Source organism: Podarcis gaigeae (assembly GCF_964106915.1).
Source record: "Podarcis gaigeae genome assembly, chromosome: 9".
In the NCBI taxonomy this organism is placed as follows: domain Eukaryota; kingdom Metazoa; phylum Chordata; class Lepidosauria; order Squamata; family Lacertidae; genus Podarcis; species Podarcis gaigeae.
In genome coordinates, this window is record NC_139685.1 from 75,314,589 (window position 1) to 75,534,972 (window position 220,384).

Consider the following 220,384-nt stretch of genomic DNA (forward strand, 5'->3'; position numbering starts at 1 on the left):
TTTTAAAAAAACACCACAACATATAAGGTTGCCAACTGACCGCAAAAATCTCAGCCTGGACTGCTCTTGTGCTTTTACACAGCCGTTTGATGTGTATGAGTGTAGGAGCAGATGCTGAGATTTTTTTCTTCTTCAAGAAATTGGAGCTGTCCTCTCATCCACCGATCCCTTAGTCAACACTGGAAGAATAAGGCTCAGGAGAAGGGGTCTGTGTTAAGTTGTGGGTGAACATATCAGACGACACAGCGATTCTTCAGACAGCTCTTGTTTATTCACAGGCCAGAACAGAACTGAGCTGAAGGGTTCAGCCAACCTGCTTATATAGAGCTCAACTACAAAGCAACAGTAACAACTTTCTGTAACTATCCAATCACTGAACGTCACTTTCAATTCCTTATTTGCATATGAGACCTGAGTGAAAACTATCTACAGTATCCCCCTGCTGGCCCAGGGTGAGAACTTCAGTACATAAAAGTCTGATTCCCCCTTCCTGATTAAAATTCCCCCCAAACTTGCCCACAAAGACCTTTGAGAAGTAAATGTTTTAGCTCTTCGAATGGAATGAAATTGGGATTAGCAGCTGCTTTTACTCTCCAGCTTTGCTTAGTTTTATTCTGTTGTTGATGCCCTGTTCTGTTTTTATTTGTCATTATATTGTTTTACTTTTATTGTTGAATTCAACTGTTAGGTAGGCAGGTGGGTGGGAAGATAGACAGGACAGAGGAGACTTTGAGGAGATATGCCAGCCAACTTCAGAAAATTGTGAAATCATGGGCTTGGAGGGGACCCAGCAAGGGCATCCAAACCTACAAATCTCTTCTCCCAATCCTATAATAACAAGCTTACCCTCCGCCAAAGACCTTAACCTGTAGTTTGCATGTAGGTAGCCCAATAAAATGTTAGCCATGAGCAGAGGTCAGAAAACTAGGGCTGTCCTTTGTATATACAGAGCACTGCAAAATAAAAAATTTAAGGTCTTATATATATAATAAATGTTCATAAATGTACCAAGCAAACACGTACATAAATATATAAACCACATGTCTGAAACCCCACTGAAAAGGTCCTGAAACCATTTTGTCCCTCCCAAATTGACCTCAAATATTTCTCTGCAAGGTTGAAGGAAATGGTAAAGTCTCCTCATTGCCTTTTCATTCACAAATCCTGTCTTAAGGGTATGTCTATGTATGAATAGGGTGAGCCTGTGACCTGGCTCAGGAACTAAGTATTTGTCATTACAAAAGACTGGCCAGGCTCCTCAGGGTATCCAATCAAGTAAGCCTTAACAGGTAACCTGCCAGACAGGAGGTAAACAATGCACTCAGATTTCTATTGTAGACCGCCCTTTCTGTGATGTAGGTATGATGTGTCTGGGGGTGGTCTTGGACTTCAGGGCGGGCAATTTAAAATGTCTATATAGGGGTGGGCACACCTTTGTTTGGGGTCCTCTTCCTTTCCTGCATGTGAGGGGAACACCCTGTTGCAACAGATCAATAAAGATCAGGCTTGCTAACTGCTTTGCTTCTCAATATTCTCTGGCTGGCCTCTGTTATTTTCTCCGGCCGATGGAGAACCTGCAAAGGACTCTCTAAGGGTTGTGTCCCCCATAACGGAATAAGGGCAGATTTTCGTTTATTACAACTGGAATCTACATGGTCGGACTAACAAGCGCACAGAGCTCTTGTCTGTATGTGTTTGGACATATATCAAAGAGGAAGCAATTGCAGCCAATTTTCATCATTAGTCCCAAAAAAATAAAAATAAAAAAATCCTGGGGAGAAAAATGACTCAACCTCAGTGGGGAAGAAAGAAAGCAAAGAAAGAAATGTTCTTGTCTGGCCAAGTCTCACCCGAGAACTGATCGCTTTGTTTATTCCTGAGATTGGGGCGAGAGCTGGACACTGTCAGAGCTCCAGGCAGCAGCTGCTGTAGCCATCTGAATGTTTTCTGCAAACAGTTTTGCAGTGATTCCTGGAAGTCCTGAGCTGGGTGGGAGGGGAGTGTGTTGGTGGCCGTTGCCATCTGGAAGGGAGAGGGGGAAAGTCAGTGTGGCATAGTGGGTAGAGCGCTGCGCCAGGAGCTGGGAGAGCAGGGTTCAAATCCCGCCACAGTTCACCAAGTCACCAGGGGCCGATCGATCTTGCACAGAAACTTTCTACATTATTTGACAGAAACTTTCTACATTATTTGACATCGTTCTGACATACACCGCGGATTAAGCCCCATTGTTTTGGGGAAATCTAAGGCTTGCTTCAAGCACGGCAACATTTATTCATACAGGAAGATTTTGGAAAATGCCGTGTTGCAGGAACGCCCCCCCCCCCAATCATTCAGTTTGTACAAACACCACACACACAGACATGACATACACAACGTTTCTGTTATAAATTCATAGCAAATTAACCATACATCGGATTTACACCGATCCACTTTTATTTTACTCCATGAAGGAAGGAGTATCAAAGGGGGATGGTTTGATACAGGAGGGTCATAATCCCTTAAGTGTACCAACACATACTCAGGAGCCCTACCCAGTTGGCATGACAACCTTGATGGTCCCAGACAAAAGACCATCAAGGTCACAAAGGACTTGCATATGGGAGAGGATTCAACATGGACTGGAACAAAGGACAATGATCAGATCTTCCCTCTGGGGGCAGGAAACTGAAAACTCCCCTTTGTCTCCTGGAAGTGACTCATGGGGAGGGGGAAAGGAGGGACCAGCCAGGTGACAAGATAGTCAGGTTACCTCCACAACTCCTCCCTCAACCCCTCCTTTTTGTGATGTAGTTGTGATGTAGTCTTAGGGGTGTAGTTTGGGGGATTAGTAACTAATAAAAGTTGGGGTCTTCTTTTGTTCTGGATTTCCATTTTGCTTCATCTTGTTGCGGGTGGGAGTCCTGTCACGATAGTATTCAATAAAGGCCAAGCCTACAGGCTGCTGTTTTGCTCCAAGTTATCCTGGTTGGTGTCTTTGTTTTTCTCCAAGGGAGCCCTCGGATTTTTCCGTTAACAGCCGTCCAGGACCACACCTAGAAATCCACCTAACTGCAAATCCCTCTGATCCGTCGATTGCATTGGCAACCATGGCCAATGAAATGCACCTGTGGCAAATGCACGTCTTGAAAATATGAAAAAATAAGATCTCCACGGTGAGCCCTTTTGCAATGAACTTTGCATGGGGTTGTAGCTCATCTGAGAGAGAATAAAATCTCCCAATTTAAGGAACTGTTTGTTTCAGCGCTCACTCTCACACAAGCACACAAGTTATATTTAAATACCAGCCCTTTATCTCGTCTCCATTTTTAAGCAGCTAATTTTGTCTTTGTTATCAATGACAAGATAATTCCTTCAGCTGGGCTATTCAGCGAATCCCAGATAACAGTCGCTTCCTTTTTTTAATCAGGCTACCATCAGACATTTGGAGACAATCTTTCCTCGGAGAGTCCCAGATGGGATGGATGCTATTTGTTCCAAGGTGGAGGATGGTCCTTGTTATTTAAATAACGTATTCAGCATGCATTGTTTGGCAAGAGACAACACTTAAAAAATATTTTTTTAAAGAAATGGGCCCAGAAATCTCTGTTTTCCTGTGCAAAGCAGAGCAGTTAGAAATAGAACAGCAGACAAAAGGATATATTTCCTTCCAGCAGAGGTTTAGCCGGGAAATGAGCAAAGATAACGTATTAAATATAGCTGTGTTGTTCAGCAGAAATAAGAAATATTGCGCCTAGGGGGAGAAATAATATATCATTTGTCACTCGGAGGGGATCCGCTGGGGAAATTCATGGGAAAGGTCTAGGACAGAGGAGAATTATAAACAGGCCTTTTCAGACCAGCTGGACAAGGCAGGAAATCTGGAAAATGATACACAGATTTTGGAAACATGGAAGGATCAGATGTGAAAGAAAGGGGGTTGCAAATGCTTAGTTATTTGTGAATTCTGATAACCGGTGTGATTTGGGCAGAGCTATGGGCAAAAACATTTATATCTCTCTGAATTTTGCAGCCCCAAGGCTCTACGGCGATAGGTGATAATATGCAGTTGTTAGAGTGGGAGTCCAGAGTTCAAATCCCCACTGGTGACCATGAAGCTCAATGGGCGTCCTTGGGCCTGGCACGGGTGGCGCTGTGGTCTAAACCACTGAGCTTCTTGGGCTGGCCAATCAGAAGGTTGGTGGTTCAAATCCCTGTGACGGGTGAGCTCCCGTTTCTCTGTCCCAGCTCCTACCAACCTAGCAATCCAAAGCACTCCAGTGCAAGTAGATAAATAGGTACCGCTGCGGTGGGAAGGTAAATGGCGTTTCTGTGTGCTCTGGTTTACATCACGGTGCTCCAATGTGCCAGAAGCAGTTTAGTCCTGCTGGCCACATGACCCAGAAAGCTGTCTGTGGACAAACGCCGGCTCCCTCGGCCTGAAAGCGAGATGAGTGCCACAACCTCATAGTCGCCTTTGACTGGACTTAACCGTCCAGGGGTCCTTTTCCTTTACCTAGGTAAAGGTAAAGGGACCCCTGCCCATTAGGTCCAGTCATGACCGACTCTGGGGTTGCGGCACTCATCTCGCTTTACTGGCCGAGGAAGCCGGCGTACAGCTTCCAGGTCATGTGGCCAGTATGACTAAGCCGCTTCTGGCGAACCAGAGCAGCGCACGGAAACACTGTTTACCTTCCCGCTGGAGCGGTACCTATTTATCTACTTGCACTTTGACGTGCTTTCGAACTGCTAGGTTGGCAGGAGCAGGGACCAAGGAACGGGAGCTCACCCCATCACAGGGATTCGAACTGCTAACCTTCAGATCGGCAAGTCCTAGGCTCTGTGGTTTAACCCACAGCGCCACCCGCGTCCCTTGTTCCTTTACCTACCTTGGGCCAATCCCTGCCTCCCAGCCTAACCTACCTCACAGGGTTGTTGTGGGGATTGAATGAGGTAGGGGATGAACGATGCATGTCACCTTGAGCTCCTTGGAAGGAAACTAGCTTTGCGCTGGCGCCCTCGTGTTTCTGCCTCATGCAAAATCCTTTTCTTTGCCCTCTAAGCCTTCCTGGAGTATGTTGGCTGTGCATTTGACTACAGTGGTACCTCGGTTTAAGCATAGCCCTATTTACAAACTACAGTCATTCCTCGGGTTACAGATGCTTTGGGTTGTGCTTTTTTGGGCTGCGCACTGCGCTGAACCCGGAAGGACCGGAACAAGTTACTTTCGGGTTTCGGCACTCCTGCATACGCAGAAGCGCTAAATTGCGCTTTGCACATGTGCAGAAGCGCTGAATCACAACCCACGTGTGCGCAGATGCGGAGCTGAGGGTTGCGAACGTGCCTCCTGCCCGGATCACGTTCGCAACCCAAGCGTGCACTGTATTTGGTTTACAAACTCCGCAAAACCAGAAGTAGTGTCCCGGTTTGCAAACTTTACCTCGGTCTAAGAACAGAAGCTGAATGGTGGAAGGGCATCGACAGCGGGAGGCCTCAGTAGGGAAAGCGCGCCTCGGTTTAAGAACGGTTTCAGTTTAAGAACGGACTTCCAGAACGGATTAAGTTCATAAACCGAGGTACCACTGTATATCTTGCTGGCTGCTACGAAGTGTGATTGTTGGCACCTATGCGCTTCCTATCCTTTTGTACACTGCACTGAGATTTTGGGTGCCCAGGGGCCTATAAACATTGCATTATTATTATTAAAAGAGTTTGGATTTGATATCCCGCTTTATCACTACCCGAAGGAGTCTCAAAGCGGCTAACCTTCTCCTTTCCCTTCCTCCCCCACAACAAACACTCTGTGAGGTGAGTGGGGCTGAGAGACTTCAGAGAAGTGTGACTGGCCCAAGGTCACCCAGCAGCTGCATGTGGAGGAGCAGAGACGCGAACCCGGTTCCCCAGATTACAAGACTACTGCTCTTAACCACTACACCACACTGGCTCTATATCCGCTTTTATTTTTTTTATTTTTTATTTTATTTATTTATAATAATTTTTATTTATAATTTATTAATTTATTTTTAATTTAAAATGAATTTATTTATAATTTATAGTTTTTATTTTTATTTATTTATTTAATAATTTTATATTTATATTTATATTTATGTTTATTTATTTAATAATTTTTATTTTTATTTATTTTATAATAATTTTATTTATTTACAATAATATTTATTTTATTTATTATTATTATTATTATTAAAATTTTAAAACAAAGCCTAATCATAATGAATAGTCAATTGTGCAGGAGGCGCCTCAACCGAGTGCAGAAGCTGAGCTTAATCAGATGCCAATTACTCTGCCGGCACAAGGAGGCAGCAAATGCCCAAGAACAAGGCAGAACTGCGGGAGATGACAACTGCACACCACTTTTCCCCACTGCCGAGAATGTCCCCGGCCAAAAAAGCAGAAACTGTCTGCTCTGTCTGAGAAGCCTCTTTCTGGTCCAGCGGGAGGTGAAGGGAAGGCCGGCCAGCTGCTTTTTCTGGCTCCGTGCTCTTTGGCCAAGGAGAAAAATGTGCCAAAATGTGAGCAATTCTTGGAGAACTCTTAGAAGTCTGGAGCTGGACAGCTCTTAGTGGTCAAGCAGGAGTGGAGGTGGGGAGAGAGAGATGCTTTGTGTGGCTCCTTCTCCCTTTCCACAAGTAGCAGGAGAGAGTAAAAGTAATAATAATAAATTATTATTATTCTGAATTAAGTTTAAGATGTATTTTAATTAATTAACTGATGACTGTTTTTATGCATGTAAGGATATCAGGGGGTTACTCGAGAGCAATCAAGCAAATTCATCCCTGGTTGGCTATAAAGCTTTGTTATTGGTGCCAAAAACCCTTCACCATGCAGAGTGCCACTCTCCCGTGGCTGCCTCAATCACTGGCAGAATCTGTGAGTGGGCAGTCCTTAAACCTTCCCCAGCAGAGGAGTTTCTTGACGCCCAATCTGCGCCTCCCCTCTCAGTGCAGAAGCCTACTGCACAGGGAGGGCGTGGGTAACGGAGGACCTCTCTCCTCCCTGCTTTGCCCAGGCAAAGTGTCCTGGTACCGCCTCCCCTCCTCTGAGCCCTGCAGCTCCTCTCCACTGGAGGCGTGGCTACTCTCTTCCGCTGAGGAGGTGCTGCTTCCCACGATCTTTGGGGGTTCTCTGTACAGTGGTGCCTCGCAAGACGAAAAGAATCCGTTCCGCGAGTCTCTTCGTCTTGCGGTTTTTTCGTCTTGCGAAGCAAGCCCATTAGCGGCTTAGTGGATTAGCGCTATTAGCGGCTTAGCGGATCAGCTGTTAAACGGCTTAGCGGATCAGCTGATAAGCGGCTTAGCGGCTTGGGAAAAAGGGGGGGGAGGAAAAAACCCCCGCAGGAACTCGCAAGACATTTTCGTCTTGCGAAGCAAGCCCATAGGAAATTCGTTTTGCGAAGCACCTCCAAAACGGAAAACCCTTTCGTCTAGCGGGTTTTCCGTCTTGTGAGGCATTCGTCTTGGGGGCACCACTGTAATCCATCTGGCTTTTCCCCTCTCGCCCCTGAGCCGATGGCAGTTCCCTGACAATGCATATTGTGGGTTTTTTTATGATGTTAGCTGCTCTGAGCCCGGCGGGATACAAAAAATAAATTATTATTATTATTATTATTATTATTATTATTATTATTATAAATAGGATTTAATGAGAAACTACTTAATTTGCCCTGCTTGAGCTAATGCACCAACCAAAACACAGCAATCGTTCAAAATTTGCCATTTCCGAATTTTGCAATGCAGTTCTCAAGCCCATTATGTACAAATAATTATAATTTTTTTCATAAATAATTTCATTATTTACACCCCACCCATCCGGCTTGGCCTCCCCATTCACTCTGGCCGTTTTACTACATATATAAAAACACAGCAAAACATCAAACATTAAAAACTTCCCGATACAGGGCTGCCTTCAGATGCCTTCTAAAAGTTATGCAGTTGTTTATCTCCTTCACATCTGAAGGGAGGGTGTTCTACAGGGAGGGCGCCACTACCAAGAAGACCCTGAAAAGTTAATGTTTTAGGAGAAAGTGAAAAATAACATACAAAATGTGCTAAGTTGGGAGAGGTTGCTTACGAAAATGTGTGCATGGGTCAAAACTGCACACAAATATGTGTATATTATGAGAAATTTGCAATGAGATGCTGATGAAGTGTAGAGGATGAAATGTAGGGTGGAAATGTGGAGATTCAAGTCCCACAGGGCCCTAGTCTCTTGGGACAGAGCATTCCACCACATTGGGGCCAGTACTGAAAAGGCCCTGGCTCTGGTTGTGGCCAGCCTAACCTCCCTGTGGCCCGAGACCTTCAAGATGTTTTTGTTTGAAGACCATAAGGTCCTCCCTGGGACATACCAGGAGAGGCGGACCTGTAGGTATGAGGGTCCTAGGCTGTATAAGGCTTTAAAGGTCAAAACCAGCGGAGATGAAAAGATGCCGCCTTTGTTATAGCTGCAATCTGCGCCTCCATGGAAAGAGAGGTGTCAAAGATTACACCCAAACTCTTAACGGATGGTGCTGGCACTAATTGCGTCCCCTCAAGAGAAGGGAGCCCCCCCCCCATATCGTCCCGACCCAGCCAAAGGACCTCTGTCTTCGAAGGATTTAACAAATCTGCTTTTAGAAAGAATTAAACTTTTTGTGATTTGGAAAGCGAGAGAGAAATGCCTTGGAAGGTGTGGAAGGATTGCCGGAGAGATATATAAGCACCGCGAAAGGTGATGATGGTTTCAGGACAAAGGCTTACTGCTGTTTAACCGCTGCATAAACAAATCAGAAGAAATGCTCTGTAAATACAGGTTATAATCTATCCTGCCCTTGAGCTTGTTTGGCGGTTCTAGCAGAACAAAGCAGGGCCTCACGAAATATATCCATATGTTGTCTGGGAACTTAGACCGACATTGAATGAGTTGGGAATCTCAACTCTAGAGGAACTTGGCCTGGACAAAGTGTAAATATAATTGATGAGTTTCCTGTGGGGTTGTTGTTAATGCTATTTGATTGTACAACAATTGCCTGGAATCAGACATTAAAATATTACTTATTTGAAATTACCACTTCCTTTTATTGAGTCCTGGAGTATGTGTTGTGAAGGTGGACCTAATAAAGGGGAACTGGTTAAAAAATATCTGTTCTGCCCATGAGCTCTGTGCAAAGAAAGGAGGTTGAATGCTCAATAAACAGGTTGCCTGGAGGAGGCCTAGGAGAATTTACCAGTACCTGGAATTAGAGGTGAAAATTAGATCTGCTTAGGTCTATTCAGTTTCTATATTGCTTCCCGCTACAAAAAGGTACCTGAAAGCTATTTTAGAACCAGAGCAAAAATTGTTGTTCTGTCTCGAGAGACAACGGAGGAGGGTGCCTTTGAGGGTGAAGTCAAACTGCTGAAAGGTTGCAGGCAGAGCCTATTGTGGCTGTAGAGGCCAATATAGGAGAGACATGTTTTGTTGCAGCTGCGGCAGATGAAGGCGTCCAGTTGTGCTGCTGCAGGTTCACCGTGGCATTTCTTTGCCCTGCGCTCCTCGCAGGAGTCAGTCGTTTTCTGGTCATTGCTGTGGAAACAAGACCTGTCTGTCTGGAGGCTCTGCGATAATCAATAACACAATAATAAATCATAGGACTATCGAATTGTAGATTTGGAAGGGACCAGGAGGATCATCTAGTCCAACCCTGTGCAAAGCAGGAATACTTTGCCCAATTGGGGCTCCAAACCCTCAACCCTGGGATTCAGATTCTCATGCACTACTAACTGAGCTAGGCTAAATAAGAGCAAAAATATAATAATAAAAATTGTACGGCTGCCATTAAGTCCTTCCCTGGTGGTGCTGAAAAAGCATTTGACCAGGTTTCCTGGAAGTTTATGAAAAAAATTAATCCAAGAAATTGGAATTGCTAAAAATCTCTGTAAAGGAATAAATGCCATATATTCGGAACAATCAGCTAAATTAATCATCAATGGTAAAATCACAGATGAATGCAAAAATAAGTAAGGGGACCCAGCAGGGCTGCCCACTGTCTCCCCTGATGTTTATTATGATAATGGAAGTCCTAAATATCCAGATACGAGAGGACCAGTTGGTCAAAGGGATAACACTGGGAAATAAATCTTATAAACTTAAGGCCTTTGTTGATGACCTATTAATAAGGACCGAGAACCCCAAAGAAAGCTTAATGGGAATATTGGACTTGATTAAGAATTTTGGAGAAGTTGCTGGTTTTAAACTGAATACTACCAAAACAAAATTACTGGCTAGGGCGATACAAATTAAGGCTGCGATCCTATGCTCATTTACTTGTAAGGAAGCCCACTTGAACCCAGGGGATTGCACTTCCAAGTAAGCAGGGGCAGCACCAAGCTTTTTTCCAGCAATTTCTTCCGACTCTCTGCATCAGCACAACCAGTACATATCAAGGCTAAAGTGGTGCTGAGCTGAATCATGGCTTGTTAGATTTTTAGACTCTTTTACAAAAGGATTTAGAGGAATCAATGGGCTCCTGCGCGGCGTTGGAGAGATGGAGGTCAATAAACAGCAGCAGAGACAAAGTGCCGTCCTTCTTCTCCCCAGGAACAGACAGGTGCTGAAACCGTCACAGGTATCGAGTTGTAATGGGGGGAAAGCGAGGTTTTAAAAGGGTTGTCAGTCATCGCCAGCCAGTGTTATTGACCCAGGGAGCCAATGCTCAGGAAGGAGGTGCTGGTCTAGCAGAATGCAAGAGTGCCCAGTCATCGTCTGTCTTGAAACGTGCAACCTCCCAGCTTTCCATTTCCCACAAAAAGAAAACGGCTCGTTTTAATACGTTTGGTCTCCGACAGCATCTTTGCCAAGCCACCTTGTTGAAAGAAGAGTGAAAGAAATGAAGGGCAGTGCTTGCCAGACTCCTTCTCACCCTCTGTTTCCTTGCTGTGCACTATGGATACTCTGTCCTCCCCAAACTCAAAATAATGAGAGTCAAATTTCCATTTCTATGAATGGCATTTTTTAATTAATTAAAAAAAATTATCTGCTGCAGCTGAGAATATTATCTTCTCTCTCTATGTTTGACTGAGGGGATGGTGGATGTGCATTTATACAAACATCCAGAACATAGCTGTCAACGTTTCCCTTTTCTTGCAAGGAATCCTATTCGGAATAAGGGAATTTCCCTTAAAAAAGGGGAAACGTTGACAGCTATGATCCAGAACTGTTCTTTCAAAGCTTCGTAAGAAGCAGATGATGATTCCTTGGCCTGCAGGTGTGGTGGTAGGAAAGGCTTCACTAACATGAGCTAATGAAAAGTTGCGCTGTTCTTTAACTTTTGTTGTGATTTCTGCATTCCAGGGGGTTGGACTAGATGACCCCTGGTGTCCCATCTGCAGTTCCATGATCCTATGAACATCTTCACCAACCTGTCAGGAAAGCAAATTATATATATGGGGGGGAGTGGACCTGCTCTCCTGGTTCCCCTCTGAAAAAAAGATGGCATATCGATATTTTAAATAAAATTAAATTTCCAGAATAGCTGGGGAGTTAGTAACTACCTTCAGGAAATGCTCTTGTAAATTGGTTAGCACGTAACTGGCTGGCTTGCTTGTACCTCCTGAATACAACAGGCTCTGAAGAGTATCTTGCAGAGTTAAAACCCAGGTGTGTATTGTCACTTCATTAAGGACCTGTGGCTTCTAGACGTTGCCAGCATGTGATCGGAGCCACACCCTGGAACTGGCTTTGACTGCCTGGCTAAAGCAGGTGAGGGTAGCCAATGGGTCTCAAACCCTGGGTGACTTAGGGACTTTCCCTGAATGCAAAGACAGGCTCTGGCGAATTGAGTGGACGAGAGAAATAGTAGGTCTGTCTGGGTGGCGCTGTGGGTTAAACCGCAGAGCCTAGGACTTGTCGATCAGAAGGTCAGCGGTTTGAATCCCCGTGACGGGGTGAGCTCCTGTTGCTCAGTCCCTGCTCCTGCCAACCTAGCAGTTCGAAAGCACATCAAAGTGCAAGTAGATAAATAGGTACCGCTCCAGCGGGAAGGTAAACGCCGTTTCTGTTCGCTGCTCTGGTTCGCCAGAAGCGGCTTAGTCATGCTGGCCACATGACCTGGAAGCTGTATGCCGGCTCCCTTGGCCAATAAAGCGAGATGAGCGCCGCAACCCCAGAGTCGGCCCCACTCACCTCACAGAGTGTTTGTTGTGGGGGAGGAAGGGAAAGGAGAATGTTGCCGCTTTGAGACTCCTTCTGGCAGTGATAAAGCGGGATATCAAATCCAAACTCTTCTTCTTCTTTTCCTTGCCCTTATACTTTCCTGGGCAACCAGCCGGGAGCCGCTGACAGCATCCTGATACAGCCTAGGGAGGTCGCTTCGGTGCTGCTAATTCAGAGCTTTGACTTCATCCCCAGAGGCCCACCCTACTGACTCTCAAACCAGACTGATGCCAAGATTTCAGCTTGGGCTGGGGATGGCAATGACCAAACTTGGCTTATTAGAGCATTTTCTTCTGTAGAGAAAATGTCCTTTCGCTCGCTCATAGGGTATAGGGAACAACCTGGCCACTCTAAGGAAATTCTGCCCTTGGTATGTTCATTTTCCACCTCTCCATTTTGATTCTCTGGCCCCATATCTGCACAAACATGATCCCAAAATACAGACGTGCTTTTACACTTGCAAGACTGGGTGTTTTGCCATCTGCGGTACTTGAGGGTCGTTTCCAAAAGATCTCGCCTGAGAAATGTCTTTGCCCCTGTGGAGACGGTAGCACCGAAACAGCGGCCCACGTCCTCCTGTCCTGTACTCTCTACAAAGACCTGAGGAACGAGATCATCACCCCACTCGTACTCACCATCCCAGGGCACTCAACCACTGCCACAATGTTCTTTCTTCTATCAGATCAAAATAAGCAGGTTCATAGCAGGGGCAATCAGAATAAGGGCCACTATATCAAACTTAAGAGCACAATTTAAAGTCCTGAATCAGCCATCAGTTAGTGGCCCTTATATCAAACCTTATGGAAGAACTCATTGGTTCAAAATTGGGAAAGGAGTATGACAAGGCTGTATTTTGTCTCCCTGCTTATTTAACTTATATGCAGAATTCATCATGCGAAAGGCTGGGCTGGATGAATCCCAAGCCGGAATTAAGATTGCCGAAAGAAATATCAACAACCTCAGATATGCAGATGACACAACATTGATGGCAGAAAGTGAGGAGGAATTAAAGAACCTTTTAATGAGGGTGAAAGAGGAGAGCACAAAATATGGTCTGAAGCTCAACATAAAAAAAAAGAAGATAATGGCCACTGGTCCCATCACCTCCTGGCAAATAGAAGGGGAAGAAATGGAGGCAGTAAGAGATTTTACTTTCTTGGGCTCCATGATCACTGCAGATGGTGAGAGCAGCCACGAAACTAAAAGACGCCTGCTTCTTGGGAGAAAAGCAATGACAAACCTAGGCAGCATCTTAAAAAGCAGAGATATCACCTTGCCAACAAAGTCTGTATAGTTAAAGCTATGGTTTTCCCAGTAGTGATGTATGCAAGTGAGAGCTGGACCATAAAGAAGGCTGATCGCTGAAGAATTGATGCTTTTGAATTATGGTGCTGGAGGAGACTCTTGAGAATCCCATGGACTGCAAGAAGATCAAACCTATCCATTCTGAAGGAAATCAGCCCTGAGTGCTCACTGGAAGGACAGATCCTGAAGCTGAGGGTCCAAGACTGTGGCTTCCTCATGAGAAGAGAAGACTCCCTGGAAAAGACCCTGATGTTGGGAAAGATGGAGGGCACAAGGAGAAGGGGATGACAGAGGACGAGATGGTGGGACAGTGTTCTCGACGCTACCAGCATGAGTTTGACCAAAGTGTGGGAGGCAGTGGAAGACAGGAGTGCCTAGCGTGCTCTGGTCCAGGGGGTCACGAAGAGTCGGACATGACTAAACGACTAAACAACAACCACAAATATCAAACTTCCTTTTCTTCGTATACTGTAATGTTTTACTGTTGCTATGGCCACTGGCTAATGCGAATAAAGTTCTCTCTATCTATCTACTTCACACAGTGCATAATTAAATTCAGTTAAATTCAGACTGATGCCAACTCTCATCAGTTGGTCTGCAGCTGGCCATTGCCCCTGCTGACCAGGCTGCTGGGAGTCCATCAATCTCTGGAGGAGTCACAGATCCCCCCCCCCCCCGTTCTGATGGGTGAGCCATGTTTAATTTCATTGTATGCCCCTTTGTTACACGTCCTGCTTTTCTTGGGCTCCCATCAGAGGCATCCGAGCCCCTCCAACTGGTCCTTTGCTGAGGTTCCGGAAAAAGCTTCTCTCCTGGAAAATCCCCCCAAGGCTTTTGAGTGATGGAGTGCTTCCCTGGTCCTGTTGACCTCGCTGGTATTTTTAATTAGGCAATCTGTCTTTGACTTATTGGAGCGCTTTCTAATTAAAGCTGGAAGGCAAGTCACCTGTCTGACTGAAACAGTTGGCAGCGGGGGAAATTCCAATGCAGCTGTAGTTTTTGTGGTCCGGAGGGATTCTGAACTGCAATATATTTCACTACCTCGGCGTCAGGGGACAGGAGCCATATAGACTCACACAATCATAGAACTCAACTGCAAAGTTGGAAGGGAATACCCGAGGGTTATCTCATCCAACCCCCTTCCATTCAGGAATCTCAGCTGAAGAATCCCTGACAGATGGCCTTCCAACCTCTGCTTAAGCCTTCCCATTGCCTTTTCGCTTGCAAATCCTGTCTTAAGGACATATTTATGTATGAACAGGGTGAGCCTGTGACCTGGATTCAGGAACTAAAGTATTAACCATCACAAAAGAATGGCCAGGCTGCCCAGGTAGAGCAATCAGTGACCACTATCAGGTATCCCGGCAGGCAGGATTTCTGCTGTAGACCGCCTCCTTCTGTGATGTATGTATGATGTTTTGAGGGTGGTCTTGGGCTTCAGGGCAATTTCAAAAGACTATATAAGGGCTTGCGCACCATTGTTCTCCTCCCTCCTGCGTGTGGTGAGTGGTGACCCTGTTGCAACAATTCCTTACTAGCTGCTTTGCTTCTCAATATACCCTGGTTGGCCTCTGTTTTCTCCTACCGATAGGGAACCCACTTAAGGACACTATACGGGCTCCAGAATACCCCATAAGGGAAAGGGAGCAGTTTTTCTTATAACATAGTAGGAACCAAATCATGAGTTTTAGGGTAGGAATGTAGAATTATAGAATCCTAGATTTGGAAGGGATCCCAAGGTCATCTGGTCTACCCTTCTGCAATTCAGGAACACAGCTCAAGCACCCATGACAGGTGGCCATCCAACCTCTGCTTAAAAACCTCCAAGGAAGGAGAGTCCGTCACCTTCCGATCCCCCTTCTTCAAGGGATGTAACTGAGGACCACACAGAGCCAGCCCTGCAAGCTCTTCCACCAGATGTGTCTGTGGGTTCCCTTCTAACCCAAGTATGTGGCTGTTCTTGGAGGACTCCATTTCTGGAACCCCAGTGATGCCAGAGGCTGCATCGCCAAAGGAGATTACTGGAGAGGGCTGGACCACTTTCATGAATGCAGCCTGTTCCAGTGTGGGTGGGGCTAAGAATTGGGATACAGCAGCACAGGATGCAGTCTGTTTGTTTGCTGAAGCAATAATAATAATAATAATAATAATAATAATAATTTATTTGTACCCTGCCTATCTGGCTGGGTTTCCCCAGCCACTCTGGGCAGCTTCCAACAAAGATTAAAAATACATCAAAATGTCACACATTAAAAATTTCCCTGAACAAGGCTGCCTTCAGATGTCCTCTAAATGTCAGGTAGTTGTTTATCTCTTTGACATCTGGTGGGAGGGCATTCCAGAGGGCGGGTGCCACCACTGAGAAGGCCCTCTGTCTGGTTCCCTGTAGCTTTGCTTCTCGCAGTGAGGGAACCGCCAGAAGGCCCTCAGCGTCCGGGCAGAACAATGGTGGTGGAGACACTCCTTCAGGTATTCTCCTTCAGGTATATCAGACTTCTGTATCCCCTGTTGGTTGGTTTGGCAAAAGGAAAAGAATAAAAGCTATAGCATAATAAAATGAGAATTCCCTGGAAGTCTAGATCCAGATTTGGGGTAAGTACTCTTTGTTGATAGAGCCCCAGCAGAGATTTAAAATCACAAAACATGCAGCAAACCAGAGCATGGAAATATGGGCTGTTAGTCCTTTTAAAACGTCCTTTTCTAAATTGATTCCAGAATTCCCCACTTCCCTTAGCACAGAAAGAGGCCACGTGTTTTGTAAGTTAAAATTGGTTTACTTGCAATCTCTTTGGTCAGATTCATGTCCTTTTCTACACAGCAGCAAGAAGAGAAAGGCAGTATAACTTGGGTTCCAAAATGGTAAATGTTTCTAAATTATTTGTATAGAAACACAGAGATGGCTTGCTGAAGCCATGTGGTCTAAGCTTGAAGCATTCAACTGCCTACAACACAATGCCCGATTCCAGTGGGTGGAGAGTGGGGAAGGGACCCTGAGTTCACTGATCTCCAGGCACTGGCAAGATCTTCTCAATAGTCTATGCCTACGTACAGCTTGTCTGTTTATTACAAAAAAATATATAAAAAAATAAATTCCTTCCAGTAGCACCTTAGAGACCAACTAAGTTTGTTATTGGTATGAGCTTTCGTATGCATGCACACTTCTTCAGATACCAGTAACTCATACCAATAACAAACTTAGTTGGTCTCTAAGGTGCTACTTAGGGATGCGGGTGGCGCTGTGGGTTAAACCACAGAGCCTAGGACTTGCCAATCAGAAGGTCGGCGGTTCGAATCCCCACGACGGGGTGAGCTCCCGTTGCTCGGTCCCTGCTCCTTGAAAAGCACGTCAAAGTGCAAGTAGATAAATAGGTACCGCTCCGGCGGGAAGGTAAACGGTGTTTCTATGCGCTGCTCTGGTTCACCAGAAGCCAGAAGCTTAGTCAGCCACGACTGGACCTAATGGTCAGGGGTCCCTATACTTTACCTTTAAGGTGCTACTGGAAGGAATTTTTTATTTTGTTTCGACTATGGCAGACTAAGACAGCTGCCTACCTGTAACTAGAACATCTGTTTATTACCTCTGTGTCTACACGTGGGCGCTGGATTGTAAGTGTGTGTGTGGTTGTTCCACAACTAGTGTTTCCAGAAACAAAGTGACATGGGATAACAGAAAACACATCTCCTGTGCCTTCTTAATAACATGTACTGTTTCCAGGAATGCTCACCTGGGCGGTGCCAGCTCTGTTATCTTTTAGGAACCAGGCAAAGTCCACCATGTTATCTCGGGCTCTTAATTACCTTAGAGGTCTTTTAATGGCCCTTTATCTGCTCACTGTTGTAAGTTATCATTCTGTGTCTGCTGATTTACTGTAATTTTATTGTTTGGAATTGAATTTATCACTGTGTATTTATTACAGAGGGCGATTTGCAGAGAGAGGCAGGGAAGAGAAATTATAAAGAAATGTTTTGCATTGGGTATCGGGACCAAAGAGCAGTAGGAATGTACCAGGGCTTGGAATACACCAGCCTCAAACAGGAAGCCCTTGATGGCTCTCCCTGCCCAATGGTTCTGGTGGCCACTCCAGGAACAGTAGATATTTGGTTGCCTAGACCAGCCTTCCCCAGCCTTATAGTTCTTTGGACACCTTGGACAAAAACAGAGCATGTCTTTTGGCAACCAAAACAATCAAGAGGATGCAGTGATGTCGCCATGATGAAAGATTCTGGCATTTGGGGATTTTAGTTGCCCGGGTGCCCCGCAAGCCTTGCACTCCTGGGTAAAGACGGCCCTGGCTGGATTCAAAGCTGTGACTTATGTTGTTGTTTAGTCGTTTAGTCATGTCCGACTCTTCCTGACCCTATAGACTAGAGCATGCCAGGCACTCCTGTCTTCCACTGCCTCCCACAGTTTGGTCAAACTCATGCTGGTAGCTTCAAGAACACTGTCCCACCATCTCGTCCTCTGTCGTCCCCTTCTCCTTGTGCCCTCCATCTTTCCCAACATCAGGTCTTTCCCAGGGAGTCTTCTCTTCTCATGAGGTAGCCAAAGTCTTGGAGCCTCAGCTTCAGGATCTGTCCTTCCAGTGAGCACTCAGGGCTGATTTCCTTCAGAATGGATAGGTTTGATCTTCTTGCAGTCCATGGGACTGTATGGAAGTGTTACAGGAAAAATCCGAGGGCTCCCTTGGACAAAACAAAGACACCAACCAGGATAACTTGGAGCTAAACAGCAGCCTGTAGGCTTGGCCTTTATTGAACTGTTGCAACAGGGTATTCCCCTCACTTGCAGGAGAGAGGAAAGACCCAGAAGAATAGTGTGCAAGGTCTTATAAAAACTTTTGAAATTCCCCTCCTCTAGATCAAGCCCACCCCCAGAAACATCATGCATACATTACAGAAAGGAGGGGTTGAGGGAGGAGTTGGTGGTAACCTGAGTGTCTTGTCACCTGGCTGGTTCCTGCCTTCCCCCCTCCCCATGAGTCACTTCAGGAGACAAAGGGGAGTTTGCAGTTTCCTGCCCCCAGAGGGAAGATCTGATCATTGTCCTTTGTTTCAGTCCATGCTGAATCCACTCCCATATGCAAGTTCTTTGTGATCTTGATTGTCTTCTGTCTGGGATCATCAGGGTTGGCATGGGCAGGGCTCCTGTGGATGTGCTGAGACAGTGAAGGGATTATGGCTGACCAGGACTAAGCCACCCCCCTTTATTAGTTCTTGTCATATGGAGTAAAAATAAAAATGGAACAGTGCAAATCCGATGTATGGTTGATTTTCTATGAATTTATAACAGAAATGTGGCGTATGTAGTGTGTGAGTGTGTGTGTGTGTATGTGTGTGTGTGAAGTTTATACAAACAGAATGATTGGGGTGGGGGGGTTCCTGCTACAGTTGTGAGAGCTGGACCATAAAGAAGGCTGATCGCCAAATAATTGATGCTTTTGAATTATGGTCCTGGAGGAGACTCTTGAGCGATCAGCCTTCTTTATGGTCCAGCTCTCACTTCCATACATCACTACAGTGGTACCTCGGGTTAAGTACTTAATTCGTTCCGAAACTGTTCTTAACCTGAAGCACCACTTTAGCTAATGGGCCCTCCTGCTGCCGCCGCGCCGCCACAGCACGATTTCTGTTCTCATCCTGAAGCAAAGTTCTTAACCCGAGGCACTATTTGTGGGTTAGCGGAGTCTGTAACCTGAAGCGTATGTAACCCGAGGTACCACTGTACTGGGAAAACCATAGCTTTGACTATACGGACCTGTCACTAATAGAGAAGCAAGATCTCTTGGGGTGTTAATGCTGTGAATCCCTCCAGCATATGCTTGGGTCGTAGATATGTGTAACTAAAAGCCTATATCCTAAACACATCACAGTCTCCGCTGACCTTCATCCAAGGAAAACGAACCCTGAATAAGTGCCCTGGAATATTTCATTGCTTGGAGACTGGGATGGTGCGTGTCAATGACCTTCCTGCTGCTAGTTGGGCTCCTGCGGAGCTCCAGAAAGGAAGCTTTTCCTTGGACTTTGCAACGTGGACTGGTCAGGGCTCCTTGAGATGAACTTTTGAGGATGTTCTTGCAGGAGCTGGGATAGAATGGCTGGCCTCATCACACACGGCTGGGGCTTTTGCTGTCCTTCTCAACCCATCCTGCCTTTCGACTTGTGCAAAGCCATCTCTTGGAAGAGAAATCACGCTGATTAATTGCTTGCAAAACGCAAGAGGAACAGAAAACGCCCCGGGGCAAGTGGACAGATAAATGTGCGGCTGGTATTCATAAAGATTTTAATAATTCAGTACCGGCAGATGTATATAAAAAAAGCTTCTGCTCTGCTTCCCCAACCAGTTTTCAAGGACGACTGAAAAATGTGACAGTTCCAAGCTAATATGAAGAATCGCCTGCTTTTATTTTGGGGGTGGGTGGCCTGGGACTCATATCATGCTGATACAAGGTTTATGGGGAGGGGGCTATGTGGGAAGAGGAATTAATCAATAACAAAGGGGCAAGAGAAGAAAACACTTAAAAAGAACATTACAGCCAAAGAAACATGCAAGAACGAGAGCCATGGAAATCCAAGTACATTGAACCTTCGTAAATTGCCACATGGAATCACAGAGGGAGGATGTACTCAAGCGAGTTGCTTTTTGCAAGTCAACCTCTGGCTTCATTTGTTAGGGCAGAAATGTCTCAAGTGGCTAGATCCAGACCCCCAAGAGAATGGGTCAGCAAACTTTTTGAGCAGGGTGCCTCAGACCTTGTGGGCGGCCGGACTAGATTTTGAAAAATAATAATGTACGAATTCCTTTGCCCCACAAATAACCCGGAGATGCAATTTAAATAAAAGCACACATTCTACTCATGTAAAAACACACTGATTCCCAGACCGTCCGCAGGTTGGATTTAGAAGGCGATTGGGCCAGATCCGGCCCCTGGGCCTTAGGCTGCTTACCCCTGCTTTAAATCAACTCTCTTCTCACAGTTTCCACACCTTTTAACAATTACTCTGTAATGTTTTCTATAAACGCTTAGTGTCATCTACAAGCAGAAAAGCTCTGGTTCAGTTTTTCTGCTCATAGATGACACTAAGCATTTATAGAAAGCATTCAAAGCACCTCCTTGACGTTGCCTTGCAATCTTTGTAATTACCCTGCCAGATGAGGTGAGAGGGAGGTTGAGAGCTAAGGTCACCAGACAAGTTCATAGGAGGGGCGAGATCTGAACCAGGACATTTCCTGGTCTTCTGCACAAACAGCCAAGGCATCAGCACTTACTTTCATCATGTATTTTGAATGCAATTTTCACATGTGCTCATTCCCAGGTCATTTAAAAATCATAGTAGAAACCCAAAAGATGCATTCTCCTACTTTTTCTTTTTCTTTTATCTCTGGCAATCTACAGCAGGGGTGGCTTTTATGGGCCTGAGGGCCACATTCACCCTTGGCCAACCTTCCAGGGGGCCAAATGCCAGTGTTGGGTGTAACCACCCACTCTCCTGCAGGTATACTTGCAAAACATACACACCTACAAGCACAAAGCAGCACCACACCCCTCCCTCAACTGTTCTGAAGGAAGGGGGTTATCAGATTTATTTCTCACTCACAGCACCACAAAATGTCTCCAGCATTGGTTTTCAGATACCATGAGAACAGATATCTCTGGCCGGCTGACTGGTTTTCTGGCAGTTTTCTGGCTGAGCTGTTTCTGTGCACCCATCAGGTTATGGCCATTTATTTATTTAGTGAGATATGCCTAGGATTTTTGCAAAGTCGTGAAAGGGCGAGTTCATTGCTCCAAAAGGCTTTTTGAGCTTAATTGATCAGATGGCAGCAGCGGCGGACCTGGGGGTCTCAAACTGCAGTGACGCCCGGTGGTCCCCCTGCCACTTATATTCTATTCCTCATCAGCTCAGCTGGTACAGCATGAAACCCAGAATCTCAGGGTCATGGTTTTGAGCCCCATGTTGGGGTGGGGTGCCTCAGGGTTCCGTCCTCTCCCCCATGCTTTTTAATATCTATATGAAGCCGCTGGGAGAGATCATCAGGGGGTTTGGACTGGGTGTCCATCAATATGCAGATGATACCCAGCTCTACCTCTCTTTCACCTGAAGGACCAGGTGCGCAGCCTGGGAGTCATTCTGGACTCCCAGCTGTCCATGGAGGCACCGGTCAAATCTGTGTCCAGGGCAGCTGTTTACCAGCTCCATCTGGTACGTAGGCTGAGACCCTATCTGCCTGCGGACTGTCTCGCCAGAGTGGTGCATGCTCTGGTTATCTCCCGCTTGGACTACTGCAATGCACTCTACGTGGGGCTACCTTTGAAGGTTACCCGGAAACTACAACTAATCCAGAATGCGGCAGCTAGACTGGTGACTGGGGGCAGCCGCCGAGACCATATAACACCGGTCTTGAAAGACCTACATTGGCTCCCAGTACGTTTCCGAGCACAATTCAAAGTGTTGGTGCTGACCTTTAAAGCCCTAAACGGCCTCGGTCCAGTATACCTGAAGGAGTGTCTCCACCCCCATCATTCTGCCCGGACGCTGAGGTCCAGCGCTGAGGGCCTTCTGGCGGTTCCCTCATTGCGAGAAGCAAAGCTACAGGAACCAGGCAGAGGGCCTTCTCGGTAGTGGCACCCGCCCTGTGGAACGCCCTCCCATCAGATGTCAAAGCGATAAACAACTACCTGACATTCAGAAGACATCTTAAGGCAGCCCTATTCAGGGAAGTTTTTAACGTGTGATATTTTACTGTATTTTTGGTTTCTATGGAAGCCGCCCAGAGTGGCTGGGGAGGCCCAGCCAGATGAGCGGGGTATAAATAATAAATTATTATTATTATTATTATTATTATTATTATTATTATTATTATTATTATTTCAAATCAGAACCAGTGAAGGCGGTGAAGGTCCTGTGTGAGTGTCTGGAGGCGGTTGGAGGATGGATGGCAGCTAACAGATTGAGGTTGAATCCTGACAAGACAGAAGTACTGTTTTTGGGGGACAGGAGGCGGGCAGGTGTGGAGGATTCCCTGGTCCTGAATGGGGTAACTGTGCCCCTGAAGGACCAGGTGTGCAGCCTGGGAGTCATTTTGGACTCATAGATGTCCATGGAGGTGCAGATCAATTCTGTGTCCAGGGCAGCTGTCTACCAGCTCCATCTGGTACGCAGGATGAGACCCTCCCTGCCCCCAGAGTGTCTCGCCAGAGTGGTGCATGCTCTGGTTATCTCCCGCTTGGATTATTGCAATGTGCTCTACGTGGGGCTACCTTTGAAGGTGACTCGGAAACTGCAATTAATCCAGAATGTGGCAGCTAGACTGGTGACTGGGAGCAGCCGCCGAGACCACATAACACCGGTCTTGAAAGACCTACACTGGCTCCCAGTATGTTTCCGAACACAATTCAAAGTGTTGGTGCTGACCTTTAAAGCCCTAAACGGCCTCGGTCCAGTATATCTGAAGGAGCGTCTTCACCCCCATCCTCCAGCCAGGACACTGAGGTTCCTTCTCGGTGGTGGCGCCTCCCCTGGCTTCTGGCGGTTCCCTCACTGTGAGAAGTGAGGTTACAGGGAACCAGGCAGAGGGCCTTCTCGGTGTTGGCGCCTGCCCTGTGGAACTCCCTCCCAGCAGATGTCAAGGAAATAAACAACTATCTGACTTTTAGAAGACATCTGAAGGCAGGTAGCCCTGTTTAGGGAAGCTTTTAATGTTTAATGCTGTATTGTGTTTTTAATATTCAGTTGGAAGCCGCCCAGAGTGGCTGGGGAAACCCAGCCAGAAGGGCGGCGTATAAATAATAAATTATTATTATTGTTATCCCGCATCACAGGGGCTCAGACTAGAGGACCCTCAGCAGTCCCTTTTGATTTTACAAGGCTGCGATTCTGTGATCATCGTTGTGGCACCTCTGAGGCTTCGCGCCCAGTGTGGCCGACCTGACCGTGCTCCCTTAAATCTGTCTCGGATGATGAGACTCTTTGGAGAGGAGATGCAACCAATGGAAAGGATGGGAAAGAGAGGGAGAATTAGGATACAGAACGTCTCAAAGTGCCAGGGACTGGACTGAAGGGTAATAATAATAATAATAATAATAAATTTATTCCCCACCCATCTGGCTGGGCTTCCCCAGCCACTCTGGGAGGCTTCCAACAGAATATTAAAATATCGTAATGCATCAAACATTAAAAGCTTCCCTAAACAGGGCTGCCTTCAGATGTCTTCTAAAAGTCTGGTAGTTGTTGTTCTCTTTGACATCTGATGGGAGGGCATTCCACAAGGCGGGTGCCACTACCAAGGAGGCCCTTTGCCTGGTTCCCTGTAACTTCGCTTCTTGCAGAGAGGGAACCGCCAGAAGGCCCTTGGAGCTGGATCTCAGTGTCCGGGCAGAACGATGGGGGTGGAGACGCTCCTTCACGTATACTGGACCGAGGCCATTTAGGGCTTTAAAGGTCAGCACCAAGACTATTGAATTGTTCTCGGAGACCGCCCTCCCTCCTCCTGAACCTTCCTGAGAAGAGGAGGACAGTATAGATTTACAATGGTGGTTTGCAGAAGGTCATGACTCTGAGACAGAAGAAAGACGGGGCTGGGAAGTAACGGAAGGGGAAGCAGCAGAGCCAGAACAGCTGGCTGACCCGTTATCATTAGAAAGCATTCCCGAACCCCCTTCTCCTAGAATAAGGTTACCAGATTTTTTTTTCAATGAATCCGGGACACTTTAAACAAACAAACAAACAAACAAACAAACAAACAAACAAATAACGTTCGGGACATTGATGCTGCAGCGATGGTGGTGGCAGAGGGGCGGTCGCTGCCTTAACCTCAACCGCCATGTTTCCCCTTCCTCTAAAGCTTCTATCTCTGTGAGCCTGGCAGCCCCTGAGTTGTTGGTTCTTCAGTGGTGGTGGTGGGGAAGCAGTGCTTGGTGGGTCAGGCATGGAAGGCGGAGAAGGAGGGCCGAGAGCAATGGCAGTGAGGCTCGGGCAGCGCAATGCCTCCCTTCCCATCGGAGCAGCCCCAATCCCATTCCTACTCCTGCTTGCATGCAAGCTCTGATAGGCAGCATGAAGCCTCCCTTTGCAGCTTAGTTGCTGGGGTCAGGGAAGGTGGAGGCCGCCCGGAAGTTACATCTTAGAGGCCCTGCACCACCATCAGATGGGGACTTTCAAGAAGCTCCTGAAGCCAGCCAGAGTCAACTGCTCCGGGCTGCCGAGACGGCCGTTGCTGCGTTGTCCGGGGACATCAGATGAAATCCGGGGACATTCTGGGGATGGAATGGAATGGAACAGTAAGAGGGACTTACTGTATTTGCAAATCTGGGGACTGTCCCCAGGAAACGGGGACATCTCTTCCCCCCCAATTTTTTTATTGATTTTCCAAAATTTATAAACGAACGGACAAACATCTTAACTGTATTAATCCAATCTTAGTAACATTGTTAAATGATTTCCTCCATTCCCCTGGCTGAGTTTCAGTGTATATCATTGTAACAGTTTTCCAAAACAAATTTCTCATAAAATTAACTTTATCACTTAACATCTTTCCTTCTTTTCATTTTAACTTTAAACATATTATTCTATAAGTTCACATATTCAAATCCTAAGCCTATCTGGTATTTCCAAGTTTTTCTATTTAAATTATCTTAGCATAGTTAACTAAATAATCTTTGAATTTAATCCATTCCTCCTGGTACTCCTCCTCCTCCTGGTCTCAGACTCTTCCGGTCGGGTCGGCTAGCTCCGGAAAGTCCATCATCTTCATCTGCCGTTCCTCCACTGTTGGCACTTCTTGTGTTTTCCAATTCTTAGCTAACAAAATTCTAGCTGCAGTTTGGCATACAAAAACAATCTAACATCTTTCTTGGGCAGGGAAACGGGGGCATCTGGTAACCCTATCCTAGAACCAGGAGGGCTGTGAAAATGGGAGAGCAGAAAGGGAACAGACCTTATGCAGCCACCTTATAAACTGCTGACGACTGAGAGTAAAAGGCGGGGAGGAGATTATTTGGAGCAACGCCATCACTGCAATGTAGAGGCACTTTTCAAAGCCTCCCTCTGTGAATATTGAATAAAGGACTTGGTAAGAACGCTTCTTGTTCCTTGGCTGCCCAGCGTGGGAGGGATCGGATTTCCTGAAACCTGACACAAAGTGAGTGGCACTTTGCCTGTGTGCGTGCACACACACACACACACACTGCACTAAAGGCATTTACAATCTGAATGCTGGTAACAGAGGAGACAGCAGAGGGATGGGGTGTGAGTTAAGCGCTGAGAGCACCCAGGTGATTTGCTAAAATGAAGCAAGCAATAGTTCATGACTGTTGAAGCATGCCTGGATCTTGAGTTCAAAACCACAAAAGCTTTTTGAGGCCGTGTCCCTCATAGCCACTCATTCCAGCAGGGTTTCATTGACGTCCATAGGTCAGCCACAAATAGTTCCTCACAGATTGGCGAGCAAATTTGTCGTCGTCGTCCCACCTCAGTATACCCAACTGTAATCGCTGTGTTGCGCCCTTCCCTCACTGTGTCCTACCCAGTGCTTTTTTTGAATCCAGTTAAGCCTGCTTGCCAAAACTGAGGTCAGCTTGTTTGCTGTGGTTTGGATCTCAGCTTGGCAAGAATGAAGAAGAGCCCTGAGTCACCCAATACCAGTGGGAAAAAACCACAGCTAAGCTCCCACTACCACCAACATCATAATTTCAGGAGGTAGTGACTCAGCAATTGCTGCCCAGGACATTCCTAAATTCCCCTCTCATCTTTATTTAGTTCTTAACATTTACATACCACTTGCCTGTAAAAAAATCCCAATGCCCTCAAAGTGGTTTACAAAAAAAGGTAAGACAATATAGTCCACCCGTCCTCAGTTTTGTACTGCAATCCAATTCCCTGCTCCCAACCGGATGCCCACTAACATTTGGACAGTCCTAATCATGTATCAGGGGACGCAGGTAGTGCTGTGGGTTAAACCACAGAGCCTTAGGACTTGCCGATCAGAAGGTCAGCGGTTCGAATCCCCGCAAGGGGATGAGCTCCCCTTGTTTGGTCCCTGCTCCTGCCAACCTAGCAGTTCGAAAGCACGTCAAAGTGCAAGTAGATAAATAGGTACCGCTCCGACGGGCCGGTTTCCGTGCGCTGCTCTGGTTCGCCAGAAGCGGCTTAGTCCTGCTGGCCACATGACCCAGAAGCTGGACGTCGGCTCCCTCGGCCAGTAAAGCGAGATGAGTGTTGCAACCCCAGAGTCGGCCACAATTGGACCTAATGGTCAGGGGTCCCTTTATCTTTACCTTTACTCACGTATCACACCCTTGTTTGGCTCAAGGGTGTCTCGGATCCATGCCATCTCTTCAGCCCCTCGCGTGCAGCTTCGATGAAGTGTGTGTTGGAGATAAGCAGTGTCCAGTGCACAGCGGAATGATGAAAAGTACGTGCCAACATGCTCTATATTACTTTATTTACACTTCAAAGCTGGTAATTTACAGAAAAACATTTTCCCTCTGCCGGAGCAGAGAAAGGCATCCTCTCTCCTCTAAAGCACGGAGAGAATCGCACCACTGAACTGCAAAGAACAGTGAAAAACAGGAAACCAGTGTACGTCACATCCAGTCTCCCTTCCCGTGAGAAAACCCAACAGCATTTTACTGTGGAATGTAAACATTGTCTTGTGACAAGCACTTCGCTGCTCAGTGAAGGAAGCAGAAACCAACATCCTCCCCCTTTCTGTGAACATCACTGGGCAGCGTGTTCGTACAATATCAGTACAAACCCAACTTCTGCACATAGGTACAGTGTTGATCCCTTGATACAATCTTGGACAATACATCAGCAGGAATTTCATTACCTGGCATATAGGACACCGTTACGAGTCCCTTTTGAATACGTTCCCTAGCATGTTGCAACTTCAATTGCAAGTGCTTCGTGCTTTGCTTACAACCTTCAGAATTCAGCAAAGCCAAACATGCTTTGTTGTCCTGGTAAACCTGGATTGGACATTTGACAGGAATTTTCATGTCTTTGCACAATTGTAACAACCATTCACAATCCTTAAGTGAATAAGACAGTGCATTCAGTTCAGCTTCACAAGTACTTAAGCTAACTGTTGTTTGCTTCTTGCATGACCAATCAAATAGACCCTGATTGTACTTATAGCAAACTCCAGACGTACTTTTCCTGTCTGTAGTGTCACTTCCAAAACTTGCATCTGCAAATATCTCAAGACCACCAGACTTCTGATTGTTAAATCTCAGTCTGTAATGCATAGTGCCTTTCAAATACCGCGCTACGCGTTTCAGAGCTTTCCAATCCTTAACAGTAGGATTGTTGACTTGTCTGCTTAGCAAATTACAGCTAACAGCAATGTCAGGTCTTGAACATCTGGCAATGAATTTTAGCTTGCCTAGCACACTTCTGTACAGTGTAGTATCAGAAAATGCTTCTCCAGTGTCATCTACCTGATAACCTGTTGTCATCGGTGTGTCTACAGGGTTAGCATCCATCAGGTTTAGTTTGCTTAACACATCAGCAATTTTACGTGACTGGTGTACTAGAATGTTACCATCTTGATCTCTCTCTATTTCCAGAGATAGGTAGTTGTTTACCTCACCAAGATCTTTCATGTCAAAGTGCTCTTTCAATTGAGCTAGGGCATTATTGTACATTGTGATATCCTTCCAAAAGAATAAAAGATCATCAACATAAAACAAACAATACAGTTTCTTTTGCCCCTCCTCTTTGACAAATACACATGGATCAGCTTTCCCTTGCTTAAAACCTAGAGAAAACAATACTTCAGTGAGTTTTGTGTGCCAACACCGTGCACTTTGTTTGAGACCATAAAGGGACTTCTTCAGAGCACAAACAAATCCCTGTTTTACCTGTACGCCATCAGGTGGAAGCATATAAAGTGATTCATCTAGAGATCCGTACAGAAAAGCTGTATTCACATCATGGTGACTAATGTGTAGATTCTCTTCTGCAGCTAGCTTGAGCATAAGCCTAATGCTCTCATACCTCACGGTGGGTGAGTAGGTCTCGTGATAGTCTTCACCTGGTACCTGTGCAAAACCTCTGGCTACCAATCTGGCTTTGTGTCTGACTATCTTGCCATTTTGATCTGTCTTCGCTTTGAAGACCCATTTGCTTCCAAGCAGTTTCATTCCTGGAACTACTGGAACAAGATCCCATGTTTTGTTCCTTTCCAAGGAATCAAGCTCAGCCTTCATGGCATTTAACCATGGCTCAGCTTCCTTTGAATCCAAATCCTGGATTTCTTGGAAACTTGAAGGTTCAAACACCTTCTTGGAGCTTTTAACAGCTGTTACTGCTATCTTAGCAAACTCATCAGCAAATCTCTTTGGAGGTCTGCCTTTTGTTGCTCTCTGTGACCTGCGAATTAGTCTTAAGTCTTCAACACTCTCCTCTTCCTTCTTAGGAGAAAAGTGACCTATTGTGAACAATGGTTCCTCCAATTCTTGATCAGAGCTTTCAGAGGGTCGCATAGAGGCTTTCGCACTCTTGAAATCCTCTGAATCACCCGATTCAGTTTCAGACTCAGAATCAGAACCTTCATCAGTGGGTGTGGGTTGTTGCGGTTGCTTTTGACTATCCTCAGTTTCATCACTGTCATCAGGATAACATTGGAAAATTCCCACATTCTCCCCCCACTTGGCATTGTACTCAACACTTCTTGTGAGCTTAATTGTCTTAGAGTCAGTCATCATTATTCTGTAAGACCCTTTCTGATAACCTAGAAAGATACCATGCAATCCACGCTTGTCTAACTTGGAGCTTTGTGGTGAGTGAACCCACATGTCAGAACCAAAAATTTTCATGTGTTTGATGTATGGCTTCTTGCCAAACATCTTCTCATAGGGGGTACAACCAATCGCTGAAGATAACCTGCGATTATAACTGTAAGTGAAACATGAGAGAGCTTCGGCCCAATAACTCTCTGGAAGATTGGCATCATGCAGCAAGGTTTTTAACCCTTGAAGCAATGTCTGATTTGCTCGTTCCGCAAGTCCATTCTGCCATGGCGAGCGAGGACTAGACAAATCGTGTTGAATTCCTTTCTCAGTCAGAAAAGCTTCAAACTGCTGAGAAGTGAATTCTCCCCCGCGATCACTGAAAAGAATTTTTATCTTCTTACCATGCACATTTCCCAACCAAGCACAGAATTCCTTGAACCTTGGAAAAGCCTCTGATTTCTGCTTGAGATTGTACACATAAATATACCTGGAAAATGCATCAATGAGAACCATGAAGTACCTGTTTCCACCCAAAGAGGGTGTTAGTGGTCCAACCAAATCAGCATGAACAACCTGGTATGGTTCTGTAGCTTGCCTACTAGACACCTTACCTTTCGCAGCCATTTTTACCTTGTTTGCTGCGCATGCCTTGCACTTCATGTGGTACCTGCAGGGTTTAATAGTCATACCTTCAACCAAGGCAGGCATTTTAGATACTGCCTCAAAATGCAAATGACCAAATTTTCGATGAAAATCGTGAATACATTCTGCATGCAAACTTTTGTTAGAACCTGCAATGCAACAAGTGTCATCCTGCACAACATCATCAAAATACAAAACATACAAACGATCAACATATTCAGCATGCAATACATAATCATTTTTCTTTGTGATGATGCACCTTTTGTTCTTAAAGGAAACGTCAATTTTCCGCTCATTCAGCTGTCCAACGCTGAGCAGATTATGCTTGGCATCTGGCACATAAAGCACATCCTGTATCGATAAGTCCAAACTGTGAAGAACAACAGTTCCGTAGCCTTTACTGGGAATTGTGTGGTCATCCGCCTGGTGAATCGCACCTTCCTGCGGTGTAAAAGACACGAACAGTCGCTTATCGTTGCACATGTGGTGCGTTGCAGCCGAATCAACAACGAAGAAAGATCTAGACGTCTTCTGGACCTCTGCAACCTTTGGAGTGAAGCGTGAGACCATTGCCTTGTGCTGCGTTGTCCTGGACACCGGACCTTTGCCTTTGCCTCGGCCTTTTCCACGCGATGAGCTTTCGCTGCGCTGCTCTGTCTTGGCCCTGGGATATCTGCATTCCCTCTTCATATGGCCTAGACGTCCACACGAGTAGCATTTCACTGCCTTCAAAGCTTTGGCGCCATCTGGTGGTTCCACTGCACTATGGGATGACGACTGTGAAGTCTCCCCCTTGCCCATGCAGCTATCACCCTGGCGGTCTGCTTCATTCTGAATCATGGCAGTATCACTGGCTACTGTGAGTTGAGCATCTGGCTGATTGGCATCAAATTCCCCACTTGCCTCATCCAGCCTTCTGCAGCTAGCCATCATGACTTTGGCATTAGCCTTCTGCGTCATCTTTGCTGCTTTAAATCAGGCTGCTTCATACAAGCTGTGTCTGTTTACAGCTGCTTCAACCCAAAAGCAAATTCAAAAACAGCCTCTGCTTTGTGAACCTGTGCCTTTCTGCTTAACTGCTTTGCTTATCTGCAGCTGCTTCAAACCGCATTCCAAAGGCAAGTTCAAAAGTGAAAGTTCTCTCTGCTGTCTTAAATTCATGCTGCGACACTGCTGCAGCTGCTTTACTTTCGATTTCCCCCAGCATAGGAAAAATTTATCCTTCTAGCCTTTTGCCTGTGCCACGGCAAAACCGGCTATAACAGTTCAAAGTCCAGCCATAAAGCCATTAATTAGAAGCTGGCAGGCTGCCCGGAGCTGTAGCACATACCTCATCAAATCATCTTGACGCGCAGAGATATCGTCCGATCCGGCCCTCTGCATTCCGATCCTTTGCCGGCACTCCAATTCTTTGCTCCTTTGTTCCTTTGTCAGGAGCCCGACTTCTGGAGTCCATTCTCAAAACACTGCGTTTTTCTGGGCCCGGAACCAAATGTTGGAGATAAGCAGTGTCCAGTGCACAGCGGAATGATGAAAAGTACGTGCCAACATGCTCTATATTACTTTATTTACACTTCAAAGCTGGTAGTTTACAGAAAAACATTTTCCCTCTGCCGGAGCAGAGAAAGGCATCCTCTCTCCTCTAAAGCACGGAGAGAATCGCACCACTGAACTGCAAAGAACAGTGAAAAACAGGAAACCAGTGTACGTCACATCCAGTCTCCCTTCCCGTGAGAAAACCCAACAGCATTTTACTGTGGAATGTAAACATTGTCTTGTGACAAGCACTTCGCTGCTCAGTGAAGGAAGCAGAAACCAACAGTGTGGTCCTTGCCTAAATCTCCCACATGAGAAATGGTTCTTCTTCTTCTCTGCCCTTTGCACATCCTGCTTTTCTTCAAAGCAAATTCCTCCTCCCCGCTTCCCTGCTTTTTCTGATCAATGCTGCATGAAGCCTCTATAAAGTGGAAACTGTTCTGACCTGGGCAAAAACCACTTCTAAAATCAAAGAAGCATATTCATTTAGCAAAGAAGAATCCAAACACGTGATTTATTCTGAGCTCATGCTCTATCTCCTCTGCCTGGCTTGGAGTTCTTCTAGGGCAAAGGGAGAGGTCTTTCCCAGCCTTTCAACCCAAAATCCTTTTGATCTGGAAATACTGGAGCTCTGGGCATGCAAAGCAGGTGATCGGCCAGTTTGCTGCGGCCTCTGTTCCTCCTGTAAGCCTGCGAACGGAATTGTCCCCTGGGAATTCTTCTTTCTGTTGGCGCCATCAAAGGCAATGTGAAGTCAATAATAATAATAATAATAATAATAATAATAATAATAATAATAATTTTTTTAATACCCTGCTCTCCCCAGCCAGAGCCAGGCTCAGGGCAGCTAACACCAGTAAAATTACAATAGAAACATAATAGGGGGGGGGGGAATCCAATTTAAAATACAGGTTAAAATGAAATTTAAAAAGCAGCGTCATTTTAAAAGTAGCTCATAAATCAAAACCGTAAGGGGAGGGAAGACATAAGGGTCAGACGGAGTCCAAACCAAAGGCCAGGCGGAACAGCTCTATCTTGCAGGCCCTGCGGAAAGATGTCAAGTCCCGCAGGGCCCTAGTCTCTTGTGACAGAGCGTTCCACCAAGTCGGGGCCAGTACTGAAAAGGCCCTGGCCCTAGTTGAAACCAATCTAACCTCCTTGAGGCTCGGGACCTCCAAAGTGTTGTTATTTGTGGACCTTCAGGTCCTCCGCGGGGCATACCAGGAGAAGCGGTCCCGTAGGTATGAGTGTCCCAGGCCTCATAGGGCTTTAAAGGTCAAAACCAGCACCTTAAACCTGACTGTGTTACACTTTGCTTGAACTGATAAGGCCTTGTCTGTTTTTAAGGCACGACCTACAAGCACAGAGAGGCACTGTGTCATGTAAAATGTATAAGAGCTTGCGATGGAAAAACAGATTTTTTTCTTGCAGACCGGGAGGCAATATCTGATCATTGACTTGAGCTGTGCCAGATTCTCGATCAGGGCTTGTTTGTTTGTTGAATTAAAAAGGTGTTACCTGTGAGCCAGAAAAGAAAAGACTATGTCTCATTTGGGAGCAAAAAGAGTTCGGTTGCTGTGGTATTTCAGCAAAGCAGCCTCCTCCACTCACTCAGTTCTGCTCCTTGATTTCCCACAGGCAACTGTTCTCCCAGTGGGAGAACAATATGCTGGACTAGATGGGTCCTGATCCGGCAGGCTCTTCTTATGTTCTAGCCACAGAGTTGGTCCTTTAAGTTGTCCACAGTGCATAGAGCCTAGGAGAGGGTGTCTGTGTCCAGGGAACAGAGGCTTAAAAAGGCTGTATTTCCCTTTGTTCACTGGATTAAGTGATTTAGGTCATGCAAATTTGTCTGTGAGGGGCTGCCCTTCAGGACAAGAGTCTCTGGGGCTCAATGCTGGGGATTTCATGGGAGTTTGTGAATGATACGAGGGATAGCTGCATATCCCTGCATTGCAGGGGCTTGGACTAGATGATCCTCAGGATCCTTTCCATCTCTACAATTCTATGATTCTAAGTTCAGGTAGGTAGCCGTATTCGTCTGACGCAGTCAAAATACATTAAAAAATTGTCCAGCAGCACCTTAAAACAAAGGTAAAGGACCCCTGACAGTTAAGTCCAGTCGCAAATGACTCAGGGGTTGTGGCGCTCATTGCCAGTGTGGTGTAGTGGTTAAGAGCGATAGACTCGTAATCTGGTGAACCGGGTTCGCGTCTCCGCTCCTCCACATGCAGCTGCTGGGTGACCTTGGGCCAGTCACTCTTCTCTGAAGTCTCTCAGCCCCACTCACCTCACAGAGGGTTTGTTGTAAGGGAAGAAGGGGAAGGAGAATGTTAGCTACTTTGAGACTCCTTAGGGTAGTGATAAAGCGGGATATCAAATCCAAACTCTTCTTCTTCTTCTTTACAGGCCAAGGGAGCCGGCGTTTGTCCGCAGACAGTTTTTCGCGGTCATGTGGCCGGCATGACTAAGCCGCTTCTGGCGAAACCAGAGCAGCGTATGGAAACGCCATTTACCTACCCGCCAGAGCAGTACCTATTTATCTACTTGTGCTTTTTGGCATGCTTTCGAACTTCTAGGTTGGAAGGAGCTGGGACCGAGCAACGGGAGCTCACCCCGTTGCGGGGATTAGAACGATTGGCAAGCCCTAGGCTCAGTAGTTTAGAGCACAGCACCACCCATGTAAGTGTGATCACACTCTTGCCAGCAGGTGGCAGTAATAGGGCCTTTCCTTGGCCTTTCTTAACCATTAAATACTGACCTTTCCTGGAGAAAGCTGCTCACCTGGAGCTATCCGTGGTTCTGAAACTTCTGACCTGCTTTGCCCTTTGGGCTCTGGCACCCAACCAAGACTGAACATTCCTGTCCTCTCCTGTCCCAGAATGCAGGAATAAATTCAGGCCAACTCTGTGTTACAAAAATGTCTGCCACCGTGACATGAAGGATGGCAATGTCAACCCTGCTGTGTGGGAATCCCTTGAAGACAACAACAGTGCCTGGGAAATTTATATATTTATAAAAAAAAATGTCCAGTAGCACCTTAGAGACCAACTAAGTTTGTTCTGGGAATAAGCTTCCGTGTGCATGCACACTTCTTCAGATACACTGAAACAGAAGTCACCAGACCTTTATATATAGTGGGAGGGTGGGGAGGGGTATTACTCAGAAGAGTGGTGGGAATGGGTAATTGGCTGATAGGTGTGGTAAACCTGTTGATAACTGTTAATGACTGCAATTTGTCTTACAGGAAAAAGCAAGGAATGAGATGGCCAAAAATAGCTTTATCATGTATAATGAGATAAGAATCCAATGTCTCTATTCAGACCAGGTCTCTCCATGGTTTTAAGTTTGGTAATAAGTTGTAATTCAGCAACTTCTCTTTCCAGTCTATTTCTGAAATTCTTTTGTAACATAACAGCTATAGAGATCTTGTATAGAATGCCCTGGGAAATTGAAGTGTTCTCCTACTGGTTTCTCTGTCTTGTGATTCCTGATGTCAGATTTATGTCCATTTATCCTTTGGCATAGGGTTTGGCATGTTTGTCCAATATAGAGAGCTGAAGGGCACTGTTGGCATTTGATAGCAAACACAATGTTAGAAGATGAGCAATTAAATAGTCCTGAGATGGTATGTTTGATGTTGTTGGGTCCAGTGATGGTGTTGTCGGGTGTATGTGGCAGCAAAGTTGGCATCTGGGTTTATTGCAGGCTCTGGTACCAGTGTCCATGTTAAGTCTGCTTGCTGTATTATTGTGGGTGAGGAGTTGTTTGAGACTGGGTGGCTGTTTGTAGGTAATGAAAGGTCTTCCTTGGGAAATCTAGAACCTGAATCTAAAACGGTGCCTGGGGACACACAGTCGGGTTGTGCATCCACAACAGTGACCAGAGGAGGAATGACCACTGGGAGAAGCGCAGAGAGAAGAAAAGCCCTGGTGAATCTGCATCAGCACAACCGGTTGCCCCAGTTGCAACAAAACACATCTCTCCCATATTGGTTTCTATGGCCACAGCAGACACCAAAATCTTCCAAGAGTTTGACTTCACCCTCAAAGGCACACTCTTCCATTGTCTCCTGAGACAGATGGATTTTTATTCCCTTCCTTTCAGAGAATTACAATTCCCAGGATAACTGGTTTTAGTGGGTGGTGCAGAGACACTCTTGGTCACTGCCCATCTGGTTCCCATAAATGAGAGACTCCACCCTCTCCTGGCATAGCAGAGCCCCAAGATATCACCAACATTTAACTGCATATTCCCCTCCCTCTTCTTTTTGGTCTCAAGCTAGAAGAGATGCTGCGGAAGACAGACAAATATGCAAAACCCAAAGCCAGCTTCCTCTAAGCTTGGGCAGACTCCTGTTATTTACAGCATTATCTCAACCAAGGTCAATCTCCAGAATTAATCACGGGAGGAAAACAAAAACTTTTAATCAGCCTCCAAGCAAAGATATCTATCTAAATACAAGAAACTCCTTCTCCTTCCTTAATCCTGTTTAATCCTTCTGTCTATTTGCAGGAGGTGTCAGATACAGAAAAATTGTATGGTGAGCCTGCCTGTTGGATTTTGTGCTTGATTACACTGCAAGGTGACTGAGAAGGTCTTGTGTTGGCAGGCAGGAGTAATGGAATCAGAAGCTTGCCATCTCCCTTCAGGAAATACTCTTCAGGGGGAGCCATGTTCAGCTCCTGCCTTAGCGTTAAAAATGTCCCTGAGAACTTGCAGGAACGGAAATGAACATTCAGTTGTCAAAAAAATTCTCTCTGTCGCTGCTTATTCTCCATTCACAACATTCGCGAGTGCCCATTTCGGGCCAGAAGCGATCAGGTGCAGGGCGTACCTTGGCCAAAATGACCTTGTGAGCTAAATAGGGATGCTAAAGAGGTCTGTGGGCCAGAGGTTTCCCACTGTGGCTAAAAGTCATTCCCAGCATTACATCTGTGGAAGAAGAATGCATGTGTCTCTATCTTCCTATATACATAGAAATGTAAGCTGTCGTCACCCTCTGCAACCACAGAGGCTCCTAATGGAGGGAGGGGAAGACGCTGCAAGGATTTAGCAAACTGCTGCAGGGAACACCTACGCCCTCTGTGAAATGCACCTGCAGTGAGGTTTAACAGGGGTGGAGGGGAGGTGCCTCCCCCTTTAAAAAGGGGTAGGTCTTGGGCTGGGAGGGGAGGGGTGAACTGTGGGGGAACAGGGTGGGGTAGGATTTGGGGGACAGATGAGGGCGTGGGTGGGTTGCAAAGGGGAAGGAGGTTGGGGCACACACTGTCTTGACTGGTCTGTCCTGGTAATTCAGGTCAACAGGACCAGTGGCACCAGTGCAACCATTTCCAAGGGTTCTGGGACTATGTAAAAGAGGCATGGTTTTCCCAATAGTGATGTATGGAAGTGAGAGCTGGACCATAAAGAAGGCTGATTGCTGAAGAATTGATGCTTTTGAATTGTAGTGCTGGAGGAGACATCAGACTCTTGAGAGTTCCACGGACTGCAAGAAGATCAAACCTATCCATTCTGATGGAAATCAGCCCTGAGTGCTCACTGGAAGGACAGATCCTGAAGCTGAGGCTCCAAGACTTTGGCCACCTCATGAGAAGAGAAGACTCCCTGGAAAAGACTCTGATGTTGGGAAAGATGGAGGGCACAAGGAGAAGGGGATGACAGAGGACGAGATGGTTGGACAGTGTTCTCGAAGCTACCAGCATGAGTTTGACCAAACAGTGGGAGGCAGTGGAAGACAGGAGTGCCTGGCATGATCTGGTCCATGGGGTCACGAAGAGTCGGACGCGACTAAACGACTAAACAACAACAAAGGAGGCAACTGCAATTGCCCAACTGTTCTAATATAAACTAGCTGCCCCCAATGGTGGCTGCATCTTGCCCCAACTCTCCTGCTGAACCTGTGCAGCCTTGTTAAAAGCTGTATAAAGCAGTGGGAGGCACAAACTCCAGTCCCTGCGACAACCATTTGCTTATCATCTGTCTCTATAAATCAAATCAGAAACGGTTTAGCGAGGGCGAGAAATGCATCGCTTGAGGTTGCTAGCTTAGGGGCACAGCTATCTGAGAGCCTGCTGGCTGCAAGCCACTGGCAGAGAAGCGAGCCTGGGCAAGTCTTTAAGGATGAACAGCTTTTTAATTCCCTCGGGGGATTTGGGTGTTTGTGTTTTGCAATGTGTGCAGACACACTGCAGCCTTCCCCCAGGAGGCTGAGAACTGGCCGCAATACAAACAAAGTAGGCCAGCTTTGCCCTTCAGACAGCTTTTGATCTGGCGAAGCTAAAATAGGTAGTCCAAAATGCTGCCTTCTTCCCTCACCCCAATTCATCCCCAGTGAGAATCTGGAGCGGGTGGCGATGGAGGATACTCTCAGAATACGATATGATACAATACGATAATCGTTATTGTCATTGTCCCATACAGAACAACGAAATTGAAAAAATCTACATCAGACATTCAGAAACCAACAAGCGTGCTATCCCAGCTATCCCAGCCTGGTTAAAAACTCTGATACCCCATAATTAAATACAATATACTCCCATAGAGACTACCTTAAAGGTAAAGGGACCCCTGACCATTAGGTCCATTCGTGGCCGACTCTGGGGCTGCGGTGCTCATCTCGCTTTACTGGCTGAGGGAGCCGGCGTACAGCTTCCGGGTCATGTGGCCAGTATGACTAAGCCACTTCTGGCGAACCAGAGCAGCGCATGGAAACGCCGTTTACCTCCCCGCTGGAGCGGTACCTATTTATCTACTTGCACTTTGACGTGCTTTCGAACTGCTAGGGTTGGCAGGAGCAGGGACCGAGCAAAGGGAGCTCACCCTGTTGCGGGGATTTGAACTGCCGACCTTCTGATCGGCAAATCCTAGGCTCTGTGGTTTAACCCACAGTGCCACCCATGTCCCTTCAGAGACTACCTTACACTGCATTTAAAACCAAAATTGCATTTAAATAGAAACTGTTTCTCAGGCGGCAGATTTTCAGAACTTTGGGAGGTGGTTGCCTTGCCTTCGAGGTGGCCAAATAAATGAGAAGGACCCTGATTAAGCGGAGTGTAAAATTAGAATGAAATTAGTAGGGAAAAGTGGGGCTGTTGAGGGAAAAGCACAGATAGATATAAAGCAAAAACAGAGAAAAAGAGGGAAGATTAACCACAAATACTGCCCTTGCTAAAGCACTGTTTTCCTAGAGATCCACTTGATTACTCTTATAACTCAATCAGTAGAGTACGAGACTCTTAATTTAAAGTTTTTATAATATAAATGTTTTAAGTCTTTTTTTTATCAATTCAGCATATTTTCTTTTAATTGTCAAATAATTCTGTGTACATTGCGGCAGCCTTTGGCTATGTGCAATAAAACTGACTGACTGACTGACTGAGACTCTTAATTTCAGGGTTGTGGGTTCGAGACCCTGCACTGAAGGGGTTTGGACTAGATGACCCTTGGGCTCCTCCCAACTCCATAATTCTGTCAGTCTTAGATTGTCTTCCTTGTAAATTACATTTGAAGGCAATAAAAAAATTCATGGAGGAGAGGGCTATGCATGGCTATGTTGTGCACAATGCATCTGAATACTGCAGGAGTGAAGAGGGCTCTTTTATTCAGGCTCTGCTTTAAGGCTTGTTACAGGTATATGGTTGGCCACTGTGAGAACAGGATGCTGGACTCTTCTTATATTCATAATAATAATAATAATAATAATAATAATAATAATAATAATAATTTTTTATTTATATCCCGCCCTCCCCAGCCGAAGTCTGGCTCAGAGCGGCTAACAACAATAAAAGTAACACAGTTTACATAAAAGCACAATCAATTGATTGAAATGCATTCTAAAATCAATTCAAAATCAAATGAATGGCAACCATTGGGCTAGGGGATTACCAAAGGAGGGGGTCAGACTGCGCCTTGGCCAAATTCCTGGTGGAACAGCTCTGTCTTGCAGGCCCTGCAGAAAGATGTCAAGTCCCGCAGGACCCTAGTCTCTTGGAGCAGAGCGTTCCACCAGATCGGGGCCACGGCTGAAAAAGCCCTGGCTCTGGTTGAGGCTAGCCTAACCTCCCTGTGGCCCGGGATCTCCAAGATGTTTTTGTTTGAAGACAGTAAGGTCCTCCATGGGACATACCAGGAGAGGCGGTCCCGTAGGTACGTGCCCTGGAGTTCTTTGGAGGAAAGGCAGGATAGAAATGGAACCTATATATATATACTTATAAATGAGAACTCATGAATGCTAATGTGCTGTGTTGTGTGCATTTTGTGTTTCACACACTGCAGCTGGGTAAGTTTAACTTTGAACTTTCAACAGCATACAATGGGATAATTATGTTTCTTCTTCTTCTTCTGGTATATCTTTAACCGAACAAACAGCCTCTTTACTTTCAGATCCGTGCTGTTACACAGCAACGCACCGGACAGAGACGTTTTCAGCAACGCCAGGAGGCGAGCAGAGTTATGCATGCTCCTCTGTGTGGAAAACAGAGGTGTGACTGGGGCGGGAGGGGAGAAACCCCTGTTTTCATGTGTAAACTCTTGGAGAGGGTGTGGTTTGGATATTCCCCAGAGCCAAGTCAAAGTCCCTTCTGCATAACAATGTTTTTGCGGAGTCAAAGAGCACATTGCCACAGGCTGGTTTACATATGGCCATTTCCTGTTCTTTCTTCCCTGGAAGTCTGCAAAATAAATTAACACCCCCCCCCCCGTGTGGAGAAACTCTTGGCTCTGGGGGGTTGCAATTATTCACTTGATATTTTGCCGAACATCCTTGGGGGACACCTGGGAGAAAAAAGTGTGAAGCCAACTTCTCCTCCACCTCTTCTGGTCCTGGGAGACAAGAGGGGAGGGGAGCCTGTTGCAACAGGAGGGGGAGACACCAGTTCCTCTTCACCAGCCTTACCCCTCTTGGCATCCTCCTTCTCCTGCTTCTGCCTCTGATTCTGGGCTGCTCTCTGCCACAGACTCTCCCCGCTCACTAAGCCCTGTTACCTCGTCAGCTTCCGATACCCCCTCTTCCCAGTCTTCTGCGTGGTGTAGTGGTTAAGAGAGGTGCACTCGTAATCTGGTGAACCGGGTTCGCTTCCCCGCTCCTCCACATGCAGCTGCTGAGTGACCTTGGGCCAGTCACACTTCTTTGAAGTCTCTCAGCCCCACTCACTTCACAGAGGGTTTGTTGTGGGGGAGGAAGGGAAAGGAGAATGTTAGCCGCTTTGAGACTCCTTTGGGTAGTGATAAAGCGGGATATCAAATCCAAACTCTTCTTCTTCTTCCTCTGACCACTCATCGTCGTTCAGCCAGCACTGCCCGGGCTCTGAGCCTTCTTCCCCTTGGGGGTTCCCCACCTTGTTCCCCCCACCATTTATCTGCATCCAAACAGTCCATGACACCAAGTACATGCCTTCTTGGAACCCATCTCAAGGTGGTTTCCTGTTTTGCTTCCTCAGTTGGACTATTTTCGTTGGTTCCTTCAGCTGGAACGAGCCGCCCAGGAACTTCTGTTTCTCTTGATTTACTTAAGTGCCAGGGCCCTTAATCCACCCTGCAGGATCCCTCTGAAATGTGTGGCATGTGAAACTTCAGAAGAGTAGTAAAGCAGCTTCAACGTGCCATACACTCTCCTCCAAAAGACCTGTGTGCAGATTCTTAAAGCATCTCATCTGCCTTTTTCTTCTTCTTCTTCTTCTTCCATGCAAGGCTCCTTGCAGCTGTTTGGCAATACTACAGAATTGGCTTCCCTGGAGAGCAGGTTATTTCTATACAAACGAAGCCCTTGGGTCTCTGTTGTGCAGAGATGCTGCCTCATTATAATGTAAAAGGGGCCAGGGGACAGTCAAGTTTCCCCCCCTTTTGTATAATAATTCTCTTGGGTTTAATTCAAAATTCAGTGAAGAGTTTCTCCCTCCCACTCCAGTTGCCTTTGTTCTCTCCATGTCTTGGTTGCAGCACAAGAGTGACGATGGAGCTGTTTTAAAAAGTGTGGCGTAGTTAAGAGGGGAAGAAGCAGAGTGACTCCTTCCAGATTTCCTTGGAGAAAAAGAGCTGCTTCTCTTTGGGTGGATTAATTGGGTCAATTTTAATCTGTAAATGTTTGCTTGATTGGTCTGCTAGCTAAACCTTAATCTGTAATAGATTCTGGATAGAGAGAATTGGAAGGACACCTTCAGCTTCGAGAACTGAGGTAACCACCTCTTGCCCTCCAACATTTATCTGATGAAAACAGGGATGTCCTATTCAAATTATTATTATTATTATTATTATTATTATTATTATTATTATTATTATTACTATTACTATTATTATTATTATCTGCCCATCTGACTGGGTTACCCCAGCCACTTTGGGTGGCTTCCAACACATATAAAAACATAATGAAACATTAAAGATTAAAAAACTTATCTATACAGGTCTGCTTTCAGATGTCTTCTAAAGGTTGGATAGTTATCTCCTTGATTTGGGGGTTGCATAGCCCTCCAACATTTCTCCAATGAAAATAGGGACATCCTAAGGAAAAGTAATGGGATGCAGGTGGTGCTGTGGGTTAAACCACAGAGCCTAGGACTTGCCGATCAGAAGGTTGGCGGTTTGAATCCCCACAACGGGGTGAGCTCCCGTTGCTCGGTCCCAGCTCCTGCCCACCTAGCAGTTTGAAAGCACAAAAAGTGCAAGTAGATAAATAGGTACCGCTCCGGCGGGAAGGTAAACGGCGTTTCCGTGCGCTGCTCTGGTTCGCCAGAAGCGGCTTAGTCATGCTGGCCACATGACCTGGAAGCTGTACGCTGGCTCCCTTGGCCAATAAAGCAAGATGAGCGCCGCAACCCCAGAGTCGGTCACGATGGGACCTAATGGTCAGGGGACCCTTTACCTAAGGAAAAGTAGGACATTCTAGGATGAAACCAGAAACTGGGAAGGCTTCTGTAAATCTGGGACTGTCCCTGGAAAATAGGGACTGCTGCCTCCCAGTTTAATATCAGAATGCAGCTACTGTGCTTTCATATTTCAAAGGCAGCCCTCCTCCCCCCAAAAAATGGATTAACACAAAAAAATACATCAGAACTCTCCTTTGCTGGGGGTGGGATGTATTGATTGAATGCATCTGAAATCTGGAAAGAACACCCCACTGCCCCATCTGATCGCAGCCTAATTCTTTGCAATATCCAGGCCTAATCAAACTTTAATCTGCCTCCTCCTCATCCGTTATGTATGGCTGTGATTTATGTGGGTTCTGTAAGAACAGTTTAGGACAGACACAGGTGTGTCCATCGCCTATGCAATCCGAAACAGAATTCCGTCCAGCATGCCAGGTTTTATTCGGCTTAATCTGGGCTGCTGGGAATTTGAACAGATGCCTTGGCAACGGGTTAAGCAAGCGAAAGTTGCCCTGGTTGAATCTTGTCCTTTTATACTGGAATAATTCCGAAAGCAGCGCTATAGGTGAAATGCTTTGGTTGGAATTATCCCGACAGCGTGTCAGGTTTTACTTGATCCTTTCGCTCAGCCATCACCTACGCCGGGGGTAGGAAGGGAGCAGGTGGTGTTGAGAGAAAACAATTATCTGTGAGTAAAAAGGGTAAAGGTACCCCTGCCCATACGGGCCAGTCGTGTCCGACTCTAGGGTTGTGCGCCCATCTCACTTAAGAGGCCGGGGGCCAGCGCTGTCCGAAGACACTTCCAGGTCACGTGGCCAGCGTGACAAGCTGCAACTGGCGAGCCAGCGCAGCACACGGAAACACCATTTACCTTCCCGCTAGTAAGCGGTCCCTATTTATCTACTTGCACCCGGGGGTGCTTTCGAACTGCTAGGTTGGCAGGCGCTGGGACTGAACGACTGGAGCGCACCCTGCCACGGGGATTCGAACCGCCGACCATGCGATCGGCAAGTCCTAGGCGCTGAGGTTTTACCCACAGCGCCACCCGTGTCCCTATTATCTGTGAGAATTGCTGGCAAATCCAGGCCCAGGGAGCTGAAATAGCACACGGGCCAGGAAGGAAGATGCCAGCACACAGATGGAGGTGGCCAGATCATGACAGCACTTCCAGAATGGGAGGCGGCAGGTAGGCGAAGTGACTTTTAAAAAAAGGAAAAAATAAAAGAGCAGCGATGGCCAACGTGGACCAGAACTACCCTGCACACCAGGAAGATTAAAATCCTGCACAATGCAAATGCCAACTACGCACCCCAAATGTGGGCATTAGTATCATCGATGTTTGTTTGCTACAGAACCTGCGCGGGAAACCTTTTTCAGTCTGCTTTTGCTTCAGGGCAACCATGGAGCGGGCACAGGCCAGAGGTGAGTGGTACCAGAGGCAAAATGGATGGAGCGACAAATGTAAATATTACCTTTGTACACCAACACCCCCTTGCACACTCCACTCCAAGAGGCATTATCAGAGTTCAAGGACATATTCCAGCCAGGCCAAACACTTGTTGCTGTTGTTGGAGTTTAATTTAGCCCCGCCCCCTACTTGTTTGCTAAGTGAGGGAAATATAATGGTGCAATGCAGTCACATTTAACTTACTTTGTTGAGCAGATAGCTTTCCCCGCTATGTATTTACTCGTTCTAAAAAACCCAATTTAAAATATTATTATTATTATTTAAAGAGAGCCCATCAAGCCCAAGGGAGCCTCTCTCATCCTGCACTCTGTTCTTGCAGAGGCCAATCCGATGCTGATGCAAAGCCCAGAAGAAGGGCCGGAATAAGAACATTTGTTGAGCCTTTTTAGCTGCTGCAAGATTCTTTGTCCCCCCCCCCTCCCCCTGCAACAGACTAACACACCTGGGCCTCTGGAAATTAAAGTAATAGCACAGGTTCCTTGCACCTGCAGACCTGCTGCAGGTGGACGAGGGTGGCTTCACCTGTTGAACTTCTGCCTCCCGCGACGGCCACTTGAACGACAGCGGAGCAGGCAAGAGGGCGGGGCCTCGGACTTGACAGCTGGGCGGTGCCAAACCTGACGGAGAGCAGCCTCCTCCCCGTTTTGAAGGGCCTGATGGGAGATGTAGTCCGAAAAGTAGCTGCCGGCGACCTGATTGGGCGAGCCTGCTCTCTATCAAATTCGGCACCGCCCACCTGCGTCCAGCCCGAAGCCCCACCCCTCTCCCCGCTTAGGCGGTTGCCTGGATACCATCCGCCCGCCTCTCTACGACAGAGAAGAACTCTATGGTCTCTCTCTCTCCCCCCTCGTCAGGGGCTCCGCTCGGCGCCGACGTCATCGGGAGCGGACACCGGCGGGAGGGGGCGACGCTCCGTCGCTTCCTCCTCCTCCCCCCTCCCCCTCCGAACGGTTGTGTGAGGAGGAGAGCGAGCGCCAGGCCGGCCGCCGCCGCGCTAAGGTTGAGCCTCGCGGGCTTCCGTCGCTCCAGGGAGGAGGAGGAGGAGGAGGAGGCCGCTCCGCAGTAGCAGCCGCCGCCGCCGCAGCAGCAGCCCTCGCCGGCCACCGTCCGCCCGCGCGAAGCTTCCCGGCGGAGCCTCTCTCCGCCGCCGCCCGCCCCCTCCCCGGGCTCCGTTCTCCTCACTGCCGTCCCTTTTCCCCTCAGGCGATGGAGCGGCGGGGCCGCAGGCGGCGCGGCGGCCTCCTCGCCCTCGCCCCAGCCTGGCTGGCCGCCGTCCTGCTCCTCCTGCTGGCTCCGGCGGCGGGAGCCGGGGTGGGAGCCGGAGCCGGAGCGGCCGCCGAGGCGAAGGAGTGCGACAAGCCGTGCGCCAACGGAGGGCGCTGCCAGCCCAGCACCGGCCAGTGCGAGTGCCCGCCGGGATGGGTCGGCGACCAGTGCCAGCACTGCGGGGGCCGCTTCCGGTGGGTGAGGGGGAACCCCGGGGAGAAGCGCGGGGGGGGGGGTCGGGGTCTCTTCGGCCGGGGCGCTGGGCGCAACCCCGGGGGCAGCCTCGGCCCGACCTGCCTCACAGGGTTGGTGGGAGGGAGGGAGGGGCAGGGAGGTGTGTGCGAATGCTGCGCCTCTCATGGCTCGCCTTGACATTACTTTCCACAAATCCTGTTCAATTCTGCATAAGATTTCACCCGCAGTCCTGCACACACCTGGGAGCAACTGCAGGTTGGAGTTGTTTCTGGGTGAACGTGCCTCTTCTCTAAGTGCTTGGTCAAGTCATCCAGTGACTCGGTCTAGTATAGAAGCAAATAATACTTTTATTCGACTGGCTGAAATAATGAGCCTCAGGCATATAGGTAATATGCACATTTGTTGTTGGCTAAACAGCGAAATCTGTTGTAAGTGCTAGTGAGCTCATATCTGGGGAAATGCAGAATGACAAAAAAAGCATTAGACATGTGTTGGGGGTTGTTGTTGTTGTATAATTATTTATATCCTGACTTTAGCCCTGACAGGGACTTGAGGCAGCTTATATATAAAGTAAGAACTGCTAAAAACAGAGAAGAACAGTTTTTGTGGGTGACAGAGACCAGGGTGGGTGTGAGGGTTCCCCCCATGTTGCAAATTGCTAGGGGGCAAGGGGCTGTGCAATATGGGGGGGGGGGCGGTAAGGGAAGAGTGTTTGTCCAAAGTTCTGCTATCTGATGTCTAAATGTGAGAAATTTAGGCCAGGACTGACTAACCCCTGTCCTGGGCAGGGGCTGATGTGGTCCCCTAACCACATTTTTTTTTTTACTCCCCCCCTAGACACCACTGATTTCAGCAGTGGGTGCAAAAATAAATTTAAGCAATAATGATGGCACTGGGTGGTTTGAACTCTCTGTGCTCAGCCCTGTGCCCTGATAGGGACACAGATGTCCTCCCCCTTAGTCATTGGACTGATCATTTTATGAGTGAGGAATAAGTCTGATAACCCCCTTCCTTCAGAACAGTTGAGGGCGGGGTGTGGTGCTGCTTTGTGCTTGTAGGTGTGTATGTTTTGCAGGTATACCTGCAGGAGAGTGGGTGGTTACACCCAACACTGGCATTTGGCCCCCAGAAGGTTGGCCAAGGGTGAATGTGGCCCTCAGGCCCAGAGAAGCCACCCCTGCTGTAGGTTGCCAGAGATAAAAAATAAAAGAAAAAGTAGGAGATTTTAAAATGACTTAGGAATGAGTGCATGTGAAAATTGCATTCAAAATACATGATGCTGATGCCTTGGCTGTTTGTGCAGAACACCAGGAAATGTCCTGGTTCAGATCTCGCCCCTCCTATGAACTTGTCTGGTGACCTTAGCTCTTATCCTCCCTCTCTTAAATAACATGGGGCTAATACTCACCTCATCTGGCAGGGTAATTACAAAGATTGCAAGGCAACGTCAAGGAGGTGCTTCGAATGCTTTCTATAAATGCTTAGTGTCATCTATGACCAGGAAAACTGAACCAGAGTTTTTCTGCTCGTAGATGACACTAAGCATTTATAGAAAGCATTCCAGAGTAATGGTTAAAAGGTGTAGAAACTGTGAGAAGAGAGTTGATTTAAAGTATATATTAAGGAATTACTTGAATAACATAACCCATCTGGACTGCTCAAAGTGCCTCATGTATGTTATCTCAGTAATTCTTATAACAACCCTGAGTAGGCCAGTATTATTACTGTCACATTGCAGACGAGAGTGGCAGAGAGAGAAAAGGTGCTTTCATGCACGCAGACATTCCTTTGCTGTGGTGAGACTTGGTTTGTGGACTTTCCAGTGGCTGAGATGTTTAGCCAACATACTGCTCTAGTCCTTAAGTTGGTGACAGTTATGGCTTGGTGATTTTCATGGTGGTGTGGGAAGCAATGTCACAGGGAGATATCAGGAGAAAACTCGGGCTGAGCTTTTTCCACATAGACCAGTGAGGATTGTGATAATAGCAACAACAAATATTTGAATGTGAAGCTTTGCTGTAAGACTAAGATTGCAGTCCTGTAACCACTTACTGGGCACTAAGTCCCACTGAATGTGCATAGGATTGCACTGTCACAAAGGAAATCCTGCCTGGGTTCCCTGAGCAGCTTGATGAACAGAGGCAGGGATGTGTGGTCTCGCAGGAGCTCTCCTCTCCCAGTTGGCTTTGTAAGATCACGTGGAGGAGTGTACAAAGGAGACAAGGATGGAAGCCAGATTGGTGGGCCTGAGTTACTAAGCTGGGGGAAGTCTTTCTGAGGGTGCAGCATTGCCACTGAAAGGTCTGCCAGTTCCTACACATTTTTAAAAGGGAAGTGTGGAAAAGAGGCAAGCAGTGGTTGGTCTCTGTGTATTTGTGTTGTCGCTGTGTGAAACCATGGCATTTGGTCTTGCTGGTGAGGGCAGAAGGTAACAATTTTGCAAAGACAAGTTCCACAGAATTAACTTTGTGTGCTGCTGCACACTAAGAGTAATGTGCCATCTTAAAGATGGACATATTTATTATGGGATATAAGCTTTCATAGACTACAGAAGCTATGCCACAATAATTTCGTTAGCGTTGCTGCATAGCTTTGGTTTTTGTTTCTTGCTAATAGAAGTACTGTATGTGCATTTGTGTGCATTCACATTCAGATACATAGTGGGGAGCTGCAGGATAGATTTGATTTAAATCAAATTTAAATCAAATCTATTTTTAAATAGATTTTAAATAGATTTTAAATAGATTTTAAATAGATTTAGATTAAATAGATTTAAATCTATTTAAATCAAATCTATTTAAATCACAATTTAAATCAAAATTTAAATCACTAGTCAGTAAGACTTGATTTAAAACATTTTTTTACAGAAAGAATCATTCTTGCTGGTATAATCTTAATATTTACAGCCAGATGAAGGTTTCATTTTTGGAATAATAAAGTTTCAGAGTAGTTTTTACAGTTATATCAAAAATTACTGATTTGGTTATACTATTAGATATGCATAGACAGATAATTATGGAATTACTGTGAGGTTTAATAAGTTAACTGGTTATATTTGGACAACTTTTCTGCTGTACTTTTTTGGAAGGAGAAAAATAATCATTTCCTTAATAACAATTTAACGATTTATTTAACTAAAACAATAACATTATAGTATATACAGTGCTTTTATTCTAAAAAAAAGTTTTAGGAGTACTCTCATTTTGACTCAAGAAAATTACCATTTTATAGTTCAAATCAGGAAAAATACAGTAAATGGACAAAAGTACAAAGATTCAGAAAATGTCTAGGGGTATGCGTACCCCTGCGTCCCCCCAGGAAAAAGCACTGAGAATATATATCCACGTTTCTTAACTGATGTGGTTAAACAATTCTTTTTTTAAAAATTAGACTGAGTTTTAGCACACATGAAAAACATGTTGGTATGGGTCATCTGGGGATATAGGTAAAGGTAAATGGGCTCCAGACTGTTAGGTTCAGTTGCGGATGACTCTGGGGTTGCGGCGCTCATATTGCTTTACTAGCTGAGGGAGTTGGCATTTGTCCGCAGACAGTTTTCCCGGGTCATGTGGCCAGAATGACTAAGGTGCTTCTGGTGAACCAGAGCAGTGCACGGAAATGCTGTTTACCTTCCTGCCAGAGCGGTACCTATTTATCTACTTGCACTTGACGTGCTTTTGGACTGTTAGGTTGGCAGGAGCAGGGACTGAGCAATGGGAGCTCACCCTGTTGCAGGAATTTGAACCGCCAACCTTCTGATTGGCAAGTCCTAGGCTCTGTGATTTTAGACCACAGCACCACCCACGTCCCAGGATATAGTCAGGCATTAAAAAAATTATCTGGTACAAATAGGACAAAGTAAATAATTAGAACTCAATGGAAACTTGCAAAGCAGACTTCTGTGCATACAGTGAAACGTACTCCCTCCTCTCCTGTTCCCTTCAGCCCTCCTTTCACCCTCAAAATCATCCCAGGAGGGTTGAGGGACCCTCCAGAGCATATTTTGTGGGTATGTGCAGAGGGGAGAGGAGAGGAAGTTGAAGTCAAGATGCACCATTGAAAGTAGGCATGTGAAGCTGTGGCTGCAGTCCAATGGCTGTGTTGCCAGGATGTGAATTACATGCCTGGGCTATGCTGATAGTGAAGATTATATTTCCAAATGCATTTGAAAGGAATTACTTACTTTGTCAGACAAACCCAATGATTAATAGGGTTGCCTTTTTAAAAAACAAGGTATGTCTGTGGTTTACCAGTCTAAGAAAAAGAGAAGAGTTCAGCATGAAATCTTAATTCAATATGTCTCATACTGTGAGAGTGTGATGCTAAGGTGAGGTCCATTTACTGGTAGTCCCTGGAGAAAGGGGCTTGTGTGACCGAACCTTTCCATAGGTGGGTGAAATGAAGCAAGGCAGTATATTAGAGTACTAGGGTGCTACTCACTTTGGCTTATAGTGACAGTATGTTAGATCACCTCGGTTTATAACGGCCTAGCAGTAAGTGACAATTGTTGCTTGGGAATTCTAAGAGGGAAAAGAAATCACTGCAGCTTTGTTAGGATTAGTGAACCTTCCTGATTCAAAATGATGTACAAATGTATCCAAACACAGAAAAAAAACCCCTGCACTCCTTGATCTGAGGAACCATCGTGCAACATTTGGTTATAATATCTTACAAAGTTTCCAAATGCATAGAGAAGAGAGAAGCAACTTTCTAAAATATGTAGTGGATGGACCAGCTGAGGAGAGAGCGGACTTCCAGATGTTATTTAAAGGCTGGATGCTTTTGCATGTATTGTGGTTCAGAATGTATTTATGCTGTTCCAAGTGGGTCTGTATTGCAGAACTAGGACACTAGTGAAAGGATCTTTTTGTGTTATCTGGGACACCCTCTCTTAGGGGAATCTTGATTTGGGGTGATGGCACAGTAAACATATGTGTTTATGTGGTTGTACTCAGGATGAGTCTTCCCTCTCTTATATCACATGATCTGTTAAAATAGATGCTAGCCTCCTTGCATCACAATACATGCATTTATTCAAGGGTGATTGCACTGTAGGGGAAGATGCAATTGCCAAGCCCTAAGGACCAGTGTAAGGTCAGGGCACAGAGTCCTCCTTAATCGGGAAGCTACATTTCCCCATGAGTTGCCTGTGGGAAGAATTATGGAGTGGGTTCTTTGATCAGCATTGTACCTGTGATCATGGGATAGTAGGCTTGCCTTAAGTGGATGGAGTTATTGTTGCAAAGGTGATGAATTGTGTGTGCAGGTCATTAGAAAAGTTGCTCAGAAGTTTATCCCAGTCAGTAAAGGTTTCATGGCACATTGGTGCTGGAAAAGGGGTGGCATCTGTGTATTTCGGTCAGTGTTAATTTATGAGACAAAAGAATAGCTTTTAAAATGCTTTGTCCCCCGCTCCCCCCGAATTCTTTCTCTACATAACTAGGTGACAGAAATGTTGGTGCACAAAAGCGTACTTTAGTAATATATGCTGTGATGCCTTTAAGGTCATAGTGTGACTTGATTACTTAATCCTCAAGTGAGAACGAGACAGGTATGTTCAGCTGTCCTTCCCTCTATTAGCATTGTTCACTGGTTCATGAGTGATGATTCTTATGTGTCCAAAATGGTGGTACCCATGCACAAGAAGAAGGTGTCTGCATGCTGGGAAACCAAAGAGGGCAGAAATCTCCCAGCATGGGCCCGTGAGTGAACCACATGCATTCCTCACTTGCTTCCGTGCCCATTTCAGTTTGCTGTGATCTGACCTTCTGTGAAGTGTGTGCCAATATACTCCTTTTCGGCGAAGTGTAGGATGGGGAGGGGAATTAGAGATGCAGACTTTATTACTGTGGATGAAGGTAGATTCCCAGCCCTCTAGTGCTCAGATAAGAAGGGAAGAGGCCATGGTAGGTCTCTGTCTTACTTGGACCTATACAACAAATACCATTATTTATTAGCCAGTGGTGTTGTCTGTTATTGAATTAAACTTTGGTCCTGGCAGCAATTCCTTTATTTGCAGGTAACCATACAAAATCAGGCTTTAATGGCAGGTGTCTCTAGTTTGTGACAAATACTGTTGAGTAACAAAAGCATCCACGTAGCTTGTTCTTATTTTAGAGGCCTGCATTTTGCTTTAGGATACAACTCTGTTGCCAGAACTAGCTTGAATATTGATAGCCTTGCAATGATGCGTTTGGGTTGCTATTTGTCTGGCTTTGCATTACAGCAACAGCCTTGAAGGTTATATGCAGGACTGTGTGGGTTCTCCTGGGCAGATGAGTTAAATTATTTTCCCATCTTCTTATGAATAGTAAAGTGCTTCTGAGCTATTTAGAACTCGGCAATTTACACTTTATGGAGGCAGGTGTGTATTCATTGTGCTTATGTCGTCTCCTGTGAGTGTGAAGGAGAGGTAGACCTCTCCATGCAGTAAAGTACATCGTGTCTGGGGGAGCTGTGACCAAAAAGGGGGCAGAAAAAAGCTGCCTGAGCAGACCTGATAATGTTATCTCTAGTTTTATGTACTAACTTTTAAAAATGTGGCTGTATTGTGCAAATATTTTGTAAGTTCTTGCTCTGAGTCCTGCACGACCTTCTTTTGCCTGACCTATTTCCTGTCATGGTCTGGTTCACGGGCGATTAAAGTCCTGGCTGGGGACGTCGGGACCGGGGGCAAGATGGCGGGGTGGGAGCAGGAACGGGAGTTCAGAAGCCAGGAGTCAGGAAGTCAAGGGTACGAGCATCAAGGATTCAAGGAACCAAATGCAGCAAGGCAGGGAACGTGTTGCTGTGGCAAAGAGCCGAAGGGAAATGCTGACCTAATATCCCTTCCCAGCTCTTGCCACCGGGTGCAATGAGTTACCAAGCAGCCTCACCTGTGCAGCCGCGTCTTGCCTCTTCAGAACAAACTTAGGAAGGCCCCAGTGCTGCAAAGTCCTACTGGTCACAGGGCCTGGCTCCTGCACACACCCCTGACATTTCCTTCGGACCTTGGAGGACAGGGTCCTATACAAATCTCAGCTGCAAAGGTGGCTGCTGAAGGTACAGGAGGCCATCTTGCTGTGAGTCCTGCCAGACCTGCTCCCTGCTTTTTCTGCCCTATTACCAGCCTGCCTGGAGGGTGGACCTCACTGATTTCAGCTACAATGGGAGCTTCTGTTGCTTAGGATGCCTAAATACCATTAGGGAGGGGTTTTCCTTAAGTGTTATTGCCAGGGTCAAGGTTTAGTTCTGGAGCTGCATTTTTTTTTTTTTTGCTGCCTGCATTATGCTCTTGTATTTTTATTCTTAGACCTTAGTATGATCCATTAGTGGATTGTTTAATTTTGTTGCATCATTGGAGATGTTTTCATAAGCTTGTTTAAACGTGAAGTCTTGTCAGTGAATTTCATAAACTTTTCAGTGTTGTCAGCTGTTGAGCAGGGTTTACTTTGCAAAGGTGGTGTACAAATAAACAATGATGGAAAGTTGCTTTGAAAGCCTCTCAGGGCTATAAATATTCAAAATAAATAAACCACAGCAGTCCAGTGAATCCGTGGAGGTGTACCTCTCTCTTTCATGCTGAAGGTGCTCTCTGTAAGAAACCTGAGTGTACACAGAGCAGACACACCTGCGGACATAAAGTATGCATTGGATCTATGAAGGTCAGGTTGATTTAAACCATCTCAAAGGGAAGAAAAATGGGAATAGTTTTAAATCAAGCTTCCCAATTTGAAATTCATACATTTCGTGAACAGGCATGAATACTAGATGGGTTTTGTAACAATTAAAACATCTTGGAGTACAGCCAGATACAACCTAGGAACATAATCAATTTTTTTGGGCCAGGTGCCTTTTTCATGACAGAATGATGGCTGCTTAGAGACGAGACAGAGACTTGTTTGGCTCTCTCTGCCTGCGTTAAAAGTGGAAGCCAGTTCTCCTGTATATGTGCAAGAATGCCGAGCAAGTGGAATGTGGAAGCGCCAGTCATTGGAACACTTATTGACAGTAAGGACTGTTGAACAAAGTGGGACTAATTTCTGAGCACTTGTGCAGAAGAAATAGGGTTGTAGGATTCACAGTTAGTACTTAAAGCTTTCCGACGACAAGGGATGGTAGCTAATGAGTAAAGGGGTGTTTCTCTGTGAAATGGAATACTGCATGGATGTTTACTTTCCACATTTATTTATAAGTTCAGAACTGAAAGCATTGCAGAGCTCAGGATGTTGGAGAGAATGAAACAGGAGCATAAGATCCATTTGTATGGGCTCAGGTAGTTGAGTGGTGCTTCTGAGAAAGGAGTGCGCTGTCAATTGCAGCAAGATTACCTTTACCTGTGTAGTCTTTTAGGTGACTACACAGTCTCCCTAGTGTCTACTCTGTTTTTATTCTGCAGTACTGAAGTGTTGTGCAGAGTTTGGCTGTCTTGCAGCAGCTTGGGACTTGGAGGAAGTTGAATGCAAGTCACATGTTTGTGTTGGATGATTGCCTCTGTATTGATGCTTGCAAAATACATGCCTCTTGTATGCCATTGCATGCCTAAGGCTGCAGTCTGATGTACCCTTACATGAATAAGTCCCACGAAACTCAACAGTTCTTTTTTTTTTTTTTTGAGTGAATACGACTCAAAACACAAACAGTCCCCCAAAATTTTGTGAAGGCGTCCGAACATGCAAAGAAACCTGCAAATCAGATGTGGGGAGAAGAGTGAAAATGATTTAGTGGGGTGCAATTACAAGGTATTTTATAAGAAAGGAAAATGTATTTCATTAAGTTAATGGAAGGAGTTATAGATGAATATTACACAGCTTCTGTAGCCGAAATCTGCTGAGTGGTACATTAAAAATAATTAATCTTGGCCTCAGAGTATGGTGTTGGATCGTTTTCATTCGGAATAAAATCTAGCATCTACTGCAATAAATTGGAACACCTTGCCCAAATAAGCAAAACATACTCTGCCATTAAATTTACTTTAAAGCACCAAAAGTGTAAAAACATTGGAAGTATCTTTAGAACTTGTTTTGCAGCAAGGAAAAAAAAGTGCTAAAAGGTACTTGGCAACTCTGTGTAGGTTCTTGAATGGCCAAGCTAGTTGTGATGAGGAGATGGTTAGTCTCATTCCAAAAAGAAGAAAAATAAAAAAGACTTCCAAAACAGCTCCTCCAAAAAAGTAAGTTGGAATCCCTGAATCTGCTTGCCCCCCTGCAAGCTGCACTTTTAGCTCTTGGGAGGGGAGAACGTAAGTACTGATGCTGTGCCTTTTATGGGAATTTAGATTAGGACAAGGGTAAAGGAAGGTAGGGACGTGGGTGGCGCTGTGCTCTAAACCACTGAGCCTTTTGGGCTTGCCGATCAGAAGGTCGGCAGTTCGAATCCCTGCAACAGGGTGAGCTCCCATTGCCCGGTCCCCGCTCCTGCCAACTTCGTAGTTCGAAAGCATGTCAAAGTGCAAATAGATAAATAGGTACCACTCTGGCGGGAAGGTAAACGGCATTTCTGTGCACTGCTCTGGTTTTGCCTGAAGCGGCTTAGTCCTGCTGGCTACATGGCCTGGAAAAACTCTGCGGTCAAACACCAGCTCCCTCGGCCTGTAAAGCGAGATGAGCGCTGTAACCCCAGAGTCGTTCGTGACTGGACTTAACTGTCAGGGGTCCTTTACCTTTACCTTTTAAAGGAGAAGAGGGTCAAACACCTTTTTACAGCAGGCTGCTTATCTAATCTTCAAAGCGGCAGTATGTGGCTTCTAATTCAACAAAGAAACACTTTCCCCCTGCATTTGGTTTGGCCCATAATCTCAGATTTTATAGTAATACCTTTTACATAGGATCATATTTATGCATGCTATGTTTTCACTTTGTCACATGCATCTGATCGTCTGATTTTTATTTTGTGTACTTCTGATATGCAAAATAGATTGAAAAGGATAGTTATTTTTTTCTATTCTTAATAAAGAAATTAATTGCAGACAGTAACTTCCTTTGTGTCTGATCAGATGTGCAAAAAATAACAAAATCAACTTTGCTGCTTCTAATTCTTGTAGGTAGCAAATGGCCCAGCAGAATTGTGACCTTTTACAAACTAGCTCTGTTCTTTGAGGCAGAAAACCTTGTTCCATATGATAAATGCAGTTTATACTGCTTCAGGATTGCCTCTACTCCAGCTCTTAAGTCAAGCTTGACAAGGCCGAGGTGACAGAAGCAGGAGACTTTTGAGTGTGTGAGCCTTGGCTGCATGGACTTCCTCACCATCCAGCACGAGCCTTAGCCAGACCATTCAGTTTTCATCCAATGCACATTTCTCCCTCTCTGTTAGGTAACTTCATACTAACTTTCAGTGGTTAAAATAGTTAGCCAAAGGGTACAAGACGTTCTAAGGAGTGCACTTCGGACACAACAGTGCACATTTAGCATCATAGTTTGTGCTGCTTTGGTAGATTTTTGCTTCAAGTTACTGCATGTGCTCAGCTCTTGTCTATAATGTCAGGGAGGGGCGCTTTCCACAGACTCCACCAGTTGAATCTTTGAGACCGAAGGCCTTTGTCCTGACCAGGACACAGCTGGTGGATCCCTTGTATGTGTTTGCCAAGTCTAGGAATGCACCACTGCTTGAAAGAAATGTATTGTGACTGCTAGCTCAAAGCTTCTTGCTTTTTTCTTCGTCTACCCTGTCCCCTTAAATACCCTTTCTCCCTGCACAGGCTCTCTGCCGCTACAGAGATGTTTACCCTAGTTTGTTGCAGTGAAGACATTCTTGGGTCCTCAGCAGAGTTATATCCTAGTGGATTGTTTGCTCTTGGACTTCCTGGCTGCTGCTTAATTTCTGGGAAACTTAACTTTAGGTGAACCATAATAAAACCAGTGATACTTCTTTGGGGTCGTGTGTGGTGCTTACTACTCTTGTCTCCTTAGTTTCTCTGAGCTCCTGAAAAGTCCTAATACGGTAGGTGAAGTAGTGTCCTAACTGCCTTTGTGTATTAAAAAGTCACTGCCACCCTGTGCCAGACTACGGCGCAGACTGCTTTTTTTTTAGTAGTTCCTGCACTCATAACAAGCTTCTCTTGTCACTAGCTGCTCCCAGCTGCATGTGATTTCATGTATTGCATGCCTGAAACCAATCTTGATCCCATCTGTCTTTCCTGTGCCTATTTTCTGTTCATCCACTAGAAAACCCCCAGAACAACATCCTTCCCCATCCCTCCTCAATGAACTTCAAAGACATCTGTTTATTCACATTTCAAAAACAGTATGGACCTATTCATTTATACAAGTAGTTAAAATCCTGAGGGATCTAATCAAACCCCCTGCAATGCAGGAATCACACCTGAAGTATCTCTGGGAGATGGCCATCCAAGCTCTGCTTAAAAACTGTCAGAAGGTTCTTCCTGGTGTTTAGTTGGAATTTCCTTTCTTGTCATTTGGTTCTATTGTTTTGGGCCCTACCCTCCAGAGCAGGAGAAAACAAGCTTGCTCCATCTTCCATCTTACATCCCTTCAGATAGTTGAAGATGGCTTTTATATCTCTTCTCAGTCTCCTCTCTCCCACATCAAGCATGCCTAACTCCCTCAACTCTTCATCTTAAGGCTTGGTTTCCAGACCCTTGATCGTCCTGGTCATCCTTCTCTGTACACCTTCCAGCTCGCGGCATCCCACTTCTCATTTCCCCCCAGGATGATGAGAAAACTTATTGAGCCCTGTTTGGGTTTGGTCAGTCAACCAACTACAAGTCCACCTAACGGTTACCTCATATAGCCCACATTTTACCAGCTTCTTTCCAAGAATATCATGGGATATTTTTTGCCAAAACCAAGATATACTACGTCCACTGCATTCCCCTGGTCCACCAAGCTTGTAATACTTCTTTTTGAGAAACCTATGTTGTATTTTAGCAGACTTTTCTAAGTCCTCACAACCGACTGTTGAATTATCTGTTCTGGGACCTTTTCTGATATCTATGTCAAGCTGACTGGTCTTTAGTTACTTGGGTCCTCTTTCCCAACCTTTTTGAGGATGGGGACAACCATTGCCATTGTCTGTAGAGACATCACCTGTTTTCCAAGAATTCTTGAAGGTTATAGACAGGCTCTGCGATTATACCTTCAAGATCCTTTAGTATCCTTAGCTGCAGTATATCAGGCCCTGGAGCATTGTTCCCTTACCACCTCTTTTCCTATCTTGGGTTCCCTCCTTGGGCACTGCTTTTCTTTTGGGTGAAGACATGCATACGTGGCTGGTACTCTTTGATCGGTTTCAGCCAATATGGGCTGTTCCATTATACGATGCTTTGTTGACAAGTGATGAGCTCAAGTGCACCCAGCTCCTAGCTTACCCAGCAACAGAGGATACTTCCAGCTTCTAAAACCAGTTTCCCCCACTGTAATAATAATAGTAATAGTAATAGTAATAAAAAACACTGGAGAGCCAGTGGTGCAGTGGTTAAGAGCAGTGGACTTGTAGTCTGGTGAACCAGGTTCACTTCCCCGCTCCTCCACATGCAGCTGCTGGGCCAGTCACACTTCTCTGAAGTCTCTCAGCCTCACAGTGTGTTTGTTGTGGGGGAGGAAGGGAAAGGAGAATGTTAGCTGCTTTGAGACTCCTTAAGGTAGTGATAAAGCGGGATATCAAATCCAAGCTCTAATAATAATAATAATAATAATAATAATAATAATAATAATAATATGTCAAAATCAGGAGATAGAGTTAAGTGCTGAGTGCAAATCAGGATTCATAAGGAGTCTTTAAACCAAAATTTTCTAGTTCAGATGTTGCGGTAACTGTCCTTTTAAAATCTAAGATATCTCCTCTGCAGCTAGATAAAGGGCCTGCTTGCACTTGAGAGTTCTTTGCATACCAGCAAACCATGGTTTGTTGAAGCAGCATGTTGCTTTTGAACCAGACTTCTGTATTCCATAATTTTGCTTTTACTGCTTGTAATGTATGTGAGCCCTACTGGGAACCCTCTTGGTTGTGAGAAACAATTATGCTTCTTTCCCTTACAACAGTCCCCTTGGAGGTAATAATTCATTTTTGTAAACTTGCCTGCTGTCTGTGTTGGATAAGAATAGCCGCCTAGGCTGGGAAGTGCTTGTAAATGGTAAAATATAACTGATTTGTGTCTGTTTTTCAGCCATCAATGTGCAATAAATGACTAACCTAGATTGTCTGCCCACACATAGCTAGTAATTTTTTGTAGGCTTTTAACCTTTTGTTAAGCCCATGATGCATCTTTGAACATATTGCACAGATAACTTTGGGCATGGAGCTGCTTCACATCTGCTATGTATATCTCTAGCACAATGTGTATTGTTGGCTGTATGTAGCGTAGTAATAGTCCTGTAGTCTTTTTCTTCTTCCTTTGATCAAAGGCTGCAGTCTAAACAACTTATACAGTAATGTGTTAGGGCAGAAGTGATCCACCCATAAATGCTTTCCCAACATCGTTTTCAGTAATGACTTCCATAGGGAGAAATCCCGATGTGCTGTGCAAATACCCGCTTGAAAGATTCAGGGCTTTTAGGCGTTGGTGCTTTCTGTACTTGGAGAAGGCATACTCTTCCCTGCACTTCCAAGCAAAATCCACAAATGTCTTTTGATTTTTTATTTGGCTTTTGAATGAGCTGTGCCAAATGAGGAGGAAAAGAGGAACTTTTGTGGAAAACATAAAGGAAAGGGTTTTCTCCTGTCCTGCAAGTCTGAGTAGAACAGCTGTGCAAGGAGGCTCTCTGGTAGACTGCTACAACACTTCTTGCATGTTTCCTATGCATAGACATGAAGTCCAGTGTTGCGTGCCCAGAGAGAACCTGCCTTTCACCCATCTCCTGCTGGAGCTCAAGGTAGCTTGCTTTCCTCTTCATGCCACTGATGAACACAGGTTCCGTGAAACCACTTGAAGGGTTGTATTGAGCTTCTTTGCATCATTAGATTTTTTTAACCTAGATACTGGTGTTTTGTATACTGGTCCTTAAACTGTTAGTGGACCACAGTTGGCCTGTGTGGTATGTATTAGCCAGACAATATGTAGAGAGTTTGGATCAGGCCCTTTAATCGATGTAGTTGCCGATTAACCTACAATGTATTTTTCTCTTAGTGAAATATGTCGGCTATGATTATCCAGATGCGTGTGCGTTTATATAAATCTTGTGGGATAATAACCTATTATTCCTGTCAGTCCATTTCTGAGCTCAGTTCAGAGTGTTGATGTCAGCCTTTAAGGCTCTAACATCAGCCTCCACCCACTGCTCGTGCCCTTGAGGTTTTGAGGCTACACAGGTTTTGAGGTTTTGATGCTATCAGCCCCACACATCTTGACCAGTCATCAGGAAGGATAAAAAGTTGTAGTCCAAAACAAATTAATGGCACCATTCCTGACACTGTTCTTGGGTGCCTCTGGCATCTGAAGTGATGTGGATGAGGACTGGGGAAAAGGGCTTTTAAAAATTGTGGTGCTTTAAATGTTTTAGGCTTGTCTGTTGTCTGTTTTGTTACCTTTTGTGTTTCAGCAGATGGGCTGTTGCACAAGGAGCATCTTAGCCATAGGGTGAGTTGCAGTAATTGAGCGTGCTGTCCTGAGAAATGCAGGTGTTGCTGCACATCAGCTGGCCAGTCTGTCCTGTTTTGGGGAAGAAATGACTTCCTTATGCTCTTGTGCTTGGAAAAGATGTTGAAGAATCCATGAGGATGTATGCTGATCTCAAAAGTAATGAGGCGGGTGTTCATAGAGAAGTGGGATAGCTGATATGCCCATTTTCTGTCTTCTCTAGGTATGCTTCATTTATGTAGAAGAGTTCTGTTTTGTTTCATCTGCTTGGGAAGTGAGTGGTTTCCATGAGAAAGTGAAACAGGGCAAGAGTCCCTTGCATAACAAGATGAGTAAGGTACAACGATGACTGGCTGGTGCTGTCGCCCCACCTGGTAGCAAGCTGTAGCAGTGGTTAATGTTGGGCTATAAGTTAGCTGGAGGAGGGGAAGGAGCTGGAGATTGAAGGCAGGAGCACTAATAGGGAACTGCAGGCAGTAGCACAAGCTCAGAACCATTAAGCCCAATTGCCTGCTTTGTTGGTTGGTCAGCCAGAATTTATGGACCCCTGCTAGAAGGGTAGTCAGAATGGACCCTGTTGCCGTTACCTATGCCACTAGAGGCTTGTGCAACCACTAATATGGAACACCCTGACCCAGCTCATTAGCTGGAGTCATCTAACCTTTGGTTTGAGCCCTGGCTTCTGTCTAACTTTAATCTCAAAGGGCATACATATTGCAAAATAGGCCCAACTCAGGAGTTCTCTCTTGCAGTCAGATCACAAGTGAAAGCATCCATCTGTCGCAGTTAAGGTCAGACAGGTAAAAAGTATCATACCTCTTCTCATACTGTTACTCCATGTTTATTGTGGAACAGTTTCCAGGAGGGCAAAATCCACCTTGAAAGCTTAGTTGATCAATCTTACAGCACAAGATTGTGTTCTCCAATTTGTCACCTTTTTGTGAGATTCAGTTTTGTTTCAATAGTTACAAATACAGTTTGGAGCTGCTTCCATTTGGCTGAGGGGATTTTCATAACATCTCTTAGTGCAGATCAGGGGGAATTCCTAACACACTTGAATCCTCCTTCTGATATGAAAGGATGCAGGTGGTGCTGTGGTTTAAACCACTGAGCCTCTTGGGCTTGCTGATCAGAAGGTCGACGGTTCTAATCTGTGCAACGGGGAGAGCGCCCGTTGTTTTGTCCCAGCTCCTGCCAACCTAGCACTTTGAAAGCACACCAATGAAAGTAGATAAATAGGTACTGCTGCGGTGGGAAGGTAAACGGCATTTCTGTATGCTCTGGTTTCTGTCATGGTGTTTCCGTTGCACCAGAAGGAGTTTAGTCATGCTGGCCACATGACCCAGAAAGCTGTCTGTGGACAAGCGCCAGCTCCCTTAGTCTGAAGCGGGATGAACGCCGTACCCCATAGTCGCCTTTGACTGGAATTAACCATCCTTTACCTTTGTATTTTACCTTCTGATATGAATGGTGAGAGAAGATGCCCTTGGTAAAAAGAGAGGGTTTTGTGGGCTTTGAAAAAGCCGAGAAAATCCTTTACTAATCCTGTTTTTGTTTTGTTTTTAAAAAAATCCAGATTAGAAGCATCAGTGTTTCCATCATTGCTAATTATTCCTGCCTTTATAATGTTTTCCTACCTAACCAGATATTTATTTCCACAATGTAGTGTTAATCATTAATTAATCTGCATTGAGATCTTTTAAAAGCCTTGAAGATCTATGACAGTAGATAGAATCTAAACCAAATCTTAATTCTGAATCGGAATAATTTACAGTTAACATTGTGACCATAATCCTATATGCGCTAAGCTATAAAGGGCTCAGTTGAATTCAGCGGGATGTATTTTTGAGTGAGTCAGTGGAGTCCTGAATTATCATATCTTTCAACTTCCAAGTTTGTTTACTCAGTTATACTGATAATTTCACATTCTGTATAAACATCAGAATCTGTTTGTAATAGTCAGAGGTAGTTGAACTGAAATTCTATTTATACTTTCCTCCTATTAGGACAAAAAGAACCTCCCAGGATTAGCTGCAGAATAAAACACAGTGTAATGCAATCACAAACGTCAAATAAATAATAAAAGTAATCAGTAATAATAAAACACCTACCAGATAGGACTTTGTTGCTGTTGTTTAGTCGTGTCCGACTCTTCGTGACCCCATGAACAGAGCACGCCAGGCACTTCTGTCTTCTACTGCCTCCCGCAGTTTGGTCAAACTCATGCTGGTAGCTTCGAGAACACTATCCAATCATCTCATCCTCTGTCGTCCCCTTCTCCTTGTGCCCTCCATCTTTCCCAACATCAGGGTCTTTTCCAGGGAGTCTTCTCTTCTCAGGAGGTGGCCAAAGTCTTGGAGCCTCAGCTTTAGGATCTGTCCTTCCAGTGAGCACTCAGGGCTGATTTCCTTCAGAATGGATAGGTTTGATCTTCTTGCAGTCCATGGGACTCTCAAGAGTCTCCTCCAGCACCATAATTCAAAAGCATCAATTCTTCGGCGATCAGCCTTCTTTATGGTCCAGCTCTCACTTCCATACATCACTACTGGGAAAACCATAGCTTTTACCATACGGACCTTTGTTGGCAAGGTGATGTCTCTACTTTTTAAGGTGCTGTCTAGGTTTGTCATTGCTTTTCTCCCAAGAAGCAGACGTCTTTTAATTTTGTGACTGCTGTCACCATCTGCAGTGATCATGGGGCCCAAGAAAGTAAAATCTCTCACTGCCTCCATTTCTTCCCATTCTATTTGCCAGGAGGTGATGAGACCAGTGGCTATGATCTTCATTTTTTTGATGTTGAGCTTCAGACCATATTTTGTGCTCTCCTCTTTCACCCTCAATAAAAGGTTATTTAATTCCTCCTTACTTTCTGCCATCAAGGTTGTGTCGTCTGCATATCTGAGGTTGTTGATATTTCTTCCGGCAATCTTAATTCCAGTTTGGGATTCATCCAGCCCAGCCTTTCGCATGATGAATTCTGCATATAAGTTAAATAAGCAGGGAGACAATATACAGCCTTGTCATACTCCTTTCCCAATTTTGAACCAATCAGTTGTTCCATATCCAGTTCTAACTGTAGCTTCTTGTCCCATATAGAGATTTCTCAGGAGACAGATGAGGTGATCAGGCACTCCCATTTCTTTAAGAACTTGCCATAGTTTGCTATGGTCGACACAGTCAAAGGCTTTTGCATAGTCAATGAAGCAAAAGTAGATGTCTTTCTGGGACTCTCTAGCTTTCTCCATAATCCTGCGCATGTTTGTAATTTGGTCTCTGGTTCCTCTGCCTCTTCTAAATCCAGCTTGCACTTCTGGGAGTTCTTGAGCCTTCCTTGTAGAATTTTAAGCGTAACCTTGCTAGTGTGTGAAATGAGTGCAATTGTGCGGTAGTTGTGTAGCCTTATTTGAGTTCACTGATTGGGTCTGTGTTGCTCCGGGACAGGAGGAAGGAAGTCAAATGACACCGAGGTTGATTCAAAGAAAGAGTTTATTCTGCTCTCCGGATAACAGAATGCATTTGCGTGATCAAGTCCACAGCAAGTCCAAAGAAATGAGAAGTTTCATGCAGTATATATATCCTCCAGGCACCCTCTTCCCCTTCCCCAGCCACGTCAGCTTGTACATGCAGGTTGGCATCACAGATGTTCCTGCTCTGGCACTCTTAACCATCAAAGGGATTTCCTTCCTGCACTCCTGACCATAAAAGGATCTTCCTCTTCCTACTCTTATCTTGGAGGAAGAGGTTGTCATCTCCGAGAACACGCTCTGGTGCTGTTCCCAGATTGGGTCTGTGCGTCTTTTGTGGTCAGCACATAAGATAAGGTACAGACGCATCATCCCTGCTCTACTGGAACTTGGCAAGGTCACTCATTGCCGCCACGGACTGATAAGGGAGAGAGCTTTGTTCTTGTTATGCATTTGCTCAACGGCTCAAGTTTATTCATTTTAGCTAAGGAAAAATAGGGATTTTGGTGCAGTTTAAAACTGCCTGCACAGTCAGTTTTGGGTTTTGGGAAACCCATTCCTTCAGCTGGAGCATTCTTTGGCACTGCCCTTCTTTGGGATTGGGATGTAGACTGATCTTCTCCAATCCTCTGGCCACTGCTGAGTTTTCCAAACTTGCTGGACTTTAGGGCTTCCTTAAATGCCTGCAACTATGGGGACTGACAGTCTGCAGCTGGTAGTGTATTCTAGAGGTGTGTGGCCTCTGCAGAACAGCCCCACTTCCTTGTGCTTGCTAACTATTTTTGGACTTGGCTGTGGGAAAAGGAACTCCATTGCTGATCGTAACATATGGGCAGGCTGTTAGCGGGTTAAGGTGATATTTTGGGTAAATCAGACCAAAATCATTTAAGATTTTAAGGGAGAGAGGGAGAGGGGATTGCCAAAACTCTCACCAACCAGCATAATTCAGTGGTGATGGCTGATGGGAGCTGTGGTCCAGCAACTTCAACAGGGTACCATGTTGCCTACTGCTTCTTTAATATCCGGTACTGTACTGTTTCAATTGGGCTTGGAAATGCACTGGCAACCAGTGCAGGTAGGTGTTACGTGAACTTCCTGCCTGACTCCCACCGGGACTCTGGTGGCAGGATTCTGTACCAGCTGATGTTTCTAAGGGCCTTTAAAAGGAGGCCTCCAGTTAGGGTTGACTCCATGAACATTCAGCACCACTGAAAACCAGCTGCAAACCTCAAACTTCTGGATAGTTTCATGTAGAAGTTAAAACTCATGTGGAGGGGGAGGGGGGTTGAACTTTGAGGCTTCCCATAGGCTATGAGATGAAACCGGAGTTCCCCAGAACCACCTTCTGAGATTGCTCCTCCAGAAAGGACCACAGGAACACAGTGCTTCCCAAGCTCCACTCAGATAGACATGGCATAGAAAGTCTCTGAGAGAGGTCTAGGGGGATGAGCAGGATTGCACCTCTAGACCTGTCGTCCAGCATAAGTCATTTCCAAGTGTGACCAAGGCTGTTTTTGTCCCAAAGTCAGGCCTGAAGCTAGATTGGAATGGATCTAAATCAGTATTATTCAGTGTACATTTTAATAGGAAAAACACCCTATAAGGTGTACTAAGTGTAATATAAATGTCATATTTGGACAGATTTACTTGGATTTTTAGTAGGAATATTTGTAATTGCTTTAAGATTCGACAACTTGCAATTGATTTTTGAAGGGGAAAACTTAAGGCACCATAAACTGTTAACATACTAATTTTAGTATTTAAAATTTTTATTTTTCTATATCTGAAGAGTTGTGCATGTGTTCTTCTGAGTAGGGACAGTAATCTGCAAACAGTTGCAACTCTTGAGTTTAGAATTGACTAGCATAGCCCGCCTCGACTTGTATTGTCTTCGTTATGTTTTTATGAAACGGCGCATTTCTGAAAGTGGAACATTTTCTGCAGAAAAATACAGCAGTGGAAAACATTCCACTTTGCATCATTGGCATAGCTTTTTGTTTATCATGTGCATTATCAGTCATGGATGCTCATTATCACCATAGAGACACACAATTTCCTCTAGGAGGCTGTGGTGCTTCCAAAAGTATAAAATGTTAATGCTTGAGCATGCCTAACATCAGCTGCCGTGGCTTCACTGGTAGATGTGGGAAATGCTGAACAGTGGAGGCTTCTTGTGGAAACATACTTTAAAATTCCCTACGAGAGCTATCTATTTTCAGTGTACAACCTGCAGTGTCTTGGAAGCTATGAAGGTGAGTTTAACTAATGGTCTTGAAATGCAAGACCAATCGTTACAATATGCTGTTTCCTGTGGGCTCTTGCCATTAAAGGGCAGTCATAAGTCTTTGGGCCCATATGAGTGTTGATGGTGTTTCATTTCACTTTCTGCTTTTGCATCTATTTTTTTGTGCTTCCTGTTGCACATGAAATTGCTTTACAATCCCATTTAAGAAGGCCACTAGCCTTCCTTTAATGAAATGTCCTCCTTTAGAATTGCTTGCTTATCTGTCCTCTTTTGCACCCATCACCACAGTAAGCTTAGTATTTGCAATATTCACAAACTGGGTTTGTAATCTTCATCAGATATGAGTCTGCTTTGCAGATTTGTACCATATATTTCCCTGCTTCTTCTCCCCTGTCAGTATTTTTTTTGAGCCCTCCGTGCTCTGATCTTTATCTTGCTCCCTCAGCTGCTGAATTGTTAGTAAATAAATTGTCTGGAGAAACAAGTGCACTCACAGTTCTTGTCAGATGGCTTGAATTGGCCTCTCCCGCCCACTTTTTCCACATTAATTTGCAAATATTTAGATGAGCGCACTGAAACACTAGTGAAATGGCATTCATAAGTGGCCATTGTTCACTTTTTGATACAGCAGCATGACAAAAATGAAAATGAGGCAAGGCACTTACGGTTAGTATTCAAACTGTGTATTAACTTCTCATAATGTTCCTTATACTCGCAGGTGGTAATATCTGACCTCCCAAGCAAATTTCACTGTGTTATAAACCGTCTGCTGGATGGCAATGCAGAAAATACTTGAGAGCTCCTGTGTCTTGTAATTGGCTTATGTAATGGTTCTAGGGGTTGCTGGTGCTTATCTCCCCGGCTGGGTGGAAACACCTGGCTGGGTTGCCTAAGTGAACCTTTTCTGTCCGGACAGCCACTCACCCGTGGCTGACTCAATCGCTGGCAGAATCCGTCAGTGGGCGTTTCTTAAACTTCTTCCAGCAAAGAAGCTCTTTGATGCCTAGTCTCCTACTCTCTCTGCGCGAAAGCCTTCTGCGCAAGTAGGGCGTGGGCAGCAGAGGACCCCTACTCTCCCCGCTGGTCCCAGGCAAGGAGTCATGGGACCGCCTCGCCGCTTCCCCCATCTGCCCCCCTTCTCCACTGGTGGTACGCTGATTCTCTTCCCCAGAAGATGGGCTGCTTCTCCCGATCCCTGGACGCTCTCTGGAATCCCTCTGGCTTTTGCTCTCTCCCTCCGGCACTGATGGCAGTTCCCTGACAGCTTATCATTGTTTTCACAGAAGAACATAAAAATTGCTTTCCTGGATTAGACCAGCCTCCAGCAGCGACCAGCTTAAATGCGCTGGGGAAGCTCCTAAGCAGGGCAGGGAGGTTATAGTCGTTCCCGGTTTGCTGCCAGCATCTGTGAATGCATTCTCACGAAGGTTTCATGCTGCTTTCATGGCTGAGTCACCCTCCTGCCCTGCGCTGGTGGACTTAACCTTCAGATAACATTGATGCCTTGTACCTTACGGAGTCGTCTTTCTGCTTATGCCTCGCTCCTCTTTCGATTGGCGCAATTAATTGGCTAAGGCTTTAATGTGCTTCTGATTAATTGGTGGCACTGAGGGCACACACATAACTGGGTCTCCTGAAGGCTTGCTTCTTATCCAGACTGCAAATATGTGCTAACTTCTTCTCCTGTGTGCCAAACTGGCTTTTTGTCCCATTTGTGTACAGGGCCAGAAGATAGCTTGCCTTTCGCTATGGAAGGCTATGGTATCTCCTCTTAACAAATGCTGCCATGGTGATGGATGGAATAAGGCATCACACACCGTGCCTCCTGGTTTGGGGGTATTGCATGCAGCAACATGGGGCAGAAAATCTGCTGGAAAATGGAACTGTTTCTAAGCATTCATTGCTTTATAAAACATACTGGTAGCAATGAATGCATGCCAGTATACAATATTAGCCAAGCTGGAAAGTTACGCAATGTTTTTCAGGTGATTTCCATGCCCCCTGGCCACTTAGGAAGTATGTGAGAGAGTACATACATGTCTTATTGATTTGTAAGGAGATCTGGATCAAAATAAAGCCACAAATACATAGATAAAGGTAAAGGGAAATGATCCCTGGACAATTAAGTCCAGTCAAAGGAGACTGTGGGGTGCGGCGCTCATCTTGTTTCAGGGCGAGGGAGCAAATATATGCATATATACATATATAAAAATATATATAGATATAGATACAGTGGTACTTCGGTTTCTGAACATAATCTGTTCTGGAAGACCGTTCGACTTCTGAAACATTTGAAAGCCGAAGCCTGCATTTCTGGAAGCATTTCCATCTGGAAAACTCAATACGGAAGCCATGTGGCACGTTCAGCTTCCAAAAAGTGTTCAAAAACCGAAGCAGGAAGTTCTGGGTTTTCAGCCTTTGGAAGCTGAAACGTTCGACTTCTGAGACGTTCGTAAACCGAGGTACCACTGTACTTGGGCATGGTAGCTGGGAGTGTGGGAATTGTAATCCGAAATATCTGGCAGGCACCAGGTTGGGGAAAGCTGAAATAGAGAGGATGAATGAGTCACTCTGTTTGCTTCTTCAGGCATCAAACTTGGCACACTTCCTTTATTTTTATGAAGCCATGATGACAAGCTTGCTTAAGAAAAAAAATATCCCTTAAGCTAGCATCCATATGTAAAACATGATTTTGGCTCTGTCACTCTCAGTAGGAAATATTATATACTCCCAAAAGGGATAAACAAAGAAGTCAGTTTAATATGACCTTTCATTTTAATAGCAAGTTAATAACTTTTATTTTTGTTGTGTTTATTTGTGTCTGTCCTTCCCTCCCTCCCTCCCTCAAAAAGTGATGCTTGATGAAGTTTTGCAGCCTGTAATTTAGTTGGTTTATTTCAATAATGCTCTTGTTGCCTTCAGTTTGGGAACACATTTTGGCTATGTGAAGCATATGATTAATCATGCCTTTATGGGTTGCTCATTAGGATTCTTTCCACCGCCTCCTCTTCTTGGCTGTTAATTCCATGTTTCGAGGTTGAAACACTTTGCAACAGCTCTAGTTCTGCTTCTATTAAGACGGGGTTTGCATGATCAGCTTTCAGTGCTGTAGAACTGCGTTTGTTTTCCTGGGGTGCAAGTAGTTGCTCCTGTATCCAGAGACATCGTGTTGCGAATGCTGACAGCAAGTTCTTCAGAGTTGGAGGAAGAGGCTAGATTGTGGGATCTGATGACCCTGCGGAGCTCTCATTGCTGATTTGACTGCATTGTCAATGGCCCGCAGAGCTAAGTTGGACTTAATGTGTTATGTGTCTCTCTGGTTCATTGGTGCTCTTTTGAGAGCCAGTCTAGCATAGTGGCTAAGACTGAGCTCTGAACAGAAAGTGCCCACTAACTATGCCAAGTCACTATTCCCTTGGTTTCAGCCTTTGGTTTCAACATGGGGATCATAATAACATATTTGACAGGTTGTTGTACTAATGATCAACTCTGCAAGCCTCCAAATCTATTATCTTTTTAATGAAGTTGAAAGAGAATGAACCCAATCAGTTTTTTTGGTGAAGTGAAGGTTATTCCACCTGTGCTTTACAAATATTTATGAAGGTTAGCTTGATTTTTTTTTTTAATGCTGAACTAAATAACTTCTGAATTTTCAGAACTTTAGAGATACTTGGATAGATTTATGATAGGGAATCCAGTTTATTTTGTTTAAGGATGCTTTGAACAAATTTTCTAAATTGGCCTATTAGTGCAAATGTTAGGGCACTTTGAGTGGTGATTGATTTTTGGGTAGCTGCTTTTGCAATGGACAAAACCAGGACAACAAAACTAGGAATGTGTGACAGAAACCACCTCCATTTACATTTGTTAGGTCACATATTTAACTCCCAAGAAAATATAAGCACCACCAATTTGCTAAGGTGATATCCAACTAAATCATTGCTTATGAGTAAGGGAACTTCCCCTCCCCTTTGTGCCTCCCTTCAACCCTTCGAAATCTACTCTGGAGGATTGGGGGAGCCCCATTAGCAGATTTGTGAGGTGTACTGAGAAAGGAGAGGAAAGGGAGGTTTTGTTGAAGTTGCACATTGCAAGCTTACAGTGATTAATTTGGATACAGCTCTTAGTGGTAGTTTTGGTTCTAATAAGTCCCCTCGCAAGACGAAATTAATCCATTCCGCGAGTCTCTTCGTCTTGCGGTTTTTTCGTCTTGCGAAGCACGGCTATTAGCGGCTTAGCGGCTATTAACGGCTTAGCGGCTTTATGAAAAAGGAAACAAACTCGCAAGAACTCGCAAGACGTTTCGTCTTGCGAAACAAGCCCATAGGGAAATTCGTCTTGCGGAACGACTCAAAAAACGGAAAACTCTTTTGTCTTGCGCGTTTTTCGTCTTGCGAGGCATTCGTCTTGTGAGGTACCACTGTATTTGCCTTGTATTTATGGGTCACTGAGAAACATTGCAGTGCACCTTTTCCTTCTTAGTGCGTCAAAGTTTGGTTTGCATATGTTGTTCTGTGGTGACTGGATGTTTGTTCTTCCAAGTAGGGAAGGCTGGGTTTGATGGCTCTTTTGTCTTCCCTTTGCTCTTACAATGCTCAAGAGTTAACACTGCACCGATCCAATCCCAAATGGCAGAGGGATGTTTAACAAAAATGTCAACCAGGCAAATGAGTTCCTGCTCAGGTTTTTAAGAAATTCATAATTAGAGGTGTGAATCCAGTACAGAAAGATAAAGATAGAGATAGAATGCTAACCATGTCAACAAGCAGTTGTTCTTGAGGTCATTTGCTGCTGAAAGCCATGCTGTAGATTATTTTTGAATTAAATGGAAGGTTTTAGTCAGTGGTTTGTAACGTGAGAAGGATCTAAGGATCTTAGTAAACCACAAGCTTAACATGAGTCAACAGTGTGATACAGCAACACCACCTATTCTAGACTGCATCATCGGACGTCTATTGTCCAGATCTAGGGAGGTAATAATCCTACTCTATTCTGCTTTGGTCAGAGCACACCTGGAATGCTGTGTCCAGTTCTGGGCACCACAGTTTAAGAAGGATATCAACAAGCTGCAACATATGCAGAGGAGGGCGTCCGGAAACCAAGTCTTGTGAAGAACGGTTGAGGGAGTTAGGTACCGTATTTTTCGCTCTATAAGACGCACCAGGCCACAAGATGCACCTAGTTTTGGGAGGAGGAAAAAAATATTCTGAATCTCAGAAGCCAGAACAGCAAGAGGGATCGCTGCGCAGTGAAAGCAGCAATCCCTCTTGTTGTTCTAGTTTCTGGAATAGCTGTGCAGCCTGCATTCGCTCCATAAGACACACACACATTTCCCCTTACTTTTTAGGAGGGAAAAAGTGAGTCTTATAGAGCAAAAAATACGGTATGTTTTGCCTAGAAAAGAGGAGACTGAGAGGAGATATGATAGCCATCTTCTAATATCTGAAGGGTTGTCACATGGAAGATGGAGCAAGCTTGTTTTCTCCTGCTCCGGAGGATAGGGCCCAAATCAATGGCTTCAAGTTACAAGAAAGGAGATTCCGACTAAACACCAGGAAGAACTTTCTGATAGTAAGAACTGTTCCACAGTGGGATGGTCTTCCTGTGGGGATTGTGGACTCTTCTTACTTGGAGGGTTTTCAGCAGAGGTTGGATGGCCCTCTATCATGGATGTTTTAGTTGAGATTCCTGCATTGCAGGGGGTTGGACTAGATGACCCTCGGGGTCCCTTGAAACTCTATTATTCTATAATTTATGAATAACTAAATTTGGAATTGGGCATGTTGTACATGACCTTCTTCTCTCTTAGATCTGACTTTTGCTCCATTCAAATGTTTTTGTGCTAGTTCAGTATGCACAGACCTCCCCTCATTTCAGGGGCGGGAAATTGGTTTTTGAAAATGACCTTTAAACAAGTTTTGTGGGTTTATAAATATTTATTTGTTTAAATTATTTATATTCCATGCCTCCACCCCATAAGGCATCCAACAGCATTAAACAGCAGTAGCAATCAAGTATAAAACAAGGCTTAAACAAAACAGAAGAATTAACCAAGGTAAAACAACAGCTTTATATAGCAGTCTGGTGATAATACAAGACACAGCAGCCTAACACTCTCCCTCTCAAAGGCTGACCTAAATAGAGTGGTTTTAACCTGGAAGGGATGGAGGCGGACAAGACCTTGCTGTGGACAAAGGTCTGTGACCTGAGGACAAAGAAAATATCACTTTCCCTTCTGTCCTTCTGCCTGATCTCCAGACAGGGGCAGCACATAGAGCTCCAGTCATATGAGGATTTTTATTCTGGAAAAGTTCGTACTTTAGATACCCTGTCTTAAGTCACTTGATGGGCAGATCCTGGTGGTTTAAGACACCAAATCTGAAAAAGAAAGAAATTGTATACAGTGTACAGTCATACCTCATGTTACGTTTGCTTCATGTTACATTTTCTCAGGTTGCGTCCCACGGCGACCCGGAAGTACCGGAAAGGGTTACTTCCAGGTTTCGCCACTCACGCATGCGCAGAAGCGCTAAATTGCGCCGCGCACCTGCGCAGATACGGCACTTCAGGTTGCGGGCTTTTCATGTTGTGAACGGGCCTCCAGAATGGATCCCATTCGCAACCAGAGGTACCACTGTATTTTGGAAACCCTTCAATGTTTTTACTGGGGATACTTTTATTCACTTTACAGTGGTACCTCATTTTAGAAACCTAATCTGTTCTGGAAGTCAGTTCTTAAACTGAGGTGTGCTTTCCCTAATGAGGCCTCCAGCCACTGGTGCCCTTCCACCGTTCGGATTCCTTTCTTAGACCGAGGTAAAGTTCGCAAACCGGGACACTGCTTCTGGCTTTGCTGTGTTCATAAACCGAATCATTCGTAAACAGGACTGTTGTTAAACTGTATGCTGATTGGAAATATTTGTGTAACTCACAGTGTTGATTGTAGCTCTGCCCTGAAAATGGATCTCACTCATTAGGGAGGTTATGCTGGTCCCATCTTTGCCTAGATTTAGGTCGGCTGGAAAAAACAAACCTGTTTTCTTCTGCTGGGTTTTTGATGGCTTTTAAATTCCACTCTGGTGGTGGTGGTTATTTGTCACCTTCCACATTTATATCTCAGTGTGATGCACAAAAGCTATAAAATGCAGTATAAAAGCATGTTAAAACAGCAGGAAGATAACAGGATTTGTTTTGTTTTAATCCTTCCCCCTAGTATTTTTTATATTACATATCACTTTGGGGGCAGAATGCTGAGAATAAAATATTCAGCAACCTGGGGGTGAAACCTTTGAAACATTGCAAAGCTAATTCAGTTTAAGTAAGGAAACTGCTTTGAGACTGAAGTGACTGGGGAAATCTTTGTAGTGGAAAGTCACTGATGTGGTGGAATATTGGGCATGTCTTGAAGTTCCCATGTTTGCAAGAAGATGCCATCTTGGGACAACTATATCAATTTTATAACTTCTCTAGTAGGACAAGAAAATTAGTTGAAAACTCCCAGGTGCCAGCACTACAGTTTTAGGTAGTCAGGTGCTGGGATTTTTTCTGCCATTTATGGCATTTCTCTCTCCAAAGCACTCATCACAACTGAACATGCCGCTTGCCTCCCACCAGTTATGTAGGTTGTCTGCTATTCCTTCTCTACTAAAGAATAGGTGTCAAGGCTGGACATAAAGGAGCTGTATCTAAGGCTTTTGTTTTGGATGGTGTTTTTTTCAGGGCACCTGCTGAAGCTCCCATAAGGAAGGAAACTCCCAAGATGAAGAGGGCCCTTAAACCCAAGTACTGGGTAACCCTACTCACTGTCAGGGACAGGCAGGAGCCTGAGGGTCGGGGGGGGGGGGAATGTGTGAGTAGAGGAGGCAGTTGGGGAAGATGATGATCCAAGAGAAAGGGCCAGTGCTTTGTGGGGTTCTGTGCCCCCCATGAAGCAGCTGCTGGTGGGTGGAGGCAGAGAGGAGTCAAGAGGAAGAGATTGGGCAGCCAGAGACCAGGGGAAAGTGCTGGAGGGAGTCTTGGAAGCTGAAAAGCCAGTGGTGGGTCCAGGGAGAGTCATGCCTTTGGAATTCCCTTCTCTCCCTCCCCTCCACTGTCTCTCCCCCCCCCCCCCCGCATGCTCAAGGAGGGGCTTTGAAGCAAAGAGAGCAACTGGAGCTGCCATTGAGGAAGCAGTAATGGGTTCTTTCATGCACCACACCAGGCCAAGGAGGTTTAAGAGAGCAGGAAGTGTGTAGCAGCGCTGTTGTCCCAACTGTCTGAGAAAGCACAGGTCTGCAGATTGCCTAAACAACTAGTTAGTGAGGAGTGGTGCACTATAGGAGCTGATGTAATGGAGTGCTTTGCTAATAAAGACTGAAAATGCCAGTCACTTGGCTTCCTTGGTGTGGCTGCAACCCACAGTGTTGCATGCACATTCAGTGGTGGCTTCTAGATTTCTGATTTCCCCTGCCTTGGGGAATGAGGGGTGTATGCGTGACACCTTGCTGGAATACAGCTTTCAGAAACGAAGGAGCTTGATATTTGGGAGGAGAGGATGGTCTGTTAAACAGCATCACCGTCCCAGTGAAGTGAACGAAGAATTTTGCTCATGGAGGAGCAGGCTTGTTTCTCACAGGCATCTGGTCAGCCACTGTGAGAACAGGATGGTGGACAAATGGGACATTGGCCTGATCCAGCAAGCTCTTCTTATGCTCTCAAATGTATAGTGGAGCTTGCACAGAGTTTGGGGTTAAGAACCATGGGGTGACACCTGCACTGGTGGAGGAAGAGGAGTGCGGGGCGAGCGAACTGCCCCCAGCAGCGCGATCCCGGTGGTGCGCCATGCCCCCAGGACGCGCACCAGCCCCGCCCCTGCCTGCTCTCCGCCCCCCCCCCCAGTGCCGGAGCATGAAGCTCCATCACTGGACACCTGCAAAATGGGAACCTCCCATCTTGTGTTGTTTTCAGGATGGAAGTGAGACACTAGAGATAATCAGTATGAAAATACCTGCCCGCAGATGTGTCTAATACTTAAAAGAGAGAGAGAGTGTGCGCGCGCAAAAGGTTTGGGCCAATGCATTTGGCTAATAATCTTTCAAAGTATCTTTGCTGATTAAGAACACCAAGTAGTGATCTCTTCCACAGCACTTAGAAAAAGGCAAAAAAGCAAAATCATCTGCTGAAATAGTCCAAATTCTGGGTCAATAAAACGTATTGCCCTTTTTAAAAATTATGGACGTTTAACTTAAGTAACTTTCTACTGATAATGGGAAGGAGGTAGCAGGACATCGCCTAGCTTGTTGCCTAGCTGCTAGAAATAATGTAACTGTCCTGTGCTCTGTGGTTGCCTTATTTCCAGTAACAATAAAAATCCACCACCTTAGCAGCTTTGGAGTTGTAAGTGAGCTGGATTTGTGACAGAGAAGAATGGCTTAGCAGTTGGATCTTCTGGGGTTTTCACAGTGACCTAAATAATCCAGGCCTCTGGCTAACCAGACTTATGACCAGGTAACTAGTATGTCCCTTATGGGAAAAGGTGGCTATGTTTTCCAGGAAATTCAAACTTAATTAACTGGCTAGTGGATAGTGTGGGCTGAAATGAGATTGCTGAATCTGATCTCCTGGGGAAGGTACTTGCTGGAGGGCACCCATTATTTGTGATACTGAATTAATTAATGTTAAATAAGAGTGTTTATTTACAGTAGATATGGTAGGAGTTCTGGAGACTAATTAGGCACGCACTAAATGTTGTAATCTATGTGGCGGTCCAGTTATTTCTCACCGCAGGGAAATTACTGTGTTTAGTAACTCTTGTGGGAAGTTTATTCTGGTACAAACCACTGGGGCTTCTCCCAAATGAAATTATGCTCCTCATGGAGCAGAGGTTCCTCCTTCAGATCAGAAGCCAGAAAAGGTAGACATACGGTATTCTCTGGGCATCTCCAGGTTTCTAGCTGAACCAAGGTTCTCTGCAATAGGACAGGAATGCAAAGCTAACAAGAGATGAATGTCAGCAAAATCAACATATATGCCTGGTTTGCTAGGAATGAATACTGAAGGTGTGTCAGAAGTTTCAGTGACGTGGTGGGTTTTGCAGAGAGTGGGGCGGGAAGAGAGAAGGGCGACACCACTCTTCTTTTGGAGCGGTGGGGGGAAATATATGTGTCTAATCAAAAGTTCAGAGCCATATTAAGTTGGATAACGCAATGGAGAATTGATGGGTTTGAGTATGACCATCTTGTGGATGACGTTGGGGAAGCCTTCACAGGAACGATGGCTAGATCATACTGATGCTGCTCTGCTCACCTCATTCTCCCCAAGCATAGCCTGGAATTCATGTTGTTGTTGTGCAAAGGATTGAGGATCCAGCCTGCTGGACCAATTGAGAAACACCCTTGAGTGGCAGAGGGGGTATTATTTTAAAAAGTCACCAACCCACCAATGAGAGCTGCTGGAGTTAGAAGAACTATTTCAGGCTCCTGCTTTGCAAACTGCAGCAAACTGGGCAGATTTTTAAAAAATTAGTAATTCATACATTATTGTTCCATGTTTTGAGATAGAGGGCAGGCTGTTAGTTTTTGCATATCTTCTGTTTCAGCTCATGACCTGCAATTTATAATGTTTTGGTGGCTGTCTTCCCTTAGAGGAACAAATCTGTGAACTTCCTGGTGGCATCTGTTGTCTATTACGAAGAGCAGGAAGCCGGACTTGATCCTTCAATCTGGTTCAGCAAGGTTTCTATTTCCCTCTTACAAAACGGTTGTTTGATAACCTCCACTGATTTCTGTTGTGAATTGTGCAGAAATAGTTCTAAGGAATTGTGTGTCCTTGCTGGAAGCAGAGGCGGGAGATAAGTGAGGATTGGGTATGCTTTGCTTGGCCTTGTGACGATATTGGTCGCAGGTGGGCTTGACTCCTGCCAGGACTGTACCCAGGGGCTACATGTCTAAGTAATAGTCAGCTGCGGAAATAATGGTTCTGGTGTGCTGGTAAATACTAGTGATGGGAAGCATTTGTAGAGTCAGCACATCATTTGACTTACTGGTGCTTAAGAGATGTTAACTCCTATAAACTGCAGACTTCTAAGCTATGGTGTGGTAAGACAGTAAAATAAATGTTCTGGCTTTATGACTAGGAAGGTGAAAGAGAGTTACGCCAGGTCTGAGCAGTATTTGCTGCCGTGTGGAGATATTTGGTCTTTTACTCTGAGCTTGTGTAAAAAAGTTTTGTAAAAATGATCATGTAAGCAATTTCTTTCCAAAGCAATAATGACTATCTCTCTCTCTTTTATCTGATTTCTGCTCTGGTTTGTTGCTCTGATCGGTAAAGCTGATGCCTGCACCCAGTCTGTTGATGTGATGATGGCCAGGCCTTTCCTTTTTAAATACTCTTTCCACTAAAAAAATGGATGTTCGTGAAGTCTCTTCCCTACATTCTGGGGACAACTGAGAAATGCAACATTTTCGGATACCTGCCCTGTCCTACCACCAAATTTGTAGTATGCACTGAGTCTTAGTCCCTCGCTTCCCTTTTCTCAGCTCTTTTAATGGAAATGAGAGCTTTTGGTGGAAATGAGTGCTTTTCGTCTGCTTGACACTGGAGAAATATGGTATGGAGGATAGCATTCAGGCAGTGGATGGAGAAGGCCATCCCCTTGCCCCAGGAAGACAGTAGGACTCAGGGACTCCCAGTGACAAGACAGACAAAAGGAAGTTCTTCTGTAAGAGGCAGTGACGACATCCACTTGGATGGCTTTTAATGAGGATTAGATAAATTCATGGATGATAACGCTGCCAGTGACAACTAACGCATAGGTATCTGGTTAGCTACTGTGAGAACAGGACATTGGAGCTACGTGGGCCACTGGCCTGATCCAACAGGCTGTTCTTATATTCTTAGGAGATACGGTGGTACCTCCGGTTACGAACTTAATTTGTTCCGGAGGTCCATTCTTAAGCCAAAACCATTCTTGACATGAGGTGAGCTTTCGCTAATGGGGCCTCCTGCTGCTGCTGCGCCGCCGGCACACAACTTCCGCTTACATCCTGGGGCAAAGTTCCTAACTAGGGACATCTATTTCCGGGTTAGCGGAGCTCGTTACCCGAAGCATTCGTAAGGAGGCCAGTACGTAACCCGAGGTTCCACTGTAATGATAGTTTTCAGAACACATAATAATTGTCTTCGTTTCACTATAATCTTGATGGTTTCTTCTTGTGTAACCAAAGGAATGCTTGGGCCCTTACCATTTAGCAGCTTCTAGCTCCATTTTGTAGCAAAATTTTAAGACGTGAATTCAGTTTCTAATTAATGCCTGAATAAACTGTACTTTTAGTACATATACCAGACGCGATGATTTTATGGCAAACCAAGTTATACATAATACCTGTTATTTTACTAAAGTATCAAAGCGACTCTTGAACTGTAAATGGTACTTAAAGAAAGGTATTGCACAATTTTCATTTTAACCTACAAATTTCCATCCCCCCCTGGAAAAAAAAGAAAGGGAGCAAAATGACTTCGAATTTTTTTGGCATTTTTACATCTCTGATTCAGCCAGGACTTTTTCATGCCTTAACGTAATATACTTCTTCTACTGTGCAGTAGTGTTGTTTGGCTATAATTGTGCACGGGGCACGGGCAATCAGCCCTGCTTGTCGCCATTGCAGCGCTTATGTATAGCTCCCAGCTGTGTTGGTGCAAATCATAGAATAGCCGCCTCTGCGTTGAAGGGAACTGTGTTGGAAAGGCGTTTGAGATGCTAAAGTACCACTATCTGCTTTTTTGCAGAAATTACTTTGAGCTTATCTGTTTACATGCTTTCCCACTGGGCAAAGCACCATTACACATGTTGTAGATTAGTAAAGACGACTTTTCCAGGGAGGACTGAGGGACGTCCAGTTAATAGGATCCTTCTGTTGGACTGGAAAAGTCTTTCGCCTCTACTTCCAGGGGAGCAGCCATCCTGTCCTCTAGAACACGGGTAGGCAGGGGCCGGATCCGACCCAATTGCCTTCTAAATCCGGCCCGTGAACGGTCCGGGAGTCAGTGTGTTTTTACATGAGTAGAATGTGTGCTTTTGTCTAAAATGCATCTCTGGGTTATTTGTGGGGCATAGAAATTCGTTTGTTTTCTCTCTCCAAAATATAGTCCGGCTCACCACATGGTCTGAGGGACAGTGGACCGCCCCCAGCTGAAAAAGTTTGCTGACCCCTGCTCTAGATCTTGCTTGCCTTTGGTTGGGCCGGTTGGGTCCTCTGCTCTAGACAGAACCATCTTGCCTTTTGTTTACTTTGCAAAATGGTTTTTTGTTTTTACGCTATTCTGCCTTGCTTTAAATCGTCTTCCGTGTGTGTGTGTCTAGTTTGTCTATCTTGCTGATCTAGAATTATAGAATTGTAGAGTTGGAAGGTACCTTGCCATGCAGGAAACTTTTGTCCAATGTGGGGCTTGAACCCCACAACCTTGAGGTATAGAATCTCTTGCTCTGCTATGTATCCGTGGATGTGTGAAGGTGCCTCACCAATTTTTGACCATACCCACTGCTGGGTCCTGGGGTGGTTGGCCAAGTATGAAAAAAGGTTAGGCACCCCTGATATATGTGGTAATGGCTGGGTTGGGAGGCAGCAGGGAAGGGTGCGTTAGAATTATTGTTTTAAAGAATTAAAGAAATGCATGGACATTGGTCTATCAACAGCTGTTGGCCCTCATAGTCAAGTGGAGCCTCCATATACAGAGGCAGGTATCTCTATTAATTGTGGAGGCAATCAGGACAAAGCTATGTTTGACTTGAAAGTTTAGAAGCATCTGTCTGTCTGCTGTTGGTCACAGAATGCTGGAGTAAACCTAATTCTGAAGGGGTCCTGCTTTGAAGCTCTGGGTGTCCTTAATTGTATTTGTTTGTTTGTCAGCTGCCTTGGTAGTTATTGAAATGATAGGTTGTCTATAAATTTTTGTACTCTAATTAAAAAAATAAGCAGCGAGTTAGTCTGCTGTGTTGTGGCTGGCTGGCAGTGCGAATTGCTTGTGTGCCCAAGTGACTTGGGTTCAGTGCAGGTTAATGCAAGGCTGTTTGTGGCACACCATGCACTCTTCTTTCCTTCGCTAGATTCCACACCTTTGGGGGTTTCTGCTGTCTGGGACCATGTAGCCATAACTACTAGTGGAACAAATGTTTCTGAACTGAATGACTTTTAAAGTATTGTAACTCAAGGCAGCTTCAGAATGCACACTAAGGAATTTTACATCCTGTTTGCTGAGGTCATTTTGAAGGCATGGTGCTGTGAATATTTGTAACCCTCCCAATTATTTGGTGATCTTGTGATTTAAGCACTTTGTAGCTCTTCTTTAACATCTGTGTTGTTTTGGACATATCAGTCAACAATTCTAACCACAAATAAGTCACTTGATAAGTCTTGTGCCTCATACCAAATTGTGAAGCCTTTTTGTTGGGATCACCTCCCCGGTGAGTGCTTCAGGCAGACAGTATTCCAGTGATTAAAATACTTGAATTGTGTGTCTGTCATTCGCAAGTCACAAGCGGCCCAAAATTCAACACCCGTCGTCGTAGCGCTGAGAGTGCTGGTCTACTGCTGGAGGGAAGAACTCAAAACACACTTCTGTAAGTGGCAGTGGTGCTTGATGGGGCTTCTGCTTGTGTGCTCTTCAGCTAGAGAAAAATGCTTTTCTTTTAGAACTGAGCTCTTGGGCAAGTTTTCAAATTGTATCGAACTCTTCAATAGCAAGAACGGAAAGACAGCCACTTCGCAGATTTATGGAAGCACTTTGGCTCGGTGGTGAAGCGAATGCTGCCATCCCAGCTACAATCCCTGACATCTCTAGGTAGGGCTGGGAACGTTCCCTGGAGAGCCACTGCCAGGGGCGCCGACTTATAAAAAATATTGGGGGGGGGCCCATACCGGGGTCCTGCCCCGGGAAGTTTTCTAAATTTTAGATGAAAATTAGTGAGTTTTAAAGTTTTTTAAAAGTATTTTAGAGTCATATGATCAACATTAGAACCCCGAAAACTCGACTCTCTATAACTCCACACTCCGGGAAACTCGACAAGCCTGAAACACTTTTTGGCTTTGAAAAAAGAAACAAAACATAAACACGCACGGTATTTTCGTAAAAAGCTAATTTAATTTACAGTAACAATTATGCTTATAGACTATTACAGAGCAGTGAATATATAGCTCTGAAAAGACTGAAATGATATTTAAATAAATCCTAAACTATCATTAAAAGAATAAAACATAAAATATTGCTGTCGCACAGTAATAGCACTTTGATTAATAAGTGAAATAGCTAATTTAAGCTTACTTTGAATAAGGCTGAGGGTTCATTAAATAAAAATAATATCTCAAAGTTAATGCTTTAATACAGTTAATAAAGTTAATACAGTATGCCTAATACTGTATGTAAATACTGTAATACTGTATGTAAATAACGGGCTTTAATTGGGTCTTACACCCTAAAAATATTTAAGTATTTGAAAATAACTAATACAGTACTATAGTAATATAGAAATACAGTACTAAACTAGTACTAATATTTCAAAACTGAAAATTTAACATTCTGTATGTATTTAATTCTCTATTTTATAAAGATTTTAATATCTGACAGTGAGTTTGGAGTAGCCCAATGCAAAAATCCTGAGGATCCATGTGGATCCGTGCTTTGTAACCACGTTTTTGCACCACTGTGACCCTAGGCAACAGTGGGTGCGTGATTTTTTTGGTGCAAGATGTAGCCATGAACATGCTATGTGATCTGATGGTGAATTTGGGGTGACCCAGTGCAAAAATCCTGAGGATCCATGTGGATCCGTGCTTTGTAACCACGTTTTTGCACCATTGCAGCCCCAGGCAACAGTAGGTGCGTGATTTTTTTGGTGCAAGATGTAGCCATGGACATGCAATGTGATCTGATGGTGAATTTGGGGTGACCCAATGCAAAAATCCTGAGGATCCATGTGGATCCGTGCTTTGTCACCACGTTTTAAATGGGGAGGGAAGGAAAAACACAGAAGGGACAAGAAGCACAAGAGGGGTGTGCGGAGAAGCAGCTGGCTAAGAATGCAGGGGAGGAGTTTAACGGGGTGGGGGGGAGGAAAGGAAGGCAAAAGTCCCCCCCCAAGCTAGCCCCCTCTCTCTCTCTCTCCCACCTGCATCCCTAGAGCACGGAGAGGAGGAGGTGGTGGGCTGGAGCCTGCACGCAGTGTGACTAGGAAAGAATTAGAAGGAAGGACTTGATCCTTTCCTTAACCCTCTGCTTGCCAAGAGGGCAGGGGATTCCCTGCTCTTTGTTGAGTTTGAGCAAACGCAGCAACAGAAGCGGGTGGGCAGTAAGACCCTGAGGCAGAATGCAGGAAAGCAGCAGCTTCCGCCTTTCCTCCGCCCGCTCGCCGGATCTTATTTTTGCCTGATTTTTGCTCCTGCGCTCCGGCGAGTCAGCTCCAGGGACTACACATTCGCTCAATAACACGCACAGACATTTCCCCTTACTTTTTAGGAGAAAAAATCTGCGTGTTATAGAGCGAAATTTACAGTAATAATTTTCTTAAATTATTGGGGGGGCGGAGCCCCCCCAAACGAATTTTTGAGGGGGCTCGGGCCCCCTCAGGTCCCATGGAGTCGGCGCTTATGGCCACTGCCAGTCAGTGTAGACAGCATTGAACTAGATAGGCCAACAATCTCACCTGGTGAAAGGCAGCTTTATATGTTCAGCTGAGCAGAATGCAAAGTTGATGACAAGTTCAGTTTTTGGTGCCATGCTGCATATGGAGTGTTGTCATCTTAAATCTTGTAATTTTTGCCCAATATTACTCTGGGTGGAGCTTCTTACATTGCGACACTCGCACTCGCAACTCTGCACTTTTTTCATGATCTCTGGCTGAAGGAGCAAGTGTACAGTTTCTAAATTTGCTAGGCTTTGATTTTCAGTGAACTTTAACCTCTGATTCAGTAAATACCGTATTTTTCGCCCTATAGGACACACTTTTCCCCCTCCAAAAATGAAGGGGAAATGTGTGTGCGTCCTATGGGGCGAATGCAGGCTTTTGCTGAAGCCTGGAGAGCGAGGGGGGTCGGTGCGCACCGACCCCTCTCGCTCTCCAGGCTTCAGGAAGCTATCCGCTAGCCGTGGGAGACGCAGCTCTCCCACGGCTAGTGGAGAGCTTGCCGGCACCCAGAAGCTTGGGGCATGCTGAGCTCAGCATGCCCCAAGCTTCGGGCTTCGCGCAGCTCTCCCACGGCTTGCGGATAGCAGCCTGTTCTGGGGGCTGCTCGGGCTTCCCCCGCCCCAGCCCCGCACCTGGGGAAAAAATAATTCCCCCCCCCAAAAAAACTAGGTGCGTCCTATGGGCCGGTGTGTCCTATGGGGCGAAAAATACGGTAATCAGAATGTGCAAACCTATGCAGGGTTGTTTTTCTGAGAGAATGGATTATAAATGCAGGTCAGAAACATTATATTTGGATGTTGGAGATGCTGTCTTACCCCGAAACTCAAGTTCAAATTGATTTGTGGGATAGTTGTGAGAATGAGAATTAATGTGCTGAAAAGGTACTAAGGGAGTGATAAAACTAAGGTTCCTATTCACACCCAGTCTGTTGGATATTTGCCCTAGTCTTTCTTTGGAGTGTCTGTCTTTATTGGGGAGACGATGCTGTTACGTTTTCATGGACTCTTGCCTCCCGGGGTTCCTTCCCATGGCATCTAGAAGCGGGCTTCCAATTTTTCCATTTCTCCCTGTTGATTTTTCAGCACTGATGAACTGCCAGATACTTGTTTGGTTAGTTGTAGATACACTTGGCAAAGACCGGATGCAAACAGAACCCCATTAGAACAAGGACAAGGGCTTTTTATGTCAAGTTGCACGGAATGCTTTTATTGACATCCTCTTCAACATGCATAAACTTTGGAATGACTTGAAACGCATTTAACGTTAAAGATGTTCATAATCACCATATGCATCTATGCTTACCCTAAAATAATACCTAGTTTTTTTTTTACTTCTCTCCTTTGTTCTGGAGGCCAGCAGTGCTTTTAGGAGATTCTGGGTTGACAATCATTTTCTAGAGAAAGCATTGAGTTTTGTGTATATTGGAGACTTATTTGCAGCCTCCCTGCAATTATTACCTTTTTGTGCTACGGATTGAGTGGGGCTGTTGTCCAAGGAGGTTCTGGAAACCCCCTGGAGCTTGGCATACTGTCCAGTTGATATGGATCCACAATCTTATCATCCACTTTTGCTATTAGAGACATAGCTGAGTGAATTCATAATTGGTAACTCTTCATGAATCTAGGCTAAAGTATTACCACTTTTGTGAAGCTCAAATTTGTTATGTGCACACTATGATCCAGATCCCACTGCACTTTAGAACTTAGGTGATAGATATTCTTCCTTTGTTTCCCAATATTTTTAAAAGCATAATGATAGTGAAAATCTTAGCCCTGGTGTGTGTCTGGTTTAAAAAAAATAAAAAATTGTGGCAGCTCAAGGGTTTCCCTCTACACACACGCCTTGCAGGGTTACAGAATTTTTGCTTATGATGGAAACAAAAAATCCAAAACCGTATTGACATATGGCTACTGACATACCGACACGGAATAGATTCTGTTTGGTGACAGACAGTTTTCAAAATGTGTCTTGGTTGTCCCTTTCTACTGATTTTTGTCCCAGGGTGCAGTGGTTGCGAAAAGGGAAGATTCCAGGCTAGGGACCACTAGGAAAGGAATTGACAAAAATGCGACCACCGTACAAATCTATGGCGGGACTATATTTGAAATACTGGGTACAGTTCTGGTTGCTTCTTCTCAAGAAAGATACTATAGAGTTGGGAAGGCTTCAGAAAAGGGTGACAAAAATGATCAAAGGGATGGTGTGTGACTCCCATATGAGGACACGTTGCAGCGTTTGGAGTTTTTTGTTTGTTTGGCTAGTTCGGAGGCAAAGAAGTCCCTCTACTTGAATGGCTTCAAAAGAAGATTGAAAAGATTAATGAAGAAAAGACTTTCAGTGACTACTAACCACAATGGCTACGTTACACATCCCCTGTCAGAGGCAGTATGCCTGAGTTCCAGGGAATCACAGGTGGGCAAGTGCTGTTGCCCTCAGGTCTTGCTGGTGGGCTTCCATTGGGGCATCTGGTTGACCACTGTGAGACAGGATAGTGGGCTAGATGGGCTTTGTTCTGATCCAAGAGGCTCTTCTTACATTTTGTTGTTGCATGAAGGAGTTGACCCTTCGTGACTGAGGACACATCATTTACTGAGAGATTGATAGGTGAGCAGAGTAAAAACGCAGCCTCCCTGTCACTTGTCTTTTCATGTGTATTGATGGGAAGACTTGTACATGGTGACTTTCTTTAGTTGGTGGAATGCTTCTGTTTGCAGTAACGTTTGTGGTCCAAAGACTTGTGGTCATGAAGCATTGCCCAGGACCCAGAGAAGCCTGGGTGTGGAACCATGCTGGATCAGACCTAAGACTATTTAGAGTAGCATTCCGTTCTTGCAGTGCTCTCCAGGCGCCCAAGGGAAGCCCCAAAGCATGACACGAGTGTAGGAGCACTCTTCCCAGGTGGACTCCTCAGCATTGGGTGTTCAGAGGCATGATGCCCACTGGAGGGTATTACACATCCATCGTGGGGAGTAGCCATTGACAGCTGTATTCGCTATGAATTTGTCTAATCACCTTTTAGAGACACCCAGGTTGGTAATCTTTTGTTAGCAAATCTCATTGTTCAATTGCACTGTGCAAATAAATACTTCCTTTTGTCTGTTCCAAATCTCCCAACATACGCTGCATGCATTCAATGCTTTTTTTGGGGGGGGGTTACCAGTTCCTCCCCCCTTGCCGTGGTAGCTCCTTTCCCTCATGGGGTGTTCCTCTGGCAGGTGTCCTGACCTTTAGAGGTGGGCATGGGTGGACTATTGGGTTTCTATGAAAAGCTGGAGAGCTTAAAGTCTCCTGCATGTGGCAAACAGCATGCAGAGCAGTTTGGATCCCAGCCAATGTTTGAGAAGCGCACAGGTGCAGAAAATGTAGGTTAGATACCAGCTTGTGTATTTCAAGATCCTTCATTTTTGGCATATTGTATGTTTCTAATTTTGGGATATGACTGTTGTGTCAGTAGGCAATCTATACTTTCTTCTTATAACTGCATGGTGATTGCAACGAACTCTTTAAATGGAACAGAGATTACATAAATGGAAAGGCATGATTGCTAACAGAATCTGCTAGGCTCCAGATGTATTGCTCATTACCCTTCCCTCTGTTCTTTGTCTTCCACACTTGAAATTCTGATTGGCCTGGCTGCTCCTTTGGGCAAGGCCTCATCCTTTTGCATATGCTGTAAAGTGTCATTGTGCCTTCGTGGTGGGATGTGAATGTGAGTAGAGGGAGGAACCAAGTGTCGTGGTGCTTCATAAACTGGGAACGAACGCTGCCCCGAATTCTCCAGTGCACACTTTCATCCAGTTCCCCTTCCCCAAATAGTCTTGTCTCTTCTCACTGAATGAGGAAGTGGGGAGTACGTAGCAATTCCACTGTTAGTACTTTATAGGATACAGTGGTGGCACTTGAGATCTGTTGGCCATGGAAACCCCATCGCCTTGCTGTAAGTCTTGTTACAATTACTGGTAAACTCTAGATTGGAGCTGATACCGTAGCTTGGAAAAATCTGTTCGAATCTTTATCCGCCGGCATGAAATTTCTGGGCAGCTAGACAACTTGAGACCTGCTGGTCACAGAAACCCATCGCTGTGCTGCAAGTTATGCTGCAGTTATTGCTGATATATGCTATAAAACCCAGATTGGGGTTGATACCGTGCCTTGGAAAAATCTGTTCAAATCTTTATCTGCCTGCATAAATTTTCTGGGCATCTACGCAACCTGATGACTGGAATTTAAAGTGTTACTTACTTATTTATATATATAAAAAAACACCCCCTTCATTGCAAAATGATCACAGGGTGGTATACAAAATATATAAAGCCAGTCAATAAAATTACTGTTCAATTCACACAGTCTGTCCCATTTTATAACTAGGCTAATCTAGTCAAAAGCCCTGGATAAGTGGAGTTTTTCATCTGGTGCTGAAAATTAGGTAATGTTGATTCCACCATAATCCAGAGCCAGGGTGCTGTTACTAAAAATGCCCTATTATGAATCCCTGTAGTGTTTGTGCCTGTGAAACAATGAGTTTAGGCTTCAGTTTTTGGTTAGGGTATGAATTGGGTGATTGTTGGTGATTCGATTTTATAAATCTGCCTTTCTGAGGTGATTGCAGGAAGAATGTTGATGGATTGTTGACTGTTTTATAAGGTCACAATGATTAATGATGATAAACTTAATCAGGAACCTGGAGGGTACCACATTGACATATAAATTATCCTGAGTACAGAAAGCAATGGATGTGAAAAGGTTCAAACCCAATTAAGTCTGTTAGGTTCTTCTGATTATAGGTGTAACTGACACAGTTTAGTCTTGACTCCTATCTTTACCCGACATCTAGTAGACAATAACTTACTTTGTTCTCATTTTAACATGCCTAGTCCTTTATCCCAAAGGCTGGCATGGAAGAAGTTGCAGTAATTTTCTCCGCCAAATTAACTCCGTCAGTCAACTGATAATTTTTTTTGCCAAACAAAATAAGCAGTTAAATGTCAGCTGGTCTGCTGCAGAGAAAACATAATTAAAATGGGTTTTTAACCAAACATTGTTTTAACTTGGGCTTATCTTTGTCTGTTGAAGGTTATTACAAAGCAATGAATGGATCATCTCCCTCGATTTTCATTGCATACCTGAAATCTGTTTTCACTAAAGTTCTGTATAGCCAAGTGTGCTTATATAAATGCTGAAGATGAGACAGCGATGAATGATCCCTGTCTGCTGCAAATGTGACTTTAGCATAGCTTATCCTTAGTGAAGGATTGCAGTGGGAAACTCAAGCATTAACTTTGTCCTCTTTCAGGTATAATGGTAACCTCATGGCTTCTTGTATGCATAAGTGGTGCTGAGCCTCAGGCTCTTACTGCCCTCCTTCCTCCCCAACACATGCGGACAGAGGCTTTTAGGTGCAAGTAAGAAAGAGCTCTTTATGCAGGCGAGCAACAGTATAGGCATGGTAGCAGACGCAGAATTCAGGGGTCACAAATAAGGAGTTCAGGAACCATTCAAGAGACATTCAGAGCTGAGTGAAGATGTCCCAACAGGTTGCGCCCTGCCCACTAAGCTTTTAAGGACTAGGCATGAGACTGTAGGGGATGCGGATGGCGCTGTGGGTTAAACCGCAGAGCCTAGGGCTTGCCGATCAGAAGGTCGGCGATTCGAATCCCCGCGACGGGGTGAGCTCCCGTTGCTCGGTCCCTGCTCCTGCCAACCTAGCAGTTCGAAAGCACATCAAAGTGCAAGTAGATAAATAGGTACCGCTCCAGCAGGAAGGTAAACGGCATTTCCGTGCGCTGCTCTGGTTTGCCAGAAGCGGCTTAGTCATGCTGGCCACATGACCTGGAAGCTGTACGCCGGCTCCCTCGGCCAATAAAGCGAGATGAGTGCCGTAACCCCAGAGTCGTCTGTGACTGGATCTAATGGTCAGGGGTCTCTTTAGCTTTACCTTTTTATGAGACTGTAGTGTATTTAAGAAATATGGTTTATTTACATATATTCACACCTGAAGCCTTCAGTGGAGGTGTCTCTTGCTGCTTCTCCCATCGCTTCAGCAAGCTTGGGTCCAGAGCAGAAACCAGTCATGCTCCCTGGTCTCTCGGTTCAACCTCTCCCAGTCAAGCCTGCATGCAGTACTGCCTCCTCCCCTCTTCTCCCAAACCCTTGCAAAACGCAACCCAAGCCACATGCAGCATGGCCACACTGTTTTACCTTCAGGCTAAACTGGAATGCTAAACATTTCTCTGCCCGCTGTAACCCTGGCAACCCCTGTTTCACGGATTCTAGGATCTTCCCTTGATGCGCTGATGACTGTCCATCAACATCCTTGCATTTCTTAACAACTTACGCCCAGGCGATGCCCCAGCCTGGAAGGACTAGCTCAGTCTACATTTTTTCCCTTACTAAATCCAACATCTGTCAGCTCACCTTAATTCTCAAGGTACTGCAGCGGTTCAGGGCACCCACAAAGACATAACAGCAAGTAAATCATTTATAGGCTGTTATTGGAAATTCTCCTCTTAGAGGTATCCTGGTGTCCCTTTTTAGGTGGAGCAGTTGAGATCTGGGCAGATTCATTTTCTAACCGAACTTTTCACTTTCCCCCTTGGGTCTCGCCAGCAATGCTGGAGACATTTGTGGTGCTATTTGTACTGTGAAAGCTGCAGTAATTGCTTTCAGAGTAGGTCAGTTGTAACGATTTCTGCGTAGTGAAGTTGTTTGGGAGAAGGGCAGATTGCACAAGATCTTTTGCCGTTTCGACAAGGTTTGTTTGAGCTACCAAAGTCTGTTTGTTTGCTATCAATTACCGGCAGGGTGCCGACTCAATTGATACACGGTGCTCTTTGCACATTTAGATTCAGAGGGTTGCGCTGCTCTCTAAAGGTCATGCTTTGGAGAAAACAAGATCAAATTAGGCACCTGCGCTGTACGCCGAATTTCTCAGGGCTGTTAAACATTCAACCTCTTCTGTTCCGGCTAAAAGAAACAGCCATGCTACAAGGTTCAGGTGCAGGGAAATTTCAGTAGCAACCTGTAATGAATATAAAGTCACTAAAACGAACGGTCCTTCTTATCATTCTCTAGCTGCTTGTGGGGGACTAGTCAGAATCTGAAATTGCCCTTTTCTGGACCTTGCATCTCAATCCCTGGCATTATCAAACAGATGTGTGAAATTCCTTCAATTCTGTAAGCTCGCAAAGATTTGGAAAAACTGGGGTTGTTCCTTTGCCTTGCACAGCTGCCAGCAGCAGATGAGGCACAGCCCCTTTGAGAAGTACGGTGGTACTTTGGTTCTCAAACTTAATCCGTTCCAGAAGTCTGTTCCAAAACCAAAGCGTTCCAAAGCCAAGGCGTGCTTTCCCATAGAAAGTAATGCAAAATGGATTAATTCGTTCCAGACTTTAAAAAGCAATCCCTAAAACAGCAATTTAACATGAATTTTACTGTCTAATGAGACCATTGATCCATAAAATGAAAGCAATAATCAATGTACTGTACTATAAAATAAATAAGACAGTATTGTAGATGAAAAGAAATTAAAATTAATTTTTCCCTTTCCTGCACTGATGATAGTCATTGTTTGGACGGGGGGCTTTTATCCATTTCCGCAGTCACACAATCAATCAATCAATCAATCAATCAATCAATAGCTGAACTGGGTTCCACACAGTCACAAAAACAAATTAACCAAAAAAGCCCCAAAAACAAAAACACAAAATAAATAGCAAAAACAAAAGAGCCAAACTTAATCTGTTCTGGAAGTCCATGACTTCTGAAATGTTCGAAAACCAAGGTGCAGCTTCTGATTGGTGAAGGCGCCCCGGAAATAATAGCCAACAGCCGCATTAGACGTTCGGCTTTCGAAAACTGGAACACTTCTGGGTTTTCGGCGTTTGGGAACCAAGGCATTTGAGAACCAAGGCGTTTGAGAACCAAGATACCAATGTATGGTGGTTCTCATGCACCTTCACCACACATATATAGGAGTCTTGTTGGGGGTGTCTGCCCGGCTCCCAACATCCCAGAATCATGCTTCAAACTCTACTGTTTTCACCTTTTGCCGCTCTGTCCAGTTCAAAAAATGCAAAGGCAATGAGGTCTAGTGGGCAAACACAAGTATTTGACAAGAGATGTCCAACTGCGTCCAATTACTCCTGTGTGGACTCTGGGTTAGCTTCCTTTTAAGAAATGGTTGCTATAATTTAGCTGTGGAATTTGTCACTTTCATTCCAATGTCAGCTGCCAATCATTTTTCTCTCTGTGCATTCATAGCAGAAGAGGTGCACCTTCATCTAGCTCTGAGCAATGAATGGTTTTATGCATCTGTTTGCTGTCACAAGTCATACACCACATAAAACAGTAGTTTTAAGTGAGGTTACAAAAGAGATACAGAGGATAAAATCAATTAAAAATAACCACAACATCAGAAAAGCTTACTTAAGATGCCTACTGAAGAAATAATAATAATAATAATAATAATAATAATAATAATAATAATAATAATATCACCGAGCTGCTGCAGTTTGCCTGATCTCAGCTGGAAGGAATTTCCACATAATTGGGCTCGCCCTGTGGGGCCACCAGTAGCAACTCTCTCAGATACTTTGGCGATTGGGCAGTCCTTAAAGAATTGGGCAGCCCTTAATGTTTCTTAGGGACGCGGGTGGCACTGTGGGTAAAACCTCAGTGCCTAGGACTTGCCGATCGTATGGTCGGCGGTTCGAATCCCCACGACAGGGTGAGCTCCCGTCGTTCGGTCCCAGCTCCTGCCCACCTAGCAGTTCGAAAGCACCCCTAAGTGCAAGTAGATAAATAGGGACCGCTTTACAGCGGGAAGGTAAACGGCGTTTCCGTGTGCTGCGCTGGTGCTGGCTCGCCAGAGCAGCTTCGTCATGCTGGCCACGTGACCCGGAAGTGTCTCCGGACAGCGCTGGTTCCCGGCCTCTTAAGCGAGATGAGCACGCAACCCCAGAGTCGGTCACGACTGGCCAGTACGGGCAGGGGTACCTTTACCTTTTAATGTTTCTTGTTATGGGCTTTTAAAATTAGCACAAGATCCTCCACTTTGAAAAGCAGCAGGGACTGTAAAAAGAACAGTAATTATTCAGTTCCTGCGGCATGAGGGACTGATGGCAGGGAAACTTTGCTTGGTTTTTTGCAATTGGAAAGGCTTATGGGTATGCTGACCTTCGAAAGAAAAAAGAGAGACTGCAGGTAGACTCTCACAGCGTCTGCCTGCAAGTCTAATTCATTGTACTTCCGATTCTGTATACCAGCGATTAATGTCCCTGGAAAAGACAGGTCTCGGTTTTCCCCATGGCAAACTGTTGGAAGCTGTCTTTGGAGTGTGAAAATGTATGCTGATGCCATATTTGCTATGGACATGCTCAGTTGGAAGTACCCTGTATAGGAAGTATGGGGCCAGGCATAGTTATCTGGCGTTATCTGAATGCAGTATACTAAGGCAAAAATGAGAGCAGTGGCCCAATGCTATGTGTCAAATTCTGCAACAAAGGGTGTGTTTCGTTTAACCTCTTTGCAGCTAGCTAATTTGGACTGGTACAGGGACACGGGTGGCGCAGTGATCTAAACCACTGAACCTAGGGCTTGCCGATTGGAAGGTTGGCGGTTCGAATCCTTGCAGCAGGGTGAGCTCCTGTTGCTTGGTCGCAGCTTCTGCCAACCTAGCAGTTCAAAAGCATGCCAAAAAGTGCAAGTAGATTAATAGATACTGCTCCGGCGGGAAGGTAAATGGCGTTTCCGTGCACTGCTCTGGTTTCGGTTTTCCATTGTGCCAGAAGCGGCTTAGTCATGCTGGCCACATGACCTGGAAAAACTGTCTGCGGACAAACGCCGGCTCCCTTGGCCTGTAAAGCGAGATGAGCGCCGCAACCCCAGAGTCGTCTGCGACTGGACTTAACTGTCAGGGGTCCTTTACCTTTTTTACCTTTAATTTGGACTGAGGCTGTGATGTGGTAGTTTCCTGGAAAGCTGGTCAATCACAATAGTGCCAGTCACGCCAGACTTCTAATAGTTGTTTGCCCCTGTTAAACAGATATAATTCTTAGTAGCAGGTGACGTCCAGCTAAGTAATACTCACAGCAGTCTTGTTGGAATCAATGGATCTATTCTAGTATGACTTAACTGGATATCATTCTGTGTTGGGTGATGCAGGTTTGCACCCTTGGTTTGCTTCATGGTGATAATGATGAGAAAAAAACCTGAATTTGTACCTCCTAGTAGAAATTCTGAATTTGTACTCCCCCAGAAAATCTCAGAATACTAACTTTGGGGAGACTTTATTGCTAGTGAATCTGGGGACAGATAGAATGGATTTTCTAAAAACTGTAACTGTATGCCGGATGCTTGAGGTCCCATTTAAATAGTTTGTCAGCAAAATCCACATTAGGATCTCTAGTATCACAGAATGAAAAACAAATATCTCTAGCAATATTTTAGCATTTCCACAAAGGTTGTGAGGAGATACTTTTAAAACACTTTGGCAAGAAGAGATGACAACACTTTGCTGAAAGGAGGGGAAGGAGAATTACGAGAGTATAAGGATAATTTATTGGCTGTATTCATATTGAAGTTTTTTTTAAAAGTAAAAAAGAAGGACTAAATCATGACGGGATGCTACATTTTTAGTTTCTCTTCACAGGCTTACTGGAAGTTCGGGGTATGTAACAGATGGACCTGGAAACTATAAATACAAAACGAAATGCACATGGCTTATTGTGGGAAGGTAAGAAGCAAACACCTTTATATTCACGGGATGGAATTGGGCAGTATTCTTGCCTGTATGTAGCTACATCATGATGTTTTTAACTGCTTTCCCGTTTGGCTTATTTTTTTGCTGTCCTGTTGCTAAACAGGAAAGAATTGTTCTTGAACAATGATTGAAACTGGCCCTAATTTTGCATTCCACCAGTTTTATGCTGTTGTTTTTTGGACCAAATTTAAAAACAGTTTGTAGGCCATGGCTGGTCCAGTCCGTACAAAAACGGCATCCATCTCGCTTTACTTTGGGGGATAAGACTTCTTCCTGGCCTATAGCAAAGACTACAGCCTGTCATTTGGAATAGAGCTATGAGGATTAAGCCCCAGAGAATCTCTCACCACCCATTTCTTCAGGCTGTGGTTCAGCATCAGCAGAGATAGGGAAAGATCCGAGTTATATCGGGTGACATAATTTAAAAATACCAATAATTTGGTGGTTCGGCTTTCTGATCATAGCTACTATTCTCCTTGGGTTGGCAAAAGAGAGGAAAAACAATTATTGTTCTCCCTCAAGCTTAAACTTGTGGGTCGCAGCCTAGCTGCCCAGATATTGTGCCAAAGGCAAGAGGCAACATATTTCATGACTTTTCCTCTTGTGCAAGGAAACAAAACCCGGCATTTCCCCAATGAAAGCTGGGACTTCTCTGATCCTGTCCCAAATTCACATTTATTCAGACAGACCTTCAGAGGTTCTGTCAACCTTTCAGTCAAGGTCCTTGCTTTAACTACAATGATATTTGATTTCCCCCCAGCAGATTTTAGTGGTTTCTTAGCAGGATTTTTTTTTTTTAATTAAGAATGGCACTTTTATCGTTCCATTCCTATTGAAGGGTGCTTCTGTTTTTGTTCAGTCATAATGTTTTGTGGTATTTTTAGGCTGGATGCTGGCAAACCCAACCTATTTTGAGATTCTGGAGCGCTTCATGCATTTACGTTTGCGTGCATATGTTGGGTCAGATGTGACAGAATATATATATCTACACAACTGAAATTTCTACATAGAAGCAGTTGCCTGTATTAAAGAAGCACCCCCTGCTTTGTTAACCTTATTCCTGTGCCTGCAATATGTGAATTAGTTAGGAGATGTCATTGCAGTCCTTGATGTGAAAGAAGAGAGCAAAACTGAATATAAGTGAGGAGACTATGCTAATTTTTTGAGATACATCCATTGTTGGACTGGACATTTTCAGGCAAAATATATTGGGGTGGAGGTGGGGGGTTAAAATGTGTGGCACCCCCAGCTGCAGTCTATAAAGATTCAGCCCCACAACAGTGGCACTGTGTGACTGCTTTGATAATATTTCCTTCCTTTGCAAGTCCGAACTGCCAAATTATTGTCAGTACAGTTGTACCTCAGCTTACATACGCTTCAGGTTACATACGCTTCAGGTTACAGACTCCACTAACCCAGAAATAGTGCTTCAGGTTAAGAACTTTGCTTCAGGATGAGAACAGAAATCGTGCTCTGGTGGCGTAGCAGCAGCAGGAGGCCCCATTAGCTAAAGTGGTGCTTCAGGTTAAGAACAGTTTCAGGTTAAGAACAGACCTCCGGAACGAATTAAGTACTTAACCTGAGGTACCACTGTAGCATGAAGCTGGTCAGCAGAACCTAGCTTTTACATAGGAATATTTCCTCATTGTGTTGAGATTATAATAGCCTGCAGAATTTCAGCTTTGGCTAATTCTTCAGAATTTAGTAAAACCTATTGTATGGGGACTAACTTGGAAGAAATGCTCACTACAGAAAAAGTGGTGATGGAAGTTATGAGGCAACAGTCATTGCATCACAATAAAATAACCTGAAAGAATAGACGATGATACAATATTAGAGGCCAGCTGTGGCTTTGCTTACAAAAAAGAGCAATATGTTGAGGGACTGCGGAAATAACGCCGCTTGTTTTCTTCCCACAGGCCGAACTCGATCCTTAGGCTCCGTTTTAATCATTTTGCAACGGAATGCAGCTGGGACCACTTATACGTATATGATGGGGATTCGATTTATGCTCCATTACTGGCTGCTTTTAGGTAAGCCCCAGAGAACAGTGTGAAACTAATTGGTTTGTCGTATTTGTTTGATGCGATTCTTCATGTTTTGTCTTGAAAGTCTGCGGTTCTTTTTTTTCTGTCCTTGGATCAGGAAACGTAGGGAAAGTATTATGTGGTATATTTTTTGTTTGTAGTTCCCACATTACTTGAGTTTCTAGCCCTTTGCAGATCTGTGCATGTGGTGAACACAGGAAAAGCCTTTGCACAGCAGTCTTCACTGTGCTGCCGCTCCACTAGTTTTCCTTTTGACTCACATTGGAGCTTTGGCTGATTCCAGCCAAATGTGATGGGTATGCATGATTTGGCCACCTTGAAAACCTTTTTCCTTGCCCATCAGGTGCCTTGACACTTCTGTATTTCAACAGGAGATGCACTTGGGTTCCATGTTGCTTTTATTCGGGTGCTTTAGGAAGTTGTCAAGACTGAGAACTTGACAGTAGTTCTGTTTCTTCTTCTTTGCCCAGATGTCATATAGTGAGGCCGTGGTTCATCTGGGAAAATAATATAGATCTCTCCCACCCCAGTCATTAGCAAAGATCTTGCAGATACTTGCTTTGAATTGCATTTTCATCTGTAAAGCTGAAGTGAGCTTATTAATGGGGTTTCAGGAAGCTTACAGTGTTTCGAAATGGCATAAACGAGAAATCACTGCCTCGGGATAAACACCGTTTTATACATAGAAATAGTCTTTTACCTTCTGTTTTATCTTGAGATGAACTTGTTTATTTTGACACTTGCCAGTTTGGCAATCCAGAATTGGCTTAAGTGAACTTAATTTAGAGCAAGGTTAAGCAGATGTTTCTGTGTTTGGCGTCTTCAGCTCATGCTGTTGACAAACTTATAAGCGTTTCTTCTTGCAAGTAGGCAAGCTTTGATATTCCCCCAGGTGCCTAAGAATAATGAACTTCCCCATCGCTTGTCTATCTGATTTGCTGCTGGCTTCTACAAAGTGGATTCTGATCCCTAGGTAGTATAATGCTGACTACAGCTTGACTCTTTCGATGATGTCTTCATATGGCCTAAAGCTTCCAGGTGCTGCTGTAGATACTGATGACAAACAAAGTTGGGCAAGTGACTGCCTTGACACCTTGTAAGCCCCAACTTCATTAAAAGTCCCGCCCTGCCTAATGGATCTACTGTCATTCAGTTGCATCATACGAAACCATCATTGTAGCAAGAATCAAGACTGACATGCTTAGCTCGGTCTAAGTCTCCTTTTCTCTCCCTTGACTGCCAGTGTTGCTTACACCTTCAAATGGCAGCTGGAACCTGACAGCTGCCTAAAGCAACCTCATTGGACTTTTGCTCCGTAGATACCTGCATCTTCTGGTGCCTTAAATAGCAAATCCTGGGTAGTCAAGTAATTTTCCCATTCTGGAATCTTGGCTGGCAGGCAAACAGGTTCCTTCCAGAAGAATAAAGTCCTGGCATTCTACTGGTTAACTCTGCTATTACAATGGGTTTGTCTATGAACAACTACTTCAACGGCCTGGAGATGTTTTAATAGTTCTCCACTGTGATGGGAAAACAAAGCACTTGTTGTTCCTAGCTGCCCCTTGGTTGAACAATTGGGTTTACTTGACATTAAGCTGTGATGAAACATTGACTTTAGAGTGACAGGCATAAGAGGGCTGCAAATATATAATTAATCTTTAGGCACCTGAGCCCTATGAGGGTGCGTCAAGTGTGAAATTATTTCTCTTAATGCTTTAATGTGCAAAAGTCGAGTGGCAGTAATTTTTCTCTAGAGAAGGTCTTGTTTGTTGGAACCTTGCATATACCAAGGGGTCTAGCCAAAGGATTTCTAACCAGGAAAAAAAAAGCATTCAAATTGCATGAAAGTGGTAGACGAGATTGGACAGGCTGTCTCAGGTGTGTGATATGGGGTGCTGACTCTTGCACCCCATGCACGGCCCACCTTAGCTATTGTTGTTGTTCAGTCGTTTAGTTGTGTCTGCCTCTTCGTGACTCCATGTACCAGAGCATGCCACGCCCTCCTGTCTTCCACTGCCTCCCGCAGTTTGGTCAGACTCATGCTGGTACCTTCGAGAACACTATCCAACCATCTCGTCCTCCGTCGTCCCCTTCTCCTTGTGCCCTCCATCTTTCCCAACATCAGGGTCTTTTCCAAGGAGTCTTCTCTTCTCATGAGGTGGCCAAAGTCTTGGAGCCTCAGCTTCAGGATCTGTCCTTCCAGTGAGCACTCAGGGCTGATTTCCTTCAGAATGGATGCGTTTGATCTTCTTGCAGGCCATGGGACTCTCAAGAGTCTCCTCCAGCACCATAGCTATACCATTTGCATATTATGAGACATGCACCATTTGCATATTATGCACCTTTTCTGTGCCTGAAAGGACCTCTGTTCAATGAGAAGGTCAGTTCTTCTGGAAGTCTGCACATGCCCCAGAACTATGTGTGTGATCAGGCTTTGCTTTGATCAGTGAGAACATCATTGTGATCACCACAGTTGTGTGAATCAGTGCAGATGTAAGCTGGAGGTGCGTGGCAGTCATGAGCAAACAAGAGGTGCCAGAATCCGGTGCTGTATCGAATGTGAGCAAGACGTATAATTGGCTGGTTTTTATATTACTTTACTGTTTTCATTGGAATTGTTGCGTTCTTAGTTTCTATGTTTGAGGTACCCCACCCTGGCATCACCTGCTTGATGAAGGGTGGGCTAAAAATGAAATAAATAAAAAGGGCTCTGATCTCTCATTTTGTGTGTTTGTAGTTCTCAGCTAGCATCCCCTACCTTAATTAGATGAGTACCCTTTTGCATTGTTTGAGAAGCCCAAGAGCTCTTTATCTGAAGGACTGTTTGGTCCAAGGCTGGTTGAAAAGTGAAGAACCATTGGAAGGCACAGAGAGGTGCCCACCCACAGCCAGCACCTGGAGAGATGGATTTCCATTCAAATTACAGAAATTATTTCTACACATACAAATTATCACATACAAATATGTGTCCTCTTTCATTCCCTTTTGGGGTTGATTCATTCTGACTTCGTGGCAATTCTTAGGTGGCATGCTATCTCCGAGAGAAATATTTTTATTTTATTTTATTTATTAAATTTATATACTGCCCTTCATCTGACGAGCACATGCAACATGAAAACTCCCTTCCATATATGTGTGTGTTGAATTCTTGAGTGTTTTGCCTCCTGTAATTTGGAGCATTTTATATGTAGCTGAAACCTTTCCATTCTCGAAAAGTACAAATGGAAGATAAATGGTGTTTGAAAATATGTTTGATTTTGATCGCTTTGACCTCTTCCTGATTTTTGAGAGAGAGAGAGAGTTTAAAGGGACAAGATAGATAACTGATCCCTGTTAGTTGCTCTTGCAAGTGTCTTGTTCTTATCCATTTGATTTGATTTTAAATGTGCATGGTTGCATATTTGCCCATCGAAAGATGATGATGGGAGGGTGTTTTTTTTTTTTAATGCGTGCCTTCATAATTAAAACCAGATGCATTATCCAGATTAAATGATTCGGATATTGACTCGGGTGAATGAGAGTTTCATTTTAGTGACTAAGGCTGCAGTCCTAACCCCACTTACTGGGAAGTGAGCCCCATTGAATCCAGTAGAACTTAACTCGGAGTCGTCACAGTTTGGCTTGTGCTGCAGGTTGTATAAATTGCTCTACTCAGTGATACTGATGGTATTTGTGAACTGTTCGACGGTCAGATGTTATGTTTTTGTCTCCATATATTACTTTGTTGGCCAGCTTTTCTACTGATAGGACTGTGTGGAGTCTTCCATCTAAAGCTATGTCTTTGATGTTGCATCTTTGCCTGTTCTAGCTCCTGAAACCCTCTCCTAATGCAGCTGCGTCTTGTCTTGTCTCCCCCTGTGCAGTGGCCTGATCGTTCCCGAGAGGGAGAGCAACGAGACGGTCCCAGAAGTTGTAGCCACCTCTGGTTATGCTCTCCTCCATTTCTTCAGCGATGCCGCATATAACTTGACAGGATTTAACATCACCTACAAGTAAGTTGCGGCTACGGGTATGCGAGGAGTGCCAGAATGAAAGGCTTTGAAGTACTGCTTTAAATTCACTTGTCAGTTTCTCCCTGCTTGCATTTACAGTTGGTTTTGAAGCAATAGCTCCTTGTGGATTTAGCTTGCATCTTGAATCAGCACTTCATTTATTTGAAGAAAACACACCGATAATGTGGTTTCTGCCCTGTTAGGTTTGGGCAGGTGATTATTTTGGACTTGCTGGGAGCATAAATAGCTAACCATACCTATGTTTTTATCCTGTGTGTCTGGTATATTGATAGCAGTTTCCTCCCCTATTCTACTGGCAAATGCAGAATGTATCATGCCCTGCTCTAAAAAAAAAGGTTAATGTTATTACTTATACTTGGATCTTTCAAATTCCCAATTTGTGATTTCTAATTCTTTACATTGAGCTGGGATCTTTAGACACACACTGAACTGGGATCTAAAACACACCAATGGAACGAATGGCAATCTGGGATGTAGCAACAAACATTTCCAGAACTTGAAATTCTAGAAACTGTAGCACCATCTTGTGGCATCAGTTGGTATTTCACTGTACAAAACCTTGAAGAACAGAAGAAGCTGATTTATATCAGGTCAGATGATTTGCCAGTCCAGGCCAGTAGCATCTTCTCTAACTGGAGCAGCTTTCTAGGCTCTTGGCAGATTTCCCCCAACCCCCTAACTTGGAACCTGATGGTTCTTAACTGGATTTGCTGGGGATTGAACCTTGGATATTCTACGAATAAGGCATGTGCCCTGCAGTGAACTGAATGACCCTTTTGTAGTTCCTTGTTTAAAAAATACCCCATGCATATCCCAGCTGCCCTGACTCAGCAGAGTTGAAGAAAGTGATTTGATGTACAAGTTTTACTGATCCAGATCTCCTAGACTGGAGAACGTAAGCCAGCCTCCTAACTGGAGAACGTAAGCCAGCCTCCTAACAGATGAGGCTCACATGATCTCACCATCATTTATTTGTATGTCGCCTTTCCATAATTAAAACCATGTTCAAGGTGGCTCACAACATGAACAGAAGTAGTCATAAACAATAAATAAAACACATCAAAAAGTGGCAAAAAAGAGACTAATAAATTTAATGAGTAATAATCACTGGGGAACATTTTTTCCCCCATTTTTTGTTCCATGAGATTTTTCAAGTGTTCTTATATGTTCTTTCAATGCTGATTTCAAATCTGAAATCGATTTTCATGTACAGTGGTACCTCAGGTTACATATGCTTCAGGTTACAGATGCTTCAGGTTACAGACTCTGCTAACCCAGAGATACTACCTCGGGTTAGGAACTTTGCTTCAGGATGAGAACAGAAATCGTACTCCGGCGGCGCAGTGGCAGCAGGAGGCCCCATTAGCTAAAGTGGTGCTTCAGGTTAAGAACAGTTTCAGGTTAAGAATGGACCTCCAGAACGAATTAAGTACTTAACCCAAGGTACCACTATACATGCTATAGTTATATTTCAATTTCCAACTTTTGCCGATATGTCATATTTACACTGGGGATAAATAAACACTGACACATTGATCTACCCTAACCACATGGTAATTATTGTTTTGCAAACTTAATTTTTCTTTATTTTTACAGTTTTGTAACCTAAATAGTTGTATTTTTCAGATCAGACCATGGCTTCTTCAAGTAGACAAAAATGTATAAACAAGCCTGATGCCTTTTGTTATGTATGTGGCTGCAGGTGTCAATGCAACAAACTTTTTGTTCCCAGTGTAATCCACAATCATACCATTATCTCTTTTGAATATTTCACCTTCCCTCACCTGGGCACAGCCATGTTATCTCCATGAGCCCACTATTTTGTAGCTCTGCAGATCCTCCTTGTCTGGCTACAGAACTTTCTAGGTTCTGCCTATCAAACCCTTACGCTCAGATCATTAACTCCAAAGGCTGAAAACTTTCTGATTCTGTGCACTAAGTCTTCAGAAACATGTTTCAAAAGTCTGGAAGAGTTCTGTCCTTTCTTCCCCCTTTCGCCGAGCATAATTTGGTTGATTAAAGGGCAAAATTGTATTGCATTCTTTTCTTTTTCTTTTCCCCAAATTACTATGACATACTGGGTTTCGATCCGGACGTTCCTCCCGAGGGAGGAGTAAAACTGCTAGCTACCTGATCATATTTGGCATGAGTCTTGGTCATTTGCTGTTGCCAGTCTCCCATTTACTGGTGCTATGACAACCAATCTTTGATATGACCTTTTCCTGATTCTCTGTCTGCAGCTTTGATGTGTGCCCTCATAACTGCTCTGGCAGAGGGGAGTGCAGGGCCACCAACAGCAGCAAAGTGGTTGAATGTGAGTGTTCAGAACATTGGAAAGGCGAAGCCTGTGACATTCCATTCTGCCCAGACGACTGTGGCTCCCCAGAGAGAGGGTTGTGCAACGTGAATGGTACCCAAGGATGTGTTTGCAACTCGGGCTGGCAAGGTAGGTGGCAAATGCCCTTTTGTGATACAAGTATTAGAGTTTGAAATGCTTAGCAAGGATTTGAATGGTGCTGGCATTTTTTGTTTCCAGTTTAATGTGAGCTCCCGTTGCTCTGTCCCAGCTCCTGCCAACCTAGCAGTTCGAAAGCATACCAGTGCACATAGATAAATAGGTACCACTGTGGCAGGAAGGTAAACAGCATTTCGGTGCACTCTGGTTTCTGTCACGGTGTTCTGTTGCACCAGAAGCATTTTATTCGTGCTGGCCACATGACCTGGGAAGCTGTCTGTGGACAAACGCCGGCTTCCTTGGCCTGAAAGCGAGATGAGCACCACAACCCCATAGTCGCTTTTGACTGGACTTAACTGTCCAGGCATCCTTTACCTTTTTACCTTTACCTACATACTCGGATAGCCGCCAACACCTATCCCGTCAGCTATCTATTTGGATTCACTCATCCTGCTTCCCCAAGCTTCTTGGCAGCTTTTGTTCTGCTCCTAGGGTGGAAATTTCTATTATTTCTTCCATTCTTCTGCTGCTCCTATTCTTCCTCCCCCTAGTCCCTTCTTATCCTTTTCTTTATTCAGGTCCTCTCTTCCTCCCCCTCCTTATTAGAGCTTATTACCTATAAATGTCTGTCAATATAAATGAAGCTCTTGAGTGCTGGAAAGTATGTAATACTGTTCTAGACACATTTGGTTTTGCTTCTCCTAGGTACAGACTGCTCAGTACCTGTCCCAGCAAACCAGTCGTTCTGGACTCAGGAGGAATTCCACATCCCCAAACTTCCTAGAGCATCTCATAAAGCCGTAGTCCAAGATGATGTCATGTGGGTAGTTGGTGGCTACATGTTCAACCACACGGATGCTCAAATGGTTTTGGCGTGAGTACAAACAAAACTTCAAAACGTTTTAATGGGAAATGGTAATGAGGGGTTTCACTGTGCTCTTGTGTTGACCTGTGCTAAATTTAGAGGGAACCAAGATGTTGGGATGAGTAACAGCCAACCGTTTGACTGCAGTACAGTGCTGGCCCTGCTCTCCCTCTGCTCTTCTGAAGTATAGTAATAATAATAATAATAATAATAATAATAATAATAATAATAATAATAATAATAATTTATTATTTATACCCTACCTATCTAGCTGAGTTTCCCCAGCCACTCTGAGCAGCTCCCAATCGAGTGTTAAAAGCAACACAGCATTAAATATTAAAAACTTCCCTAAACAGGCCTGCCTTCAGATGTCTTTTAAAAATAGGACAGCTGCTTATTTCCTTGACATCTGATGGGAGGACGCTCCACAGGGTGGGCGCCACTACCGAGAAGGCCCTTTGTCTGGTTCCCTGTAACCTCACTTTTCGCAATGAGGGAACCGCCAGAAGGCCCTCGGTGCTGGACCTCAGTGTCCGGGCAGAACGATGGGGGTGGAGATGCTCCTTCAGGTATACAGGACTGAGGCCATTTAGGGCTTTAAAGGTCAGCACCAACACTTTGAATTGTGCTCGGTAACGTACTGGGACGTATCGCTAAGCTGTTTCTTGCCTTGTGCTCTCCCTTTCCTTAAAAGATGGTGGTACCTGGTGATCTTTCTACAGTCTTGCACATGGGCTCTGTGGCTGTGTAGAGCAAGGCTCGAAACCTTCTAGAGCTAGGTGGAAAGGTTTTTGTGGCTCAGAGGGCCTGGCTCCTTCTTGCCGTCTCCCTCAGCAAAGCTCCTTCTTGGTGGCAGAAGATGATGTGTCATTAGGAACTTTCTTTATGGGCTCTCTCTGCAAAATGCAAAGCTAGGCTTTCTGCCCCCTGTCTACCTTATTCTCTGTCATTTCCTGTGTATTTGTTTCATCTCTGTTTCCCCTGTGATTTATGTGATGCCTGGTGCTGCTTCAGTCGCAGCTGAACACCATGAGTGGCAGTGAGTTTCTGTGGTGGCCATGATTGCTGCCTCTTTTTTTGCTTCAGTGAAGGTGGACAGGTCCTCTTGTTTTCAGGTGGATGTTGTAGACAGGTCCTCTGGTTTTCAGGTTACCTTGTGTAAGGAGGTCACCTTGGCAGCAGATGCCACAGCCAGAGCTCCCAGAGCTTCATTGGCCAAGCAGCTCGGCTTTGTCCTCTCGCCCTTGTTATTGATGGCTGAGTCTTTCCCCATGGACCCTTCCTAAGCAGTTAACAGGGGAATGCCTGGCACCTGTAACTGCTTAGGAAGGGACCATGGGGGAAGACTCATCCATCAATAACAAGGACTAAGACAAAGCTGAGGAACTGTGCTCGAATGATGCAGCCATGTGAGTGTTGCTAGTTGCATAGATGTCTTCTGTGGTCCCAATTCTTCTCCCTGATAGGATACCAGTTCCATGGGGGAGACTTGCAGGGCCAGTCTTGCATGTAATTGTTAGACATTTTGATGCAGCCTTTGAAGCCTGGCACCTGCTTGCAGAAGAAGTGTCCCCCAAGCTACGGGCAAAGGGTGCCATGGGAGCCTCTTAATTGTGTATATTCCTTTCACTGTCTCTCTGTATTGACTATACAGTGGTACCTCGGGTTACATATGCTTCAGGTTACATCCGCTTCAGATTACAGACTCTGCTAACCCAGAAATAGTGCCTCAGGTTAAGAACTTTGTTTCAGGATGAGAACAGAAATCGTGCTCCGGCGGCACGGCAGCAGCAGGAGGCCCCATTAGCTAAAGTGGTGCTTCAGGTTAAGAACAGTTTCAGGTTAAGAATGGACCTCCAGAACGAATTAAGTACTTAACCCGAGGTACCACTGTACTTCATTAAGCTAATACAGCTGAGGTCAATAAAGGCAACCCAAATAGGTGGCAATTCACAGAATTGTGTCTGGAGCTGGCTCACAGCCACCAAACTCCAGGGTAAAAAAGTTTCATGAAGAAGGTCCTTACTCAACTTCAGGGAGAATATTTGGAGATGGTGCTGAACAAAAATAAATAAAAGCATTCCTCTTGTTTCTGCTGCTTCTTTCCTGTCTTGCTTGAATTCATTTTGAGGGTCTGTTTTCTCTATCAAAGAACCACAACAAACGCAGCCCCTTATATTGCCAGCAGAAGCACTGGAGTCAAATCGGTTTTTGTTTTATCCGTGTGCTAGTTTGATCATTAAACACCCCTTTTAGCATTTTAATGTGTTTGCCCTATTCTTGTCCCATATGCATTATGAGAAATATAATAACAGCTTTGTGCTCGGAGTGCAAAAGGGATACATCCGTGTATTTTACCTTTTTCATTATGCAGGTATAATCTTCTTTCCGGAGAATGGCTGCCCCTGAACAGCAGCGTGAATGCAGTTGTGATCAGATACGGGCATTCCCTGGACATACATGAAGTAGGTGACTTTGCTGGAGTTATTGAGGCTGTGATTTGTGTTCACATTGTATTGTAATGGCCATTGGCTGCAAACATTAAAATCGATTGGACTATTATTAGAACTATTGAGGCTGTGTTTCCAATCTGGTTTGAAATTCTGGGCCTGCTTTGGGCGAACTCTTCTCCCAGTAGAAAAGCGGAGGAGAAGCATTCAGTATTCCATGTCTGTTTTGGCAACCGCCCAAGTTGTACATTCTCTTGATAGTGTTGGTGGGACATGACGCAGATCAGCGAAGGGCTCATCTTTGGGCGTACTCTGTTCTCTGGGGATCAAGTATGCTGAAGCAGCTCTTTGGTGACTCTTAAAAAACAGTGAACGGACGCGGGTGGCGCTGTGGGTTAAACCACAGAGCCTAGGGCTTGCTGATCACAAGGTTGGCGGTTCGAATCCCTGCGACGGGGTGAGCTCCTGTTCCTCGGTCCCTGCTCCTGCCAACCTAGCAGTTCAAAAGCACGCCAGTGCAAGTAGATAAATAGGTACCGCTCCGACGGGAAGGTAAACGGCGTTTCCGTGCGCTGCTCTGGTTTGCCAGAAGCGGCTTTGTCATGCTGGCCACATTACCTGGAAGCTGTACGCCGGCTCCCTCGGCCAATAAAGCAAGATGAGCGCCGCAAGCCCAGAGTCGGCCACGATTGGACCTAATGGTCAGGGGTCCCTTTACCTTTACCTTTAAGAAACAGCGAGATGAGAGCAGACTAAAGAGCTTTGATATAGTGTCTTTATTTATTGCATTTGCATCCCATCTTTCCTCCAACCAGATGATGCAGCTGCTCCTTCCTCTATTCAGGTTAGGCTGAGGAGGAGAGGCTTGAGCAATGCCATGAAAGTGACTTCCTGGCACAAGATAAGATGTGATAACTGCAACTGGAGTGGATGGTTCTAATAGGGTATTTTAAAAATCCACATGGAGGAGAGGCCTATGAATGGGCATTAGTTCTGTTGTCTACATTCAGCCCCCATGTTCAGAGGCGTTGCACCAGTGCGTAAGCTTTTATGGGGAGCAACCGTGAGAGGAGGCTATATCCTCTGACGCAGGGCACAAGGGCACCTGGATGGCGACCAAGGTGAGAAGCGAGATGCTGGACTAGATGCGCCTTTGGTCTGATGCAGAACCCCTTGCTCTTAAGTTCTTGTGGGTTTCGTAGTGAAGCAGTGATTTGAGTCCAGGCATCTCCACCCCCCAAATCCAGTGCTCTATCCATGACGATTCATGGATTAATTCCAGTATGAAATGGGATAAATGCAGTATATTCAGCAAAAGAAGGAAAACGAGCCTCGAATTTAATTCTGCTTCAAGGAGTGCAATGGGAGCCATTCACAGAATGGAAGAATTTCCTTAGGAGCCCGTTTAAGACAGCTTGGCATGGAAGGCAGACTCTGTAAAAATGGGGGTGATCCATCGGTGGAAGGATGATGCTGCAGTTACTGAGCTTGGACTGGAAATTGAGAGAAGGACTTAAACAAACAGTGATTATTAATCTCCACACTGTCCTTCCTCCTTAAGGAAATCAGGGTGATGCTCATTAAGCATAAACAAAACTAAGCGTGCCAAAAAATTGAGTATTCATCATACGATACTTAAAAGGCAACTAGAAACAAAACACGGCCAACTAGACTAAGCACCTTTGAAACACCTGTGCAAATAAGTTTTTACCTCATGCTGAAATGATTAGAATGCTTGTGCCAGCCGTGTGCTTGTAGGGAGGGCATTCTAAAGGGCTCTCTCTTCCTTGTTGATATACAACAAATCTCACCTGGCAGAGGTGCACAGAAGCTCATCTGAAGATCTTAGGATGTGGGCAGCCCTTCAGGTATTGGAGGGTTTTAAAGACAAATTGCCTTGGAAGCGATCCGGCCGCCGTGTAAGTCCTTTAGAGTCAGTGTAATGTGAGTCCATCTGGCCGTGCCAATTAAAATTCTGACAGCCACATCCTGTATGAATTGGAAGCGCCTGCGTTGTCTTGGAGGGCAACCCCATGTAGAACGCATTGCAGTGATCCAGTTGGGAGGTTACCAGACAACGGGTCACTGTGGCAAGACGATTGCTGTCCAGGAACAGCCACAGCTGGCAAAACAGCTGAAAGTAATGGGCAGCACTCTTATGCTACTAAGGCCTGTGACAATGCTGGAGCCAGGAGTTGCCCCCAGACGACATACCAGGGGGAGTGCAATCTCATATAGAACAGATTGTGCAGCTAATTCTTGGACACCGGAGCTACTTATCTGCCGTGCCTGCATTGTCATAACTGAGCCTCAGTTTCTTGGCCTGCATCCAGCCCATTTATGAATCCAGGCACCAGTTCAGCACTTGCACAGTCTCACCTAACTCAGAGGACAGGAGAACTAAGCTGAGTGTTGCCCACATTCGAATGACACCTCCCTCCAGGCCTCCTGATCTTGCATAGTGGCCTTGTATGCTAAAGCTGTGGGGTTGAGGAACAGATTCCTTAGATGTGTCATAGAGCAGGGTGAGCTTGCCATGTGATTTGCGGTGCCTCAGTTGTTTGCCCATTAGGGCCACGGAGGGATGTTATTTCCCCCACATGATTTTGTTTTCTCTTGAGTGCTTTCCACACATCTCCTTCATCCCCCACCACCCTGGCATTTGAGACTCCACACTTAGGGACAGAATATAGGAGGAACAGGATCGTTTTCCATTCCATTAGGTGAAATTGTAATATGCAGAAGAATGTCTGAGATTATTTCGTTTCTTCACAATTTGGAACATTTTCTGTTAAATGCTGATATTAACTGGTGAAAGGTGGTTGTGAGGCTAAAGCTGGGTGGATGCTGGGTCATTTATTAGATTGTTGGTAGCTTTTTTTTAAAAATCATTTTTATTAAGTTTTCCATTTTAACAATCCAATCAAATTACTGTATTTTTTGCTCTATAAGGCTCACCTTTTTCCTCCTAAAAAGTAAGGGGAAATGTGTGTGCGTCTTATGGAGCGAATGCAGGCTGCGCAGCTATCACAAAAGCTAGAACAGCAAGAGGGATCGCTGCTTTCACTGCGCAGCGATCCCTCTTGCTGTTCTGGCTTCTGAGATTCAGAATATTTTTTTTCTTGTTTTCCTCCTCCAAAACCTAGGTGCGTCTTGTGGTCTGGTGTGTCTTATAGAGCGAAAAATACGGTACATTAAATATTCAAAATTATACATATACATATCAAATAATCCAAATATTCTGCCGAATTATAATTTTTTTATTGGGACTTCCCATGTTTCAAGTTCAGGGGGCCTCTGATCAGATTGTTGGTAGCTTTTCACATGTGCTGGTGAACGGTGGAAATGATTGTATTAGAACATTCATTCTGTGATATGCAGGTGTGTGCAAATTCCAAGTTCTTTCTTTCCAAGGAGAGCTGTTTGAAGTGCTTATGAGTTTGTTTTCTTATTGGGTCATTTTTTGTTTAGCAATGAATTCTAATGTGAAATAAACATTTATCCCCCCAGAATAAAATCTACATGTATGGAGGCAAGATAGATGAATCTGGAAACGTGACCAGTGAGCTCTGGGTGTTTCATATTGCAAACCAGTCATGGGTTCACGTGACCCCGAAGACCAAGGAGCAGTACGCTGTCGTTGGCCACTCAGCCCACATTGTCACGCGGGATGACGGCACTGTTGTGATGCTGGTCATCTTTGGGCACTGCCCTCTTTATGGATACATCAGCAACGTGCAGGAATACAACCTGGGTAGGTATTGCTTTGACAGCGACTCTTAACTTATCGTTCATGAAGAACTAAAGAGGAACACTTTACATAAGACTAATTGACAAATTTCCTTCTTCCACCTGTCCCCTTTTAATAATTCCAATTATACCGTCAGTTTCAACACTGGGTTGTATCAAATGACATCTGTGCGTGAGCAGAAAAGCATTTTACTTGTGCCATGGGATGTTCCCTTCCTTTCCATTTCCCCTGTGGCTTCTGCTTCCTGTCCAACATCTCTATGGGGAGCTCTCTAGAGCAGATTTTTTGGGGGTGGGGTGGGGGTAGAACGGGGGGGGGGGGTTTGCAGTGGGAAGAAAGGGGAAGCTCCATTCAATGCTCCATGCTTGCCCTGTTTATTTTTTTAACACATTGCATTTGCTTGGTCATCATTCTGTATGTGTTTGTTGTCATCCCCTCCTGCAGAGGACTAGTTAACACTATTTTGTCTTTTTCAAATACCCACAGATTTTCCCGGTTTCTACCCCTGTTGCGGCCTTACCTTGTGTTCATTTCCTCCATCACTTGCCTCTTCCTTCCCAGATCCTCGATGCTCATGTGCCTTTTCAAGTTCTGTTCCCTTCTCCCCACCCGCCAGCCACCCCCTGGGCAATCTCAGCCTTGCTGATCTGATGTAGATTGTAAATCCTTCTGAGTTGGGTATTTGTCGCTTGTGATGGGGTAGTGGTCCTGCTCTCATTTTTAAATCAAATTCCTGACAATTCATATCCCCTGGCGTTGGGTTAGGTAGCAATTTTAAATTATGTACGCAGCATATATCTTTGTAATGTATAAATTCAAGTTCAGTTTCAGCTTGCCAGTATGTAAGCCAGCTTGAATTGCTTTTCTTATTTGTTTCTGGGAAACATCCATGCCCAGACCCTGAAGGATTCCACAGCCAGTGAATGTCTGCTGAAAGGAGCTGTGAACCGGAGGGGCTTTCTTATTTGATAATAGGGAGGATTTCTGCAAAGAGGATGATCCCTGCTGTTAGTAGCGATTGAGCTGGAACATATGACACCTGCCGATTAAGCAGGGCACATTCATATCTCCCTTTCATTCTCTCTCAGCCACAAATACATGGAATATTTTGCAAACAACGGGAGCCTTAGTTCAAGGAGGCTATGGCCACAGCAGCGTGTATGATCCAAACACCAAGTCCATCTACGCTCACGGAGGTTACAAGGCGTTCAGTGCCAACAAATACAGACTAACGGACGATTTATACCAGTATGAAGTCAATAAGGGCAGGTGGTAGGTATATTTTAAATCTATTTTCACTTTGAAATTTCCAGCCTTCTGCGGCCACCTAATGAGTCTTGACACTCTAGTTAATGCTGGAATCTACTGTAAGTCGGTCTTAAAAACTTTAAATGTTGGGGAAATGTTTCTGTAATACAGGGCTAGCCAACACAGGTTGTCCTCCAAAGCTACAATTCCCATCATTTCTGTCCACTGGCCATTGCAACTGGTGCTGATGGGAATGGTAGTTGCAAAGAACCTGGAGGACACCGTGTTGCCTACCCCTGCTGAAATAATAATAATAATAAGAAGAAGAAGAAGAGTTTGGATTTGATATCCCGCTTTATCACTACCTGAAGGAGTCTCAAAGCGGCTAACCATCTCTTTTCCCTTCCTCCCCCACAACAAACACTCTGTGAGGTGAGTGAGGCTGAGAGACTTCAGAGAAGTGTGACTGGCCCAAGGTCACCCAGCAGCTGCATGTGGAGGAGCGGGGAAGCGAACCCGGTTCACCAGATTACGAGTCTACCGCTCTTAACCACTATACCACACTGGCTCTCAGCAAAAAAACTGAATCCATTTTGACCATTTAGAAGTCTCTTTGGATGTTTGAAAGAGCCCTTGCTCTGCCCCCTGTGTGACCATGGGGAGAGGGCCATAGCTCAGTGGTAGAGCATCTTGCCTTGCATGCAGAAGCTCCCAGGTTCAGTCCCTAGTAGAGCTGATAGAGATTCCCTGTCTGTAAGCCTGTAAACCAGGGGTCAGCAATTTTTTTTAGCTGCGGACCGGTCCACTGTCCCTCACACCTTGTGGTGGGCTGGAGAAACGGCACCGGGGGAAGGAGCTGGAAGAAAAGGCAAGGGGGGGGCCAAATAGTCCTCCTCCCCACCCTCAGCCCCAGCCACTGCACTTACCTTCCCAGGTGCTGCCACCACCACCACTGCTGCCGCCACTGCTTCTCGTGGGTAGACAGAGCGAGCTTGTCCACTCTTTTCCAGGAGTACCAGGGCAGGGGCAGCAATGGTGGAGGGAAGATGTGGCACGAAACGGCTGGCTCCAGAGAGGGGCTGCTTAAAATGGCGCTCATCCAGCTCAGCCCAGCCGCCTTCCTCCTCTAGGCAGGGCAGGGAGAAGGCAGGAGGGAGGGAGGAGGCGCAGCTGCGGTGTGTGTGTGTGGGAAATGGAATGGCGCAGGGGGGGAAATGAGGCAGCCCGAATGAACAGAATCCCCACGCCGATCCACAGAAAGTCCGCGGGCCGGATCCTGAAGGCAGTTGGGCCTGATCCAGCCCACGGGCCTTAGTTTGCCGACCCCCTGCTGTAAACAGTCAGTGTAAGCAGTCCTGAGCTAGACGAGCCCACACTTTGACTCTGTACATGGCAGCTTCCTACGTGGAAATGGTGATGAATATGTCAACCATATCTTGAATAAATGTCACATACTTGGAGGACCACCGCACACAGTGGCTAGGAAGGGCTTTGGAGATTGATTGAGTTAATTAAGATATTTGGCTGAAGGCAAAGGGAGGACTATGGGAAATGCATATTTTATAGTCTTTGTTTTAACTAGCAGACCACGTTTAAGTGAGTCGATAGGTTCTCTTTAAATTATGCAAGGGTTGTGCAGTTAAATTGGCAACACCAAGGGACATAGGCATATTTTTATTTAGACAGATGCCCGCTCCCTGCTCATTTGTAGGAAAAAGGTAAAATAGCATCTCAGGGTCCAACTAGGCGCAGACCCTTGAAAAGCAGATTCCTTAAGGGGATGGGAGTGAGAGAAGGCTGAATTCTGCCCCTGCTTGTCTGCCCACTTTCCCCAAAACATTCTCCCCAGCTGACCTACTCCTGATGGGAGCTGCTCTTATTTTCAGAGCCCTAGCTGGAGGGGAAAACCGTAGGGATGCCGTTTCAGTGGGGAAATCATGAGGGGGAAAAAAAATTGTTTAGCAGCCCCCACCTTGCCCACACAGGGACTTGGTGAGGATCTGATTATGACAAGTGGATCTGCCATCATGATGTCTAATTTGCTCTGACACCAGTCTCTGTGCAAATTCTACACTTGGAAGTAGATTTGGCCAGAAAGCCAACAGTACAGGGCAAGTTTCTCACTCTGTCATTCCATGCCTCCCCTCCCACCCAAGGTTCTCTATAACTTATTAATGCCGGGAGTCTTGGACCAACACATTCTCTTTCCTATTCAAGAGAAGAGCTCTGAAGGAAGCTGATAGTTGATGAGCTCGCAGATGCTTTCTCCTTTCTCTCCCCATGGCAAAAAAGAGCAGCTTTTATTAGCAAGGGTTTGGGCAAGCAGTGGGTCAGTGGGGGGCTGTATGCTGGCTCCATGTGATGGCGATTTTACTTATTTTATTGCTTGTATTTTTATTCCTGATTTTGGTTTCTCTACATTGTGTTGCATTTATGCATTTGTTATCAGCATTTGGAAATGTGGTTTGTTCCCCATGTACCTTTCGGGGTTGCTGTTTGAATTTTCTTCGCAAGCTGGGGCTGCCAACCTTTATGGATCAGTGGGGACATTTTGAATTGTGAGAGAGTGCTGGGCAGCACCAGCAATAAAATAGCCACTGTTTTGAAGGGGGGGGGGGCATGGCGTAACACAGAAAGACTGCCATGTGGTGTGTGGTACAACCAAAATTAGAAATGAAAGCTCAGAGTCTTGGGCCTTTATAGGTGCTATGGCACTCAGAGGGTTTGCAACCTCTGCGTTTGGCCTTGATGCCTTGGACCCTGGATCTTTTCTACCTCTGAAATAATTGTACTCCATTCCCGTGGATTGTTTTCAGCCATAGTTGCCTCCTCTCTTCCTTTAGAAGACACTTGGAACGTTTAAGGCGAGGGCAGCCTTTGAAATCCCATTTCTTGTTATATGTCCACAGGACAATTCTCAGAGACAGCAAGTTCTCCCGATACCTGCATTCTGCTGTGATCATTAGTGGGACCATGCTGGTGTTTGGAGGAAACACCCACAATGACACTTCCATGAGCCATGGCGCCAAGTGCTTTTCTTCAGATTTCATGGCCTATGATCTAGGTAAGTCTCATTTAGAAGTTCAAGTAAGCACACAAAAACTCCTGTTATTTGTGAAAGCTGATCTGTCAACATTCAAGATAGCATGCTTTTTTAAAAAAAAACCCCAATTGAAACCATTAGATTCTTTTGGATTACACAATTGCAGTTAATGCTGAAGGGTTAGGGTGCTCAGCCTCTGAGCTTTAACTCACAAAGCTTGAGTTAGGTATTTATACTAACTTAGGTATTTATACTGCAAACAGGTTCCCCAGGGAAGCCTCCAGCAGAGTTCCCTGTGGCACAGCTGTGCCAAGGTTCTGCACGTGGCTCTGTCCCCGGAATATCTCGGGGCAAAATGGAGGCGGGGCTGCCTGAAAATGGTAGCAGACAGTTCTGGTTTTCATTATCTCAAGTTCCCCATGCAGATGGCAGCCAGTGCTGCTGTGATCAGCCGTGTGTGCAACGTCGAGTCGCCACCAGGTTCTCGCTATGGGGCAATTTCTGTTTGCTCCAAACTTTGCTTTTGCAGCAGCTCGTAGCTGGGGGTGGGGTGGGGGGAGAAATAGAATATGCTGTAAACAACACAGTTAAGATGAACTGTGCCCAGGGTTTTGGAACGTCTGTTGCAAGGGGAGTGCGCATTATTTATCTGTTCTGCTGATAACGTGTGCATTGCAAATGTTGTTCCATAATCCCAGGAAAAGGATGCATGGCTAGCGACGACACAGTTGTGTGTGATGCTAGATTGTCCAGCACACAAGGGGGTCGAAGTCGTCATGTGGAGAAGCAGGCCAAGCTCTTGTTTCAAAGGCCATGCGCCTCTGTGGCTGCTTGAATGTGCCTTGCTGGGAGATGCTCCCATGTGGCAGGGACCCAATTTGATTAAGCAGCTGAGCTTGGAAAAGCCAGGAGAGGGCAGCATTTAACAAAACTATAACATGCATGCTGTTTTTCTTTAGGCAAGATGGGGATCAGTTTACACACCGAAGAATAAAATCTAGATCATCTCTTAATACCCTATTTAAGTTTTTATGGAAGCCTCACCATAATTCCTGGATTTCTGGAATGATTCGTTTTTGCCCACATGTTGTAGCACAGCAATATATTTTTCTTTTCTGTGCAAGAGCTTAACGTCCATCTTCTTGCTTTACGCCCCCCCCCCCCCAGCATCTTACATAGCTCTCTGAAGCTATCAAAAGCCCTTCACGATAATGCAGTTGCTGTGTCTCCCTCTTCTCTTGGCATGCACTGAAATCCTGGCAACCATTTCCCTGTGTACAGGCTTGGATTTTACGAGAACACAAACCTCTTTCACAGTACATGTGTGCGTGCGCACACAAACTGATACATTCTTGTGGATCTGAGGTGGAATTCAAAAGTTGGCTTAGTTCAAAGTCAGCAGGGCAATAATTCTTGGTAATCTCAAAACCATTAGCTTTTTCTCTACTTGGTTCCCAGCGAAAGAGGGAGAAGGCAGCAGAGTCGAAGCACTTCAAGTGCTCCTCCTAATCTACAAAAATATGTTCCTTGGCCTCGCAGCTCTCAGCCTCCTGGATCAAAAATACCATTGAACTTTCTGGCTCGCTTTCCCTTAGATCTGCCTTGAAAAACTGGAACGGCACATGTGCCCATTAAACAGTTCAGCGAAAAAATCAAATGCTCTCACACCGAACTTTTTTTTGGAAAGAGAGAGAGAGAATAAATCAGTGAAACCTCTGCTGGCAATTAAAGTATCCCGCAGGGCGAGGGGCCATTAGTCCAAACTGTATTAGGGTTCCATTCTTGAATGCCAAAGCCTCATCCTGAACTATTCAAAGTTGCCAGAGCTCTAATGATTTCAGCTAATGTAGCATGCGTTGTCCCATTTGCTGGTGCCTTCTTTTCTTTTCTTTTCTTTTTTTTTTTTTAGCTTTTATTTTCAATGCAAAATCGTAACAAAAATTACAAACATTGAATACACAAAAACGAAAAAACACACATCTACAAAGCAAAACCATATCATAACATACATAAACATAAATTGACTTCCTTCCTTTGTTCTAAGACCTCCAAAGATATTTACTCTTACTGTATTGTTGTGTCTAATTAGATTACTTCCATCTTTATGCTTTTTTACATCATTTTTCTTGTTCTTTAACCCTGTAAAGCATCACTCATTACATACCAATATACTGACTCCAGAACAATGTTTTTTCATATACTCTTTAGCACAACCCCATTCTTTTAATAGTTTCTGGTCCGATTGTCCCCTTATGTAAGCTGTAAGTCTTGCCAGATTTATGTATTCACAAAATTTAATTTGCCAATCTTTCACTGATGGAATTTTTCTGCTTTTCCAGTTTTTAGCTATAAGCATCCTGGCAGCTGTTGTTGCATAAAGGAATATTTTCCTTTGATTTTCGGGGATATCATTTGTAATTAAACCTAAAAGGAATGCCTCCGGTTTTTTACTAAAAGATATTTTAAACATCCTTTTGAGTTCTTCATAGATTTCATTCCAGAATTGTTTAATGGGTCGGCATTCCCACCACATGTGGAACATTGTTCCTATTTCTTTTTTACATCTCCAACAGGTATTCGATTTTAATTTGTAAATTTTTGCCAATTTTACTGGAGTTAAGTACCATTGGTACACCATTTTCATAAAATTTTCTCTTATTGTATAACATGCCGTGAATTTGATGTCATATTTCCATAATTTCTCCCATTGATCCAGCCGAATTACATATCCTATATCACATGCCCATTTGATCATAACTTCTTTTATTTCTTCATCCTTTAATTCCCATTCTAATAATAAATTATACATTCTGGATATATATTTTTTTGAGTTTTGTAATAATACTTTTTGTAATTTTGATTCTTCTTTTTCAAATCCTATTACTTTATCCTGGTTAAATATTTGTGCAATTTGGTGATATTGAAGCCATGTGGTACAGTATTGGGTCACCTCGTCATATGGTCTTAGTTTTAATTGGCCCTGTTCTTCCTTTAGGAGCTGCTGGTAAGTTGCCATTCTTCCTGTAGTATTTTTCTTTTTAACTGATATTACTTCTAGCGGTGAGACCCACCATGGAGTTTTTGGTTCTAACAACCTTCTATGTCTCACCCAGACCTTGTATAATGCATTTCTAATTACATGGCTTAGAAATTCTTTATGGACTGCCACTTTGTTATAAATTAGATAGGCATGCCAACCATATCTGTTGTTCCATCCCTCCAAATCCAAAATGTCGCTGTTATCCAATTTGATCCAATCCTTGATCCAAGTAAAGCATGCTGCATCGTAATATAGTCTCAGGTCTGGGAGTCCAAAACCTCCCCGCTCTTTTATGTCAGTTGCTGGTGCCTTCTTTTCACGCATTGCAATACATTCTGGTGCAGTACTGACTACAGGGAAGTTTTAAGTCGGAATAACCAGTAATGTGGGGGTGTAAAGGGGAAGAAATAGGACCGGTTGCTGCCCCGATGGGAGGAGTAGGCGTAGGCCGAGGAGGATGGAGCCTTGGAAGTAGCAGGGCAGGACAGCCAGGAAGTGGGCAACAGATCAGCTGTTGGGGCGAGGCACCTGGTTGTGGTTCATTTGTATTACGAGAAGCAACTGGCTGGGTTGGAAAATGTGGGTTGCATCCAATGCTCCTACTCATGTGTAGCTCCAGTGGTGCAACAGGAATTCCATTTCCTCTCTCCCTGCTGTGTGCCTCCTGAACCTGCTAGATGGGACAGGAGAGGAAGAGGAAGAGGAAGAAGGAGCTCTGTTGCACCCACAGAAGCCAGTTGCGCTGTTGGAGTTGAAGCATTAACGAAGGCCGTATGTTGTTTTAGCCAAGGCATCAATGCCTGCCTCTTGAGATCCAGCTTTCCTCCCTCTTTCCTCCCATTGCCCAGCCATTTGCCTTTAGTGTGCATGGTACTATAGACTGTGAACCATCTGGTGGTTAGAACTTTTAAAAATTCTCCTTATTCCAAACTTGTGTGCTTCCACCTCTCCTGGAAGTAGTGTGTGTGAAAGAGTTTGTGTGTGTGTAAGTAAAGAGGAGCAATCACCAGACCCACTTAAAAGCCTTCTTGAGTTGTTGTGGGTGTGTGAGTATCTCTCCTGGTCACACCCTGACTCATTACCTGAGAGCTGACCTGGGTAGATACATTTTAAGATTAGAACACATATCCTGGTCCTCTCATGGCAGCTGCCTCAGACCTTGCTGGGTTTTGTGTGTGTTTTTTAAAGATTCAGTACAGTGGTACCTCAGATTAAGAACTTAATTTGTTCTGGAGCTCTGTTCTTAACCTGGAATTGTTCTTAACCTGAAGTACCACTTTAGCTAATGGGGCCTCCCACTGCCACCACACCACCAGAGCACGATTTCTGTTCTCGTCCTGAAGCAAAGTTCTTAACCCGAGGTACTATTTCTGAGTTAGCGGAGTCTGTAACCGGAAGCGTCTGTAACCTGAATCGTATGTAACCCGAGGTACCACTCTATTTTGAACAGTTTTAACCTCCCCCTCCTTCCACATTTTCCTGCATTATTCCTCATTATTACAGACAATTTCTTGATTTCTGCAAGGGATTTAAATGGCTAGACATTTGTGGCTGGTGCAATGTTGCTTTTGACCCCAAAGATTTTGAACCACTGGAAGTGAAAGACATGATACTCTAGACAGGAAGCCCTTTGAGGCAATAGCCTAAAGATAGCGTGTTTGCTAAACCTTATGGGCTGATGCCCTTTTCTTTCTTTCTTTTTGGTTCAAGTACTTTACTTTTTGTAGTTTCGTCCAAGGTAAGTGTGTATTTGTGTGGGAATAATCTAAGCAGATGTGAAAGGGGGTATTAGGACAGCTTGGAGAGAGGAATGAAGAGATGGTTTGAATTGCGCTGCTTTCCTCCTTGCCTTAAAGCCATGGCAAGCAGAAAGTATTCTAAATGGATTTGAGCCCACTCACCCAATAACCAGTGAAAGAACAGGGACCCCTCTTAGCTACTTGTGACATTCATTTGTGTGTGTGGTGGGGGAGTAATTTATCTAGTTGCAAAAGATAATCAGACCCCCCCCCTGGGGATTTAATAATACCGTTTAGCCCTAAAACACCTTTTGCACAGGTTAGACTTTCTTCTTCCGGCCGTACAGAGCAGGTACTTGGTTGCAGACAACACAAAGCTGGTTCTGCCATACCGGTTAATGAGGCGAGTAGTGAAAATAATGGCAGCTACGTATACTCTCATCTTTTGTGGGGTCTCCTTAAGAAATTGCACCGGGGATTGGGCTGGATGTGTCTCCCAAAACACTTTAGCACTTATCTGCTCTTTGGAATAGCTAATGAATTAGTGTTGTCATTTGAATTGCTTTTGGAATAATGCAAAACAAAAAAAACAAAAAAAAACCCCCGTTCCGCCTAAAATGCCAGCTAATGTACCAGAAGGAACTGCTCTGAAATGAGGCTTGCTTAATTCCAGCTTGCGATTGTTGGTCCGTGCTGCCTCAACCTGACCTCCCTCACGACGTCAACAGATTTGGACACTCTGCTGTGCTGAGCAACAAGTAAGAGGGCAGAATGGCTTGTGGGTGTGGGGAGAAGGGGAGCCAGGGTCTCATCCTGCACTTCTGTTCCCGACCACATGAGGTCATGGCTGAAGGTGCTCCTGCTTGCACGACCAGGACCTCAGAACTCGCACCAGCTGCTTGTGATGGCTGCACAGAGCTGCCACTCGTGCCCATACCATTAGCTCTGTTCTGTTGAAGGGGCAGCGCAAGCACAGAGGGGCTGTGGGGCTCTGACTTTTGCCCTTCCCCTGTTGTTCAGGATAAACGTCTGCTGTGGGGAGCCTAGAGGAGCGCAGCATGCTCATTGCTTCAAGTGTTTGTCCTCAACAGGTAGGAGGGCAGAGGGAGCCATGTGACAGCAAGGATGGCGCTTTTGTACTTGCGTGCTCCCTCCTTGACCTTTTTATTTTTTTATAAATTTTATTAGTATTTTCCACACAACACAAAAAATCAAAAAATAACAACACACAAAAACCAACATTCCAAAAAAACAAAAAGAAAACAAATCCATATTTCACAAGTTAATAATATAAACACTAAAAAGAAAAACAAACATCGACTTCCACCAATCCCACAGCACCTCCTTTATCTCTCCTTGTGTCTTCCTGTTTTCCTTATCACCTCTATCCTAGCATCTAGATATAAATCCCTCTTTCTTATCCTTTCACTTCACAAGGTTATTCCAGACTCAGCCAGATTTCTGTCCTTGAACCTTGGCTTTTAAGGTACTCATTTAGACACTCCCATTCCTTTTTCATTTCACTTTTTGGTTTTTCTCTTATTATATCTGTCAGTTTGGCTAATTCTAAATATTCTGAAAGCTTACATCACCACTCTCCCTTAGTGGGTAACTGATTCCCTTTTCAGTACTTAGCCACCAGGATTCTTGCTGCAGACGTCGCGTATAAGAAAAAATTAGTTTTGTCTTTTGGACAAATGACAAAACAAATTTGGATACCTTGGATACACGGGGTGATGCTGTCTTGCTCTGTTGTCCATGTCAATTCAGGTGCCCATACCTGTTACCTGCCATTTGTCTGAAGTCTAATTAAAGCAAGTCACTTTTCCTATTGCAACAGCATCCATGGCGCTTGTGGATTGTCAAATTTAAGTGATAGGGCCAATATTTTAGCTGCTGGCTTTTGCTCCCAGATTCCCAGCAGATTAACACACTGTATGCAAATGACAACATGGATGCTTCCCCAACCTTACACTCAGTTGTGTCAATGTGTATAGAGTACACCTTACCTTTTGTGGTGGGCTTGAAACTTTCCCCACCCCCTTTGTTCTTTATTGCCAGTTTTATGCTAGCTGCCGTGCTATTACCTTCCTGGGTAATGAGCTCCATGGGTTAATTGTGGAGAAGTACTTTTACTAGTTTTGAAACATGACTGTTTAGCTCATTGAGTTTTGCCTCCATCCTTGCTTTGAACAACAGTTTCCAACTCAGCTTTTCCACCCCATTCGCTGGCTAATGTACCTCCTATCATAACAACATGGTTTTATCGCCTTTCTGAGAGCCTCCGCCTTAAATCTTCTCCTGGGCGAAAACCCGTTTCCCTGCTCCTCTGTGTTACTGCTGGCCCTTTTGTGAACTCTGTTTTGTATCTACTGCACCGCACTTGACTTCAGCCATCCGTCACTTAATCTGTACCGCCACAGTTTTCTCTTTTGTCTTAAAACACACAGAGAAACAATTTTCACACTTCTTAGGTTCACTTAAAAAGTCTGTTTTTGTGAAACTCTGGCCTCCTTTGTGTGCAGGTGATGCTCAGCAGTGTTATTAAGAGCTCTGTGCACTTTGCACGTCACAGTATTTCTGCTGTCAGAGTATATTATGCAAGTTTTGCATCCACATAGGCTAGAGATTTAGGGCAGGGAGCTGTGGCCCTCCAGGTGGCGTTGGTCTCCCAACTTCCATCAGCCCCAGCTAGCAGGGCCATTGGCAATGGGAATTGTAGTCCATCAGCATCTGAAAGGCCACACATTGCTCAGTCCGGCTTTAGAGTTTTTGACCCAGGCTGGAGGACTGGAAGAACATTGAAACTGGCTTGTGGGTGGCCTGCATAGATCAGGGTCAGAAAACAATTGTGGAGATAGGGAAGTGATGAACCAAGAGATACTTAAAGATTATTTAGAGCAGGAGTCAGGAAAGTTTTTCAGCAGACCTGTCCCTCAGACCTTGTGGGGGGGCTGGACTATATTTTGAACGAAAGAAAGAAAGAATTCCTATGCCCCACAAATAACCTAGAGATGCATTTTAAATAAAAGCACACATTCTGCTCATGTAAAAACACCAGGCAGGCCCCACAAATAACCCAGAGATGCATTTTAAATAAAAGCACACATTCTACTCATGTAAAAACACCAGGCAGGCCCCACAAATAACCCAGAGATGCATTTTAAATAAAAGCACACATTCTGCTCATGTAAAAACACCAGGCAGGCCCCACAAATAACCCAGAGATGCATTTTAAATAAAAGCACACATTCTACTCATGTAAAAACACCAGGCAGGCCCCACAAATAACCCAGAGATGCATTTTAAATAAAAGGACACATTCTATTCATGTAAAAACATGCTGATTCCTGGACCGTCTGCAGGCTGGATTTAGAAGGGGATTGGGCAGCCCCTGGCCCCTGGCCCCTGGGCCTTAGTTTGCCTACCCATGATTCAGAGTACTGAAGCCATGAGCATCATGACTTCGCCCTTCTGCTTCCAAGATGTCCACCAGCCCCAGCTGCAACTTTCCCAAACTTCTCAGTAGCCAAGAAGACTGGATGTAGGTTTTTAAAACACCTAAGATTCTTTGCATGCCCATTGCAGAACTGCATACCAGACCATATACTTATACCAGGGAACCTTTCGACTTCCAGATGTTGCCCTCATCAGCTCTCATGAACCCCAGCGAGCATTGCCAGTGCAACGTCTGGAGGGCTTGAGGTTCCCAACACCTGACTTGCGCAATCAGTTGCACGAACACACAGCATGTAGAACTAAGTAGTTCCTATTAGTCCTTCTGCCTCTCTCTTTACTCTTTTAGTGTTGCAATGCAAGCTATTAACAGCAGCAACAACAACAACAACAACTTTATTATTTATGCCCCATCCATCTAGCTGGGTTTCCCCAGCTACTCTGGGTGGCTTCTAGCACATATATTAGATTCTTGTGCCATAAAGAGCTGCCTGGCTACCCTCTGATAGTGGTGAACTCTGTAGAAATGTTACTTTTATGGAAGCCGACTTGCAACCCACCAAGCTAAGTGCAGCCCAACTGCACCTGTGGGCTTGCTACCTGCTTGACAAGGCCAGTGGGCTGCAAGTGGTCCGGCGCCTGCCGTCAACAGTGAACAGCCCTACAAAGGGTTCCTGAACAACCCGGCAACTTCTCATGGAATGGGAGTGCTGTAATTGGAAACGAGCCTAGTATTTGAGAGGAATCTTCAAACACGGCTTCTGTGCATGGATCAGCCGGTTAGAAGTGTCTCACACGGTCTCCCTTTTGAAGTAAAGAACAAGCCATTGATCTCTCCCTTCCCCTTTCCTTCCTTTGTTAGCAATATGTACATATTTGGAGGTTTTAACAGCCTGCTGTTGAGCGACATTGTGAAATACACCCCGGAAAGCTGTGAAGCCTACAGCAATGCAACCTCTTGCTCGGCGGCAGGCCCCGGGCTCCGATGCGTGTGGAACAGCTCCACCCTCCAGTGCCTCCCGTGGGAACTGGCCACAGAACAGCAAGAGCAAAAAGCTGCTGAGGAATGCCCTTGCTGGACAGGTAGGTGTTGCAGACAGATCCACCGGGTTTTATTACTCTGGCATACTGGACACTGCCTTCGGTTAGGGATGTTTCCACTGGCTGTTTGGTAGCATTGGGGAATGGTTTTGGGGTTGAAAAATGTAGGGGGTGCCCTTCAGATATCACTGAACAGCTACCCCTGTCAGGCCCAGCCAGCAGTGACAGTGTTCAGAGATGCAGTTACAGTGGTACCTCTGGTTAAGAACTTAATTCGTTCCGGAGGTCCGTTCTTAACCTGAAACTGTTCTTAACCTAAAGCACCACTTTAGCTAATGGGGCCTGCCGCCGCGCCGCTGCTGCGCGATTTCTGTTCTCATCCTGAAGCAAAGTTCTTAACCCAAGGTACTATTTCTGGGTTAGTGGAGTCTGTAACCTGAAGCGTCTGTAACCCGAGGTGCCACTGTACTGCCTGCCTGCTGCAACTAAGCTGCATAGGTGCAATTGAAGTAAATGCATATTTTCCCATGGCTCACCCCTCTTGCTCCCCTTCATTGAATTTTAGAGCTGCTCCTCTATATTTTGAAATAATAAAAAAAGATTAATGTGCATGGTGACTTACAATGTGGAGTATCCTTTTATGTATATAAAGGAGCATTCATTCATATGAAAGTCCCCCGCTACAGTCTGACATGGAATAGCCCAGTGACAGGGGTGGGTTATTCTTTTGTTTTTGTTGTTGTTATGCATTTTGTGTTTTTACCTAGTATTTTTATGCTGTGAACTGCCCTGAAATTTGTGGATGAAGGGCGGCATGCAAATTTAATTAAATAATAACACCTGTTGCTTGTGTCCAAATTGAGGTGGGCAAGTAGACCTTTTGAGATGGCTAGGAAATGCCCCTATTTGGTCATGCAGGTCTTTCCTTTTCCTTACCAGCTGTGGACCATGACAAATGCGATCAGATAACAGACTGCTACAGCTGCACGTCCAACACAAACCGGTGCCATTGGTGCACCGACCAGTGTGTGTCGAGGAACAGCAACTGCTCAGAAGACCAGGTAACGGTTTCTGCTTCCTCCCCCCCCCCTTATGTCTGCTGCCAAGAAAGTGCATGTCAGCGACTGCAGCTGACTTTGCCAAGCAGTTGGAGTTTGTAGCTCTGGCTGGGCTGCTTCAGTTGTGCTCGGTGGCTCACTAATGAACATCCTAGTAGAGAGAGTGGGGAGAAGCAAAAGGGTTGTGTATACTCTGCCAAAACGCTTCTATTTTTTATACCTAATCACACAAGTCACACACACTGAGAAGCGTTGCAGGGTGCAAACAACAATCTCCCCCCACTCCGTCAATGAAAACCTACCTTTGTCTTGTCCTGTTTTGATTTGATGCTTCCAATGCAGGCTGTGTTAGATCAGTAGCTCTGCTTGTCTTTCTTTCTTATCTATAGCATATTAGGTTTTCCACGTTATTACAATAAAAGAGTATAGTCCCTTATTCGTCCTCACCCTCCCTATGCCCTTGTATCCTTTTAGTTAGGGCAGCCTTTCTCAACCTGTGGGTCTCCAGATGTTGTTGGACTACAACTCCCATCACCCCTAGCTAGCAAGGCCAGAGCTCAGGGATGATGGGAGTTGTAGTCCAACAACATCTGGGGACCCACAGGTTGAGAACCGCTGAGTTAGGGGATTTTGGTTTTTGATGTTCAGTTCTATACAGTGTTCAGGTTCACACGCGTGGGTAAGGGTTGGGATAAATGAATGTCAGTGCTGTGTTGTGCACCCCTTGCAGCAGGAAGGCTAACCACAGATTGTCAGGACCATGGACAGATCAGTGTGACAAGAGCTTGCCGGAAAAGGGCTGTTGTCTCAGGCTGATGGGTCCAGACCTTCTGTCAACCCGTCTTCCTCTGAGGACCTGTTTGTATTTTTTAAAGGGCCATTTTCCAGTTGAGATGCCTCTGGCTCCTATGGCATAGGGACAGTGAGGACTACATGCAATGGGGTGTGGTGCGGACGAGACCTTGTGAGCCATAGAATCATAGAACTGTAGCACCGGGCTACCAAGAGTCATCTAGTCCAACCCCCTGCAATGCAGGAAACTCAGCTAAAGCATCCATGACAGATGGCCATCCAATCTCTGCTTAAAAACCTCCAAGGAAGGAGATTCTACAACCTCCCAATGGAGTCCGTCCCACTGTCAAACAGCTCTTACTGTCAGAAACTTCTTCCTGATCTTTAATCGGAATCTCCTTTTTGTTGTAACCTGAAGCCATGGGTTCGAGTCCTACCCTCCAGAGCAGGAAAAAACAAGCTTGTTCCATCTTCCATGTGGCATCCCTTTAGATATTGGAAGATGGCTATCATATCTCCTCTCAGTCTCCTCTTATCCAGGCTTAACATACCCAGCTCCTTCAACCGTTCCTCATAAGGCTTGGTTTCAAGACCTTTGATAATCTTTGTTGCCACCCTTTGCACATGTTCCAGTTTGCCAAAATTGGGGCCACAGTACTCCAGGTGTGGTCTCACCAAGGCAGAATAGAGTGGGATTATTACTTCCCTTAGGGGACGCGGGTGGCGCTGTGGGTTAAACCACAGAGCCTAGGGCTTGCTGATCGGAAGGTCGGCAGTTCGGATCCACGCTACGGGGTGAGCTTCCATTGCTCGGTCCCAGCTCCTGCCAACCCAGCAGTTTCAAAGCACGTCAATGTGTAAGTAGATAAATAGGTACTGCTCTGGCGGGAAAGTAAACGTCGTTTCTGTGCGCTGCTCTGATTCGCCAGAACCGGCTTAGTCATGCTGGCCACATGACCCGGAAGCTGTATGCCGGCTCTATTGGCCAGTAAAGCGAGATGAGCGCTGCAACTGAGATGAGATGAGTCCGCGACTGGACCTAATGGTCAGGGGTCCCTTCACCTTTACCTTTATGACTTCCCTTGATCTGGACACTATACTTCTTCTGATGCAACCTGGAATAGCATTAGGGTTTTTTTTGCTGCTGCATCACACTGTTAGCTCATGTTGTTGGATAACATCTTTTGGCCTGGAAGCTCATGGAGTGGGTGGAAATGGGTCTTTGGACAGCTGTGCTGGCTGGACCCAGTGTCAAAAACACCTGGAGGCAGTAGGTTAGCAAATGCTGAGCTAAGCAATGAGGAATAAGGTCACATGACTGCTACTTTGCCAGGTTGTTTGATTTAGCTGCATTTGGAAAGCTTTCTTCATACACCCTGACCCTCAGGACCCCCTTTTCCTTCTTTCCTTTTTCTGGTCCCAACAGCTGAAGAACTTGCTTTTTAGTCACTGAAAAAAGTATATGGGCCCCAAAGTGTTTTGGGAATGCAGTTAGCCACCTTTAAAAATCCCTGTTGCTTCCTGAATGTTTTCAGAAACTTTGGCCGTCACCACCTGGGAGGCACACTTTGAATGCATTTCCAAAAACTTATTCAGTGGGACGACCAGTGGCAAAACTGATGGAACTCATCTGGAACTTCTAATGAAACCCAAGCCTGGAATGGTCTCAAAGCTGGGTGGATGAATGGGATTTCTGAAGTTTAGATAACTCCCCTGGCTTTGGTGCGCCAAAAGGAGTGTGTTCATGGCTAGATCTACCCAGTTGTCTCTTTAGCAGAATTGTTGATTCATCTTGTGTATGTTGTGAAGGAAAAAGTGTACCCTTTTGCTGTCTCTGTTAGACTCCCATTGCTGCATTTGAAAATTGCCCCAAGGATAACCCTGCCTTTTACTGTAACAAGAAGACGAGCTGTAAGAGCTGCAGCCTGGATCAGAACTGTCAGTGGGAAGGTCGGAATCAAGAATGCATTGCTTTGCCTGGTATGTTTTCTCCTTGAATGTAGCATTCACATATGCTTCTACCCTTTCCTTTTGCTCCCAAATGGAGAAAAATATCTATCTGCCTACCTGCCTGCCTATCTTTTTGCATTGCTTTATTGCACTGTCATTATTTTTAGCTAATGCCATTAATTTGATTCTGAATTGATTTTAGAATGAATTGATTTTAGAATGTATTTCAATTAATTGATTGTGATTTTATGTAAATTGTGTTACTTTTACTGTTGTTAGCCACTCTGAGCCCAGCTTCGGCTTGGGAGGGCAGGATATAAATAAAATTTTATTATTATTATTAGTGAGTTAAATAAATGATAGTATATTGATGAGTTAAATATATATTTTTGTGAATTGGAGATCCTTGTAGGCACCTGAGTCCCTGTGGGTGATCGCCACAAGCGAGGCAAGAGTGAAACTTCTGCCCCTCTTTTTTTACAGAGAACATCTGTGGGGCCACCTGGCACTTGGTGGGCAACTCTTGCCTGAGACTCACGCAAACGAAAGATAGCTACGACAATGCAAAGTTGAACTGCCGGAGCCACAATGCTGCTCTGGCATCGCTCACCACCCAGAAGAAGGTGGATTTCCTTCTTAAAGAACTCCAGAAAACACAGTCATCGGTGAGTGATCCTTAATGCCCTTTGAAGTTGCGTCTGGGTGTGCATTAATGCTCAGGTTGAGTTGCTCAATTTCAAAGGGAGCTGTTGAAATTCATATTCCTCTGTGAGGTTGTAACCAAGGCTAATGTTGGCATCTCAGTACAATGTTATGTTTTTGATATTAATCCCCCAAAAGCAACTGCTTTTGGTTTTTGACTACTTTAGCAGTTGAAAGTTGGGGCTTACCTGGCTTGGTTCCACATGCAGAGAACCCACACCTAGCTATCTTGTAAGACCCAACTACCCATAATCTTATTAGTGTGGGGCAGTTGTGACACTGTGCTCTCTATCCCCCTTGGGGCACTCACGGTGCCACCCCCTCCCTTCCACCTAGGCTTGCCATTATGTCTCTGACAAGCTGTTGTCTGGTTTTAGGGCTCCGTTTTAGCAGCTGGGTTTGACTGTCTAGTATGCTTATAGCTATGAGACTTGCCGCAATTAGCATGCATGTCTATTGAAGGGCAGAGAGCTAGAGAAGGAAGTTGGCGATAGTATGAGGGGGTTGTGAAGAGACACTAATGACCTTCTCGCTTGCAAACTCAGCAGCTTGCTACCTCTCACTTGCACCCTGTTCGAATCTTGACAGCCCAGAGACCATTATGTGTTAAGCAAGACCTATCCCTTAATAGAAAGCATATTTTTGCTCATTGAAAATGCCCGTGTGTCACACGGTGGCTGTGTGCTCCTCCTTAACTCTCATACCGCCCTCCTTCCTCTTAGCCGAAAGCCCTGACGCCCTGGGTTGGGCTGCGGAAGATCAACATATCATACTGGTGCTGGGAAGACATGTCTCCCTTCACGAACACCTCACTCCAGTGGCTGCCTGGGGAGCCGAGCGACATTGGGTTCTGCAGCTACTTGGCGGTGCCAAACAACCAAGGGCTGAAAGCAGCAACATGCATCAACCAAGTCAATGGCAGCGTCTGCGAAAGGCCTGGTAAAATATCTCTTGGTGACGAACATGTGTGGAGACCATTGCTATTGGTGGCATGCAAATACAAAATGATGCATTAGTGTTGGCTCCTACTTCCACAATATTAGAGTTGATTTATATCGACACACTGGACTATCATTTCAAGGGAAACGGGCATACCGTATTTTTTGCTCTATAAGACGCACCTGACCATAAGACGCACCTAGTTTTTACAGGAGGGAAACAAGAAGAAAAAAATTTCTGAATCAAATGTTGTTGTTGAAGAGGAAGGAGGAGTGAGGGTCAGGCTAAGGAGCCGCTGGTCCGTCTGCCCCTTTGAGGAAGCTGTATCTGCTGGCCACCTAGCAGTGTTGTCCCTGCTGGGCAGATTGGAAGAGGTGGACGAGACGAAGCGGCACTCTTCAGTGAAGCGGGAGGAGGAAAGGAACGGAGCCCTTACAGAGCCCCTTCTTTTCCTCCCACTTTTCTGAAGAGGTGCTGCGCTGCTTTGCTTAACCCAGCAGAGCAAGAGGGAGAGCTGTGCAGCGCCTCTTGGTCTGCTGGCTTCCCAGAGAGGCAGGATGAGGGACGGAAGGGGCTCCGTAAGGGCTCCCTTCCATCCCTCATCGTGCATCGCTATGAAGGCATCACAACAAGAGGTGCTGCGCAGCTCTCCCTCTTGCTCTGCTGGCTTCAGCGATAGCTGCGCAGCCTGCATTCGCTCCATAACACACACAGACATTTCCCCTTGCTTTTTAGGAGGAAAAAAGTGTGTCTTATAGAGTGAAAAATACGGTAGGTCAGTGGTAGAGCATCTGCTTCATCTGCAGAAGGTTCCGTCTGCAGGTTCATCTGGAGGTTGAATCCCTGGCATCTCCAGCTACAGCTAGGAATGTCCCCTGTTTGAAACTCTGGGGAGCTGCTGTCTGTCAGCGTTTGAAAACACTGAGCTAGATGGATCAGTTGTCTGACTCAGGAACGAAGGAAGCAATGCAGGAATCTCAGCTAAAGCATCCATGACTGGTGGCCATCCAACCTCTGCTTAGAAACCTCCAATGAAGGAGAGTCCACCACTTCCCGAGAGAGTCTGTTCCACTGTCAGAGTGGTGATAATTTACTTTTGTAGAGTCCTTTGACACCATCCCACTGCTGATCAAAATGTGAGCTCCAGCTTTTAAAGTCTAGGGAGCTGTGGTTTATCTTGAAGAACCTTGGCGTTCCTGCAGAGTGTGACCTCAAGGGCTAAAGCCTCGAGGGGAAATTACATGGATAATCAGGCACCGAGCTGAACTCGAGAGCCGTTTTGAATTGTCCGGGTTGCAGAAAGAGGTCTGTCAGCAAGAGGGCTACAGGAGATTCCTTAATGGATAAGAGCTTTATTAGTAAAGGATGGGAAGGACCACAGTGATGCTGACAAGAAGCAGTGTCAGGATTCGGCAGCCTTTTGGGGGTTCAGGAGGAGAAAGTTGGATTATTTTCACCAGCAATGTAGTGTTACCTTTGGCTTCAAGGTAGAAGAAAAGAAAAAGGCTTGTAAATGTCTCTTATGGTAAAAGCTGCTTGCACTAATCCCCCCTTTTGTTGTTGTTGTTGAATGCGCAGCCAACCACAGTGCCAAGCAGTGCCGTACCCCCTGTGGCTTGAGAACGGTGTGCAGCGAATGCACCAGCAGCAACTCTGAGTGTATGTGGTGCAGCAACAAGAAACAGTGCGTGGACTCCAGTGCTTATGTGGCCTCTTTCCCTTATGGCCAGTGCATGGAGTGGCATACCGTGAGCAGCTGTCCACGTAAGCAATCGTTTGGCTGATGGGGATCTCAACAGTTGTTGTGTAGGGGCAGTTCCAGAAAGGGGGTGGTATCGTCCAGTGGTTCCTGCACCTAGTATATTTATGCACAGGCTGCGACTATTTTGGGGCCATCCAATTGATGTGCAGTCGCTGACAAAGGGTCCTTTTGGATCTGGAAGATGGCAGAAGGGGGGTATAACGCGGTGGGGTGTGTTTATATGTGTTATGCTACACACACAGGGCCTGGGAACAGAACCCCTGCATGAAATGGTTGCTGCCTGTATTTTACGAACTGCCCTGAGATCTATGGAGGAAGGGGGTATACAGATTTTAATATGCTCTTCTGTTGAACTGGAGAAGGAATTTTACTCGTATGTGTGCTCGTCGTAGGACTGAAGACAACAGGATCCCAAAGCTGCTCCCCAGATTAATAGGGTGGCTGTGGGCAAATTGCATAGGTCTAAATCCAGAGGAATATGTTAGGATCCCCATACTGAGTAGGACTTTTCAGGCTCTCATTTGTCTGCATCCTGCCAGGCTACTGCCTCCAGCCGGTAGAGTTCCAGGTGAAGCCTCCAACACCAGTTTTCCTGCACAGTATTTACCGGGCTACCCAGATGCAACCCAGGCCCTGTTTTAAAATTCCATTCATCTTTATTTATGATTGCATTATTGATATTTGACTTCTTGGAGCCAGCAAACTCTGACTTCTTGGAGCCAGCCAGGATTGAAACAGAATGCGAAAAAGGCAGTGTGCAAGCGGGAGGATGTTCAGACCCTGGTGTGCTGTTGTTGCATGTGAACCAGCCCAGGATGTGAAGCCTTAAAGCACTGGTGGGCTTCTTTCCTTAACCTGGAAGTTCTCTTTATCTCCGCAGCTGAAAACTGTTCTGGCTACTTCACTTGTGGGCACTGTTTGGAGCAGCCTGGCTGTGGCTGGTGTACAGATCCCAGTAATACAGGCAAGGGGAAGTGCATTGAAGGCTCTTCCAGAGGTCCAGTGAAGATTCCACCTTCACCTCCACCAGCAACAGGAAAATCCTACCAAGAGCCTGTCCTCGATGTCAGCATGTGCCTGGCTGAGAACAAATACAACTGGTCCTTTATTCACTGTCCAGGTAACTTATTTAGGAGTGCACATTTGATGTGGAGATCAGTTCTCTCTTAAAACCCTTAAGTGATCCTCTTGTCTGCCCAGTAGGCAGGGGCAAGAGGGTGGATTTGTTTAATCTTTCAGTGATTGTGTGCAGTTTCTTGAAAATGGAATCAGATAATGGTAGCTTATTCCTGAGTAGTGCTGAGTTGTTAGCTGTGTTAAGGGAGAACTTCAGAGAATGCAATCTTACGTTTATAATGTAGGGGAATGTGAGAAGTCTGCCGCTCCGTTTTCTTGTTTATAGTGTTTTTAGTCCTCTCTTTAGTTAAAAGACTCCATAATAAATGAGGCAGTCCTTGCCCACAGTTTTCCAGTCTAAAAGACATGTTGCAGTAGGAAAGGCAGAGGGAAAAGCAAATTCAGACAACGGTTCTTAAAGGTATGAAGTTCTTAAAAGGACCACGTCGAAGTTCAGCAGTTGGTGGAAGAAGAGCCCAATGGATCTAGTCGCTCACCAGAGCTGCAGTCCCATATCTTCCCCTGCTGCAGCCTTATGGGAAATAGTTAAAATAAAATAGAAATAGATATAAGAGTTAATGTCACCTGAAATGGGGGCAGGGAAAAGAACAGTTTATTGGTATGCAAAGCTTCTCTTCCTTGGCTGGTTTTTTTTTTCCTTTTCCTTTTTCGTGGGGGAGAAGAGTTGGTGTTGTGAAAGAGCAGAGAAATGTCCCACTTCTTCCAGTGATTCATGATTGGCTAGGCTTACTGTGACCAGAAAGAAGCTAGTGTCCTTATTGATAGTTTTCATATACTGATGTCAGCACATAGCTAAATCCGATTTGCTAGATTGTGCTGTGATTTCATCACATTCAGAACAGGAGCCCAAACTGGCTGGGGAAGAATAGAGGTGGTGGGATGTCTCCCAAAGCAGAGGCCATCAAAGGAAACAGTGGCTGCAGATATCAAGCAGTTCAGCACCAGCAAGATATGAAAGGGGGCACAACTGTTTCAAACTCAAAAATAATTTTGAGTTTCGCTTCCAGATTACGATGATATGATCCTTTGAATTTCATGCTGCATAGTTAGACAAAACGACACGTAGAAATGCCTTTGTCTATGGGCAGATGAGTCAACATAAAAAGAGCAGATTTGTGCATGTGCTCCCTTCATTAATTCTAATGTCCATTAGAATTATTTGAGTTAAGTGCTGAGTGTTGTGGCTGCTGAATGTGTGCACTCCAGTCCACTCTGGGAAGGGGAGCCCTGCTGAGATGCTCTGGAGCTTATCCTGGATCGCTGGGAAGCAAGACCACTTGGTCTGGTGTGAACTTGCTGTTAAAAGGTAAAGGTAAAGGTACCCCTGCCCGTACGGGCCAGTCTTGACAGACTCTGGGGTTATGCGCCCATCTCACTTAAGAGGCCAGGGGCCAGCGCTGTCCGGAGACACTTCCGGGTCACGTGGCCAGCGTGACATCGCTGCTCTGGCGAGCCAGAGCCGCACACGGAAACGCCGTTTACCTTCCCGCTGGTAAGCGGTCCCTATTTATCTACTTGCACCCGGAGGTGCTTTCGAACTGCTAGGTTGGCAGGCGCTGGGACCGAGCAGCGGGAGCGCACCCCGCCGCGGGGATTCGAACCGCCGACCTTTCGATCGGCAAGTCCTAGGCGCTGAGGCTTTAACCCACAGCGCCACCTGCTTAGCCCCAAACACCAAGCAATCAAAATTGTGGTGACAAATAACGAGATGGATGGGAGAGAGCGAAAGATGTGCTGAGCGTCCCTTTTTGTTTTCTAGCCTGCCAGTGTAACGGGCACAGTAGATGTGTCAATGAGAGCATCTGCGAGAGGTGTGAGAACCTGACGACTGGCAAGCACTGTGAAACCTGCATCTCCGGTTACTATGGAGACCCCACAAATGGAGGCACCTGTCAGCGTAAGTTGGGTCCTCCATCCATCTTCCCCACTGCTGAACAACTGCATTTCCTCCCCTGGTCCCCATTTATTTTTGCCTGACCTTTTTTTTTTTAACAGCTAGTATGCAGGCCATAATGATCGAGGCTGTGTGTGGACTGTGCAAAATTCTGTGCCAAGAAAACCTATTTTCTGCAATTTGTAAATTGCGCAAAATGAGCAAATTTACACGATTTCACTGAATGCTGTGGTTTTGCTTCTTTGCATAATCTATTCGTGTTTTGCCATGGCACTGAAGCCATCCAAACACTGAGAATTTTATTCATCTAGCCTTTTTGGAGAGAATTCAGCAGGTTTCACTTACATACTTTCAAGGCTATCTTCCCAGCCTCGAGGGGTGGGAACCATTTAAAAAGCAAAGTTAAGATTACCAGAAAGCTGAATTCTACACTTGATACATATTCTGTGTCTGTTCTGTGCTCTTACAGAATAATTGATAATTACCAGTGATAGAACTGTGTAACATCAGTGATATTTTATTACATCTGTCATATAGCTGAACTTAAAGAAGCATTTCACAGGGGTATGGATCATAATATTCGTTGTGGCAGGTCTACTTCAAATATGAACCAAAAGTCTGAGCAACACGTTTCCCAATCATTGACTCATTTAACAAAGACATTAAGTCTGTAGAGATGATCCCTTTGCCATTCATTCATGCCTGAAATTTGATAAAATCTTGCTTTCTTCCTTGCCTTTTGCTAAGGCTGCTGAACTACCTTTGGTTTTAGCTCTCACCCAGGGGTTGTCTGTCTGTCCGTATAGGGGAAGAGATGAAATTCAGGGTACTACTCAATCAAGTGTGGTCTTGCAAATTTGTGCAACAAGCAGTGTTTTGTGTCCTGTCATAAATGACATACCGTATTTTTCGCCCTATAGGACGCACTTTTTCCCCTCCAAAAATGAAGGGGAAATCTGGGTGCGTCCTATGGGGCGAATGCAGGCTTTTGCTGAAGCTTGGAGAGCGAGAGGGGTCGGTGCGCACCGACCCCTCTCGCTCCCCAGGCTTCAGGAAGACATCCGCAGCCTAGGCAGCCCTGCGGGAGTTCCCACAGGGGTGTCTAGGCTGCGGATAGCAGCCTGCTTCCCAGAGCGTCAGGCGCTCTGTTTTCAGGGCGCCCGGTGCTTCGGGACCACATCCCGCAGGGCTCCCCACGCTGCGGATATCAGCCTGCTGCCCGGCGGGTGGGACGCCCTGAAGCAGAGCGCCCCGCGCGCCAGACAGATATCCGCAGTGTGGGGAGCCCTGCAGGAGTTCTCCGCAGGGCTCCCCACGCTGCGGATAGCAGCCTGCTGCCCGGCGGGTGAAGCGCCCTGAAGCAGAGCGCACCTCGCGCCGGGCAGACATCGGCCAGCCCCACAAGCTCAGGGGACAGCAGGGAGGCGCAGCGCTGCCATCCCGCTGTTCCCCGACCTGGTTTGGTTTCCCCGACCTGCTTTTGAGGGGGGAAATAAAGGAAAAAATCTTTTCCTTTATTTCCCCCCCCAAAAAACTAGGTGCGTCCTATGAGACGGAGCGTCCTATGGGACGAAAAATACGGCAAATGCGCATTCAAGGCATTTAAGCGAGTGGGAAGCCACTCACAATGTGAACAGCTTAATTGCTTGTTAATTTATCCATCAGTATTTATTTTACAGGGGAAAAAATCTGTTTATCTTTCAGCTTGCAAGTGCAATGGCCATGCTTCTATCTGCAACGCAAACACAGGGAAGTGTTTTTGCACCACAAAAGGAATCAAAGGAGAGGAGTGTCAGCTGTGAGTCAGCCTTTACATATGTCCTTTTTATTGTCCATTCATTGTGCTCTTGATGGCATTGGGGTGGTTCTACACTGCCTTCAATACTGTTTATGCCCACGAAAGCTTCAGGGCAGTCAGACTGCTTTGTGAGCAATCAGTGCATGGCCCATAGCTCCCTACTGAAACCTTTCCACGCCACAAATGTTCCAACTTGGGGTGTGGGATCCACCTTTGCTGCACCAGAGCGCTGGGGTGCCCTCTCAAGGCACCAAATAAAAGCCACTTACTTGTGTTGTAGCCACTCCCAAGTGCTTCCTGTTGATGCTTCCTGTTCCTGGGGGTGGCTTGTGTGTGTGTGTGAACGAGCAAAGGTTTCGCGAGTAATCACAGCCTGAGCATAAAAAAAGAGAAAAGCTTAAAAATCAAAGTCTGGTGGCTTGGCACCAGAGCACAACTGACTTTCATTTGGGGCCAGAAGCGAAGCTCATGTAGCTGTACCCCCCCCCCCATCCCTGACTTCTTGATGCCATGTGGTGGCATTCCTGTTTCTTTTTCTGCAAGCATGCACATTTTAGCACAGCCACTGCAGCCTGATTGCAATAACACAAAAATGTACAAATGAAGCACGGTGACTCCATAGGGTCCTCATATCTAGGGGACTGCCTCTCCTGGTCTGCCCTGCAGAGGACCTTAAGGTCCATGAATAACCATAGTTTAGAGGTCCCGGGCCCTAAGGAAGGTTATTCATGGACTATCCTCCACCAGGGCCTTCTCAGTGGTGGCTCCGACCTGGTGGGATGCTCTGTCCCATGAGACTAGGGCCCTTCAGGATTTAACCTCCTTCCTACTGGGCCTCTAAGACAGAGCTATTCCGCCTGGCCTTTAATTTGAATTCAGCCTGATCTTTTATTTCCCTTCTCTTCTCTTCTCTCCCCCTCCCCTTTTATGAAGATTACCCACTCTGAGACCCTGCAGCTAATTCTCCCTTGGCCTCCTCACTGGCCCAAGTAGGACCAATTCAGCCAGCTAGCCCTGGGGATTATCTAATGCTTATTTCCCCTAAATTGATTTTTGATTTTTGAATTTTATTGTTATTCATGTTTTTATACTGTATTTTGTGCTGCTTTTATGATTAAGTGTTTTAAATTTGTTGTTAGCTGCCCTGAGCCCAGTTTTTGAACTGGGAAGGCTGGGGTATAAATAAAATTTATCATCATCATCATTATTATTATTATTATTATCATTATAGGGCAACCAACCTGCCCCCAGGGAAAAAAGGGCAGGTGGAATTGGGGGTGGCGTGAACACCCACCAATGGGATGGGTGGAGTTAAATTGTGCGTTCAATAATGAGGGAGCATTATATATAGATAACCACTTCAAATGCACTATTAATGCAGCAGTGGCATCTTGCTGCATATGCCTACAATAAAACAGAGGACTGGATGGGGTGCGGTGACAGGTTTGGGTAACATGGTTGAAGCAGAATGTGTCATGGTGCTGTTTTATTCAGTGTGGTGCACTGATGGAGGCAGCAAAGCTTCGGAATGCCAGGTTCTGGAAGCCACAAGAGGGGAGAGCGTTTCTGCTGTGCCCGTATTCTGCTTGCGGGTTTTCCACTGACATCTGGTTGGCCACTGTGAGAACAGGGTGCTGGACTAGGGGGGCCATTGGCCTGATGCAGCAGTCTGTTCTCAGGTAGTACTACTACTACTACTACTACTACTAATAATAATAATAATAATAATGGGGTCACGAAGAGTCAGACACGACTAAACAACTAAACAACAACAACCACAATTTCTTATTTATACCCCGCCCATCTGATTGGGCTTCCCCAGCCACTCTGGGCGGCTTTCAACAAAATATTAAAATACAGTAATGCATCAAACATTAAAAGTTTCCCTAAACAGGGCTGCCTTCAGATGTCTTCTAAAAGTCAGGTTCTCTTTGACATCTGATGGGAGGGCGTTCCACAGGGCGGGTGCCACTACCGAGAAGGCCCTCTGCCTGGTTCCCTGTAACTTGGCTTCTCGCAGTGAGGGAACCGCCAGAAGGCCCTCGGCACTGGACCTCAGTGTCCAGGCAGAACGATGAGGGTGGAGACGCTCCTTCAGGTATACAGGACTGAGGCCATTTAGGGCTTTAAAGGTCAGCACCAACACTTTGAATTGTGCTCGGAAACGTACTAGGAGCCAGTGTAGGTCTTTCAGGACCAGTGTTATGTGGTCTCGGTGGCCGCTCTCAGTCACCACTGCCGCATTCTGGATTAGTTGCAGTTTCCGGGTCACCTTCAAAGATAGCCCCACGTAGAGCGCATTGCAGTAGTCCAAGAGAGATATAACCAGAGCATGCACCACTCTGGCAAGGCAGTCTGTGGGCAGGGAGGGTCTCAGCCTGTGTACCAGATGGAGCTGATTCTTACACTGAACGTTTAGCCGACTATTGAGATTAAACCTGCCCAGGCTTCTTCAGCTCAGAAAAAGAAAGCAATCCTACTTTATAAACCCTGAATCCTGTTGTTAAAAAGTTGGTTCGTGGAGATGCGGAACTAAGATCCTGCTCTTAGTCAGGAGTCCTATGAAGCTACTTGCACGACACAATAGACATTTTAAGAATCTATTCCCACCACTGCTTTCAAGATTTAGTGAGCTACAGGATTATGTGACTGAAAATTATTAGATTTGAGGAGTGGGTGTGTTTGCTTGAACACTGTTTTGTCAGCACTGAAAGTCCACCCACCAGTTGAGAGACTCTGGGAAGGGGTAAAAATGTTCCCCTACTGAAGAAGCAGGGTCACGAATAGCCCATCTGTCCTCAAAGACATCACGTTCAATACATAATGTATTATTGGCTGTGATAACCAGGGTGACCAGTCTACGAAGCATTGCTCACACTCTTTAATTGGCTTTGTTTGCTCTGAGAGATATCGGCATATAGCCAAATCTGATTGATTATGTAGCATTGTGACATTAGCACATTTGCGTTTTGCTGCCCAGTTGCCTGGAGGTCACTCTAGAAAGAAGCTGTAAGCAGGAAATGAAAACCGTGTTGTCTCAGCAGCAGTGCTTGGGAAATAATAGCAGGAAATAGGTGCTAGAAATAAATAAAATAAATGCCTACATTAAGATGGTGTTGTAGAATAGCAGACCTGTAGATCTGGAAGGGACCACAAGGGTCATCTAGTTCAGTGCTGTGTGAACAGGGATTGGGTTTTTTTTTTAATTATCAAAAGTAGAAAGTACAGAAAACTACATGGGGTAGGAGTTTCTATTCTGCTTGGAAAGCAGTAGTTTTGACTCTGCAATATTATTAAAAACAGGAAACATTTAGCACAGCCATAAATGTTACCTCCTTTTTCAGAGCGGATGGGCAGAGTACAGTGGTACCTCGGGATGCGAACGGGATCTGTTCCGGAGCCCCGTTCGCATCCAGAACAGAATGTAAGACGCGACAGCACGTCTGCGTGTGCTTGGGTCACGTTTCGCCGCTTCCACGCATACGTGTGACGTCATTTTGAGCGTCTGCCGTGCGTGAGCGGAGAAACCCGGAAGTAACGCTCTCCGTTACTTCCGGGTTGCTGTGGAGCACAACCCGAAAGCGCTCAACCTGAAGTGTATTTATCCCGAGGTATGACTGCATTGATGATGATGATGATGATGATGATAATAATAATAATAATAATAATAATAATAATAATAATAATAATAATAAAAATATGCTAGATGTGGATAACCCCCAGTTTATTAGTATCTTTTAATCGTATGGTTCAGTAGGGACTCCAGACAGACAAAAACCTTTAGTTCAGCTACCTGGCAGACGAAGGAAAGAGATGATCCCTCTCCAGATGCCAGTTGAAAGATAGATGTGTCTTTCCGGAGGCTGGACCCTTCCGTCGTACAACTGCTGGTCCTGAAGGGTCCAGGAACAATATATCCCCCCCCCTCCTGGTTTCTCTTTTTGATGCTCAGGAAAAATAAACTGTTTCTGCTTCAAACAGTTTCCATGCTCTACAAAACATGTAGTGAAACAAACCATCATTTCCCTAGCTCTCCACCGCCTGTGGTTTCTTGTATTGCTTATTCCCAGCTAGCTTCTTAGATTATTTTAGGCAACTTTTAAAGTTAGTGGCAAGGTTCTCAAATGTGTTCTAAATTTCAGTTTCATTACTCTTCCACCGGGTTTGCGTCGCCTCTGTTGGTCCCGAGTTGTTTGTTCTTTCGTCTCTTTGCATGCTGCTGTTTTATTTTTAATAAGAAGTGGTTTTCTTCCTGGTTCATGCTGGATGTGACTTAAAAGAAAAGCAAACAAACAAACATTACAATTTCAAGCTCAAGGGAAAATTAAGGCAGAAGGTCAACATTGCTCATGCTCTTTCTTCTAGGTGTGAGGTCGAAAACCGATACCAAGGCAATCCTCTCAAAGGAACGTGCTACTGTGAGTGAAAATGGTTTTTCTTTTGCCTGTACGTAAACTTGGTACTTGTACATCATCAGCTTGCTGCAAATGAGCTCAAAGGCATATAAAAAGGAGAGAACAACATGCTGCTTTCTCTGTTGGCTGCTGCTTATTCTGGAGCTGCTCTCTCTCTCTCTCTCTCTCTCTCTCTCTCTCTCTCTCTCACACACACACACACACACACACAGTCGTACCTTGGTTTTTGAACAGCTTAGTTCTCGAACGTTTTGGCTCCCGAACGCTGCAAACCCAGAAGTGACTGTTCCGGTTTGTGAACTATTTTTGGAAGCCGACTGTCAGATGGGGCACCCGCGGCTTCCAATTGTCTGCAGGAGGTTCCTGCAGCCAACCAGAAGTTGTGCCTTGGTTTCTGAACATTTTGGAAGTTGAACGGACTTCCGGAACGGATTCCATTCAACTTCCAAGGTACGACTGTATGTATATTTGTAGGGGCAACCCCATTCTCTCTGAGTCTGTTCATTCCCTCCCCTTAGTGACTTCCTTTTCTGCCTCCAGTTCTTCTTGCACCCCTCAGTCTGTGTTCCCGCTGCCCTCCACTAATTTCTATTGCCATTTCCTCATGCCAAACACACAAACTGTGCTATATAAATAATGTGTGTTGGTTCTCTAATCCATGGGGTACCTGTGCACCTGTCCCAGGCACCCACAAGTCCTTTCCATGCTGAAATTAGATCTGAAAGCAGCATTCTGTTGTAGCCAACAGAATAGGTTGCAGTGTGTGCTTAGTCGTAGCGTGCAAGTGTGGCTCCTGCGACACTTCCTTGGGTGCCCACAGGTCTAAAATGGCTGGCATCTCCTGGCCTGATCATTTGTGAGAGTCCCCCTTGGAGCGAGGGTCTGTCTCTCTTTCTACTTCCCTAAATGGATGCACCCATAGCTGCCGTTCCTAGGTGAGCTGTAGTTCAGCGTTTTAGACTACAGTTGACAAAGCGGGCTTCAGTCTTGGCTTGAGGGGCTGGTGTTTCAGCTGCAGGTGCAACTGCTATTATATCCAGTTTGCTCTTGCCTTCTCAAAAGGTGGTTAGGAACCTATAGAGGCAAGAAGCAGAAGGGTTCTAGGAAGGAGAGAGGTGCCGTTCACAGGAGAAGAGTGAAGGGAAGGAGAAGGAAGGTGCATGTCTGGGGGAGCTGCAGAGGTGATGGACTTGATACTAAGATTGAAATAGCAAGCTTTAATAGTTGACGGCAAGCTTCTCGTAATGGATATCTGTAAGAAGCTGGTCTAGACAGTTTGGTGGTGCAGAGGCCTGTTTTCACAGCCCATGACATTCAGAAAAGCTGTGCCATATTCTGTCCATAAAAATACATTTAAATAAAGATACTTAGAGATGTGTGTAAGCGGTTGCTGATTTCTTCTGAAGCACCCTGGTCATTATTTTTGCCATTGGATAAAGGATAAGGATCAAAACCCTCCAGTGGAATTAATGGTGTGTTTTTTATTCAGCGCGCGCGCGCGCAGGCACACACATCTCCACCCACCTCACATTTGTAGATGCTTGAAAAGAAGTTAAAAGTTCCGATCCTGCCTGTGGGCTTGCAATCTAATAATAAAGTCAAGTCACATTAATGGAGAGGCTGTAAAAACAGAAGAGGGCCGGTTGGAGCGAGCAGATACGTGTTAAAGAGGCACTTGAAAGCAAAAGAGCGAAAAGAAAAGAAAGATAGCTGTGCGAATGCAAACAGTTTGTTTGCCTGAGCCTATTTTCACCCCACCTTTTCCTCTAATAGATGCTAACAATACAATCATAAACAATTTAAAACGATCAAACAAGGCATTAAAAACCAATTAAAAACTAAAATGCAAACAGAGCGGCAGATAAAAACTAAATGAAGGATTAACCAGATAAATTAAATGCCTACAAGAACAAACAAGACTTAAGGAAGTGGTGAAAAGCCAGCAGAGAAGACGCCAGGTGTTGTACCGTGACCTGAACCCAGCCTCCTTGCGCATTCCCACCAGACAGAGCGTAATGGCGGCGCATGCAACATACTGCAAAAACAACATTCCGCATGTGTGTAGTGCGAGGTTTTTCAGAGGCTTCCCTTGTATTATTCGAGTGATGCTTCAGGAGCCCATTACTATTGTCATCCTTGCTTCATTTGCTGAGCTGAGACGTAGAAAGCAGGTGGCTAGATGGGCCTGCACTGGGTTGGGCCAGGCTATCCTGGGGGCTCTGTGGTCTGCCCTGCATCTGCTTGCACTCGCCCCTCTCTGCCTTCCTGCTCACATGCAAGGGCCAGCCGTGCAACAGGCTCATATTTCTATCGTAAAGGTAAAGGGACCCCTGACCATTAGGTCCAGTCGTGGCTGACTTCTGGGGTTGCGGCGCTCATCTCACTTTATTGGCCAAGGGAGCCGGCGTACAGCTTCCGGGTCACATGGCCAGCATGACTAAGCTGCTTCTGGCGAACCAGAGCAGCGCACAGAAACGCCGTTTACCTTCCCGCTGGAGCGGTACCTATTTATCTACTTGCACTTTGACGTGCTTTCGAACTGCTAGATTGGCAGGAGCAGGGACCGAGCAACGGGAGCTCACCCTGTTGCGGGGATTTGAACTGCCGACCTTCTGATCGGCAAGCTCTAGGCTCTGTGGTTTAACCCACAGCACCACCTGCGTCCCTTATATCCTATGTCCCTTATTTATATCCTAGCAAGTAGCAAACGTCCTGCCTCGGGCTGACTCTGGCTTTATGCCACGGCGGCACCTAACTCCAATTTGTGTACTTTTATATAGACACTCTCCTTATCGACTATCAGTTCACCTTCAGCCTTTCGCAAGAAGATGATCGTTATTACACGGCAATCAATTTCGTAGCGACGCCTGAAGAGGTTAGTAAATTATCCCAATTGCATTTCACGTTGTTTATTAAAATGCCCTGGTTCTCTCTGGCCGACGGTCAGTAGGCTGCATGCAGAGATTGACTCTTCTCTCCCCCCCCGCCCACAACAAGACTGCATGCACGCTCCTTTCAGTGCCAGTTCTGTGCTCATTTTGCACTGTGTGAGAGGCTCCTGCAGTTCTGTTCCTAGCGATGGGGAACTCAAGTTGAGATATATTGATGACCTCAAGGCATACGTGTAATTAGCCGTGGAGTTCGTTGCTGTAATAAATGACTGGTTTTGAATTTTTTAAAATTTAAATTATTTTTAAAACTTGCAGTTACACTGAGAGTCAACTTACAGCGACCGTTGTAATTGATAATTAATACTCCTGCGTTTGAAGTCCTGTGGCCTTGGGGCTGACATTTCTAGGCCAAGGGCTGTATGGCCAGTCCTTGAGGGGACGGTAATATAAGAGTATGTGTCACAGATGTGTAAATGCGGGCATGGTTCTTATTTAAATAAAAAAACACACACACTACTTGAGGAATAGGGGGGTCACAAAAAAACATTTTGGCATAAGCAAGTCAGTTGTTTTTTTGTTTTTGTTTTTACCCCCCCCCCACCAAAACCAACATTTTTTTTTCAATGGACAAATTTGGGAAGGGTCCTCCAGTTTTTACAAAAACCTTTTGACACCACAGTATCACAGGAGGGGGCGGGGCACGTGAGAACAGTTGGTAATTTTAAAAACAAAATAGGTTTTTGAATTTAATTTTGTTTTAATCATGGCAGAATCCAATAATTATTAGGAAGCCACACAACCACACTGATATCACAGCATCACTGTAGAGGATCCATAGGAGCAATATACACTTTTAGTTACAAACGGGTATTTGTCTCAATGCTGTGATCCAGATATATCTGTGATTCCTGCTTTAACCAGTAGGAGGCAGGTGCCTTTTTTGTTTTGTTTTTTAAAAGGGCTAATTGAGAGCTGGTCTAGGAAATGCCTCTTACTTTTTCCTGAAAATAGGTATTCTCTTAAGAAAAGGCGACACAGCCCTGGTTTCAGGAATCACACTGAAATAATGCATTTTGAGGGCAAAGCCCTGGTACATTTGTGCTATGGCTGTACCCTTGCGTCTTTGTAGTTCCAACCCTCTGTGCCTGCTGTTCTTTGCTATTCTGTGTTGACCACTCAGAATGGCCAAGCTCAGTTATTATAGGGAGGGCTAGTCTGACCGTAGTGTGACTGGAATCTCTTAATTTTATCTTGTCTTTCTAGGAAGTCACAGGTTTAGTCTCTGGCCTGCTGCTGCTTGACTTCATATTTGGCATTTTTCTTTGCAGACCATGCTGAAGGAAGGTTAATTTACTTAGTAGTGCTTGCTGTGGCTCCTTGGCACATTGTTATGGAAATGACTTTGGGAATTCCAGAGAACAAGTGTACGCATAACCCAATGTGGGGTTTTCTGCTTGCTTTTTTTAAAGCCTCTTTTTGATTTCTTGTTCTTAATTCTGAATAAAGTGGTATTCTGTGCAACTCAGAACCTTCCTGTCTCATGAACACAGGGTAAAATTGTAGGATTTTGGATTCCATGTTCCCACTTCCTGAAATACAAAAAAAATAAAATGCAAAAATATTTGGCAAACAGAAACTTAACAAGTGCTGTGTTTTAGTGTGTCACAGATAAGCTTGAATCCTATTGGGCTGTTTTAGGGGGATTTTTGGCATGCCTTTGTTCTTGCCCAAGCAGTGCTGACAAAACTTGATGGAAGCTGCTCTCTCTGTGTGTAAGCCATTAATCTGTGCTGCTTTCTTTGTCCCCTGAAATCAGCAAAACAGAGACCTGGACATGTTTATCAATGCTTCTAAAAACTTCAACCTCAACATCACTTGGTCAACAAGTTTTGCAGGTGAGGACAATTCTTCCTGTTTCCAAATGCCCAGTGTCTGAACTAGAAATGTCTGGAAAGCAGTGGTGGCATATTTAAATCAGAGACCAGTGGCCAGATATTTGGCCAGTCCCCCTCTGACCTGGCTCTTTCATTGGCCTTGAACAGCCCAAACTCCTTCCATTGCCTCTTGGCACTCTCCATCCCTCAACTTCCTGCTCCTTGTTGTTCTGCTTCCAGTCTTCCTATTTCCTCCTTAGCTAGACAGATTGTCTTTCTCACACAGTTGGTGCACAGTAACTCAGCCGGGGGCAAGAGGCAGCTCTCAGATCAGGCAGCCAGTTCTGGCTTATAGCCTCTTTATATGCAGATACCCTATGGGTGACTTAGGGATTTAGAAGGCTGCTGTGCCGTGTAATAGTCTGCATATTGAGGCATAACTTCACTCCAAAGATAATCTGAGAAACGAAGTAGAACAGTTTATCCGATTTCCAGATCTTGAATGCTTGTGTTGGCAGCCGAAATGTTAATTTTGTATGCAACAGTCGTTTGTGTGTTTCTTAATCGCAGTAATGAAACTGAGCTCAGTACTGTCTTGTTGAAACAGAATAATTTTCATTGTTTTATCAACTAGCGCTGCTGTATAATTTAAGAGCACCCCTTGTAATGTTACCAAGGATTTGCACAAAAAAGTCTATCTTTATTTCATTTCAGTTATATTTTGGCTTTGCCCCAAGGGCTCCTCTCACCCCAACCCATTAGGCCAACAACCCTTTGAGGTAGATTAGTTTGAGAGGGCTCAAGGCCACCAAGTAAGCCTTGTGTCCAAGTGAGGATTTGAACCTGAGCCTGAAAATCTTCACTCCCGACAGATGAGAATGTTTCTTTTAAAATACTCCCAACAGCTGGCACCCAGGCAGGGGAGGAGATTCCGGTGGTTTCAAAGAGCCAAATCAAGGAGTACAAGGACAGCTTCTCCAATGAGAAATTTGACTTCCGCAACAATCCCAACATCACTTTCTTTGTCTATGTGAGCAACTTCACCTGGCCAATAAAGATACAGGTAAGAGACCCTTCCATTCACATAAGCACTAGGGAATGACTGGAATATATGGGAGCTGTTCTGTATACTCTGTTCTGTTTGTTTGTGTTGATGTCCGATACTGCAACAAATGTTCATGTCCTGTACTGTATGTATTTGTATGCCAGAAGCCATTGCCTATTGCCGTTATCACTCTTTGGCTGTGATCTAACTCACTTTGCAGCCTCAGTGCAATTCAGATTGTGTCGGTTGTTGCTTATGAGATCTCCTGGGTGGCTAAATGCAGTAGGTTTTATGGGGCCACAACATTTTTATTGTCTTTCAACTTGAGATCATTCAGACGGTGCTGGTGGAAGGTCTCCATCTTGAGAAGCAGTCTGTTAGTGCAAACCCCATTTTTAAAAACTTGGACCAGAGTACTTGTATAATGGAATGAACCCTTCCTTCTGCTGTGTGTGCTTTCATCTCCCTTCCCTACCTGGGTTTCCTCCCCTGTGGGGGACTTCTGCAGAACTTCATGCCCGCTGGTGGGCTTCTCTCTCTATCTTCTTCTCCTTTGGCGATCACTCATAGCTGAGTAAGATTGTCTTCCATGAACACCGTCTTAACAGTAGGTCTTTAAGTGACTGTGGAGGTCAATTCTGGATCCACACGTCCTTCCACAGTGGGGACATAGGTTTCCAGGCAGGAGTTGATCACGGTGAGGGTTTGCCAAGCGTGCCTTCCTCTTAGCGCATTTCTCCCTTTTGTCCTGAGTTCGAGCATCTTCAAAGCCCATGATACCTTTAGTGTCCAATTGGAGTGCTTGGAGGCCCGTGCTTCCCAGTTGTCAGGGTTTATACCACATTTTTTGAGATTCGCCTTGAGAGAGTCTTTAAACTTCTTTCGTTGACCAGCAGCATTACGCTTTCCATTGTTAAGTTCGGAATGCCGTTTTGAGACCATGCATGGCGAAAAGCAGTCTGTAAATGCGGCAAACAGAGTAAGAAATATTATAAACAGCAACAAATGGATGCAAATGAATTGGATGTGAAGTTGAAAGGTACACGAAGGACTTAATTAGTGACATGGACGGTGGCTCTGTGACCTTAATCAGTTGGCAGCAGGCGAGCAGGAACTGTGTATCGCTATCCTTGCTAATTAAATCAGTAAGCAAGCCTGGCCAAGAGTTATTTATTCTGAGTGATATCACACTTCCCACTAGCCTTTTTTGTGCAGCCTTCCTTGTTGGTATTGCCAGTCTCCCTGCCAGTGCCCTCCTTTGGCAAGAGCTGGGTGTTGAAAGATGGGTCAAATCCCTGCCCATCAACCCTTTAGGAACTTGGCCTGCCATGTGTTTGAATCCGAACACAGCCGGAGGAACTGTACAGCCAACTCTGCATGTCTGGTCTTGGTCTCTCTCCCTCTGCCCCAAGTTTAGAAGTGGGGTGGAATGTAAAAAATCAAGCCAACTTGTATTATTGAGGGGGCGTTGCAGTTCAACAAGTGGCAGAAATGCCACGTGGGCAATGCCAGACCCTGATGTACATAAAGAAAGGTGTATGTGTGCATTGACTTGGAGAGAGTGAAAAATGTGCATTCCCCGCCCCCAAGGACTCATTGGCAATAATGATAGCCTTTTCCCTCTAAAGCTAATAGCCGAGGCAGGAGATTATTATTTTTTTACTAGCGTTCAGACTGGGGAGAAAAGGGTCCCAATGGAAATTAGGGACCCTCACACCCATTATTAAACTTAAAAAACAAACGAGAAAACCCTGATATGCTTCCAAGTGGCGCATTTAGTGCTGCATGTAGTTTGGCCCACAGTGGAGAACTGAAATAGGATGAAATTACATGTTCAGTGTAATTCCTTTTGTTTTGCTGTTTACCCATTCTTAGTCACTTTCCTTTTCTCTGATTTTAACCTGAAGCCAGTATTTGTATTCTTAATTTGGGCAGCTTAATTAATGTGCTGGCACATTTCCCCTCCTTTGTTAACTGACGTTTAAGTTTTTGTCCTGTTGTGGTGTGTGCCAGATATAAGGCTTTTTAAATCTCTGGGAACAGTCGCCCATTGCAAGAATCCATCGTAGATGTTGGTCCTTTGATCGCTCGCCCTTGTTTGTCCTGGAGTTCCTGTTTCAAGACTTCCTTGTCCTCCTAGCTCTCCTTTCCCCTCTGCCTGGTTTTCTTTAGGAAGCTGCAAGCATATAAATGCTCTTTTGTACGACTGATAGTTGTGCATTTGCCAGTGCTGAGCTCCCACCCTTAAAATATTGCTCCACCTCTCTTCAAAACCACCAGTTGGTTTTAAAAGTATATTGGTGTAGAATGTCCCTCCCTCCCACCCTCCCTCCTTCCCAGCTTCCTTCATTTAAGCAATCTCTTCTATAAAAAGCTCTCTAGAATTCACAGTTAGCAAAATGTAGATCACCGTTCTTTAAAAACTTGAAGTTAGTGTCTGTTTACTGAATCGGTTTGGTTTAAGCCACTTTGGCTTTTGACAGCCACATTGTCAAGTCTGCTTAAGTTTGTCAGCTTCCTTTGGGGAAGACGGGTAAGTTTTTGTTGGATACAGTTTGCCGTCTGCGCTGCAAATGGTTGGTGTTTGTTATAAAAAAAGGGGGTTCATTTCCGATTTAGAAAATTAATCAAGTCTGCAATCGGTTTGTCTTATTTATGGTTTCAGTTTTAATTTAGTTTATTTGGCACGTGCCGTGCGGAATGAGCCTTTCTAGAAATAGAATTGGCAAATTCGTCTTCCGCATGCTGTATTACCACTGTAGGTGTCGATCATCAGCAAAGTAATATATGAGAATGGCAGTTTCATGTTTCAGATCCCCATCCTTCCCCCGCCTGTTGGTTTGCACAGTGGTGAGAGTTGTTACAGGGTGTCGGGATCTCAGAGGGTTAAGCTTGGTGGTTTTTAGAAGCAAAGAAGTTGAGTTGTAGAAACCAGCAGTGGAATTTTACAGATGGCTCTCAGTTCAAACAAGCAAAGTAAAGCGCCCCCCCCCCTTTCTACCTTGGCTCATTTTTCCGCTATATCTGACAAGTTAGTAATGGGAAACACTTCAAATCTCCTTTGATTGTGTTGTGTCAGCAGTTTTACTCGCCAGTGTTAAAGTTCTCCTCCCCGTGTGTGCTAGCGGTTCTGTAGTTTGGTTTGACGTAGTGGCACAAACATCGGAGTCCAAACGGAGCTCATTTGAAAGCTCTGTCAATTGGTGACTGAATGAGAAAGCCTTAGAAGTGGGATGGGCACTCATACTTGACGGTGGTATGTTCTGACCTTACACCCGCAGTGAGGATTGTAAGGTCAGTGGTACTTCTGTTTCCTTGGCAGTGCTACAAGCTGAGTCTCGTGCACAATAATCACTGTTTGAGGGTGCAGGTATTATTAACCATTTTGTTTTACTGATTTGGGTTGCTGTTGCCCTTGAGGTTCCTTCTAGAGAACCTGGAGGGGTTTGAACAATACCAGACCCTCCAAGTTTCCCTATTTTCCAGGAACATCCCTGATTTTCCTATTTTCCAGGAACATCCCTGATTTAGAGAAGCTGTCCTGGTTTCTGATTTGATCCCAGAATGTCCCACTTTTCCTTAGGGCAGGGGTGCCCAAACTTTTTTCAAAGAGGGCCGGATTTGATGAAGTGAACATGCGTGAGGGCCGACCAAAGTTGTTGAGCTTTTTCCACAATTTTGCCCCAAAGTTGCTGAGATTTTCTTAGAATTTTACCCCAGGACATATACTGCCATGGGGGCTGGATTAAATCGACTGGCAGGCCGGATTAGGCCCCCAAAACGGACTTTGAACATGCCTGCTTTAGGATGTCTCTATTTTCACTGGAAAAATGTTGGAGGGTATGGAGTTATCCAACCCCCGAGCCGTCTGAAGTGAATCCTGTATAGGGAAGTTATTGTTCTTAATATTTAAAGTACAAGCTCCATCGTGAAATGCAAATCTCCTGTGCCACTTCCTGGCTTCAGTTGGTAGTGGGAATTGAGTAATTTCGTACTGGGGGTGTGTGCTATTGTCCCTGCAATCAAAATGTTCAGGGAGGCATTGAGATGCAGAATTAAATGAAGGAAGCATCCGAAAGAGGAGCTGTTATAGTGATTAATGACTTCAACTACCCTTACATAGAATGGCTACATATGTCTTCCAGGTGAAATTTCCAGAGGTGAAATTTCTAGATTTCCCGGAGCCAATCAGAGGGACAGTGACCCTGGACTTATACAGTCATGCGGTGGAAGCCGAACGGAATTCGTTCCAGAAGTCTGTTCGACTTCCAAAACGTTTGAAAACCTAATCGCAGCTTCTGATTGGCTGCAGGAAGCTCCTGCAGCCAATCAGAAGCTGCGGAAGCCCTGTTGGACGTTCGTGTTCCAAAAGAACGTTCACAAACCGGAACAATCACTTCCAGATTTTGGGCGTTTGGGAGCCAAAACGTCCGAGTTCCAAGACGTCCGACAACAAAGGTATGACTGTACTTGAGTGGCATCCAGGACTTGGTGTGTGTTGTAAGTGGTGTCAAACATTTGGGTTGAGAAACAGTGTCGGTCAGAGCAAATGATTTCTCCACCCCTCCCTACTTGCACTGAGCTTGTCAGATTGGTTTTGCTTTTTAGAAAATAATAATAATGCAGTGTCACTTTAAAGCTGCAGGGTGAAATTAAGCGAATTTTTATTCAGAGTAATCCTGTTGAATTTAATTGACCCAACTGAGTCATGTTCATTAATTTCAGTGGGTCTACTCTGAGTAGGCCTAGTGTTAAATCCCAACCACACTGGTTTTTTTGGACCAAGGCCAGGCAAGTCCAAAAAAACAACTTGAAATTTAGGGCATACCAAATTGAAACATGTGAAAACCTCTCCTGGTCCACCCCACAATTTGGGGAGTACACAGTCAATGCATACCTGAAGTTCATTTTGTTAAAAGACTTTCCTGGATGTGAATCAGTGAATTATTTTTAAGAAGAGAAGAGGACATAAAGAGTTCAGAGATACAAATTAGGAAATGTGAATTTTAATATGGAAATAAATCTCAGAAGAGATGCATCTAGCCTGTTCAGAGCCAAAAATTATTATAAGAATGTGAGTGATCAATAAACACTATATAAGCTTTTATGATTGGCTTTATCTGCCTGATAAATAACGGTTCAGTTAATTGTTTAATCTTCCTTATAAATTGTTATTTGGGAAAACGTTGCTTTTGTATTGATCTGTTTTCTCTGTCCTGTGATAGCTGCCAACACTATGTGTGTGTGTGTGTGGGGGGGGAGCAGGGGTTAGATATCTTCTGGAAATGGTAAGGTGCAATGATCAAGGTCTGGAAACCAGGCCTTATGAGGAACGGTTGCAGGAGCTGAGTATGTTTAGCCTGGAAAAGAGGAGACTGAGTCAGGATACCATTTTAAGAGCTGTCACATGGAAGACAGAGCAAGCTTGTTTTCTCTTGCTCTGGAGAGTAGGCCTTGAACGAATGTCTTCAAGTTACATGAAAGGAGATTCTTAGTAAACCACAGGAAGAGCTTTCTGAAGGTAAAAACTGTTTGACAGCGGAAAAGACTCACTCAGAAGGTGGTAGACTCTCCTTCCTTGGGGGTTTTTAAGCAGAGGTTGTTTGGCCATCTGTCATGGATGCTTTAATTGAGATTCTTGCATTCCAAGGAGTTGAACTAGATGATCCTCAGGGTCCCTTCTGATTCTACGATTCTATTATTTTATTATTATTTATTGAATTTATATACTGCCCTATACCTGGAGGTCTCAGGGGGGTTCATACCCCTGATGCACTTTATATGTTTCTATAACACTCTCCTCTGCTTCCTGAAAATTGCCTAATGTGTCCTGTAACATTCCCTGCAAAAGCCCCTGTACCAAAAGTGCAAAATCTCAGATTTGGCTGTGAAACAGCAGCAGCAAATCCGAAGTATTACAATAGTAAGATGATGCAACTATAGAACAGGAGCCTCCCTGTAACAAAGTGCTCATCCGAGCAAGCAGCGAAGAACCATCGATCAAAAAGACAGTGGAAATCAATCAAGGAACCTGTCAGAATATAAATGTCTTCACTTACTACTGACAGCTAGAAAGTGACCCAGATGAGCAGGGACCTCGGTTGGGAATTCTGGAGTTGCAGTGCCACCTCGGGAAAAGGGCCCCTGCATGTGCTCCACGCGTTTCGGCCCCCCAGGCAATATCCAGGCTAGAACAAGATCTTAGCAGCTCCTTTATAGACTGAGAATAATATGTGACCTTGCAGCAGCTGGATCGGTGCCGCATAACAGCCCTGGGATGCTTCCATGTGCAACTTGTTCTCCTGCCCTTTAGGATAAGGAAAACAGCGAATAGGCTGGTTCCTTCTGTACAGAGAAAATCCTCCCAGATGAATATAAGCTAATAGCTTGAATGAAGCAGCGCTGGGAGGGAGGAGCAGCTTCCTTCATTGAATGGAAACTTTCCCCCCTCCTTGAGCCCAAGGGAAGGCAAGGGTGGGAGCATGCTTGAAGCTCCTGGTGATCTTGCAAAACCTCGGTGTCAGATGTCAGTGCTGGTTGCTTGCGAGTAACCAGGCAGGACTCTGACCTGTCTTTACCTGGTTTTATTTGGGTGCAAAGCTATTTACAGTGCAGAACCATCAGTTCATGTCTGCCTCAGTCACTAGCAGAATCCGGGAGTGGTCGTTTCCAGGTCCTTCCCCAGCATAAGAGCTTAGTCACCCCCAGCCTTTTCCTTCCTTCTTTGTGTTTTACACCTCTGCGCAAGGTGGGCGACGGAAGAGGCATGCTTCCCTCCTGGCTGGCTTGGCAAGGAGCGGTGCCAAGGCTCCCAGTAGCATCCTCTAGCCCTTTCCCCTCCTTTACCTGGGAGGTGTGGCTTTCCCCACCCTCAGACTGACGAGGTGCGGCACTGGGGCTCCCAGCATCATCCTCTGGTCCCGCCCCCTCTTCCCCACTGGAGGTGTGGCTTTCCCCACCGCAGGAAGAGGAACTGCTTCTCAAGATTTTCAGAGGTTCCCTGTATCCCAACTGCCCCTCTGCCTCCCTTCCCTGTTCCGATGGCAGTCCCCTGACACTTGGCCTTATCTACCCTGTTCCTGATGTCATGTATGAAATCAGATGTAGGGTTGGTGGTTGTGGCTACCCCAAAATGGCCTGGCCGGCCAGGTTTGGCCCTTGAGCTGGAGGTTCCCTACCGTTGGTCTCCACTGAGTGGAACTTGGTGTCCTTCTGCCCTTCAACGCAAGTTTCCTACTGCCACCGTTCTTCCCCCAGCTCATTCCCGCACAGAATCAATTGAAGCATTTGTTACATCTATGCGACAAACTCTCAAGAAGTTCAGCACAAACATTTTGTAGCCTGATTGCAACGATGGAAAATCTACCGCAATCTATTTTTAGGAGTAGAGTTAGGTAGCAAATTGCTGGATGCAGTAAATGAGGATGAAACGGAACAATGGGATGCAGGGTGGGGAGGGGAGAGAAGGCGAAAAAGTTGTTAGCCTGTACCTTGATATGTGAAACGGCATCCATAGTGATCCAATAATATGTGCTTGTGTGACAGCCCAAGAAAAGAGCTGTCTCTCTCGTTCAGAAACAATTGAAGCGTTGGGGAATGTGCTCACGGCAGAATACTTAAAAGAAGCGGCAAAGGTAAAGCTGCAATGCACCGGACCAAAATTCAGATGTCAAGTGCACAGCTTGGTCACCGACAACGCTGCCAGTGCAGCGAAAACGAGAAGCAGCCAGGGAAGGAAAAGAACAAAAGTCTTGAACGTGCATCTTTCAGAGACTCAAATACGCGTGTAAAAAGAGTTCTGCTGGATGAGAGTACATATCTTGCCCAGCGCATCACCTGTAGAGATCATGCATTGGAGGTTCCCTTCCTGTCCTTTCCATGCAGACCCTCGAAATTCTGCTTTTGAGAGTCCTCCAACGCATTATCAGACCATGACATAATCTTTCTGGTAAAACAGGCCGTGCATTTCCTTTATATTTGTTAAGGCTGTCTTTGAATTTGGGCTGTTTCAAGGTGAAACGCCCTTCCATCTGTCCCCATTTAACCATTGGGATATACCTTATGCCTCGCTGGGTAAACGGTAGAGGGGACCCATGACAGTTAAGTCAGTCCAGTTGCGGACGACTCTGGGGTTGCAGCGCTCATCTTGCTTTACTGGCCAAGGGAGCTGGCGTTTGTCCACAGACAGTTTTTCTGGGTCATGTGGCCAGCATGACTAAGCCGCTTCTGGCGAAACCAGAGCAGCACACGGAAACGCCATTTACCTTCCCGCCAGAGCAGTACCTATTTATCTACTTTCACTTTGACATGCTTTCGAACTGCTAGGTTGTCAGGAGCAGGGACTGAACAACGGGAACTCACCCCATCGCAGGGATTCGAACTGCCAACCTTTCAATTGGCAAACCCTAGGCACAGTGGTTTAGACCACAGTGCCACCCGCATCCTCACTGGGTGCTTCATTCCAAATAGGAAGTATCTTGTTCTACCTTTGAGAACCGAGCATACCCAAGCCAATAGTAGTTCACATGGCAGTAGTTTTACCAAGTGATGAGTGCTGTTTGCACGGTCACTTCCGTGAGGTCATATTTCCTTCTGTTGCTCTTCGTTATGCTGTCACGCTAAAATGAAAAGTCATGGCTCAACCCACTCCCTTCTTCATATGGAGTTATGGGGGAATGCTGCCCCACTGGGAAGAAAACCGCTTTTGCCAACTTCTTTTGTCCAAATGGTGTTTGGACAATACTGCAGAGCCACCAGCTGTCCCTTTGTCATTCCCCCCCCCCCCAGCAAACCAGGGAAATTGATGTTGCATCTTTCTTTGTAGAAAGTCGAACACCAGGCTACTTCTGGGCACATGCAAATGCTACCCTAATAAACTGCCGCTGGGAGCAGACCTTGGAATGGTTAGGTTGCAAGATCCTAGGAGATCTGAGTCTTCAGTTTTACTTGTGCTTCAGCTAATAGATCTCCTGTGCCAGCTGAACAATCGTCAATAGTATTGTTAAAGCAAAATGAGTCTAAAACAAAGAAATGCAGTTAATTTTGCTGCTAATGGGAGCCCCCTTTTTAAAAGGCAGAATAATTTCTAGTTGCCAACTGGAGCAGATCTTGCAGCATCCAGGAAACAGTACTGTACTTCATGCTGCTTCAGAATTAAATACTCTCTTTCCTCCCGTGGCATGGATTTCATCTGCGCTGTGCCAGAAAAGGCAAATTGTATGCTGCTGGTTTTTCTGTTGAACTTTATCTCCTGTAGTTTGACTTGTATTAATGCTTCTTGCCAATTAGCTTCTGGGGCTAATGCTAGGGATGGATCAGTCTCTCACTCATAAGTCTTTTGTCCCATTTCTGCATTAATCTGCAGTGTTTCGGTAAAAGGGGGGGGGGAGGAATCTGCACCAAATGTCACACTCTGTATTTAAATATGTATTTTATCTCAAAATATGCATCTAGATATTATTATTCCTATTTTTTTTAAGTAATTTAGTTTGTATCCCACTGTTCCTCCCAAAGGAGCCCAGGGCGGTAAACAACAAACAACATCAGCCTCTTAAAAACAATCCCAGTGCAGATGCAGACTGGGAAAGGTTTCTACTTAAAAAGCTTGCTGGAATGGGAAGGTTTTTAGTGGGTGCCGAAAAGATAACGGAGGTGGCTCCTGGCTAATGTTTAATGGGAGAGAATTCCAAATTGTAGGTGGTCCTCCTGCTAAGATGGTTTCTGCCAAGCCGAGTACAGTGATCAGCTTGGGTATAAAAGGGGTGAGGTGATAATATGGATATTTTATCTCAGTGTATGCATTTCCAAATGCATTTCATTTTAAAATACACATTTGCTAACTTACTTGAGCCGCTGAGTGTGCCACAAGATTTTGAGAAGTGGAAAACCCAAAGAGGAAATTACACTACGATCTGTACATTAGCTTGGGAGATGCTGATCACGTTCGTTTGCATCAGGATTTGGAGAAATCAAACCGCTCAAGCTTCTCTAAACCAATATACAGGGTGCTGTCTCTGGCCCCCCTTGGGGATTGCCTCTCGCCAACTGAGCCTCCATAGCTTTAAAAGCCTTCAGAAAAAGCTTTGTTCCGTAGGATGGGGAGCAGGGTTTTTTCCATGACGGCCCCGTGGAATACTTTGTCTAGGGACGTTGGCCTATTTCCAACCGCAAGGTTTCAGTCTTGTCATCCAAGTAGGTTTTTGGGGGGGGGGGGTTCATTGGCATGAGATTGTATTGATACGGTAAGCTATGTTGATACACAATTTATCATGAGCTGCTTTTCTTGAGAGAGGTGGGGGGCAGAGAGAAAGAACAAAAACGATGCGTAAGGACATCACAAGAGCCCTGCTGGATCAGGCCAGAGGCCCATCTATAGTCCTAGAATCAAAGAAGGGACCCAAGGGTCATCTAGTCTAACCCCCTGCAATGCAGAAATTGTTTGGCCCAGCATGGGACTTGAACCCACGACACTAAGATTAAGAGTCTGATAGTGGAGGTGGTCATTGATAGTTCTTCTCCAGGAATATATCCCACCCAATACTGCCTCTTGGGAAAGCAAATTCCATGGTTGTACCATGTGAAAAGTAGTTTCTTCTGTCTCTTCTGAATCTCCCAACGTTCACCTTCACTGGATGTCCCCGAGTGTGTTAAATGAAATAAATTATCCTATTACTTTTGTAAAAAAAAAAGGTAACAGAAACCATGCAGGCAAGCATCCTAGCCCGATTCTAACATCTTTGCTGCCAAACAGCAGATAATTCAAACCAGCTTCGTTGAACAAACACGCATGAGATCCAAGAGGAGGGTTGTTGTTTTAAAGGTTTGTCAGGAAGTCTCCTTGCTTGAACTCCAATCCTTAAACTCTGCCTGTGGAAACAGTGAGTCATATATACTTTTAAAATTAAGACTCCCCCCCACCCCGCAGCCAATTTTGTTCCATGTGAATTCTACCTACCTACTGCAGCGAGTCTGACTACTTAAGCTGTGAAGAGCTTTCCCTAATAGCTGTTGTGGTTTAAGTAATCCAGAACACATTCTGCTTCCACTAAAGGAGAAATGAAATGGCTAAGTAAAGAAGGAATGGCTCCTTTTCAAAAACGTCTCTTCTGCACCAGCAACAAGGACCAATCAAGACTTTCCCTGGGTTTTCTCTGAATGCAGCTAAGGGGGCATTCCAGAGGCCAATATCTCCCCCCTGGCAGCAGCCTGTGGCTGTAGGTGTGTGTATGTATGTGTGAAATCTCTTTCAGGTCATTTCATTGTATAGCAAAGGCTCTTGCAAATGAAGTGCAAGAAAATTCCAGTGCATATTGCACGATGGGATATTCTTTCTGATTTAAGGAGCAGGTAGTGCCCCTTGTTATGAGGGGGTGGGGTGGGGTGGGGCAGATCTCTAAATTCAGTGAAGGGTCAGAATTTGAGCAGACTCATAAATTCCTGAATTTCTCAAGGACTGGGAAATAACATCACCTAACTTCTGATCGCTAAAGAATTGAAGCTTTTGAATTATGGTGCTGGAGGAGACTCTTGAGAGTCCCATAGACTGCAAGAAGATCAAACCTCTCCATTCTGAAGGAAATCAGCCCTGAGTGCTCACTGGAAGGACAGATCCTGAAGCTGAGGCTCCAATACTTTGGCCACCTCATGAGAAGAGAAGACTCCCTGGAAAAGACCCTGATGTTGGGGAAAATGGAGGGCACAAGGAGAAGGGGACGACAGAGGACGAGATGGTTGGACAGTGTTCTTGAAGCTACCAGCATGAGTTTGACAAAGCTGTTGGAGGCAGTGGAAGACAGGAGTGCCTGTCGTGCTCTGGTCCATGGGGTCACGAAGAGTCGGACACGACTAAACGACTAAACAACAACAAACTTCTTCATGAGGCCAGCCTGACGATGGCGGGTCATTGAAGAAACAGTGGTTGTGATGGCTACCCATTACCCCTCAATGGAAGTCATCAACCAGGAACAAGACCTTGCCAGGCACAGAGGGAGGTTGCCAGGATAAAGACGGGGGTGTGATGTCACCGCAGAAAAAGAGGAGAGGGTGCCCTTTTACGACAGAAGTTTAGGGAGCAGGGCTTTCTGGGGAGAAGCAAGAAGGGGGAGGAACTCCATGCAGGGACTGATGGGAAGCAGCCATAATGACTGTCTGGAGTGTGCGGTTGCAAAGAGACATGGGAATGGCATTTAGGGTGCCCCTGAATCCCATGCTGTAATGCTGGGAAGGACGATATATGTGCTGTGCACTCTCTCCCCATAAAACTCAGGTGTAAATATGCATGAATAAACCATATTTCCTGAAGGTGCCAGTTTGCGCTTGCCTTGGTGTGTCAGTGGAAACCAGTGGCGTAGCGTGGGTTGTCAGCACCCGGGGCAAGGCAAGTAATTTGCGCCCCCTAACCTGTGGATTTGCGCTCCCTAACCTGTGGATTTGCGCCCCCTAACTCTAACCCCCAGATGTTGTGCCCGGTGCGGCCCCCCCTGCACCCCCCACGCTACGCCACTGGTGGAAACGCAACCCTGGTTAAGTGCCAAGACCCTGGAATCTCTTGCTACCGCTCAGCAGAGATTGGGGCGGCTTGTAACAATATGTATAATGTAAAACCAGTATTTATTCTCATGTTCTTTGCCCTATCTCTGCCTTTCATCCCTCAATGCATAGCCAGGATTGTATGTACACAGGGAACCCAAATTCTGTGAAATGTAAAAAATGCAGATTGCCAAAAAAAGAAAATAAAAAGACACTATTTTCTTACTCCTCCACCCCAAATTCTGGTTTTGTAGTAATGGGAGGGTCAACTCCACCTCTGAGCACTGAAGTCTACATTCAGCCATACCTCACCACCGATGTCTGAAATTTGCCCACACTTATTGAGTCAGTGCTACATCATGAAAAGGGATATAAACTTGTTGGTTTGCTTTTTTCTTTAAAGGAAGCTGATCTTCTCAAGAAGCTGAACTATGCCCTGTTTTCCGTATCCTGTTCTCCTCCTGTAGAATCCTAGCATTTGGGTAGTCTTGCACATGATAGATTTTTCTCATGTGGAACCTATCATTTTGTCCCGGAATGCATCATCCCCTAGTTCTAACCTTCAACTCCTGTTGAGACCCTCATCTATGGTGTGTTCACACTTAAAATGTCATGGTGAAAGCCAATAGCTGTTATGGAGGTCATTCTTGGGCCCTGGGCTCTGAGGAATTGTGATCTATCCTCTTGTCCAGAATCAATAAAATATAACACTACAAGGCTCTCAAAAGATAGAGTAAGGATTGTTCTTACTCAAAGTTCTTCAAAGTTTGTCCCCAGTGTAATCATTGTTTGGAGGACTTTTGTGGAGCAATTCAATCCCCCATAATTTAATAAAAGTGTAATAACCGGAACCTTTTTTGGCTAACACCCACCACACAAAGTATCAAAGAATTTACATTTATTGATTTGGGAAGAGATATTCCGCAGGCAGAATGGTTCTTGATTTGTTTCTTCTTACAGGTTAATGGTTCACCCTTGCCTTTTCTCAGCCTCAAAAATTCAACCAAGAAGACCTGATTTCTTTTAAAAAATAATATAAGTGGAAATCTAAGTCTCCAGCTGCTGCTGAACCGCCCTGAGGTGAAGGGCAGTATTAAAATTTTCCCTTTTACAATGCACTGTCAAAAACCAAAATGAATGATCTTGACAACTTTTGGCATGGCTTGGGAAATACCTAGGCAATTTGTTTTTCAATAGAAAGTTGAGCAGCAGCTTTGTATTCAAACACAGCTCTGAGGTTTGTTTGGCTTCATTCTTCTGAACATTAGAACTCAGGAAATACAGGTGGCAGGAAAGAAAACAGATGGATTTCATACAAAGCATGCATGGTGTATTTTTCTGTTTGTTTTATCTGTCTGGAAAGTCTGGGTACTTTTCAACCTTGTGGGTCTCTGTGTGCTTTTGTGTGGTATTTTAATTTGTTTTGGCATCCCATTTTTTTCTGAAATAGGAACCAGAGAATCCTGGAAGCTTCTTTTCTTTTCCTTTTTGCACCGCTGGATCCAAAACAGCTGATTTGGTCTCTAATTTGTTGAAATGAAATACACAGTGCTTACTGGCCTAATAACTTGCAAAATGAGCTTCCATGATGTTGGTGGGTTAGGTTGCTGCTTTCTCTAACTGTAAATCAACTTCTGGTCCACTCAAAACAAGACTTGCAGAAGGAATGAGTGCAGTTCCTCTTTTACTGCTAAGTGTGTCGGTCTTCTCAGTTCTGCTTGGTAGTATATTAACTCGCACTTGATTCCATCGTTTCAAGCTGCTTGCGGGACCCCAAGTTCAGGCAAATGTGAGTTCTTGAAAATGGATATCTGTCAGAACATGCCCATTTGATCTGAAGCAGGAATACATGCTGTCTAGGCCGGGCAGAATTTGTACTACAGTGAATAACATCTGTTGGAGATGTGGTGACATTGAAGCAGTTCAGCTCCACATTTATGGATGATGTCCAGAGAGAGAGAAAGAGAGCGCGCGCGAAAACATTGGAAATCAATTTTGACTTGTGTGTGCAGTTGTGCATTCATACTACATCCATTGTTCTGTTTTTGTTGTTTAAAAAAAGACAGCTATCTTATCTCGGAATATTAATATGTCTTTTAACAACTGCTACAATGGCAGTAGGGACGTCTGTCAAGACTGGCCCGTACGGGCAGGGGTACCTTTACCTTTACCTTTACAATGGCAGTAAGTTTTATAAATGGGGAGGGAGTTCTGCCATCCATAGCATGGCTATTCAGGGTTTGTGATTGGGTGTGTATGGTAAAAATAATGGACACTCTGAGAGATAGAAAAGGAGGACAAGTAGATAATGTTTATTAAAACATCATCATCATCATCATCATCATTAATATATTGCCCTATACCCGGAGGTCTCAGGGCGGTTCACAGAATAAAATCAAAATATAAAACCACAAAATACATAATCAAAATAAAAACAACAATCCAATAACACCCCCCCCCAAAAAAAACCACATTTTAAAAGGGCATAGGATGTCAATCAAATCAGCCAAAGGCCTGGTTAAAAAGGAACATTTTTGCCTGGCACATAAAAGTGTATAATGAAGGTGCCAGGCGAACTTCCCTGGGGAGAACATTCCAGAAAAGCCACTGCAGAGAAGGCCCTGTTCTTCTGTTGCCACCCTCCAGACCTCTCAAGGAGGAGGCACATGAAGAAGGGCCTCGGAAGATGATCTCAGGGTAGATTCATATGGAAAGAGGCGGTCCTTGAGGTATTGCGGTCTTGAGCCTTTTAAGCTTTATAGGTCAAAACCAGCACTTTGAATTGAGCCTGGGAAAAATGGGTAGTCAGTGCAGTTGGACCAGGATGAGCAACCTAGCCTCTGAATTCTTCACCAGCTGACATTTCTGAACTGTCTTCAGAAGCAGCTATGTGCTCAGATGATAAAGTACAAGAAAATGGTTCATCATTTGCATTAGAAGTGTTACAAAGATGCTTTAATATGTAAAAGCCTTCTGTGACCTGAATTGTAAAAACAAAAGTAATCTCGTATTTCAAAACAATAAATAAGAAGAATGCTTCCCTCAAATTCTCTCCAGTTTTTCCTGCCATATTTTAATCTTCATATGAGGATCTAAGAATCAGGAGGAGGCTGTCTCTTGGTCCTGTCCCTGGAGACTTGGAATGAATGACACAGTGGTGACATCCTGCTTAAAAGACCAGGACTGGCTCGCCAGCTTTCATATTGGTGCCAAACTTGGGCTAGGGTGGCTGTCGTCCTGCAATCTTGGAAACGCAGCAGCTGCTTTGAGTAAAATTGACAGAGGTCTGTGCAAGCCTGTTTGTGCCTGAAGTCTTCAGAGGAGTCGCTGCCCAGGGGCAAGGGAGGAAAGCAATGGGTGGGAAGGTCTGCAGTCCCGGTCGAAGATTGTTTGCAAATATTAGCAGGTGGTGGTGAGGATCTCAGTGATACAGCAGCATCAGGACCTGGGACAGCACACTGTGAGCGCTCCAGGCAAGGTGAAAGCTAAGGGCTGGAGCCTGAGAGCAGGTATCTCAGCATGTTGCTGCAATGGCACTGCCTGGCAGTCTGCTGATGGTTTATCGTTGTTGTTGTTGTTTAGTCATTTAGTTGTGTTCGACTCTTTGTGACCCCCTGGACCAGAGCACGCCAGGCACTCCTGTCTTCCACTGCCTCCCGTAGTTTGGTCAAACTCATGCTGGTAGCTTTGAGAACACTATCCAACCATCTCGTCCTCTGTTGTCCCCTTCTCCTTGTGCCCTCCATCTTTCCCTACATCAGGGTCTTTTCCAGGGAGTCGAGTCTTCTTATGAGGTGGCCAAAGTATTGGATCCTCAGCTTCAGGATCTGTCCTTCCAGTGAGCACTCAGGGCTGATTTCCTTCAGAATGGATAGGTTTGCTCTTCTTGCAGTCCATGGGACTCTCAAGAGTCTCCTCCAGCACCATAATTCAAAAGCTTCAATTCTTCGGCAATCAGCCTTCTTTATGGTCCAGCTCTCACTATGCTGCTGAAAAGAGTTTTAGACCTCGCCTCCCAGGGGATTTGCTCTCAGTTAAAGGGCCATGCGGGACGCAGGTGGCGCTGTGGGTTAAAGCCTCAGTGCCTAGGACTTGCCGATCGAAAGGTTGGCGGTTCGAATCCCTGCGGCGGGGTGCGCTCCCGCTGCTCGGTCCCAGCGCCTGCCAACCTAGCAGTTCGAAAGCACCTCCGGGTGCAAGTAGACAAATAGGGACCGCTTACCAGCGGGAAGGTAAACGTCGTTTCCGTGTGCGGCTCTGGCTCGCCAGAGCAGCGATGTCACGCTGGCCACGTGACCCGGAAGTGTCTCCGGACAGCGCTGGCCCCTGGCCTCTTGAGTGAGATGGGCGCACAACCCCAGAGTCTGTCAAGACTGGCCCGTACGGGCAGGGGTACCTTTACCTTTACCTTTAAAGGGCCATGCACTACTTTAAGAGGTGTTCACTCTAGGGAGGCTTCCGTAATGGAAAAAAGTGGGAAGACTGGAACTGAGGAAGTTGCTAGGGAGGAGTCAGTAACTGAGTATTTTGGGCAGGAAACATCAAGAGCAGGACAAAGAGCATAGTTCTACTCTTTACTTCTCTGCAAGAGGGATTGCCTTGATAGTCATTGCTGAGGATGGTTCAAGGGGAGGTCTTTTATGTTGCAGGATTCCCCCTTCTGAGAGGGCCCAGGTTTAGACCCTGAACCCATATTGTTTTAACTTGAATGGCTTCCTAACCACTACACCATCTTGATCCTCTTCTGTACTGTGGTTTCTGAGCATTAGGGAGGTTTTTGTGGTTGTCAGAGCTTTAGCGCAATAAATTAATGTGTGCTCAGACATGAATAGAGCATGAGAGAGAGAAGTTGTAGCGTATTGATTACGTTCCTGTAGTTCTAAGCAATGCATGTTTATTACCCTGCTGTTCTATTTGTGGTTTTAATATGGCACCATGTTTTTATTGTTTTGTGTGTTGTAAGCCTCTTGGGTACCTGGTAGAATGGTGGGGTATCAAATATGTCAACAATGCACCACTTTTAAGTGACAGGTTGCTGTGTTAACACTATCTAAATGGAGCAGGATTTCATTATTATGTTAGCCCTGGAAACGGAATAGCTTATTTGCAACATGAGTTTCTGAATGCAACAACAAATAATTCATTTGCTTTTTCTTCTCTACAGATTGCATTTTCACAGCACAGTAACTTTATGGACCTGGTACAATTCTTTGTCACCTTTTTCAGGTAATCTTCTACTCTAAATAACTAAAATATTTTACTGTTAGTATCAAAAGCCTTACTGAAGTCAAGATACACTATGTCCACAGCATTCCCCTGGTCCACCAAGCTTGTAACTCCATAAAAAAAGAAAGAAAGAGAAAGAAATGAGATTCATCTGGCATGACTTGTTTTTGAGAAACCCATGCTGGGTTTTAGTAATCTCAGCATCCTTTTCTAAGTGCTTAAAGACTGACTGTTGAGCTATTTGAATAAGGGTTTGTCCTTTGTTCCTATGCCATATTACAATCCTTTATCAGTAGAATCATAGAATCATAGAATCATAGAGTTGGAAGAGACCACAAGGGCCATCGAGTCTAACCCCCTGCCAAGTAAGAACTGAGGTTTTTTAAAAAGGGATTTACTGTGGTAGGTGGGTAGCGTGAACTGGGGTTGGATCCTGGAAATTACAGGCTGGTTAGCTTAATGTCTGTAGCAGGGAAAGTGGTGGAAAGTATTGCTAAAGATAAAATAGTCTAGCATATAGAAGAACAAGCTTTGCTGAAGTACAGACAGCATGGCTTGTGCAAAGGGCAAGTCCTGTGCTATGAACCTATTAGAGTTCTTGGGGAGTGCAGGAAGCAAGGAACAGATGCATGTCTTCAGCATATGAGAGAAACTAGGGGCCAGATTCAACTAACCCAGTGTGCTAGCGGAACCTAGTGGTAGAAATCCAGCTGTTGCAATGGGGCTTTTCCCACACATTCACCCATCTATTTTGGGGAACCCCAGAAGAGAATGTGAGAGGAGGAGACACTTGAGATATGTTTTTAGGTTCTACCCCATTCATTCACTGTGATTTGTTTCAATTATTTTTAATGCTGAATTTTAAATTGTTGTAACATGCCCTGGGACCTATGGTAAAGTGTGAGTAATAAATTGAGATGATGATGATGATGTATCCTCCTGGAGAAATAGAATTCCTGTGGCAGTAAAGTTGATTCCCAAGGTTATTGTCTGATACTTCAGTCCTTTTTATAGCTTTGCTACTTCAACAGATGGCAAATGAAAGGGATGTTGACAGGAAGCCTTGCAAATATATTCAGAGGGTGATTGGACACCACCTGCTCGGCTTGACCCTGCTAATGCTGATGTGGTGGTGTCACAGGTACCTGTCCCTGCCTGGCATTGGTACATAGTGCATGCTCAGGTGGGGTGGCCATTGATGGAGGTGGCATCACCTAGTCTCAGGTGGCCTATATAAGTTTCCTACCACAATGTTACTTCCAAGTACATTGCACTAGCTCAGTGGTTCCCAACTGGTGGTCCGTGGACCCCTCCACGTAACCCACCCAGGGGTTCCGTGGCACCATTCACTTAACAAAAACTACCATAGAGACATCATTTTTTTTTTTAAGGTAGGGTTCCATGGCTTGGCTTTTGAAAAACAGGAGTTCCACAGTGCTTAGCTAATTGGAAGCTCCCAATTAGCCCTGGATTGCAGACCAATCGCTTCTTCCCATACAAGCCACTGAGAACTAAGACAGGACCTTATTTGCATTTGCCTTGCCTTATGTTCTGCATAGCCCCTTGCCGGTTCTGGTTGTTGGTTGCCCAAGCGTGGTGGAACTTCTGAGTGCCATTTATCTGTCAGAAATGTCACCTTTAAATATGACCCTGATCATCTGAGGTTCAGAGCTCTGACTCTGAAGTGAACTCTGCAGTTCTGATGCTTTTGGAAGTGCTGGCGACTGACTCCTGCAATAAAAAATAAGCCCCACTGTGTGAGCTTTTCAGCACTTACGGGGATCTGCTGCCTCCTTGTGACAAAGATGTAAAGGGTTCTTTTTGGAAGCGTTGAAGAAGAAAGCTGCTCAGTATATTCCACTGATACCTTCCCAAATGGAATTTTTTTTTAAGGCAAAGAATATAGTTGTAGCAAAAGAGTTAGAGGAGGGTGACACTTCAGCAAAGTCTTTTGACAGGCTCTTGTTAAGCTCAGCAGGGTTTGGCTGAAGTGTTAAGAGCTGCTGAATTTTTCACACAGATGGGACGGCCTCAACCATTGGACAAATATCTGATGTGGGTTATGGTCTGGCTAGTGAGGAGTGTGAGCTCCTGTAAGCCTCCAAGAGCAGCTGGTGTGGCTGCACAAGTCCTTTTTCTCTCCCTAGTTCCGCCTCTGAATTTAGAAATGGTGAAAAGGGATTGGGACGGAGGACATGAGCAGAGACACTGTAGGGTTTTGTTTTAGGGGGAGAAACAAAGTTGGTTCTTTGTTCAGGAGTCTTTGATGGGCCTCCTGGATAGCAGGATTCCATTCCCTTGTTTTGGTCTACATTTTATTTTTTGATATTTGCTTTTTAATCGGACGAGAAGTCACCTTGTAAAAGAACTTACTTTTGGACAAATAAGCCCCAAGCATCAAGGCTAGGCAGGGAGGAGTATTAAATAACTTGCATACAACCGCTGCAAGTCTCTTTGTATTTTCTGTCTGCTGAATAGATCTTCTCTGTGAAATAGGAAGATTTTAAATGATACTTTATTAATGGACTTGGCATTTGCTTTGGTAAATCATCAGATAATATTTGGGCAAGTAATTTTCTGCCTTTGTTCCAGGTAGTAAACTGGAGCAAGTAGCAGCCACCTATCTAACTGTAGGGCATGCTGCTTTGAAGGTTATTGAGATAATGGGGGAAGAATGTTTGCTGGCTCTGGGTTGGCAAGTTGCTATAATTAATTGGATCAAAAACAATTACAGAAAGATCTGGATAAAAGTAATGACATATGAAAGCTATTAGATCACCCTTTTCCTTTGTCATAACAGATGTAGAAAAATAATTGAGTACTCTTACAAAACGATTGTGAAACTGGAGAGCCCCATGGGTAGGGTGTTAGATTTGGCTTGGGTTCAAATCCCAACTCAGCTATGGAATCATTAGCTGGCTTTCGGTACATCACTCAGCCTCACTTTCCCATCTGAAAAATGGGATAACGGTGACCTCCCTTGCTTGTTTTTATGAGGATTAATGATAACATTTGGCTAGAATCTACTCTGTGCCGTAGGGAGAGAGTAGGCCTATAAATCTCAGCCAGTGAATAAATCAATATGAACAGGGTTCATTTTCTAGTTCACTTGATCTTATAAATAAGACGTTACCTGCGATTAGAAAGGAAACAGAACAAACATTCCTTATTTAAAATCCCCTTTGCATGTTTTCACACATTGCCGTTCGGTTTCCCTTGCTGGGTCACAGTGAGATCTGCATTAGCAGAGTCTTCTGTCATCACCGTTGAATGATAACTTGATTGAATTATGTTGACGTTCTCAAGTGTGAAGGCAGGTGATATGGCCTCATTCTGGCTTTGTCATTCACCCTTCGCAGCGGCACATCTTGTTTCTCTCTCCCCCCCCCCCCCCGCCCAAATGCCTGCTGCGCACCACCTTACAAGACAGAGACATGAATCTTAATGTTGCCAAGCACTTTATGTGCCATTAGTATCTGTTGACAGAAGTTCATGAGAGTGCAATGCTATTTTTGTTGGTCTAGCTGTCGAATTCTCCTGCATCTCAAATCGAAAGGAAGTAAGTGTTGTTGTTGTTTTTCCTGTTTCCTCCATTTCAGCTGTTTCTTGTCTCTGCTCCTTGTGGCCGCCGTGGTTTGGAAGATTAAGCAGAGCTGCTGGGCGTCGCGGCGGAGAGAGGTGGGTCAAAATGACAGAATCACTGCCTTCTTGCTACGATCTGTGAGCTTTTGTGTCTGCTTCTTGCATGCGTTCTCCTAAGAGGTGCCAAGTACACAATTGAACCAGAGGTCTTGCTTACTGACCGAGGGCTCTGGAAGCCCTCTTGAAATTCCCTATGTTCTGCAGAAGGCAGCAGAGAGGCATCTGTCTCCTTTTGAGTTAGCTCGGTGGAAGGCAGAAATGGCGTGCGACGCACATTGCTTTTGCAAAAACCCTGCTGCAAATGTAAAAAAGAAAAAAAGAGGGTCTGACCCTTCTCCTCTTCCTCCTAGTTCCCTGGCACCATGTGGGGTGTGTGGAAGAGACCAGATATTGTTTCATCTTGTTTCATCCTGCATTGGAGGGGGTTGGACTAGATGACCCTTGGATCCCCTTCCAATTCTGTGATTCTGTTTGCAGGATTTGGGGGCAGCCAGGAAGCAGCATGGCTCCCTTCTCTCTGCTCCCCCAAGCCAGCATTAATGCACCACAGTCCATGGCAACCTGCTCTTGCGCCTCACCTGGAAGCCCCAGCTGGTGCAGAATGCAATGGCTGGACTACTGATGGGAGCAGAGGTCCAGCAACTTGCTAAAATATCTGCGCTGGCTGCTCATATACTAATGGGCCTGGCTGAAGGTTACTGCACTGATATACATAGCCCTGAACAACTTGGACCCAGTATACTTTTACGGACTACCTGAACCCTTACCTGAGACCCTATAATCCCATATTAATCCCTGAAATCATTTGGAGGAGAACAGATGTTCCACATGTTACAGAACCCTCATTGGCCTCAACTGGAGGTTAGGTCCTGCTGTGAAATACATGTCCAATAGATATTTAGTAGGCACCCTCGCTTTTGACTTTCAAATGTCTCCTGAACACTTTTTCTTCTCCTCAATGTGACAGCCCGTCTCTTCTGTTGTTATTTGCTTTGTTCTTGATGGTGCTTTGTGCCTTGTCATTCTTCACCACCCCGATCTTTTATGATGTGCTAATATTTAGAAATACTAAAAATACAGATCCTTGCCTTCCCTGAGGTCCCTCAGAAAGTAAGATGGAGCCCTCCCCCTCCCAGGGCTCTGTGCATGCCAGAAGACTTCAGGGTAAGTTTATTCAGCAGACCCACTGAAATTGATGAACATGTCTTGGATAGGCCCAGTTATTTCAGTGGGTCTGCTGTAAGTAAAAATTAGCTGAATGCCACCAAGAGATTCAAATAAGAGGCAAGAGGAGTAGTGGTTTCTCATAAAGAATGTTAATAATGGTATTTCAGCAGTGAGGCAAGCAATACAATTGTTATAGGCCCAAGAGATGTCATTTTGTTTTCCATAAGTAGTTTGAAAAGGCCCACGCATACACCTTATTGAGCAAACTATTCTTTCCTGAGCTTGACTACCTTTCCCTATCTAGTCCATCTAACATATATTGACATGAGCAGTGACATTTACTCTGGAGCTTGAGTGTTTAAAATATGCAAGTCCTTCTTGCACGGACATATATTTCCTCCTAGGAGTTGTACATTTGTGTGCTTATGTCATCTGCTCTGTCCTGCTCCAAAGGCTTGCATGCAACCATGCCCATCCTTAATCAGGAACCTAACTTTGAAAATTCAGAGACCTCAACAGGTTTGTGCCCATTCTTTGGGTATTTTTAAGTATAGTATGGAGGACTTAATTGTGAAATAAATTGGCTGAATTTGACAGTGTCAACCTATACCTTAGATGTTCCTATTCAAAACACTTTGGCCAAATGGTGGGAAGGAAGGTTGCAAACATTTTTAGATTACCCGTTATCGTGAATGGGCAACACAGAGGTGTGTGTGTATATATATATATATGTATGCTTTCGTAGATTTTCACGGGTACAGGAATGCAGGTTTTGGTGTCCTCGGGTGTCTTCCCGTGTAAAAGTTGGGGTGTCTAGGCGACGTTTCGACGAGGTCTCACTCGTCATCTTCAGGCTGGTGCTTTCGGCTTCTTGTTACTGGAACAGAGCGGGATCTCAATGTTTGAGTTCCTATAAATACTGTAGAGGGGGTGTGGTGTCTAGCCTCCAATGTTCTGGGCAGAGAGGAAGTTCCCAGGCTAGTGTGCCTTTTCTTCTTTTGTTCCTTAATTACTTGAGAGATACCTTGAGTGATTTCTTGAGTGATATCCTGAGTACCACTTAGGTGGGTCATTAGGTGTGGATTAGTTGCTAAAGTCTTTGTGTCTTGACCTCTTGAACTTTGTGAAGAGTTTTCCTGAGAAGATGGCTGTATTGCACTTAGTTGTGCTTTGGCTTGGCTTCGTGTATAGGGGCGAGCTGTGGTTTTGTGGCTTGTGTCAGCCAGATCTGTGTAGGGATTGCAGGGGGGTGCAGCATCCGGAGGTGCCACCATGGATTGGCTACTGGATGGTGTCAGTAATTCATCTGTGGAGAGGGTCTGGGTTTGGGTCTGGTGTGGTTGATTGGTGTTGGCGTTCTGTGTGCCTCTGGATCTGGTGTCAGTTTTTGTGGAGAGGGCTAATTTCCAGACATCCCGCTTGCCAGACATCTGGAAATTAGCCCTCTCCACAAAAACTGACACCAGATCCAGAGGCACACAGAACGCCAACACCAATCAACCACACCAGACCCAAACCCAGACCCTCTCCACAGATGAATTACTGACACCATCCAGTAGCCAATCCATGGTGGCACCTCCGGATGCTGCACCCCCCTGCAATCCCTACACAGATCTGGCTGACACAAGCCACAAAACCACAGCTCGCCCCTATACACGAAGCCAAGCCAAAGCACAACTAAGTGCAATACAGCCATCTTCTCAGGAAAACTCTTCACAAAGTTCAAGAGGTCAAGACACAAAGACTTTAGCAACTAATCCACACCTAATGACCCACCTAAGTGGTACTCAGGATATCACTCAAGAAATCACTCAAGGTATCTCTCAAGTAATTAAGGAACAAAAGAAGAAAAGGCACACTAGCCTGGGAACTTCCTCTCTGCCCAGAACATTGGAGGCTAGACACCACACCCCCTCTACAGTATTTATAGGAACTCAAACATTGAGATCCCGCTCTGTTCCAGTAACAAGAAGCCGAAAGCACCAGCCTGAAGATGACGAGTGAGACCTCGTCGAAACGTCGCCTAGACACCCCAACTTTTACACGGGAAGACACCCGAGGACACCAAAACCTGCATATATATGTATGTATATATACACACACAGAGAGAGTTGTTTGGAACCTGAGCACAGAGTGATTCAAAACAGATACAATTTTTAAAGACGATAAACAGACATACAAAGCAGAATTTAAAGTTGAGGCGGGCCCGTACTATACCACATCCAAAGGCAGAATACCCCTGAATAGTTGCACTTGCTAGGGGGCCAACAGAGAAGTGCTATAGCATTCAAGGCCTGTTTGTGGGTTTCTCAGAGGCATTCTATGGACCACTGTGGGAAATGGGATGATGGGCCAGATAGGTTTTTGGTCTGATGCAGCAGGGCACCAGCAGCAGGAGACAGACTTTGGGGATAAATGGCCATTGTTTTTCTCTTTCCCATCTTGACAAGAGTATAAAAAGCAAAGTGAAGGCTTCCTGGAGTTTTTCCTAAATAAAATGTTAATCAGGGTTTATGTTGGATGTAGTCTGAGAAATACCGCATTCTGCCTGGAGCCAAGTGAGGCATTTAATGATGGCTTAAATGGAAAATGTCACTGGTGTGAAGTTATCCTCTGGGCATACTTTTTTTTTGAAAGTTGCAGAGAGGATCAGCTGGTATCTTATCTTTCTCACAGTTAGGTTTCTCATACTTGGTTTGCACGCTTTAATTTCAAGTGATAGACAACTTGTCTGATTTCTAACAAACTGTCCTAAAACTTTATACGGAAGGGATCCTCATAACTTAATAGTGTTGAAGAGTTGCTGTCCAGTGGCGACTTCTTTCTGACCCGAGTTGTGTATCAGGTCACCTGCTGTCCCTGCTCAACCCCAAAATGATTACTGAGGTCATAACTGCTTCTATGGCTGAATTCAGTTAATTCCTTTCCCATCTCCCTGCCTATTGAGATCAAGCAGACTTCACTGTGCTCTTTTTGGTGCCTGGCAAAAACATTCCTATTTAGATAAGCCTACCCAGATGCTTAGAAAGTATTTTATATTTTGTATGTTTTAAAGCATGTTTACGAATTTTTCTCAATTTTATTGTTTTATCTTTTTTCAATCCGCTTTGAGGTTTGTTTTTTGCCATCAAGCAGAGTAGAAATTTTGTGTAATAAATAACAAGTAAATCTAAGAAGCCCCCTATATTGTTGCTGGTATCCTAGGAGAGGGATACATATATGGAAGATAGGTCAGTGACCCATTTGGGGTCCCTATGACCTAACAGGGAAAGTAGAAATTCACTTTTGCTGGTTTTGGAAGCAACAGAGCTTGCCCAGAACTCTGGAGTGTTGAAGGACTGTGTGATAGGAATGTTGAGTAAGGTTGTTGAGGCTTGTGCTATTTCTAACAGCTTGAAGAATACTGCAGAAAAATATAGAATGTTATGCTTTTTTGGGGGGGGGATATTGTTAAAACATTATTTATAGTTGCAATAATTTCTTGTACCTGGCCAGTAGAACATGATGCAAAACACTGAGAGCAGAAGATTTTGCTCACTCTCAGGTTAGCTGGGACAACTCCATCTGCAGATCATGGGGCTCTTAATCTGAAGGTTGTGGGTTTGAGCCCCACACTGGGCAAAATATTCCTGTATTGCAGGGGTTTGGACTAGATGACGCTTGTGGTCCCTGCCAGCTCTGTGGCAACCAGTGTTATGACCATGCAATCCTGCTTTCCTCCTCTGATGCAGAGGACTCTAGCTGTGGTCCTAGCAGGGCCACAGTCTCCCATGTTCTTCAGGAATCTGCAAGTGCTTAAGCAGCCAGGGTCACGTTAAAGTCCAGCCTTTCTCAACCTGTGGGTCCCCAGATGTTGTTGAACTACAACTCCCCATCACCCCTAGCTAGCAAGGCCAGAGCTCAGGGGTGATGGGAGTTGTAGTCCTACAACATCTGGGGACCCACAGGTTGAGAACAGCTGCAAAAAGCTTCTCACACTCTTGACACGGAAGGTGGAGCTAGCAACTGAGAAAGAACTGCAGCTCCTATTTAAGGCTCGCTCGGAAGATGACTCAGATCGTGAAGCTGAGGCTCCAAGACTTTGGCCACCTCATGAGAAGAGAAGACTCCCTGGAAAAGACCCTGATGTTGGGAAAGATGGAGGGCACAAGGAGAAGGGGCGACAGAGGACGAGATGGTTGGACAGTGATCTCGAAGCTACCAGCATGAGTTTGACCAAACTGCGGGAGGCAGGGGAAGACAGGAGTGCCTGGCGTGCTCTGGTCCAGGGGGTCACGAAGAGTCGGACACGACTAAAGGACTAAACAACAGCAGAAGATGACTGCTGCTGAAGCAACATCTAAGCTCTGCTCTTAATGGAGTCTCCAGCCTGAGTCCTGCAGGGAGCTCTCCAAGGTGCCATTAAAATCCATTCTCCATTTCCATACTACTCAGGCCATTGCTCAAAAGAGAACAACCAAGAGCATCTGCCCAATGAGTGTAAAGCACATTTGTTTCAATGTTTCCTCCACAAATTAAAAACCAAGCCAATCCTGAAACCTAATATATCCAATGTAACTCTCTACTTAACCTAGCCCGGATACGGTGGTGATGGGGAGCATTTATTCATAACTGAGTGAGAGTAGGATATTGTAAAGCATTTGGCAGGGGTTTAGACCTATCAGTATATTATCTGAAGTAACATTTGGGCAACTTGGCAAGGCGGCATTAGAGTCTGCGTGACAGTGATCTACTAAAGGGAAGTGAGTGGTTCGTAAATTCGTACCCTTTTCTCTCTCTCCACTGAGCACCGTAACGAAATGGCTTTCAGGCGCTGTATTTTGCTGGTGGAGGAAATGGAAACAAGAAAGAATGCTTGTTCGAGGCTCAGAATGATACTGAAAGACAGATAAAATTGCTCCTTTTATTACATGACTTTTGGAAAGTGATAGGAAACATGAAGGCGGTGGTGGAGAATAATGCTTGAAATAAAACCGCAATGGCATCATAAAGAGTACATCTGTCTACAACCAAGTCTTAATATGTATTTTTTGCTCCCTTTCAGCCTCCTTTCCCTTTTTTTACATGCCTTTGGGATTCCTGTAGTCAAGCTGTGAGCCACAATCCAAGGCTTAAACCTCGGATTGTGAATCAGCTTGGGCAGGGTACGATGGAGGGCATTTATCCAAGTCTCAATCGATAGTCTGAAAAGAGAGAGATTTGCTTTCATTCATTTTAAATATTTATCTGCCACCTTCCAATTAATAATCTAAAATGGTTTATGAGTAAAAATTGACACAACTGAAACATATACTGAAATATATTTATATATCTCTGAGATTTGGCACTTCCCCTTTTTTCTGGGTTATGTTTGAGAGAAAAGGCTAAATATAGTGTTTGTTTTAATTATGGCACTAATGTCCATTATTGCTTGGTTTCAGATGCAACATTTAGGAACTTACAATGCTAACTTTCAATACCAGCAGGTGTCATGGTCCCTGATTTCTGTCTTGGTTCAGACTTTAATCCAAGTCAGAAAGAAACTTTGGTGGCAAGGAAGGTTAAGAACCATTATTAGCCCTACTGCCTTACTTTCCCCCTTCAAAATGAAGCTTCCTCTTTGGTAGCCCCAGGGTATGCTGTGAGATGTGTCTTTATACCATCCATTGCGTGCTTTTTGACAGTTGGCCAAGACGCACCATTTTACCGAACCCTTTTTCTTGAGTGGATGTCTTTCCTTTTCCTGCATTTCTGTTCTGTGCTGCTGTTTTGGTTGTTTGCTGTTGGTTCTCTGGTTTTATCTTACAATTTTAATGTAAGTTGCACTGGTTCCAATTGTGACATTTTTGTAACCCTTCCCCAGGACCATTTGGTGAAGTCAAATGGTCAATATGCTAAATATGGGGAACTTGAGGCAACTTCTGAAAAGAGGATCCCTGCATCTGTTGGTTCTCCTTGTAGCCTGTAATGTCAACACTCACAGTCCCTCTGCCCCCATGAGCAGGGGCTTCTCTGCTTCTGCAGCAGAGAAACCCGCACAGTGATGTCATCATGCCACATTGTGAAGTCAGGGTGGTGGTTCAGGTTTTGGACTGTGACTCGGAGGACCAGGGTTCAAATATAATAATACAGTGGACGCTCGGGTTGCGAACATGATCCATGCTAGATGCATGTTCGCAACCCGCAGCAGTGCGTCTGCTTATGCGCGGGTTGCGACTCGGCACTTCTGTGCATGTGCAAAGCGTGATTTAGCACTTCTGCGCATGCGCGACCGACGAAACCCGGACGTAACCTGTTCCGGTACTTCCGGGTTTTGGCGTGTCTGTAAAACTGGATGCGGGTGGCGCTGTGGGTTAAACCACAGAGCCTAGGCCTTGCCGATCAGAAGGTTGGCGGTTCGAATTCCCGTGACGGGGTGAGCTCCCGTTGCTCGGTCCCTGCTCCTGCCAACCTAGCAGTTCGAAAGCACATCAAAGTGCAAGTAGATAAATAGATACCGCTCCAGTGGGAAGGTATATGGCGTTTCCATGCGCTGCTCTGGTTCGCCAGAAGCAGCTTAGTCATGCTGGCCACATGACCCGGAAGCTGTATGCCGGCTCCCTTGGCCAATAAAGCGAGAGGAGCGCCGCAACCCCAGAGTCTGTCAAGACTGGACCTAATGGTTGGGGGTCCGTTTACCTTTTAACCTGAAAGGCAACCTGAAGCATCTGTGACCCGAGGTATGACTGTAACAACAACAACAACAACTTATTTATACCCTGCCCATCTGGCTGGGTTTCCCCAGCCACTCTGGGCGGCTCCCAACAGAATATTAAAAACACAGTACAGCATTCAACATTAAAAACTTCCCTAAACAGGGCCGCCTTCAGTTGTCTTTTAAAAGTAAAATAGTTGCTTATTGCCTTAACATCTGCTGGGAGGGCGTTCCACAGGGCAGGTGCCGCTACCAAGAAGGCCCTCTGCCTGGTTCCCTGTAACCTCACTTCTCGCAGCGATGGAACCACCAGAAGGCCCTCGGCGCTGCACCTCAGTGTCCGGGCTGAACGATGGGGGTGGAGACACTCCTTCAGGTATACAAGACTGAGGCTGTTTAGGGCTTTCAAGGTCAGCACCAACACTCTGAGTTGTGCTTACTGGGTTGTGCATACTGGGAGCCAATGAAGGTCCCCGCTTACCCATGAAGCTCATCTGGGATGACCTCTCTCAGTCTAGTCTACCTTACAGGGTTCTTGCGAGGATAAAATTGGGAGGAGGAGAGCTATGTACAGCCACCTGGAGCTCCTTGGAGGGAAAGTGGAACAGTAGGTCCGCAGCTTAGATGGGAGTTACATTCTGGACATCGTTCCTGAAAGCCGAGATTGTGCATAGTCAAAACCCAATTGGGTTCAGTGGCGAGTGGGATTTCCCAAGTCATTTTTCCTGGACCCTGCCCCCTTTTTAATATTTTTTGCCGTGCACGTAAAGCTTATTGCGCACAAGTTAAATGCACTTAAGCTGCAGGCTTGCTGTATACAAGTAATTAAAAAATAAATAAATATCAGTCAACCTGACAGAGAGACATCAAAAACATTGACGTCTGGTCTTTGGGGCGGGGAGTGGATAGTGGCGTGCATGAGGAACGCGGAGACCTATGGAGCAGGATGGAAGCAAACTCTGGCTCATGGTTTAATCAGGCCTCAATGTTCTTCTTAAGGGCAAAAATGTCTCTGTCGACTCGGATGCTGAGATGTTGGAAGCAGAAATGCTGACGAGCTGAGACAAGAGTGCTGCAGTCTGACGAAGATACGAGTTTGGTTCTTCCATGTGGCTAGCAGCCCTGAGCAGCCTTCGTGAATTTCTCTGGACTCTGACAAGGCTCAAGAACGTGCCATTAATCACCTAAAACTGGTGGAGGATTGTTTCTGCAGGTGCCTCTCTGCTGGCCTGTCCTTTTACCAAAGCGAGACTGAATTAACAGTGAGAAAAGAAGGCAGAAAAATTGGGGTGCCAAGGGGTGGGGATGGAAAAAGACTGCAGCTCCATGCTGGAGCTCACTTTTTCTTCTCGCTTAATTTCATTGCTTAGCTCCCGTTTTGCTATCATATATTTTTGCTTGTTCTAGGCCTCTTGTGGCCCAGTTTTCCCTTTGCTTTTCTCTTTGCGAGAAGAAGGGGTTTCCTGCTTTGAGCGTCTCCCTCCTTCCACTTTTGAAGTGTTTTGTGGCAATTTTTTCTGTGAATCTGCCTTTTGGGGCACAGGCTTTGGTTCATGAACAATTCTGAACAGATTTGGCTTCTGTAGTTTTTATACATAAATAATTATTGTTTTATTTTTGCTTACTCCCTGGTGAGGTTTGAACCACACTATTTTATTTTTTGATCTTTTTCTCTTCCATGCATTGGGTCCTGGATTAATCTCTCTGCCCCTCCTGGAATCCGCAGAAACTTGTTCCTTTGAACCCCTACCTGGAAACACAGATTTAGCATCTCCTCTTCTTCTGCTTAACTTTTAGGATTAATTTGCTATATAAGCAAAGCTTTTAACTGCTATTGACTAGTGGGCGATCTGGAAGGTAAATCAAAGTAGAGATTAAGTAAATAAAAATTACTTCTAAGTTTTGCTTGCTGTAATTGTTGACTGCAACTGAACAGAAATATTGGAAGTATCAGATAAAATGACAAAGTAAAGTTTTAAGAGTGAAATCTTTAGATTGAATAGCATTAAGCTAGAAGGCAGAATATTCTGTTTTGTTACCCATGTAATCATTACATTCTATTTTTACCTGCATACACTGTTCCTTACAGTTGTGTATAATAAGTCTTTTTCCACTTTGATATTCTTTGTGGATTATGCTTGCATTTTTCATCATGCAAAATGGTTTTCTGCTTGGGTATTTTAAATAAATTTTCTATATTGATTTCAGCTTCTGATCTTTCCCATGAGGTCCTCAGTTTCAATATCTAGTTCTGTCTTTGGCTTTTGAAGGGAAAAGGAGTCTTGCTTTTAACAAAACTGAACTTCGGTTTTGGTAATTTGGGTTCCTGGGCCAGGACTGTTGAGGTCCCCCTAGCCCACCAGTCAAATATGACATGGTGGCTGACGAGATTGATTCAGGGGTCACATCCAGACTAAGAAGCGTTTGCTTGGCCATCCTTGCCCAGAAGAACCACAAGCTTGGGCTTTTGACTTGCCCTATCAACGAACAGTTTGTTCCTGGAAAAAATGGTCCGTAATGGGTGCGGTGGAATTCATTCTCTTGGAGAGTTATAATAGCCTTTTTGTAATTACATTGAACATTTCCCAGCTTTTCAGCTGATGGGTACCCCTTGTTATCGTATTCTTCCCTGCTTTTAATTTGCATTTACAGCAGACCTCGCTTACGTTTTTTAAAGCCTCAAACCTTCAGCTTATTCTGCATACTAAAGGTCATCCATTGTGTCTTCCTTGTTTGGGGGCCTGGTTCTGATAAAATATGTATTTAATCCATGGCTGATGAAGATACATTTGTATTGTCTTTTCACATGACATCAATTCCCAGTAGCTTTGTCCTGTGTTTGTAATAATTTGAAGTGTGAAAATGCCTGTTGAACAGCATTTGAGTTCTGTTTCTCCCCCCCCCCTAAACACACACACGCGCACACACACACACACACACACACACACACAGGCTTGCAAAGTTGGTTACAAACCTAATTAGCTAACATTAATGCAATCGCTGCCCCAGGGAACTGGAAACTTAATTTTCGGCTATGATGAAAATACTGCCAGATAATTATTTATTCGTTGTCTTACATGGTGGCTTGCAATTGTGGCTAAGTGTTACTGCCCAATTTATTTTCAAAAGAACATGGCTCTCCTCTCTTGTGATAGTTTAAGCATTTATGTTGCCTCGGTGAATAACTGTTCTGCTCCCCAGTGTTTATCTCCCAGGCAGTCTTGACAGAGCTTCATGAAACCCAGCAGGTGTGGTCCGTGAACTAAGGGGGTACATGTCCATGTTTTCTGATGAAACAGAGTTTTTCAGGGTCGTAGAAGCAAAAAAGGATTTTGACGAGCTTCAAAAGCACATCTCCCAAATTGGGAGAATGGGCAATACACTGTCAAATGCAGTTCAGTGTAAGCTAGCGCAAAGTGTTGAACATTGAGGCAGGATACACCCCCCCCCAAAAAGGAACCCCTCCTATGGATACTAATGCAACCTGACATGGTAGTAACTGATCAGTAAAGAGAACTTGGGTTCGTGGTGATTACAGCAATGAAAATGTTTTCCCAGTTATGTTAAATCATAGCTTATTTTATGTGACTGGGGTGCATGCTGCTCAGAAGTGGCTGCTTCACATCTCCTGTTGAAAACCCCTTGCCACGAACGGGGCAAAACAACACAGAGAATGGATTTGTGTTAGGTAACCAGTGCCTGTGGTTGGTTTTCCCCAAAGGACCCATGATGAAGAGGCAAAGGCTTGATCTTGGTTTCTGGATAATGGCTTGTAAGGTAAAGGGACCCCTGACCATTAGGTCCAGTTGTGGCCGACTCTGGGGTTGCGGCGCTCATCTCACTTTATTGGCCGAGGGAGCTGGCATACAGCTTCCAGGTCATGTGACCAGCATGACTAAGCCACTTCTGGCGAACCAGAGCAGCGCTCGGAAATGCTGTTTACCTTCCCACCGGAGTGGTACCTATTTATCTACTTGCACTTTGACGTGCTTTCGAACTGCTAGGTGGGCAGGAGCAGGGACCGAGCAACGGGAGCTCACCCCATCGCGGGGATTCGAACCGCCGACCTTCTGATCGGCAAGTCCTAGGTTTGTGGTTTAACCCACAGCGCCACCCGCATCCCTATCATGGCTTGTAGTCAGATAGTAATTCTGCAGGCCATGCAGAGCTGGGTCTAAGCAGTATGGAAGGCTGATGTGCCTTTTCTTCTAGTGGTCTTAGTGATGCAGGTGGTAGTTGGACGGATGAGGGCTCCCCCCTGGTCTTGTTTGTTCAGGCAACAACTGATTTGTGCGGGGGTTATGTTCCTGACTCCTGCGTGCATTGGTTTAGTGTGCATAACCTCGCATGGACCCATTTTGCCCTTTCCCCAGCCCGTTCCTTCCCCCTTTCCACCCCCGATTAGTTTTTTTTGGGGGGGAGGGTGTCAGTTACCACTGATAATGTATTTTATAATAGCTCTCCTTAAGGCTTCAACAAAGACAGAAGCTGGTTCAATCCAGACATCACAACGAACCATAGCTTTCACTAATCATAGTTTAGAACTATAGTCCAACCATAGTTTAAGCCATGGTTTGTATCACTATACAGGCAAATCATGATTTATTGCACCATGTGTGGTTTTAATACAACATCAGCTGAGCACCTTTTTCTCCAGAGATTCAGGAGTGGCCATAATTATGGTTTGTCAGTTTAGACATCACTTCAATCCATGGTTTGCAAACCCAGTTCATGCATGGCTTCTGATTCTAGTTTGTTGGCTGGTCACGAACCACGGCTTATGATTTCAGACTTCAAAACAAACCCAAGTTAAATTTCTCTAACCAAGGTTTGGTGCGATGTCTGAAGAAAGCCAATTGTCTGTGTTCTTTATTCCAGTTCCCGTGCCCTTAAGCCCCAGATTTCATTACTCTCGTTCTCATAGCTATAAAGAATACTAGTGAAGGTTTAAAATAAAAATTCAAAAATGTCTGCTCCCTCTTCCAACATTTCAATGGTTTTGATATCACCACCATCCTGTCTGTCTTAGATTACTGTTGCTTGTTACTGTCATACCTCATCAAAGGTTTCTATTGTCATGAACAAAAGAATTCCATAACAATTGTGTGTTGTGCCTGGAGGTTGAATGGAAGATCCTGCATTTTGGTCTGAGGAGTAGCGTAGTATCTTTTTGAGGGAGAATAACATTAATGACTGAAAACTTCGCTTGTTTCAGAATTCCATTTTGGCAGGCCGCCATTTCATGAATGTAAAGATAAAACATTAAAATTGATTTATCCTTGATTGCATAATATTTCATTCTTGTTACATTTCTTCAGTAAAGATGATGTATTGCTCAGTCGGGTTTTCTTAAACCAAGGTTCACTGGCAGCAATTGAGATCTGCAATGTTACCAGGGTGTGTGTGTGTTTTGGGTGGAGGAGTGTTGCTTCCTTTAAAAATAGATGTTCCTCTTGAAGTTAAGCAAGTCCCAAGGCTGATACGTGCCAAAGCTATTTCTTTGTAAAACAGTTTCCAGAAGGGGTGGTGTTACGGATTCATGGTAGCATAGAATCATAGAATTGTCAAGAAGTACACAATAATGGGACAAGTCTATAACTTACTTCTTGATAATGGTGTGTGTGTGTGTGTGTACTAGTTGTGTTCCTTTTGCATATCATTCTCATAGCTGGATGACCTTTTAATTTTGATTTCCTATAGCACGAGTGACCAACTTTCACCCTTCCCAAGTGTTGTTTAACTAGGGGTAGATATATAATGATCTTTTTAAAAAAAAAAAGTTAAGAAGAAAAGCTATATAGCTCTCAATACAATTTCCCATTGAATCCTGTACAGCACCTGCTAGTGTCACATTTTTATAACACATTTATAACGTTATAACTTACCAGTATAGATTAGTCCTATGACTTCTGTGATCCCCACCTCTGCGCCGACAGCAGGGATGGGTAGAAGGAGAAGCAGGGTCTGCTAGTAGACCACTGGGTAAAGTAGATCGGAAGGATTTCTGACTTCCAGTTGTGCAGTGACAAGCAAAATGCATTTCCCTCTAAATTGGATTGCTGATAAAGAACACCTTGGGGGTGCGGGGAGACCAGGAACTGATTTGTGTGCGAAAGAACTTGTGAATATGGTTCTGATGCTGATCACAAACTCTGAGCTGGAAAACGCTGTTATTTATTAACCTACTCAGGAGTAACTCTAGATTAATGGGTCATTTCAGTAGGACCTACAGAGAACACATAAGTTATGCAGTCTTTCCCTAGAGACCTTTAAATGCCTGAATATTGGTTTCAAAACACGATTAGATCTTGCTCTTGGAAAGCTCAGCCTGGCTTTCATGAGGCTGTCTCTGGTCTCCCATCGATGGCTAGGTAAGGTCCACACTTGTTTTATTTCATCTGTGCTGCAGTACAGGGAACTCTTGCACCTAGCATTTTACTGCTGTGAGATTCCTTTGCCCCACTGTTTTTATCCTTGAATCTTGTTCTTGTGCTCCATTGAGGTGAACAATCAGTGTCTGGGCTTGTGAATGGTTCATCACTGTCCATTCTGATCAAGGGCCTCCAGCATGAATTGAGCAATTTTTTTTAAAAAAAACAACAACCAACACATTTGCCAAACATGTATTGTCTCATGATTTGAAGGCTTCAAGAGCTATTGCAAGTGCAAGATTCATGTAGCTGTACCCACATAACCTCCTGGGTGGGCTCAGTGATTGTGTGAATATTCAACTCCTTGCCGAGTTAATGAGTTCTGCTTGATTCTTATTTTGGACATATTTATCAGGACAGCTTGCTCTGGTTTTATTTTACAGCCATTAGACAAAGCGTTTTATGGTAGCTGAAGGGCACAATTACTGCAGCAGCAACCCTGCAATCTGTTTCACACTTTCTTCACTTTGCAATCTGCCGAGCATCTTTTTAAGTAGTAGTCTGGAACAGGAGGTCTGGCACATGAGTTTGGGTTCACTTGAGTGGCACTTGTACGGCAGGTTGTCAGTAGAGTATAGGTCAAAAATCCCTGTGGGCAAACTGCCTCTCTTTATACTATGTAAAGCTCTGTTGGCATGATCGTTGCATCGTTCAAGGCAGTCTCCAGAATAGGTCCCAGGTCTCACACCTGGACGTTGTTCGCTAACTCTGGGCCAGGGCTGGACTGGTGGTTCCCAAACTGTGGTCCCTGAGCTTAATTCAGGTGGTTTGGGGCATGTCTGTGAAGAACACTTTGACTTCTGTACAGTCCTGTTAAGTTCAGATTGTAATACAATAACATACAATATAAGAATTAAAAGAAGCAAAAAGATACAGTCATACCTTGGTTGTCGAATGCCCTGGAACTTGTACATTTTGACTCCCAGATAATAAAAAACCGAGAGTGAGTGTTCCTGTTTTCGAACAATTTTCGGAAGCTGAAGGTCCAGTGTGGTTTCCGCAGCTTCCGATTGGCTGCAGGGCGCTCCTGTGGCCAATCGGAAGCCACGTCTTGGTTTTCGAACAGTTCTGGAAGTCGAATGGACTCCTGAAACGCATTCTGTTCGAGAACCAAGGTATGACTGTACTGTCAAAATAATTCAGCATCCAGGATTCACAATTGCTACAAACAGGCGGCGGCAGGGAATATTAAGTGGTCCACCAAGACCCTCAGCAATTTCCAAGTGGTCCATGGGGAAAAAAATGGGGAACCACTGATACACTCTGGATTCTGCTTCTGGGAAGGATTTCAGGCTAGGAAAGACCTCTGCCTGAAGCCTTGGAGCTTTCCAGTTGCTGTTCTGGGCTAGTTCCTAGTCCTGTAAGCTTGACTTTGATAAGACCCCCCTGTTCTTATAAAATGCTAAGTGTAGCAAGGGGCTTAAAGAGAGGGGTTCTCAGAGACTGTTCTCCACCTCCAAAACTCCCTTCATCCTCCAAGCCTTTTCTGGAAGCAAAGTACAGTGGAACCTCGGTTCTCGAACATCTCTGTTGACGAACAATTTGGAATCCGAACACCGAAAACCCAGAAGTATTTGCTTCCGTTTTTGAACGCACCTAGGATCTCGAACGGCTTTCCAAGGTGCGTTTCTCCACGTTCTCAATGGGTTTTGCCAACCGTCCTTTGATTCTTGAGTTTCAAACATTTCTGAAGTTGAACAGCCTTCCGGAACGGATTACGTTCAAAAACTGAGGTTCCACTGTATATATAATGGCTGTCTTTCAGTGTATTTTTAGGACACTTTTCATTTCAGTAATTTTACATAGTTCATCCGCACCATGGGCCCAAGTAATGAAGGGAGATTTCAAAATGATGCTTAAAATAGTGGGAAGAGCTCTGTGGCCTTTTGCAGCTGGGCGTTTCCAGCTGAGAGCCTGACCTCTTTTCAATACAGCTAGCTAATTCGGCATGGTTACCCAATAGCACAAGCCCTGCCCAGGCTTCGCAAATACCTCTTGAGTCTGACCTCACTGAACTAGCAGTAGGGGAAGTACTGAACCACCCGTACCAGTCTTGTTTCACCCAGGGCAATTGCACATGATGGCAGGCTCTCACAATTCTACATGAAAAAACTACATTGTTGGTATCTGTCTGTCTCAAGAGACAATGGAGTGCACCACCGGAGGTGAAGTCAAACCACTGCATTAGCAACACTGAAGTGTCCTCCATGGGGCACAGGACTGGGCAGTGTGGATGGAGGTCCTGAGCTGCCCAGATGGCAAGACCCCACTCTGGCCTCACTGATATAATAGCCATGTTCAAATATATAAAAGGATGTCACATAGAGGAGGGAGAAAGGTTGTTTTCTGCTGCTCCAGAGAAGCGGACACGGAGCAATGGTTCCAAACTACAAGAAAGAAGATTCCACCTAAACATTAGGAAGAACTTCCTGACAGTAAGAGCTGTTTGACAGTGGAATTTGCTGCCAAGGAGTGTGGTGGAGTCTCCTTCTTTGGAGGTCTTTAAGCAGAGGCTTGACAACTATATGTCAGGAGTGCTCTGATGGTGTTTCCTGCTTGGCAGGGGGTTGGACTCGATGGCCCTTGTGGTCTCTTCCAACTCTATGATTCTATGATGTGGTTTGAAAGAAAACAGAGCAATACGCTTGGCACCAGCTTGGCTGCAGGAGTTGCGTACAACTGACTAAGGGACTCCAGATTTGTGTAGGGTCTACTCCTTAGCCTTCGCTTCTCCCAAAGATGACCTCCAAGGCAGTGCAAGTTTAGGGTTAGAGTTGACAAAACCCATCTGCTCTTCACCTCCCTCTGCAGCGTGTTGTGCAGAAACCACTTTCTTGACCATTGGACCCATTCCCAGGGTGTGGCTGCTGTCACAGCGTCTAGGAGCCACAGGTGAGAGCTGAGTGCAGGGTAGGGATTCAGGGTGGACAAGCTACCCCAGAAGGAGCATGACATATCCCCCACCAGAGGAGCTACTGTCCCCTAACACCCCCCACACTACAAAAGTAGTTCTAAACAGTAAATAAAACATCAAAAGCAACCAAACTGAACAATTTCCACACAACTCACAGTAAAGACACAAAAACAACAATAACGGCAACCCCTCCCCCCCAGACAAAACCCTCAAATACCCCAGCAACTGGTGGGAAGTTGGGAAAATAGACGCCCCTAAGCAATACAGACTGTAGATCAATCCACTCAGCATAATTTCTATATCCTTTGCTCTTTTGGTTCAATTCTTTTTCTGGACCTTGGAGGAGTTGGGAGGCCCTTGAGTTATTTACAGCTGCTGTTAATCTCAAGCAGACATATAGTCCTCCGTACTGTGGCGTACATGAATCTGATGGATTTGGGAGACCTGCTGACCTTACATGGCTGATGCTGTGGGTTTCGCTCTGTTCTGCTGTTGTTTCATTATAATTTGTCGGTGTGCAGTATCAGCCCTGCAGCTGGCGGGGGAAGTGGAGATACGTTAACCTCCCACTCAATGACAGGGTAAAACATTCGTGCAACTTAACATTTAAATTTTGTGGCCTGCTTTTTAAATTATTTCTAAAGCATCCCCCAAATTCACAAAATGCAACCGTTTAATTATAAAACCGTGCAATTAAAATTAAAACCACAAAACTCATGGAGCCGGGTGGAGAATATAGGTGGAAGCAGGCCAGAGAAGTAGGGAACAGGTTGGAAAACAATTTGAAAATGCTGAACTGAACAAGAACAAAGCAGAAACCAGCCATGTGATGGGGAAAGGCGCTTGGCTATCTGGCTCTGCAGATTTCCTTACGCCAGCTAGTTTCTTACATGCTCATAATAGGGTTTTTTTGGAGGGTGTGTGTGATGGATCAGTGAAGTTGCTGTGGAAACAAGCATGCAATGAACACCTTCTCTACCGTCATCCCAAAGCAGAAGAGTTATGAGACCTACCTTACATTGGACAAATTTGTGATGCTTTAGTACATATATTTGCTCATTTAGTTTTTCTGGGTGTATTGTTACTTGTGAGTTGCCTAGAGAGAACTTCTTTCTATACAATCAAGGGATTCAAGGTTGACTCAGCCCTCATCTCCTTTCTGAGTTGTAAGTCACTTAACCAAGCCTGTTTTCTCTCAATGAAACATTGAGTTTTTTCTTTGTGAAAGGACCACTTTGTTTCCTGTTCACACGACTGTGAGTCTCAATATGGCAGGAAGGTGTGTGGTGAGAGCCCTGGTCGCAGCAGAGGTTTGCAACCCTTGCTGAACTATCCATCACCTCCAACTCAGCCCTCGCATCTAGTATATATTTTGGAAAGGAACAGGTTTTCATCTGCTTGGATGTACAGTGATACCTTGGGTTACATAAACCTCAGGTTACATACGCTTCAGGTTACAGACTCTGCTAACCCAGAAATAGTACCTCGGGTTAGGAACTTTGCTTCAGGATGAGAACAGAAATCGTGCTCCGGTGGCAGGCGGCAGCAGGAGGCCCCATTAGCTAAAGTGGTGCTTCAGGTTAAGAATGGATCTCCGGAATGAATTAAGTACTTAACCCAAGGTACCACTGTAATCAGATTCCATTTTGAATCAAGATGGCAGAAGAACGGACCTTCCAAAACTTCCCTTATTCTAACCCCTGGTTTCAAAACTGAACTGATACTTTGGTTTCTTCTGATTTCTGGGCATTGCCAGGTATGTGGCTGTTAGCATCCAGACGAATCTTCGAATGAAGGCAACAAAGGGATGCTTATCTCACTGTGCCTTGTGCATCGGTCCTAATAGGCGATGCCTCTTGAGCAGCCTGCCCAGCTCAGGTTGTAAATGTATAACACAAATGGACCATGCTGTGAACTTGTTTTGAATTCACTACCACTCCCATGAGTCTACCTGCCCTAACTCAGGACCAGAGTCATGGTGGCAGCAGGTCTGATCCTGCACCCCATGTCTGCACCCCATGTTTTGCCACATCCTGTTAATATATATATATATATATATATATATATATATATATATATATATATGCTTTCGTAGATTTTCACGGGTACAGGAATGCAGGTTTTGGTGTCCTCGGGTGTCTTCCCGTGTAAAAGTTGGGGTGTCTAGGCGACGTTTCGACGAGGTCTCACTCGTCATCAGCCTGAAGATGACGAGTGAGACCTCGTCGAAACGTCGCCTAGACACCCCAACTTTTACACGGGAAGACACCCGAGGACACCAAAACCTGCATATATATATGCAGGTTTTGGTGTCCTCGGGTGTCTTCCCGTGTAAAAGTTGGGGTGTCTAGGCGACGTTTCGACGAGGTCTCACTCGTCATCTTCAGGCTGGTGCTTTCGGCTTCTTGTTACTGGAACAGAGCGGGATCTCAATGTTTGAGTTCCTATAAATACTGTAGAGGGGGTGTGGTGTCTAGCCTCCAATGTTCTGGGCAGAGAGGAAGTTCCCAGGCTAGTGTGCCTTTTCTTCTTTTGTTCCTTAATTACTTGAGAGATACCTTGAGTGATTTCTTGAGTGATATCCTGAGTACCACTTAGGTGGGTCATTAGGTGTGGATTAGTTGCTAAAGTCTTTGTGTCTTGACCTCTTGAACTTTGTGAAGAGTTTTCCTGAGAAGATGGCTGTATTGCACTTAGTTGTGCTTTGGCTTGGCTTCGTGTATAGGGGCGAGCTGTGGTTTTGTGGCTTGTGTCAGCCAGATCTGTGTAGGGATTGCAGGGGGGTGCAGCATCCGGAGGTGCCACCATGGATTGGCTACTGGATGGTGTCAGTAATTCATCTGTGGAGAGGGTCTGGGTTTGGGTCTGGTGTGGTTGATTGGTGTTGGCGTTCTGTGTGCCTCTGGATCTGGTGTCAGTTTTTGTGGGGAGGGCTAAAGCACCAGCCTGAAGATGACGAGTGAGACCTCGTCAAAACGTCGCCTAGACACCCCAACTTTTACACGGGAAGACACCCGAGGACACCAAAACCTGCATATATATATATATATATATAAATAAATATATCTATATATCTCAGTATTGCTTGAACTTTCTTTGGCTGCTAGTCTTGAATTATTCTCTTTCTGGGCACAGAGTGCCAGCCGCCTCTCTTGTTTCCTTGCAACTGTGTGAAAATCCCATGAACGCCCGTGACCCTTGAATATGTCGGGCTGCCGTATTAACATCTCTCCATTTATTCAACAGCAACTGCTCCGAGAGATGCAGCAGATGGCCAGTCGCCCTTTTGCATCCATCAACGTTGCCTTAGAAACGGACGAGGAGCCACCCGACCTCGTTGGAGGCAGCGTAAAGGTGAGGGACCACCCTGTAGGAGCACGGTTCCCGTAGTTAATATTCACAGATGCTGTGCTGCTTGACCGGCTTTTGCGAGAGGGAGGCGGAGGAGAGGAGAGGAAGGCAATATTAGAAGTCTAGCCACAAAGAAGCCGTAAACATTCGAAACCCAGCAGGCCTTGTTTTTGATCTAATTTTCTTTCTCCAGGCTGCTCGTTTGCATCTTTCAGGTTACGTTGGTTTAAATAAAAGTTGCAGCTCTTTTTAAAAAGATTTTTTATGCCTTGTAATCAAGAAGGATACAGTTTAATATGCCAGAACAGTTGGTTGGAAATAGCTGTAGGTGCTGCTGAAAAAGCCTTCTTTGCACGGTCTTTCAAAGGATGGGGGGAGGCTAATTGGCTAAGTATTAAGAAAGTCTTTCGGGTACAATGGGGGGGGGGGCTACACTCGGCAGCAGGTGATCTGGAAAGCCAGCCTGGCAACAGGTGCAGTGGGCAGAGGGAGTGCCACTGCCAGACAAACTGCTTCTAGGCCCAGCATGCTGCCCTGTGGCTGAGAGTTGGGGAAATAACTTGGATAACTGGCCAGAAACCAAGGAATCTGTTGCATGTTACAACATTGCTGCCTCTGCAACAAGGGGGAGGAGGAAATGTGTGTACAGTGGACACTCGGGTTGCAGACGTGATCCATGCGGGAAGAATACAAAGTAAAAGTAAATAATAGAGAGAAAAAAGGTGGGATAATTAAGAGTGAAGTGAAATGAATGTGAGTGGGACCGACACCAAGATCACCTGTATGCACTTAGTATAGCTCACCTGGTAGAGCATAAGACTCTTAATCTCAGGGTCATGGGTTTGAGTCCCACGTCGGGCAAAAGATTCCTGCATTGCAGAGGGTTGGACTAGATGACCCGAGAGGTCCCTTCCGACTCTACAATTCTATGATTTGGAACATAATTCTGCTCATGCACATACCTTTCATGGATGGGTTCACAGTGCTGCAACCAGTCCGAGCTGCTGGGGGGCCACTCCCCACCTCACTAGAAAGGCAAAGGGATAGGTGGAGAAAGGAGAAATACAACCTTAGGAATGAGTGGTGGTGAGCTGGTTGTTCCAACTGACACTCCCCCCCCCCCCCTTGAGGGGAAGCATGGTCTGTCAGGAATTCGGCCTACACTCGAGTAGGACTCTGGCAGAGACACATGCCCAACTGGCATGTTCTCTCCCTCCTGGTCTTTTGTTTGGGAGCTTCAAAAGCTTTCTTCTGCCTGAACATTACAGCGACCGATGCCAACAGACATTGGCACACTTAGGGATCCACAGAATTTGCGCACCATGCATGTGACAGGCCTCAGCAAAACAAAGGACAATAGTCCCACTTCACGGAACACAGTAACACAAACATCCTGTCTCCGTCACTTCCCACTCTGTGGAGTCAAAACATACACCATCATGTGATAGACAACAATCCCACGACTGCAATCATGGAGCAGGAATTCTAACATAGTCTTGTTCCCAGTTCCAGTGTCTCTGCTGTGGCATAGTATCCACTGCCCCTTGGGTTGTGAACCAGTGACTGCCCTGCCTGATTTGTAGGGGGGCATCGTAGCAGAGGCAAGGAGAGTGGGCTTTCTGAGGTGCAGCCAGTTAAGGAAGGGCTTTGACTCAGTTGGTAGAGCGAATGCTCTGTCTTCTAGGGCTGGGTGATACCAGCTTTTAAACATCCTGATGCATCACCAGCTAAACATCGCGATATAGTGACACATTGCAATGTTGAAAGGGAAGGAGCATCATTTGGCTTTGGCCCTGCGTGGCACCAAATTGCCTCAGTCAGCTCTGCCCACAACCAGCACACAGCACAGAGGGAGGGGCATCAGCTGTGGTCCCCCGCAAGGCACTGTGGTGAAGCCAAACCACTGCTGCCAGTGCCTGGCACAGGGAGGAAGGAAGCACCCATAGAAGGTAAGGTGGGTGTCAGGCAAGCCCCACCTGCAATGGACTGCCAGGCAAAGGCGCCATTGTGCTCTGGCCCTCAAACCAGGCCTGGACCACGTATCGATGCAGGCACTCCAGGTTCAGTTCCTGGCAGCTCCCGGTAGGGCTGGGAATAGTCTCTGGCAGTGGCTCTCCAGGTTCTCCTGCAGCTCGTTGGGCCAGGGATCTGCTCCCGCAGCCGTCCTCCACCCTCCCTCTTTGCTTCCTCTCACCCCTCCTGCTTCTGCCGCCTTGCTCCTCCTGGGAGACGATTTGACAAGCTGCCACTTTTTCGTCTGCGCCCTTTTCTCCCCGAGCCGGGGAGCCGTGAGAACTTGGCATATGTTCGCCATCAATATGGGAAGAGACAGCCCTTGTTCTGAATGCGGAGCAGGGTTAGGGAGTTCATGGATGTACAAGCTATCGAAACCCTCTTCACTTTTGTGTATGCATATGTGAGAGTGTGGAATCTGTGACTTGAACTGAAGTGGCATGACTGCAGGGGGCGCGGGGATGGACCTAATTTGTCTCTCTGCAAGCTGCCCCCTCCCGCTTCCTTTTCCTTGCTCTGCTTATTTTGTAAGCAGAAGACACCCAGGTGTACAAGTGCTCATGTCACACCTCTGAGTATAATCCCTGGATGGTGTAGGTCAGGTGCAAATTGCCAATGTGGTTTGGTCGGGACCCTGATCCTATTCCAGGGAGGTGGGGAGAAGGACTGGCCATTTGGGTTGTCTGGCTCAGGTGCCAGAAACTCTTGGGCTGTGCCCGCACAACGGTTTAAATTCCCAGCTATCTGTGTGTAGGACTGCATTATGTGAATATTGTACAAATGGTCAAGGGCACCGCTTTGTTCGAAAATTAGGCAGATTTGTATCCTACCCCAATTTCACGCTCTTGGGAATTGCAAGGAGAGGAGCAGCTTCCACAAGCAGGTTCCTGGCTCATTTTTACACGGTCCTTTTATGCCAATGTGCAAAGGTGTGCCCCAATGGGCACTGTGAGGCACAGGGGAGACCAGAGCCTTATTTGCTGCATTGCAAGAACAGCAGTCAAGGAAGAGGAGCTGCTCCGCCCCCTTCAGGTCAAAGGGAAGAATCTCTGGGATGCATCCCTTCTGGGCAAGTGGCCAAGGGAGACATCCACTCCCCACCTTTAGCAGCTCTGTGGCCTATTGCTGCAGCTGGTGGGAATTGTGGCCCTCAGATATTTGGGGCAGCATCCCCCCTGCCTCTGGAGTAACAGATTGGGGGGAAAGGAGCTTGGTTCCTCCCCAGTGTTGCCAGTTCTTCTCAGTAGGCCTCCCACCCCACACTGTTCCTTGCTTCCTTGCCACCCAGTTGTTCTGGCAGAGCTGGATCCTGTGGGGAACTGGAGTTCGGAGCACCCCAGAGCTTTTTCTGCATGGAGATGGTGGCTGTGCAGGCGAACGCCACGTGCGAATTGGCCCTCGACTGCTTAACTTACTAGCGGCCCACCAAATGGTAGGAAATGGGTCATTTTAGTCAGCAAGGGTCTCTCACTTTCCTTTTGTGCCTGGCCAACTGGCAGGTCAGATTAAGCTAATTGCATCCTAGGCGAACGTCTTGCAGCTGGACTCATTTTGGAACAGTAGTCTCAATTAGTATATTTCCTGCAGTGCATAAGAAGGAAAAGAGAGAGCGATTTACCCAGTAGGAATGACGTCTTTCTAAGTCAACGCGTGACTAGCAGCCTAAAGGAGAGGTTTCCCCCCTTCCCAGCTACCCCCCCTCTTTTATATTCCAGCTAGCTGGTGGGCAGCCATTTTGGTTTTGCATCTGGTACCCCTTTTTCTTCACAAGGGCCAGTGTGGCAGGTTGACCCTCTAAGGCTTATCGGCTTGTTTTGTCATTAGATACCTGTGAAATACAGCTCTCTCTTTTTGGCAGAGTTGCTCCAAATCAGATTTAGAGCTGAGCTTTCTTCATCCACTTATTCCGAGAAGAATATTGCTTTGAAGTAGCTTTTATAATCGGTAGGTGTGAATGATCTAAGATTAGCAAAGCTTGTAAGCTGCTTGGCAATTTAACATTCTGTACTAAAGAAATAAAACCATATTTCCGGCGCAATCTATCTAGTAGCGCATAGGTCCTCATGTAATCTTGGAGCTGGGTATAACCAGGAGGTCACCTGGCAGTATGACCCACTGCTGCAAAACAAGACCCTCCCAATGTCTGTATCTGAGCACCATGCACTTTTAGCAAAGCCAATGAGGTCCATGGCCTCAGGGCATGTGGGTAGCAGATCACGCCAAGTAATCCAAGCGGAGTCAGAAGACCTTGGTTTCCCCCTATGAACACACCGTTGTGGGTCCCTGCCAAACTCTCCCCCCACTCCACTGAATCCCGCCTCTTCTCTGTCCTGAACTGGCTTTCTGTCCCTGCCCACCAGCCAGTTCAGGTCCTTTCTTTCAGCTGGTCTCTGCCTTCATCAGCTCTCCTCCTCTTCTCATTAATTTTGCTGGGCGCAGCCTCAGCGGCTAATGTTCCTTCTCTCACTTTTGCTCCTTCTCCTGTGTTGATCTCGATGGACCAAAACTAGACGTGACTGTTAAAAAACCCCAAACAATCACAAGAGAACATACCATACCAGAGGGATGGTTTTTGGCTTATTAAACCTTTACCCCTTTTGTCTTCATTCTATTAAAAATTCTACTTTCCCTCAAGCAGTTCTTCTCAACCCCCCACCCCATAAAGGAAGATACAGCAGTGCTTGTGTTGTTGCCCCCCGAAGAGGGAGGCTGGGAGTGTAATATCCATTGGTCAGTTCAGCCTTAATAAAGGCACTGACTATCTGGGGATTGTGGTTTTTCTCCCTAAACGGCTAACATTCAGATTCCTGTGTTTTTTGCACATACATCATGTGCAGTGTGTCGTTCGCAGAATCACACCACCTCCGAGTTTTCAGTGTTTGGTTTGGGGCAGCATTATGAATTGTGTTGGGTGAATTAGATTCGCCTTGATTTATGCTTTTTGTAATCTTCCTTTATGAATGCTTCGGGAGGAGGGGAGTGCTGTCTTGAGGATTTTGCAAGGGTTTTCAAAAGATGAGTTGATGATGCAATCTCCCCATCTCTGGAGATCCCCTGGACTCCGTCGCCTTCCCCAAACTTGTGGCAGCAGGGTGTCTCTCTACAGTTTCTCCTCCTCTTCTTCCCTTCCTCTCCCTCCTTCTCTCCATCTTTCCAGTGCCTAGCATGCTGCAATGGTCGCATCCCTAGTAATGGAAGCTCTGGCAAATCTACTTCTCCAGGGTTCCTACATCCTGAGGAAGGGAGGGGGAAACAGAGGGGACTGGAAACCTTGCTGCTAAGTTGCAAATTTCGAGGGGGGGGGGGAGATCTAGCTGGTAGACAGAAGGGATGGCGGTGACTGGATCCTGCTTCAAGGCAGTATGAGCCCAGGCTCAAATTTGGATGTGTCTGGGGCTCACCTCTGACGAAGCACTTCAGACTGCGGGAAGAGTAGCCTTCTGAACTTACGAGTCCTCCCCTTTAATAAACAAAAGCACCCCTTCCTCTGCAGCGTTTTAAAAACATGCCTCTAAGGCTACCAGTTCACTCGATGCCAGCCGTGTCGGTGGGCAGGTGTTGAGCAGATTCTAATGTGCAGGGACATCAGAGCAAAAGGAGGCAAACTGTTCTTGGCTTCTGTGTTCCACTTGGTGCCTCTGCTGACATCACCTTGCTTTTTAATTCATGGAATGGAACACGCTGCCCTTTGAACACCTGGCAGGGGGACGCTGTTGCCCATCACAAAGAGTTGGAGATTATGCGGGCAGCTGAGGTGTGCAAAACGGATTAGCTCTGCTAAAATTTCACTTTATTCTAAAAAGGCTCCTTAGATACAGGAGCGGCAGGAGGAAACAAACCTTTGTTGTTTAATGAATTATTTCTAGCTAGCTTAGCAAGGCATGGAGTTAGACAGTTTTTGCAAACCTGGGACCAACTTTTCCTGGTAGGTGCAGCAGAGCGGTGGCTGTGATGACCTCTGGGTGATTCTACTCGTAGGGTTTCAAAGGGTGGGGCCGGGATTTCAGCTCATGCATTTTCTACGCTCACAAGTGGGGCAGGGCTGTGAAGGAGAGTCTCTACCCCCATGGTTCAGCCCGGACACTGAGGTCCAGCGGCGAGGGCCTTCTGGCAGTTCCCTCTCTGCAAGAAGCCAAGTTACAGGGAACAAGACAGAGGGCCTTCTCGGTAGTGGCACCCGCCCTGTGGAACGCCCTCCCAGTAGATGTCAAAGAGACAAACAACTACCAGACTTTTAGAAAACATCTGAAGGCATCCCTGTTTAGGGAAGCTTTTAATGTTTGACGGACTACAGTGGTGCCTCGCAAGACGAAATTAATCCGTTCCGCGAGTCTCTTCGTCTTGCGGTTTTTTCGTCTTGCGAAGCACGGCTATTAGCGGCTTAGCGGCTATTAACGGCTTAGCGGCTATTAACGGCTTAGCGGCTATTAACGGCTTAGCGGCTTAGTGGCTTTAAGAAAAAGGAAAAAAACTCGCAAGAACTCGCAAGACGTTTCGTCTTGCGAAGCAAGCCCATAGGGAAATTCGTCTAGCGAAGCGACTCAAAAACCGAAAAACCCTTTTGTCTTGGGCGTTTTTCGTTTTGCGAGGCATTCGTCTTGCGGGGCACCACTGTATTGTATTTTAATATTTTGTTGGAAACCACCCAGAGTGGCTGGGGAAACCCAGCCAGATGGGCCGGGTATTAAATACATACATACATACATACATACATACATACATACATACTACCACTGCATGGGGGGATTTAATGGACATGGTTGGAGAAGAAGTGTGTGGAGGTTCATGTTCAGTGGCCATTCTGCATTTTTATTTTTTTAAGTGTTTGGCCCTGCCTATCACTATTAATTGGATTTGAAAAAGGATAACCCAATTCACTGATTCATCTGGTGCTTCGCAATACTTAATTAGGACTGATTATCGCTCTCAGAACGAGTACGTTCTGTTTTTTGTTGTTGGTGGCTATTTTTATAAAGAATGTGTTTATCAATCCCTAGACCTTGCGACTTGGTGAATTTATGTGAAGAAAAGTAATGGGGCAGAACGGAAAGTCCCCCCCGAGGTATCTCAGCACACTTCCACGGCATCTTGCGAAATGACACCCCGAAGAAGGGGGCGGGGGCGGGGGGGTGTCAGACAGGCCACCATATTTAGTAGGAAGATCGGTCTGGGCAGAGATCCAAGAAACCTGTTCTGTCACTGTGGGAGCTGGGCTATCTAGCAAGGCTTCCTGTTCCTGGGAGAGGGAGTCAAAGCAAAGGCTCTTGGACCACACTAACAGCCTCTTGGACGCGGAAGCGGGAAGCCTTCTTCACCTCTGCGGCGTTAGCCATTCCGTTGAGAAGAGTAGGCATCTGCAGGTTGGGCAAGGGAAGATGAACTCCATGGAGTTCCCCTTCAGTTGTGACTCACCTGATGAGATGCAGGGAGAGATTGGTGGATCAGGCCAACGGCCCACCTAGTCTGGCATCCTGTTCCCACAGTGGCCAACCAGATGCCTATGGGAAACCTGCAAACAGGTCCCAAGCCCTCTGAGTGAATGTGGTGCATTTCTCATTTCCTTTGCAGAAACAGGGGTTCATACATTACCTGGGGATTAGGGGTATGGTGGGGGTTGCATGTTCTTTTAGTAGGGAAGGCTTGTCCTTAAGTATTTTCATCTTCATTCTCTATTACAAGGAATGCACCTAAACCAAAGTAGCCTAAAAAAATTAACATGCTATCGTAACTCTGTCCTGGCTTAATATCAATTAAAATGTTAATGAAGATCACGGACCTGCACATCCTGTAAGTTGCTTGCTTGAACAGCTGGACCATTGGCTTTCTCTCCTTTTCCTGAAACCGGTGTCCTTCAGCCTTAGCTCCTCAGATGCTGTTGGACTACAACTTCCATCGTCCATGACCATCGGCTAAGTTGGCTGGGGATGATGGGAGTTGTAGTCCGTCATCATTGGAAGAACCAAGGTGGAAGCACACTAATCTAAACCGTGGTGTGGAATGCCTACTCTGCTTCCCATTTGGTCTGGGACACCCTTTCAGCCAAGCCATGCCCACCTACAGGCAGGGCAGGTAACCATAAACATGTGGTGCTCTACTGAAAGTGGAGTTAGCAGGCTCTGCCAATCAGCTGGTGGGCCTTTGACTGCTTGGTTTGATTTCAAAGGAAAACTGGCTACTTGGTTGGGTGATTGGCAGCTAGGGGGCCTGCCCACCTGTTAAAGTTGGCCCGTAGAGGAGGCAAAGATCCAGTCTGCTTGCCGGATTCCAGTTCCCCATCTTTCCACTTCTACACTATTTATATATACTTGTCTCCTCTTTCTCTTTCCTCTTCTTTCTTTCTATTTCTCTCTCCATGCTGGATGCCACCATGGGCAATGTATTACTTGGAGTTGCCTGGCACTGCATGCCCATTAGTTCTAGTAATTGAGTTCCGGCAGAATATATGGTGCAAGTTTGTTCTCCACTGCTTTTGTAAGAAAAGAATTATTTTGAACTTTAGCAACTCTATAGGGAGTGGAGATTCCAGGGCACAGGCTGCTGTAAATATCAGCCTCCCTGTGGTAGACAGCGAAATGCTTTGCAGGGACTAATCCATCAGTGTGTTTGTTATCCGTTTAATACTAGAGATGCGTAAAGGCACTAATTTTGGTTTCTCTCTCTGTCACTGCCTTGTTAGGCATTTGTTAACTTAATGGTGACTTTGGTTCCTTCTCCCTTTCTTTTAACATCTTTAGTTTCTGTTTGGCTCAGAAGTACTGCATTATAATGCCTCACCTAACGAAAAAGGCAATAATTGCTCTGTTTAGGACATCATAAAAAGAATTTGCTTGAAGCTGAAACTTTATAAGCAACAAAACGTACCAGCCGCTAAGCAGAACAGTGTTTTCCTTTCCTTTCCTTTTGTAATTGCTTCTCTAATAGTTTGCTCTCACAAAGACCCAAGTTTCCGTGCCTTGTTCCCAGCTACTTTGCCATTGAGAACACTCTGCTACTTTTAATAGATGTTGAAATACAGCTCCTTAGTACCTTTTCGATTTAATTACATGCCCCATTAAAATGAGCTGCTGATCTATCAAAGTGAAATATAGATGGAAACACTTTCCAGTTTATTTTCTTACCTTTTCGACCACAGGGTCTTGGAGCCCTGCTAAGTGCATGTTAGACATGTTTCAGGAGCTGCACAGAAGAAACCAGCGTGACATTGCAGAGTGCTAGAGGTTTGCAGCATGAGCTGGAGAGAGAAAAATGAATTTCGTACTCAGGAATGCCACCTGTGTCTGTGATTTTTGGGAAACCCTGGGGAGCTGCTGCCAGCCAGTGTAGGTAATACTGAGCTAGGCAGACCCAATGGTCTGACTCTGTTTGAGGCAGCCTCCTGTGCTCCCAGGAGTTGCTTTGTACCTGAGGATGGGGAACTTGCCACCCTCCAAGCGTTCGTTCTGCTCCAACTCCCAGAGCCTGTAATTCCGATGCTCTTTTTCGGTATTCCTCTTCCTTCTGCACCCTGCCGTCGCCCTCCTCCCCGGTTATGCAAAGGCACGGATGAACCTTGGCTTCTGCTGTGCCTGCTAAAAAGTATTGGCTGAATTGATTCTTGGAATGTGTGCACACAAACCTGTATTTAACCACGGAGAGATCGCTTAAAGAAAGCTGAGCAAAGATAAATAAATCAGATGCAAGAAAACACAGCTGCTGATTGCTTTCCCTTGACTTTAAAAATAAAAAAGGGGGATGCTGCCTCTGTTCCATTCTGTGAGCGCTTCTTATGGCCCCTTGCGTTGGTTCTGTCCAGGTATATCGCATCATGGGGTTTGTGGCTGCAGATTGGATTGCGGTTTGGTTGAAGATGAGAGGTCAGCCCCTAAGCTGGCAAAATCAGGTGAAACTGGTATGAAGTAAATTATGCTCTCTTTTCTCCCCCGCAGACTGTCCCCAAACCCATAGCGCTGGAGCCCTGTTTTGGCAACAAAGCTGCTGTTCTTTCGGTGTTTGTGAGGTTGCCACGAGGCCTGGGAGGTATCCCCCCACCAGGGCAATCAGGTAAGCAACCACCTTCCTTCCACAGTATAGTGCCCTTCTGTTGTTTTGCAGTATGCTGGAAGTTGTCGTCCAGTAACACTGTCGCCCAGTAACCCCGTCCTACAGTCATTCGATGTCTAAGACCACCCGGCCCTTTTTCGCTTTTCTTTCCTTGGGGCCACTTTAAATGCAACTCATTCCTTTCAGAGCACCTCCACGTGGACGGCTGCTTGTGCCGATTTGCATGCCCATGTACGGCTGGTATAACTGCATCTGCTAAAGGCATATAATTGACATGTTGTACAGCCTGGCGCATGGAAGCAAGTGCTGCTGTCGGTATAGAGGCACTCATTTCCTGCTTCCTGTCTTGTTGAGAGTGCTTGTTGTGGGCACCCGTCTGTCTCGAAAGACAATGGAGTTCACTTCCGTAGAAGCCAAACCGCATCATTAGAAGTAACCAAAGAGACCTCCCTAGGGCGCAAGCCTGGGCAGTGTTTGTGGAGGTTTTGGGCTGCCCAGACCACAATACTCTCCTCTCAGCCTTGGTCCAAAGGAAAGCAGTGCAATGTATTTTGCGCCAACTTGGCTGCAGGAGTTGTGGAAAGGAGGCACCATCCAACCATCTTAGGGGATCCACTCTGGATTTGTGTAGGCTTTACCCGTTAGCCTTTTCTTCTCCCAAAAATATCCTGCAAGGAAATGGGAGGTTTAGGATAAGAGTTTTCCTTCTCCTAGATGGGCTATCTTCCCAGGTTGACGAGCCCCACCTGCCCCTCACTTCCCTCAACAGCATACGCAGAAACCGTTGGAAACGCAATTTAGTCTGGTCTCTTCACCAAAGCCTGTCTAGGCATGCAAGGGAAGTCTTAACTGCCTGCGGACTGCCTCGCCGGAGTGGTGCATGCTCTAGTTATCTCCCGCTTGGACTACTGCAATGTGCTGTATGTGGGGCTACCTTTGAAGGTGACCCGGAAACTGCAACTAATCCAGAATGTGGCAGCTAGATTGGTGACTGGGAGCGGCTGCCAGGACCATATAACACCAGTCCTGAGAGATCTGCATTGGCTCCCAGTACATTTCCGAGCACAATTCAAAGTGTTGGTGCTGACCTTTAAAGCCCTAAATGGCCTTGGTTCAGTATACCGGAAGGAGCGTCTCCACCCCCATCGTCCAGCCCAGACACTGAGGTCCAACTCCGAGGGCCTTCTGGCGGTTCCCTCATTGCCAGAAGTGAGGTTACAGGGAACCAGAAAGAGGGCCTTCTCGGTAGTGGCGCCCACCCTGTGGAACGCCCTCCCACCAGATGTCAAGGAAATAAGCAGCTATCCTATTTTTAAAAGACATTTGAAGGCAGCCCTGTTTAGGGAAGTTTTTAATATTTAATGCTGTATTGTTTTTAACACTCGATTGGGAGCTGCTCAGAGTTGCTGGGGAAACTCTGCCAGATGGGTGGGGTATAAATAATAAATTATTAATTAATTAATTAATTAATTAACTTCACAAGGGCAGAGTCACCCTGCCTTAAGAGGTGTCTGTAAGCTTTGGGTTCTCTCTGGAAGCTCGCGTTACCATCTTCCACCCCATCTTCTGAATCCTGGCCAAGGGTTGGTCCACCTTCCACTGAGTGTGGAGACCAGTTGCGTCAGAGGTGGGTGCAAGGAATCTGGCCAGGGTGCACAGAGCACCAAGAGGCAGAAACCTCCCTGGGTCTCTGGCCAGTCTAAGTTGGATGGGTGTGGTGATGCTGGCTGGGCTCCCCTGTTCTCCGTTTTGCCTGTCACTCCCTGCTCTCCCCCTTCTCCTTCCAGGTCTTGCAGTAGCTAGTGCGTTGGTGGACATTTCACAACAAATGCCTATTGCCTACAAAGAGAAGTCGGGAGCGGTACGAAGTCGCAAACAGCAGCCTCCAGCCCAGCCCGGGACCTGTATTTGATGCATGGACATCTGAACTGCCTCTTTAGGGTTTTAAACACAAGGGATTACCTGGGAGGAGGAGGACAGAGGTGGTTTTTTTCCTGCAAGGTTTGTGTCGCAAAGGACACCTCGAAGCACCGGGCGCAATGTTTCTGGGGAGCATCCAGCCCTTCCTGTTGGCAGTGTCTTAGTTGGCCTTGTTTTGACATCCACTCCGTCTTAGATTTGCCAATCCCGTCGTGCCCGCCTGGCTCCCATGTTTTTGCATCTCCCTCCCCTATCCAGCTAAAGGCCGTTGGTTGCGAGTCCATTATCCGTCCGCCTCTACCACTGAAGATTGGCAGTAGGGAAAAGCCACGGGAAGACAAAGAACACTCAGCTTTTTGTATGTGGAAAGCGCTTTGTGGTATTTGATTTTCTTCCCCACACCCCTTCCCTGGTTGTACAAGAAAAGCTGCAGCACTTACAGATAATTTTCTGCCCTCGGCAGTTAAACCCCCAGGATTTAAGGAGAAGCTAACTCAATTTCCTCCAGGAACCCAGTGTTGTAAAAAATTCTATTTATTTCTCTCTTATTTAGAGCTCTGTTCCAAATACAATACCTTCATTGGGGCTGGGGTTATGTTTGCCGCTTTCTTTTCATCCACCTGACTGTATTAAATCGAGGGATGCTGTTGAGTATGGCTGGGTGCTACGCACTGCAGCACATTGCCAGGAAAAAACCACATCTCCCTTTTCTGGGAAGATTAATGTTTTTCACGTGGATCTATGTGGCAGATCTGTGTGCAAGTGTTCCCAAGGTTTTAAATAGAACCAAGGAAGCAAAGGGGAAATAGCATAGCTGGTCTGTTGCGTAACTACATTCCTCAGTTACCCTGGGCAATCTGTGGCCTTTTCCGCACTGTGCCCAGTTAACGGGTGCAGAGCATAAGGATGCTAACCTGTTTCAGGCTGATGGAGCCGTGGTGGTTGTCGGGGGGCCGGGCTGGGGGGCTGGAATGCTTCCTATTTATTGTCATTTCACATCGTGCATCTGCTTCCATTCAAGGCAGATGTTCCCTCTTTTGGGGGCCACCCCTTTCCCACGCCCCTTTTTATTTTACCTCACTTGAGAACGAACGTGGGGAAAAGCACTTTCTGCATTACAGTGGATGTGCTCTGTAGAGTGGTCCCTTCTGTTTGAACGGCTTGCATTGCTCACTCCTCCCCAATACCTATCAATAATCCTGCCACCCCGGGCAAGTGTACTCCTGCTTGGTGCAAGGGTAGGGTCTGAATTAACTCTGAAGCATCCCTTAGCCAACCTGGCGGCCTCCAGATGTTTGGGACTACAACTCCCATCACGCTGTGCTGGCTGGGGCTGATGGGAGTTGTAGTAAGCATCTGGAGCAGCCTTTCTCAACCTTGGGTCCACAGATGCTTTTGGCCTGCAACTCCCATCATCCCTGACGACTGGTCCTGTGAGCTAGGGATCATGGGAGTTGTAGGCCAAAAACATCTGGGGACCCAAGGTTGAGAACCACTGATCTGGAGGGTGCCAGGTTGACGTAAGGTGCCCCAAGGAGAGGCTAGGAGACCTGAGCGTGGCACTTGGTGGCACCCTTTGAGTGCCTTCTCAAGAAGTCGAGGTGCAGCTTCTTGGTGGCCACTGCCTCTCAGTTGGACCAGGGGCTGGACTGCCATTGCAGATTGAGAGCCACTTACATTGCTCTGGCCTTGATAAATCCTGGGCAGTTAACCGGGTTGCCCGTTGTACGTTCCAGGCAGAAACCAGCAGAAACCTGGGGTTTTGTTAGCTTGGCCAGAGAAGCAGGAGCCTTGAGAAGCCAGAAGTGTTGGCTTTGGCACTCTCTCCAAATTGAGCGGGCGTTGCAGAGTCGGGATGTGTTTGAAGTTGCTATAACTCAGGTTTTCACTTGCTCTTAACACCTATTGTGTTCCCTCTGAAAATCACTCGCATGTGTGTTCAGAAGGGAGCAACCAGGCTTCCGAAACAGGGCGGGGAAAGTCAGCGCACCATCCCATTTTGCCCAAACTATGTCCCACTTACAATGGAACCGCTGGCGGCTGCTTGGCGGTGCACGCCATCCCAGCCCACGCAAGGGGGTCATGGGAGCCAGTCCATTAGCCATAGCAAGAGTCGCGATGCAATTGCACTTTTGCCGCCGATGGAGAGCATTCCCGTTGCCTATATGCATGCAGAAAGCAGCAGCAAAGGCTCCCGTCACTGTAGCATTGCTTTCACTCCAGCAGCCGGGAGCTGCCCCTGCTGCCACACTGACTGGAGAAACCCCTGTGCCACCCTCTCATCTGGGCACAACACACTGCTGGATCAAGGCTGCTGTAGCCTAGGAGGAGGCGGCTATGTTTGGTCCTTAAGTGCGGCTGCTGCCCCCAATACCATTTTTCTGGCAAGTTCTTTCCCTGCACAGATCTGGGGCTTGTGCTCCCAGCATCCAGGTGGAGGACAGTAGCTTGAAACATAAATGCGATATTTTTTTAGCAGTGTCGCATGTTGCAGCTCCTGTAGTTACACCTGGAGTAACTCCATCCCTTCTGCCCTCTACCTCCTTTTCCTCTCTTGAATGCAGTAATGTATTACACCTGTATTTTGAGTGGACTCATGGGGACGGGAAGGGAGTGGAGATGAGAGAGGCAACGATCTAGACTCCTTGGAGGTGCATGCATGTGCATTGCGCGACTGGAATTAGCCGCTCATTTGCATCTCGCAATGAATGAACGGTGAGCGACCAAAGCTTTCTTGTTCTGGACTGCCTGTCGTTGTGCATATTAATGAACCTGTACTTCTTGAACCCTACAGAACTGGAACAAACGTACAATTAAAATAGCATCTCTCTCCCCGCCCCTCCTCAATTTGCTTTGTTGAAGCTGCTCTTGAATTGACTTGTCCTTAGGGAGAAGTGGAAGGCAGCAAATTACCTCTCGAAGTCCATTTTTGCGGCGTTAAGGAGCGTGCCAGCTTGGGGGAGGCTGTGTGGATTTTGTGTGCAGTAGAAAAGAGCCTGAATCTGCCATGGCAAAGGGATTGACAAGAGTCCGGGATGAACCAAGATCCCTCGCCCACTTCCTGCTAAGCACCCGTCTCCTGGACCTTCCAGTTAGGATCACAGATCTGAAGATCTGGGAGTGGAGGAGCTGTTCCCATTCAGTTTGCTCCAGTATTATACTACCAGTGTCGCTTCCGTTGAGACACTGAGGAGTTAGGGGAGTGGCGCTAACAAAGTTCTCTCCCACCACCATCACTCAAGCAGAACTGGGAGTCCCAATCTCCAAAAAGAACTGCACCCCGAAAATCACGGAAAGCTTGCAGAGTTAATCCAACCACTGTGGACTACAATACTCCCCAAATACGAAAGTAAAATTATTTGCCAAAAAAAGAAAAAAAGGGTGTGCATGTTTCGGGGAGGAGATCTGTTTGAAGAACTTCGGGTCTTAGTTCTGCAGAGCCCATAAACGGCATACAAGTTGATTTAAGGAATAACCTCTTGTGTCAGAGAAGGCCTTCGCGACCCCCATTTTCCATGGACTACCCACCTGCACCGACAGACCAACCTGAAATCGATGGAAGTTGTGCGGGAGCACCTTGAAATGAACAGGCCTTGTGCAGCTCCCCCAGCTGATTCTGGTGTTTTGTGCCAGCTATATTCTGCTTTTCAATGGAGGGTTGTTTCCCCTGGGAAGCGGAGGAGTTAGGGATCTTTACAGAGATTCGCCTTTCAAGCCATTATTTCAGAATCTGAATTCTGCAGCTTTTGAAGTTCTGGAGGCAGCTGGAATTGAGATCTCTGTAGGGGGGCACTCTTTAATACCTGGGCTATATATATAATTGTTTCTGTTCTCAAACAGTTCCTCGGTCATTCATCCCCTCTGGTGAGCACCTGGGAGCCTGCTGCCATCCAAGAAACTTCTAAGGTGTTCCTTTTGGACCTGTGATTTGTACACAAAGGCAGACAAGTATCTCTGGCGATGCGTCTTTCGTGTCCTTCGGAGCTGTCAGGCCACAAATGTTCTGTGTCACAGATGCCAAAGCCTCGGTTGTCTCTTGACTGCCTGGTGCCTGAGATTCTCTTCCCTCCCCTCCTGGATCTTATCCATGAATAATGTAACCTAACTGTGGCGAATTGCAAACGCTTGAAGAATGACAGGCTGTGAAAACACCCCTTGACAGGTATCTGCTGCCTTCTAGTTACCATGCACACTGTATTAAGGAGGAAATAAATTCCCCCACGGAGACCGCCGATGTGTGAGAATATATTCACTTGGTTTCCAGTGCGCTTTTAGAATTACTGTCGGAAGTGGGCTTTATATATAAACAGTATCTGTATATCTATAAAATGAAGTCTGAGATCTTGGCTATGAGTGTAGCGTTGGAGCAAAGAAGCTGAGCTGTGAACCAGGAATCCAACCCTTTCCAGGAACTCAATAAGTGGTCTTAGACATATATATACCCCCCCAACCTGCATTTCAGTGCTACCTTACAGGGTTGTTGAGAATGTGTTTCAGAAAGGAGCAGCAGCTCAGACCCTAACTGGCTGACCTCCAATCTCAAACCCCCTCCCCAAATTTCTGGACTCTTTCCCATTGTCATAGGTCCAGCTTGCCTGACCTGCTGCCAGCCAGATGTAGTACAAAATATCTGGCAGGACCCAGCATGGCGATGGCTGCCCTCGGTAAACATTAAGAGGGCACCCGCACAGAATTGATTTCCTCACTCGTAATAGCTGTAAACCAAAGCCCGCTGCAAACCATCCTAGTAGCAGCGACTCCTTGTTACTCTTAGGGTGATATCATATTCACACACACAGCAAAAATAAGCCCCTGGTATTGGGGAACCCTTGTATTATGCGCAGATCTCTGGGTGAGGATTGGAGCCCCAGGTCCACAGCCAGCATGTTGCAGCGCCGCGTCTTGCTAGAAGCACGTGGACCTTGTCCGGTATCATTTGACAGCTGCTCCGAGGCGACCTGGTAAAAAGTACCCAGTTGTGCTGGTTTTTCAAACCAGTGACTCCCTCGTCTCCCTCCCAAGTGCCCGGGGACTCAAGCCTGTGTGTGACCCAGCTCAGCTTTCCTAATGGGAAACCCAAAATTTGGGAGGGAAGAGCTTTTGTAGTTCAGGGCTGGGAAGGATGGAGACCCAAACAAGTCTGTCCAGCGTAGCCGCATGGGAAATAACTGCTTGCCCCGCAAGGCAGGCTTCCCCAACGTGGAACAGGAGCAGAAACGACTTGTTGCGGTGCAGCAGTTGAGTGAAAAACTTGGCTGTACATGAGGTCCTGAAAGACGCTGTGGGTATTGAAATATCCCCTGGGACAGCAGTCGCCAAATGTGGTGCTCCCCAGAGGTGAGATTGCAACTCCCATCATCTCAGGCTAGCATGGCCAATGGGCAGGAATTGTGGGGATTGTACCCCCAGCACCACATTGACCTTGCCTGCTGTTCCTTGAGAAGACAAGTCCCTCCAGGCCTCATCCAGGCAAGGCCTTATGAACAGAGCTCTTTGAGATCAGACTTGAGGAGCCACCCAGTCCAGGAGCCTGGTTTCCCCCCAAGGGGGACGACCAAATGCATCTGGGAAGCTGGCAAAAGCAGGGCACAATGGCAGCAGCAACATAGCCAGAGAGAGAAAGAGACTGCCTTTTCGCAGACCAGTTCCACCTACAGCCATCTAAGCCCAATGGGCACCACCAACGTGGTTTATTTAATTGCCAAAACCACCGCTTGCGAGTTTCTCTTTCACTCCCCCCCCCCCCGCTTCTAACACCTATTGAAGAAGTTGGGAGTCAGGTCAGTTGTCTTGGCGGCTTCCTCTTCCCTTTCAGCTGCTACTTGAAATAACTTTTGCTGGGTTGTGTCTTATAATTGCAGGTTGCTTCCTGCTTTGTGCAGCTGCTCTGTAGGTAACGTCTTCGGCCAAGAGGCCGACGGCGCTTTGTCTTTCTGTTCTTCTCATAAACCGCGGCACCAGTCTCTACCTTTTCCTAGCAGCTTCAAATTTTAAAATTCAGGATGTGGTTAGCTGTGCTGCTTCACGTTCCCCCCCACACACCCAAAACCAACCTCTCGACTCTCCCGCCTCTCTGCAAAACTCTTCCAACAAACTTTCTTTGTTTTCCCAGAAAAAAAGGCTGCTCTTTTTTTTTTTTTTTTTTTTTTTTTGAGTCTTCCAGATTCAGAATGCTTTTGACACTTTTGAGGCTGGTCTCTTCACATCAGGAATCTGCTCCAGCACTTAAACCGGGATGGGGGAAATTAAGTGAAATTTGTCATGGTGTGTCAAATAATGTCGGCCCTTGACACAGCAAAAGAAAAAAGCCCTTGCATTTCTATTACTCTGAAATTTGTGCACAAAGAGGTCTTTTCTGTAGAGTTCTTGAACTAATTTTCTCTTAGGAATTTCTTTCTTTTCTCCTCCCCCTACAGTTCTTTCTTTTTCTGGTGTGGGGGGAAAAACACTATTCTTCTGTATTTGGACCTGAGCTTAGTTTTGTTCATATGTATAATTTAGCCTTTATTGCATTCATATGTAAATAACGAGTAAGTATTGTAAAGTATTTCATTGCTGGGGTGGGGATGGTATAAAAATACGCATTTTAGGGCTGCTGGTTTTTTGGTATTTTTTTGTATTGTAAAAAACAAAACAAAATAACAGCTAATTTAAAAGCAGGAACAAGGTGATGAATACGTGCATTTTAAAACACCAATGTGAAGTATATGTATGTAAATAAAAGTAAATAATGAACAAAAACTTTTTTCCCTTCTGGAATAAAAAGAAGACGATCTGGTTAAGAATGGCTGCCTCATTTTTGGTTACTGTGTATTTCTCACATTCACACCCCACCTTTCCCTCCCAGGAGTGTGGGGCAAAATTGCTGGGTCTTCTCCCCATTTCATAGTTGCAGCAGCCCTGCAGGGTAGTCTAGGCTGTGTGTGTCACTCATGGCGTGTTTCATGGAAGCAGGCATTTGAATCCAGGTCTGCCTGACCTAAACATGCATCACAAGCTGCTGGGCTGGGGTACTATGGAACTCCCTGCCACATGAGGCAGTGATGGCCACAAACTTGGATGGCTTAAAAAGAGGATTAGACAAATTCATTGAGGAGGAGAGGACTATTGATGGTTACTAGCCAGGATGTCTACTCTGCCTCCACAGTTGGAGGCAAACATGCTTTTGAATACCAGCTGCTGGAAACCACAGGAGACGAGAGACGTCTCTTGTGCTCGAATCCTGTTTGTGGGTTTCCCCACAGACGTCTGAAAATAGGGTGCTGGACTAGATGGGTCATTGGTGTGATCCAGCAAGGCCCTTATGTTCTGCACTGGCTCCTGGTGGAGTACAGGGTCAGATTTAAGGTGCTAGTTTGACCTTTAAAGCCCTTCACGGCCTGGGACCCTCATACCTACAGGTCTGCCTCTCCTGATATTCCCCACGGAGGACCTTAAGGTCCATAAATAGCAACACCTCAGAGGTCCCGGGCCCTAAGGAAGTCAGATTAGCCTCAACCAGAGGCAGGGCCTTTTCAGCACTGGCCCCGACTTGGTGGAACGCTTTGTCTCATGAGACCAGGGCCTTGCAGGATCTGATTTCTTTCCGCAGGGCCTGCAAGACAGAGTTGTTCCACCTGGCCTTTGCCTTGGAATCAACTTGATCCCCTCCTCCTCTTTCCTTTTTCCTTCTGTGATGGAAATCCTATTTGGGGACTTCCCTGGCTTTTTTCTGGCCCATGTAGCACCAGTCTGGATAGTTGGCCTTGGTGAAGACTTGACGTTTTTATCCCCCCAAAAGGTTTTGATTGAGTTTCCACTGAAATGAGGCTGCATTTTAATGTTTTAATGTTGTATTTTAATCTTGTTTTTTAAGCTGTATTTCAATCGTTTTTATTTTTGGTGTTAGCCACCCTGAGCCCAGTCTTGGCTGGGGAGGGCGGGGTATAAATAAAATTTATTATTATTATTATTATTATTATTATTATTATTATTATTATTATGCTAGTGCATTTCTTTCACCCTGTATTTCCGTCTGCCGAGATCCGAGCAATTATTAGAAAGCGCTGTTTTCACCTTGCAGTATAAGGAGTTAGTGGGTTTTAAAACCTGCATCAAGACTTCGTAGCACAGAGTAACACAGAAGCTCTTCCCCTTTGTTTCATTCCCCCCCCCCTCCATTAGCTCAGTGAGTGACCCTGGCTGTTCCTCCAGCCCAGCCAGGTAATCCAGCCTTCGAAGAGCTCGCCTTTCTTGCGCTCAGAGTCTGCAAACAGGCTTTGGAGCCAGCTGGGTTACTCTGGAGCCGGTGAGAGTATCTCCCTCCATAACCCTCCGAAAATATTCCTTAGCTTATTTGAGATGGGGCTTTCGGGGGAGATCAAATCCTCTGTTAATTTCTCATCTTGGAGAGGAAACTGATTAGAGTTGCCCAAATAGCTTTAAATATTCTATATGTGTGTCAAGTGTAACAAAGAGAAAAGGAAAGCCAGCTCGCATTAGCAATAAGAATAATCCATCCGAATTTAAGCATGGGAGGAATTCAGTGTCACACAATTATTATTGGTCCATCAGCACAACCACTTCTTGCCAGATGAAAAAAAAAATATATTCCCTCTCCTTCCCCTGTGTGCTGCTCTGGGGGGCTATCGATAGCTTCTAACCACAATAATAGCTTTGTATCTCCACCAGCAGAAGACTTTGGCATCTTGAATTTCAGTGATGCCCTTTATGCCACCAAAATCCAGTGCCATCCCCGACCTCTCACCTTCCAGTGGTCTTCTGCCTTGTGTCCTGTGTCCAGTTCTGGGCACCACAATTTATGAAGGATGTTGACAAGCTGGAAGGTGTGCAGAGAAGGGCATCCAAGATGACCAAGGGTCTGGAAACCAAGCCTTATGAGGAACGGTCGAAGGAGCTGGGTATGTTTGCTATGGAAAAGAGGAGACTCAGAGGAGATATGAAAGCCACCTTCAAGTATCTCACACTGAAAGTGGAGCAAGCTGGTTTTCTCCTACTCTGGAGGGTAGTATCTAAACCAATGGCTTCAAGTTACAAGGAAGGAGATTCCAACTGAACAACAGAAAGAATGTTTGTGGGGGACGGGTCATCATGTTTTTGATTGCAAATCCTGTCTTAAGGGCATATTTGTGTACAAATAGGGCGAGCCTGTGACCCAGACTCAGGAACTAAAGTATTAACCATCACAAAAGAATGGCCAGGCTGCCCAGGTAATGCAATCAGTGACCATTATCAGGTATCCTGGCAGACAGGATTTGTGCTACAGACTGCCTCCTTCAGTGATGTACGTATGATGCTTCAGGGGAGTGGTCTTGGGCTACAGGGTGGGCAATTTCAAAAGTCTATATAAGAGCTTGCACACCAATGTTCTGAATTCCTCCTCTCGTGCATGGGGTGAGTGGGGGACCCTGTTGCAACAGTTTAATAAAGATCAGGCTTACTAGCCTCTTTGCTTCTCATAAAGAAAGAAAGAAAGAAAGAAAGAAAGAAAGAAAGAAAGAAAGAAAGAACTTTGTGACAGTAAGAGGTGTTCAACAGTGAAACAGTCTCCCACAAGAAGTGGTCGACTCTCCTTCCTTGGAGGTTTTTAAGCAGAGGTTGGCTGGCCATCTGTCAGGGATGCTTTGGCTGAGATTCCTGCATTGCAGGGGGTTGGACTAGATGACCTTTGGGTTCCCTTCCAACTCTATGATTCATAGTTATGTGCCTGCTGAGGTGCTCCAGAAGCTCCATGCCTGGTGTGACCAAATAATAATAATAGTAATAATAAATTTTATTTATATCCCGCCCTCCCCAGCCGAAGCCGGGCTCAGGGCGGCTAACAACACTATAAAACATTATAAAAATGAATTAAAATCAAAATTGATGGCAACCATAAACTAAAGTTTTGTAAAGATTGTAAAGATTGCCAAAGGAGGGAGTCAGGCTGCGCCCTGACCAAAGGCCAGGTGGAACAGCTCTGTCTTGCGGGCCCTGCGGAAAGATGTCAAATCCTGCAGGGCCCTTGTCTCTTGTGACAGAGCGTTCCACCAGGTTGGAGCCGCAGCCGAAAGCCCTGGCTCTAGTTGAGGCCAGCCTAACCGCTCTGTGGCTTGGGACCTTCAAGGTGTTTTTATTTGAAGATCGTAAGTTCCTCTGTGGGGCATACCAGGAGAGACGGTCCCGTAGGTACGAGGGCCCTAGGCCGTATAGGGCTTTGAAGGTTAAAACCAGCACCTTAAACCTGATCCTGTACTCCACCGGGAGCCAGTGCAGCTGGTATAGCACCGGATGAATGTGATCTCCCCTTGACAGCCACAGACAGAGGGTGGTGAACACAACACATGATATCATGGGCTGTCCCCTGAGCCCGCTAGATAACATCACAAGGGATCGTTGCCTTAGGAGAGCGAGAAAAATTCTCAGGGACGATTCACACCCCGGGCAGCACCTCTTTAATCTTCTACCCTCGGGCAGGAGATATAGAAGTATAATCAGTCGTACCAACAGGCTAAAGAACAGTTTCTATCCGTGAGCTGTTAGGCTGTTGAATGGAAAATAATATAGCACAACTGACTTTCAGGGTTGGTGTGTTGTGCGACAAGCACATAGAGTGCAATGAGATTGAGTGTTTTTTGGGGGGGAGGCTCGGTTAATTTCATTGTACACAGGTTGTACATTGACAATAAAGGTATTGTTATTATTAGATCTGCCTTTACCTCCACTGTTCATGATCAGGGTGTCGCCCCTGCCAAGTAAGTTGGCTTCCGGTTCTGCTCTGCCTTAATGGAGGCAGCCCCCATGACAGTGAGAGATCATTGGCGAAGGAACAAGAAGGATGATTTAGGGTAAATCATTCTTGCAAATTCTCCCCAGGGATGGGGGGAACGGGCTTCACTTGCAATTCGTCTTGCTACCTGGCTTTTGCTCTGGCATGGAATGTGAGGGGCAGGGAGGCACTGAGTGTGAAAGCTCTTTGCCTGCTGAAAACCCTCCACCACCGCCATTAAGAAGCAGAAGTACTTCTGTTAATTAGAGCTTAATTGGCCTAAAGTATAGGTGTATGCTGGAAGAGATGAGATCACAAACTGTGGAACAAACCAACTGCAAGGACCTTAAGGTTTGAATTTGAGATAAGACTTCATTCGGTGCAAAAGACGGGGGGAGGTGAGCCTATAGTTTCTTTATTTAAAGCTTTATTCTCTGCATTTATGATTCGGCAACCCTCCTTTGAATGTTAGTTCAAACTATATTTGTACAAGTGAGGATGGAAGAAAATGGATTATAAATATTAAATATAATATCAAATGGAACTGTGTGTGTAAAAGGAAAAAGGGAGGGAAGCTCTATTTTGCAAAAGGTTTATGATGGAAACTTAGAGCTGACTCTTCCCTATCCTTTACTATCTATGAAATGAATTGAATAACACTAAGAGGACTTGGAATTTAATTTAATTGGAAGGATAACTGGCCATATATCTTCAGCTGGAAGGAAGGATGAAAGGAGTCTGTGAGCTGCCAAGGAACTGATAAGGTTCTTTATTGAGTCATCTGCAGTTTGACAGACCGCTCTTCTTCCCAGGCTGAGAGGAAAAATCGTGACAACCGTTTATTTACTGCGACAGAATGACTTTTGCAGCTGTTGTTAAAGTTCTCAGTGCAAAACAATGAAGCACGGGACAGAGCAATGGAGAAATTTCTGGAACAACAATGAGATATCAGCTCTGCCCAAAGCATGACGGATAATAGCAACAATTGCTCTGTGTGTGTGTGTGTGTGTGTGTGTGTAACATCTTACAAGGACAGGAAGAAACACCACAGACAGAATAATTGCCACACACCGGAAGAACAAGGATATAGTTTGAGTTCCTCACTTGAAGTTTTATAAATCATTTAATGGGTCAACACAAATAGAAGTTATTAATATTGCAGTTGTTGTATAAGGGATTATTATTATGACCAGAATGTAATTGAAACTAATAAGATTTTGGAATGCAGAAATAAAGAAAACAATCAAATCTGGCACATGGAGGGTCACTTTAACTAAATTATATAATTCGGTATTTGGATGATTGGTATTATAATTGTATTATAAATTGGTATTGTTATAATGAGGCCATTATTAAACAGTAATTGGAAACTAATAAAATTTATTCCATTGTGGGCACTATTTTGCGTTTGTGGATCAGTTGTTGGGAATCAAAGCTGGGGCGCATGATGGTGCACTCAGGTCCCGTTTGTGGGATTCCTGCAACGAGCATCCCATTGCCTGCTGTGCAAGCAGCATGTTGGACCACATGAGCCTCTGGTCTGATGCAGCAGCCAGCCTCTTCCTATGCACAATCTGATGTGATAAGGGCAGTTCTGGAAGACAACGGCTTCCCCTGGCTCTTTGTATCTCCTCCTTGGATGAGTCAAGTGCTTTTCTGCTTGGCAGTCTGGCCTCAGGCTACCCTCCCCTGTGAGGTGAACCATTTGTAACTGGTTACATCATAAAATCTACGCCGAAGCAAAGGAGATACTTGAAGTCAGTCTGGGAATAGGAGCTGGGGGGGGGAGGTCTGGTTTCTCACCCCCAGAAGGGAAAAAGCAGCAAGTTCTCCCTATAACTGATTGATTTTGGAGTCCATCACAGTTTCCACCGGCTGATTTCTCCAGATAATTTGCCAAATGCAGCCGGGAGGTTAGTTTCTGACCATTAACCTTTCTGCCTCGTGGCACCTGAGCATACATTAACTCCTAAGAAGGGAGCTGAACCGGGTCTCGTGGTAACAAATGGTTTGTCTTGACTGGAGTGCTCCAGAAAGGAAAAAAGAGACCCAAATTGGAAAGTAAAGTATTACTTTTATTTCTGTCCGAGTTGGGATCTGCCTTTGATGGGTCCCACTTCAATGGACAGCACATAAAACGGGCTCCCCCCCCCACACTCCTGGCATACTTATGCATATTCGATTTAGCTTGTTAATGAGGAGAGAGGGAAATGAGTGGCTGGGGAAAAGAGATAATAGTCCATTGTCTCAAACATTACTTTAGCCCAAGCTTCCTTTATTTCTCAGTTCTCACTGGGCTTTGCAGCTCACCTGTTTTTGAGCTTCTTATCGCTCTTCCCAGCCCCCCCCAACATTTCTCTCATCTTTGAGTCCCTCAGTGACCTTTGCTGCTCCAAATCCATCACCCAACGATTCCTTAGAGGAGGGTGGCTCTCATCAAACCTTCAAAGTACAAGGCACGTAAAGTACGAATATATTGCCCAATAATAGCACATCGACACTCATTATTTGGCAAAAGTTAGAACTGGCAAAGCTTGGGTTTGCAGTTCTGAGCCCCCGCTTTCAGGGGTGGTGGTGAGGAAGAAAATTTGTTGGGGTGTCGATGCCGTGAGCCCCTGTATCTTATGCTCAGCTTCCATAAACAAAACCGGGTATCCTAATGACACCACAGTCTCTGCTGACCATCATTTCAAGAAAACAACCATGGGTAACTCCTGGAGTAAGGGACGCGGGTGGCGCTGTGGGTTAAACCACAGAGCCTAGGATTTGCTGATCAGAGGGTCGGCGGTTCGAATCCCGTTTCTCAGTCCCTGCTCCTGCCCACCTAGCAGTTCGAAAGCACATAAAAATGCATGTAGATAAATAGGTACCACTCTGGCGGGAAGGTAAATGGCGTTTCCGTGCGCTGCTCTGGTTCACCAGAAGCGGCTTAGTCCTGCTGGCCACATGACCCGGAAGCTGTACACCGGCTCCCTCGGCCAATAAAGCGAGATGAGCACTGCAACCCCAGAGTTGTCTGCGACTGGACCTAACGGTCAGGGGTCCCTTTACCTTTAACTCCTGGAGTCTCTCGCTGCCTTGAGGTTGGGGTGGCGTGTACCAATATTTTGTTTTAAAAGCATGCATACACACAGAGAAAACGGACCCTGGCCAGGCCTGTCATCTGCCCTGCCTTTCTCGAGCTCTTTGCAGCATCCATAGCCTGAGGCCAAGTTAAACACTTGCTTGAGGACTGATAAATGTTTCTGGACTCACAAGCTATCCTCTTTCCCTGAGGTTTCTGAGAAGACAGCGCTGTGCTGAAATGAAGCCGTCTGATTATTTTTGCCACAATGAGGCTCTGGCGGCCAGTGACACACAGACCTTGTTAGGTCAGGATGAAAGTCCAGATGTTCCTGAAGCCCTGACAGCGTTCTCCGCTCCTGCCTTCCTCCCTGACCCTCCACCCTCAAATCTGAGCGAAGAAATATTCCTGAGCCTCTCCTCAAATCACTCTCCTCAGAATGAGCTTCCCTGAATTCGCTTTCTTCTTTGGCGAGAGGAGCGATGAACTGTCGCCACCGTGCAACTGCTAATTCTGTCCCTGCTTCTTTGCCTCTGGCCTCCCGCCATCCCTCTCGGCTCTGAAGAAGCATGGACAACATTTTAATAACCATCAACAAGAGGCACACCCGGCTGCTCAAAGACGCTGCTGCCTCCACCGTGGTGGTTTGTGTTAGAGGAAACGGGTGACACCCATGGAAAAGGGTTTCTGGAAGGATGCCATTTTGGGGGCCCTCCTGGGTGAAAGATGGCCAGATACACCTTAGCCAAGGATGGGGAAAATAATGACTTTTCAGTTGTGGCTGGACTTCAACTCCCATCATCCATGGTCACTGGCCATCCAGACTGGGGCTGAAAGGAGTTGGAGTCCAAGGTTCCTCGTCTCTGCCCATTTTTTTTAAAAAAAGATTTATATACGGCCCTTCATCTGAGGATCACAGGTCGGTTAGGCCCCAGACCTGACAGGAAGAGAAGATTGGTGAGGTGGTAGAGGCAGGCACAGGACAAATCCAACATTTTAAGGAAATCGGTTCGTGTGTCCTCTTGCTTGTTCTCTACACCTCAAGACTCCTCTCAAGATAGTGTTGGCGAATTTGGTGAGAGGATTTCCAAGGTGGGGATGATACTCTTTGTTGACATCGGGACATTGGCTGCCATTTTGAATTGAGATGGTGGACCAAAACATCACTTTGGTGTGACTTTGCCTGTATGAGGGCATTTGTTGTTGTTGTTGTTGCAGGTTATCATAGGCACAGGTTCAGAACGCTCTTGAGATATTGCCACCACACTCAGCATGAGGGTTCTCAAGGAGGGGTGACAGACTCCATCGCCATTTGGACACTGGACACCATTTTGAATCAAGATGGCAGAACAAATCATCACTTGGGCATGTCTTTGCCTGTTTTTTGACATAGTTTCAGCTGCCTTGCATGAAAGGATGGGGTGTGCACGTGTGTCTCGGTTGGTGTTTGGGTGCCAGGCGCCATTTTGAATCAAGATGGTGGGCTGAAACATGACTTTGATATGACCTCGACCAATTTTTAGTGTGATGGGTCAAAACCCATAAATCATGCTATCCATTAAAAACAAAAAAGGGGTATTTTTGTTTTTGATTTGGTTTCTTAAAAATCCCAGGCGGCACCAGGCACTCCCTGCTAGTGTGTAGTAAAAGCTGATGATCTTCCATTCAGGAAAAACTTGCCACCAGTGCGATGTCCTGAAAGGGTACAACTATTGGTGCTTCTTCTGGGCAGAGAAACAGCAACTGGGCAAAGCCATAGCCCAGGAAGAGAGCACATGATTTGGGTTCAGAAAGTACCGGGTTCAGTTCCTGGCATCTCTAGGTGTGCCTAGATCTCCCTGACCCAAAACTCTGGAGAGCCACTGCGACTACATAACTTTATGACCACTGCTGCATAGCAATTGTTGTTGCACAATTCCATTCACCACATAGATGGGTTTATGAAGCATTTCTGTATCCTTCTGCTGTGCTGAAGAAGAATTCCACGAAAGAGTGGGTATATGTGGAATCACTGTTCACGTCTGTTTGCGAACTACTTCGGCAGCGTTGGATGCCATAAACAAAGTTTTATAGCCTGTTTTCACTAGATAAGAATCTGACCCATTGCTTCTTTCAGAGACTTGCGTAGTCTTCAAAGATTTTTAGAGACTTATAAGACTTATGTTTATTTGGTTTTATGTTTTCAAGAGAATCCATTAAGAGTTCATATTTTGTGATCTTCAGAGATTCATAAGTTTTCTGTTTGTGTGATTTCATATGTTTCATACTATATAAAGAGTGTATATTGATATTGTATCATTGTTTTTAGTCATCGTGTTGCCTAGGATAATACAGAGGATATGGGCCATCTGAAGGCAATCCTGTATAGGGAATGTTTTTTTAAAAAATGTTTAATGTTTCATTATGTTTTTATATATGTTGGAAGCTGCCCAGAGTGGCTGGGGCAACCATATCAGATGGGTGGGGTATAAATAGTAAAATTATCATTGTGGAATGGAACGTCCCTATTTTCATCGGAGGAATGTTGGAGGGTATGGAACAGGATTTGACTTGCTGGGGGTGGAGGCGTTCGGATCTCACGGCCGAGGAGCTGCTAACAGGAGCTCATCAGACAAGCGGGCAACATCTTACTGCCGCTTCCTTTTATTGCGCATTCAAGAGGCACTCCAAACGAGTGATAGACTGTAAATGTACCAGCGACTCGGAATAATGAGGAGCCATTAATTTTTGCCCCTCTTACCTGGCTCTTCTTAACAGCCAGAACCGGCCATTGAGACAGCTGCCAATAAAATTGGCGCCTGCTGCTGGCGAGGGACACGTTGTCCCCCCCTCCCTCAGAAAAAAATAATAAAGTAAAACGAAGGCTCCTTGCAAGCTTTGATGGCACCAGCCTCAACTGTGGAAATTAATTGGGACTTTTGCAAGAGCGAAGGCTGCCTTAGTGCTTTCAGGCTCACTTGGAAGACATTGAAGCACCCATCCATCTAGCCCATCTAACATCAGCTTTCCATTCCATTTAAAGCACATGGCTTCCCCAAAGGTTCTCCTGGGAACTCTAGTTTACTCCACAGAACTATCACTCCCAGCACCTGTAAAAATGGGTAGCTCCCAGGATTTTGGGGGACAGCCACGTACTCTGAAAGTATGGTGTGGGTGTGATTCCTCTCCATCGTGTGTTACTGGATTCTTTTAAGCTGGAAAATGCTGTTTTGGATTGAAACCGTGACCTTCTGCGTAGAGTCACAGAGCTGTAGGATAGGAGGGGACCTCTGGCAGATGGCCATCTTGCCTGAAAGCAAGGCAGGGGCTCTATCATTGAGCTATGGACCATAGGATCAGAGATTTGTAGGGACCCTGAGGGTCATCTGTGGTGTAGATGACAGCCAGTGTGGTGTGTGTTGGAATCAAGCCTTGTCAGAGGAATGTGCCACTCTCCAGGCACCCGGCTGATTTCCTTGTTGACCTCCCCGTCTGCGACTCCCGGCAGGAAACAGGCGAGGTCTCTAATCGGCGATCCTTCTCAAACGTGAGAAGAACACACCACTCCTTCACTCTCCTCCCTGCTATCCCCAGGGAGGGGAAAGAGACAGACAGAAATGTATTTACATGCCTTTATTTCTGTCTTTTGCAGCAGTACAGAGAAACATGTTTGCACTCTCTTAACATCAACAGCAGAGAGATATGACTCCACCCATGTACTTCCAGTACAGGTCAGACGACACACTGAGCTAACATCCGGTGCTCAGTACTGTGAATGAACTGCCCCTTTCTTCCCACGGTAACAGTCACAAACATCAACATCCTGTTTGGCTTTCCAGCCACCTGTTGAAGCTGCTGCTCGCTGCTGCATTGCTCCTTTTTGGTAACAGTGTGGTGGTTAAGAACGGTGGACTTGTAATCTGATGAACTGGGTTCGTGTCTCCGCTCCTCCACATGCAGCTGCTGGGTGACCTTGGGCTAGTCACACTTCTCTGAAGTCTCTCAGTCTCAACTCACAGAGTGTTTGTTGAGGGGAAAGGAGATTTTTAGCCACTTTGAGACTCCTTTGGGTAGTGATAAAGTGGGATATCAAATCCAAACTCCTCCTCATCATCTAGTTCAACCCCCTGCAAGGCAGGAATCTCAACTAAAGCACCCAAGACCTCTTCTGAAAAACCTCCAAGGAAAGGAGAGTCCACCACCTCCTGAGGGAGACCGGTCCACTGTCAAACAGCTCTTACTGTCAGAAAGCTGATGTTGAGTCGGAATCTCCTTCCTTGTATCCTGAAGCTGTGGGTTCGAGTCCTACCCGCCAGAGCAGGAGAAAACAAGCTACCCACCCGGGAAGAATGGCAGATGAAGGTGATGGACTACATGGAACTGGCAGAAATGACTGGCAGAATCTGAGACCAGGGAGAAGAGTCGGTAGAAGAAGATTGGAAGAAATTTAAAGTTTATTTACAGAAACATTATAAAATTAAGGAATGTTAGAAGGATGCTGGAATGAAGTTACGTGGTTTTAGCAGAAATGTTATAAAAGATTAAGCAAAAATAGATTGTTAATTGTTGAGAATGTAAAGTTACATTATATTAAGATAAATTATTAAGACAAAAACAAAGATGGAAAGGATTTGCTGAAATAGCTAATTGAACTAGAATACAAAAAAGGGAGGTGTGAGGAGGTCAAGGAAACAAGCAAATGAAATATAAGTTATGGAAGGATTCATTTTTTTTCTTAATTGTTTTTACTTCTTTGTGTTTTTGCTCTTTTTTTCTTTTCTTTTTCTTTAATTTTGTAACCTTTCAAAACCTTAATAATTTTTTTTTTTTTAAAAAAAGGAGAAAGCAAGCTTGTTTCCTCTTCTGTGTGACCAGCCCTTGAGATATTTTAAATGCTCTGTGGGTGGGTGGGAGACACAAGAAATGAGGGGTCTAGGAGGGTCAGTTGTGGGGGAATGAGGAGTCTCTGTTCTCATCTAAGGTAGGGTATGCGATATATCAGCATTGGTTTGGTGCAGATTTCAAAAGGACAGTCTGCTGTTCAAATAAGAAAGTGGGTCAAGGTGGAATCGTCCGGAAGGCCTCCTTTGACTAAAGCCCTCCGCAAGTCAGGCTCTTCCTCATCAATCTCAAGGCGAAAGAGCAGCACACACTCTCTCTCCTGAAGCAAACCTTTTGTCGTCCTTTTGCTGCTTCTTCAGAGAGAGGTTGCCTTGCAGCTACAGATCTCGGTCAGGGAGTCACCTCTGCCCTCTGGCATCTGTCGCCGCTCCCCTTGTTGTTTCTGGGGCACGACAAGCATGCCAACACACCTCTGCGTCTTCTTCGTCCGATTTCATCGGTCGGAGCTGCGACTTCTGGTTTTAATTTCCAAGAAGAAAAACGTCTCATCTTTTGAGAATGAGCTTTAAAAGGAAGTGCAGGGTTGTAGAGTCGCCCAACCCCCTGCAGTGCAGGAACTGTGGGGTGTGATGCATAAGTAGCAGTCAAATACAACATTCCTTGTTTTCCTAGAGTGGACACGCAGGGGAATGTTTGGTCCAGCCAGTCAAAAACTTCCTGTTTCCTCCTGGCTGGGACATACTTCCTTTGCATGTGGGTGTGACCATACCTGTCCAGGTAACACAGAAGGACAAGGAGCGCAGCACTCTCTCTTTTTGACTCCATTCGTCAACCTTAGGGTGAAGGGCAGGGAGCAAACAAGCAAACAAACAAACAGCTAAGACCTGATGAAGAGAGCACAGCAGAGGTTATACAGTGGTGCCTCGCAAGACGAAATTAATTCGTTCTGCGAGTTTCTTCGTCTTGCGGATTTTTCGTCTTGCGAAGCACGGATGCACCCTGGTATTAACGGTTTTAAGAAAACGGAAACAAACTTGCAAGACGTTTCGTCTTGCAAAGCAAGCCCATAGGGAAAATCGTCTTGCGAAGCAACTCAAAAAACGAAAAACCCTTTCGTCTTGCGCATTTTCCGTCTTGCGAGGCATTCGTCTTGCGAGGTACCACTGTATTTTCTGAGAATCCTCCGGAAAAACAATCTCTCAAAGGACCTGCTGATGGCATTTTACCATTGCACTGTGGAGAGTGTATTAACTTATGGTCTGTGCGTGTGGTTTGGGAGCTGCACGGTCAAGGGAAAAACAATGCTGTCCAGGGTTGTAAAGACTGCAGAGAGAATAATTGGGTGGACTCTTCCCACTTTGGGTCAAATCTATGCTTCCAGGTGCCATAAGAAAGCTGCAGAGATAGCGCAGGATAGTGCGCACCCCGGAAATGATCTCTTTCAGCTTCTGCCTTCGGGAAGAAGGTCCAGGGTTATAAAGACCAGGACTAGCCACCTGAGAAACAGTTTCTATCCAAATGTGATTTTGGTTTTAAATGCAGTGTAAGGTAGTCTCTATGGGAGTATATTGTATCTTAAAAATGGGGTATCAGAGTTTTTAGGGGCTAACCAGGCTGGGATAGCAGGGATAGCAGGCTTGTTGGTTTTGAATGTGGGACAATGACAATAAAGATTATCGTATCGTATCTTATCGTAAAATCAAATGCCTTCTTTCCTCAACCTGTAATTTTGGCATTTGGCCACTTCATTGGGGGAAAGCCTTCATGCCCAGGTCTCACCCACCCCGATAATCCTCATGTTCCTGAATTCTTAAAGAGACAACATAAAGGTGACCAACCTATTCAGGAAAAGAATCCACATCTGCTTTATTTCAGGGTACATTTTTTTTTAATACTGATACATACAGAAAGTACAGATTAGATCCCAAAAGTATAACCAACCCCCCCCCCCTATAAACCCATGTGTGATCTTGGGAGCACCTCCGCTCTCCAGCATCAAGGTTTTTGTGTTTTGTCTTATTGCAGAGATGAGAACATCTTAGAATCATAGAACCACAGAGCCGGGAGGGACCTCAAAGGCCATCTAGCCCAACCCCCTGAAACATAAGAATCAGAACTGACCTTATATTATATATATTTTCACCTGGCCACTGCCAGAGCAGCGCCCATGCTCTGGATGTAAACGTATGGTGTATTTTCCTAATACCCATCTCAAGTCACAAGCAACAGAAGGCAAGTCTATGTAGACATTGGCAGAATGTTACTGTACTTTCCTGTCTGGGCAAAGATGGCATTTCCGGAAATGAGGGACCTTTTAGCCAAGCTTCCTTGAAAAGCAGAGAGAAAGTGTTTGGTAATGTGAAGCTCATCCCTTCAGTAGACATGGTCTTTGGCTTTGGACCATATGTTATTTCTCAGCCTCAGTTTCCTGTCTGTAGAATGGGCGCGAAAGCAGTTTGCTGTTCAGGGTGAAGAAGAAATACATGAAGGATCACAGCGCACTTTGCAAAATTCAAAGTGCTGTGTAGATAAAACAGGAGCAGTAATTTGGAGAACCATCGGCAGGGTTAAGGAGGTGGCGATAAGAAAACAGTAAGGTAACAAAAGAGTGGGTGGTCCTAACAGATAAAAAATGAGAAGAGGGTTTGAAGCGAGATGGCACCCTCATTCTGGCCAGCATGGGTCAGGGTGATGGATGCGGCTCTCCAGAAAAACCTGGAAGAAACCCTATTGGGCATCTCTGTTTTTAGTAATACCAGAGACTAATTTCAGCTGTGCTGAAAGGAAAAAGAAAAGCAGAGGATGAGGATGAGCAACACAGAATGGCCTCAGCAGCCCCTGACTGACCTCTGCTGGAAACAGGATGTGAACTAGCATGGACCTTTGTCCTGGTCCTGCCAGAGCCCTCTTAAAAAGGTAAAGGGACCCCTGACCATTAGGTCCAGTCGTGGCCGACTCTGGGGTTGCGGCGCTCATCTCGCTTTATTGTCCGAGGGAGCCGGCGTACAGCTTCTGGGTCATGTGGCCAGCATGACTAAGCCGCTTCTGGCGAAACCAGAGCAGTGCATGGAAACACTGTTTACCTTCCCACTGGAGTGGTACCTATTTATCTACAGTGGTGCCTCGCAAGACGAAATTAATTCGTTACGCAAGTCTTTTTGTCTTGCGAGTTTTTCGTCTTGCGAAGCACGGTTTCTGAAGGCTGGAGGGGGGGGAAAGGCTTTGCTCCCCACCGCCAGCATTTAAAAGAGGTCCCCGGAGATTTCCCTATGGGCTTTCTTCTTGCGAAGCAAGCCCATAGGGAAATTCGTTTTGCGAAGCGCCTCCAAAACGGAAAACCCTTTCGTCTAGCGAGTTTTTCGTCTTGCGAGGCGTTCGTCTTGCGGGGCACCACTGTACTTGAAACGGGAGCTCACCGTGTCACAGGGATTCGAACCACCGACCTTCTGATCAGCAAGTCCTAGGCTCTGTGGTTTAACCCACAGTGCCACCCGTGTCCCATAGGGCCCTCTTATGATCCTACAAAAGCCTTCCCCAACCTGCTGCCCTCCAGATGTTTTGACCTGCAGCCACAGCTGGCAACGCCTCCCCTCGCTCCCAAATCATTGGCTTTGCTATTTGTTTTAGA

At 45.5% G+C, this 220,384-nt stretch overlaps 1 protein-coding gene across 3 annotated transcripts; it reads left to right on the top strand.

Annotated features, from left to right (window-relative positions):
* Positions 1 to 44,514: 44,514 nt before the first annotated feature.
* On the top strand, positions 44,515 to 204,909 carry ATRN (attractin). Of its 3 annotated transcripts, none has more exons than XM_083756248.1 (29): positions 44,515 to 45,172; positions 92,703 to 92,786; positions 94,733 to 94,846; positions 98,725 to 98,853; positions 101,115 to 101,320; positions 102,035 to 102,203; positions 104,569 to 104,659; positions 108,155 to 108,398; positions 109,484 to 109,667; positions 112,553 to 112,707; positions 118,139 to 118,223; positions 121,784 to 122,004; positions 122,902 to 123,023; positions 125,654 to 125,792; positions 126,246 to 126,427; positions 127,187 to 127,403; positions 128,982 to 129,167; positions 130,046 to 130,285; positions 132,062 to 132,199; positions 133,901 to 133,994; positions 138,360 to 138,412; positions 141,190 to 141,284; positions 143,117 to 143,195; positions 144,080 to 144,237; positions 161,912 to 161,973; positions 165,573 to 165,651; positions 186,047 to 186,154; positions 196,090 to 196,204; positions 197,992 to 204,909. In XM_083756248.1, exons 1-29 carry the CDS (start codon positions 44,919 to 44,921, stop codon positions 198,114 to 198,116), a joined length of 4,128 nt encoding a protein of 1,375 aa, XP_083612374.1. In that variant the 5' UTR covers positions 44,515 to 44,918; the 3' UTR covers positions 198,117 to 204,909. The 3 variants fall into 3 exon arrangements, with proteins under 3 accessions (XP_083612374.1, XP_083612376.1, XP_083612375.1); XM_083756249.1 differs by lacking the exon at positions 44,515 to 45,172 and adding an exon at positions 71,988 to 72,025; XM_083756250.1 differs by lacking the exons at positions 186,047 to 186,154; positions 196,090 to 196,204; positions 197,992 to 204,909 and adding an exon at positions 174,455 to 175,657 and having other exon boundaries at positions 44,519 to 45,172.
* Positions 204,910 to 220,384: the final 15,475 nt, after the last annotated feature.

Coding starts and splice junctions, on each gene's coding strand:
- ATRN (XM_083756248.1), top strand. CDS start 44,919: ATGGAGCGGCGGGGCCGCAGGCGGCGCGGCGGCCTCCTCGCCCTCGCC. Junction 94,847..98,724: donor CCATTACTGGCTGCTTTTAG/GTAAGCCCCAGA, acceptor CCCCCTGTGCAG/TGGCCTGATCGTTCCCGAGA. Junction 161,974..165,572: donor TTCTTTGTCACCTTTTTCAG/GTAATCTTCTAC, acceptor CCTCCATTTCAG/CTGTTTCTTGTCTCTGCTCC.